The 281,162-nt window shown below is 48.3% G+C and overlaps 3 protein-coding genes, 4 long non-coding RNA genes and 1 other non-coding gene across 15 annotated transcripts in view; 6 read left to right on the top strand and 2 right to left on the bottom strand.

The window, feature by feature from the left end:
• Positions 1-17,055: 17,055 nt before the first annotated feature.
• LOC105472349 (nerve growth factor receptor) lies at positions 17,056-37,500 on the bottom strand. Its single transcript, XM_011725505.2, has 6 exons — positions 37,310-37,500; positions 30,545-30,686; positions 25,887-26,246; positions 21,612-21,864; positions 20,184-20,344; positions 17,056-19,526 (listed from the first exon to the last, which is right to left on the bottom strand). Exons 1-6 carry the CDS (start codon positions 37,373-37,375, stop codon positions 19,225-19,227), a joined length of 1,284 nt encoding a protein of 427 aa, XP_011723807.1. The 5' UTR covers positions 37,376-37,500; the 3' UTR covers positions 17,056-19,224.
• Positions 37,501-71,753: 34,253 nt separating this feature from the next.
• LOC105472348 (uncharacterized) lies at positions 71,754-76,005 on the top strand. The gene is made up of 3 exons (XR_011615283.1): positions 71,754-73,092; positions 73,643-73,805; positions 75,717-76,005. It is a non-coding gene; the product is annotated as an uncharacterized lncRNA (long non-coding RNA).
• A 39,655-nt stretch (positions 76,006-115,660) lies between these two features.
• Positions 115,661-125,689, top strand: PHB1 (prohibitin 1). 3 transcript variants are annotated; one of them, XM_011725499.3, is made up of 7 exons: positions 115,661-115,741; positions 117,278-117,392; positions 118,728-118,889; positions 121,086-121,228; positions 121,400-121,516; positions 123,706-123,801; positions 125,320-125,689. In XM_011725499.3, exons 2-7 carry the CDS (start codon positions 117,305-117,307, stop codon positions 125,530-125,532), a joined length of 819 nt encoding a protein of 272 aa, XP_011723801.1. In that variant the 5' UTR covers positions 115,661-115,741; positions 117,278-117,304; the 3' UTR covers positions 125,533-125,689. The 3 variants fall into 3 exon arrangements, with proteins under 3 accessions (XP_011723801.1, XP_011723803.1, XP_024645698.1); XM_011725501.2 differs by lacking the exon at positions 115,661-115,741 and adding an exon at positions 115,803-115,825; XM_024789930.2 differs by lacking the exon at positions 115,661-115,741 and adding an exon at positions 115,812-115,831.
• Positions 125,690-135,352: 9,663 nt separating this feature from the next.
• LOC139359618 (uncharacterized) lies at positions 135,353-166,715 on the top strand. Its single transcript, XR_011615770.1, has 3 exons — positions 135,353-135,700; positions 146,864-146,950; positions 165,987-166,715. It is a non-coding gene; the product is annotated as an uncharacterized lncRNA (long non-coding RNA).
• Positions 166,716-169,523: 2,808 nt separating this feature from the next.
• LOC105472429 (zinc finger protein 652) lies at positions 169,524-242,850 on the top strand. Of its 5 annotated transcripts, XR_011615771.1 has the most exons (8): positions 169,526-169,738; positions 213,978-215,136; positions 219,012-219,159; positions 219,810-219,925; positions 220,425-220,569; positions 232,909-232,992; positions 233,354-233,729; positions 238,411-242,850. XR_011615771.1 is itself a non-coding variant. In XM_071082980.1 (7 exons), the coding sequence occupies exons 3-7, from the start codon at positions 214,237-214,239 to the stop codon at positions 233,418-233,420; spliced, it is 1,821 nt and encodes a 606-aa protein (XP_070939081.1). In that variant the 5' UTR covers positions 169,524-169,738; positions 175,099-175,152; positions 213,978-214,236; the 3' UTR covers positions 233,421-233,567. The 5 variants fall into 5 exon arrangements, 4 of the variants coding, with proteins under 4 accessions (XP_070939081.1, XP_070939080.1, XP_070939083.1 ...); XM_071082980.1 differs by lacking the exon at positions 238,411-242,850 and adding an exon at positions 175,099-175,152 and having other exon boundaries at positions 169,524-169,738; positions 232,909-233,567; XM_071082982.1 differs by having other exon boundaries at positions 233,354-242,850.
• LOC112424994 (U7 small nuclear RNA) lies at positions 205,066-205,128 on the top strand. Its single transcript, XR_003015965.1, has one exon. It is a non-coding gene; the product is annotated as a U7 small nuclear RNA (small nuclear RNA).
• A 30,356-nt stretch (positions 242,851-273,206) lies between the features above and the next one.
• On the bottom strand, positions 273,207-277,858 carry LOC105472343 (uncharacterized). Its single transcript, XR_011615772.1, has 3 exons — positions 277,768-277,858; positions 273,575-273,638; positions 273,207-273,344 (listed from the first exon to the last, which is right to left on the bottom strand). It is a non-coding gene; the product is annotated as an uncharacterized lncRNA (long non-coding RNA).
• A 71-nt stretch (positions 277,859-277,929) lies between these two features.
• LOC139359619 (uncharacterized) overlaps positions 277,930-281,162 on the top strand; it is a 6,755-nt gene continuing 3,522 nt past the window's right edge. Inside the window, exon 1 of one of the 2 annotated variants that reach the window (XR_011615773.1) lies at positions 277,930-278,074. This is a non-coding gene — a long non-coding RNA (uncharacterized lncRNA). The remainder of the gene's footprint in view (positions 278,075-281,162) is intronic. The other variant, XR_011615774.1, reaches the window with a different exon arrangement.

Raw genomic sequence — 281,162 nt, forward strand, 5'->3', positions numbered from 1 at the left:
TAGATGATAATATAGGAGAAAACCAAATTGACCTTGGATGTGGCATGACTTTTTAGATAGAACAGAGAAGCCATGATCAATGAAAGAAATAATCGATGAGCTGGACTTCATTAAAATGAAAAACTTCTGCTCTGCAAAAGACAATGTCAAGAGAATGAGAACACAAGCCACAAACTGGGAGAAAATACTTTCAAAAGACATACCTGATAAAGGACTATTATCCAAAATACCTGAAGAACTCTTACAACTCAACAAGAAAATGAACAACCCAATTAAAAATAAATGAGGCCGGGCACAGGGTCTCACGCTTGTAATCCCAGCACTTTGGGAGGTGAGGCGGGCAGACCACGAGGTCAGGAGTTCGAGACCAGCCTGTCCAACATAGGGAAACCCTGTCTCTACTAAAAATACAAAAGAAAATTAGCCAGGTGTGGTGGCACGTGCCTGTAATCCCAGCTACTTGGGAGGCTGAGGCGGGAGAATTGCTTGAATCCAGGAGGCAGAGGTTACAGTGAGCTGAGACCATGCCATTGTACTCCAGCCTGGGTGACAGAGTAAGACTCCATCTCAAAAAAAAAAAAAAAAAAAGAAAGAAAGAATGAAAGACTTGACACTTCACCAAAGAAGGTATACAAATGGCAAGTAAGCATATGAAAAGGCATTTAACCTCATGTGTCATTAGGGAATTGCAAATTAATATGACAATGACATACCACTACATACCTATTAGAATGGCCAAAATCCAAAACACTGACCATGCCAAACACTGATGAGGATGTGGAACAGCAGGAACTCTCATTCACTGCTGGTGGGAATGCAAAATGATACAGCCACCTTGGAAGACAGTTTGGCAGTTTCTTACAAAACTAAACATACTCTTACCATACTATCCAGCAGTTGTGCTACTTGGTATTTACCCAAATGAATGGAAAAGTCATGTCCACAAACCTGCACATGGATATTTAGAGCAGCCTTTTTTTTTTTTTTTCATAATTGCCAAAATGTGGAAGCAACCAAGATATTTTCAGGAGGTGAACAGATAAATAAACTATGGTACATCCAGACAATGGAGCATTATTCATTGCTAAAATGAAATTAACTATCAAGTCATGGAAAAACATGGAGGAAACCTAAATGTATATTACTGAAGTGAAAAAAGCCAATCTGAAGAAGCTACATACTATATATTGCAACTGTATGACACTGTAGAAAAGGCAAACTATGGAGACAGTGAAAGGATCAGTGATTGCCCAGGGGTTGGCGGAGGGGAGGATGAAGAGGTAGAACACAGAGGATTTTTAGGGCAGTGAAATTGTTCTGTATGATACTCCAGTGGGATATACAACTCATTATACATTTGTCAAAATCCATGGACTGTACAATACATAGAGTGAACCCTAATGTAAACTCTGCACTTTAGAGGATAATGATGTGTCAAAGGAGGTTCATTGATTGCAACAAATGTACTGCTGTGGTGTAGAATGTCAACAGTGGGGAAGGCTGTGTGTGTGCATGGGGGGTGCACAGAGGCAGTGTCTGGGAACTCCGTACTTTCTGCTCAATTTTACTGTTAACCTAAAACTGCTCTAAAAAGTTATAGTTTAGGGCTGGGCTCAGTGGCTCGCACTTGTAATCCCAACACTCTGAGAGACAGAGGTGGGAGGATTGCTTAAGGCCAGGAGTATGAGGTTAGTCTGGGCAACAAATGAGATCTCATCTCTACTAAAAATTTAAAAAAAAAAATTAGCCAGGCCTCCCAACTACCTGGGAGGCTGAGGCAGGAGGATCGCTTGAGCCTAGGAGTTCAACGCTGCAATGAGCTATGATTGTGCTATCGCACTCCAGCCTGGGTGACAGAAAAAGACCTTGTCAGCCGGGCTCGGTGGCTCACGCCTGTAATCCCAGCACTTTGGGAGGCCGAGGTGGACGGATCATGAGGTCAGGAGATGGAGACCATCCTGGCTAACACGGTGAAACCCCATCTCTACTAAAAATACAAAAAATTAGCCAGGTGTGGTGGCGGGCGCCTGTAGTCCCAGCTACTCGGGAGGCTGAGGCAGGAGAATGGCGTGAACCCGGGAGGCGGAGCTTGCAGTGAGCTGAGATGGCGCCACTGCACTCCAGCCTGGGCGACAGAGCAAGACTCCATCTCAAAAAAAAAAAAAAAAGAAAAGAAAAAAGAAAAAGACCTTGTCTCTAAAAAAAAGTAAAGTTTATTAAAAAACAGCAGCAGCGGAGCATGGAGGAAGGAATGTTGGTTATTGCTTCGTTTTTGGAGGAGTGATGCAGATAGAGAATGAATTCTCATTGCATTTTGAGCATGTTGGGTTTGGGGTGTTGGTAGAACATACAAAAGGCAGTAACTAACAGGCAATCAGAAAACCAGGTCTAGGAGAGAGGCGGTACCCAGGTAACAGATTTGGGAGGCATTTAGAGTGGGGTGGCAGCCACCACGGCAGTGGGCTATCTTACGCAGGAAGGTGATGCGGCCTAGAGAGAGTAAAAGGCTGGCCAGGCGCGGTGGCTCATGCCTGTAATCCCAGCACTTTGGGAGGCCAAGGTGGATGGATTACCTGAGGTCAGGAGTTCGAGACCAGCCTGGCCAACATGGCAAAACCTCATCTCTACTAAAAATACAGCCGGGCATGGTGGCACATGCCTGTAATTCCAGCCACTTGGGAGACTGAGGCAGGAGACTTGCTTGAACCCGGGAGGTGGAGGTTGCAGTGAACTAAGATGGCATCACTGAACTCCAGCCTGAGTGACAGAGCAAGACTCTATCTCAAAAAAAAAAAAAAAAAAAAAAAAAGGAGAGTAAAAGGCCAAGAAGGGGACCCAGAAGCTCTGGCCTTCAGGCAGTGGGCAGAGGATTGGATGGTGAGGTAATTCTGTGTCCAGTGGCTCAAGGAAGGTGCGGCCCCAGGGCCCAGGCTACAGGGAGGCTGGGAAGGTGAGGCTTGGGTCCCACAAGGAGGGAGGCCAGCTTGCAATGGGAGGAGGGTAAGGAATTGGAGGGGAGTATGATGCTGTTGGTTGCCAGTGGGAGGGATGAGGGGTGAATCTCTTTCCCCACAATCTGGAGTTCTGCAGGGAAGGCAGGAGGAGAAATGTGAGAGGGTGGCAGGGCTCAGGGAAGGTGTTTATAGGATGAAGAAGGTGGGAGAGTGTTTACAGACCAAGGGGACAGAGTCTTCAGGGACAACCCAGAGCACTGAGCACAGGTAGAAGGAATGAGAGACTTTTTCATGGGTTGCTTCGATTTATTCTAGAAAAAGTATGACATTAACTCCTAACAAAGAAAGAAAGAAATGGAAAACACCCATAATCTCATCTCTCAATCTGCTCAAAGGTTCAGTTTTCTTCTGATGTCAAAAAGTTTTCCTGGTAGAGAGAGGAAGGGAATCCAAGGCAGTCTCGTCCCAAGACCTTGGACTGCCCTGGGAAGAATAGACAGGGTGGGTGGGCTGTGGGGCTGGGGGCTGAGGACTTGGCCACAAAGGGATCTCATAAGGAATCTGCCAGAAATAAATAAAAAGATTGTCCCCCCAGGTCCTTCCCACCTCCTGGTCCCCCCTCCCCTCTTCCCTCAGGCCACCCCTTATCAGGGACCCACCCCTGACCCCTGTGCATGGAGGGGGCTGGGAGGGCCAGGCCACAAGTAGGGAGGCTGGGCAGTAATTGAATCCAGGGGCCTCAAGACAGGCCGAGGCCAATGGCTTTTCCCGGCCTAATTAGAGGGATTTTTTTCTAAACCCAGGAAACAAATCCATATGGTCTGCAATTCTTTTCTCAGGCTCTTTACCCTCCTGAAGTCGTAAATGTCGTGGGCTTTTTAGCACCGGGGGAATTGAGAAGGAGGAGGGCCCACTGGCTAAGGTTTCTCCACTGGAGCTGGGTCCAGGATCTGGGGCCTCCAGCACCAGGGTCCTGCCCAAACCCACGACCCCACTCAAACCCCCTGGGCTCCCTGGCAGGCAGCCTCCATCCCTTACCCACACAAGCCTCCTCTTCTCCCCCTGGCCTCTCACTGGGCCAGAAACTCTTCCCCCATCCACCCTGCCCATTCATGTCACCTTTCCTCTGCTCCCCAGCCCCCTGTCTGCACCAGTGCCCACTGCTCTTTGTCTCTCTCCAGTTCTCCATGTGTGACCTGTTTCTATCATCAGACTAGGAAGTGGCCAGAGACCAAAAACACGTCTTTCCCGTCAGTCTGGGGGGCTTCTTAAAGATTGCACCAAGAAACTCTTATCTGCTGTAAATAGCGGAAAGCACTGAGGTTAAACCTAAGGCAGGAAGAAGGGAGAGCGTAGAGCTTTGTTATTTATTTATTTATTTTTGAGACAGAGTTTCACTCTTGTTGCCCAGGCTGGAGTATAATGGTGTGATCTCAGCTCACTGCAACCTCTGCCTCCCAGGTTATTCTCCTGCCTCAGACTCCCAAGTAGCTGGAATTATAGGCATGCACCACCACGCCTGGCTAATTTTGTATTTTTAGTAAAGACGGGGTTTCACCATGTTGGTCAGGCTGGTCTTGAACTCCTGACTTCAGGTGATCCACCCGCCTTTTGGCTTCCCAAAGTGCTGGGATTACAGGCATGAGCCACCGTGCCGGGCTGAGCTTTGTTATTTTTTACAAAGATGGCTCAGAGCGCAGGACAGACTAGAACCTGGGAGCCAGAGCCCTGAGCTGCCTTCAGGGCAGCATCACTGGCTGACTCACTGCACCTCCAGGGCCTCGCTTTCTCCTCTGTAGGACCAGGGCAGCAAAAGAAAGGTGGGAGAGGCAGGGGTTTGCAGTAAAACTGCCTGGTCAGTAGCTGAGTGGCCTTGCTCAGGGCCTTCTAAGCTAAGGAGGTCACTTTGGGAGCCCGGGAGGTCCATGGGTGGGAAGGAAAGAACTTACTTTCTGCTCCCAGTTCCTCCACAAGCAGCCGAGGTTTGGGAGTTTGCAGAACAGGTCTTGCTCGTGAAACCTTCCCTATGGGGGTTGTGAGAAAAGTCCAGGTCTCAAATGGGTCTCTGTCTCTGCTGTGTATTCATGGTGTGACCTTGGGAGAGTCACTGTGCCTCTCTGAGCCTCCATTTCCTTATCTGTACAGTGGGGTGATTGTACTAGTAACTGTCCTTCGGGCACAGCACCGGGGAGGGAGAATTAATGAATAAGAGCCAGTCCCTCGTTCTCAAGGAGATTGCAGTTCAGGGGAAATGAAGAAGGGACTTTACTAAAAATCTAAGCAGGCCTGGGGCAGGGAGTTTACAGGAGAGCAGACCAGAGGGCAGACAGGCTTGTAATGCATTGTGTCAGCCGCAACCAAACTCAGCTATCGTTCCCCCGTACCCCACGATCTTCCTCCAACTCCAGCCTAGAGGCCCAGGCTTTGTCTTTCTCACAAATCTGTGTCTGTGGGTGGTTTCTCCTTCTCCACATCACCGTGAGCCAAGAATGGGGGAAGGCGCAAGCTGCTGGCCTGGCTGGAGCCTCAGGGATGACCATGAGTGGCTTTTGCCAAACCATGTCAGACTGGATTAAGTCACAGGGCTGGCTCCGTTCACTTACCTCTCTCCGATCTCCCGTGTTCTTCATCTGTCTATCTGTGCACAGTGGGGTTCTGGGTTCTCCGAGACAGCTGTGCTCTGTCCTCACTTGCTGACGCAGCCCACATGGTGCGAAGCTTCTGTGTGGAAGTGGATCTGAGTGGGCAGGAGGGAGGTGGACTGATTTTGCTGTCATGGAAGAGGACCCCAGTCAGATCACAGGGCCGGGGCGGGCAGGGGGGACGGGGAGGTTGCAGAGATGAATCCGCTTATAGTTTAATATAAGATGTAAATACAAGACCCAAAGTGGAGCAGAGCCCTTGTTATGCAAAGTGCTAAGGAAGTCCTGGAGGCAATGTGAGAGAGAAATCTGGAAAGGCTTCCAGGAAGAGGTGGCAAAGGGATGTGGCTACAGATAGGTCTGTGGAGAGGGCCTCACAGGCAACAGGCTGTGCAGCAAAGGCTCCAAATGGGAAAGTGTAGGCCGACCTCATGGAACATGAGTTGCCCACACTGGCCGCAGGGAGGGAGACAGGCTGGACTGGCAGGCTGGGGTTCCGATGAGGGCCTCTGACACCAGGGTGGAGATGACGATGACTCAGGTATTCATGGTGACCCAGGAGTGTGTTAGATCTAACCTCACACGTATTAGTTTTCAGTTTTGCAGCAAATTTCCCAAGTGACTCCTATTGATTCCCATTTTACAGCTGAGGAAACAAAGGCTCCGAGAGGATCTGTGACTGCCTTGCCCGAGATCCCAGAGCTAGTAAGTGGCAGAGCCTGGGTTTGAGTCCAGGACTGTGTGACTCTAAAAACCACATTCTTTTTTTTTTTTTTTTTTGAGGCAGGGTCTCACTTTGTTGCCCAGACTGGAATGTAGTGGCTGGATCTCGTCTCATTGCAACCTCTGCCTCCCAGGCTCAAGCAATCCTCTCAACTCAGCCTCCTGAATAGCTGGGACCACAGGCACGTGCCATCACACCAGGCTAATTTTTTATATTTTTAGTAGAGACGGGGTTTTGCCATGTCGGCCAGGCTAGTCTCGATCTCCTGGGCTCAAGAGATTCGCCCACCTCGGTCTCCCAAAGTGCTGGGATTACAGGTGTGAGCCACTGCACCCGGCCAAGTCTACATTCTTTCCACTCATATCCCTTGGGGTATGAAGCCGAAATAACAAGCAGCAAAGGTGGTAAGAGTGTTCTAGAAGGTGGGCCTGGAAGACATCATTTCAGGGACCCAGGGAGGGTACCTAAGGGGCTAACCAGTGGGATCCAGCAGAGCCCAAAGTTGGAAAGGGCCGGGGTGTCTTGAAAAGGCAGACTCTTCCGAATCCCAAACTGAGGTACCAGGCTCTGGGGAACCTCCATGGATGGGCAGAGTGTGGGCACCTGGGGCTGGGCTGAGGGGTCCAGGCAGGGGCCCCAGGATAGGAATCAGACTGCAGTATGGCCGTGCTGGTCTGCCCCTCTCCACCAGGCCTGGCCCATGTGGCCCTGTGCCAGGCTTCTGGCGGCACCAGCCTCCTGCAGCCTGGGGTGAGGGGCTGGGGGTGGAGGGGAGGGGGTTCTGGTGGCAGCATCAAGGTTAAGACACCAGGCTCTGAACTGGGATCCCCTTTCTTCTCTCCCTTGTGGGCTCCAGCTGTTCCTGTCACTCTTTGTGGGAGTGGGCAGGCGATGTTAGGGGGGGAATGAGCCTTTGGCAACATTGAAATGGGGTCTGTTTATTTTCACCCTGCATCCTCCTCTCTGAATTGAATTCCAGTCTCATTCCAGGCTCCCCACCTCTCCAGATGTCCACCCATGCCCCCACCCTTCATCTCCACCCCACCCCCAGTGCAACCACCTCTACCTCCACCCCCATGTTGGCAGCAGTCAGCCTGGCATGGGGGAAATGAGACCAGGGTGCTAGGGTGGCAGATGTGGCTGCCAGGTTGGCGCAGCCCCTTACTCTCAGGTGGCCTTGGGCAAACGTCTGGGTTTCAGTTGTCTCATCCATGAAGTGGGTCCTATAATGCCTCTCTGGCAGAACTAATGAAACGATCACATGGAATTATGGCTGGGAAAGTGCTTTGTAAACTTTCAAATGCTGGGCAAATGTCATCTGCTGTCTCAGGAGGCCCCAGGGAACAGGCAGCTGTGTTGCTTGGTTCAGCCGCTTAGTGACTCTGGTTAGCTCCCAGCGCCCTCCCGTCTCCTAGGGTGTCCAGGGCTTCTTCTCCCAGACTCTGCACCCAAAGTCCAGGGAACCAGGCTATGAATCCCTCTATCTGCTCCTCGCTGCAAACTGAGAGGGCAGATCCCTCCTCCTGGACTGGACGGTGGCTGCGCCTTTGCCCTAGATGCAGGGTCTTTGCTGATGGAGGGCTGCCTGGCGGGCATCAGGCATCCTCTCTGAGTTTGCATCTGCCTAAGGCAGTGTCTATGCCAGTCTGCCAAGCAGACTCTCCTCCTGCGAAGGGGGGCGTTGCCGTGCTCCCAGACAGGGCGCCCAGCCTCTCTCTGGTGCTGCCAGCCTGCCATGCTCCTGCCCTGTCCCTCAGCTCACCAGGCACCAGGTCAGGGAGGGGGGCCACAATCTGGCCTGGGCTGCAGCCTTTCTGCCCCAGCCTCCACCCCTCACCTGAGTCACTGTTGGGGTTTACCCAGCTCCAGGGCTTCTGGCAGCCTCCCTGGAGAGGCGTGAGGCAGGCCCCAGCCTGACAGGCATGTGGCAGTCTCTGGGCACGTGCCCAGCCCATGTGTTACCCCAGGAAGTGAGGGCTGGGTGCCCAGAGCTGCTGAGGTGGCTTTTGCATGAACCTAATGTGATGGGATTCTGGCAGCTTCTTCCGTCCCACCTTGGCTTTCAGCCAATCATCGCCCTGGAAGAGATGGCATGGGGGTCTAATGGCTGCTCATTAAGGTATCAAAGAGGTAGCATTTGGACCGGAGATCTAGGCTGTGGTTCCTTGGCAGAGCCCAATCCCATTTTGATTTTTAGACGATGTCTCTCTTCATTTAACCTGAGCTTTGAGCTCCCTGGGACAAGGCACTGGTTCCTGTCTCCCGTTTGAGTCCCTGATGATTAGCCCCCTGCACCAGTGGTGTGCGATGGTTGGGAGGGGACTGAAGCAGGCCGGGGTCAGGTGGGAGGGGGGTGCGGCAACAAGAGGGCCACGAACTGAGGACCAAATCTGTGCAATTTCTTTCTTTCTTTTTTTTTTTTTTTTCAGACAGAGTCTCACTCTGTCAACCAGGCTGGAGTGCAATGGTGTGATCTCGGCTCACTGCAACCTCCGCCTCCTGGGTTCAAGCGATTCCTGTGTCTCAGCCTCCCAAGTAGCTGGGATTACAGGCATGTGCTACCATGCCTGGCTAATTTTTTGTATTTTTAGTAGAGACGGAGTTTCACGGTATTGGCCAGGCTGGTCTCAAACTCCTGGCCTCAAGTGATCTGCCTGTCTCAGCCTCCCAAAGTGCTAGGATTCTAAGCAGGAACCACTTCACTCGGTGTTAGCTGTGGGATTTCAGACAGAGGTGCTGGGCTGGTTGAACCAGGCCCAGCTTTAAAATCTAAAGCTCCCTGATGCCACAGATCGCATCCTCCCTCCCTATCCCTATAACAAAGCTCCTCCTCATCCCAGGGAAAGCCTCTCTCCTTCGCTTCTCAGCAAAGCTCCTAGAAGGAGAGTTATACAGGGGCATCTCCACCGTCTCACTTGCCACCCTCTCCTCTGGCCACTGCCCTCTGTCTCTGCAGCCTTCTCCCAGGCCAGTTCAGTGGCCTGTCCAGCCCTCTCCCTCCTGGGCCTGCCTGCAGTCCCTCACTGGGGATCACCCGCTGCCTCCTCCTGGAAGCTTGCTAGCACCTTAGGCTTTCTTGATACGGTAAGATCCAGACCTCCCAATTCACTGACAAGTCCTTCTCAGTTATCCGCCTCCTCTTCTCCTCTGGTCACCTCAGCAGGCCTGTCCAAGGGCTGAGCCCATGGGGACCTCACTTAGTGGCTTGCAGACGATTCAAAAACCTTCTACTGTAACCCTGGAATTTCCCTGAGCTCATGACAAGTACAGCTGTCCCCACTCCCTTATTCATGGGGGATACAAGACCCGCAGTGGATTCCTGAACCTGTGGACAGCACTGAATCCTATATATCCTATGCTTTTTCCTATATATCCTATGCTTTTTCGATCTGATAACTGAGACAAAGTGACCAGTGGGTGGGTAGTGTTCACAGCATGGGTGTGCTGGACTAAGGGAGGATTCACGTCCCAGGTGGAATGGAGCCAGATAGCGTGAGATTTTCATCATGATACTCAGAACGAGGTGCAATTTAAAATGTACAAACTGTTTATTCTGGAATTGTCCATTTCCTATTTTCAGACTGAGGTTGACCACAAGTCACTGAAACCAGGGAAAGTGAAAGGGACGTGGATAAGGGGGACAAGAGTATAACCAGTGTCTCCTGACCTCCCCTGCGATGTCCCAAAGGCTTCTCCAACTCCACATGGAATTCTTGCTCTTGCAGGAAACCCTCCTACCCTGAGCTCCCCAATGAACAGCTCCATCATGCCCATTGCCAAGGCTTAAGGCTGGGGAGTCATCTAGACTCCTCTCTGCTTCACTATCTTCCCATCTGATCCGGTGCCAAGGCTAGTCATTGTCTCTCCTTACAATTCCCTGGATTGCTTCCCTGTTTTCCTCCTCGCTGCTGGTTCCCCCAGAATATGAAGCACTAACCTCCCGCCCCCATTCTTGTGCTTTTGCTCCAGCTCTTTCCTCCGTCTGAGATATCCTCCCCAGTTCCTTTGCATCCCCACAACCCAGATCCTGTCCCTCCCTCCAGGCTGGATTCAAACGGCTCCCCTGCAGAATTCTTCCTGCGTCCCTGCAGCCGGAAAACTTCCTCCCTCTTTGGAACCCCAGTGCGTCCTGGACACTCTTGCACCATAATATATTGTTGTTTCCTAGTGATCCTTAGTGGAAGTTCGTACTTTGGTCTGGGGGAGGAGGCTTGCTCTGGCTGCCTGTTGAAGAAGCCCAACTGTCACTCTAGACTGGAGGCCACATGTGCTGTTTTTAAGGGGCCTGCTTTTGGGGATGGTACCTCAATTTCCCCCACTCTCAGCCCCAGGCTTCAGGTAGGACGATATCTCTGGCGTAGGGACAGAGCGTGGGACCTCCACCTTAGCCAACTGGTGATCACATTTCCAAGCCACAGGGATGGGCCAGTCAGAACCAGGGACACCTGGAGACCTTTGCTGGGATTATTAGGATTGAGGGGGGTCTCTTCCCCACCGCCTTGAACCTGAAGCTTTATGGCCTCTTGTCCCCACAAGGAGAGAACCTATCTGAGGAAACAGAGGCATGAAGTGGAAAAAGAGCAACCGGGTTCTGGGGGTGCTGTTTGAGCTTCTAAATCAAGCTGTGCCTAGAGCCAGCCCTATTTCCTTTTCACTTCTGATGGACACTAAGTTCCCTCTCACCACCCCGGGTGGGGTTTTCTCCCTCTTGCAACACAAATAATCCTAACTGGTATAGAGGGTGAGGAGAGAGGAGCTCCTAGGTGGCCGCATCAGGGCTCTCAACATCATCTTCCCAGAGGTGGGGGTGGGGCCTCTAATGTTGATGAATGGAAGCTGGGCAGTTCTGTGCCCTTGGCCCACACATCCTGTGCAGACTGCAGGCATCCCAAGGTCCGCAGTGTAGAAGGTGAACCATCTGGACTACCAGTGGAAGACTTAGGCCCTGGGGTGGAGCTGGGGCTCCAGAATGTGGATGCCAAGGGCTTCTCAGGGTGAGTCAGAAGGACCCCCAATTTCTATGAGTCTCTAGAATATGAAATGGGGATGGGAACATTCCCAAGCTTTTCCAAAGGGAGCAGTTCCAGCCCAGGGAGGAGACCCAAATCTACCTCTCCCAGAAGTCCTTTGGGAATGTTGCTGGAAATGACTGGAGCAGGGATTGCTGGGAAGGGAGCAGAGGGATGGGGAAGTTCCCGGATACTGTGGGAAGAGGGCAGGACTGAGTGCCCTGTGAGGGATGGGAGGTGAGAGCTGGAATGTTCCTGAATGTTCTTGCATGACGGAACCTTTGGGAAATGTTTTTGGACTCAACCCTGGATGGTTGGAAGGCTGGAATAGGTAGATGCCCCAGCTGCAGTATTATGGGAAGTGGGGACTGGGGATTATTGTGGAAAACCCTGACTACCAGTCGAGCCTGGGAGGGATCGCCCTGGGTGTGGGCATGATCTGAATGGGGGTGTTGTGCTGGAGACCCTAAGGGTGTGTGCTGAGAATGTCTGCCCCCTACTTCGAAGGAGCTAGACAGAGACTGCAGCCCAGGCATGGCCCAGGGCAGGAAGGCTGTGGAGGGGAGACTGATGTAGCTGGGAAGGGTCAGTGTGGGGGCAGGGGTGTTGGGAGCAGTGTAAGGTGGGGGGCAGGAGGCTGACGAAGGAGCCCTCCTGGCCTCAGCTCTTCTGTATCCAGATGCCTGGGGGCCTAGTCTTGTCCCCTGGCCTTCTGCCCACCAGCTGCCACAGAGCTGGGAGGAATCTGCTTTGCATTATCAGAGGAGCAGCCTCCCCCAGGCATATGGTCGGCAGATCCCCAAGCTGAGCATCATGGGAAGTGTCTTCTCTTGATCCCAGAGCTGGCCTAGCCCCTTCTTCCCCTAGAGCACAGGGCTACAGGCTCAGCGCCCCTCCACGCCCCTCCCTGCTGGATGAAGAGGCCTTTCACATTGTTCCACGTCTCATCGCTGCTTCATTGCCCCAGATGAAAGAGGGGAGGAAGGCACTAGGGGAAGAGATGGGACCCTGATGGGCTGGCGGAGATGAAGGCTCATGCATCCTCCAGCCTGCAGGGTGAGAGAGACAGAGAGAGCCTCTGGGTTTGGACCCAGAGGAGAGAGAGAGGCTTTGGGGTAGCAGTGGGGTGGAGGAGGGGAGACTATAGGCCTCAAGCCCAAGGAGATGGATGACACAGGGAGACGCAAGGGAGTATCCATCATCTACTGCGGAGCCCACTGAGGGCTCAGCATGAGTCCATGCTCTGGGAGGCACGAGCGGAGCTGCTTAGCATGGTGCCTTGAAATGGGGCTAGCCCAAATGGAGATGTGCTGTAAGAATAAAATACACACTGGATTTTGAAAACTTGGTAGGACCAAAAACATAAAATTTTTTATTAATAATTTTAAAATACTGAGCCAGGCGTGGGTGGCTCACCCTATAATTATAGCACTGTGGGAGGCCTAGGCAGGAAGAACCCTAGAAGCCAGGAGTTTGAGACCAGCCCGGACAACATAGCAAGACCCCAACTCTAAAAAAAATCATATATATATATCTTATATATTTTAATATTTTAAATATTATATATAATATTTTAAAATGTTATGTATATAATTATGTTGAAATAACACTTTGCATTTATTGTGCTAAATAAAATGTATTATTAAGTTCACCTGTTTCTTTTCACTTGTGTAATGTGGCTACTAAAAATTTTAAATTACACATATGTCACTTGCATCATATTTTTATTGGATGGAGCTACCTCAGACCACACTCATTCATTTATTCAACATAATTTTATGAGTTCCAACTATATGCCAGGCAAGGTGCTAAGGATTAGAAGATGAGCAAAACCAGACCCTATCTCTGGTTTTCCGGAGTTTACAGTAATCAAATAATCACTCAGACGGGTGCCTAATTACGAAGAGAGATGAAGTGATCTAAAGAAAGGCAGTGAACATGCTGTGCTCTGAAACCTGATTTCGGCCCAGAGTTCAGTGAGGGCTGCCCTAAGAAAGTATTGGGCTGAGGAAACTTGGGAAAAAGGGTTTGAAAGAGTGTCTTTCCAGGCAGAAGGCATAGCGTGTGCAAAGGCCCTGTGGCTTGAGGGACCGGCAACACTTGAAGAATTATAAGAGGCCTGGCTTGGGGGTGAGGAGGAGGAGGAGGAGGAGGAGGATGGCTACAACAAGACAGTGAGTCTTGAGGACTCCCTGTGCTCTGTGCTCCCGCCCTCCAGGGCCTTTGCTGAGCTGGGTCCTCTGCCAGAACCACTCCCCTCCCCGGGTTTGTTAACTTCACTCATCCTTGAGCACTCAGCTTCCACACAGCCTCCAAGGCCACATTAAGATTGGTAAGCAGGCTGGGTGCAGTGGCTCACGCCTGTAATCCCAGCATTTTGGGAGGCCAAGATGGGAGAATTGCTTGAGGCCAGGAGTTTGAGACCAGCCTGATCAACATAGGGAGACCCTATCTCTTTAAAAAAAAAAAAAAAGGTTGATAAGCTGAAAGCTGGTGAAGCATTTTAGCTGCTGAGAGGGAATCAGGGAAGGAAGAATGGAAGGAGACAAAAAGGGTTTCTATACAATGTGATGGGGGGATGTGCTGCAGAGGGAATCTTGGGTGCCATGTTGTATTAGTTCATTTTTACACTGCTATAAAAAACTACCTGACACTGGGTAATTTATAAAGAAAAAGGTTTATTATTTATTTATTTATTTATTTTGAGGCAGAGTCTTGCTCTGTCACTCAGACTGGAGTGCAATGGTGCAATCTCAGCTCACTGCAATCTCCGCCTCCCAGGTTCAAGTGATTCTCTCACCTCAGCCTCCTGAGTAGCTGGGATTACAGGCACGTGCCACCATGCCTGGCTATTTTTAGTGGAGACGGGGTTTCACCATGTCAGCCAGGCTGGCCCTGGCCTCCCAAAGTGCTGGGATTACAGGCGTGAGCCACCATGCCCAGCCCACACACTTTTAAACCATCAGATTTTGTGAGAACTCACTCATTATCACAGGAACAGCTTGGGGGAACCACCCCCATGATCCAATCACTCCCCACCAGGTCCCTTCCTCGACACGCGAGATTGCAATTCGAGATGAGATTTGGGTGGGGACACAGAGCCAAACCACATCAAACGTCTTTATGGTTTTTAGCCCTCCTGTTCCTACGAGCCCCTGGACGGTGTCAGTCACTTCCCTGCCCACCACTGCATGCCCCTTGCTCTGAGGAGCTCTTTAAAAGCCCCTCTTCTCACCACCCCTATGCTTCCTCCTTGACTTCAGGCCACCACTGACTCCCACCTCTCAGCCCACCCTGCTCCACCCAGCACCCTCCGCTCTGCAGCTAGAGCTAGTGCTTTCTGAGTACAAGTCTGGGCTGGGTGTGGTGGCTTACACCTGTAATCCCAGTACTTTGGGAGGCCAAGGCAGGAGGATGGCTTGAGCTCAGGAGTTCAAAAGCAGCCGAGGCAACATGGTGAAACCCCATCTGCACGAAACATACAAAATAATTAGCCGGGTGTGGTGGCGTGTGCCTGTTGTCCCAGCTACTCTGGAAGCTGAGGTGGGAGCATCACTTGAGCCAGGGAAGTTGAGGCTGCAGTAAGCTGAGATTACACTGCTGCACTCCAGCCTGGGTGACAGAGCAAGACTCTGTCTCAAATTTTAAAAAATAAAAAATAATCAATAAGAAAGTACAAGTCTGTCTATGGCACTTCTATACTTAAAACCCCCCAGTGGCTCCCCAGTGTTCCAAGAATATAGTCTGGACCGCCTAGTGTGTCTCTTCACAAGCTCTCCCCCATGGGGCCCCACTGATCACCTTCCTACTTACTCTCTGGGCTCCAGGCCCCAGAGCCTCTCCAGGCCCTGTGTGTTTTGTGCTGGTGCCCGCCAGGGCCTTTGCTGAGCCGGTTCTTCTGCCAGAAGCACTCTCCGCCTGACCCCTCATGTTAACTCCACTCGTCCTTTTTTTTTTTTTTTTTTTTTTAAAGACAGAGACTGGCTCTGTCTCCCAGGCCAGAGTGCAGTGGCACGATCTCGGCTTACTGCAAGCTCTGCCTCCTAGGTTCACGTCATTCTCCTGCCTCAGCCTCCTGAGTAGCTGAGACTACAGGTGCCCACCACCACGCCTGGCTAATTTTTTGTATTTTTGGTAGAGACAGGGTTTCACCATGTTAGCCAGGATGGTCTCGATCTCCTGACCTCGTGATCCGCCCTCCTCGGCCTCCCAAAGTGCTGGGATTACAGGCATGAGCCACCGCGCCTGGCCAACTCCACTCATCCTTAAAGACTCAGCTTCCAGGCCGGGCGCGGTGGCTCAAGCCTGTAATCCCAGCACTTTGGGAGGCCGAGGCGGGCGGATCACAAGGTCAGGAGATCGAGACCACAGTGAAACCCCGTCTCTACTAAAAATACAAAAAATTAGCCGTGCGCGGTGGCGGGCGCCTGTAGTCCCAGCTACTCAGGAGGCTGAGGAGGCAGGAGAACGGCGGGAACCCGGGAGGCGGAGCTTGCAGTGAGCCGAGATCGCGCCACTGCACTCCAGCCTGGGCAACAGCGTGAGACTCCGTCTCAAAAAAAAAAAAAAAAAAAAAAAAAAGACTCAGCTTCCATATACCTTATCTGGCAAACCTTCCCTGACCCCTGGTATGGGTGGGTCTTGCTTAGGATCCCCCACTGTTATAGCAGTACACACCATATAGGGCCTGTCTGCTCTAGCTCGCTCAAGAATGTAAGGCTGGTGAAGGCAGGGATTTGAGTTCTCCTTATTTCACAGGACAGCATCTGGTTTTCCCCCACCAGACAAGAGACTGGGCAGAGTGGAAAGCCACTCTTAGGTCAAAGAGTATATTTCCCCATCAGCATGGGGGCACCCTTAGGACAGGAGGTGTGCCTCCTTCATCAGGTTAGAATATCCTCAATTCTGGGACTGTCTCCTTCATCAGATGGGAGCCTCGCTCAAGACAGAGATTGTCTTTTCCATCACACTGATTTTCCAAGTACCAGGATTATTTCTCTTACCTACTCTGAATTCCTCCTGCAACACCTTCCATCTTCCTTTCGCCCCTCACAGTCTGGGGGCGCAGGAGGGGAATGGAAGACAGGGGACCTCCCCTCCAACCTTGTCTGACTCTGACTGGGCCTGGCTGGCCCTTCTCCCTGGATCTGGAGGTCAGGCGGACTTGTTTGCTGTTTTTACTGAAGAGCAAGCCTCCCTTTGTCTTCCTCAGTGACCACAAGCCAGTCTTGGACTCGGCCAAACCACCAGCAGGGGCTGAGGCTGAGCCTCAGAGACAGGCACAGGCCTGGGGCCAGGAGCCCTGCAGCCGTGGGAGCTCCCAGGCCTGGGCCAGGCGGGGCTCGAAGCCAGGCTGTCAGGAGCCTGGGTTAGGACCTGCCCATGAGAGCTACAAGGGAGGGGGCCTGCCTGCCTAACTCCAGGCCAGGCCTGCCTAATGCCTCCTGCCAGGCCATCTGGAGCCAGATCTCTCTCTCTCTCTCTCTGTGGTGTGTGTGTGTGTGTGTGTGTGTGTGTGTGTCTCCCAAGCCATGTGGGTGGCTGGGAGCTGTGGGGTTGTGACCTGGCCCTCCTGGGAAGCCTCTGACTCACCCGTGGTCAGTTTCACTTCTGACATCTGGTCAAGTTCACAGCTGGCCAGCTTCCTGCATGGCCATTTTCACTTTCCCTCTCCAAGATCTGGGAGCAAAGAGCCCCTTCTCCTTCCCCAACCCACCCCACCCCATAGTGACACATGGGAACTTGCTGGCTTTCTGTTAAAACTTCCCCTTTTGGTGTGGGGTAAAAGAGGGCAGGAATTGACCGAATTGGAAATTATACCTGGGTCCCTGGCACACACCCCATCCCAAACAATTCAAACCATGTGTATTTCCAGAAAATCTCTTTGTACTATTTTTCTTTCTTTGCTATTTAATGTTCATCACTTATGTTTTATGTGTAAGTTTCAGGAGGACCCAAGAAATGATTACACAGGAGGCAAGGAGGGGAGGTGACAGGAGGGATGCTGGGGGTCTGGAGCTCGTGGCCCCCAGTTGGGGGGCCAAAAGGGTTCCATCTCAGCCCAAGGGGAGAAAAAAGGGGCCCCAGAACCAAACACATGCTAAAACATACTTGCCAGCCCCCAAAGCCCCTCCCCACCTGCTGGGGAGGAAAATAAATACACTCAGACTCTGTCCCACTCCCCAGGTGCCCAGGTGAGGGGCCAGCAGGTGAGTTTCCTCCCCTCATCACAGATTGAGGTCAAAGAATTGCCATTTACTACAATGCTCCTAGTCCCTTCCACAGGGCTGGGGGAACCCTGGGCTGGGGAGGGGTGGCTGTCAGCGCACAGCCTGCCTGGGGCTTGTCATGCTAAATAGAGGAGAGCCACACTCATTCCAACATCAGGCAAAACAGAACAGGCCAGGGAGGGGGTTGAAAGTCCACTGAGGCCTCATGGCCCCCTTCTGGCCAAGCTCAGGAAAAAACAGTCCTTTGCAGGCTTGTCTAGAGCTGGGAGAAATCCCCACGGGTCACAGTCGTTCCTTCTTGCCGCATTCCCACACTGGCCCGCTTTTCTTCATGACAATCTTGTGGGCCCAGCCAACCCCATACTTGCAAGGAAGGGGAGGATGGGGGAGCATTCCTCCACGTGTAAGCCCTTGAAGACAGACGCCAGCTCCAGCCTCAGCAGTCCTTGGCCCGCCAAACCCGGGGGCGAGTGAAGACGGCCGAGCAGACCTCAATTCCCTCCGATGCTTCTCTGGCAGCTGCCCCGGGCAGGATCCGGTCTCAGCCCAGGAGAAAGAACTCATGGAGAAAAGTGAGATTTCTCCTCCTGTGTGTATGTGTGTGCGCGTGCGTGTGTGCATGCGTCTGTGTGTTGCAAGGTGAGGGGTTCTTGGTCCCTGACCCCTAGGCTGATTCTAGGGGCCAGTGTTAGCTCCGGGTCTGTGCCTGCCGGATGGAGGGCAGCAGACTGGAGCCATGCCACAGTTGTCACACGGGCATGCTTGACAGGGACAGGCAGAGGGAAGCAGCACCCTTTCCACAAACCCCAAACCTGACTCCATCATGGACCAGGCCCTGGGCAAGCATCCCATCTCCACGGGTGGGCGGGCAGTGGGGAAGGGGTGGGGGTCTGGAGACAGTGGAAGGCAAAGCTGACTTGGCTTCAAGCCATTTCTCAGAAAGTCACCTGCCACCCTCCCCTCGCCCTCAGGCAAACCTGAGGCCCCTCATTTAGAGAAGACGGTGCCGGCCTGCACTTGGCCTCCCCATTGCTGTGCGGCTTTGGGCGAGTCACGGCCTCTCTCTGGGCCTCATTGACATATATGCAAAATGAGGGGAGTGGGCTGAGCTTCAAAACCCCCTCCCAGCTCTGACAGGCCTCTGATCCTCTTCATCTTAGGCTGGGGTGGGGGGCGAGAGGGGCTGAGGGAGGGTTGAGGCCACTGGGATGCTACCCTTGCTCCCCAAGTTCACAGTGTAGAGTCCATGGCTCTGGTTCCTCGATTCTTCCCTCTGAGTCTCTGGGGCCTTGTCACTTCCCCCAGTACCATCCCTGGTGTCGGTCCCCCAGATATGACACCTGCTGTGGTGGGAGGGGCTGGCCCACCTTGCAGTGTGGGAGGAAGGGGCAGGTGGCCTGAGATGGTGACGGGGCAGGGGCAGGGTGGGGGAGGCAGCAGGGGCACTTCTCTCTCTGGACAGAAAGTGTGGTCAGAAGTGAAGGGGCCACACGGGCTGCACCGACAGGGCTGTGGTTTTGGGGCCTGGACTCTGAGGTCCTGCCCAGAGGAGCTCAGTTCTGCCAGGTGGGCCCCCCACAAAGGGTGGGGGTGCGGGCTCCACAGGGGTTGGCTGGAGCATCGGTCGTCGGAATGTGGGGCGGGGCGGGGACTCCCTGGTTGGGCTCACACCGGGGACGTGGCAGTGGACTCACTGCACAGACTCTCCACGAGGTCAGCTCGCTGGATGCGGCGCAGGGCGGCCAGGAGGGCGTCCAGTGTGGCGCTGTCCTGGGTGGCCCAGCTTGCAAGCAGGGCGCGAACGGGGCAGGCCTCGTGGGTAAAGGAGTCTATGTGCTCGGGCTGGTAGCCCAGCTCGCCCGCCAGGTGCCGCCAGGTGTCCCCCGCAGACCCGTTGAGAAGCTTCTCCACCTCCTCCCGCTTGGCTGGGGGCAGGCTGCTGTAGAGGCCTCCATCACCCTTGAGGGCTGCAGAGAACCCAGAGGAGAGTCAGGTCCTACCCCTGCACTCCTTTCCCCAACAGTGGGTGCTGGGGTAAGACCCAAGGTGGGCGGTGGCAGTGCTCCTCCCCATCGAGAGGCCTAGGGCCAAGCCAAGGTCCTGGGTGGGACACCAGGAAGTGAAGGCACCTGGGGGGACTCGTCCCTTCCTCCTGTCACTCCAGCCCAATCCCTACCCCCATCCCTCCTCTCCTCCCCCCCAGCAATTAATCATGGCAAAGGAGGAGACAGGGCTTCTCAGTTCCAGACATCTACAGCAAGTGTCCCGGAGCTGGGCTATGGGCCACTAATTAGGGTACACACTTAACTACTTGTTCCCCAGAAGTCCAGGGCAGGAGGCTAATTGCAGCTACTTTGGGCAGTAATTAGCCCCCAGGGGGGACAATTAGCTTGATGAGTCTGGATGCTCCAACTTGTAAAAGCCTCCATTTCCCAAGTCCTTTCCCTGGAGAGGACCTCTCCTTCCCATTCCCCTCAGCCAGCCTCTCCATCCATCTACAGGGGCACTGCTGAGCCAGCCCTGCCTCCCCCTCCTCCCACAGTCCTTCCTGGAGTCTAATCTTAACCGCTTCTGTTTCCTCAGCCTCAGCTCCGACTCAGCTCCTCAGCGGGGCCCCTGCTCACCCTGGCCCGAGGCCGTCTGCGTGTGGGGCTGCTGGTCATGCAGGCTCTGGCTGTCCACGGAGATGCCACTGTCACTATGGAGTTTTTCTCCCTCTGGTGGGGGCGTCTGGTTCACTGGCCGGCTGTTGGCTCCTTGCTTGTTCTGCTTGCAGCTGTTCCACCTGGAGCCAGAGGACAGGCCAGGTCTCAGGGGGCGGGGGCCGTAGCGGCGGATGCAGCTGAGGTATCTGTGCTCTGCCGTGCGAGGGCCAGGGGCATGGCGGGTGCCCAACTGTAACCGCCACCCCAGCATCTAAGGCTCCTCTTTGCACATCTGCCCCCCACCTACCCTGAAAGCTCCATGAGGGGCCCTCTGTAAGTGTTCAGTAAATGTTCCTGGAATGAGCAGTGCAGCAATAATTGACTGCTCAGGAACTCCTCTTCTCCCAATCTACCCTTCTAAAATACTCCCACATGTGGGCAGTGATACATACAAGGATTTCCTCTGCAATTATAAGCAATAACAAAAACCTGGAAAAAAAAAACAAATGTCCATCAATAGGGGACTGGCTAAATAAATTACCATCCATCCATACTATTGAATGAGTGGTTACAAATGATCAGCTAATCTACATTCCTGAGGAAAGGTCTCCTGAGGGAGACTGAGTGAAAAAAGTAAGCTACAGAATATGTACAATGTGATCTCACTGATGCCTAAAAAGCCCTCCATGTTTACATGTAATTATAAAAGGTTTATATACATGTTTATAAAAAACACACACAGAAAATAGTTGGGAAGGATCCATTTCAAACAGATTCCAATAAGGAGAGGAGTAGGATTTGGGAAGATAAAAGGGGGCTTTTACTTTTGCTTTGAAAGATATTGGTCTTGTTTGCATTTTCTTAAACATGCATGTGTTACTTTGATGATTTTTTTTTTTTTTTAGAAAGAATGGAAAATGCATTTAAAGCTTTAAAACGCTTTCTGGGAGTTCGTGCACATCCTGAATTCCTGGATGTGGGTGCCACAGCATTCCCAGTGTGACAAGGGAAGGGGAAGAGACGTATGCACACGCAGGTGACTGTGGGGTGAAGGAGGTTGGGGGATGAAGACACAAGCAGTTGGGGGCTAGGGAATCAGGGAGTGGTACGGCATGGGAGTGGGAGGGGCTGGAGCCAGAACAGGGCAGGAGAGGACAGGACAGGACAGGGTGGATCCTCTCCCCTCACCTCCTGCTGACCTGCTGCACCCTGGAGTGGGGCAGTGGATGATGAGTGAGGAGGAGCTTGGTTTGGGGTTGAGTTAAAAGGGTATGTGTACAAGAAAAAGTTTTCCAACTGAAAAAAAAAAAAAAAAAAGGGTGTGTGTGTTTTCAGGTCAAGGTCACAGTAAAGTCTTCCTTGAGGGCAAACATCTCCCCTCTCTGTTGCCACTGTGCCCTCTCTTACCTCTTGAAGGCTATGTAGGCCACAAGGCCCACCACCACAGCAGCCAGGATGGAGCAATAGACGGGGATGAGGTTGTCGGTGGTGCCTCGGGTTACCACGGGCTGGGAGCTGCCCATCACTGTGGTCACCACATCTGCCACCGTGCTGGCTATGAGGTCTTGTTCTGGAGGTGCCTCAGGCTCCTGGGTGCTGGGGGCTGTGCTGTCAGAGCCTTCGGGGGGTGTGGACCTTGTAATCCAACGGCCAGGGATCTCTGGGAGAAAAGGCCACAGGAGTGAGGACCCACTTCCCCCGCCCCTCCCTTTTAGCTGCAACCCACTGCAGTGTTCTTCCTGTGTCCCCACCCTGGTTCCGGGTGCTCTTGTGCCCAGCTGTTATGCACAGTGTGGGGGCTGGGATTGTGAGCATGATGTCATGACCCTAAAGAGCAAGGCCTGTGGGCCCACAGAGCTGCATCTCCTTCAGCTTTGCCACTGACTTGCTGGCAAAGCCACTGACTCTGGCCCAGCCGCTTTTTCTCTCAGAACCTCGATTTTCTTATCTATCTAATGGGGCTATTAAGAGAGACGGTCTCTAAGCTCCCTTCCATCTGGGGCTATGGTCCTGGAATTCTATTCCACCTCCCAGGGTACCTAGAGAGGCCTGTCTGGGAGCAAACACACAAAGCCTGACCACAGGGAGGCCTCGAGCTGGAATCACTCCAGGAAATGTCTCTCTGGCCCCAGCTTGTCCTAGATGACCCCAGTCACCCCCGTCCTAAGGAAAGAAGAGTGTACACAGGTCTGGTCAGAGAGGTGCTTTCCCCACACCACCTCCTTGAGAGCACTCCCTAACTTCTTGACCTCATGTCCTGGGCTCTAGGCTTGGGTGGAGAGGAGTGGTGCGGGGGCAGCTGGATTGCCTCCCTCCAGCCAGCCCTGGGACAGTGGCCAGCCTCTGTTTCCTGCCTTGTCTGGCTCCCACCTAGCCTGATCCTGCCACCCAGAGACGACAGCGTCAGGTAGCCCCAGCCCTCCTTGGTCAGGAAGCAGAGAGCCAGTGGAGAGGGGGCCCATGAGGCAGGTCCAGCCCAATGCCTCAGCCCCAGGGGAGACTGTGACTTGCCACCCACCGAGACCCTCTCATGCTAGCTGGGCATTGCCAGCCTCCCTGGCAGGGGACCCAGCCCTTCCTGGCACCAGTGGGTGGGATTTTCCATTCTGCCACATAGCTAGGGGCAGTGCTAGCGGTTGTGGGCTCTGGACGGCCTGGGGATACTTGTCTGGGCAAAGTTGCCTACCCCGTCCCTCCTCGCTTCCCACACCTGGGGCAGGGAGCGAAAGCAGAACAGGACATGCCAATGGGGTGAAGGGGAGGGTACCTCGCCCCCAGCTCTGCCCACTCTGGTTCCTCGATTCCTCCTTCTGAGTCTCTGGGGCCTTGTCACTTCCCCCTAGTACCATCCCTGGTGTCAGCCCCCCAGATATGACATCCGCTGTGGTGGGAGGGGCTGGCCCACCTAGCAGTGTGGGAGAAGGGGTCAGGCGGCCTGAGATGGTGACGGGGCAGGGGCAGGGTCGGGGAGGCAGCAGGGGCACTTCTCTCTGGACAGGGAGTGTGGTCAGAAGTGAAGGGGCCACACGGGTTGCACCGACAGGACTGTGGTTTTGGGGTCTGTACTCCCAAGCACGAGTGGAAGCTGCCACCCATCTTCTGGCCTCTTACACTCAAGATGAAAATGCTTCAAAGGCCCATTTTCAGCACCTTCTGAGGGGCAAAGCCCCCAGATGTGAATCTAGAATCCATCTGGCTGCCAGCGGTGAGGGGCTGCGATGTCACCCATCCCACCCTTCCCCGTCTCAGTCCTGGGAGGGGCCAGAGGGAGTGAAGGAGACGGAGCCCTGTCTTCTGGCAGCCCCAGGTGGAGCGTTGGACTGGAGAGTGTCTTCTCTTGCTCTACCAGGGGACTGGGCAGGCTGGGGGGCAGCCTAAGTCCGGAGGCTGGAGACACAGCTCAGCTCAGACTGACCCCAAGCCAGAGGCTGAAAGAGTGTGCATGTCTGTGTGCCCGTGAATGAGACCATCACCGAGATCAGAGCACGGTAGTGGAGGGCTGGGAGGGTAGCAAGGCATGGCCAGACCAGAGGTGGCGCTGACTCTCGGGGAGCTTCCCTCATCTCTCCAAACCCCTCTGATGAGGGCAGGAGGATGAGATCCAGATGTGGCCATGTCCACTAGCATTCCCCCGTACTAAGCCCTTGGCAGGTCCTGACAGCCATTTCCGGGCTGGATGGAGGGACAAGATTACCCCTAAGCAAAACGAATTTCACTGGGGCAGTGGGGAGCCCTTCTGCCCTAAGGGTGGGTGAGTCACCATGTTGACACCTGAAACTTATATGCAGGGGGGAAAGTATGGTAAGCTGGAGGGGAGGGGGCACCCAAACCAAGAATCAAATTCCATTTCCTGAAATGGTCCCTCGTTCCAGAGCTGACATTTAACCCTTCAGAGCCTGAAGCTGAAAGGGGAACAAGGTCCAGGATGAACATATTCCCTCAGGAGCACCCTCCTCCTTCGGGGTGGCTGGGAAAGTGGGCTGGGATCTGAGAGGAATCTGTGAATGCCCCAAACCACAAAGCCTGCTCCTCCCGCAGCCACCACCTTTCTTTGCTCTGCAGCGCCCCTAAGTCCCCCCAACCCCGCCCGCAGCTGGCTGGTCTGGACTTGTCCACAGAGATGTGCTGCCCGCTTCCCTGACGCCTGGCTGCTGAAACCCTCCCTGCGCTCTGCCTGGTGCCTGATGCCACTTGCCTGTCTCCTGGCCCAGGGCAATTGCCACCAGAACTACCACATCCTACTCCTACTCCTCATTCCTTCTCCAAGGCAGGCAGCTTTGAGTTCAACCTGGCCTTAGCCCAACAGCCCTCCCCATCCTGAGCTCCTAAAGCCAAAGATCACAGGACTTGGAAGGCAGGTGCGGGATGTTGGAGCCCCTATCAGACTGGAGGGTCCCCAGGGGCAGGAGATCGGGTGCTGACTGAGGCAGAAGCTCTGCTGCCTCCATCAGAATGGGGGATTTCTAAAGTGAGGGCTGTCTCTCCTTCAGCTGGGGACTAAGTGCTGGGACCACGTCTCTCTCATTAGACTGGGCGAAGGCTATCTTTCCCATCAAACTGGGGGCTCACTGAAGGAGGTGCTGTATTGCCTGCTCAGGGTAAAAGCAACCTGAGGATGAAGGTTAGGTCTTAAAGGGAAATAGCTCAATGTGTGCATGGCCACAGGAGGATAAGCAGGATGTAAAGGCGCTGCCAGCCTCTTCCCGAAGTGGAAAAGCCCACCCGTCTCCCGAGACGGACGTCACCAACCAGAGACCAAAACAGCTCTGCCCTGGCTCCCATGGGGCTTCCTCCTCCCATCCCTGGAATCACCCCATCTCCTTTGGGCCTGTGCCTAGCTAAGGGCACACTCAGCTCCCATTCACCCCTGGAACTGACAGCCACGAGCATGCACTCCCTTGTCCCCGGGCTTTTGAGCCCCAGGTCTGCCCCCCCTTCTTCCACAGAGCCCCTCCTTGGTGTTCCCTGCACGCCCCTCATCCTTCACTAAACTGCAAAACACGGTTGACCCCTCCCCTAGACAGGGCAAGCTGAAGTGGGCCAGCCCCACTGTGCTCCCTAACCTGCAATAACCCTGGCAACCATATGACCAGTGAGGAAACTGTGGCCCAGAGACAGGAGTGGACTCCCTAATGTCAGATAAGGACAGGGTGGGTTCCATCTCAGGTCCCAGAGCCAAAACCCACCATGGACCTAGACCAGGGCTCAGAGTCAAAGGGTCCCAGCTCCTGAGGGTCCTCCAGCTGTTCTTCCAGTTCAGAAAGCCTGCCTCATGGATCAGACCCCTCGTGTTCTGTGCTGTGCCCTGGGGGTAGTGGCCACCTTCGAGCTGCTTGCTGTTCATCTAATCACTAGCGGGCAGTCACAGAGAAATGAGTCCCCGAGGATGAGTTACATGTAGTACCCGCGGCCTGGGACAATGAGAACCCCCCACTTTCCAAACACTTAGCCAAAAGAAGGAAACAGTGAGAGGGGTTCTCTGGTGAGACAGGATCGGGAACGACGTCCTCCCTCAGGTTACCAGGAAGGGACTGAAGCTCAGGGAAGGTGCACGCTGCCTTAAGGTCACAAAGCTGCCCCAGCAGGCCAGGTGGGGTCTTTGTCGACCTCCAGAGGGAGCCCTTCCTTATGCCCCCAGCCCACCCCCGCATCCCCTACTGCCGGCTCCCTAACAGCGCTCACCCTCGCACTCGGCGTCGGCCCAGCGTGTGCACTCGCGCAGCTGGCGCTCGGTGTCCTCGCACACGGTGCAGGGCAGGCACGGGTCCACGTGGTTGGCCTCATCTGAATACGTGCCGTCGGGGCACTCCTCGCACACGGTGTTCTGCTTGTCCTGGCACGAGAATACGAGGCCCGAGCCCGCCTCGCACACGCGGCAGGCCTCGCAGCGCCCGGTCGTCTCGTCCTGGTAGTAGCCGTAGGCACAGCGGCACACGGCGTCGTCGGCCTCCACGCACGGCGCCGACATGCTCTGAAGCCCCACGCACTCAGTGCACGGCTTGCACGGCTCCGTCGCGCTCACCACGTCGGAGAACGTCACACCTGAGCGCAGCGGACACCAGATTTAGTCGTCTGCTCTTTGGGCACCCGGGACGCAGGAGCCTGGAGTCTCTCCCTCACCCACTGCCTGCCAGGACGCTGACTTCCTCCTTCAGCTTCGCCTTCTCATCGACTCCCACCCTCTTCCAAGGGACTTTGACCCCTAGCCTGGTGAAAGTTGGTGGCAGCCAATTGGGTAAGGGGAAGGAGGCCCGGAGCCGCTTCCTTGAGCCTCCAGAAGCACTGGCCGGCCAGGAGGGTTTCCCGGATAACCCAGCTGGTGCCAGTAAGTTTCTTGGCAAATTCTCTTTGAGACTTCCCAGGCCTGTAGGGTGTTCCAGCATGATTAACGAATAATCTGAACGTGGTTCCCACCCAGCCCTCCCCGCAGGCCAAAACTGGGCTGCTAACCCAGTCCAGGCAAGGTAGGCCTTCCCCTAGGGAGCCTCCTGCCTCATCTGCCTTCAGTTCCTCTTCACACAGGTGTGGGCTCAGATGCACCCTGAATGAGAGTGACCGGGGTTAGACAGCAGAATTTCCCACCCGTGGCGCTACCCCCACGCTGCTGAAGGGCTTGGCTCCTGAGGGTGGGGATGGACCAGCAGGCAAGAGGGTTCAGGTAAGGCAGGAGCCACTGAAGCTAGAGAGCTGGCTCTTAGCCCACACTCAGTCTCTCAGATGGATATTGTTGAGCAGTACACAAGCTGCACAACTGTATATGATCACCCCTTTGAGATCTGCACATGCGTCCTCTGCCCTTTCAGCCAGCATGCAAGGGAAATGTCCAAGCTCATTCTTCACTCATGTTTTCTTAATTAGTGGATGTGCACTCCAGAATAAGGAGAAGGAGGCCAGACATGCCAGGGTCCTTGCCTCCTTGTACAGGGAGGGGAAGGAGCAGGGCCAGATCTTCTTCACCCCTTCCAGCCTTGGGTGGAGAACTCTGTGCCAACCTGGATCTGGCAGAACCTATCCTTGCTCCAAGGACAGAAAGAACATAGATTTAGGAACCTGAGAACTAGGGAAGGACAGATTGTTCAGAATGTGGAAGCAGAAGCAGAAAGGCTAAAGCACCATTGGGGGAAACTGAGGCCTGTTGGGGGGGTGGGGTCTTAACATTATTCAAAGGTGTCAGAGACAAGATGGAGCAAGGGGTCACTGGCTTGGGGGCTGTGGTGGGGGGATAGGGAGGCAAAGAAGGAAAAGCCAGAGAGAAGTGAAAGGGGCAGAATTGCGGACAGAGCCTGGGCGTGGTGGCTCACTCCTGTAATCCCAGTACTTTGGGAGGCCAAGGCAGGCAGATCACTTGAGGCCAGGAGTTCAACACCAGCCTGGCCAACATGGCAAAACCCCATCTCTACAAAAACTACAAAAATTAGCTGGGTGTGGTGGTGCACACCTGTAATCCCAGCTACTCGGGAAGCTGAGGTGGGAGGATTGCTTGAGCTTGGGAGGCAGAGGTTACAGTGAGCCAAGATTGCACTAGTGCACTCTAGCCTGGGTGACAGAGTGAGGCACTGTCTAAAAAAAGAAAGAAAAAAGAAGAAGAAGAAAATAGAAAAGGGTAGAGGAGAGAAGGAAAGACCCAGGAAGAAGGGCCTGGAGGGAGACTTCAGTTTCAAGTCAGTTCTGACAGAGGAACCCTGTATCCCTTTTCCTAGGAGCAGGCAGATCTGGATTCAAAATCTACTTCCATCGCTTATCAGCTGTGTGACTTCGAGTGTTTTACTTAACGTCTCTGAGCTTTTTCTTTCTCTGTAAAAATAAGGAGCAATATCTGCAGTCACAGGGTTGTGGTGAGGAATAAATGAAATTCAGCCATAAAGTCTTGGCATGTAGTTGGGATCCTATAAAGACTGGGCCCCATGGGGGTTGGGAGCGATAAGAACAGTGAACTTTGGTGGTAGGAATATGGTCAGACAGCAGAAAGAACGTCCAAACACAAACAGCCAAGGCAGGATGTCTGATCTGTACAAACAAGAGGGTCCTGGCTGGCTGGCATGTGACAGAGGGTAAATCTAGTCACACAGGAGGGGAAAAGGAGAACCTGCTCATGGCAAAACACAGAAAATTAGCAGAAAACTCCTGGGAGAGGGTTTTAGGTGGTGTGAAAAATGTGGTCTTTTTTGGCAGAGAATGAAGGCAGGGGCTTAATAGGTTTCCTTGTGGAAACGTTTTAAGGATAGAGGGAAAGTCCGCTGGGGTCTCCATCCCATAAAGTGGGCTTGTAAAGGCAGCCTGTTAACGCAGCTGGAGGTGGAGGAGGGGGACACAGGGAAGGAGGGGAAAAGGGAGGGGAGGGAGGAAGTGGAAGGGAGGATTCTCAAAGCCACCTCTCTGCCTGCCTCCCTTCCCTTCCAGAGATTCTGGAACTTCCCTCTCCTGGTGTCCTCCACCCCACCTCCTGCTGAAGATCTTTTGACTGAAGGGAAAGGGTTCCCATCATTTAGGTCCTGGGAGGAGAGCCCTGGGCTGGAGTCCAGGAAGTGAGAGAGGCAGATTTGGAGGTTCTGGGATAGCTGATGGTTGGCCACCCTGCCCTGGGATGGAAACCCTGTTAGGCCAGACAGCAAGATGGCAAAGGCATTGGAGGATGTCCCACCTCCACACATACGCCCAGGCATCTCTTGGCTGGGGAATGGAGTTACAGGATCCACAAGCACAGAGAAGGGGAACAGTATGTCTGGGGAACACCAAGAGTTGGGGTTGCCTTAAGGACAGATAGACTCAGGGGGACATCCAGAGAGGTAATACTATGTCCGCAGGTGGATTCAGAGGCCCCAGCTCTATCCCCTTATTCCCAGCCAGATTAAAGAACAATCTGAGTATGGTTCCCTTGAGCCCTCCAGGTGGGCATCAAGTGCCAGGTAGAAGGCAGGTTCTGAGTGGCAGTCATCAGGAAAAGGGCAGGGAGCCCATGGTCCAAAGGCAGCAACTGCGGACTGGGGGCACCCATCAGGGACCAAGACCCCTGACTCAAAACACGAGGGGATTCAGACCCTGGACAAGACTGGGGCTAAGAGGCCCAGACCCACCAGCCCTGGAAGATGAGACTCTCTCCCCTCCTGAAAGAAATCCCAGGCAGGGTTGAGCTCGGTGGCTCACGCCTCTAATCCCAACACTTTGGGAGACTGAGGCAGGTGGATCACTTGAGGCCAGAAGTTTGAGACCAGCCTGGTCCACATGGTAAAACCCCATCTCTACTAAAAATACAAGAATTAACCAGGCATGGTGGCATGCACCTGTAGTCCCACCTACTCAGGAGGCTGAGGCATGAGAATCACTTGAAACCAGAAGGTGGAGGTTGCAGTGAGTCGAGATCATGCCATTGCACTCCCAACCTGGGCAACAGAGCAAGACTCTGCCAGAAAGAAAGAAAGAAAGAGAGAAAGAGAGAAAGAGAGAAAGAGAGAGAGAGAGAAAGAGAGAAAGAGAGAAAGAGAGAGGGAGGGAGGGAAGGAAGGAAGAAAGGAAAGAAGGAAGGAAGGAAGGAAGAGAAAGAAAGAGAGAGAAAGAAAGAAAGAGAAAGAAAGAAAGGAGGGAGGGAGGGAGGAAGGAAAGAGAGAGAAAGAAAGAAAAAGAAAGGGAAGGAAGGAAGGGAGGGAGGAAGGAAGGAAGGAAGGAAGGAAGGAAGGAAGGAAGGAAGGAAGGAAAGAAGGAAGGAAGGAAGGAAGGAAGGATGGATCCCAGGCAGGAATGGGCACAGCTCCCCATCTCCCCTCCCCTCTGTCACCCAACAATAAGTACGTCTTCAGGACCCCTATCCCTGCTGCCTCGGGAAAACTCTGCTTCCTGGTCAAAGCTGGAGAAGAGTTGGTCTGTGGGGGAGAGCAGCCACACCCCCAGGATCCCCCAAGGTCAGCCTCCAGGGCAGCCAGGATTTGATCCTCCTCTCCCTTCCCCCAAACACATCAGGGATAAGTGGCAGCCATTGATTTTGCAGTGCAGATGATATTTTTAGCTGGTCTTAGCATCAGCTATTCCTCCCTGCCCGGCCACACTCTTCTACCAGGCCTCTGCCTTCTCAGGAGCTGGGAATGGGCACCCCTTGGAGATCCCCTGTGGGGTTCCCCTCCTCCCTCTGCACACTTCCCTTCTCCATTCTCAGCTTCTCCCATCTGGGAGAAACACCTCCTACACTGGGTCAGACCCACTTCTGGTGACCTTACAGTGGTGGGCAGGGGACCCTTCCCACTTATAAGGCTCTACTGGGCATGCTCCTCCCAGCGCCCCTCCCTTTCACCCCTCTCCTCCTCACCCCCATTCTTCTCCCCTCCTGCTACCCACCACCCTCTACTCACTGTCCAGGCAGGGCTCACACACGGTCTGGTTGGCTCCACAAGGCTGGGCCACACCTTCGCCCAGGTTGCAGGCTTTGCAGCACTCGCCGCCGTGTGTGTACAGGCCTGTGGGGCATGCCTCCTTGGCACCTCCAAGGGACACCTGGATGGAGGCAGATCAGAGGGTCAGACTGGCAAGAGAAAGGCCGGGGTCTCTTCCGGGGAATCAAACACCCCCTCCCACTGCCTTCTATTAGAACCACCTGGGCTGGGATGAGCTCACCAAGGAGGCATTAGGCACATCAAAGCTGACAGGGGAAAGGCAAGTGAGGGACAGTATGCCTGTGCAGGCTGCTGGGGATGTGAGGTCAGAGCTTCAGCTGCTGACCTTCTGCAAAGTTCATCGTGGGGTTACAGCAACTCCTGGAATCCCAAGGATACACCACATGGGGAAGGTGGCCTGAGGCCCAGCGGAGGGCCTACCAACAGGGATGTCATCAGTGGTTGGACAGGTTGTAGCTTGCACAGGGCTCCCAGCCAACAGGGCAAGTAGAGCTGAAACCTAGCCCAAACTCCATTCGCTAAGCTTTGACCTGCAGGGCTGCATCTACCCAGAGGAGGGCCTTTTTCTAACAAACGCCAGCAGGGCCCTACTCCAGGTTCTTAATTCTACATATTAAATAATAAATGGGAGATATCCATGCCCAAGAGCAGAAAGCAGAGGGTTAGGGTCTTGGGTTTGAATCCTGAGTCTGCGCTGGGGGTCTTGCCTGCCCAGCTGCCCTCTGAGTCTTCATCTCTTTACAGAGATGGCAACAGCCTGGTGCCAGGGCAAAAGACCAACTGTTTGGCAAAAGCCTGGCACCGAGATGGAGGGAAGGGAGACTGTTATCAATGATGGGACAGTGGCTGCTCTCACCAGCCAGCGTCCCTGCCCTGCCCGGGTTTGATTTTCAGCCACCAGTCCTCCCCCTCCCCCATGTGGTCACTGGGAACAGCGCTGGAACCAAGGGAAAGGGGAGTCAGGTTCCTGCCGCTGAAGCATCTTTGCTCATGGATGGAACAATTTAACACCGGATTCCCCAGGGGGAGGGGCTGCTGGAGGCTCGCTTTATATTTCTGTTCCTTAAAAAAACCTTAATGTCTAATAAAACTCCAAAGCCTGCTTTGCTGGCTCCAGACCATGCAGCCCTCATTTGATGCTGAGAAGTATGGGCTCTGGGGTCGTGGGACTAGAAGGAAGCTTTACAAGCCTGTTTTGGGCATTCTGCTTCTTCCACATTGGCCAGATCATGGCCAAGACACTCCTTTCCCTCCAGCCTTTTAAAATATCCTGCAGTCTCATCAGGGTTTGGTGGGGAAGGAAACAGAGGAGTCAGGGGGATAGACAGGTTAGATCAACCCATGAGGGAGCCTGTGGTCTCCATGAGACCAGCAGAACAGGCACAGGCAGCAGAGGAGGGGGAACCTTGGTGTTGCCACACCTCCTCCCGGGCAGCAACATACTCAGTGCTGGGAACATCTGCAGACCAGGAGGCTCAGGGTCCCAGATGCAGGCTTTCCCTCAAGAGGCAAGATTCCAGAAGGGCCTGTTCTGATTTCTTTTCATCCCTTAGGGCTCTGCTTAAATGTCACTTCCTCGAGGAAGTGGTCCTGTGGCACCCACACCTTGCGGATTAGGTGGGGCTGCCATGTTACACATCCAGCCTGTTCTCCGGTTCTCTCTGCTCTTGCCCGGCCTGAACTTTATAGACTCCCTCACTGGACTGTCAGTTCCCTGAGGGAGCTGGATTGCCCCAGGGCCTGATGCGGTATCTGGCATGCAGTAGGGACACAATGCATACACATGTGGAGTTGAAATACACGAAAATACTATATGACCTCAATTACCCAGAACTCTGGGAGAGCGACTGTTGGTTAGCTGAGATTCCCGACTGCCAGGCTTTGCTGCTCTCATCATTTTTCCTTTTCACCATGGTGGCTGCACCCTTCCCTGTCTCTGGAGCAAATCTTCATGGCTTCCCATGACTCAGGGACTCTGTATTTACACCAGCGATTATTCTGGGCTGCAATGCAGGGAAACTCTTGTGTTCTTTGCACAAATTACCACACTTTTGTCTTTTTGAGTTCTCCTGTCAGCCCTTTTTTTTTTTTTTTTTTTAAATATAGTTTTTCTGTTTCCTCCCTTCCTGTCAAGGTATCAGTTGTCACTTCTTGCTGCTACCAGTGTGACCTGAAGCAGCCCTTCCCCCACCACGCTAATCTATTTAAGGTCTAATTGAATATTCGGAAACTGTGGAACTCGCCTTGGTAGAAAGGTATGTGCTGCCCGGGCATGGTGGCTCACGCCTGTAATCCCAGCACTTTGGGAGGCGGAGGCGGGCAGATCACGATGTCAGGAGATCGAGACCATCCTGGCTAACATGGTGAAACCCCGTCTCTATTAAAAATACAAAAAATTAGCCAGGAGTGGTGGCAGGTGCCTGTAGTCCCAGGTACTTGGGAGGCTGAGGCAGGAGAATTGCTTGAACCCAGGAGGCAGAGGTTGCAGTGAGTTGAGATCGTGCCACTGCACTCCAGCCTGGGCAACAGAGTGACACTCCGTCTCAAAAAAAAAAAAAAAAAAAAAAAAAAAAAAAAAAAGAAAGGTATATAAATAGGATCTGAACCAGGAGGAGGCAAGCCTCTGAGTACAATGTGTGAGCTCTTGCGCCACTCTGAATCCTGGCTCCTCACTTGACCTGGGTCAAGTTTTGAATCTCTGTGCCTCAGTTTCCTCATAATTAGGTAATGATGACGGTACCTGCATCATAGGATTGCTGTAAGTATTACACAAGTGAGTAAGGTGTTTATGTACTTTGGGACCCCTCTTTTCTGTCCTCCAGGGTCTACTTTGTGGCCATTGGCTGTGTTCCAGTTAGCTGGGCTCTGGATGGCTGAGGAAGTCTGTCTACAGTGGTCTTGGGTGGTGTGAGGGCTTTGTGCAAATGCCCCTGCCAAGACGCCTGTTCTCCCTGCTGCAGCCTGAGGTCCTCTCTCTTCTCTTAAAACTTGCATTTGGAGTAGGGGCCAGATAATTAGTAACCATGTGTTTCCTGTGCTTGTTTTATGTTCCCTATGTTGTAAAATCCTAGATCTGCTTCTTAATAGTATGTTGCTAAAAAAAAAAAAAAAAAAAAAAAAAAAAAAGTATGTTGCTTTGGGTAAATTACTTAATCTCCCTAAACCTCAGTTTTTCTCACCTAAAACATTGGGTTGATAATGTCTACTGCCGAGGATTGCTGGGAGAATTAAGTGAAATAATTTATGCAAATATGTCTGGTCTATAGTAGGAATTTAGTAGGAATTGAATAAATGTTAGTTATCAAAGAAGCATCTCGTCTTAGGGAGACCCCAGGCAGGAGGGGAGAGTTCAGCCAAGTAGGGAGGGGTGACTAACATTCAGGCTAATTGCTCCAAAATCAGATCCAAAAGGATTAATTTATAGGAATGACAGATACATTTCCCTGAAATTTGTATGTGTTACACTTAGTCATTTCACATTTGACAGAATGATTTCAGCCCATTTTTAAGAACGTTTGTAATCTTTTTGTTTTGGCCATTTCAAGGCTTACAAGGAACTAAGGTGGAAGGATCCTTAGATGAATTTACTTTTTAAGAATTTTCATTTTTTTTTTTTAATTAGAGAAAAGAGAGAAACAGCAAAATAGTTGAAATTATTTGAAACCATACGAATGTTTCAGTATAATCAGCCCTGGCCATTCACAACAGCTTCAGCAAAGGGCTCTTAAGTGAATGGTGCCGTGGTCACCGCCATGGGATGGGAGAGGTTTTCAAACACCTGGAGGGCCTTTTGAGGTCGATGCAAACCCACGGGAGGCACTGGCACATGCCCCTCACTCCCCTTGGGTAGGGGAGGAGTTGGGAGGAAAGGAGCTAATTACCCAAGATAATGTAGCATAGAGACTTGAGAGGGGGCAGGGGCACTGCGTGTGGAGAAGGGGCTCAGATCTAAATGTGTGGGGCCAAACGCATAGGGCACGATTTAATCTCTCAGAGCCAGGACTCCTTCCATGATCCGGAAGGTAGGGGGCGGGAGGGAGCCTGGCATATGCAGGAAAGAGAACATCCTGGGTTCCAACAAAGGCGCCACCACTCACTCACTGGGGGAGCCTGGTCTCGGGCCTGAAAGTCTGCAGGGCTCTGTTTCCTCATCTGCGAAGTGGGAATAGCGAAATTCACCTTGCTAGGACCTTATAAGGATTGAATAACTCAAGAGAAAGTACCAGGGCAAGGCACGTAGTAGGAACTCAGCACATTCGATTATTCCCGCCTCCCCACGCGGTCCTCCAGGGAAGAAGCGAGGCGCTTGAGCCCGACTGGGCTGGTACAGTGGGGTGGGGGCCCGTCCCCCACGGAGCTGCCTCCCCATCCACCATCCACCCCAGCCCAGCCCGGCCGCTCACGCACGCCCATTTGCTGCCCTCGCTCCATCCCTATTAGGCGCATTAGCCAGCCCAGCGGCTCTGGTTACAGACGTCTGAATGACAAAGTGCCTCCATTACCGGCGCGGCCCGCCAGCAGACCCGCCGGGACGCGCTCTGGTTTCAGCCCTCTCTCTCGCGCCGCGTCCCAGGAAGAAACTCGTACCGCGCACAGCCAGCCCAGACGGAGCAGCCGTCCTCGGAGGCGGAGGCGGGAGCCGCAGGGGCTGCAGACGGCAGGTCCACCTTCCCCAGCGCCCAGGCCCTCCATGCCCAGCTCCCCTCCTTCTGGGTCTTCGCGCCTGGACCCTCGCTCCTGCCCAGACCCGGATCCCACGTAGTCGCCCCTCTGGGATCGGGACTAGAGACCACCCCGGTCCCTCCTACCCCCCCTTCTGGTCCACGCTCGCCCACTCGCGTCCAAGCAGCGTCTCTAACCAGCGGGGTTAGTCAGCAGATGTGCCCGCGGTCGCTCCCAAATCCCCGGACTCAGCCACAAGTCCTGACAGTTCCAGGGAACCCGGGCTGAGCTTTCGGACTGGGGCCCGCACCCGGACAAGATCTCTGTCCACCTCACCCGCAGGCTCTACCGCCGCCTGACTCTGGGGACAGTGTCAACCCCGCCCCTTCTGGAAAACGCAGCCGTTACCCCGATCTGGGACAGCGGCTACCCCCTGAAAAGATGGGGGAGTACCGAGTTGGGACTCAGGTCGGGGGAGTCTAGCCACGACTCTGGCCCAACTTGCTGTGAGATCTCGGCCAAGTCGTTAAAACTCTCAAAGCCTCAGTCTCCGTATCTGTAAAGCCGGGATTTGGTGCGCAGTGCTCAGATGAAAGACGCTGGCAGGGAGAGTGAAGACGCCTCCTCCATTGCCAGACCTTCCAGGGCATTCGGTTCATGGCCATACAGCAGGCCACATCTGACAATCTCCTCGGACTGCCCGGAGGACCCGCCGACCTTTGCCGAGTCAGTGGCTCGGGACACCGCGCGGCAGAATCCGAGGCGTCCGCGCGCTCCCGTCTCGTTAGGTGCCCAGCGGCTTGCACCGAGAGCCAGGCGAGGCGCAGACCGGATCCTGACCCTTCGAGGACCTGGAGCCCACGGAGCGCTGTGGGCGCGGCGCTCGGGTCGCGCAGCTGGGTTGGGGGAGGCGCGCAGCCCCAGACGCTCAGCAGCCGCGGACTGCACTTGTCTCGCCCCTCAGCGCCTCCTGCCGGCCGCCTCCCGCCTGCGCAGCCAGAGCGGCGCGCTTTCGGGACGGGTCCCCGCCTAGCGCGCCCGGGCGCTCTGCACCCCGAGATGTAGCCACCGCCAGCCCGGGTAGGAGCACACCTGGTCCGTCCCTCGCGATCCGCCGCGCTGCTTCAAGCCGTGAGAACACGAGCGTCGGAGGAGCCCGTCGGCCGTGGGGGAACCCCAAGAGCGGGTTCGCCCCGGCGAAGTGGGCACTCCCCTCCTAGCCTTAGATCCCCAGCCGCAATTCCAGGACTGGGCGAGGCCGCGGGCAGGAGCGCCGGGACAGGCGCTGGAAATGTCCAAGCCTCCGCGCTCTTCTTCTCTCACTATCCCTCAGCTGGCAGGCGGGACCCCGACCGCTTTAGGGTCCGCGGCCCGCTCAGTCTCCTTTCCTTTTGCTTCCCATCTCTCTGCCGCCCTCGCTGTCGTTCCTCTTCTGCCCCCCCAACCCACTTCTCAGCCGCTCTCCAGCTCCCCAACCTCTCCCTCCGACGCCCCTCCCCCCCATTGTCTGGCCGGTCCCCATTGTCCTTGTCAGGTCCCCTCTGTCTCCAGTCCCTCCGACCTCCTCCATTGTTCCATCCCCTAGTCCTGGGCTCCCCGCCCCAACCCAGCTCACCCCTCACATCTCTAGTCCCCGTCCAGTTCCCCCTCCTTCTCTCGCCTTGGTTCCGTCCCACGACTCTCCAGAGACCGAGATGCTGAGGGGAAAGTCCCTTCGGGATCCCGACATTCGAGTGTCCTCTTCCGAAGAACCCAGGCATCCGAGAGCCCCATGCCCCCTCCTGAAAGACCCCTCCCAGCTCCTCCACCGCCCCCTGCGGTACCTGAGGACCCGAAACCGCGCTCCGGTCTTGCCCGCATCTCCACCCTGGAGGGTCGCCTCTGAGTTCCGGGAACCCTAGACCCTCCTTCGTGGTCCCGGCATCAGAGACCCTGTCCCACCACCCACCCTCAGCATCTGGGACCCCAGCGCTCTGTTCTGTTTCCTTGGTGGCGCCGCCCGGCTCTCCTCGGAGTTCTGATCCCGGGAAAGGGAGAGGCCCCCCTCCGGCTAGCACTCACCCCCAGAAGCAGCAACAGCAGCAGGCGCGGCCCGTCCATGGCGCGGCCGGTGGCACCTGCCCTCATCGTCCGCCTCCCGCGGCAGCGCTCGGTTTCCAGCTCGGTCCGCTCTGCGGACTGATGGGGCTGCGCTGCGCTGCGCTCCAGCGCCCCCCCGGCCCGCCGGAGCTGGCCGCGGCTCAGCTCGCTCTGACTGCGGGCGGGAGAGGCTGGGTGAAGCCAGTGCTGCGGCCCCGCCTCCGCCCCGCCCAGCCCGCCCACCCCCGGAACCGCGCCCGCCCGCCCCGCTGCCTCGGGGTGGGGAGCGGAGGCAAAGGAAGGGCGTGCGGTTCCCCGCACCCCGCTGCCGCTTCTCCCCGCCTTGTCCCTTAGAGCCTCTCACCCATCCCGCCCTGGTACCCAGTTCCCGGCCCGCACTACTGCGCGTCCGTCCCGGATGCTGTGGGCCCGGGGACCAGGGCGTCCCCACTGCGGTTTCTGTTCCTCTCCGGCTGCGGCCCGCCACAGGGTTCACTCTCTTACCCATCTTCCTCCTTCTCTGGCTTCACCTTCTCCCTGGAGCCTTGCTCCCTACCTGGCCCCTATCAGTAAGAATGCCCGCTTGCCCTCCCTGCCCTTCATCTACGCCCATCACCCCACCTCCTCCCCTATTCCCACCCCTCCCCTTCCCAGTGCAGGAGATCCCTGGGCAGAGACCTGGGGGAGGGGAGGGGCGCAGGCGGCCTGACCTCGGCCATCGACATTCAAGGTGGAGTCCATTCCAACATCATTTGATTCTCAAATGAGGGGTTTGAAGGGGTCACAGGTGTGCACACAATGCACAGGAATACACACTCTCAAGCTCACCTGTATGTGTGATTGTGCACTTACGTGTGCCCACACCGTCCTCATGCACTCCTGCCGACCTGACTGTCATATACATGCACGTCTCCAGGCCTGCACACGGGCACATATGTGATCCGGACATTCAAATGCACACACCTACGCATTCACACATGCATGTATACTGTCGCGTCTGCATGTCCTCACACGTATACAGTCACACAAGCACACACACATTCATGAGCTCACACACACACTGACACCCATAAACAAACAAACAGATGCATCTTCAACAATATAAACTTCACCAGACTGTGAGTGTCTCCATGGGCTTATGAGCTCTGCAGGCAGGGATTATGGTTTCTTCTCTGAATTCCTGGTATACAGTAGGGTTCAAGAAAGTTCTGTAGAAGGGAATAAATAGAAAAGTGGTGAAATGGACTCATATCTGTGTACCCATCCATGTACTAGGACCAAACTCGTCTTGCCCTAGAATCCTTGCCAAGTCCAAATAATATGCCTCCCAACCCAAAAAGTATGCCACCCACCCCCATGCTTACCCCTTTCCTGTTCCCTCCATTTCTTCATTCCCAGACATCGTCAGGACCCTGGAACACAGAGTTGATGGGGGTGTCTGCAAAGCCCATCCCAGCACCCAAATCTTAACCAGGTTCGGATTTCAGTTTCCTCCTTGAAGAAAAAAAAAAAAAAAAAAACTCATTACCCTCCCCAAAAAACTCATTACCCTCCCCAGTTATGGAAACAAAAGGGAGATCAAGAGTGCTTGTGGGCCAGGCACAGTGGCTCATGCCTGTAATCCCAGAACTTTGGGAGGCCGACGCGGGTGGATCACCTGAGGTCAAGAGTTCGAGACCAGCCTGGCCAACATGGTGAAACCTCATCTCTACTAAAATTAGCTTGGCGTGGTGGCTCACGCCTGTAGTCCCAGCTACTCAGGAGGCTGAGGCAGAAGAATTGCTTGAACCCAGGAGGCGGAGGTTGCAGTGAGCGGAGATAGCGCCATTGCACTGCAGCCTGGGCCACAGAGTAAAAACTCCATCTCGAAAAACAAACAAACAAACAAATAAAAAAACAGTGCTCATGAAGAGGGCACGTAGTTGACTTCCAAGATTGGCTGAGGCTAATTCATTCATTCATGGGGGAAAAAATACCTGTCCTGTGAATTTCCTTCCTGTGTAACCCACAAAGTCCAGGGGACAGCCCTGGCCTGGAAAGGACAGGTAGACATCATTGTGGCTTTCAGCATGAATGCTGGTGAGCCACCACCTTCATGGCTGGTCATAAGAGGCCAGACAACAAGCACCTCTTCAGAAATCACCGAGGAGTCATTCTTTCCAGACAGGGACGGCTTCTAAGATGTGTCTTCCTCCCGCTGCTTTCCTAGATCTGCCTTCCTCTCAGCTGAATTCATAAAAGGCAGGAAGAGGGGGCAACATTAGTACTAACAGCAGCATCGAACTGCTTACGACTAAGGGCATCGACAGTGTGGCATTAATTTAAATATTCCTGTTATTAATTTATGATCCCAGTTACTATTATTGCTAACGTTATCCATCTCAGCACAATTTAATATGACCCACACTACTATGGCTGGGCCTGGGTTATTAATAATTTCCATGGTCCTGATCATTTAAGCCTTACTCAAACAATTACAAACAGCAATTGTTACTATTATTAGCAGTATTTCTATGATTAAACCCAAGTGCAAGACCACTATGTAATGTTGAGTGCTGGCGGGGAGAGTGGCTGCAAAGTGTGTGGAGGAAAGAGCATTGCACTGGGAGTGGGACAGGCCTGGGTATTATTCCTCCCTCCCTCTCCCCGATTGCTGACTCCTCAGGCAGGTTACATCACCTCTTTTGGCCTCACTTTTCTCATCTATCAGACGGGAATTTTGAAAGGGCATGGTGAGGATCAGATGAAGTAACACTGTGTTCATCACTCTTCTTTTATTCATTCAACATGTATTTATTGAGCATCTGCTGTGTGCCACACACTGTTCTAGGCCTTGGGGATTCTGCAGGCCTTGGGGATTCATGCAGCTCTTTATGAAGCTGATGTTCTAGTGTGTTATTTATTTGATATGAAGAGTTATTTTATTTTATTTTTATTTTTTGAGTTGGAGTCTCACTCTGTCACCAGGCTGGAGTGCAGTGGCATGATCTCAGCTCACTGCAACCTCCTTCTCCCTGGTTCAAGCGATTCTCCTGCCTCAGCCTCTCGAGTAGCTGGGATTACAGGCACGCACCACCACACCCAGCTAATTTTTGTATTTTTAATAGAGACGGGGTTTCACCATGTTGGCCAGGATGGTCTCAATCTCCTGACCTCAGGTGATCCACCTGCCTCGGCCTCCTCAAGTGCTGGGATTAGAGGCGTGAGCCACCGAGCCCAGCCATGAAGAGTTAGTTTATAATGTGAGGTCTTGGCTTGACTGACCATACCAGACAGCATGGATATGATCAGGATATTCCTTTGCTGAGACTCCCACTATCACCATGACTGCAAACATCTATACCAAAACCAGTACCACTATGACCATCATCGTGACCACCACCACCGCTACCATCACCATCATCACCATCACTGCCACCATCACCACCGCTTCTAACAACACCAGCACCACTATGACCATCATCATTATGCCACTGCCATCAGTGTCACTACCAGAATCACAACTATCACCACCATGACACGGCCACAGTTATCACTATCACTATGATCACCATAGTCGCCACCACCACGGCTGCCATGGCCATGGCTTCCAACACCTACCTTCCTACATCTGCACCACCGCGAGCAGCAGAGATTCTTCGTGAGGGCAGGATGCACTGGCCCTTCCTTTTCCTAGGAACAATATCAGAGGCCGCATGGAGCCACTGCCTGCCTGAGTATAACTCTCTAGTGTTCATGACTCCTGGCCCCAGACATGAGTGGGCTCCAAAAGTTTCTCCCTGCTCAACAAGCCACACTGTCTTCCCAGCCCCCTCTCTCCTAATCCTCAGCACTTGGAGCCACAGCTATGGGATATGGCATGGAGAGAGGGCTCATAGGTGCTGACCAGCAGGTGGGATCCCACAGGGGGCACCAAGAGGCCAGCAGTGTTCCTGGAGAGTCCCTCAGAACCATCTCCTATAATAGAGTTAGAGAGTCTTCCCATAGAGAAGCCTCCTCTCCCCACCCCCCACCCCCAGGCTTCCTGGTCCTATAGTGACTCTAAGGAGAAAGGGCGGAGAACACCAGTGCAATTCTACATGGAGCTGGGAGTGGTAGTCACGTCAAACTGCATCTTTAGGAATCAAATGGGAGGGGCAACTCCTCCCCTATATAGCTCACCACCCCACCATCACCTTGCCCCTCCAGGAAGGCAACCTCCTTAACACACACTGTCCTCCCTGTCCTCCCATTCCACTCCACCCCCCTCATCTCAGCCCCTCAGCAAAGCACAGCTCACAGTTTCCCTGTGCCTCATGTCCCCAGCAGTTGCTGGGGAGCCAGCCTGCAGCTCCAGCCAACTTCCAAGTAGAAATGGGATCGTAGACAATGAGAACTCACACTTATTGGGACTGCCTGACCTCCTTAATCTCCACTTCAGTCCCATGAAGGAAGTACAGTACTGGATCACCATCTTACAGAAGAAGAGACTGAGGCTTGAAGAGGTTAAGCCACTTGTCCAAGGACCTCCAGAAGGAAGCAGTGGTAGCTTAAGTGGTCACTGTTCTGCACCAGGCCCTCAACAGTCACCTTCCCCAGTCACTTCTCCCATCCATCCCAGCCCCTCCAGCCTTCACCCCAGCTAGACCGGCAGCCACCCTGTGGATTGGGGAGATAGAACTTCCATCTCAAATGAGTGAACTCTGCCCTCCAGCTACTACTCAGACTCTCTCCTGACATGCATTTACAGAATTTAGGCTTAGGGGACAGGAGAGGAGGGATGGAGCCCAGCCAGGGCAGTGATCTTCACCAGGTCTCACTTTTCCTGCTTCGGGGGAATCACTTCCCCTATCCTTCAATTCCAGTGTCCAACCAGAGGAGGGGTGAAATGAGGTGGGCAAGGAGGCAACCATCTCCAATGCAGAGAGCCAGGGAGAGAGAGGAGGGCAAGGTGGGGCCCTCCCCCAGCTGCATCCCATCTGTCCCGGGCAGGCGGCCAGACAAGGTAAGTGAAACCTGCTGCCCCCATTCAGAGATTGCCTAGTGGCTTTGAAGCATGATGCAGTGATTACCTCTGAGCTGCCTCCTTCTGGGCTGCAAGGGGGTTCTGTCCAATGAGGGAACAGGGTGGGGCCTGGGGACTGGCTTGGGGTCAGCAAGTTTTGATTCTAGAGCTGAATTAGTAGTGAGAGGGATGGGAGGAATTAGCAATGTTGGAGTCCAGTTAGATTAACTTGAGCATCAAAGTGGGCCAGTTGCACAGTGCCCTCCTGCATCGTCTGCTGCAGCCTCAGGGGCTGGTGCGCCTCCACCCTATCCTGGAAGGAGCCCCATCTGACCCGCATTCACCAGCTTCTCCCACCTCCAAGCCCTTGCCTATCTTCTCTTTTCCCTTGACATGACAGTAGAATGACATCTGCAGTCGTCTGCCTTCCAGGCCACCCTCCCTCCCACCACTCCCCCGTGTGGCACCCATACCTCTGTCAATGTCACAAGATCTGGTCACTTCAGTCAAACACAGGTGGTGGGGACTTCATCCTCCCCAGGCTTTGTCTTGGAGAAGGCATACCCAAAGTGGGCAATGCTAAACCCAAGTGCTTGAATGGGAAGGGCACAGAGGCTACCCCATACCCCAGGGCAGCCATCTCCCTGAGTCTAGGAGCCAGCCCCTTACCTCCACCTTCTGGTCCTGCCTCTCTTATCACCTCTACAGCAACAGTTCTCCAGGAACCTTCCTCTAGGAAGTTCCTCCCAACTCTCAACTTTGATTCTTCCCAGCCCTGAAGGACTGCAGAGCTGCCCGACAGTTCTGAAGGATCCAGTCATCTTTTTCACTTTTTGTTTTGCATCCAAGGACGGGCAGGATAGTTTTTTGTTTTGCTTGTTAGTTTGTTGCTTTGTTTGTTTGTTTGTTTGTTTGGTTGGTTGGTTGGTTGGTTGGTTGGTTGGTTGGTTTGGGGTTTTCTTGAGACAGGGTCTTGCTCTGTTGCCCAGGTTGGAGTGCAGTGGTGCGATCACAGCTCACTGCAGACTCAAACTTCCAGTCTCAAGTGATCCTCCCACTTCAGCCACCATGAGTAGCTGGGACTACAGGCGTGCACCACCAGGTCAGGCTAATTATTATTTTTTTTTGTAAAGATGAGGTTATGCCATGTTCCCCAATCTGGTCTCAAACTCCTGGGCTCAAGCAATCCACCTCCCAAAGTGCTAGGCCTCCCTTACATCTCAAAGGAGTGAACTCTGCCCTCCAGCTACTACTCAGACTCTCTCCTGACATGCATTTACAGAATTTAGGCTTAGGGGACAGGAGAGGAGGGGTGAAGCCCAGCCAGGGCAGTGATCTTCACCAGGTCTCACTTTTCCTGCTTTGGGGGAATCACTTCCCCTATCCTTCAATTCCAGTGTCCAACCAGAGGAGGGGTGAAATGAGGTGGGCACCTCCCAAAGTGTTAGGATTACAGGCGTGAGCCATGGCACTGGCTAGGATGTTTTAAAGAGAAACTAAATAAACTATGCCACGGCTGGAACAGCGTGAAGTCAACAATGGGAAGATAGGAGGAAGAGGCATTGGGAGACACAGGCACTAGTCTGTCATTTATTTGCTGTGTGGCCTTGTGACAGTCCCTTCCTTGTTCTGAGCCTCACTTTCCTCGTTTGTAAAGTGGGCATAAGATAGTCTCATCAAATTACTTTGAGGAGTCAAGGAAGTACTGTGCTGAGTGTGAGTGTGCTTTGAAAGTCAGATGAGCTGGAGAGATGTCAATTAGTCTTGTTCTGTTTGATACTGCTGCTGATGGTGCCTGCGGGCTGGAGGCCGGATGAGGGGTGAGATGACATTTCAGCACTGGAGACCAAGGCCCGGGGTCCTTCCTGCTGTAGATAAGAGCCAGAGCTGTGACATGCCTCCAGCTCCAGCAAGATTCCCACGGGAATCGCTGGGGTAGGAGACGTCCCAGGCTCTAGCTTATCTTCACTTGGACTTGTCTGAGAAGTGGGGTCAAGTGCAATTGTCTGGGTTGGTTTCCAGCAGGGGAGGGCAAAGGGCATGGATGCACAGTCTGGACTAAGTCCCGCCTCCCTTTCAAAGGAAGACCCATCTGAGGGCTCAGGAAGGGGAGGAGCTGAAGGAGGATCACTTCCCAGTCCTGCCATTGCAAGGCCAGGTTGTCCGGGCCAGGGGACCCCTGAGACAGGGCTGGAAATTTAAAAGCAGAAGACTGAGTCACCAGTTCTTCCTGCACCAGCTCTTTCAGTACCACCAATGGCACTTGCCAAGTCAGTGCTTTCCTCCAAAGAAGGAGGAGAGGCCGGGCGTGGTGGCTCAAGCCTGTAATCCCAGCACTTTGGGAGGCCGAGACGGGTGGATCACGAGGTCAGGAGATCGAGACCATCCTGGCTAACATGGTGAAACCCCATCTCTACTAAAACAGGAGAATGGCGTGAACCCGGGAGGCGGAGCTTGCAGTGAGCCGAGATCCGGCTACTGCACTCCAGCCTGGGCGACAGAGCGAGACTCCGTCTCAAAAAAAAAAAACAAAAACAAAACAAAAAAAAACAAAGAAGGAGGAGAGAGAAACGCAGCCCTGCCCTGGAGGAAGCTCCAGTCTGAGACCTGGAAGTTCCCCTGGTCTGAGGAGGGAGACACAGTCCTTAGGAGGACAGAGGTGGGTCTGGAACTTGGAGAAATTCAGTGCAATACTCCTCTCCCAGGCTGTGGGACTGGCCGGGGGTGGGCAGGGACGGGGAGATACGCAGCCCACGGCCTTGGGGATGTCTAAGGAGTTCCCCAATCAAACAGGACTGTGTTGGGCCAGGCACGGCGGCTCACACCTATAATCCCAACACTTTGGGAGGCCGAGGTGGGGGGTGGGGGTGGATCACAAGCTCAGGAGTTCGAGACCATCCTGGCTAACACAGTGAAACCCCGTCTCTACTAAAAATACAACAAGTTAGCCGAGCGTGATGGCAGGCACCTGTGGTCCCAGCTACTGGGGAGGCTGAGGCAGGATAATTGCTTGAACCTGGGAGGTGGAGGTTGCAGTGATCTGAGATTGTGCCACTGCACTCCAGCCTGGGTGAGAGCAAGACTCTGTCTCAAAACAACAACAACAACAACAACAAAAAAAAAAAAAAAAAAAAAAAAAACAGGACCGTGTTACACCTGGGCAGGGACACAAGTGTTCTCAATGACACATTCTAGGCTGGGAGTCGGATTTGAGAAGTGGAAGGTAGCCCAGAGGCCATCAACAGTTGGGGAAACTGAGGCCCAGCGACATGTGCCACATGTTCCAAGTCAGTAAGGCAGTTGCAGAGAAGGGGATTATAGAGCAGTTTCAGCAGGTGTGGTGAAGAAGGCCTGGGCTAGGCCCTTCAGCATTGCCCCAATTCTCTGTGTGTCTAGAAGCCACTCACAGTGCCCCTCCATACCTGTGTCCCCCGCCTGTGAAACATGGGAACTGTCCTTCCCACGTGGCCCCTGCTCCTGCTCCCTGGGGTGTCTGAGCCCAGGTTCTTGTCCAGCCCAGCCCAGCCCAGCCTACAGGGTGCCCAGGAGAGGGGAGGGAGGAAGGGTGGGGGCACCTCCTGAAGGAGCCAGCGGGGGAAGTGCTGAGTCGGCACTCAGAGCCCCAGCCACCTCCGCTGCTGTTCCATTATTCATCCCTGTAGAGGCTCTCCCTCCTCCTTCCTGACCCAGGCCCGGTCTTGAGAAATGTCTTTGCCCACCCCCCATACACTCTCCCCACCTCAGCTGGAAACTCTTAAGCAAAAAGGTCGTCAAGATGATTAAATGCGAACAGATTTTCAGCTCTTTTTCCACTTTAATTAAAAATGTGCTCTCCTTTCAGAGGAAGCTGGAGACAGAATTGCGGCTCCCCAAAGGCCCCTGGGCTGAAAATCGAGGCAAAAGCACTGAGAGGTGTCTGGGGGCTGGCCCGTGGTGGCCCGAGGTCAGGGGCCTGGCCTGGAGCTGCCAGTGCCACATGCCCTGCCGGGGAGAGCAGCAGGGCCTGGAGGCTGGTGGGCACTGGGAACAGGGCAAGGACACAGGTGTAGGGTGGGATGACTGGATGTGAAGTGGGGTGGGATGGGATGGGCAACAGAGATACTTCATTTCCACACTACTGGGAAGCCCCGGTCTGGGGAGGAAGGGGGACGAAGTCATTGTCCTCAAGGAGGACTGCAGTCTGCCACAGAGGATTCAGGCTAGAGTATGGATCAGCAACTCCCAGGCAACCTGGGGCAAGCCCAGGGCTGGCCCAGTGCCCCTCTATCCAGAGCCGAGAGACTGAAGAAAGCGGGCGCACACAGGAGGCAGCAGGGTCAGCCTCTGCAGGCTCCCCTCAGGGGAGTTCGATGCCAGCGGGCAGAGGTGAAGCTTGCATCAATACAAAGGTGGGGAGATTGGGAACAGGCAGAAGCCACCAGGAGGAGGACTCTCCCCTTCTTCCCTTCCTCCTTCTATCACAGATCAAGAGAGAAGAGAGGAGAGGGGAGCGGCCAGGGAAGGGATTTGGATGAGACACCTGAGAACATCCGCAGGGGGAGGAGGGGAGGACGGGGGAGCTGGCACAGGCAGTGGGAACAAGCAGAGCCCACAGCCCTTGATCGAAGATGATCCCGTTTCCGGTCTGGCCCCAGCCCTTGGCAGGCCCTGGAGTGGAGCTTCCCTCCAAGAGCATAAGGCAGGACGGTTGCATTTGAAGTTCCTCTTCGTGTTCCCAACCCGCCTCTGCACTCCAGTGGGACAGGAGACTGCAGAAACGGCTGCTGGGGCCCAGAGGGAAAGGCCTCCCACCACTTCCTGTACCTGCGCTGGGGTGGTCCCCCTGCCCTGCACTCCGGGTGGGGAGTTGGTCCTTAACTCAGGAAGGAATGTGATCTCTGCCTGCCGAACCACCCTGGTGTCCGGGGCAGCCCACTGCCCAGCTCCCAGGCAAGAAAGCAGTTCCCCATCACTTCCAGGGAAGGGGCTAGACTCTAGTGGGGCATCCAGGACCCTTCAGAATCCAGCCTCCATATCTTTCCAGTCCTATCTTTACCACCAGCCCTCCCTGCCACCACTGAGAATTCCACTAAACAAAGTGAGGGGGGCCCTGGAGGTGGGAAGCCACCAACTCAGCTGGGCTCAGAGGAGGCAACAACAGGACAGTTGGCCTTGAACCATGGTAGACCCTCACAGGGGAGAGGGCAGGGCACTCTGGGCAGAGTAGCGAGTGCTACTGTCTCTCCCTCCTTTCTTCTGCTCTAACTGTCTCTGTTCCCCTACTTGCCTCCCTCAAGTGCAGTCAAGCAGGTCACTTGGTCCAGGAAGGTGCTGTGGATGGAAATGCTGAGCTATTTTGGGAGCAGGGTAGGGGATCGGACAACAAATGGATTGAGGGGAGCTGGCAAATTCTGAAGGCCCCTTTCCTGGTAGGTGGTGATCACTGCCTCTCTTTGAAATGCCCTTCCTGCCCACAGGCAGAGAGCAGGCTCCAGGTCAAAACCTCCTGCTTCTCCAAGAAGCTCGCCCATTCTCCGCTCTCCTTTCAAACCCGGCAGCTATCTGGCTGTCTCTGATTCCTGTCACCCTGGTTGGTCCAGCCTCTCTCCTCCTGGCTGCTTTGGTAGAATGAACATCTATGCCCAGAGCTTGGGTGCACGGTCTCCCGCTCTCCCAGTGTGGTGGGCTACACTGCAGATACAACCCGGACCAGCAGCTGGCACCTGCTTCTCCAGGAAGACCTTCTGGCCAGGAGAGGAGAGGGGCACTGGTGCTAGAGTGCTGGACCTCCAACAGCCTGAGTCCCCTACTGCAACCCCTACGCCTTTGGCCTTCTCACCTTTGTTCTACTTTTAGAAAACCCAGGGCCTCAGCGGCAGGGAGTAGCCTATTTTGACAGAGTCCAAATGGAGCAAGTGGGGAGGGGCAGCGACGGGGCGGGAAGCGCGTCTCCGTTGGCGGGCACTGCCTTGCCCGGAACTCACTATTCTTCCCCAGTGTTAATTATCAAAATTAGCCGAACACTATAAATAACCCAACTTGGAGACTTGAAGAGCCTCACTTCTAATTAATTCATTTCCAATCAAGGCACTTCTACGCCCCCCTACCCTAGAATCTGACGGATGTGAACCTCATTGTGCAGCTTCTTGAATATCGAATCCCACCGTCCCTCTCACTCCTGAGCTGTGAACGCTCAAAGAGAAAAGAGAGAGAGGAGGAAAAAACACTGCGCTTTCTTGGAAGGGTGTAGCCTATAAATAACCCCATATCGGTGCATTTGATGGACGACGTTCGTGTCTAGATTGGCTTTTGTTGGGATGAGGTGATAGAGAGGGTGGGGGTGGGGTGGTGGAGACTTCCATCTGCTGCCTCGTTCACTGGGCAATAAATTTTAAAGCAAGACTGTGAGTACCGTCCAAGGCCTCCGTGTTGGCTAGAGCTGGGGAGACTGATCGATAGAAGGGGAGGAGGGATGGGGAAGGAGGAAAGAGAGAGAGAAAGAAAAAGAAAGAAAATGCAAGCTCTAGGATAAATGCAGGGAGGAGGAGAAAATGAGAAGGAGTGAGGAGAAAGAACGAGAGATGGAGAAAGCAGGCAGAGAGAAGAAACAGAAGGGCAGGAAGAGAAAAGAGGGATTGGAAGGAGGAGGAGGGAGGAGGATTTCCATCCCCATCTTGCATCATGACCCTGGCCCGCAGACCCAGTGAGCAGCTCCTGGGCTGTCCCACCTTGAGTCCAGCTGCCTCATGCCCAGATTCTCCTGTCTCCTCTCCTGGAGCTGTTGGCATCCTTCAAGAGGTCATGTGGCCCGTGTGCCCCAGCCCCATGCCTCACAGCCTCCAGCAGGCAGGCCCTGGCTCCTGGCTCCTGGCTCCCAGCCTTAGGGGAAAGGACCCAGGTCAAGAGCACGGAATCCCCCCACCCCACCCCCCGCCATGGGATTTGCTCAGCACCTTCCCGGACCAAGTGACCTGCTTGACTGCACTTGAGGGAGGGAGGTAGGGGAACAGAGATAGAATTAGAGCAGAAGAAAGGAGGGAGAGACAAGCAGAGAGAGAGAGAGAGAGAGAGAGGAACTGAGATGGAGAAGAGAGAGGAGGGAGAGAAAGAGACTGAGGCAGACGCAGAGAAAGACAGAGGGATAAAGGACAGTGGAGAGCGATGGCTTGGGCTCGCTGACTCTTGTCCAGATCACAGGACTTGCTGGAGATCAGGTGATGGGGGCCAGTGCTCAGTGGACTTCCTTGAGGGCTCTGACCTTGGGCAAATGACTTCCCCTCTCTGAGCTTTGTCTTCTCCATCTGCAAAATGATGGTGACGTCAGCCCTTTTCTCCTCTTGAGGTGGTTGTGAAAATTAAATGAGGCTAAATGGGTGCAAAACTCTTAACCAGGGGTCTGGCACAAAATGAATGCTCAATTTAAGATCGCTGTTGTTACTCTACTGCTAGCAGTACCAGCAGTAGAAGTACTAATCCTAGAAGTGTGGTAGTACTTTTGTCTTCCTTGTCTCATCGCCTTGTTGTGAGTGCTTCCAGGGGGACAGCACTGTCACCTCTCCCAGCCAGGCAGACTGTTGAACCAGCCACCTCTCTCACCATACAGGGGCTCCCTGAGGTCAGGGACGTCCTACATCCTAGGCCGGGGCTTTCTGGAGTGTGTCCCCTCTATCAGGTGGGGAGTCTTCTCAGCAGTGCAGCCCAGGTTTTCTTCTTCCTGTGAGTGCCCCACCCCAGCCCTTCACGGCTAGAGGGTCCTGTGCATGGGGAGGGTAGTTGATCAATGACCGAGTGGCCACCTGTGGAGCCCAAGGCCTGGGGGCTGACTAGGCCAGCCAGCTTCTACACTCTCTCCCCGTCTCTGACCACCTCATGTAGGATACAGTCCATCTGGTCCTCCTCCTCTAGCTTCAACTCCCTCGACTCCAGCTGAGATTAAGAGATGGACCAGGTGGAGAGAGTGGCCCTTTCCCATCTACATCCTGTCCCCAGTGTCCCCAGGCCTCTCCTTTCAGCATGCTGGGGAGGGGCTGCTGGGAGGCAGCCCCCGGGCAATCTGATCTCCATTAGCCCCTTTTCTGGTTCTCATTACTGCAGCCAAGGCAGCTTCGGAAACTGTAATTTCCTTGGCGACTTTTCTCTCCTTCCTCTGCCTTTTGAGGTCCCTCTCCCATCCCAGTCCTCCTTGGAGGCCCCTCCTGTAGCAGGCCAGCAGTGGGGTCGCCCAGACTTTACTGGGGGAACCTATGGTGTGACCCTCAATCTCAGCCCAACTCTGGATCTTAGTGGGCAGAAGGCTGCCTCCCCCCTCCTGCTTCCCGCATACACCCCTAGAGTCTGAGACAGGGCTGCTGACTGCTCCACTGGGTTCCAACAGAAGATCCCTGTTGGGCTCCACAGCGCCCAGCCTGTGTCTGGGACTGAGGGAGGCAGGTTAGAATGAATGAGCTGCATGAATAGTCAAGCAAACTAATGAATGAAGACATGGCAGCAGGGGAGGGGAAGGAACTCAGCTGCAGAAAAAGCTCTAAGCCAACAGCTCATCACTCCTCTTTCTCCAGCCTCACCATCTCACCATGTCCCTCTTTGGGACTGTCTTACTCCCTTCTACTCACTCCAGCACAGGCACCTCCTCCAGGAAGCCCTCCATTTCACGACAGCCTGCGTGACTGATGTGGACCTCAGGCACCTTGTGCTTCTCTGCCTGTCACCAACACTCTGTGGTGTGGCTGTTGCTTTCCTTCCCTCTCCATCCATCGGGTGCTGAGCTCCTTGGGGAGGGGAGTGATTGCCTCTTTTATCTGAGTATCCTCTTTGCCTAGAGTAAGCAGATACTCAATAACTGTGGGTGAATGAATGCATGATAAAGGAGTGAAGGAAGGAACAGATAACCAACGACAGCTTAAACAGCCACTGGTAGAGGATCAGGGACATAAAAGAAAGGCCCTCCATAGACTTTAGCCATTAAAAACTGTGATTGGGAGGCAGGGTGCAACACAGGGAGAGTACCAGGTAGAAAGAAGTGAAATCGCAGCTCTAGCTAAACTCCTTGCGTAACATGCTCAAAGACTGAAAGAGGGCCAGGTGCGGTGGCTCACGCCTGTAATCTCAGCACTTTGGGAGGCCAAGGCGGGTGGATCATGAGGTCAGGAGATCGAGACCAGTCTGGCCAATGGTGAAACCCCATCTCTACTAAAAATACAAAAATTAGGTGGGTGTGGTGACAGGAGGCCTGTAGTCCCAGCTACTAGGGAGGCTGAGGCAGGAGAATCGCTTGAACCGGGGAGGCAGAGGTTGCAATGAGCCAAGATCGCACCACTGCACTCCAGCCTGGTGACAGAGCAAGACTCTGTCTCAAAAAAAAAAAAAAAAAATTCAGAAGGGAGCAATTGTATGTGTTTTTTCCTCTTAAAAAAAACCCTCTGTTAATGTCACATTGCTATATTTACAATTCACAAGTGACATTTTAAGGCCTTGCTGATGCCTTGCTCATCCAGGGAGGAATTCCCGGATGAACGGGAGAGACTGCAGGCAGGGGGCTGCCATCATCCCGTTCTCACGTCTCTGGCTCCTTACTGCTTCCAGCCCGTCCCCTGGCACTGGACAGTGGCCTGGCCCAGCCCAGATCTGCTGGGGAAGGGAGAGAACTCCCTGCTTGCAGGGAAGGGCAGCTGCAGAGCCCAAACAGCCTTGATTAAGTGTGTAAATGGACAAGCCTGGGCAGTGCCCAGATGGAGTGTGGCAGACATTGTCCCTGCCCTCTGGGGCTTCCAGGATGATCCAGACACACAGATGGGGACAGACACGAATGGACAGCCAGGGTTGAGAATAAAAAGGAATTGAAATCAGACTCTGTGTCTATACACATGCATATAAGGGGACCCTCACTCTTTTCTCTACCTGGTGGACTCCTATTCACCCTTCCAGGCCCAATTCACTTGTCCAATCATTCATGTATTCATTTGTCATGGACATCTGTTTCTCAGCACCACGTTGCCTTTTTGTTTATGGGAAATTTCGTCTTCTCAACTCTTTTATGGAGGGAAGTTTACTTTCACTCCACCTTCACCCCTCTGCCCACTCTGAGTGTGGCCATGTGACCAAAGCAGGGCAAATTTGCATACAATAACCCCAGCCATCTGATTGGTTCAGGGATAGGAACATAACTATCTCCACTGAGAGTCAGCCCTGGACTTTCTTTCGGGCTGCAGGGAAAGAAGTGCTTTCTCTGTGCTGGGGTTGCCACTCCCTGGGAGAGCTTGATTGAGAATAAAGCTGATATACGGAAAAGCAGAGCCAAGAGATGGTCAATGGTGACATTTAACACATGCACCTAGCTTTAACCAGACCTCAACCCTAACCCTACTGCAGTAAACTTAAGTCGTGTTGAGCCATAAAGTTTCTTTTTTTCTTAGGCAGGTTTGGACTTCTGTTATTGACAACCCAGAGGTTCCTGACTAATGCATCATTCATTTGTCAAACACTTTGCTCCTGCTCTATGCCAGACTACACAGGGTGGTGGAATCCGAGGATGACTGGGATACAGCACCTGCCTTCAGGGAGCTTGGAGTCTCCTAAACCTTGTCCAAATGCTGCTCCTCTGTGACTACTTGGCCAGCTCCCACAGACAGTGAGCCCCCTTCTCCCCTCTGCTTCCCAGCACTAGGTTCACACTATTCATTCAACGAGTATTGCCAGGAGTGGTGGCTCATGCCTGTAATTCCAACACTTTGGGAGACTGAGGCAGGTGGATCACTTGTGGCCAGGAGTTTGAGACCAGCCTGAGCAACACACGGAGCCCCTACCTCTACAAAAAAAAAAAATAAAAACGTTAGGTGATGTGGTGCTCACACCTGTAATCTCAGCTACTCAGGAGGCTGAGGCAGGAAGATCCCTTGAACCCAGGAGGCTGAAGCTGCAGTGAGCTATGATTGCACCACTGCAACCCAGCCTGGGCGAGAATGAAGTTCATTGGTTACCTACTTATGCCAGGATCCGTGTTCCTCCTATTGTAGAATTGTCCAGACTATGTCTGCCTCTGCCTGTTAGACTGTATGTTCTTGCATAATGGGCGCCATGCTGGTGAATCCCCAGTGCCTAGGGCTGTGCCTGATGTGTGCTAATTGCTTGTGTGTTTATTGAATGAATGAAAGAATGTGCATTTCTGTGTGTGTTCGTGTGTGTTGGGATGAGGGAGTAGACAGCCAAGGAGAAGGACAATATGACATAGCACCCATAGCAGAAGAGAGGGTCCTGGAAGTTTCTAGATCCAGCCAGGGCTCAGCCAGAAAAACCAGCCCACGGCTCTGATCAATTGAGTAAGAGCAGATGTCTCCCTGCAGATAGATGCCTTCCCCACATTTGCAACACAGGCGTCCCTGTCTCAGCACCAGTCCTGAAAAGCTGTCTCTGGAAGTTTTTCCCTTCTCCAAGCCCCACCCATAGTGTCCCACCTGGCCACTGCACGGATTTGTGTGAGGGCTCAATGTAGCCTCTCCCTCTCAGGCTGATGGGACCCATTCTTTACACACAGCACTCTCTCACCAACATGGGCTGGGGCCTCCTCAGAGCCATGGAGGCAGGGAGTCACGGACTGACAGCCAGGCCTCAGGTGAGCCCAAACTCCCCACCCTTCCCCTGGCTCTCCTGCCGCTTTAGAAATTAGCACCAAAATCCTTCGATGACTTAGTCTTTGCAGACTGAGCTCTTGACTGGGAGTTAAGATGACCCGAGTTCTGACTGCAACCCTGTCACTGTCTGAGGGTAACCTTAGAAACATCACTACCCCGTCCCTGAGCCTCGGGTCCCCATCCGAAAACTGAGCGGCAGCACCAAACCCCACACCATTCCTGGGAGACATGAGGGCAGAGGGACCCTCCCCATCTCACAGCTGCAGACTGGAAGGGACGGGGGCAGCTGGCTCGAGCCCCTCTGCACGGATTCTGTAGCACCCAAAGCCTTACCTTCTGACCATCCTCACCTGGGGATGCCACCTTGGAGGAAACTGGTCCATAGTTGATCGCCCAGCTCTCCCACCTACAGAGGACACTCTTTTCTCTCCCTCTGGCAGCAATCCCCCAGGCTAATTCTCCCAGTAACCCCCTGTCTTCCACTGTCCCCAGTCCTCTGAGCGTGGCTGGGCACCAGTGGTCTGGGTCTCCTCCCCTGATAGAGACCATTCTCTCTGGGCAGCAAGGCCCCGCTCTATCTGCAGGGTTTCTTCCCTCCTCCCTGCCTTCCCCGCCTTCCCTGCCTTCTCCACCTTCTTTTGTCTCCCTGTCTCTGCCTTTCTCTCCTCTCTTTTCTTCCTTGTTGAGCCCTCTTCCTTTGCATTTCCTCTCGACTCTCCCCCTAGTCTGTCTGTAGCTGCTTCTTTCCATCCCACCCTCTTCCTCTCTGATTCCTTCTCCAGATACCCTTCCTCCTTGGTTCTCTTCATTGTGTTCCTCTCCTCCTTTTTCTTTCCCTTTCTGTCTTCCCATCCCTCCTCCATTCCTCTCCTTTCTCCTCATTTGTTTCTCCAGCTCTCCCATCCTCCCACTGGGTCCGTCCTCCCAGTCCTGTCTGCAGCTGGGTAAATTTCTATAAACAATTAAGTTTGTAATAAATTCAATTGTATTACATCCTTATTAGAAGCTTATAACATTTGGGAAGAGGGATTTGGACAGCTAAGAGGCTGATATTCTCTCTGAGGATATCAGAGAGGCTGAGTGCCTGGAAGTGGAGTGCTCCCATTTTCAAATTAACTTGAGCTCCACATATTTCATTATCTCCCCACATTTCCCCATGTCAAATGATCCCAAACATCTCTCTTTCCTTCCTCTCTGCCTGAGCATTTCTCCTCCTCTCCCTTCCTCCAGTCCCAGGAGATAGACTGTTGCAGCAGGAAGGTAGCGAGTTCTATAGCAAGAAGGACTTCCCAGTAGATGGTGCCTTAAAGGAATCCTTGGCTAGAAGGAGGGGAAGTGGGGGAGGTGAGAGAGTCTCCATCAGTGGAGAACTGGGGCCATGGGTGGGAGAAGGGGAGGCCAGCCTCAGTCCCAAACCTGGGGACGTGTGACCCACTGGGCAGCTCACATGAGTCTCCAAGCCCAAGACTCTGGATGGGGAATAGGAGAAAACAGCTGCAGACATCTGGAAGAGGCTTGCCTGGTTCCATTAGCCTAGGCACCAGCCAGGGCCGTGCTTTTGATGTTTGATCTTGCCTTCGGCACAGGGAGAAAGTCAATGAGATGTCAAGGACTACTCACAGAGACACCCCCTGCCACCAGCCAGGCTCCCCTCCCAGTTCCCCTGACAGCCCAAGCCAACTTCCAAGGCATAAATGAAAACCAAATACTGACCCCCCACCCCCACCCGTACAAGAGTGGAGCTAAAACCAATTCCCCTTGGGTGGGGGTGGGGTGATAGAACCTCCTACCCGCCTGCACCCTCCCAATGCCTTTCTTGTCTGTCCCAGACCCTAGGAGAGAGGCTGAGTGCCAGACCACAGTCATGCCTCATTTTGGTTCTTTTTGCAGAGGGCAGGTAATGGATCGAGATTGTTTTTAGCGGGGAAGGGAGTGAATCCTGCAGACCTATTTGAACGAGAAATGTTTATGGACAGCAAAGAGAAGCAGCAAACTATGATTAAGTAAGACTGGAATGTATAGCAGGGAAAGTAAAACTTATCTGCATGTATTGAGTGCTTGCTGCATGCAAACAGACAGAGGTGAATAAGATGGTCCACTGGGGGAGGTAGCTGTATAAGCTGACACAAGTAGGATGATGAAGACAGTAAAGGCACCCACACGGAAGATGGAAGGCATCAATAATTCTGCCAGGAGAAGTGGAGGGCTTCATGGAGGCAGTGACACTTGAGCTGGAGTGAGAAGGATGAATAAGGGCAAGCCAGGCAAAGAAGAAAGGGAAGAGCTTCTGGGCAGTGGAGGCAGCATGAACGAAGACTTGGGGTGCTTTGGGAAGTGCTAATAAAGTAACCCCTGGACTTCAGCAGAGGGTGTGTGTGTGTGTGTGTGTGTGTATGTGTGTGTGTGTGTGTGTGGTGGAGGAAAGGCAGTGTTGAGCACTCATGTATACTAACCCTTCACATTTATACAGCACTTTGCAACCTGTAAGGTGCTTTTCTTTTTTCTTTTCGTTTCTTTTTTTTTTTTTTGAGATGGAGTTTCACTCTTGTTGCTCAGGCTGGAGTGCAATGGCATGACCTGGGCTCACTGCAACCTCTGCCTCCTGGGTTCAAACGATTCTTGTGCCTCAGCCTCCTGAGTAGCTGGGACTACAGGCACATGCCACCACACCCTGCTAATTTTTGTATTTTTAATAGAGATGGGGTTTCACCATGTTGGTCAGGCTGATCACGAGCTCCTGACCTCAATTGATCCACCTGCCTCAGCCTCCCACAGTGCTGGAATTACAGGCATAAGCCACTGCACCTGGCCTGTAGGTGCTTTTCAAAGTCACAGTCTCATTGAGCCCTTACCACAAGCCATGGGAGGCAGGTTTTAGATGCCCCTTGTAGGAATAAGAAAACTGAGGCTCAGAGAATTCAAGTGACTGACCCCAAATCAGACAGCTGCTGCCAGGCTGCCTTTGAACTGAGCAACCCCCTTTCAGAGTTTCTGACCCTCGTGGAGCCTTGAAACTGAGGCAGGTGGGGTGGGGCAGGGTGGCCAGACTGATGCACTGGGGGCCCCAGCCTAGACCCAGGGACAGAGAATGAGACATGAAAACGAAGCAGGCAGCCCAGGCAGGCTTCCTGGCAAAGGGAGCCGTAGAGTTTGGTTGGGGTGCAGAGGAGGGGTGCAGACAGGGAATAGCTGGCATGAAATTTAGTGAAGGAGTTGGTTAGCGGACAGGGAGAGCTCATCTGACACAAGGAAGATGCCAGAACTGTGAGTCGGATCAAACCGGGCCAAAGTAGGATGAGCTGGGGACAAAATGAGAAAAGGATGTGAAGGCAGCCCTCAGGGAGACACCAGCCAGTGGGCAGAGGTGGTGCCTATGGGAGGTGGTGTGGGGCAGTGGTTAGGAGTAGACTGTGGAGGCAAAGGAGCTGGTTTAAGTCCTGGCTCCACAGCTTTCTAGCACAAACCACCTCAGAGGAGGAATGAGAATTTTTTTTTTTTTTTTTTTTAGACAGGGTCTGATACAGTTTTATTCCATGTCCCCACCCAAATCTCAAGTTGAATTGTAATTTCCAGTGTTGGAGGTGGGGCCTGGGGCCTGGTGGGAGGTGACTGGATCATGGGGGTGGTTTCTAATGATTTAGCACCATACTCCTAGTGCTGTCTCATAATAGAGTTCTCCCGAGATCTGCTTGTTTCAAAGAGTATAGCACCTCCCCACCTCTCTCTCTCTCCTGCTGCCATGTGAAGATGTGCTTGCTGCCCCTTTGCCTTCCACCATGATTGCAAGTTTCCTGAGGCCTCCCCAGTCATGCCTCCTGTACAGCTGGTGGAATTGTGAGTCAATTTAACCTCTTTTATTCATAAATTACCCAGTCTCAGGTAGTTCTTTATAGCAATGTGAGAACGGACTAATACAGGGTCTCTGTGGCCTAGTGCCGTGATCACAGATCACTGCAACCTTGACCTCCCAGGCTTAAGTGATCCTCTCACCTCAGCCTTCTGATTAGCTGGTACTACAGGCACATGCCACCATGCCTGGCTAATTTTTTTTTATTTTTTGTAGAGATGGGGTTTTGCCATGTGGCCCAGGCTGGTCTTGAACTTTTGAGCTCAAGCAGTCCTCCTGCCTTGGCCTCCCAAAGTGCTGAAATTACAGGTGTGCTCCACCACACCTAACCAGTAGTGAGAATTAATAGGCGAATGCTTAGCATCTTCTGGCATGTGGCATGTGCGTTCATTATGTGGCATCCCTTAAGAAGATAAGGGTGGAAATGGAGCTTTTGGGGAAAAAAAATTTATTGAATAACTATTATGTGGTAGGAGCCATGTAAGAAGCTTCTACACAGATTAGAGTTTTCCAGAGTTGCTGGATCATTCAGCTTGTTGGGGTGACTCAGATGAGGGATTACGGATTTTTAACAAGGTTTCCCAGTGATTGTTAAGCTCAGACAAGTTTGGGAAACACCAGCAGATGAGCAAAGGCAAAGAAGGCTGTTCTGGCATGTAGCGGGTGGCACAAATGGGATAGAGAGGGACCCGAGGCCCATAGACAAGGGGGCAGCTGCTGGTGTGGTCCAGGCCAGAAGGATTAGGGACTGTTGGGGTGGACTAGTTATCTATTGCTGCATAACAGATTACCCCCAAAATTTAGAGACCTAGGCCGGGTGTAGGGGCTCACGCCTGTAATCCCAGCACTTTGGGAGGCTGAGGTGGGTGGATCACCTGAGGTCAGGAGTTTGAGACCAGCCTCAACATGGAGAAACCCCATCTCTACTAAAAATACAAAATTAGCTGGGCGTGGTGGTGCGTGCCTGTAATCCCAGCTACTCGGGAGGCCGAGGCAGGAGAATTACTTGAACCCGGGAGGCAGAGGTTGTGGAGAGCCAAGATCACGCCATTGCACTCCAGTCTGGGCAACAAGAGCAAAACTCCGTCTCAAAAAAAAAAAAAAAAAAAAAAAATTTAGAGACCTAAACCAATTACAACCATTGATTGCCTCACATAGCTTCTGTGGGTTAGGAATCTGGGAGCAACTTAGCTGGGTAGTTCTAGCTAGAGGTCTCTGGAGAGATTGCAGTCACGTGTCACCTGGGGCTGCAGTCATTTGAAGGCTTGACTGGGGTGGAGGAGCCACTTCTAAGATGGCTAGCTCACCTGGCTGGCTGTGACCCTGCCAGCACATGGACCTCCCCATAGGACTGCTCAATTGTCCTTACAACATAGCAGCTGGCTTCCCGTAAAGCAAGTGATCTAGGAGAGAACAAGGAGGAAGGTTTGTCCTTTATGACGTCTCACACAATCATTTCTGCAATATTCAATTGGTTATAGACTTGAGCCCTGTGCAGTGTGGGAAGGGACACAGAGCACAGACTTCAGGAGGCAAAGTTCATTATGCACCATATTGCAGGCTGGTAACCACAGGAGGAGACCTGATCACCTCCATTTTACAGATGGAGAAAACTGAGTTCACTTAGTTTCTCCAGGTCATCCAAAGCAGAGGCTGGAACTCTGATCCTCCTCTCTGAGCCCAGCGACTCTCCACTACCCCTAAGCTCCTGGCAGAAGAAACCGCTGGTGGTAAAGCCCAGATCTGTGTTCCCCCAATGGAGAGAAGGAGAGGGGTAACAGTTGGGCCTCCCAGGCCTGCAAAATAAATATAATCACATGTTTGCCTTTGCAAAAGGAAAGCTCCCAGGCGGGTGGGGGAGGGAGGAACTTTCTTCATCTAAACATGCTTCTGCCCTGGTAGCTGGTGTTTTCCATTTAAAACCACACTTGAGATGGCTGAGAAAATGTACTTGATCCTGATGCATTTTTCAGAAATTCAACCTGTTGGGTTTCTTGCCCTTTTTCTGGTGACCCCAAGGATGGGCTCAACCCAACATACAACCTTTGTGGCTCACTCACAGGGTGGTCCCAGACCCAGGATTCACCCTCTCTGAGCCGCCAGGAGCTGGGGTGGCTGCCAAGTCTCTCCCAGTATGAGATAAATAATCTTCATGTCTTGATAGCAGTAGATTTTGGGGAAGAGTGACCTTAGGCCAGGCAGACCTCTGCTTTAAAAAGGGCCTGAGAGCAGGACCTGTCTGTGCCTCCCTGTGGGGTTCCTTAAGAGATGAGGCCTGTGTCTCTCCACAAACGGTAGCCCTTAGAGTGGGGCCACGCCGCCCTCCTCGGCAGACAGTGAGTTGCAGACAGATGGTCAGTGGCTGATGGCTGGAACAGGATAGGAGGTGACTGGGGGTCCTCCCATGCCTTCTGCTCCTTTCTTCTATAGCCGCCCCCGCCCCCCAGTTTTTTTTCTCCCGGTTAACCAGAGCCAGGCATGGGGAAGAAGAAGGTTAGTAAAGAAATAAAATTAAAAGGACCAGAGAGTGGCCAAGATGATAGATCTCAGAATGGCACTGCAGTCTCCACCTCCACTCCCCTTTGCGGACACGCCCCATCCCCTTGTATGTACATTGACCCCCCATCTCCCAGCTGGATGGCTTCACAGAACAGATGCTGCAGAAGGCCCTTTGGCTTATTGTGCAAATGGAGAAACTGAGGCTCAGAGAAGAAACACCACTTGCCTCAAAGCACCTACTGGGTCCACTACAGAGACAAGCAGCCTCCCCCAGGGGGGAGGCATTGGGCAGAGCCAGCAGTGGCCACCACCAGGGTCAGAGGTCACCACATTCCTTCAGGAAGCCCAACCCTTCTTAGGGGAGAGAGAAGGGAAAGAAGAGGCACAGGGGGTGTCGGACATCTCAGGGGCTCCCCATGGGGGATGGTGTCTGTGGAGCAGTGGCTGAAGGCAGTTGGAGCCCTCCAGGAAAGGGGGAAGGCAGGAGCGGCAGGAGGAACCCGGTCCCCAGGTGGCCTTAGGCAGGTAGAACCAGCCCTCCATGCCTCGGTTTTCCTTCCAGAAAATGGAGATTTGTTCTTCCAGTCTGGCCCTACTTCCAATTATACACCAGAGCCTCTTCCTGTTGACCCTGGCCTCTAAGCACTGAGGACATGAACTTGGCCTCTTCTCTCCTGACCTCTGACCCCCAGTTTCCTCTGTGGTGGGGTTGGAGGAAAGGAAATAAATCCTATGGGAGGATTAGGGTCACTCAGGTCACCCGAGAGCTCAGATTGCAGCAGAGTGGATGGAGGCGAGGTTAGAGGGACTTCCTGGCCCAGCAGTCCTGCAGGGCGTGGCCACCTCCTCCTGGGTGGGACCCTCTCTCCTGAGACAGCTCTTCATACTCCTCTTCCCCAGGGGCAGAGGATGGGCATGGAGATGTGGGCGGTGCCAGACTCCTGGATGCTGGGGGTCCCCCTCTCTGCCAGCTTCAGAGCCCACAAGCCACCTGTCCTCTTACAAAGCCACAGAGACCCTGAGCAGAGAGGGGCCACATTCTGGTGACCACACTCTCACCATAGCTCTGCCCCTTGGCTTCCTGCCTGCGGGAGGCCATGGGGTGGGATACAGGGTGGGACAAAAGATGACTGTGGAGGAGATGGGCTGGCCATGCATTAGGGCTAGCTGTCCAACTGTAGGGGAGGGCATGGAGAAGATGAACTTTCCAAAAACAAAAGCAGAAGCGGCAAAATATCCCATTAGGAAAAGCTGATGGCAAGTCCTGCCCTTTGAGTCCTTCGTTCAACCCTCAGAGTGCTAGGAGAGATCCAGACAGCCCCCAAAAGCAGTTGTCTAGTACTACTGGCTAGTTGTCTACCACTTCTCTGGCTAGTACAGAGAAGGCTCAGGAGACAGGACTGGGCAGGGAGGGCTGCAGATTTTTAATAAATAAATGAGAATTTATCCGATCATTACAATGATGAGATAATAAAATAGGCTGGTATGATAGAGAGTGCCTGGGGGCTGTGACAGATGGTGTAGTCATGGAGGGCCTCTCTGAGGAGGTGATACTTAAGCTGATGCCTGAAGGCCAAGAAGGAGCTAACCAGATTCAGAACTTGGGGGTGGGGGAAGCATTCTGGGCAGAAAGAGCAGCAGGTGTAAAGGTTCTGAAATGGGAATGACCCTGAAATCCCTGAATGTGAATGAGTTTGGTAGATTTAGAGCCAGAAGAGAAAGGCCAGAGTAAGTGGAGTGAGACTGGCCAGAGGTGGGATCAGAGAGATAGCCAGGGGCTAGATTGCATATGGCTTTGGAAGGTTAAGGCAAGGAGGTTGAATTTTCTCCTAAATGTGATGGAAAGCCATGAGAGGGTTTTGAGTAGCAGAGTGACGAGATCTGATTTATGTCTAAAAGATCCTTCCTGCTGCTGTGCAGAGAAAGGATTGCAGGTGCCAGCATGGAGGCCAGGAGGGGAGAGCAGACCCCTGCTGTTGCAGTGTCCGGCTGAGAGCTGCTGGCGGCAGTGGACACAGAGAAAAGAGCCTGATTCTAGGTTTAGTTTAGAATCAGAGCCAGCAGGCTTTGCTGACAACTGGCTGTGGCTGAGGGTCACAGGGAAGAGTAGAGATGACGCCTGGGCTTTTGGCTGGAGCCACCGAGAGGCTGGTGGTGCCTCGCTGCGGACTGCATTCTCCATTCATCCTCTGTGCTGCAAGCCCAGGGCTCCCTCTGCAGAGGCTGCAGACAGTATTCATTCATGGATTCCAGCAGGAGGTATTTTCTGAGCGTCAGCCAGGCCCCTTCCAACCCCTAGCCCTGCCCTGCCCTGCCCAGCCCCTGCCCAGCCCCTGCCCAGAGTCTGCTCTATTTCTGACAGCCAGGGTGGACAGCTGCCCTCCCCTTCCAGCCTCGTGGGTGTGTGCTTTCATGCCCTGCCTCGGCCCAGATGTGGGGTGGAGACATTAGTGACCTTGGAGAACTTGAAAATCTCTCCATGTGGTGAGATACTCTGGAGGAGTAGGGGTGTGTGTGTGTGTTGGGGCTTGTTCTGTCCAGGGAGCAGAGCCTCAACCCATCCCTGGACCCAGGAGGGCAGGCACTGGTGGACATTTTTTGTCATTGTGAAGTGTAATGAATTCATGACAGTACAGGGAGTCTTGGGTGCCTGGAGCAAGACGCTGCCAAAGAAAGGTTCTCAAAAGTGCCTATGCCTGGGGATGATCCTCTTCCACTAAAGTCCTGAGAAGTGGAGGATAGTGGCTGGATAGCGACTTACCAAAGGTCACACAGCAATTTCTCAAACAAAGCCTTAGGTCTTTTTTGTTCTGGGCAACTTGAGATGAAGCCCAGAGCACCATGGGACAGATCTCTGTTCTCTTTGAGCCCCGCCCTCTCTTGTTCCCAAAGCCTTTCCTCCTGCCCCCAGTGCTCTTCCCATTTTCCAGCTGCACCCCATCTCCTCCTCCTCTAGGAGGCCACCCCTCACCACTCACACCTGCCTGGATGTCCCGTGTCACTCCCTAGGACCCCGCCCAAGCCCTAGCCTGCCCTCGGAAGCCGCTCCGTGGCTGGGGTGCCCGGTGGGGTCGGTCGCATCCGATGGCAGCTCCGTGTCAGCGTCCCCGCCCCCACCCCAGCCCCAGTCTGTCAGCCGTGATGGATGCCGGGCAGCGGTCCCTTGGAACGGATCCGGGATCTAAAAGCCTCACGCAGCCTTTCCTGGGCGGGAGGCGCGGGGGAGGGACACGGGGGTCCCCGAGAGCCCGGCTCCCTGCCATGAATCAGTCCCCGGCCCAGCCAATTAGCGCAGACAAGAGCCCAGCGATGAATCATGAGCCATTAGGGCCGACTCGTCCCTCCCTCCCACCAAAGTGGGGCCCTGGCTCTGGCGGGGTGGGGAGTGCTGCTTCTCTCTGGACGGCCTCCCCCTCTCCAGCGCCGTTTCCATTCAGAACCGCTGAGAAGACCCTCGCGCCGGGAAGCTGCGGTGGGCAGGGCCGCATGCGGGTCATTTGCGTGCCATTGGCATGGCGCGAAGACATTGGATGCTCCCTGACACGGGCCCTCCCACCTGCCCCGTCCACCCTCCAGACGGGTTCACCGTGAGAAAAGACCCCGCCAGTGACCCCTTAGCGCAGCCAGGGAGCAGGGCGCCTGCCCCTTTCCTTCATCTTCCTCAGCGAGGCTAGACCTGCGTTGCCAGGTCCTAAGAAATAAGAGCACTGGGCCGGGCTCCGGGGTCACCCAGGCCAACTCCGGCCATCCAAACTTGCCCCCTCCTCTAGCAGAGGAGGGAGTGGAAGCCCACAGAAGGCAAGGGCGTATCAGAGACCTAGCTCGGCCAGGCAGTGAACAACCACACCCCGTCAGCCTAGCCAGAGCCTAGAGCCACCTGCCTTAGTCCTTGGGAGTCTCTGTATTGATGTTCTTTGCAGCCGGCTGAAGCCCCAAAGCTGGACTCTAATGACTAGTCAATGGTTAGCATCAAGGCAGTGTCAGGGGAGGAAGTCCTCTGTCTGGACCCTCTTAGGTAGTGATGAATTTGGGGAACTAGAATTGCACTGAGGGAGTCAAAGAAGGTGGAGGGAGAAACAGCCAGTTTGTGGCTATGAGACAAGGTTGACCATGACTTGGTCTCATTTGATCATTGCTATTACTTTCCCATTTTATAGCTGAGATTACTGAGGCTTGGAGAGGATAAGGGACTTGTCCGAGGACCCAAGTAAGAACATAGGAGCTGGATTGGAACCCAGGTCTGTTTGGCTTCAGAGCTTGAGTAGATGATCTCCGAGCCACACAACTCTGATTCTGTCCTGAACGCAGCCTCATTTAACCACCTGCCTATGTGACATGGCCAACCAGCTGTCCCACAGGTACCTCTAACTCACTGTGTTGAGACCTGAGCTCATTATCCCTCCCTCCCCAGTCCATTCCTCTCTTCTTTGCGAAAGGTACCATTAGCCACTGGCTGCCCAAGCCAGGAACGTGGGGATACTCCTCCCTCTGCCTTTTCCCATTCCATATCTGACCAGGCATGTGGGTGTGGAATCTGGCCAGTTTTGTTGTGAAATGGGACCCTCATGGGACCTCTTCTTCCCAGCTGTGTGTCCGTGGTATGGCTCAGACCCTGGGCCTCTCTCACCTGGAAACTTTCAGTACTCTCCCAGTGGGTCTCCAGGGTCCTTCCCTTCAATTCTTTCCTCTATGCTGCTGCCAGAGTGCACTTCTTCAAGTGCAATTGAATACTTCACTTTCTACCTTTAAAAAATGGACTTCCCAGTACTTTCAAGATAAAACATTATGGTGGCTCACTCCTGTAATTCCAGCACTTGGGGAGGCTGAGGCAGGTGGATCACTTGAGGCCAGGAGTTCGAGACCAGCCTGGGCAACATGGCGAAACACCTTCTCTACTAAACATACAAAAATTAGCTGGGCGTGGTGGCACACGTCTGTAATCCTAGCTACTTGGTTGACTGAGGCATGAGAATCACTTGAACCCAGGAGGTGGAGTTTGCAGTGAGCCAAGACCACGCTACTGCACTCCAGCCTGGGTGACAGAGCTATGCTCTGTCTCAAAAAAATACATAAGTAAATAAAAAGTCTCAAAAAGATAGAGCATTAAAGGGCCTTTGCAGGTGGGCACAGAATACCTTTCTAAACCCATCTCTGGCCACTTGCCCCTCAGGATCCAGCAAGTTACTGGGCACGTGGGACTGCTTACCTTGCCCAGAATGTACCAAGGATCTTCCCTCCTCTCAGCCTTGGCTCCTGCTGTCAGCTCTGCTAGGAATGCCCTTTCCCCATCTCCACCTGGCAACTTGCGCTCTCCTCCTTCCACCATCTCTGAAGCTTCCCCCTCCCTGCCCAGGCAGGATGAATTGCTGTCTCCTCTGTGCTCCTCCAAGCACTTTGCTCGAATTGCTAGCCTAGCACTTCCACACACAGTAGTGCGGTAAGCAGGGTGTCTGCCCGCTCCCTGCCTAAGAGGCCTGGGGCAGGGGCTATGACTTGCTCAGCTCCGCTTCTGTGATGGGGTCTGGCACGTTAGACATGTTCAATACTGGTCTGATGGATGGGCGAACTGCCCTCTCTCCTCTTTCTCTACTCTCCACCTTCCTGTTTGGCCTGTCTCCCGAGTTGAAGCCATCCACTTAAAGACGTCTTGCCAGAAGGCAATCTGGGAGTTGGCCAGAGTCTCTGTGACTCCCGGACCCACAAGTACCCGATCTGGACAACCACACGGACCAGCCACTCGGAGAACACAGATTGGGGTCAGGAAATCTGGATTCTGAACCTCCATGGGAGACCATGAACAAGTCACCTCTCTTCTGTGGCCCTTTGTTTCCTTATCTGTTTAATGAGGTAGAGGGTAGATGATGCTTCTGAGGTCCCTTCCAGCTCTGATGTTTTATGAATTTGTTGCTTTCTGGTTCCATGGCCTGTGCATAGCCCTTGACGGTTGGCATGGTATGTGAATGAGAAGCAAGAGCTGTGTATTGGAGGTGGGCTGTCCAGGGCAGACAAGCCATTCTCCCAGGAAGTGACTTCTGAGAAAATAAGGGATCAGCTGGAGAAGAGGTCAGGGCAGACATACACTGAGAGGATGGCTGTAGCTCTCCTGAGTCAGTTAATTGTGAAAATCAATGGTGTGGCCAGAGGCAGGAGACAGGGAAAAGCCTGGGGGATGGAGACTCCCAGGGAATGAATGGGGTGGGTGTGGCATCCTTTCCCAGGTCTGGTCCAGGGGATTCTATAGACAGAGTGAGGCCCAGGTGGGTTGGGGTTCAGGGATGGAGCAATGCAAGAGAAAAAGCCTGGTATTAGAATCTCAGGGAGAAGGACACATAGAATGTAGGTGCAGTGAAAATGCGCATTATATAATGTTCAAGAGAAATCCATTGTTGTAAGTTTAGATGGACTCCGGGTGCTGGAGACAAGCCGTTTGCTCCTTGTTCCCAAGTCCAGACTTGGGTCCTAGTCCTGGCCCTGCCACTGACTCCTGTTGATATGGTTTTGAGCAAGTCCCTCTTTGCCTTTGAGCCTGTTTCCCCACCTATAAAATAACAAGTTTACCATCTCCAAGGTCCTGACACATACAAGGTGCTCCCACCAAGGGTTCTGCCAGCCTCAGTCCACCCACCACCTGTTTACCACCTCTGACCCTTCTATCCAGGTTTCTACCGCCAGCCCCTGGGTTCCTCCACGCCTTGCTGGCTTTCTCTGGATTTTTTCCCATAGCAGTCCCTGCCTGGCTCTGCTTCCCAACTTCCCACTTCCAGGCAGGCCTTCCAGCCTCTCTCAGATCCTGGTTTGGGCACTTAGGCTGGTGGGAGCACAGGTTGTTGTAGGCCAGCTGGGGCCTCCCTCCCCTTCCCCTCCTTCTCTCCCAGTTGATACCACTCAGCCCTCACTCACTCCATGGAAGGAAATAAACAGCTGCTGGGGTGTCCTGGGAGGGAAGACACGGATCTTTGTTGGAAGGGGCATCCAAGGGGAGCCTGGTTGGGGGAGGTGGTAGGAAGGAGTGGGGACCTGGAATAAGCCACTCTCCTTTCATCAGCAGCCTCCCAGTATTTCACTCCATTTGGTGTGGCAGAAAGGAGGTGCCAGCATTGACCCTGAGTGTGGACAGAGCCATTCCCTCAGCAGTGAGCCCCCGGCCACCCCTTTGATCGCCCCTCGCCCACTCCCTAAGAGGCTGTTAACATCCTTCTTTATGGGGCTGGGGACGGAGCCAAGACTCTCTCCTCATCTGGGGCCCCCAGGCGGCTCCCTTTGTACTTCTTCCCATGCCCAGCGCCTGCCGTGGGGGACTTGCCTGTCCCGCCCCAACAAAGACTGTAAGTGAGAAGTCCTGAGCCTTGAACTAGTTAGGTGAGCTGATGGGAGGAACAGTCTGCGCTTACAGGGGGCTCCCAGTCCACTTTGGGGAGGGGAGCAAGTAGAAGAAGAGACGGACCAGCAGAACAGAGCTGGGAAGTGGCCTCAGGTGAGCTTCCTGGAGGAGGAGGAAAGGAGAGCACAGGGGAGCAAGGCAAGGAAAAAGAGGGAGGAAGGGTCTATGTGAGACTGAAAGGGAGAAGGGGGATTCTGTGGAGGAGGAGTGGGATGGATTTGTCCATCTGAAGCAGAAAGCCCAAGCCAGAGTGTGGAAAGAGTGGTAAAAGGGGTGGGGCGGAGAAATGGGCAACCTCAGAAGCTGAGATGGTGGTGCCAAGCCTCAACTGATTCATCTGTGAAATGGGCCTGACACCTGCTTCCCCCAGTTGCCGTGAGGATTCGCTGGGCCTGTGCCTATAAGGGCTCTGGCTGGAGATCACACTCCCTTCTCACGCATTTCCTGTCCTGCTTTTATTCCCCACTGCATCTAAGCCCAGAGGGGCCAGTTCCTCCTTGTTTCTCAGCATCTGGCTTCATCTAGAAACATCTGCCTCTCCTGCAAGAGGTCCCAGTTAAGGGTCTGAAGGAAGAAGTGGTGAAGGCAGGACTGCGGGTGGCGGGGCGGGCGGGGAAGCTGGATGGAAGGAACAGAGGCACATTTTCCTCACCCCCACCTCCCTCAGGCCTCATTCTACACAGATTTGCCATTCATCTCCCCAGATTCCCCTAACTCCTGGCTGCCCTCAATACACACACTCGCACGTGCACGCACACGCACACGCACACACCTGTTTTCTCTCTCAACAATTCAGCGTAACCCCACCCCGACCCAGGATCCCCAGTAGAGGACCCCACTCTGCTTCCTCCAGCTTTTCCTTCAGTGGCTACCCAGCAATGGATCTCCAGTTTTATTTCCAAAATTCTGGCCAATTTTGGATTCTTCTCCATAACATGTCCATGTTATTTCAATATGAAAATATTTTACCTCCCAGTTAAATTACCAAACTTTTCCCTGAAAAATCTTCCAGTGAGAAGCAGGGCCATATTTTATCCTTTTTTTTCCTGCTGAAGGCACCCAAGGAGGACTCAAGGGTCCCTGTGCCCCCATTTGAGTCATGCTGGCAGGGCTCTGTGCATACACAGAACCCGCAAGACAGAGCCTGCTGTCTCGAACCAGGAGAGGAAGGCAAAGGCAATGTGGGAGGGGGGTGTCCCCGGATCCCTGGCACCAGCCTTGGTCTCAGAAACAACAAGACTTTAGCTCAGTGGAGGTTGAGGGGGTTTGGGGGATAGTCAGAGTTAAAGCTGGAGTTGGATAAGCAGGTGTTACCCATGGCAAGAAAAGGAGATGGTACTCCTGTGGTCTGACCTCAATCTCTCCTGCTTTAGGGGTAGAATCCTGGGCTCATAGAATGTCCCTCGAGCTGGGCATGGTGGTGTGTGCTGTCATCCCTGCTACTCTGGAGGCTAAGGTGGGAGGATTGCTTGAGCCCAGGAGGTTGAAGCTGCAGTGAGCGGGGATCAAGCCACTGGACTCCAGCCTGGGTGATGGAGCAAGACCCTGTCTCCTCCTACAGTCCCATCCCTATGATTGCAGATGAGGCCAGACAGAGGGCTCACTTGAGACTCCGGAAGTCTTTATTCTTCCCAAATTGACTCATTCTCAGTTTCCAGGGTGTGGTGGGCAGAATAATGGCCCCTCAAAAATGTCCACATTCTCATCCCCAGAACCTGTAAATATGTTACTTATGTGGTAAAAGGGATTTTGCAGATGTAAGTAAGGATCTTGAGATGAGGAGAATATCCTGGATGGTCTGGATGAGCTCAGTGTCATCATAAGTACTCTTATCAGGGAAAGAGGGAGTCAAGAGACTCACAGAGACATGAGGACAGAAGCTGAGGTGGGAGTGATGTGAGGATGGGGCCATGAGCCAAGGGATGCAGGCAGCCTCTAGTCAGTGGAAAAGGCAAGGGATCAATTCTCCCCTTGAGAAGGAACCAGCCCTGCTGACCCATTTCAGACTTCTGACCTCTGAGCTCAATTTGTTTGTAAGCCACTAAATTTGTGGTAATTCGTCACAGCAGCAATAGGTAACTAATGCTAATTAATTGCAAACTAGTTACACAAGGCTTTGGGGTGAGAGGCTTTGTGGGCTCCAGTGGGGAACCCAGTGAGTCTTCCCCTCCACTTTCTTTCATCCTTACCCAGCATCAATTGCACATCCATGATGTGTCAAGCACATACCAACTTAATCATCACAGCCCTGCCTTCAAGGAGCTTCCAGTCTAGTGGGACTACAGACATGCAAACACACAAGAACCATATAGTAAAAGAGTGATTTTTGATGGTTGGTATGTACCAGCTGCAATCTGCATGGGGACAGGAGCCAGAAGTAAGGGAATACTTGGCTTTTGGAGCCAGAAAGGAGTGAGGTCTTGATCCTGACTGCTCATTTTGTGATGCTGGACAAGTTACTTATGGGGGACCTGGTTGCTCCCTGATTCACCTGGGGAGGTGAAGCGGGTGCTGCATTAGCTCATTGCATTATCCCTGTGAACCAGAGCCTCAGAGTGAGTGTGGGACAGGGGTGGAGGCTGGGGACAAGGAAGGATGCAGGTATTACTATGTCCTACCTATGCCTTAGTTTCCACATCTGTAAAGTAGGAAAAATAATCACTCCTATCTCATGGGGTTGTAAGAATTAAATGATGGTGCATGGAGACTGCTTGACACAGTCAGTGACACCTAGTAAGTGCTCAGAAAACAGGGAAGGCTTTACGGAGGAGCTAGAACTTGAGCCAGACTTGAAGGCCAAATAGGAACTTGTGGGACAAACAAACAGGAGGAAGCTCTTCTGAGCAGGAAAAAAAAAAAAAACAGCATGAGTGAGGCACAGGGATAGGACGTGAACCTTTTGGGGAATTGCAATGAGATTCAGGCAGCTGAAGCCTAACGTGGCCAAGAAGCAGGAGAGGTGCTTGGAGAGTAGGCAGAGGCTGGGCCACCAAGGACCTTTTATGTCTTTCTAAAGATGCTTTTATCCTGAAGCCAATAGCAAGCCACTGAAGGCTGTTGAAGAGGGGAGTGACTCAACTAGATTTTTATGTTGGAAACAAATCTGTTTTCCGGGTTGGTTCCAAAGAGAGACAGGAACTGAGGGAAAGGATCCCATTCCAATTCAACCTGTTGGGGCAGGGAGGAGAAGGTGTTTCCTTTTTCTTTTTCTTTTCTTTTTTTTTTTTTTTTTTGAGATGGAGTCTCGCTCTGTCACTTAGGCTGGAGTGCAGTGGTGCAATCTCGGCTCACTGCAACCTCCACCCCGGGTTCAAGTGATTCTCCTGCCTCAGTCTCCCAAGTAGCCGGGACTACAGGTGTGCGCCACCACACCCAGCTAATTTTTATCTTTTTGGTAGAGATGGGGTTTCACTGTGTTGTCTGGGCTGGTCTCGAACTCCTGGCCTCAGGTGATCTGCCCACCTCAGCGTCCCAAGGTGTTTCCAATGTCCCCAACTGTGAACCCAGAGATGATCTCTGGAGGAAGGGGTTTCAGGAGAATCACAGCAAGTCAAAGGAAAAGATCCAAATACCTATTATCCATACGAGGAAACCGAGGCCCAGAGAATGTCACGCAGTAGTGGCAGAGGCAGGACCAGATCCCCAATGTCCTGACTCACAGCCCAGTGCTCGCTCTAAAGTACCCTGACAGCCACAATCGCTGGATGAATAGCCAAGCTGCAGGTGGAAGACTAAAGCAGAACAGGCAATCTCCCACATTGACTCTTTGGAGGGACAGTGAAGAGAGACTCTTGTGCTCTTGTCCAGTGTTTCTGGGGACCTGGTTGCTCTCTGATCCTCCTGGGGAGGGGGAGGGGGTGCAGCATTAGCCCATTACATTATCCCATGAAATGGAGCTGCAGAGTGAGTGCAAGATAGGGGCAGAGGCTAGGGGGCAGGAGGGGATGCAGATGTTATTATGCCCTACCTATACCCTATGCCTGGCTGATGCTAAATTGTCCTCAGTGCCACGGAACTGAACCTGTGACAACACAATAGACTAAAAATAAACTGGGCATTTACCACTTTAAAGCCTTAGAGCCAAGTCTCCCCATTCAGTTGCAATGCCCCAGTGAGGCAGTAGACTGACCCCACGTGACTTTTGGGAATGAACACTGAGACCATCAACCCTATCAATGAGGGTTAAAATACAACAACGAAGTACCACCTGACAACTTCAAATTATTTATTGATTCCTGAAAAGGAAAATGAAAGGAAGCTGGCCAAAGCCACGGAGTGCCAGTTGAATAAGTTATCAGGAGTCTTCTTGGATTGACGACGCGGCTCCGTTTGCAGCACTTAGCATCTTCTGCCTCAGAGGAGAGCTCCTGGTGGGCGCTCAGCCTACCTGCTTCAACTGCAAGCTCACTGAAGACAGACACCCCAGTTTGGCACTGTGCCTGACTGGCAAGAGGGCTCTTTTCCTCTTTTGCAGACTGTTGATGCAGCCTCCTAAGTACCCTCTCTGCCTCCTAAGTACCCTCTTTGCCTCCCGTCTGGCTCCTCCAGTCCACCCTACAGTCTTCCTAAGACACTGACTGATCATATCCTCTGATTCTGCTGAAACGCTTCAGGGACTCTCCACAGCTACAGCAATGACTCCCCAAGTATGCCCTGGAGCACATCAGTCCCAAGAGATGCTCCTGAAGAAACAGCTTGGGGCCAAAATAAATTTAGAAAATGCTCTTTACTGAAGCCCCTCAGCCCTTGGAGATTCACATTCCACATGAGCGTAATACGGGATCTGAGAAGTCTTGCAAGGTTAGCATGCAACCAGGTTAGAGCATTTGATACAGTTTTCCCAGGCTTTTTCCATCACAGGCAATTTTTTGCAAGCAGTGTCTACAAACAGCCCAAGACATAGTCCCACAGAACGTACTTTGGGAAGCAGTGAGCTGCACAGCAGAGCCCGAAGTTCATTCAAGGAGGGGGAGGGCAGCGGTTATGTGATGAGTCCCTGCCCAAGGGAACATGGTCTGTGGGAGCACTGAGGTGGCCGCGATGGCTCAGGGTGCAAAAGGGAAGGTGCTGGCTGTGTGCAGACACGACAGAGATTTGTGGGTCAGGAAAGTCCATCGGCAGCTCTCCTCTCTGCCTTCAGTCTCTTCATCTGGACACAGATATCCTGGGCATGTGTGTGTTTCTGGACCTGGCACATCCTGAGTGAATCTTGGCCTCTTGAACCCAGCAGCCTCCTGCTGCAGAGTCACTGAGATGCTGTGCAATTATGACATACCCTCCCACCACAAAAGAACATTCCAGCTTGTCCAGGGGATGGTCACAGAGGCCAGTGCTCCACTGGATCCCCAGCAGCAGAAGCCTTCTGTGGTAGTAAAAGCATGGGCATCAGAGGCCGAGTCCGGGGTTCCCATCCTGATCCATCACTGACTAGGTGCTGTGGGGCCTTGGGTAAGTCACTCAATCTCTCTAAGCCTGTTTCCTCATCTGTAAATTGGGAAATAATAGCTGCCTTCAGGGTTGTTGAGCCTGCATGGTTTGTTGTCCTGTGGTATCAGCCTCACCACCTCCAAAGTTCTCGAAGATCCCGAAGGTAGGATTAAGTCTCAACATTCATTCATTCATTCCATGCAAATACTTGTCAGTCACCTTCCCCGTGCTAGGAACTGGGGAAATGGTGCTGAGGAGAAACAGGCTGGGTCTGCGCCTGTGGGGAACATACATTCTGGTAGAGATTAAGTAATTCATTCATTTATTCAATACTGAGAAGCCACGGTGGGCCCGGCACTGTGCTGAGCTCGGGCCTCCTGTAGGTTTTCAAACAGAGTTTACAAAGTACTTACAAAGCACTTTTGCCATCTTTGGTTAGTTTGTTCTTCGTGACAGTCTGGTAAGATAGGAAGTAGAGATTATCACCCCATTTGGTAGACAAGGAACTAGAGGATCAGGAAGATTAAGAGGAAAATTGAACTGGGAACCAAAATCTCTCTTCTCTCCATAGGCATTCACTGGAGGCCCACTCTGGGCCAGGCGCTGTGTTCACAGTGAGATGAAAACGTCCCTCTGGCCGGGCGCGGTGGCTCAAGCCTGTAATCCCAACACTTTGGGAGGCCGAGACGGGTGGATCACGAGGTCAGGAGATCGAGACCATCCTGGCTAACATGGTGAAACCCCATCTCTATTAAAAAATACAAAAAACTAGCCGGGCGAGGTGGCGGGCGCCTGTAGTCCCAGCTACTCAGGAGGCTGAGGCAGGAGAATGGCGTAAACCCGGGAGGTGGAGCTTGCAGTGAGCTGAGATCCGGCCACTGCATCCCAGCCTGGGCGACAGAGCAAGACTCCGTCTCAAAAAAAAAAAAAAAAAAAAAAAGTCCCTCTGGCTGCGTGGGTGGTGCTGACGGCCATTTGTTTGCCCCTCTATTGCTGCAGTCCCTGTTCCTCTCTGAGGCAATACCCTCTCCCAGCCAAGCCCTCAGCCACGGACTTTCCATACAACAGGGAGCATATAAGTTGATTCCTCGAATTCCACACCCTCAGCTGTCCCCCTTTGTAGCCCAGGAAATCCTTCCTGCACTTGACTTCAACACCTAAGGCCAAGGTTCGTCCCCCTACCGCCAGGGGCCTCCGTTGGGGTAGAGCAATGCTCAGGGAAGACCAAGATGACTCAGGCCCTCCTCAAATGCCAACATGTGAACCAGAGGCACACTAGACCCTGAGCTCCCAGCCAAGTGCGTGCTCGCTGTAGGGGCTACTCTGGGTCTTGGCCAGGGAGGAGCAGGTGGGAACAAGGAGCAGAGCATGCAGATCTTCCAAAGTGGATAGAGTTATAAACTGGAGCGGGAGAGGAGGAAAGGGTAATGAGGGAGCTGAATGATGAGCCCACCATCATTTTACTAAAGGCCTGGAAACTAGACAGCAACGTGGGATCTTGGAGGGAGGTGCTGAATTGGGGGTGGGGTGGGGTGAGGGGTGTCAATATCACTCAACATCCAACTCACTGTCAGCTTAAATGAGCAAACCCCAGCTGAGCCAGAGAAGACTGACATATCCAGCATTCCCCAGATCCATCTGAATATCTCCTCCTTCTCCTCCACCTCTTCCTTCTCCTCTAGGAAGGCCCCTCAAGTCATCTCCATCCCCACAGGCGTGTTCCCCGTGTGCCTGCCTAGCTCTTGTGCCTATACCCTGTATCCTGGCTACTCTGTCTCCCTGTGTTCTGGGCATGCTCTATTTCCTCCATCAACCAGGGGCTCCAGGAGGTAAGCTGTAAGAGGTGGAGGTTCTTTTTTTTTTTATTTTAGATGGAGTCTCACTCTGTCACCCAGCCTGGAGTGCAGTGGTGCGATCTCAGCTCACTGCAACCTCCGCCTCCCAGGTTCAAGCCATTCTCCTGCCTCAGCCTCCAGAGTAGCTGGGACTACAGGCGTGTGCCACCATGCAGGGCTAATTTTCGTATTTTTTTTTATTTTTTAATTAGAGACAAGGCTTCACCATATTGGCCAGGCTGGTCTCGAACTCTTGACCTTGTGATCTGCCTGCCTTGGCCTCCCAAAGTGCTGGGATTACAGGCGTGAGCCGCTGCACCAGGCCCAGGTTGAGGTTTTTGAAGAGCATCACCTTTGCAGGTTCAGAGTATGGAATCTCCTTTGAAGCTCCCTCCACCTCGGCTCTCTTAATTCCCAGGCCACTGCCAGCTTCAGCAGATCCTGAACTGTTCTGTGAGGTGTTTACAGCCTTTCTCCCGTGCTCCAGGCATGTGGCCTTCCACCTGGATTCTGTCTGCTCTTTCATCCCCTGGCCCTGGTTCCACCAACAGCTTCCTCCAGCCCTGTTGGCAGCAGTCTAATCTAAATCATGCTCACTGCGGTTTTCAGTACAAGGTTTTATCATCAGGTTATGTATGGGTATGGGTAGCCTGAAGGATGTGGGGTAGAACCAAGAGACAACTACCTGCCTGGGGAGAGCAAGCGGCGCTACTCTCACAGCTCACACCAATGCCTGCCTGACAGAATTTTTGTCTCCGTTAATTCATTTATCGCCAGGAGAAAGTCGAGCTGTCTCTTTCCTCTTTACAGGTGAGAAACGCTGCAGGCAGGAATCCAACCGTCATTCTTGACACCACCCTTATCTAATCCCCTGCCAACTGCTAGTTCAAGCCAGCATCAGCTCTCTCCTGGACCACTGCCACCGCCTCCTAACAGGATTCCCACCTCCGCTCTCATTACCCCCGATCTGCAGCCAACTTGAGATGATCATGTCACCCCTTCCACACCCAACACAACTCCAAAATGCAAAGAGGCTTCCTCTGTTCTTGGATCAAGGGTTTAAACATGATCTAGAAGGCCTTGCGTTGTCAGTCTGCATCCACCTCTCATTCCTGTCTCTGCACTCCAGCCTTGTCTGCCTTCTCCCAGCACATTGTATATGCTCCCTCCTGCCACTGGGCCTTTGCAAATACTGTTTCCTCTGCCTGGGCTGTTCTTCCATCCCTTGGGTTTCAACTCAGACATTACCTTGTTAGAGAAGGCCCCCAGCTTCCCTCGCCGGTCAAATCCCCCGTACATACTCTTAGGGCATCATGTTCTTCGTTTTCTTTGCACTGACCACAGCTGTCATCCTGACTGCATTTGGGTGGCTATTTGATTGATGTCTGCTCCCCACTAAACTGCAGGCTCCATGAGGGCAAGAGCCAGCCTAGCCCAGTGCCTGGCACATAGTAGGTGCTCAATAAATAGTTGTTTGAGTGGGGCCTGAATAAGTGAGCAAAGCCTTAACCAAGCCAGGACCAGGAGCTCAGAGCCTTTGGCTCCCCAGGAAGGGAAGATGGTTAAGTCCCCGAGGCTAGCTGGGGAAGCCACAGTTTGTGCCCTACTGGAAGAGGATGCCACCAGCTCTGTGCTTGGGCTAGCAATTGGTCACTATTTGAAAACAGAGTTTGCTCCATAGCAAGCAGCCCCCCAGAGACTGGGTGTGGAGGGTGAGGAGGAGGGTGCCAGTTAGAGCGGTGAATCCCGCCACAGTTCCACTGCTGCTGTGCTCTTGCAGGGGTCTGGTCTTTGGGTTTTGGGAGTCCAGTCCTTGCTACCTCTTTACATTTGAGATGGTCCTCCCCAGGCACACCCCAGAGAAGAGAAGTGGCTGGCTTCAGTCCCTTGCTTACATGCTTACAGGGTGGAGGGAAGGTGCCTCTGGTGGGAAGGAGAAGGATGAAGAGGAAGGAAAGGGAAGACAGAAGTGTCCATGAAAAACTCAGGAGAAAGGCTTATGAGAGGCAGGATATTGGCTATTTGCGGAGGCACCTCTAGAAAATGACTCACCCTCCCCTGGTTCTTGAGTGGCCCCAGGGAGGCATCACCATCTCCCTTTTTAGCATCCTCCCCTGGTAAGGAAGAGAGAAAGAAAAGGATATCTACTGTCCAGGCAGAGCCAGTCAGATTCCTCTGAGCAATCCTGGAGGGCTTCCCGGAGGAGATGAGCTTTATAGAAGCCACAGGCTACCTGGGAGGGAGCTAGTCCAGGCAGAGAATCATAGGGAGAGAGGACCACATCCCAGGGTAATAGATGAGAAGCAGGAGACAGCAAGATAAGGAAAGGCAGTGTGACCAGAGTGGAGGGGGCATTGCAAGGGAGGCAGGAATCACCCTGTTACATTAACAGGTCTGGTTGTGTCACTGTCTGCTCAGAACCCTGCAGAGGCTCTCATTCCACTCAGAAAAACCACAGACCTTCCTCGCTGCTCTCCTCTCCTATGCCCCTCACTGCCACTCCCACTGCTGAAGCCGTGCTGGCCTTCTTCCTGGTCCACAGTGCATCGTGTGCTTCTTAGGCTGTTCCTCTGCCTGGAACCTCCTTCCCTACCCAGCTCCACTCTCACTCTCTCCCCTCCTGCGAAGCTCTGCTCAAGTCTTGCCTTCTGACGCTGTTATGTAAAACTGCACCCCTTCCCTAGCCCCATTCTTGGCCCTCCTGACTTCTTTCGCCTTGCTTTTTTCCCCTCCTCATGGAACTTATAACTTTCTAACATCCCCCATGATTTATTTACTCTCTCCCAAGAGAAAGCAAGTTCCACAGAGCAAGAATAATTGTCTGTCGTTTTGCTGACATGTCAGCACAAAAGACAGGGACTGACACACAGTAGGTGTCCAACAAAAATTGGTTCAATAACTAAGAAGGGTAGAGGAGGAAGTGGGGCTGGGAGCCTGGGAATGGAGTGGAAAATCATGTTTCCAGGCTCCTTGATGAGTGTGGGAATGGAGATCCAGAGTGGGTGGGCAGCTCCCAAGCAGCCACCCAACAGGCCAGGAACAGAACTGTCTCACCCCCTGTTATGTCTGTCCCTGCTCTCCCTCCTCCCCACCTTCAGAGTCATCCCTGGGTGATGGTGCTGCTGGCATCTGGTATCCATCAGTCCCTTCCAGGAGTCCCTGTGAAACAAAGCGGGGTGGCTAAAGTGATCCCAGATTGGGGGCAGGGGGGTAGTCTGCAGGCAAGCTGCCCCTGTTGCTGACCTACCCCTCCCCACACCCCCCTGCCCAACCCTTCCCAGAGCTACCAGCCCGCAGGTTTCACCACCCCCAACACCCAACCACACACAACTCCTGGCTCCGGATTTGAGGGATGAGGAGTGGAGCTGGCAGGAGGGAACAAGAGCATGCAAATGGGACCTGACAGGGGCTGGGCACCTCGGGCAAAGAATGTAAATAAAAATCAGTAAATATTTAGGAGAAATGGAGCGGGAAGTGGGAGAGGGAGGGTGGAGGGGACGTGTTGGATTTCCAACAACATCTGGAGGGCAGTCCTCTCCTCCATCCTCCCCATGCCCCATTCCACCCCATATGGGGGCTTGCAGTTGAGAGAGGGTGGTGGCTCTTGATGGGGAGGTGAAGTGTCTGCACTGGGCTGTCTGGATGCTGGGGGTGGGCACAACTTTGACAGTCTAGAGTGTTTGCCTGGCCAAGCACACACAAGGCCTCACCCAACCCCAAACTGAGTGCTTCCCTCTGGGCCATTCATGTCTTCCCTTCCACAAGGCCCTGCTGTGAGCCAGGAAGCAGGGATTCTAGGATGAAAAGACAAGGTCCCTCTCCTCAAGGAGCTTCTAAGAGGAACAAGAGCCTTAAGAAGGCCCCACATAAGGAAGGCCTTGACAGAAGTCAGCTTAGGGAGCTAGGGGGAGTGACATAAAGTAGAGGTCAGGGAGGACTTCCTGGAGAAGGAGGATTATGAAAGTACAGACAGACATGGTTGAGAAAAGGATGTGTGTGCAGTGGGAGGTGAAGTTCATTTTCAGGGAGAGGTAAGAGTATGGAACCTCTGTGGGCAGGGTGATACAGGAGGATGGAGCAGGGGGGCAAAGAGAGTTGAAGCTTAGTTACCCCCAGAAGAAAATCTAAAGTAAGAGCCCCAATGGGGCAAGATGAGGGATGAGGAAAGGGGCTTGAGGAGGTCTCTGCCCCCTACCCCACCATCCCCACCACCTCAGCCAAAGTAGTTCCACCTTCATCCGCTTTACTGATCGGGCTTCCGGGAAAATTTTATTTGAAGGGTCTCAATACTTTTGAAAAAAAAATTGAAAACTACTGCTCTCTCAGGAAATAAAAGAAAAGCTTCCTCCTAAATGGAGGCCAAAGCTGGAAAAACGGAAGAGCAGAAAGCAGAGGATCTACCTCTAGCTTCAGAGCAGTGAGCCTTCACATCCCCGGATTGAGGTTAGACCCTCGGAGGGACTTCTTAACAGGTTTTTCAAGCCTTTCTCTTGCCATCCAAATTGGGTCAGGCCTGGCTCACTGCGCTGCCTGCCCACCCCATGCTGAGCCGCCCTGGGCAAGAGTGCAGGGGCTCCAAAGAGGGTCCGAGGACTGGAGTGTCATCCTCCGCCTCCTGCTTCCAGTGTGGGGAACAATTGGCCTTTTGTCCAACAGAGGATGCCCAAAGGGTGAGGTCACTCCCGACATGGCTTTCTTTGTCCCAGAGCCAAGGAGACACCAAGGCTGAGTCCAGGCAGCCTCCCCTGATCCTCTGTCCCCAAACCCCTGAGCACTGCCCCCCACCCCTCACTGTCCCCATGAAGGGCTTTTCCAGGGCCACAGGAAGGAACACTTGAAGGGAAGGAGGCTGGTGCAGCAGGCACGGGTGGAGGTGAAGAAGGCATGAGATGGGTACAGAGGAGAAGGAAGGGGAGCTGGCTAAGTCGCCGGTTTAGAGGGTGATCCTTCTTCACAAGGAGTTCCAGCCACTCATGTGGCTTGCCCTACAAAAATGGTTCCAGGCTGGGCACAGTGGCACATACCTGTAATCCCAGCACTTTGGGAAGCCGAGGTGGGAGGATCGCTTGAGTCTGAGGGACCAAGGCTGCAGTGAGCCTTGGTCACTGGCCAGAGAGGCCAAGAGGATGCTGGGAGCAGGGCCAGCACCACTGCACTCCAGCCTGGGCGACAGAACAAGATCCTGTCTCAAAAACCAACAACAAAAAAAGGTTCTAAACCCGAAAGGGGGAAAAAAAGCCAAAGGGGTCTGAGCCCCAAGGCCCCCATTGCTTGCATCAGCTTTAGACCAAGAGGCCCTTGGGTGATGCAGATGAACTGGAAGTTCCCCAGGTATTGCCAGAGGAAGGGCTTTAAATGGGATTCCCCTGTCCCAGGGGCCCCTCCCCCATGGAGGTGAAGAGCTTCCTGAGACAGGGAGAGTGCAGGGCCCAGAGGACAGCACAGTAGGGGAGGGAGAAGGCAGGGGAAAGGTGTCTGTGGCCTGGAGGAGCCAAAGGACCAGAGTCTGAGCCAGAGCATCGCTGAGGAGCTGCCATGGACGGGCCTCCAGGAGGCTCCATCATCAGGATGGGCCGAAGACAGAGACAACAGACACGGGCCATTGGCAGGGGTGATCTAAAAAAGGAGAGGTCACTGTGGTGCCATGAGCCCTAGACAGGGAAGCAAGGCTCCGAGTTCTAGTCCTGGCTCTGCCTCCAACTCATGGAGGACCCCTGGACTGGCTTCCTTTCCCTGGACCTCAGTTTCCTCCATCTGTGCAGTGAAAGCCTTCCAGAGGCACAGTTCTAGTAGTCTGGACTAAGATGCTGGGGCAGCAGTGTGCTGGAGGGCAGAGCAGGGGCTCGGGATGAGGGGATCCTATGGCCACCTGCTGGGACAAGCTGGGACCTGGCAGGACAGGAAGGGCTACCCTGAGAGCTGTGGCTCTTGGAGCAGCTGCCTATGAGGAAGAGAGACAGCGCTATGGCGGGAGCCAACCACAACTGGGGGCTGGCCAGGGGGGACAGTAGTGCTATGGGTGGGGAGTACAGCTGTCTGGAGGCCACCAAGGTTGGGAGTGTGGAGGGGCGGGTCCACCCCCAGGGCTGAATGGGCGGCCAGAGAGGCCAAGAGGATGCTGGGAGCAGGGGCCAGTGACAGGACACGGAGCGGTGTGACCAGGTCATCCTCTAAATGTGGGTTCTCAGACTTTGGGAGTTTCTGTCCCAACACCCTGCCTCCTCCCCTCCCGCCCCATTCATTCTGGACCAGCCCCCACACCCCATCTTGGTGGAATGTTTTGTGAGCTGAGAATAGCCATTGCCAGGGTCAAGGAAGGGAGGATCGCCAGGGACTAATTGCCCTAAATAAATGAGCAATTAAAGCTCTTACAGGAAGAATCCAGACCCCCCCTCCACCCACCACCCTGAAAGATCACCATGGCAACCGCTACTGGCTCCACCCCCGGAAAGGGTGAGCCACTTGGTTGGCCCACATTGCTGTCATCGGGCAGTAGAGGGTGGAAAGGGTGTGGCTTCAGTCAGGGGAAGCAGGAAGGGCAGGGGTGACTGGTGTGACTTTCTGGCTAAGGTCTCTGGGTGACTTCTCCCAGTCAGACCGTGGGGAAGAGGCGAAGAGTATGGTGCACACTCCATGGCAGCCTCACCCAATCCCCGCAGCCTGCAGGACTGAGGTCCCTGTGTCAGGGGCTGGGGGTGTGAGGAGTTGCCAGGAGAAGCAGACCCTGCCAGGTGTCCATCTCCTCTCAGCACCCCTCCCCCCGACACACTTCCTGTAATGGCGTCTCCAATGGGGAGGCCATTAGTCCTGCTTAGGGCAGCACCTAAGTACTGTGGCTGATAAATATAACATGAGCCCATCGATTAGAATCCTCCTAGTCCTACAGCAGCTCAGCTCCCTAATGGCTCCCCTCTCCTCAGCACTCTGACTACCCACCTCTCATCCCCCACCCCAGGCTGATTTTCTGGTTTACTTGAGGCTGTGGGGCAAACGTGAGAGAAGCAGAAGCGAGGTGATGGGGGCAACACCCAGAGCCCAGTCAAAGGGGCTGCTGCTTGGAGACAGGCTGGACTGGTCTGGGCCCTGAGGGGGCCTGGAAGCCCCTCTGTCAGTTAGGGGCAGCTAGGGGAGGAGCCGCCCATGAGTTCCCAGGGCCCCATACCTGCAGTAGGACATGGAGCGAGGAAGGCAGAGGGCCCCTGCTTTCTGTGAGGCACGAGACACAGCTCCTGCCCTTGGGGGCTCTCCTGGTAACTCCTCAGAGAAACCTGCAGTGATGCCAGCTCTGGTCCTGTCACCACACCCTCTTCTCCCTGGCATCTCCCACCCACGCCCCTGCTGCACCTGTGCCCGCCCAGCCGACCCTCTCTGTCTTCATTTCGCCCATCTCCAGGGCGTCCACGCTTCCTCATCAGATCAGGGTTCTGAGGGCAGGGGCTGTGTCTCCTGCATCAGCTTAGGGCCCCTAAGGGGTAGGGACTGTCTTTCCCAGGGTGGGGGCTCTGGAAGTCATGAGCCTTTTCCCCAAAACCACCAAATCTGGACTGAGGACTGCGTAGGGTAGGGTCTGCCACACCCCCTACTCCCACCATAAGGTAATCAAACCAATTAGGCCTTCAGACTTGTTAACCATCAGTGCTGGGTGGGAGCTGAGACAGCAGAATGAGACAGCTCTGCCCCATCTCCCCCTAACCTGAGACCCCTCGAGGCTCTGGCCTGCTGCTCAAAGACATCTGGAAGGGCCTCAGCAGAAGGGCAGGAACAGCTCCCGCCTGGGCGCCAGAGGGGGCTTGCTGGGTGGGTGGGGGCCCAGGCCTGGGAGGGGGCCTGTGGTTTTGCAGAGCTGTGTCTCTGGATGGAGGCTGCCCGCAGAATCCTCTAACAGGAAGGCTGAGCTAGGCTGGCTGCAGCCAGGAAGTGAATCCTTAATGTGCCTCTGGCCTTGCTGCTGTGCAAACTCACCACTTAAACACTCAGCAGGCTGGGTGGGGATGAGCCACAGAGCCTGCCTTCCTGGGGGTGGGTTTGGTGCCACAGCACACTGTGTGCCAGGGATGCCAGGTGTCTGTAGGCGATGCCGTGTGTGCTCCCAGGGTACCTGTCTGCCTGAATAACATTGTATGAGAGGGGTGGGTGTGCAAGAGGCCAAGGGTGAGGCTGGCCCATTCTCTGCTGTGTCCCCTGTCCCCACCCCATGCCTCTCTTAAGAGATGTGTTTTTGTGGGTTGGGGGTTCGGGCACCATTCTTCTCATGCACATGTCTAGTTGCAGCTGTAGGGGTGGTGATTAAGTTGCAAGAACTTCCTCATGGGCACTGGGTGGGAGACTAGGATGAGCAACACTTAGGGAAGTGAAGGTGCGTTAGCACGTGTTCTTCAGAGAAACAGAACCAACAGAAGAAAGAAAGAGAGAGAGGAAGGAAGGGAGGGAGGGAGGGAGGAAGGAAGGAAGGAAGGAAGGAAGGAAGGAAGGAAGGAAGGAAGGAAGGAAGGGAGGGAGGGAGGGAGGGAGGAAGGGAGGGAGGGAGGGAGGGAGGCAGGCAGGGAGGGAGGGAGGAAGGAAGGAGAATAAATGAAGGAAGAAGAAAGGAAGGAAAGAAGAAAGGAGGAAGGAAGGAAGGGGAATAAATGAAGGAAGGAGAAGGAAGGAAGGAAGAAAGGAGAAAAGATGGAAGGAGGGAAGGAAGGAAGGAGAATAAATGAAGAAAGAAGAAAGGAAGGAAAGAAGGAAGGAGGAAGGAAGGAAGGAAGGAAGGAAGGAAGGAAGGAAGGAAGGAAGGAAGGAAGGAAAACAGAGATAGATATAAACACACACACACTCACACATAATACAGAAATTTATTCTAAGAAATTGGCTCACGTGATTATAAAGGCTGAGAATTCCCATGACCTGCTGTCTACAAACTGAAGGCCAAAGCAAGTTGGTGGTATAGTTCCAGTCTAAGCCCAAAGGCCTGAACCAAGAGCACTGGTGGAGTAGGTTCCAATCAAAGGACAGTAGGACCAATGTCCTAGTTCAAGCATTCTGGTAGAAGAGTGACTTCTTCCTTATCCGTGTTTGTTTCATTCGGGTCTCTGATGGACTGCATGGGGCCCACCCACACTGGGGACGGCAATCTGCTTTAATCAGTCTATAGACATGACACAAATGTCAATGTCACCCAGAAACACCCTCACGGATACACCAAAAATAATGTTTAACTAAATATCTGGGCACCCTGTGACCCAGTCAAGTTGATACATAAAACCATCACAGGATCTCCCCTTTGAAGAAGTTTCTGGAAGGGACGTTGGGTCTGGGAGACATGGATAAAAGGATAAGGGATGGGCAGATTCTGCTTACAAGGTGTGTTGACTCAGGCTGCCACACCAAAACACCACTGACTAGGTGGCTTAAACAACAGAAATTGGGCCCGGTGCGGTGGCTCACGCCTGTAATCCCAGCACTTTGGGAGGCTGAGGTGGGTAGATCACCTGAGGTCAAGAGTTTGAGACCAGCCTGGGCAATATGCCAAAATCCTGTCTCTACTAAAAATACAAAAACTAGCCAGGCATGGTGCTACATGCCTGTAATCCCAGCTACTCCCAGTTACTCGGGAGGCTGAGACAGGAGAATCTCTTGAACCCAGGAGGTGGAGGTTGCAGTGAGCCAAGATTACGCCACTGCACTCCAGCCTGGGTGGCAGAGTGAGACTCCGTCTCAAAAAAAAGCAACAAACAACAACAATAACAAAAACCAGAAATAGATTTTCTCACAGTTCTGGAAATTGGAAGTCCAAGACCAAGGTTCCGGCCCATTCAGTGTCTGGTGAGGGCTCCCTTCCTGGCTGCCTTCTTGCTATGTCCCCACAAGGCCCTTCCTTGGTACATGTGCTAAGAGGTGGAAGTGGGCAGGGAGAATGGGGATGTGGGGGCAAGAGGAGCTGGGAGGTGCTGGGAGAGAATGCTCTAGTGTCTTTTCCTCTTATAAAGGCACTAATCCTGTGGCATCAGGGTCCCACCCTAATGACCCCATGTAACTTTAATGACCTCCTTAAAGGCCCTGTCTCCAAATACTGTCCCACTGTGGGTTAGAACTTTCACATAAATTTTGAGGGGACATAGTTCAGCACTAGGTAAGGAATATCTCTCTCTTTTCCCCTGACATTGCACCCTCATTTTAAAAAATAAACTTGTTCAGATTTCCCATTCCAACTGGCCAAGCAAACTACCTCCTGCCTCTTCCCCAACTCCTCACCCCTTCTCCCTTCTCTCCCAGCCTCCCCTTCCCCAGCCTCTCTCTGCATTCTGAGGCTGGGCTGGGGCAATCAAGAGGCTTCAATAGCCTGAATTCAGCCCCCAGCCCGGGCTATATTTAGCCTAGTGGCTCAGACACTGGACAAAGCCACTTCCAAGAGGCTGGTGGGGACAGAGTTGAGAGGAGGCTGCCCTTCCTGCCCCTTTCCCTTCCTGATATGGATACCCCTTGGTTGCCCTCCTGGGGTTACCAGGAATGCTGTTCACAGGGCATGGGCTGGGACTTTGTGTGCACTGCATTCTATTTCTAGATCATCCGCTGGGAAGGGAGTTCTGAGCCCCCTGCCCCAGCCTGAACGAGCATATTCTGCAGTGTTCTCCTTTCACATCCTGCCCATGCATCAGAGTCACTTGGGAGCTTTCAAAGCTATGGATGCCCAGGCCCCACCCCTAAAGATTCTGATTTAATTGGTCTGGGGTGAGGCCCTGGCATCCTTCTTTTTCTTTTCAAAACCTCCCCTAGGCGACTTGAATGCACTGCCAGGATGGCAGATCACGGTTCTAGATCTTTACCACTCAAAGTGTGGTTCCTGGATCAGCGGCACCGGCATGGTGAGGAAGGGAGGGCTTGGCTTGTTGGAAATGCACATTCCTAGGCCCCGCCCCAGACTGCTGAATCAGAATCTGCCTTTTAACAAGGTCCCCAGGGGATTCCAGTGCGGGCTGAAGTTTGAGAATCACTGCTGCAGAGCCCCGCACTGTCATGGGCAAGACTCCAGATCTGTGTCTCCAAGGGTTTTGGTCAGGCTAGAGCAGTGAAGGGCCCTGGTGCTCACCCTGCCTGCCCCCACTTTCTTCTTAGGACGAGATTCTGGCTTCTTGGGATTTATATCCTGTGGGGGATGGCTGGGTCTGTTTCTCCCAGGCCCAGAGGGAGCCAATCTAAATTCTCAAGTTCTGGTTAGCTGAGAGTGTCTTATATGTAATTCACACTTTGCCTTTACCCAAAACGCTTCCCAACTGTCTATAAGACAAAATGCAGATTCCTTAGAAGAGCATGGAGGCCCCGCCAAGGTACAGAGCCTTACTCCTGCCACTATCTCCACCCAACACCCAACGCTAGAACCAGACCTAGCACCTCCTGGCTGCCAAAACCCATACTGCTCCCTTAAGGATACCTCCTGCGCACTAGAGCATTTTGCATTCGTTGTTCCCTTAGCTGGAATGGCTTTATCTCTCTCTCTCTTTTTTTTTTTTTTTTGAGACACAATCTTGCTGTGTCACCCGGGCTGGAGTGCAGTGTCACGATCTTGGCTCACTGCAACCTCCGATTCCTGGGTTCAAGCAATTCTCTTGCCTCAGCCTCCCAAGTAGCTGGGACTACAGGCGCCCGCCACCATGCCCAGTTAAGTTTTGTATTTTTAGTAGAGACAGGGTTTCACTATGTTGGCCAGGCTGGTCTCGAACTTCTGACCTCGTGATCCGCCCACCTCGGCCTCCCAAAGTGCTGGGATTACAGGCTGAGCCACTGTGCCCAGCCGGCTTTATCTCTTCTTTTCCTATCTGTTTAATAGGTTCCTATTTATCCTTCAAGTCTCAGATAAGGTCACCTCCTCCGGGACGCCCTCCTTAGTCCTTCAGGCACAGTAAGTGTTCCAACGGCTATTTGTACAGGCCCCACTCCCGGCACCTATTACATTGTGTCTGTCTATCTCTATCTCTTCCACTAATCTCTTCAATCAAAGAGGCAGTCCCATTCGTCTGTGTAACTCTAGTACCTTAGCCCAGCACCTGGACAGAAGTATAAGTAATAATAATAATAACAGCTAATATTCATTGAGTGTTCATTCTGTACTAGGCACCATACAAACCACTTTCTATGCATTATAACATGCATTCTCACAGCAGCCCTATAAGATAGATGATTTGTTATCTTCATTTTATTGGTGAGAAGTCTGAGGCTCAGAGAAGTGAAGCGACGTGCCCAAGGTCACACAGGAAATCATGGCAGATTCCTTAGAAGAGCATGGAATTTGAATTCAGTCTGGCAGGCTCCAGAGCTCATGTTCTTTACATTCTATGGCCACTCAGCAGAGCTCCTGAGATGGATGATGCATTAATGAATGAACAACTCAATGACTCCTAGGTGGGAATTTCCTAGTCACCTGTTCATCAACACCTTCTTCACTGTTACCAATCTCCTGTTTCTATCTTCCTTGTTACCTTCATCAGCAAGAATCCTTTGTAGGAATCAAGCAATGAATTGGTCCTGGCTCAGTTGACCTGTTGCAGGGATCAGGATTCTATTCTCCGGTTGCTGTTTTTGGTGAAATGAATGTCGGGGTTTAGACTGCTTGGGTTCAAATCCTGGCTGTACTGCTAACTACCTGAACAACCTTGAGGTGGGTTACTTCACCTCTTCCAGCCATTGAGCAAGTCACTTAACCACACTAAGCTTCTGTTTCCTGTATTGGCAATAGCAATGGTACTTACCTCTTAGCACAAGGATTAAATGAGATAATGCACGTAAAGTTCTGGCCCCTAGCAAAAGCTCAGTTAATGTTAGCTGTTATTATTCTCCATGGCCTGAGAGGAGTGCTACTGGGGGAAGCTGAACTGCCTGGTTCAGACTTTTCTCCTCATTCTGCCGGAAGATCAGGGATAGCCACATCCCAGGACACCAATCTTGATGAGGAAGATGGTTGTCACATGGTGCCAGAATTCCTTTACTCAGCCATGCTTCTCCCTGATAAATCCACGAAGACCTCCTGAAGGGGAGAAGATAATTTTGAGATTGCTGGAGATATTATTCAAGAGCTGGCTCAGTGGGCTGAGGACTGAGGGCACAGGGAAAGAGGCAAGGGTCCCTGAGCCTGCAGCCCCCACAAGCTCCAACAGATGCTCTCTCCTGGTTGGCTGCCTGCCCACCTCTCCACTCACCCAGCAGCACTCGAGGAAATCCCTCACATCATCCAAGCCTCATGCCTTCCTTCATGGCCCTGGGACAGACCCTTGTTGGCACCATCCCCCGGGTGGGCACCGAAAGGACAGAGAGCAGGAAGAGGGGACCTTTGTCCAAGCCCCAGTGGCAATGGCTCCTCGGGTCAGGGCTGGGCCAAGGGGCCAATGCACAGCCTCCTCCCTTCATCCTTCTCTGCCCCATGAGGAATGCCTTCTCAGACTCACCAGCTTGGCGGTTGACTCTGCTTCACAGAAGGGGCTGTGTCCTGCCATCCAGTCTCCTCTGAAGCCCCCATTGTCGGGCCAGGGGGACTGGGGCAGGCAGGGGCCACATCTCAAAGGCCTGAATGTTCTCAGAGGTGGGAAGGCCGAGATGCCTCCCGGAAGCATTGGGCCAGGGGACACCTGGGTCTTCTCTGTCTCTCTGCACTGAGCCCTGGCTGGCCACAAAGAAGGGTTCCCAGGAAGTGGGACAGTTATGGGACATCCTCTGCATTTGCCTGCATTGGGTCAGGTTGTTCATCAATCTGGCAGATAGGCTAGAGAAGGGGGAAAAAAACCGAAAACATATAGTTAAAATAATATAGGCTCTTTGTGTAAAGTCCTGCTGAAGACCAAGCATGGTACCATGGATTTCCCAACCATCACGACCCACCTTGAAACAGCATGATAATTATCATCCTCCGGATATTTGCAGATGGGAAAATGAGACACAAGGACATTCGGTAAGCTGCCCACAGTTACACATGCAGTAAGGGACAGAGCTTCTGGGTTGAATCCAGGAAGATTCATTGCAGAGCCCATGTCTCCAATGACTATGCAAACCAGGAATGGCAGAATGCTCATGGGGAACACAAAGATAAATAATGCCCCACCTTGGCCGGGTGTGGTGGTTCATGCCTGTAATCCCAGCACTGTGGGACGCCGAGGTGGGAGGATGGCTTGAGCCCAGGAATTTTTTTTTTTTTTTTTTTTTGAGACGGAGTCTCGCTCTGTCGCCCAGGCTGGAGTGCAGTGGCGCAATCTCGGCTCACTGCAAGCTCCACCTCCCGGGTTCACACCATTCTCCTGCCTCAGCCTCTCGAGTAACTGGGACTACAGGTGCATGCCACCACGCCCGGCTAATTTTTCATATTTTCAGTAGAGACGGGGTTTTACCGTGTTAGCCAGGATGGTCTTGATCTCCTGACCTCGTGATCCTCCCGCCTTGACCTCCCAAAGTGCTGGGATTACAGGCGTGAGCCACTGAGCCCGGCCGAGCCTAGGAATTTAAGACCAGCCTGGGCAATGTGGCAAGACCCCATCTCTACAAAAATTTTTAAAAAGAGCCAGGTGTGGTGGTACGCGCTGTGGTCTCAGCTACTCGGGGAAGCTGAGGTGGGAGGATCACTCAAGGCCAGGAGGTTGAGGTTGCAGTAAGCCGTGTTTGCACCACTGCACTCCAGCCTGGGCAACAGAGCAAGACCCTGTCTCGAAATAGTAATAATAATGCCCATCTTTTGCCCTTCAACAACCCCTGAGGCACCTGTAAGGATCCCACAGGTCTCCCAAACACAGCTGAAAATTCTGTGCTAAATCTTCTCCCAGGTTCCTTCCTTAGTGGGGTCTCCAACCTCTGATTCCTAGATTGCTTTAGTCTGGGGCCTGCTTGGAGGCAAAGGACAATGCCCACCCACCCCTTTACTGCAGCTGCACCAGCTTCCACTAAAGCCCCCTCCAGGCTGGGTGGAAAGTGCTAGTGCATTTTTATTCTGGGGCATGAGGCCAACACTGCTGGAGGAAATAAAGGCTCTGAAAGGAAAACACAAGATGTCACTGATGGTTTTGATAAAAGCACAAAGACTTGCTCATCTAACCACGTGTGGTCCATTTCAAAGTAATCATTCCACGAGGCCCCCAACACTTTGGGAAATTCCTGCTCTGGGCCATTCTTTGAGCTAGCAGCTCAGGCTTCTGGTGATCCTGGACAGAGCCAAAGCTCCCTGCCGTGGTGGGTGAACCTGAATTTTGGGGACAGCCAGGAGCCACTTGAGTCCAGCATGGCAAGTGAGAGGAGCCTCCTCCAGATGGACAGGTAAGCATCGCTCAGAACATAAACACAGGGCAGACATTACCCTGTGTGCAGTGCCAGGTGACGTGGCAGTGGGTATGACCCAAAGATGACTAGGGGGTTCAGGACACTTGCTGTTCAGTGAGGACAAGACCCATTCCGGAGCAGTCTAGGGCAATGTGGACAACACATGTGTGGCCTCCTGCAGGGTGGGTCTCCCCTCTATAGGAGGCTCCAGGAGAGGGCAAAGAGTAGAGAAAGTCCTGCCACAAGACTCAAAATCAAGTATGCCCAAGAGGTTACCACCAGCATGTAGAGAGGGGCTTATAAAATCCAGGATGACTTCCTCAAGGAGGTAGGCTTTGCCCTGGGCTTAAAAGGACAGGTTGGATTTGGACAGAGTTGAAAAGGAAAGGGATTCCAGGTAGAGGGGACAAGCTGGTTGGTGCCATTTTGATGAAAATAAATCAATCAATAAAACAAACCCAAGCCGAGCATAGTTGTCACAGGAGGTTGAGAGGTACTGCAAAGTTATGTTTAAAGTTCTGGCTGAGAAGTGAGACTTGAGCGCATCCAACCTCCGCTATTTACTAGCTGTATGGCTTTGGGCAGATGGCTTAATCTCCCCTAGTCTCAGTTTCCCCATGTGAAAACTGAAGATAATAATAGTGGCTTTCTCCTAGGAAGTTCTGAGGAGCTGGTGCTTGGTTACCAGCCCATGGTAAGGGCCCAGCCAGTGCCAATTCTTGATCAACTCCTTAAGAGGCTCCTAAAGAGACCAGGAGACTTAGTTCTCAAAAAGGGGTCCCAAGCTACTCTATGAGTCATGGAAAACAGGTGAAATGCCACCTGCCCTTCTCCCAACAGGGCTAGTGGGGAGGGGAGGATCCTTGTTGTCCTTGGAAGTCTATCATCACAGCCTTGGCACATCGTCCCTGGGGATGTCTCCTGCTTCCAATTCATCACCAAATCCTGTGGGTCCTTCTAAAACAATTCTCCCCCCGCACCTCGTCCTCCTCTCTGCCTCCACCCCAAAAGCAGCAGCCTCCTGAGGGTTCACCCTGGCCTGGTTTCTCCCCTCACCAATCATCATCCTCACCATGGCCTCCAGAATGATCCCCCCTGGGCAGAGCAGATCATACCTTTCCCCAGCTCAAAAACCTTCCATGGTTCCCACTGCTTGGAGAATCAAACTCAGCCCTACCTACCTTTCCAGGCTCCTTTCCAGACCCTTCAGTCACACTGGGCCAACCACCTCCAGTTCCATTTGCCTGAAAAGTCCTTTCTGCCTTCTCTGATGGTTAAATCCTAGACATCCTTAAGGTCCGGTGCAGATACCTCCTCCTCCCTGGAGTCCCCCCAGACTCCACTCCTTAGCAGGGACTGTAGCTCACTCATGGCCGTCTTTTTTCTATAACTGGGCGTGGACTATGCATGAAAGCAGGGGCCCCAGGCTGCAACCGCCCAGAAGGACTGTCAGGGACCACCCTCAGGGCTGACATTACTGCTGAAGGAGGCTGTACCCCACAAAATCCCTGGAAGAGAATAGGGTGGGGCTGCAGAAACCTCTACAGAACCTGGCACGGATGCCAGCAGCCCGGATAGAGCCCAGGCGGCTGTGTTGGCACCACTCTGCTGCCGGAGATGAGGGTGAGACAAACAGCAATTAGCCAAACACAGGCTGGGCTCGCAAGGCTAATTACCAATTAGACGGGGCCGAGCGATTAGCAACAAGAAAGAGACAGTCAGCAAACAGTCACTGGCGTGGCAAAGCGGAAGGTGGGAGAGGGGGTCATCTCTGATTCTGCCAACAGGCCTGGCCTCCTGGCAGTTCGTGTAGCTCTGTTTTAGGGGAAAGGGTTTCCAGCAATGCAGGGGACTGGGGAGGGACCTGAGACCCTCTTGGGGGACTTGGGCAGGTTTCGCCTTCTTTTTGATTCCCAGAATTATCTTCAGAGTGGGGCTCAGAGTGCTTCTAGGTGGTGCAGGGGTGATGCTGGTGGGAGTTTTGACACACTTGGCCAGGTGAGCTCAGCGGAACCTCAGAACCTCAGAGCAGTTGGAGCCTCCCTGCCAGACGCCCATTGGGATGCATTTGTGTCTGGAGTTTTGCCTGGCATGGCTGCAGGGAGGGAGGGGGGGAGGGAGGGAGGAGGGCCAATAGCTTCCTTCCTCTCATCTTGGCTCAGCATTTCTTCACTATGTCTCCTCTCTCTCCCTCCCCTCCCCCACCTTCCTCTCTTCCCTCCGCTTTTCTCTTTTTCTCTCTCCCTCTCTCCCTTCCTCCCTTCCTCCATCCCTCCATCCCTCCATCCCTCCATCCCTCCATCCCTCCATCCCTCCATCCCTCCATCCCTCCATCCCTCCATCCCCTCTGTCTCTCCATTGCTGACCTCTCTGGCTTTCTGTCTTTATCTCTGGCTCTCTTTGGGTCTCACTCTCCCACCCTCCCTGAATCCCACGTGGACCCCACAGTCCCTGCGTTCACTTAGGGTGGGGTCTTCTCCACTGCAGGCAGAATTGAGACTGGACAGACCCAGTGAGTTCCTGATCACCAGAGCCAGGTCACTCTGGGGCGAGCTATTCCTGGGCTGGGAGAGGGTGGAAGGGGGAATGGGCCTCCTCCTGCTTTGGGATGCTTATGAGGGAAACAGTGATGTGTGTGAATGATCCTACAGGAAGGCTAGGTCGGCCGGTGCAGTGGCTCACACCTGTAATCCCAGCACTTTGGGAGGCCGAGGCGGGTGGATCACCTGAGGTCAAGAGTTTGAGATGAACCTGGCTAACATAGCGAAACCCCGTTTCTACTACAAATACAAAAAAAGTAGCCAGGTGTGGTGATGGGCACCTGTAATCCCAGCTACTTGGGAGGCTGAGGTTGGAGAATTGCTAGAACCCTAGGGGTGGAGGTTGCAGTGAGCCGAGATCATGCCACGTGCCACTGTACTTCAACCTGGGCAACAGAGCAAGACTCTGTCTCAAAAAAAAAAAAAAAAAAAAAAGAAGGCTAGATCATAGGACTCCACCTCAGACAGATTCAGGGCCAAAATCAAGTCCAACTCGGAGTCTGGTTACTAGTCTCCACTTGCCATTCACTTCTTACCAGTCCCTGGTCTACTTGGAGCCTGGGGGCCCTGCTGGGCCAGGAACCTCAAACTGCTGAAATGGCAGGACTTCCTGAGTCCAGATGGGCCTTCCCAGGCTAGGCCTGCATGTGGGGAGGGGGTGGTGGTGGTGGTCGTGTCTTGGTGGGGTTGGGCACAAGCAAACCAGTGCAACCTGTCTCAGCCACTACCCATGGGGTCTGTGTTGTAGACCAGATCTTCTGAGGCCCATGGGAATTAGAAGGAAAGGACACCACTCTCGCAGAGATGGGATGACTCATAGAGATAGGGATGGGAGAGGAGAGGGGTTCAATGAGGGGAGGGATTCAGTGAGGAAAGAGGAGGGTGGTCCATTAGTGAAGAGGTCTCTGAAGGAAGATGAGGGCTCTGATCTGGAAACAAGCTCAGGAATTGCAGACCTGGCCAAAAGACCTGTATGTGCATCTCTGTTCATCTTGGCAGCTTCCACAACAGGCGCACCACACAGGAGATCAAAGCACCCTGGGCTCTCATCCCAGTGTGGGTGGGGCTCCGGGGGCTGCCCTTGCCCCCAGGGACAGGTGGCACATCCCTGCTTCCCCCCACTTTTGCTATGTCCGGAGCCCCCCCACCCCGGAAGGTGGAGATCTCCCTGGCTTGCTTGGGGAAGAAAAGAATGGAGCATCTGCCAGCAGGAATGCGGAAGAAGAAAGGGAGGGGCCATCCTGGGGGGAGCACAGGGGAGTGTGTGCCTGGATGAGGAGGGCAGTGCCTGGGTTTATGGCCCTGTGTGTGCAATAGTATGTGCCTGACCCTCGCCCCCACAGACCACACAGTTCCCCGACTCCCTCCTGCTGTGGTCAGAAGGCCGATGACCAGTCCTGTGGTCAACATCTCTGGGCTCTGAACTCACCCCTCAGCTATGCCCCCTGGACAATGGGGTTCTTTCTGCACAAGATGGGCACGAGGGACCCTGTCATGGACTAGTGACCTGAGGGACAGGGCTGCCCCAGGGCATGTCCCAGCTTTGGTCACTCTTGTGGACATTGGCTGGCCTTGAGCCAGGGTGGACCAAAAAGAAAGAGACCTCTCCTTTTTGCCTGTCCCAGGAAGGCTTCCTGGAGGAGGCAGTTCAGTGCTCCCCCCAACTCTATTACATGCCAACCTATGGGTTTTTAGCTGGCATGCATGAGTCCCCTTCAGCACAATCAGGAGATTGAACAGGCACCTGCTGGGAAGCTTACCTGTCTTCTGTGTCGACACTCAGGTGCCTTGTGGATAAATACCAAGTGGATGGCTGGGAGTTCAGCTAGAGGAAGAACCAAATCCAGATCTGATGGGAGAGATGCTGCTGTGCCCGCAGGGAACCAGTCTAGGAACAACCTTTGAGGTTGGGAGGGGGCAGATGAGGAAAGGGCTCCTCCCATCAAGAGAAAACTAGAAGGGCTTCCTGGGGGGAAGATCAGGAGGACTGCTCAGATAGGGATTGTCTGGGCCTGGGGAGATACCTTGTAGGGACTGAATGGAGGATGAAGGTGCAGGGAAGACCCAGAACTGGCATAAACACGCCAGTCTCAGCCCCGCGGTTGCACAGCGCAGGAGGAGGAAAGCACACTATCTTAGCCCAGGTTTCTGACTTGAGCCCAAAGCCCTTTCACATCCTCTTCCCTCTTCCCCTGCAACCCACACCCCTGGGCGGTCAGAGATCAGTGGGGGGCAGGAAGCGCCATTCCAGCCGCTCAGCCCCCTCGGCCGGACAGCTGTTCTGCGCAGCTGCTGGGGGCTCTGGGGGCTGCGGCGGATTTGATTTGATTCAGGCCCCAAAATAGCCATTGTAGCAGGAAGCGGCCCCTTCCCCCAAGCCCTCCAGGACACTCCATCCGGGGGCTGAGTTGACACCTTAGAAGTTCTGCCCCCTCCCCGGCCCCCCGCACTCACCCCCTGGTCTCCGGAGACCCACGTTTTTCTCCCCTTAGCACGCAGCAATTCTCTTCCTTGCGCCTCCCCTCTGTCCAGTGCATGTCTACGCTCCCCTCCTCCAGGAAGCCTGCCCTGGTCACCCCTGCCCCCACCGCGCCTGTCCGGGCTCTGTGCCCACACACGATCCCAGCTCTCCCCCACCCCAGCCCTGCTCTTTGGGGGCTGTCAGGGGGAAGTCTAAGGCTGGGGGCCTGTGGCCAGGCACGGGCGGGCTGCGGAGGGCACACAAAGACGTGGGCTGCCCTGGCCTTTGATGAGTAATCGCTGTTCCCTGGAGCCACGATTCCACTCGGTCGCTTCAGCCCCCCCGGCCCCCTCCCCCATCTAGCTCCTCAAATAAGACTCGTTTTTGTTCTGAGGACACAATGCGAGAAAATGTCACCCAGGGGGCGTGCCCCCTGGCCCCAGCCCTGACAACCAGAGCTCTTAATCACCCTGCCTCCTTCCCCTGCAGTGTCCCTCCAGCAGCTGGCCGAGCTGCGGGAGGGGGTAGGAAGAGGGGCAGGGGAACCAGTTAGCACCTTCTGGGACTGAAACTTCTTCCAGCTTGAGGTCTTAGATGTTCATTTTCCTCCCTCCCTTCACTTGGTTGGCAGCTGGGTGTGCAGCCCCTGCACAAGCACCTCATAAAGGCCTGGACCTTGGCGCTGGGTTCTTGGTTCTGTGTCCATCAAAACTCACCAAGGCCCTGGAAACAGGAGAGGTGGAGGGGAGCCTCAGAAGTGCACCAAAAGCTCTGGAAGGTGGCTGCACCAGAGAATTGCGTCGAAGCTTTGATAAGTGCTGTAAGAAAGCGAAAGAGAGTGGTAGAGGGTGACGGTGAGGGACAGGAGGTCATGTCCTCTCTCCAGCCAGGATGTCAGAGATGATCTTTGAGCTTATCTGAGATGATCTTTGAGCTGAGACCTTGATCGAAAGAGGAGCTGGTTTGCACAGATTTGGGGCGAGAGCCTCCTATGCAAAGGCCCTGTGGCCTGTGGTGGGGTTAAGGATTGGCTTGGGCCGGGCGCAGTGGCTCACGCCTGTAATTCCAGCACTTTGGGAGGCCAAGGTGGGTGGATCACTTGAGGTCAGGAGTTTGAGACCAGCCTGGCCAACATGGTGAAACCCCATCTCTACTAAAAATCCAAAATTAACCGGGCATGGTGGTGCCCACCTGTAATCCCAGTTTACTTGGGAGTCCGAGGCAGGAGAATCAAACCTGGGAGGAGAATCAAACCTGGGAGCCAAACCCTGGCGGGGATTGGCTTGGAGGGACAAACCCTCCCCCCCATTGCCTCTCTAAGCATTCCTTCATTTGCCCCAAATAAATAGTCTTTACTGCCCCTCCCCAAATATAGTCTAAGTAAGAAAGATATGCTTGCTGTGTAGACCCAGCTTCTAGACAAGTTCCCCGGCTCCCTTTCCAACCAAAGACTGCCTCTAAACTACTATTCAGAACAGCTGAAACCTTCACTGTGGAGGCCTTTTCCCCTCTTGATTCTCACATCTCATACACCAGCCAGTCTGGTCTTCTCTTCCTCCAGTACCTATGCTCACCTTCCCACTTTTCTCTCTCTCCCCCGCCACTCCTCCACCGAACACCATTCCTCATTCGTGCACTTCAGCAGCCTCTATCTGGTCCCTCAGCTCCACTTTTGTCCTCTACGATGCATTTTCCATGGAGCAGACAGAGCAATCTTTATAAAATGAAAATCAGATCACGTCACTCTCTTGCTTAAAAGCCTCCAAAGACTTCTCATTGCTTTGAGAATGAAACGCAAATTTTCCTGTAAGTAAAAATAGGGAGGATGGAAGGATTCACGTAAGATAAATGTTTATGGATTCTCACTGTATGTGAGAGGAACCAAAAAATAGATGACAATGACAACAACGATGATGATGATAATATATCATTCTGAGGAGTCTGATTGATTGATTAAATCTGTGTACCTGAGATCCAGTAAGAGAGAAATCATCCCAACTCTATATTTTTGGTTCCCAAAGCCGTGCTTGGTCTTGTCTCCACCCATGTCCTCCATCTCATCTCCTACTATTTTCCCTTGTCCTTGCTCAGTGGGCTCCAACAGAGAAAAAAGGAAGAGTGCAATTGAGCGTGCCATTTCCCAGGCCATTCATGCATATGCATTCATTCATTCATTCAGCACATGTAGGAAATCCCTACCACACATCAAGCATTGGTTAGATGTGGAGGTACAGAGCTAAATAGGGGCTTACAGTTTAGTGCAGGAGGCAGACAGATTATAAAGAAATTATAAAGAGGGGTGATGGAAACCTTGCCTGGGACACTTGGGAAAGGCTGAACAGCCTTGAGCTCAGTCTTCAAGGAGAAGTCCAAGTTCACCAAGCAAAAATCAGTGTCGTAGTTCTTGGCTGAGGGGGCAGTGTTTGCAAAGGCAAGAACCCTGAAAGAATACAGGCAGATCAGAGGGTGGGGAGCAGTGTGGTGTGGATGGGCCCAGGAGCGTGCTGGGAAATGAGCTTGGACTGGGAAGCAAGGGTCAGACTGTGAATGGACTTGGAAGCCTCATTAGGACTTTGGATTTATCTTTAGGCCACGAGGCTACAGCCAAGATTTTAAAGCAGAGATGTGCATAATCAGATTTGTGCTTTAGAAAGAGCTCTCTGGCAGCAGCATAGATAGATGATAGATTGGAGAGAGGACAGACTGGAGTCAGAGAGACCAGCCGGTTCCGGAAAGAAACCATGAAGGCCTGAACTAGGGCAGGGGCAGCAGGAGAGAGGAGAGGTGGGCATATTCAAGGTAAGCCTGTCTGGACTTTTTGGCTACATGAATATGGAAAGAGAAAGTGCGAGAAGAGAAGGGTTGATGTTTATAACCAGACTTCAGGCTTGGGGGATTGGGAGGGTGCTGGGCCACCTCTGAAATGGACAGCAACCTGGAGTAGGGGTGGAGAGCTAAGCCTTGGGGTGGAGAGCTAAGCCTTGGGCACATTGGGGTGCAGTACCCAAGGGATGTGTGGGTGGAGAGATCTGGTTGAGTTGGAAACACAGTCTGTGCTTGGAAATAAAACATGCCCTGGAGAGAGAGGCCCAGGTGATGCCAAGAGTGTGGATCTTGGCAGAGGTCTCTTAGTTTCCCAGGGACTCTGCCTCTCACACCTGCCAGAGGAATGTCCCTGCATTGGGGGTGAACGTAGGGGCAGGAAACTCTGTAATGGGACCGGCTGGTGGTGTGCACTTGCAGAAATCAGGAAAGGCTGAGGGTAGACGGGAAGGGGCAGCACTAGGAATCACTGGACTTCAAAATCCCCATAATGATGCCTCAGAAAACATCTGGCTAAACAAAGCTTGCACTTTACAGACGAGAAACGGAGGCTCAGATGAGTAGAATGGCTTTATTCAAACTGCGCCTCCCAGTTTGCCCACACTCTGGGTTGGTGAGGTGAAGTAAAGATTTGCTTTTGATTTACGCACAATCTGTATTTCCGTAGAGCTGGAGTCCCACTGCCCACCACCACCATTACGGCAGAGAAGGAAAGAGCCAGAGCCCAGAGCACAGGTCAAAGGGGAAGTGTTCCGGGGAGGCTGGGCGACCCGCTGACCATTCTCCCTTCCCACCTGCTGATTCCCACCTGCTGAATGCTCCCTGTCCCTAGGGCCGGGGGCGGGGGAAGGCGGGGGTGGGTGCGCACCCTGCAGTCCACTCAAGGACACTGGCTCCTCCTAGCGGACAAAAGGAGCATTACTTTTTGTCCCAGGTCAGCTTGGAAGGCAAGTCCCTGGAGCATAGGACCTCAGTACACTCTGACTAGTCACCAGATTGGGCCCAGTTCCAGTTCCTCATCCCCAACAGAAACTCCACCTCCCCATATAGGAGACATTTACTCTGGCCGGAGTTGAGACTTGACCCTAGCAAGACCCCTTCCACAGTGTACGGTGAGGGAGCAGGAGGCTCAAGTTCACCCACAGCCTGCCCTGTCCCATCCAAATGCTTCTGGCAAGCCTGAGAGCTCCTTGAGGGCCAGAGGGCTAGCTTCTGCTCTGTTTCCTTAGAGTCTGACACAGTGCCTCTCATGTACTGGGTGCTCCACACCTAGCCCCTGCCTCATCCCTTCTGGCTCCAGGTCCCTGCAGACCTGTCTCCTTCCCTGACCCCTCTGCCTGACCTCAGAGGACAGAGGGGACTCAGAGTCCTTCCCAGGGCTTTGCAGCACTTCCCAGAGCCCATCTGTTTTCTTCTTCCACATGGGCTTTTAGGAGCTGAAAGTTTTTACCTATTGGAAAATCCTGGAGGAGGGGGAGGGGAAGGGGTGTGATTTTCATGACCTTTCCTCTCTTTGTTCATGTTGAATTAGTTGTAAGTCACCTTGAAAAAAAAAATGGTGAAAAAAATGGAAAGAAAGCCTGGGCACAGTGGCTCATGCCTGTAATCCCAGCACTTTGGGAGGCCGAGGCGGGCAGATCATCTAAGTTCAGGAGTTCAAGACCAGCCTGGCCAACATAGTAAAACCCCATCTCTACTGAAAAAAAAAAAAAAAAAAAAAAGCCAGGTGGGGTGGTGCATGCCTGTAATCCCAGCTACTCCGGAGGCTGAGGCACGAGAATTGCTTGAACCTGGGAGGTGGAGGTTGCAGTGAGCCGAGATCGCACCACTGCACTCCAGCCTGGACAACAGAGCAAGACTCTGTCTCCAAAAAAACAAAAAGTTAGTTGTGTGGCATCCAATTAGGATGAAATGTCTTATCATTCCTGGCTATGACTACATTTCTGAGGATGCAAGAAGAAAAGAGTCCTGTGTGAGGAAGACATCCTGCCCTGGGGATGAGCTTGGATATGCTTATAACAGCACCCAGCATTTACAAAGCCTTGAGGTGTGCTTTTTTTTTTTGAGATGAGGGTCTCACTATGCTACCCAGACTGGCCTTGAACTCCTGAGCTCAAGCAATCCTCCCACTTCAGCCTCTGAGTAGCTGGGACTACAGGTGTGTGCCACTGTGCTTGGCAACCTTGAGGTTCTTTTGTGCACCGCTTTGAAGCATGAGAGCTGTGCTCATTTTGCAGAGTAGGGAACTAAGGCCAAATGTATTGCCCAAGATCACAGAATTGGCAAGAATGATTCTCAAGTTCAGTGGCCTTTCCCTACAACAGAAGCCTCCCTTTACATGATCCGTGACCTTTCAGAAGCCTGTTTGGTTATAACCTCAGGCTTAGTGACCTGGGGAGAATGGATTCACAGGATGGACTCAGATACAAGGTCCCTCCTCCCTCCCTTCCTTTTACAGCCCTCCTTCCCTTTCTTTTTTCTTTCCAGTGAATTCTGTGGTCTGTGTGTCAGGCTGTAGACTCTGAAGGCCAGGAGATCCTCTTTAGTCACTTCAGTCTGAGCATTGGCAGTTGCCAGGCAGGGCGTAGCATGAAGGAAGGGAGGAGCCAATGACAAACAGCTGGTCTACCCAGGTCACTGCCCAGAAGTGACCTGTGGACTTAGCCACAATTCAGGGCCCTGAGATGACCAGGACGGTGTCTCCCTCTGTGTGTGTTGGATGACAGTGGGGGGAGTAGAATGGTGTTACCGAAGTCCCTGGAGAGCTGGAGCCATGAAGGAGGGGTGGTCCTAAAGAGGCTGCAGTTGTTACTGCCAAAAACACAGCCCAAAGTAAAGGGAGCAAGGAAGAAACACTCCAACTTTCCTCCCAGGCCATTCCCTGCCAGGGCCTCCCATTGGCTAAACACACCTGGAAGCAGCTGGCAAGTGAGCCAGGTTGATGTAAGCCCCAGGGACTGTCCTTTCTGCTCACAGTGCAGGACACCAAATGCATCTGGGGATTTGGGGTTCAACCAGGAAGAACCAGCACACTCATATACACTTAGTATTCCCAGGGTGTAACACAGTGTCTGATACAGAGTAGGCACTCGAGAAATACTTGTGAAATGAATACATAGAGTAGGGATAATAACACCTACCCAGTGAGGTGGAATAATAAAATAATAATAATATAATTCAATAATAATGATCTGGAACATCCACTGAGCTCCAGCACTCTGCTCGGGAAATCATACACATGATTTTCAAGGGACAAGTATATGCCTACAGAGAAGATGTTCACTAAGCATGTTTACTTCCCCTTTCCTCTCCTGAATTCATTGTTTTATCAAACAATGCCTGGGGACCATGTACCTTGAGCACAGCATGGCCTAAAATATAGGGGACTCAAAGATAAATTGACACGGTCCTGGCCTCCAGGAGTTTGGGGAGTGGACAAACAAGCTGAGATACAAGTGACCTGGTGCTAAGGCAGTCACCTTGTGTGTGGGGAAGGCACGGCACTTCCAAATTTCATTGCAATAAAGAAAGCAGGTGAGAGGAAGAGAATGAGCAGGATACAGACTCTGGGCATCCGCATTAGCGGGGATCTGAGAGCCACTGTGGAGGAAGGCAGGTTACCAAGGGAAGGCAGTGTCAGGACAGGAAGAGACTTGAGCCCACACTCATCCCAGAGACCAGCCGACCAGCCTGCTCCTGCCTCCCTTCCTTCTTTACTTCCACCACCATGAGAAGTCCAAGCCTGGGTGGTCACCCAGCATCACGCTGCCTCTCATGCCTCACACTACTCTGCATGTTTCCAACCCCATTCAATCCCCTATTCCTCCCTGCCCCACCACGGTCCTCCCAGCTCATCCACGGGCCCTCTGGAGCTCCTGGCCTGTGATTGGCAAATTCTCTTCTGTCTTCACCTCTGCCCAGGACACCGCCCTGCTTCCTGGCAGCCTCTTCCACAGCCTTCTCAACCGGGGCTTAGAGAGAAGTAAGAGTTGGCTGGGTGAAGTGACTCACCTCTGGAATCCCAGCACTTTGGGCGGGCAGAGGCAGGAGGATCACCTGAGGTCAGGAGTTCGAGACCAGCCTGGCCAACATGGACAACATGGTGAAACCCTGTCTCTCCTAAAAATACAAAAATTAGCCAAGCATGGTGACAATCAATCACCTTACCCCTTACCCCAGGCAGCCACCGATCTGCTTTCTGAAACTATAGATTAGATTGGTCTTTTCTGGAGCTTCATATAAACAGAATCATTACAATTTACAACATTTTGAGTCTGCCTTTTTTCACTCAGCATAATTTGAGATTCATTCATGTTGCTGCTTGTAGCAGTAATTCCCATTCATTGCTCAATGGTATTTCATTTTTTACCACTGATTTCCATCTATTCATTTTCTATATGTATTTCGGTTGTTTCCAGTTTGGGGTTATTATGAAGAAAGCTGATACAGGCCAGGCATGATGGCTCATGTCCATAACCCCAGCACTTTGGGAGGCCAAGGCAAGGGGATCGCTTGAGCCCAGGAGTTCATGACCAGCCTGGGTAATATAATGAGACCCCATCTCTAAAAATAATTTTTTAAATTAGTCGGACAGAGGGGTGCATGCCTGAAGTCCCAACTATTTGGGAGGCTGAAGTGGGAGAATCACTTAGGCCCAGGAGTTCCAGGCTGCAGAGAGCAGTCATCATGCCACTGCACTCCAGCCTGGGCCACAGAGAGAGTACAAGTCTTGTATGGACATTAGTTTTTGAATAAATATATAGGAATGAAATTGCTGAGTTGTACAGTAAATGTATGTTTAATTTTATAAGAAACTGGCAATAGTTTTTTTGAAGCGGTTGTGCCATTTTACACTCCTACCAACAATGTTCCAGTTACTCTACATCCTCACCAATAGTTGGTACTGTCAAAATTTTAGTCATTGTAGTGGATGTGTAGTAGTAATCTCCTTATGGTTTCAATCTGCATTTTCTTTTTTTTTTTTTTTTTTTTGAGACAGAGTCTCGTTCTGTCGCCCAGGCTGGAGTGCAGTGCCACGATCTTGGCTCACTGCAAGCTCCGCCTCCCGGGTTCACGCCATTCTCCTGCCTCAGCCTCCTGAGCAGCTGGGACTACAGGCGCCCGCCACCACGCGCGGCTAAATTTTTGTATTTTTAGTAGAGATGGGGTTTCACTGTGTTAGCCAGGATGGTCTCGATCTGCTGACCTTGTGATCCGCCCGCCTCGGCCTCCCAAAGTGCTGGGATTACAGGTGTGAGCCACCGCGCCTGGCCTGCATTTTCTTGATGACTAATGATATTGGGCATCTTCTCATGTATTTGTTAGCCATTCCCATATCTTCTTTGATGAACTGTCTGTTCAAATATTTTGCCTATTTTTAAAACATTTTAAAAATTGAGTTTGTATTCTCGATACTAAGTAGTCCTCAACAGTTCTTTATGTGTACCGAATGCAGGCCTTTTGTCATGTAAATATATTGGGCATATTTTCTCCCACTTTGTGGCTTTTTTCCTTTACAATGTGTTTCAAAGCAGAAGTTTTAATTTTAATGGAGTCTAATTTATCAATGTTAAAAATTTTATGATTTGTGCTTTTAATTTTTTAATTTTTTTGAGACAGAGTCTTGCTCTGCTGCCCAGCCTGGAGTGCAGTGGTGCAATCTCAACTCACTGCAACCTCCACCTCCTGGGTTCAAGCGATTCTCCTGCCTCAGCCTCCTGAGTAGTTGGGATTACAGGCATGTGCCACCATACCCTGCTAATTTTTATTTTTAGTAGAGATGGGGTTTTGCCATGTTGACCAGGCTGGTCTTGAACTCCTGACCTCAGGTGATCCACCCACCTCAGCCTCCGAAAGTGCTGGGATTACAGGGGTGTGCCGCCATGCCTGGCTAATTTTTTTACTGTTTGTAGAGATGGGGTTTCACCATGTTGGCCAGGCTGGGAGAACCATTTTTTTTTAAAAGACTACCCATTAACCATTGAATAACATTGCCATCTTTGTCAAAAATCAGTTGACCATACATGTGTGGGTTTATTTCTGAATTCTCTGTCCTGCTGGATTGAGAACCAATACCATGCTTTCTAGGTTACTGTAGCTTTACAGATGGATGTACACTATATCCTTCAGATACACTAAAGCCTCCATCCCTGCTGTCTTTTTCAAAATTGTTTTTGCCAATTCTGGGTCCTTCGCAATTCCATATAAATTTTAGAATTAGCTTGTCGGTTTCTACAAAAAACTTTCTGGAGTTTCATATGGCATTGCTTTAAATCCATAAAGCATTTTGGAGAGAATTGGCATTTTAACAATACTGAAATTTTTCATCAGTGAATAAGGTATATCTTTCCGTTTACTTAGGTCTTTATCAATTTCTCTCGGCAATATTTATAGTTTTTATCATACAGGTATAATTAAATTTGTTCCTAAATATCACATTTTGATGCTATTATAAGTGGTATTTAAAACATTTCAGGCTGGGCTGGGCGCGGTGGCTCATGCCTGTAATTCCAGCATTTTGAAAGGCCCAGGCGGGCGGATCACAGGTCAGCAGATCGAGATCATCCTGGCTAACGCGTCTCCACTAAAAATACAAAAAATTAGCCAGGCATGCTGGCGGGTGCCTGTAGTCCCAGCTACTCGGAAGGCTGAGCCAGGAGAATGGCGTGAACCCGGGAGGTGGAGCTTGCAGTGAGCCAGAGCTTGCAATGAGCCGAGATTGAGCCACTGCACTCCAGCCTCGGTGACAAAGCGAGACTCCGTCTCTAAATAACATAACATAACATAACATAACATAACATAACATAACATAACGTAACATAACATAACATAACATAACATAACATAACATAACATATTTCAGGCCGGGTGCAGTGGCTCACACCTGTAATCCCAACACTTTGTGGGGCCAAGGCGGGTGGATTGCTTGAGGCCAGGAGCTCGAGATCAGTGTGGCCAACATGGAGAAACTCCGTCTCTACTAAAAATACAAAAATCAGCCAGGTGTGGTGGCGCACACCTGTAATACCATCTACTAGGGAGGCTGAGGCATGAGAATTGCTTGAACCTGGGAGGTGGAGGGAGGTTGCAGTGAGCAGAGATGGTGCCACTGTATTCCAGCCTGGGCGACAGAGTGAGACTCTGCCCCCCACACACACACACAAAAATTCAATGGCCAGATGTTTGTTGCTGGTTTTCGTATATTGACCTTATGTTCTGCATCCCTTCTAAACTTACTTACTGGTTCTAATAGCTTTTTCTATATTCTTTAGGATTTTCTACATACACACAATCACATCATCTGCCAATAAGGACAGTTTAACTTCTTTTCCAATCTACATGCCTTCTATATATTTTTGTTGCCTGTTGTAGGCTATTGTACTGGCTAGGACAATGTTGAATAGAAGTGATAACAGGCTTGGCGCAGTGGCTCCCTCCTGTAATCCCAGAACTTTGGGAGGCCGAGGCAGGCGGATCATCTGAGGACAGGAGTTGGTGACCAGCCTGGCCAACATGGTGAAATCCCATCTCTACTAAGAGTACAAAAAAAAAAAAAAAATTAGCCAGGTGTGGTGGCACATGCCTGTAATCCCAGCTACTCAGGGGGCTGAGGCTGGAGAATTGCTTGAACCCAGGAGGCGGAGGTTGCAGTGAGCCAAGATCGCGCCATTGCACTTCAGCCTGAGCAACAGAGAGAAACTCTGTCTCAAAAAAAAAAAAAAAAAAAAGTGATAACGGTACCTTCTTCACTTTATTCTTGATTTTAGGAGGAAATGTTCCATCTTTCATCTCTTCCTTTTTGTCTTAATAGCGTCTTGTTCTTTCCTTTTACCTGAAGATATTAATGATAGGATGTATCTGTTTAGATTTCCTATGCTCCTTACCTTGTCTCTGATTCAGCCAAGTTTTTTTTTTTTTTCTTTTTTTTCTTTATGTGTGTGTGTGTGTTTTAAGACGGAGTCTCACTCTGTCCCCCAGGCTGGAGTGCAGTGGCGCGATCTCAGCTCACTGCAACCTCCGCCTCCTGGGTTCGAGCGATTCTCCTGCCTCAGTCTCCTGAGTAGCTGTGATTACAGGTACGTGTCATCACGCCTGGCTAATTTTTGTATTTTTAGTAGAGATGGGGTTTCGCCATGTTGGTCAGGCTGGCCTCAAACTCCTCACCTTGTGATCTGCCCGCCTCAGCCTCCCAAAATGCTGGGATTACAGGTGTGAGCCACTGCACCCAGCCTTTTGTTTTGTTTTTGTTTTGCTTAGTTTTTGTTTGTTTTGGTTTCCTCTTTCATGTTATGGCTTTTCTCAAATGGACTTAAATCATGTGTGTCTGATTATTTCTAAATAAGAGAAGTATTGCAGATGGCTGGTTAGTCCTCAAATCTTTTCTTCTTGTCTATTGGCTGCCTGGCTAGAGACTACAGTTTTCAATCCTCCTTTGTGACTACATCAGGTCATGTAACCAAGTTTTCAACAATGAAATGGAGTGGAAAGTGTATGTGCTGCTTCTGCCTCATTTGCTTAAAACGAAATTGCTGCCCTGAATTTCCTCTACTTTCCCTTTCCTGCAATCTAGAACAGACGTGCCATGCTTAGATAATCTTTTAGGGGATGGTAAACCAACAATAGGAAAGGAACCTGGGTCTGTGAATGACATGTGGAGCAAAAAGAAATTAACTTGCATCTTATCTAGTCCACTGTATTCTGGGGTCTCCTTGGAACAGCAACTTAGACTTTAATATCCCAACTAATACAAGCACTGAAAAGCTGATTGGAAGCTTATGTGGACGAGTGTGTGAATGTTATCCAAAGGTGGCTTTTACTCTAAGGAAGTTCTCCAGGTGTAATCCAGGTAACCCTGCCGGTCCTTGAGACACTTTCAGGGGGTACTTGAAGGCAAAATTATTTTTGTGATGATACTAAGTCATTATTTTTTATACTTTCATTCTCTCCTGACTGCCCAGTAGAATTTTTCAGAGGCTGCATCACTTATGATAGCAAAACAAATTGAATGAAGAATCCAAGATTGGCAAAAATGTCAAACGATGTCACTCTTCTCACTAAATAGCTTTGTTTGGGAAACTATCAATATTTTTTGTAATAATATGTAAACACGTAATGGGTTTCTTACTGTTAATTCGTTCTTTTTTTTCTTGTAGATAGTCTTGCTCTGTTGCCCGGGATGGAGTACAGTGGCACAGTCACAGCTCACTGCAGCCTCAACCCCCTCACGCTCAAGCAATCCTCCCACCTCAGCTTCCCAAATAGCTGGGACAGGTGTGCCACAATACCTGGCTAATTTATTTTTTGTAGAGACAGCGTCTGTCTATGTTGCCTGGGCTGGTCATAAACTCCTGGAGTTAAGTGATTCCCCTGCTTCGGCCTCCCAAAGTGCTTACAGGATTACAGGTGTGAGCCACTGTGCCCAACCTGTTATTCTTAAATGGATAAGTGAGTAACATTTAATATTTTTGTTTTAATTTGAAACATGTATAATTCATATTTTAAGGCTCTCTGCAGTACTTAACAGCTTTAAAAAATATGAAGGCATCCTAAGATCAAAAAGTTTAAATATCTGTCATGTTTGCTGCTGCTGCCAGCCACCCATGCATACCATCCAGGGGTAGAACAGGCCCACTCTGCCCAGTACCATGCTGTTTTGGTTACTATAGCTCTGTAGTACAATTTGAAGCCAGGTAATGTGATTCCTCCAGTTTGTTCTTTTTGCTCTGGGTCTTCTGTGGTTCCATATAAACTTTAGGATTTTTTTTCTATTTCTATGAAGAATGCCCTTGATACTTTGATAGGGATTACATTGAATCTATAGATTGTTTTGGTTAGTATAGGCATTTTAACAACATTGATTCTTCCAATGCATGAACATGGAATAGCTTTCCATTTTTTTGTGTCCTCTTCACTTTCTTTCACCAGTGTTTTATAGTTTTCATTGTAGAGATCTTTCACTTCTTTGGTTAAGTTAATTCCTAGGTATTTAATTTTTGGCCAGGCATGGTGGCTCATACCTATAATCCCAGAACTTTGAGAGGCCTAGGAGGGGGGATTGCTTGGCTCAGGAATTCAAGACCAGCCTGGGCAACATGGTGAAACCTTGTCTCTGCAAAAAGTACAAAAATTAGCTGGGCATGATGGTATGCACCTGTGGTCCCAGCTACTCAGGAGGCTGAGGTGAGAGGATTACTTGAACTCTGGATGCTGAGGATGCAGTGAGCCAAGATCACGCCACTGCACTTCCGCCTGGGTGACAGAGCAAGACCCTGTCTCAAAAATAAAAATACATAAATTTATTTGTGGCTATTGTAAAATTGCTTTCTTGATTTCTTTTTCAGATTGTTTCCTATTGACATATAGAAATACTGCTGAGTTTTGTAGGTTGATTTCGTATCCTGCAACTTCACCGAATTTGTTTATTAGTTCTAATAGCTTTTGGGCGGTCTTTTGAAATAACTCAGTCAGACCAAAACTGAAAAAAAAAAAAAAAAAGAAGAAGAAGAAGAAGAAGAAAGGCATGGGACACCATAAGAAACCAAATATTAAAACTGGGGCATTCCAGAAGGCAAAGAGAAAGGCAAAGTCATAGAAAACCTATTTAACAAATTAATAGCTGAAAAATTCCCCCACATCTTACAAAAGATATAGACATCCAGATATAAGAAGCTCAAAGATCCTCAAATAGATTCAACCCAAAAGGTCTTCTCCAAGGCACATTACAGTCAAAAGTCAAAGACAGAGAATTCTACAAACAGCAAGAGCAGGCCAGGCATGATAAGCCATACCTATAATCCCAGCACTTTGGGAGGCCAAGGAAAGGAGATCCCTTGAGCTCAGGAGTTTAAGACCAGCTTGGGCAACACAGTGAGACTTCATCTCTATAAATAATTTAAAAATTAGCTAAGCATGGTGGTGTGTACCTGTGGTTCCAGCTTTTTGGGAAGTTGAGGTAAAAGAATCTCTTGAGCCCAGGTAGTCGAGGTTGCAGTGAGCCATGATCAAACCACTGCACTCCAGCATGGGCAACAGAGCAAGACCCCATCTCAAATATATATATTTAGCAAGAGAAAAGCATCAAGTCACATAAAAGGAAATCCCCACCAGACTAACAGATTTCTCAGCAGAAACTTAGCAAGCCAGGAGAGAATGGAATGATATATTCAAAGGGCTGAAAGTGGGCGAGGAAGGAACTTCCAGTCAAGAATACTACTATACCCAGCAAAACTACCCTTCAAAAATAAAGGAGAAATAAAGTCTTTCCCAGACAAGCAAAAACTGGGAGAATTAATTACCTCTAGGCAGGTCCTACAATAAATTCTTAATGGAGTCCCACATCTGGAAGCAAAAAGACCATATCTACCATCATCAAAATACATGCAACTATACAACTTGCTAGTAGAGTAGGTACCTGAATGAGAAAGAGAAAGGATTCATACATTACCACTACAGAAAACCACCAAACTGCAATGATAAACAATAAGAGAGAAAGAAAGGAACAACAGATATACAGAACAACCAGAAAACAACTAACAAAAATGACAGGAATAAATCCTCACCTATCAATAACAACCTTGAATGTAAACAGACTAAATTCCCCACTTAAAAGGCATAGTCTGGCTAAATGGATTTTTTTTGTTTGTTGTTTGTTTGTTTTTGAGATGGAGTCTTGCTCTGTCACCCAGGCTGGAGCGCAGTGGCATGATCTCAGCTTACTGCAAGCTCTGCCTCCCGGGTTCACACTATTCTCCTGCCTCAGCCTCCAGAGTAACTGGGATTACAGGTGCGTGCCACCACACTGAGCTAATTTTGTATTTTTAGTAGAGACGAGGTTTCTCCATGTTGAACAGGCTGGTCTCGAACTCCTGACCTCAGGTGATCCGCCTGCCTCGGCCTCCCAAAGTGCTGGAATTACAGGTGTGAGCCACCATGTCTGGCCTGGATTTTTTTTTTAATGATGCAACTATATGCTGCCTACAAAAATACTCACTTCAGCTGTAAAGACATATTTAGAGTGAAAGTAAAGGGATGAGAAAAGATATTCCATGCAAATGGAAAACAAAAGCAAGCAGAAATAGCTAAACCTATATCACATAAAACAGGCTTTAAGTCAGAAACACTGAAAAAAAAAAGACAAAGAAGGTCATTATATAACCATTAAAGGATCAATTCAGGAAAAGGATATAACAATTCTAAATATATATGCAACCAACATTGAAGCATCCAGGTATATAAAGCAAATATGATTTGATCTAAAAGAAGAGGTAGGCCAGGCACAGTGGCACATGCCTGTAATCCCAGCACTTTGGGAGGCCGAGGTGGGAGGATCACTTGAGCCCAGGAGTTCAAGACCAGCCTGGGTGACGTGGCGAGACCCCATCTCTGCAAAAGTACAAAAAATTAGCCAGGCGTGATGGCATGCGCCTATAGTCCCAGCTACTGGGGAGGCTGAGGTGGGAGGATTGGTTGAGTCTGAGAAGTCAAGGCTGCAGTGAGCTGAGATCGTGCCATCGCACTCCAGCCTGGGTGACAGAGTGAAACCCTGTCTCCTAAATAAATACATAAAGAGATAGACTCCAATATAATAATAGTTGGGGACTTCAACACCTCACTCTCAGCAAAGGGTAGATCATCTAGACAGAAATCAACAAAGAAACATTGGACTTAAACTATTATATTCCAGACCAAATGGACCTAACATTTACCCAACATTTCATCTAACAGCTGCAGAATATATAATCTTCTTATCAGCACATGGAACATTCTCCAGGATAGACCATATGTTAGGACACAAAACAAGTCTTAGAAATTTTTTAAAAATCAAATCACTTCAAGTATCTTCTCAATAAAAGGAGAAACTTTGGAAACTGTAAAAACACATGGAAATTAAACAATATACTTTTTTTTTTTTTTGGAGACAGAGTTTTCTTCTTGTTGCCCAGGCTGGAGTGCAGTGGCGTGATCTCAGCTCACTGCAACCTCTGCCTCCCGGGTTCAAGCCATTCTCCTGCCTCACCCTCCTGAGTAGCTGAGATTACAGGCATGTGCCACCATGCCTGGTTAATTTTGTGTTTTTAGTAAAGACGAGGTTTCTCCCTGTTGGTCAGGCTGGCCTCGAACTCCCAACCTCAGGTGATCCGCCAGTCTCGGCCTCCCAGAGTGCTGGGATTACAGGCATGAACCACCATGCCTGGCCCATTTTTCATTTTATTTATTTATTTATTTAATTAATTAATTAATTTATTTAATTTTTTGACGGAGTCTCACTCTGTTGCCCAAGCTGGAATAGTGGTGCAATCTCGGCTCACTGCCATCTCCACCTCCTGGGTTCAAGTGATTCTCCTGCATCAGCCTCCCAAGTAGCTGGGATCACACATGCGCACCACCACAACTAGCTAATTTTTGTATTTTTAATAGAGTAGGGTTTCGCCACACTGGCCAGGCTGTCCTTGAACTCCTGGCCTCAAGTGATACACCCATGTCAGCCTCCCAAACTGCTGGGATTATAGGCATGAGCCGTCGCGCCTGGCCAACAATATACTCTTAAATGACCACTGGGTCAATGAACAAAATTAAGAAGCATATCAAAAAATTTCTTGAAACAAATGAAAATGGAAACATAGGCCAGGCGCTGTGGCTCATGCCTGTAATCTCAGCACTTTGGGAGGCTGAAGTAGGCGGATCACCTGAGATGAGGAGTTTGAGACCAGCCTGACCAACATGGAGAAACCCTGTCTCTACTAAAAATACAAAATTAGCCAGGCGTCGTGGCGCATGCCTGTAATCCCAGCTACTCAGGAGGCTGAGGCAGGAGAATTGCTTGAACCCGGGAGGCAGAGGTTGCAGTGAGCCAAGATCATGCCATTGTACTCCAGCCTGGGCAACAAGAGCGAAACTCCATCTCAAAAAAAAAAAAAAGAAAAAAAAAGAAAATGGAAACACAACATACCAAAATATATAGGATACAACAGAAGCAGTGCTAAGAGAGAAGTTAATAGCAATAAGCACCTACATCAAAAAACTAGAACGTTTTCAAATAAACAACCTGACAATGCTCCCCAAGGAACTAGAAAGGCAAGAACAAACCAAACCCAAAATTAGGTGAAGGAAAAGAATAATAATGATTACAGCACAGCAAAACAAAACAGAGTGAAAAAAATTTAATCAATGAAATTAGACATTGTTTGTTTCAATGGATAAACAAACTGCTAGCTAGACTCACCAAGAAGAAAAGAGAGGAGACGCAAATAAATAAAATCAGAAATAAAAAATGAAACATTACTACTGTTTCGAGAGACATACAACAATTCATCAGAGACTATTATGAACAACTATACACGAATAAATTGGAAAACCTAGAGAAAATGGATAACTGGACACATACCAATATTGAACCAGGAAGAAACAGAAAACTTGAAGAGACCCATAACGAGAAATGAAATTGAATTAGTGATAAAAAGTCTCCCAAAACAGAAAAGCCCAGGACCAGATGGCTTCACTGCTGAATTCTACCAAACTTATAAAGAAGAAATAATACCAATTTTTTCAAACTATTCCAAAACAACTGAAGAGGAAGAAATTCTTCCTAACTCATTCTGTAAAGCCAGAATTACCCTGACACCCAAATCAGACAAAAACACAACAAAAAAAGAAAACAGCAGGCCAATATCCTGGATGAACATCAATGCATCCTCAACTAAATACTAGTAAACAAAATCCAACAGCACATCGAAAGGATAATACACCATGATCAAGTGGGATTTATTCCAGAAATGCAAAGATGGTTCAACATACATAAATCAATAACCGTGGATGCATCACATCAGCAGAATGAAGGACAAAAACCATATGATCATCTCAATAGATACAGAAAAAGCATTTGATAAAATTCAACATCCTTCATGATAAATATTCTCAACAAATTAGGCATAGAAGAAACATATCTCAACATAATAAACTCCATAAATGACAAACCTACAGCAATCATCATATTGAATGAGGTAATAGAGGAATGCCTTTCCTCTAAGAACTGGAAGAAGGCAAAGATGCCCACTTGCATTACTTTTTTATTTATTTATTTATTTGTTTATTTTTGAGATGGAGTTGTGCTCTGGTTGCCCAGGCTGGAGTGCAATGGCGCAGTCTGGGCCCATCGCAACGTCTGCCTCCCGGATTCAAGTGTTTCTCCTATCTCAGTCTCCCGAGTAGATGGGATTACAGGCATGCGCCACCATACCGGGCTAATTTTTTTTGTATTTTTAGTAGAAACGGGGTTTCTCCATGTTGCTCAGGCTGGTCTTGAACTCCTGACCTCAGGAGATCCGACCACCTTGGCCTCCCAAAGTGCTGGGATTTCGGGCGTGAGCCGCTGTGCCCCACACACTGTCATCACTCTTAATCCACGTAGTACTGAAGTCTTAGCCAGAGCAATCAGGCAAGAGAAAGAAATAAAAGCCATCCAAATTGGAAAAAAGGAAGTCAGTCAGACCAGTGTGAAGGTAGCGAGTTATCTCAATCTCACAGTAAGTTACGGATTGAACTCCTTGTTCTACTCTTTCCCCACTTCTCTCTACTGCACTTGAGTAGTCTTAAAAAAAAAAAAAGGCAAATTATCCCCCTTTGAAGATGACATGATACCTCACATATAGAAAAATCTAAAGATTTCACCAAAAATCTCTTAGAACTGATAAATTCAGTAAAGTTGCGGAATACAAAATCAATATACAAAAACGGAGGAAAAAGACCTCTACAATAAAAACTACAAAACTGATGAAAGAAACTGGAGAGGACACAAACAAATGCAAAGACATCTCGTGTTCATGGATTGGTGGATTGAATAATTAATATTGTTAAAATGACCATACCTTTTTTTTTTTTTTTTTTTTGAGACAAAGTCTCACTCTGTCACCCAGGCTGCAGTGCAGTGGCACAGTCACAGCTCACTGCAGCCTTGACCTTCCAGGCTCAAGCAATCCTACCACCTTGGCTCCCGAATAGGTGGAACTACAGGTACATGCCACCACATCCAGCTACTTTTTATTTTTATTTTTTTGTAGAGATAGGGTCTCACTTTGTTGCCCAGGCTAGTCTCAAACTCCTAGGCTAAAGCAATCCTCTGGCCTTGGCCTCCCGAAGTGCTGGGATTACAGGCGTGACCACCACGCCCAGCCGTCACGTTCTTATTCCTATGTGGGGGCTAAAAGAGTTGATCTTATGGAGGTAAAAACTAGAATGAGAGCTGAGCGCGGTGGCTCACGCCTGTAATCCCACCACTTTGGGAGGCCGAGGCGGGTGGATCACCTAGGTTGGGAGTTCGAGACCAGCCTGACCAACATGGAGAAACCTCGTCTGTACTAAAAATACAAGAATTAGCCGGGCGTGGTGGCGCATGCCTGTAATCCCAGCTACTCGGGAGGGTGAGGCAGGAGAATCGCTTGAACCCGGGAGGCGGAGGTTGCGTGAGCCGAGATCGCGCCACTGCACTCCAGCCCGGGCAACAAGAGCGAAACTCCATCTCAAAAACAAACAAAAAAGCAAAACAAAACAAAAACAAGAAAATAGGCCGGGCGCGGTGGCTCAAGCCTGTAATCCCAGCACTTTGGGAGGCCGAGACGGGCGGATCACAAGGTCAGGAGATCGAGACCATCCTGGCTAACACGGCGAAACCCCGTCTCTACTAAAAACACAAAAAATTAGCCGGGCGAGGTGGCGGCGCCTGTGGTCCCAGCTACTCGGGAGGCTGAGGCAGGAGAATGGCGGGAACCCGGGAGGCGGAGCTTGCAGTGAGCTGAGATCTGGCCACTGCACTCCAGCCTGGGTGACAGAGCGAGACTCCGTCTCAAAAAAAAAAAAAAAAAAAAAAAAAAAAAACAAGAAAATAAACAAACACGCACACGGAGGTGGGGCGGCGGAGCGGCGGCCGGGAGGAGGAGGGGAGAGGTAAGAAACCAATGATAAAACAAATGAAGCACATTGTTAACAATAGGTGAATCTGAGCCAAAGTTAAACGTGCGTTCTTTTGCACTATTCTTGCAACTTTTCCAAATAAAACGTTTCTTTAAAATCATGTTCAGGGGACCTGGATTCCAAGCCGAGCCCCTTTTCTCACTCGGTGCATGACCCTGAATGAATTCCTTCCTCTCGGTTGGTGTCAGTGTTTCAGCACAGATGGTTCTCTCTGGGTCTGGTAATCAATGTCTCACAACTCTGAGGACGTTTGCAGACAGGGCTTTGGAAGGAAGACGGCCCTTCGTTTCCCCCAAAGGGTCTCAGCCCGCCGCTGATTTCACCACGACTTCCCCCAGAGTTCTACCTGTCCTCTTTCATCAGTCATAAACTTGCCCCTACTCATTTTTGCCACCAACTGGACGCCCACCTCCTCTTTCCCGGAGCCCTAAGGCTCACCTTTCCTCAGTCTTAGCCGCTATACAGGATAGGCACGTGCATTTAGCCCCAGGAAACTACAGCTCCCAAAAGGCTTTGCGGCAACATCGTCGCGGTGATCACCAAAGAAAAAACGCTTTTCTTCGCGGGCCCGCCGCTGCATAGCCTTTTGGAAGTTGTAGTTCATCTGTTAAGAGCCGTGGAACCAGGGTGAGGTTCTAAGCCACCCTTCCCAGAACTCACAGCTCTCGTCCCCACCAATAGGAAGCCTGGATCTTGGAAAGCGGGCGGGGCAGAGGAGCGCATGCGCAGTATGCGTGGTTGGGGAATTCATGTGGAGGTCAGAGTGGAAGCAGGTGAGAATGGAGGGGGCGGCAAAGGCCAGTCTCTGGGCGTCTCTGCAATCCTGTGCTCCATGATGCGCACTTTGGGCGAGGAGAGTGCGTGCGTGAGTCCGACTTGTGAGGGAGGGGAGAAGGGGCTGAGCCCGGGACGAGCCAGGGGTTGCTTAGAGTAAGGGAGGTGTCCATGGGGGCAGGGTGAGGAATAATCCAGAAGCCTTTAGAAATGGAAAGGGCCAGGTGTCCCAGCCTCGGAGAAGGAAGATTTAAATGCACTGGACGAGATAAAGGTAGTCTCAGGAGTTGAGGTCTGGGAAGTAGGGAGGGAGGATTTGAGGCTAGAGCGGGCAACGACGGTGGGGCGGAGCGTTAGAAAGTTAGATGCTAGAGTGATTTCTAGTTAGGTCAACTGTGCTTATGCCCACCCCGCCTCAGCCCCACCCTCCCAGTTATTCCAGAACTCTTTGTCCCTGTGCAACTAGTTAGAGCCTTTCTCCCAAATAGGTTCTTAAGTTATCTTGGCCCCAGGATGTCATCCAGCCCCTGCTTCCATAAGAAGCAGGTCGTTCCTAATACACAATGTTGAGAAGCAGTATGGTGAGAGGAAAGCTGTGTCTGCTAGCATTAGACTTTTGGGTTCTAATTCTGGTTCTACCACTTAATAACTGCAATCTCGGCTTCTCATGTAACCTCTCTGTGTGCCTCTGTTTCCTCTGTAGTAATATGCTTCATAGGGTAATTGTGAGAAGTAAACAAATTTCTTTTATTAGGCTACCTGATATAAGTGTTAGCTGTAATGGTTACTTTTTTGGTTGGCATCAACATGTAGCACATTTTTCGAGTTATTTTTTCAAACCATAATTGCAGCAATCCAACCACACAGCCTCTTTTTGGGGGCCTGCTTGTCCAGGAAATGAGAGGGTGGTTTAGTATGGTGCTAAGTTCTCTATGGATTTCAAGCCCATGCATTGTTTTCATTATTGAACCAAGTGTCCCAGACACCTTACTTTAAATGGTTGAGAAAAAAAGAGAAATCAGCCAGGTGTGGTGGCTCATGCCTCTAATCCCAACACTTGAGAGGCCGAGGCAAGGGGGACACTTGAGCTCAGGAGTTCAAGACCATCTAGGGCAACGTAGTGAGACCCCATCTCTGCAAAAAAATGAACAAAATTAGCTGGGCGTGGTGGCTAGCTAATTTAACACTTCTGTGGACCCTGCTACTTGGGAGGCTGAGGTGAGAAGATTGAGCCTGGGAGGTCGAGGCTTCAGTGAGCTGAGATTGCGCCACTGCACTCCAGCCTGGGTGACAGAGCAAGACCCTGTCTCAAGAAAAAAGAAAGAAAAGAAACTGGGGGAAACAAAAAGCAGAAGAATTGATAGTACACTTTACAAGCTACAAAGCATTATTAGGTATCCTTCAATGGATGATTTAGCACTTTCAGGAATGGGGAAATAAATAGCCTGGTTGAAAAGTGACTGTTGTGTGTCAGAGAGGGCCTTCTCTGAGGATTTGGCATCAAGTTTGATTGTATTTTGTTTTTATCCCCTTAGGTGTGAGAGGGTCCAGCAGAAGAAAACATGGCTGCCAAAGTGTTTGAGTCCATTGGCAAGTTTGGCCTGGCCTTAGCTGTTGCAGGAGGCGTGGTGAACTCTGCCTTATATAATGGTGAGGCATGGAGGGACAGTGGGTCACTGCACTTTCCTGGGAGATTTCTGTTGGTCTGCATAGCCCATGTGACACTCTTGATGGTAGCTGCTGTCGGTGAATATGTTTGTGGCCAAGAGGGCTCATCTCTTGCCATTTCATACCCTAGGACTGCACTGTTACCAGAGCCCCTGACCTTTCAGTCATAGGTTCTCTCAGAGCCTTTATTCAAAAAGAGCCTCCCAGCCCACTTCCTAGTTGGGTGTGTCCAGTGGCTCCTGTCAAGGTGAAGTGAAGCCGCACCACCCAAATGCTGCTGCGCGGTGTCTGGATTGCCCTGGCTATCTGAAATGGAGATCTCATTTGTTCTCCTCTTCTTGCATGTGGAATAACAGCAAAGGCTGCAGATCTGTTTGGGTGACCTTGTCCCGAACAGGAGCTTTTGCTCTGCTGAATTTGGATAGTTTCAGAAGAAATATCTTTGAGATGCACTGCCCAGCCTTTAACAATGTAGGAGGGGGGTTAAGCTGGGTTTTCTTTCACTTTACTGTGGAAGCTTCCTCATTGGTCAAGCAATGGATTTGACCTGACTGTATCTGTAGGACCCCCTTTAACTCTGACATTCTAACAGTTTCACATGCTGCAAAGCAGCAGTAGGTTGACCCATCTGGTGTGTGGCTGGCTGACAAGAGGAGCTTTACTTTCAGAGTGAAGATTTGGACCAGTGATAAAGTTCAGCGAGGCAACTGATTAGAAAAGCCTGCTTGGCTTATAGGACACATCTTAGCAGTTCTGTGATCCTTTTGGCCACACCTGCCACTAGACAGTATTTGCTGTCATAAATTTCTCTCTCTGCCAAGACAGCTCTATAACCCCTTAGAACTTTAGAGAAACAGAGCTATTAGGAAGAAAGAGTGGGACCTCCTAAATGTAGGATTCCCATAATGAGGGTGCTGCTTCTGGGAGCACTAGGTTAAATTGGAGCCCCTTGGATATGTGGTAACTGGGAAGACCTCAGTGAGTTTTAGAAGTTTTGGTAGGTGATTCCTGGAAATATGGTGGTGGGAGTTCAGGGATAGAATGGTCATTCAGAAAATCAACAGCCAGTTCCCTCAAGGAGAAAGGATGCTAAGGAACAGATCCTATTTCCAATCCTTGGGGACATGTGGAACAGGAAGTGATTGCTTAGTTTTGTAGCTATTTAGAAGTCTCTAGAGACCAGGAGTTGGGGTAGAGAGAGAGAAGAGGGGAGACTTAATAAGTGGACAGAAAGCACCAGGGCTCTTTCAAAGACATGATCCTTTTGTTTAAAGGATGAGAAGATTTTTATGACATGTCATTATCCTTTCTTCCTAGTGGATGCTGGGCACAGAGCTGTCATCTTTGACCGGTTCCGTGGAGTACAGGACATTGTGGTAGGGGAAGGGACTCACTTTCTCATCCCATGGGTACAGAAACCAATTATCTTTGACTGCCGTTCTCGACCACGTAATGTGCCGGTCATCACTGGTAGCAAAGGTGAGTCTTGCCTGTGGTTCAGGTGAAGTAGGGAGTGTGGAAGAGGTGCTCTGCTCTTTTGTGTTGCCGGAGCATCTGTGGGATACCAGGATCCAAAAGAGTTTGGACTGTACATCACAGGAATGACTGGACTACTTGCCCTGGAGAGTTCAATATGGAATCTTAGAAATATCCACTTATGGCTGGGTGCAGTGGCTCATGCCTGTAATCCCAGCACTTTGGGAGGCCAAGGCAGGTGGAGCACCTGAGGTCAGGAGTTCGAGACCAGCCTGGCCAATGTGGTGAAACGCTGTCTCACCTAAAAATACAAAAATTAGCCGGTGGTGGGGGGTGCCTGTAATCCCAGCTACTCAGGAGGCTGAGGCAGGAGGCGCTTGAACCTGGGGAACGGAGGTTGCAGTGAACTGAGATCATGCCACTTTACTGCAGCCTGGGCAACAGAGTGAGATTCTGTCTCAAAAAAAAAAAAAAAGCCTGCTTCTAAACTTCCCACCTCTTTGGGATTTCTTTCTGTACTGTTTTGCAGTTGTTTTCAGGATACATTATGTACCTATTTCTAAAACTATTGATAGGCGCTTCTAGATATCAGGGAGTTGTCGGTATTAATACATTGCCCACCTCTCTTGGTGCACAGTTCAGGGCTCTGTCTCATGGGCGCTTGGTCCATATTGTTGACGTCTGTAAGCAAGCCATGACAGTGCTTTGGCTCCCTGCAGGCCTGAATTGTCCAGGGGAAGGTATAATTCTCTCCCTGGATCCTTTAACTGGCCCAAGTAATGAGAAGCAGAACATAGATGGGTCTATTAACCCCTTATATGTGTTACACATTTGACAGAGTGCTTTTTGACTGTTTTTTCCTTCAGTTTTCCCCAACATTTCCTCAAGGCCCAGAAAGCAAATGAAGTTGTCCTCATTCTCATAGACAAGGAAATAAGCTCAGGTTGGCTAAGGCTTAGAGAGGCCACATCATTAGTAAATAGCCCAGATCTTTGGACTACTAGTCTAACACGGTTTCCACCAGACCCAAACTAACCTCTCCAAGGCTGACTCCTGACTTGGCCACAATCACCAGAGCTTGAAAAGGCCTCACCCTACAATTCTTAGCATTGGCCTGTCTATTGTCTTAAAATGTTCAGTGTTGCAAGCGTTACATGGCGCCTGGTAGACATATAATCTGAATTACGTGTATCTGAGGGCATTCAGGGGATACCAAAAAGCTGCTATCACTGAATGTTCTAAGAAATTATAAACTCTTTGTGATGCTCTGTTGGGTTCTCTGCCAAGGAAACCAGGCATACCTATTCCTTGCCCTCTAGGATCTTATAATCAGCAGATTTGCTTATAAATTGTAGCCAATTTGGAGCCAGGCACAGTGATGCGTGTCAGCTACTCAAGAGGCTGAGGCAGGAGAAATGCTTAAGCCCAGGAACTTGAGTCTAGCCTGGGCCACATAGCAAGACCTTGTCTCTAAAAATAAAAAATAAAAATTACCAGGCATAATGGCTCACACCTATAATTCTAGCATTGTGGGAGGCTGAGGCAGGTGGATCACTTGAGCCCAGGAGTTTGAGACCAGCCTGGGAAACATGGCGAAACTCCAGCTCTACAAAAAGTACAAAGATTACTGGGTGTGGTGGTATGTGCCTGTGTAGTCCCAACTACTTGGAAGGTGTAGGTAGGAGGATCAGTTGAGCCCAGGAGGTCAAGGCGGCTACAGTGAGCCTTGATCTTGCCACTGCACTTCAGCCTGGGCAACATGTGACCCTGTCTCAAAATACATAAATAAAAATTGTAGCAAATTGGAGTAGGAGAGGCCATATAAAAGACCACTTGTGGCTAGGCGCGGTAGCTCACACCTTTAATCCCAGCACTTTGGGAGGCTGAAGCAGGTGGATCACCTGAGGTCAGGAGTTTGACACCAGCCTGACATGGTGACACCCCGTCTCTACTAAAATTACAGAATTAGCTGGGCATGGTGGCGTGTGCCTGTAATCGCAGCTACTTGGGAGGCCGAGGCAGGAGAATCGCTTGAACCTGAGGTGGAGGTTCCTGTGAGCCGAGATCGTCCCATTGTACTCCGGCCTGGGCAACAAGAGCAAAACTCCGTCTCAAAAAAAAGGAAAAATTTAAAAAAAAGCACTTGTTTTCCTACAGTGGTTTTTATTTTTAACTCCAGTGTTTGTCCCCTACCCTAAGATTTACAGAATGTCAACATCACACTGCGCATCCTCTTCCGGCCCGTCGCTAGCCAGCTTCCTCGCATCTTCACCAGCATCGGAGAGGACTATGATGAGCGTGTGCTGCCGTCCATCACGACCGAGATCCTCAAGTCAGTGGTGGTGAGTGAACAGGGGCCCTTAGCCTCAAGCCCAGAGCACCTCCCCAGAAGGGTGCCAGGTGGCAGGAAGCGCTTGGCAGTGGGTTGATTGGGATGTGACTGCAGTTTCCTGGTTCCTTTTCTGCTTCCTCATTAACCTGACCTGCCCTTCTGCTCCTCCCTTTGAAACCAGGCTCGCTTTGATGCTGGAGAACTAATCACCCAGAGAGAGCTGGTCTCCAGGCAGGTGAGCGACGATCTTACAGAGCGAGCAGCCACCTTTGGGCTCATCCTGGATGACGTGTCCTTGGTAAGATCCTTCGGGAGACCGAGGGGAAGGGGCTGCAGGTCTCGTTAGGTGCCTGGCTCCATTTCTGGGCAGACGCTATTAGGTCCCTGCTTCTGCTTTGCTAGATGTGAGGCTTGAAAACACAGAAACAGGTTGAGGCGAGGCAGTCTCTGTGGGTTTTTCAGTTGAGGGTTCTTTTGCCTTCCCCCTGCCACACACATTTTTCTTATGACCTCTGGTTGTATCCAGATAGTCCCCAACCACTAAATGTTTTACGTTCTCCAAACTGTGTTACCCAGAAAGTGATGCCTTGTTAACCCTGTTAGACACAGGCAGAAACTGTCTGGTAGAGACCAGAGAACAGCTCGGGTAGTCTTTATCCCTAGCACAGACCTCCCAGCCTGACCCCTGGGAGTTTCCTAACACTTACGGTCCGAAGCTCAGCGATGGAAGTTCTGGGAACCCTAGTGAAAGGTGATAGAGTGTAAACGAATGGTTCGATTCCCCCAGGCCTGGTATAGGGGGCAAGGGACATCTCTGAGGCGTAAGCTATCCTCCTGAGACACTATAGCTTGTGTGTTTATATGACATTGGATGTCATAACTCAGACAGAAAGCAATACAGGCAGGATAGCGTTTCAGGTTGAGGAGGGTGAGGGGAAGGGTCGTGTTTCTAGATTCTCTGGGAAAAATCATTTGGAGTGATTTGTTCGGGCAGTGAGGTAAAGTGCTTCCTGTTCAGTTCTCCCGTGCATCGCTAGGGAAAGGCACTGCTTCCCCCAGCATCTGTGCAGCTGTTTAAACAGCCACTGGACAACAGCCAGTGCTAACCCCGGGGCACTGCTCCACCTTGCTCCGCCTGCTGGAACCCCCGGGGGCTTGGGGCTCCCTCTGCTGGCAAGAGGCCAGGCTGCAGCCGTTCTGCAGGCCCTCCCCTGGTAATTACCGTGAACCTGAACACCTTGGCTGTGAGAAAACGCTGCGTAAAAACCTAAGGGAAAAGTTGGCATTTTACTAGACTTTAACCACATACTCCATTCTGGGGAAATGTGGGCTGACCACAGGAAACCCTGTCTAAGAGGTGTGAGAAGAAAATTAGGTTTCATGGGGAATTCGCTGCCCTCAGCTGGCCCTTTTAGAAATAAATTTTATTCCTTAATTATACATTTCATTTTTCATTTCTCAGGATCAGATTTTCTTACCCAAACTTTGACTGAGAGACTAGAAATGGATCAGGCGAAGTACAACAGCTGCAGTTAGAGTTCGGAGCTTAAACATTCTGGGAGAGAATGAGACCAGGATTTACTCGTCAGGAGCAGTTCGGGCCTGCTTTTTTAAAAGCAGAGGCTGGGAGAGCGGAGGAAGTGAAACAACTAGAATCTGATGGCAAAACCAATGCTCTCCTCTTGATTTTTTCTCAGTAAAAAGTAGGATGAATAAGTAAATTGCTCTAGGCTGGGCATTAGGAATGCTGAGGTCCCTTCCCATTGTTTGTGCTATGGTTAGGGACAGTCACGTCAGACCTGACATGATTAGGGAAGGTCTATGGATCATCAGACTTCTAAACCCTCAGCCCGACCAATGACTTTACCTGCTTTCTCTTTCTTTTAAACCCTTTAACAGAACCATTCACATTGGGAATAGCATGATTTGCATTCTACCACCCCTCGTCCTCTTCCTGTTCAGTGGTGGAGCTGCTGTGGGAAGAAGTGGACTGGTCAATCCATAAGCAGAGAGCATCAGGCTCTTGGATCCTTGGGAACCAGCAGCCTCCCTCACTCTCAGGGGCCCCGTTTTGCATCTGGCCTTCCTTGGGCTTTGAACAAGGCATCAAAGGCGCTTGGAAGAGCACTAGTCAGTGGCGGGGGTCTTAGAACCCACAGTTCTCCTCTGGGGAGGTGGTCGATTGAATAGATACCTTCTGGTGCCCATGGGCCCCATCAAAAGCCCCAGGCGCCATTTGCTACATGAGGTCGCTCGCTGCACTGAGAGTGACAGAGTAGTGTACAGGAGCAGTCGGGCAGCCAGAGATGCTGGGTGTAAACTCAGTTTGGATACAGATACAGAGATGGAAGAGTGTTCTGGCCTCACAGATGCCTCCAGCTGCCAGAGCCATTGCTGGCCTCTTCCTTCCAGCGGCCGTGGAGGCGTCCCAGCAGTGCTGTCTAAGCAATCACACTGCCTCATCTTGTGCTCACTCTCTCCCCTTAGACACATCTGACCTTCGGGAAGGAGTTCACAGAAGCGGTGGAAGCCAAACAGGTGGCTCAGCAGGAAGCAGAGAGGGCCAGATTTGTGGTGGAAAAGGTGAGCATTCAACCAGATGGCAGGAGCCTCTCTCCCCTTTCTTCTGCACTTAGCTTCCCCATTTGCTGGGTGGCCTGGAAATTCATCATCTGTCATCCCTTCTTCCGGGATAATCGGAAGGGGCTTGAAGGAATTGTACTTCTGCAATTGGTTCCAGAGTCTTCGGGGGCTAGTCAAGGATATGTGGAGTTATGTTCCAAAATCACCGAAGGGTAATTTTTCTTCCACTTCTCTGAGATCAAAAACACTTTCTTACAAATGAAAATGTTTCTCCTGGAGTATTTTCAGCTTCACTGAGAAGTCATTTTTAACCATAGTTACATAGTGAAAGCTGACAGCAAAAAAGATCAAACGTTGCACCAGATGTGCTTTCGTCACTGGATTTTTTTCTAGTGCTAAATCCATCCAGATGTGTCAAAGAATGCGATGGGATGCAGTGTATTTGCGTAGCAGCCTGTTCTTTCTGGTATTTGCAAAGACATGTTTATTGTTGTCCCCCTCTTCCCACCACCAGTATCCCTAATTGGTGGGGAGATGGGGGCAGCAAGAAATAAAATGGGAAAAGAGGAATAGATTTAATTTTGGAGAATGAAAACACTGTGTGGGCAGGGACTTGCGTTGCTTTGTATCTTCCATAACTTCAGAGATTATAACAAGTCTAGTATAGTGCCTGGCGATAGTAGGTATACAGTAAATGTTAGTTAAGCAAATAGACGCAGGGCCCAGCCATTTCAAAATTGTATGTAATTTCAGGGAGGCTTAATACTGTCCTCTTCCTCACACTCCTGAAGGTCACACATTTCAGAGAACTGTCTTCCTCTTAATATTGGTAGGGCAGGCCTAGGAGGTCTCACTGTGGGTGCCTGGATTCTGGTCAGGAATCAGCCTAGCCCACAGGCAGCTCTAGGAACAGTCACAAGTGCATGCTGCTCTTCCTTAGCCATCCTGAGGTTTTTTGTTTGTGACAGTGGCTCCCTCTGTGGCCCAGGCTGGAATGCAATGGCATGATCATGGCTCACTGCAGCCTTGACCTCCTGGCTCAAGTGATCCTCCTGCCTCCGCCTCCCAAAGTGCCAGGATTACAGGCATGAGCCACCACACCTGGCCCTGTCCTGGCTTTGATGAAGTCCTTTAGACTTGGGGCTGGAAGGAAAGATGAGCCTTGAGGGTTGATTCCATTTTTCTTTTGCTTCTGTTTTCCTTGGCCTTGGATCCTCCTGGCTCAGAGTAGAGTTGTTAAGCTAGATTGCAATTAATATTAATGAGGACTTTGAAATAAGACAAATATTCATGCAACCAACAGAAATGTATCTCTCCCGTGACGAGTGAGCATGAAAGGGAAGGGGAGGACTGGTGGGCTGTGTGCTCTGCCTCCCCCCACCATCAGGAGGAGGTAAACTCCCCAAGTTCCTCCAGGAGCCTGGGAAGGTGGCTTTCTGGTGAAGGGCCTTTGGTTGTAGCCTGACATGCGGTGCCCTGAGGTTTGGTCTTAGTCTGTCTCCACCTCCATTCTTTTAGGCTGAGCAGCAAAAAAAGGCAGCCATCATCTCTGCTGAGGGTGACTCCAAGGCGGCTGAGCTGATTGCCAACTCACTGGCCACTGCAGGGGATGGCCTGATCGAGCTGCGCAAGCTGGAAGCCGCGGAGGACATCGCATACCAGCTCTCACGTTCTCGGAACATCACCTACCTGCCAGCGGGGCAGTCTGTGCTCCTCCAGCTGCCCCAGTGAGGGCCCACCCTGCCTGCACCTCCGCGGGCTGACTGGGCCACAGCCCCGATGATTCTTAACACCGCCTTCCTTCTACCCCCACCCCAGAAATCACTGTGAAATTTCATGATTGGCTTAAAGTGAAGGAAATAAAGGTAAAATCACTTCAGATCTCTAATTAGTCTATCAAATGAAACTTTCATTCTTCTCACATCCATCTACTTTTTTATCCACCTCCCTACCAAAAATTGCCAAGTGCCTATGCAAACCAGCTTTAGGTCCCAATTCGGGGCCTGCTGGAGCTCCGGCCTGGGCACCAGCATTTGGCAGCACACAGGCGGGGCAGTGTGTGATGGACTGGGGAGCACAGGTGTCTGCCTGGGTCCACGTGTGGCCTCTGTCCTGTTGCTGATGGAAGATTTGCGGATGAGGGCACATGTGGCTGAACTGAGAAGGCGGCAGGCCTCCGTCTTCCCAGCAGTTCCTGCGCAGATGCCGCTGAAGAGAGGTGCCGGGGAGGGGCAGAGAGGAAGTGGTCTGTCTGTTACCATAAGGCTGATTCTCTTTAACTGTGCGACCAGCGGAAACAGGTGTGTGTGAACTGGGCACAGATTGAAGAATCTGCCCCTGTTGAGGTGGGTGGGCCTGATTGTTGCCCCCCAGGGTCCTAAAACTTGGATGGACTTGGATAGTGAGAGAGGAGGCCTGGACCGAGATGTAAGTCCTGTCGAAGACTTCCTCTCTACCCCCCACCTTGGTCCCTCTCAAATGCCCAGTGGAATTCCAGCTTGAAGGATTGCATCCTGCTGGGGCTGAACATGCCTGCCAAAGATGTGTCCGACCTACGTTCCTGGTTCCCTCGTTCAGAGACTGCCCTTCTCAGGGGTTCTATTCCTGTGCTGGGAAGGAAGCAACCATGGGAAGGAAACAAATGTGTATAAACTGCTGTCAATAAATGACACCCAGACCTTCCGGCTCAGCCATGAGTTGGTTTTTTTTGTTTGTGGGAGCTGTGGGATCAGAACAGTGTTCTAGCAGTTTTTGTGTGCACATGTTTGCATTGCCAGCTGGGACAGCATCTCTAGTAAGGCAGAAAATGCTTTGTTTTCAGAAAACACTTTGTGCTGTGTTCCAGATCCATCCCCAACCCGAAGGGAATCTCTGTGGTAGCAGGTGAGGTTTGTCATGGGATGGGCTAGTAGGCGGTGAAGGTGGGTGGAGGGCAGTTAACTTGTTCTGTGTGTTTTGGTGCCGCTACTCACTGGGAGTTACAAGCCTGCCCACCAACTGCCAGCAACACCTTCCGCCAATGCTAGGGAAGTGGTTGACGTAAAATAATGTGTCCAGTAGTCCTCAGTTAGATGGCTTGGGGTGCTCTGCGGTAGGTGTTTTTTTTTTTTTTTTCTTGTTTTCTTTTTTTCTTTCTTTTTTTTGAGGCAGGGTCCCACTTTGTTGCCCAGGCTAGAGTGCAGTGGCATGAACATGTCTCACTACAGCCTTGACCTCCTGGGCTCAAGCGATCCTCCTGCCCTAGCTCCCTGAGTATCTGGGACTACATGTGTGTGCCACCATGCCCAGTTAATTTTGTATTTTTTACAGAGACCAGGTCTCACCATGTTACCCAGGCTGGTTTTGAACTCCTGGGCTCAAGTGATCCTGCCTTGGCCTCCCAAAGTGCTAGGATTACAGGTGTGAGCCACCGTGCCCAGCCAGTGGGTTTGTACTGCTTATTGTGCTTTGCTTTGATGATAGGGAAATTGGAAATGCCTTGGCATTTGAGGGGAGCTGAGTTTGTGCATTTTGGATGGTGGGGAGGGAAAGCTGGCATCAGGTTGAGAAATGAACTGTGTCAATCACCCACCCCAGATCCTTCTAGGAACAGAGTGGAAACAGCATGCAGTGAGTGGACTGACTGTGCTTTAAATCTGCTCTTCATTTAATCCCCGGGCTCACCACCTGGCCACAGAGAGGGGTCTTTAAGAAGACTCCACAGGCTGCTCTCTGACCTGGCGTCCGTGTTTCCTCCCCCAGAGTGATCGGTCCACCACCTGTCAGCTGGGGAAGAGGGAGACCCGATGCACAGATTTGGGGTGGAGCCAGGGATTGAGTTCTCCCAATCCCTGCATCCTGCACCCCTCCCAGGGCCTCCCAGCAGCCATCCCGGGAGCAGACAATAGTGTGTGATGGGCTCCTGACCCTCCGCTGAACCTCAAACCTTCCTCCCATGAGCTTCCCCCCGATCCAGCCCATCTCCCTGCCACCTCCCCAGCATCATTTATCTCAGGCCTCAGGATATCTCTTCCCACTTTGGCTTTTGCTATAAGAATAGTGAGGCTTTCAAATGATGAGGTGCCTGAACTCAAAGCGCGTTAAAGATTGGAGCAGAAAGAGCCTAATTCCTAAATAAGTTCCAGACCGGCTTCCACTCTGCGCCCTTCCTCCTTTTCCTGCTGTTTATTGCTTTGGACACCCTTTTGGGGGTGGGAGGGCGGGAGGCTCCTCTGTCTTTCCCAGGCTCTTTTTAAAAGAGCAGTTGTGTTTCCTGCATTTGGCGGGAGATTAGGTTTCAACCTCCAGGTGTCTGTAGGGGAGCCCTGAGCTGCAAAGCTGCCCTGCACTGCTTTGAGGTTGCTGGTGCCTTCAGGTCAGCCCTTTCAGTGGCAGGCGGGCCAGGTTTCCTGCTGGCTTTGCCATTAGCCTCCCTGCCAGGGATGGCAAAGGCACATCCCAGTGGCAGCCCAGGGGCCTCATTTTGCCTTGACTTCCGCCAAGTAATTCTTTTCACAAATGTTCAAGGGCTGTTAACCAGCTTCTTAGCCCCTGATGGCCTCTGGGTTTCTCTAGAAGCTGCCACAATGGGCCTTTATCAGCTCGCGATTCTCTGGGCCTTAGATCAAAAACCATGTCCTGTCCTGGCCAGAGAAGGGAGAGCAGGAAGTGTCTTCCTCCCTCTCCCCTTTGGTCGGGCTGAATAGTTCCCTTGTTCAGGCTATGAAGGGCGAAGAAGGCAGTGCACCCTGGGCAGGGAGAGGAGAGAAAAACCCTCAAAGGGTTGCCGTTTTCCTGACTTCTGCTAGTTTTACACAACTTCCGCCAGTGTGGACTGATGGGGAGGAGGAGCGCTGTGTTCATCTCGATGGGTTTGTTTGAAATACAGGGAAAGACAGTGGAATAGTAGTCAAATCCCACCTTAGCAAATAATCTAGTTACATTCCAGCAGTCCGCCCGGGGATGTGCAGTTAGGACCTCCCCTTGACCTCTGCCATCCACCAATAATTGTGCCAAAGCAGCCCACCCAGATTGAAAATTACCTGGGTGAGAAGGCCGCAGGAAGCTGCAACTGATTGGTCTGCTCGTGGATCTTCCATTCATTCTGTACAGTGCTCCAAAGTTCCTTTTTCTTTTTTTCTTTTTCTTTTTTTCTTTTTTTTTTTTTTTTTTTGACAAAGTCTTGCTCTGTCACCCAGGCTGGAATGCAGTAGCACAATCTCGGCTCACTGCAGCCTCGGCCTCTCAGGTTGAAGCGATTCTCCTGCCTCAGTCTCCCGAGTAGCTAGGATTACAGGCATGCACTACTACACCCAGCTAATTTTTGAATTTTTAGTAGAGGTGGGGTTTCACCATGTTGGCCAGACTGGTCTTGAACTCCTGACCTCAAGTAATCTACCCACCTCAGCCTCCCAAAGTGCTGGGATTATAGGCGTGAGCCAACACGCCTGGCCCAAACTTCATTTTTCTAAAGCAGATCTCGTCCCCTCCACAATGAAGAACCTTCAATCTAGTGCAATGTCTTGTCCTGACATTCCAGGTTCTCCGTGTACTGGCTACCCCTTTCTAGCCTAATAATATGTTACTGCTTACCTCACAAACCTACCTAGTGGTTCTCACAGGGTGAGGAGTGCTGTTTCAAAATACAAGTGGGCTGGACGCGGTGGCTCACACCTGTAATCCCAGCACTTTGGGAGGCTGAGGCAGGTGGATCACCTGAGGTTAGGAGTTCAAGACCATCGTGGGCAACATGATGAAACCCGTCTCCACTAAAAATACAAAATATTAGCTGGGCGTGGTGGCGAGTGCCTATAATCCCAGCTACTCGGGAGGCTGAGGCAAGAGAATCGCTTGAACCCAGGAGGCGGAGGTTGTAGTGAGCTGAGATCACACCACTGCACTCCAGACTGGCCACAGTGAGACTCCGTCTCAAAAAAAGAAAGAAAAAGAAAATATGGAGTTGTTCCTTCAGCCACATACATGCAAATCTACAAGAAAGGTGATATTGTAGACATCAAGGGAATGGATGCTGTTCAAAAAGGAATTCCCCACAAACCTTTCCATGGCAAAACTCAAAGTCTACAGTGTTACACAGCAAGCTGTTGGCATTGTTGGAAACAAGCGCAAGATTCTTGTCAAGAGAATTAATGTCCTTATTGAGCACATTAAGCACTCTGAGAGCTGGAATCGCTTCCTGAAGCATATGAAAGTACATGATCAGAAAAAGACGCCAAAGAGAAAAGTATCTGGGTTCAACTGAAGCGCCAGCCCGCTCTGCCCAGAGAACGCTTTGTGTAAACCAAGGGAAAGGCGTCTGAACTGCTGGACCTGTTCCCTATGAATTCATGGCATAATAGGCACAAAATAAATAAATAAAAGACTTCTGGACCATTAAAAAACAAAAAAAAAAAAACAAAAACAAAAAAACAGAGCTGGAAGTTGAGACTCTGAGTTCTCCTCTCATGCCATAGGTCAAGTTATCTCCAGCTGCTCCAAATCAGGGTTTTCAGGGTCTAACTGGTCAACCCAACCACCAAGCCACCTCCCTCCCCAAGACCAATTCCTCAGAATAATATATATCTTGCTTCCTATGGGCGTCCACGTGCAGACTCTCCCCTCCCTGTCGCCTACTCACAGCCCACTCTCTCCTGCTTCTGTCTGGAACACCATGCTTCTCTCTTCCCTCCTCTAATTCCTGTCCCTGTCTCTGGGAAGCTCAGCTTAAAATCCCCCTGCTCCAGGAATTCACCTCTGGCTGACCTCTTCCAAGCCTTCCTTGTATATAAAATCTCCCTTAATAAAAGAGGCATTGGCTCTGGAGTTCTGGCAACACCAGGGTAGAGAATTTAACGAAATAGAGCGATAAGGCCTGCCCGGCCAGTAGGGACTGAGGTGCCTCGGTAAGGCCCAGATGCACATAGTCGAGAGAGAGAATGGGTAGAAATGTACTGGGGAAACCAGTTTATAGCTAGGGGCAGGGGAAGGAGGGGTGGCTCTCTAGCACCCTCTAATCAAGCCACTTCAGAAGAGAAAATAAAGCTGAAAGGGTAAGGCTACTTTGAGGGAACTGAAAGCTGTTGCCATCCTTGGAGACTGGGACAACCCACTTGGCTTAGCCAGAAAAGCTATAATCAATGAAAGGCTTGGACCATCTAAGTTTGGCTGAAAGAGGTGCAAACACTTTGGTCAGGAGTTGGCAAACTATAACCTGTGGGCCAAATACAGCCTTTCACTTGTTTCTGTATAGCACATGAGCTAAGAATGATGTTTACACTTTTTTTCCTTTCTGACGTTTAACTTGAATTTTTACACTTTTAAGTGCTTAAAAAAAGTCAAAAGAAGAATATTTTGTGACACATGAAGGCCAGGCATGGTCACTCACGCCTGTAATTCCAACACTTTGGGAGGCTGAGATGGGAGGATTGCTTCAGGCCAAGAGTCTGAGACAAGCCTGGGCAACATAGTGAGACCCCCATCTCTTAAAAAAAAAAAATCAAAAGATAAAAAATTGGCATAGGGGTGCGTGCCTGTAGTCCTAGCTACTCAGGAGGCTGAGGCAGGAGAATCACTTGAATCTAGGAGTTTAAGGTTTTAGTGAGCTATGATCAAGACACTGCACTCCAGTCTGGGTGACAGAGGAGACCCTGTCTCTAAAAAAATAATAGGGGTTAGTACGGTGGCTCACGCCTGTAATCCTAACACTTTGGGAGGCAGAGGCAGGTGAATCACCTGAGTTCAGGAGTTCAAGACCAGCCTGGACATAGCGAAGTCTCATCTCATTTTAAAAAATAAATATAAATATAAATATTGTATAACATATGAAAATGTGAAATTCATACTTCAGTCCATAAGTAAAATTTTTTTGGAACATAGCTATGCTTCTCAGCACTACAACAGCAGAGCTGAATAGTTGCAACAGAAACCATATGGCTTGTACAGCCTAAAATATTTGCTACCTGTCCCTTTATGGAAGAAGTTTGCTGACCCATGGCTGGGCATGGTGGCTCATGTCTGTAATCCCAGCACTTTGGGAGGCCGAAGCAGATGGATCACCTGAGGTTAGGAGTTCAAGACCAGCCTGGCCAACACAGTGAGACTCCATCTCTACTAAAAATACAAAAAAAAAAAAAAATTAGCTGGACATGGTGGCAGGTGCCTGTAATCCCAGCTACTTGGGAGGCTGAAGCGGGAAGCAGAGGTTTCAGTGAGCCAAGATCGCGCCCCTGCTCTCCAGCCTGGGCTACAGAGTGAGACTCTGTCTCAAAAAAAAAAAAAAAAAAGGAAGTTTGCTGACCCTTAACTTAGGGGATTTGATAGCCTTGGAGAAGAGAGGGAAGAACCCCGGAATTTGTAAGTCTCAGGCACCAGGAGGGGCTGAGGGATTTAAGTCAGATACCAATGTAATTGTCACTAGTTTTTGATTGTGTCCAAGGCTATGGTGATCTGAGAAGCAAAGTCACACTGGGGCCCTGGCACACAGATTTATAACACCTGCTGTTCTCTGTGGCTTACACATGTTTCTGAAATGGCAGTAGATGAGAACGAGGGTAGCAAACAGGTAGGAATTAGGAAGGAAGGTCTCCTGGTGGTCTGAGGTTGAAAACCACTTCTTTTCCACTCCTCTGCTCTCCAGGGACTGTTTGCTGCTGGACTGTCTCTCCAAAGCAAGAAGAGGCCACCGCTAAGGAGGGGAGCCCAGTGCAGCGATGAATCCCAGACACTGGGGCCTCTGGAAGCTTTAGCCTCTGGGTGGAGGAGTGTCTTGACTAAGCCCATGTTGGTCCTGGACAACTAGAGACCCCAAAAGAACCTACAGGTACTCTTTATTGTGAACTGTGCCAGAACTAGTCTTTAAGAGGCATTCAAGAATGAGCTTTCTGTCTCTGGCAAGCAATCGCTTCTTTCCTTTGTTGCCTCTGCCAAGCTCTTATGTGCAGTGCCACTTCCCTCTTCCATGTCCTACCTTTCCGCTGCTCAAGGTTCTCTTCAACACTTACTTTCTTCAGGATTCCTCTCCTGTCTAGCTCCACCCCCATTGAAACCACAACAGCACAGAACTGAAGAGGAGGCTTTCAGATCCTCAGGAGCACCCCTGCCTTTGGGCAAGGAGGGTGAGGAGGTTTGCACGATGTCCCACGGGGTATGAGTAGCAAAGCCAGGGTTGGAATGTAGGTCCCCGAACTCTCCATCTAGTGCTGTTCCTATCCCAACTCTCAGCTTCAAATGCTCCAATATTTGGGGCACCCTGGCATATAAATCCTTCCTTTGCATCCACAGATGGGAGGCAGCATGTGTCCTGTCCATTCCCTTCATACACACAGTTTCATCCCCAGCTAGACTGGAAAAGGGGGGAGATGGAGACAATGTCTTCTCTTTTGAAAGTCCCTTCATGGGCTGGGCGCAGTGGCTCATGCCTGTAATCCCAGCACTTTGGGAGGTTGAGGCGGGCAAATCACCTGAGGTCAGGTGTTCGAGACCAGCCTAACATGTTGAAACCCCGTTTCTACTAAAAATACAAAAAATTAGCCAGGTGTGATGGTGCATGCCTGTAATACCAGCTAGTCGAGAGGCGGAGGCAGGAGAATCGCTTGAACCAGGGAGGCGGAGGCTGCAGTGAGCCGAGAGCATACCATTGCACTCCAGCTTGGGCAACAAGACTGAAACTCTGTCTCAAAAAAAAAAAAAAGCCCTTCATCTTCATGCCAGCAAACTACAGCAACGCTCGCTGACACTGTGAAACTGTGCTGGGCTGGACTTCCCAGGGTTCTCACTCCAGAAGGCAGTTTAGTGGAACTAGTGCAGGTTCCAGAACTAGAAAGATGTGCGTTTGGGCCAGGTGCGATGGCTCGTGCCTGCAATCTCAACACTTTGGGAGGCCAAAGCAGTAGGATCATTTGAAGTTTGAGACCAGCCTGGGCAGCACAGCGAGACCTCATCTCTACCAAAAAAAATCAAAAAATAAAAAATTAGCCAGGCGTGGTCATGCATACTTGTAGTCCCAACTACTTGGAAGATTGAGGTGGGAGGATTGCTTGAGCACAGGAGTTCGAGTCTGCAGTAAGCTATGATTGCAACAGTGCACTCCAGTCTGGGCAATAGTATTAAATCCTGTCAAAAAAAAAAAAAAAAAAGCCAGGCTTGGTGGCTTATGCCTGGAATATCAGCAGTTTGGGAAGGTGAGGCAGGTGTATCACCTGAGCCCATGAGTTCAAGACCAGCCTGGGCAACATAGTGAGACCCTGTCTCTACAAAACAATTTAAAAAATAGCCAGGCATGGTGGCACACACCTGGGTCCCAGCTACTCAGGAGGTTGAGGTGGCAGGATTGCTTGAGCCTGGGAAGTCGAGGCTGCAGTGAGTTGTGATTGCACCACTGCATTCCAGCCTGGGTGACAGAGTGACAGAGAGACAGCCTGTGTCCAAAAAAAAAAAAAAAAAAAAGGCTGGGCACGGTGGCTCAAGCTTGTAATCCCAGCACTTTGGGAGGCCGAGACGGGCGGATCACGAGGTCAGGAGATCGAGACCATTCTGGCTAACCCAGTGAAACCCTGTCTCTACTAAAAAAACACAAAAAACTAGCCAGGCGAGGTGGCAGGCACCTGTAGTCCCAGCTACTCAGGAGGCTGAGGCACGAGAATGGTGTAAACCCGGGAGGCGGAGCTTGCAGTGAGCTGAGATCCGACCACTGCACTCCAGCCTGGGCGACAGAGCGAGAGTGAGACTCCATCTCAAAAAAAAACAAAAAAAAAAGTCTGGGTTTGTATTCTGACTCTGCCACTGAATAGCTTGGGAAACCTTGGGTAAATTACTTAAATACTTTAAACAGCCTTATTTTTTTCCTCAAGAAACTAAAGATATGAATATTCACATTGTAGTGTTATTGAAGAGTATATGAGGTGATTGATGTGAAGATGCTTTCAGCCAGAGCCATGATGCATTTATCAGTTTTACACGAGGACCTTAGGCACTGCTGTTGTTAGAAGGAAGGGTTCCGCCAGGCGTGGTGGCTCACACCTGTAATGCAAGCACTTCCGGAGGCCGAGGCAGGTATATCACCTGAGGTCAGGAGTTTGAGACCGGCCTGACCAATATGGTGAAACCCGGTCTCTACTAAAAATACAAAAGTTAGCCGGGCGTGGTGGCACACACCTATAGTCCCAGCTACTCGGGAGGCTGAGACAGGGAAATTGCTTGAACCTGGGAGGCGGAGGTTGCAGTGAGCCGTGATCTCACTACTGCACTCCAGCCTGGTCAACAGAGCGAGACTCCGTCTAAAAAAAAAAAGAAGAAGAAGAAAGAAGGGTTCCATGGCCAGGCGCTATGGTTCATGCGTGTAATCCCAGCACTTTGGGAGGCCGAGGCAGGTAAATCACTTGAGGTCAGGAGTTCAAGATCAGCCTGGCCAACGTGGCGAAACCCTGTCTCTAAAAAAATAAATGCATAAAATAAATTTTAAAAGAAGGAAGGGTTCCATGGCTGTGGAAGTTTGAAATCCACTCTCCTAGAAGTGTTTCTCAAAGATTATTTTCATCTCTTAAGTCTCAGACTGAGCCAGGCAAGGCTGTGGCCCCTCTTCTCCACCAGATGGCAGCAACCTGCCTGCTACTAGCCGTGCCAGGCTGTGTCAACCAGCACAAGATGTTCAGAAAAATATCCTGGGGAAAGACTAGGAAAATGTTAGCGCCAGTACTGAAGACAAGTAAACAGGTCGAAGTGACCCTCTGCAGACGACTTCCTGATACAGAACCCCCTGGGCATCTGTGGCTGTAAATATACCAACTGTCCTGCCCCAGCCACCAGCGAAACTGGTGCTACCCATCTCTCTGCCAGGTGGGAGACCCACCACCCAGTTCTGCTTTAACTCCTTCTTAAACCAAGAAGACTCTCAGGGTGCTGGATACACAGCCTTCAGTAGCCTAAGGTGAGTATGGGGAGTATGGGCAGCTTACCCAGTTGTTAATGAATTAATATGGCACAGAGCGGGGCCGGGCGCAGTGGCTCAGGCCTGTAATCACTTTGGGAGGCCAAGGTGGGCGGATCACTTGAGGTCTGGAGTTTGAGACCAGCCTGGCCAAAATGGTGAAACCCTGTCTCTCCTAAAGATACAAAAATTAGCCAGGCGTGGTGGTGGGCACCTGTAATCCCAGCTATGCAGGCTGAAGCAGAAGAATCGCTTGAACCTGGGAGGCGGAGGTTGCAGTGAGCTGAGATCGTGCCACTGAACTCCAACCTGCGTGACAGAGCGAAACTCCCGTCTCAAAAAAAAAAAAAAAAAAAAAAAAAGACACAGAGGTGACATCAGATTCTCTTTCAGAGGCCCCAGGAGTTGTCTTCCAATTTCCCAAAACACTCATGAGGAAGGGCAACATTAAATCTGATAGGCTAAGTACTTGGGGAGGCTTGACCTTCTATCTTGTGGGTGCTTTTATCAAAGAACAGACCTGAAAAAGGACAAGTGCTGTGTATACAGTTGCTCCATTCACTCATCCAACAGGTATTATTGAGTACCTACTGTGTGCAGTCCTAGGCTACATGCTTCAAGGGATTCAAAGATGAATTTGATTCAGGTCTTTCTTAAAGAAGTTAATATAATTTAGTCCAAATGACAGGTGATTGGGTCATGGGTATTGAAGTGTTGTATATGGAGTTTTTGTTTCTTCTTTTTCTTCCTCCAGATTTCTGTTCCTTATTGTTTGGCTTAGGCCAAAAATTAAATGATAAGGCCATGAAATGGGGAAGAAAGAGGGAAAGGAAATGGTTGGAAGGAAGCCAGAGAAGGCTCAAACGTTTGCCACAGGACTCCATGAAGTTGGCCGAGGACAAGCGAGCCCGGAAGGCTCAGCCCAGGAGCATTCTTGGCTTTGCCCAGGAAATAATTCAAGGGCGAGCTGGTGGTGTTAGGCAGCAACTTTTATTGAAGTGGCAGTGTCCAGCAGCAGCAAAGGTACCACTGTTTGCAGAACAGGACTTTCCCATAGGCAGTGTGTCCAGAGTAGCAGCTCAGAGTCAGGGCTGCAGTCATAGTCATACCCACTCTTAATTATATGCAAGTTAAGGGGCAGATTCTGTAGACATTTTTAGAAAAGGGGTAGTTTTCCAGGTTATCGGGTCATTGCCATGGGAAGGGGCGGTAACTTCCAGGTGTTGCCATGGCATCAGTAAATTGACATGGCATGAAAGTGGGCATGTCTTATGGGGAGGTGTTTTCACCCTGTCCCTTTTTTAGCTAGTCCTCAATTAGGCCCGGTGTCTGAGCTCCACCTCTGGAGTCAAATCCTACCACCTGAGCTGAGTCCTGCCTCCTACCTCAAAGTGAGGTGTAGAATCAGGGACACTGTTATTGATGTGTACAGATCTTAAAGTAAAGCATTTCTTCCATCATCTCCCATTGATTTTCCTGGAGAATTAGTGATCCTAGCTCTGACCTGTATGATCTTGCAAATACAGACTGCCTGATTCTTTAAATTGTCTTAAAAATAATACTTATTGGCTTAATACATATTGTTTTAAAAGATACAGACCGGGCCGGGTGCTGTGGCTCACGCCTGTAATCCCAGCACTTTGGGAGGCCAAGGCAGGTGGATCACCTGAGGTCAGGAGTTCGAGACCAGCCTGACCAACATGGTGAAACCCCGTCTCTACTAAAAGTACAAAAAATTAGCCAGGTGTGGTGATGGGCGCCTGTAATCCCAGCTATTCGAGAGGCTGGGGCAGGAGAATCGCTTGAACCTGGGAGGCAGAGGTTGCAGTGAGCTGAAATTGCGTTCTAGCCTGGGTGACAAGAGTGAGACGCTGTCTCAAAAAAAAAAAAAAGATAGACCATGGCTGGGCGTGGTGGCTCACACCTTGTAATCCCAGCACTTTGGGAAGCCGAGGCAGGCGGATCACGAGATCAAGAGATGGAGACCATCCTGGCCAACATGGTGAAACCCCGTCTCTATTAAAAATATAAAAATTAGCTGGGCACGGTGGCATGCACCTGTAGTCCCAGCTACTTGGGAGGCTGAGGCAGGAGAATCGCTTGAACCCGGGAGATGGAGGTTGCAGTGAGCCAGGATCGTGCCACTGCATTCCAGCCTGGTGACAGAGCGAGACTCCATCTCAAAAAAAAAAAAAAAAAAAAAAAAAAAAAAGGCCAGGTGCAGTGGTTCACACCTGTAATCCCAGCACTTTGGGGAGGCCATCTTACATAGATAAATAAATAAATAAATAAATAAATAAATAAATAAATAAAAGATACAGACCTTGAGGTCTCCCCTCTCGGCTTTGGAGACCCCCTCCCTCTGTCTCTATACAGGGGAGTTTCTTCCTTCTTTCTTCTCCTTTCTTTCTTGCCTATTAAACTCTCCACTCCTTGAAAAAAAAAAAGAAAAAGAAAAGAAAAAGAGAAAAAGATACAGACCTTGCCAAGTGCAGTAACTCACGCTTATAAATCCCAGCACTTTGGGAGGCTGAGATGGGCAGATCACCTGAGGTCAGGAGTTTGAGACCAGCCTGGCCAAGATGGTAAAACCCCGTCTCTACTAAAAATACAAAAATTAGCTGGGTGTGGGGGCAGGCCCTTGTAATCCCAGTTACAGATTGTGGTGAGCTGAGATCACACCACTGCACTCCAGCCTGAGTGACAGAGTGAGACACCATCTCAAAAAACAAACAAAAATAAGATACAGACCTAGGCTGAGCACAATGGCTCACACCTGTAATCCCAGCACTTTGGGAGGCCAAGGCGGGCAGATCGTCTGAGGTCAGGGGTTTGAGACCAGCCTGGCCAACATGGTGAAACCCCATCCCTACTAAAAATACAAAAATCAGGGCCGGGCGTGGTCGCTCACGCCTGTAATCCCAGCACTTTGGGAGGCCGAGGTGGGCAGATCACAAGGTCGAGAGATTGAGATCATCCTGGCTAACACGGTGAAAACCCATCTCTACTAAAAATACAAAAAATTAGCTGGGCATGGTGGCACACGCCTGTAGTCCCAGCTACTTAGGAGGCTGAGGCAAGATAATCGCTTGAACCAGGGAGGCGGAAGTTGCCTTGAGCCGAGATCACGCCACTGCATTCCAGCCTGGGCAACAGAGCGAGACTCTGTCTCAAAAAAATTAAAAATAAACAAATAAATTAGCTGGGTATAGTGGCGGGCGCCTGCAATCCCAGCTACTCAGGAGGCTGAGGCAAGAGAATCGCTTGAACCCAGGAGACAGAGGTTGCAGTGAGCCTAAATTACATCACTGCACTCTAGCCTGGGCAGTAGAGTAAGACTCTGTCTCAGAAAAAAAAAAAAAGATACAGACCAGTCTGGGCAACATAGTGAGGCCTTCATCTCTACAAAAAAATTAAAAATTAGTTGGTCATGGTGGCACACGCCTGTAGTACCAGCTGCTTGGGAGGCTGAGGTGGGAGGATCGCTTGAGCCCAGCAGGTTGAGGCTGCAGTAGGCCAGGATCACGCCACTGCACTCTAGCCTGGGGGACAGAGCAAGACCCTGTTGCAAAAAAAAAAAAAAAAGATGAAGTGTAAAGAATAAAACAGAATGAACCATAATTTCATTGTCCACAGGTAATATTTTCTAAACATATATACCTCACTATGCAATGTGAGAAAGATAAATAATGAAAAGAGAAAGCCCTCCCACCCCTTTTCTCTCAAAATATTTCCAAAGTAACCAGTTAGGTTGTTTAAATTTCCTTCCAGAAAAAAAAAAAAAAAAAAAAAGTCATGCATTCAGCAGCACGTATATCTCTAAGCCTGTATATACTTATCCTCTGCTATTGTAATTATTTGCACAAAAGATCACACGGTACGTACTGTTCTGCAGCTTGTTTTCATTTATGGAAGTGTCTTGGACATCTTGCCCTGTAGCACAGACTAATCCACCTTATTCTTTTAAATGGCTACATTGTTTTCCCTCGTGTGGCTCTGTGATGTTGTGTTGTCACCAGTCAGCTTTTGCTGTTTCTAACAAAACTGCAATGCATGCTGCCTGGCTCTTAAAAGGCCCAGCTATTTCTGCACACGATTTTCCCACAGGCCCCACAGTTGTGCCCAGGGCCCTAGGAAATAACGTTTGGGGTGAGGCGGAAGGCAATGCTTGGGCCCCTGGAGTTGCCCAGTGGCTTCGTATTATGAATGTGTGGCTTTGACCTCTTTGGGGAAGTTGTCACTCCTCTACCTCCTGTTCGTGACAATCTGGCATGGCTGTTAGCAGGCTGGCCCTCAGGACCATGGGCTGCCCTGGGATGGAGTCCTTGCATCTCCCAGCTGGGTGAGGGCTTGCTGGGTCGGCAGATGGGCTCCCTGGGGCTCTTGGCTCAGGCTGGGGTTGCTCTGCTTGGTTGGTATTCACGGCTGCACGGTGCTGCTCTGAGATTCATAAATAAACAGGAAGCCAGTCCACTTCCTCCTTGCTGGGGTTGGTCCCCAGTCCTTATCAGCCAGTTAGCCCAGAGGGGAAGGAGCAGCCCAGGATTCAGAAGGCTACTTCCTGGTAGAGGTGCTGGGGGATTCCGGCCTCACTGCCAGGATAGCCTCCCCATCTCCGTGCACCTATCTACCCAGCATGATAGCCTTACTGACAATCAAAGTTAGGCTCAAATTCTCCCCTTTGGGGAGATTTTTCTGATAAACCCTGCACTCTTATTTCTTTGGTTCTGAGGTCAAGTTCTTTTGAACTTGTAGGAAGCAGCTCTCTAGGTGTTTGTGTGTGTTTTCTCTCTGAAGGCAGCACTGACACATTTTCTTCTGCTGCTTCCCAGTCCCCACCCAGCATGGCTCTCTATTCATGGGGGATGCTCCACAGAGGTCTGAAGACTGAATGACCAATTATAAAAGCGGTGCCAGACAGGGCTGCAGCCTCATCTCACCATGGGGCTGGAAAGCATTGCTTCTTGGGACCATGGGGCAGCTGAACAGGAGGGAGTGGTGAGGACAGTTACCAGAGTGTGAAGCTGAGGTGTGGCTGGGTGAGGCTGGCGATGAGAGCTGCAGCTATTCTGTCTAGTCAACAAGTCCTGAAAGCCACTAGACCACATGGAAAATCAGTTCCCTAATTAAAGAGTCACTACATACATTATACTGGGGGTGCCCATTTTAAAGGAATTAGAATTTTTAAAAATACAGTCAAATATAAACAATGCGGAACATATTTAATCTTTTGCAGTGAGCCTCAAAGCCTCAAAGCACACATCGGGATACCACTGTGCCTCAGGCAATCATTATGACTATCAATTACTTTACAGAACATTAAACTTAGGCCTGCCAGCCTGGAGCGAGTGAGTCACTGTCAGTTGCTTTTTGTTTTTTTGTTTTTTTTTTTTTTGAGATGGAGTCTTGCTCTATTGCCAGGCTGGAAAGCAGTGGCATGATCTTGGCTCACTGCAACCTCCGCCTCCCAAGCTCAAGCGATTCTCCTGCCTCAGCCTCCCAAGTAGCTGGGATTACAGGTATGCACCACCATGCCCGGCTAATTTTTGTATTTTTGGTAGAGATGGGGTTTCACCATGTTGGCCAGGCTGGTCTCGAACTCCTGACCTCAAGTGATCCACGAACTCCTGACCTCAAGTGATCCACCCACCTCGGCCTCCCAAAGTTCTGGGATTACAGGCATGAGCCACTGCACTGGGCTTGTCAGTTGCTTTTTAAAAAATCTCTGCTATCACCCTGTTCAGTGGCCACCGTTTTCTGTTTTTAAGAAAGCTGGTGCAGAAACCAAACTAAAAAACACCACAACCAAACCCTAAATGCCCAATTATCTCCGCTTTGCAGCTGTACAGACTTCAAATAAAAGTTTCTGTATTAAGCACCTGGAGTGCAGAGAAGCGTGAGATACACGAGGGTTGGAGACCCGCAGGGGAGGACGGAGTGGAGAGTGATGGGTGGGCTTGGCTGGGGGCTTCCGTAGGAGGACATCGCAGCAGAGACCTTCAGGAACGTGCAAGAGGGGCCAGGGAGTGAGGGCAGAGCCCTCTGAGCTGCATCTCAAGGCTGATGCAGACTGAAAGAGAAGCTCTGGAGGCCCCTAATCCCTCAGAAAGGCATCCATGTTTATAATGTGGATCACGAAAGTGGATTGAGGGATGATCCTGGTGGCTGTTCCAGGGACGTGTGAAATTCAAGGGTTTTTTTTGTTGTTTTGTTTTGAGACAAGGTCTTCTCTGTCACCCAGACTGAAATGCAGTGGCTCAATCGTGCCAGCTTTTTTTTTTTTTTTTTTTTTTGTAGAGATGGGTGTCTCACTATGTTGCCCAGGCTGTTCTCCAACTCCTGGGCTCAAGTGATCCTGCTACCTCAGCCTCCCAAGTGCTGGAATTACAGGTTGAGCCACTGCACCTGGCCTCAAAGTGCTTCTTCATCTTCACCTAGCGGCAGCATCCTGGGAGTAGGAGTGGGCATGGGGGTGGTGGTTGGGGTGGAGGGTAGGGTAGGAAGTTTAGCTCCTTCCATGCCCTGCACAGTTTCCAAAGTTTCAACCCAGGGCCAGTTTAGGGTTATACTCCAGAAATAGAGGAGGGGGAGCTCCATAGCTCCACAAAGATGGATAGAGTCAGCACAAACACTGGGCCTAGAGTGACGGATGCGGACTGTAGCCTCTGAGGCTGGCAAAACACTCCTGGCCCTTCCAGCACACTGGCACCCCTGCCCAGCCCAGTCCCAATCAGACGAGAAGAGATTAGTGGAAACCTCAGGTTAAAAATACTCAGTCTTGTAAAGAGAAATAAGAACAGGAAGGAAGTGTGGGGAGGCAAGGCGGAATAGAGAAAAGGCCCCAGAGAAGGAGAAGATGTTCTGAGTGGCCAGAAGCTGATCAGGTGAAGCAGGTGTGGACACCCTCCAGGTGCCTGCCTGACTGCTAGGCATAGCATGGGGTCGAGATGGGCTTTGCTTTCCTGGGCATAGTTCAGGCAGATCCTCCCAGAGAAATGGTTTTGACTCACTAATACCAGGATTCGGATCCCTTCAAACAGTCTCAGACCAGGAGATGAGTGGATGAGCAGAGGGCCTCCGCCGAGGATGGCAGGCCATTCGTGACAGGAGGGGAGCCTGTCATATCTGTCACTGTCTCTGAGGGGGAAGGGGCCAGCTAAGCCCACAGACCCTCAGCATTGGGCAGGGTGGAAAGAGCGTTTAGCTGGCCTTCGGAACAGTAGCCACTCCTGTCAGAGGAAGTGGGAACAGTGAGAAGGCTGAGTGAGGCGGCACAGCGTTGTCTCTATACCACAGAGGCTAATACTAGGGCTCTGGATCTAGGATGGCTATGTTGGACTCCTGAGACTGTCACCTACTAGCTGTATGACCTGGGACTAACATGTAATCTTGCTGTGTTTCAGTTTCCTCATCTGTAAAATGGGACTAACAATAGGTGACCTCATGGCACTGTAGTGAGGGTAAGTGAGCTAATACACCCACAGCTGCTAGAACAGTATTTGGGCCCTAGTAATTGCTTTTTAAGCGTTAGCTATTGGGGTTGGGGTAGAGGGCAGTGCAGCAGTGGATAGAAAAGACGTACCTAACACCTCATACCAGTGGAACAGTCCTTCACAGAGAGGCTGACACCACAGCAGGCCAGGAGAAGACTGGGGACAGGAGGCTGTAGAGCTCAATAGAATACAGGCCCGAGTGCTCAGGAACCAGTATCTCATGGAGGATACAAACAACTAAGCAACCACATTTGAGCATAACACAAGAGAGTTTCATACAAGTGCCAGGGTGCCGAGACACAAAGCAACTTTGTCTGCCTTTAGTGTTTGCAAGAGGCCAGGCAAGCTGGTCTTGGAGGTTAAGCAGGCTGAGAAGAAGGGACATGAAAAGATAGTTTAAGAAACAGGGAACACAGTGTACCAGGCGGCAGCTCCTGGGTGGTTGGCCAGGGCTTAGAAGTGAGTGGTGTGGCTAGGGGTGACCAGTTTGGAGTGGCCAGCCAGGACTGGTCTTGCAACGCTCTGCCAAAAGTTTGCACTTTTCCCTGTGGCAGGAGGCAAACGGAGAGACTAGGAAGTGGGGAAATCAATCAGATTTGTGTACTTGAAAGATTTCCTGGCCAGGCATGATGGCTCATGCCTGTAATCCCAGCACTTTGGGAGGCCGAGGTGGGTGGATTGCTTGAGGTCAGGAGTTTGAGACCAGCCTGACCAGGATGGCAAAACCCTGTCTCTACTAAAAATACAAAAATTAGATGGATGTGGTGGCGGGTGCCTGCAATCCCAGCTACTTGGGAGGCTGAGGCAGGAGAATCACTTGAACCCAGGAGGCGGAGGTTGCAGTGAGCCGAGAGTATGCCACTGCACTCCAGCCTTGGTGACAGAGTGAGACTCCATCTCAAAAAAAAAGAAAAAAAGAGAGAGAAAGATTTATGTAGCAGAAGCGTAGAGGGTAAATAAGAGGGGCAGGGAGCAGTGACAGGGAGGTCCACTGGTTAAATGGTCCCAGCAGCGGTCAGGGCAAGAGACAATGAGGGAGGGGTCTTAGAGAACAGAGGGGAGGACTCTTAGAAAACGGATTTATCTGGAAGTATGACAAAGAGCAAGGGGTGGAGATCGGCAACTGGACATTTAGTGATGTCCTTAATGGAGATCGGGAATACAGAGAGGGCAGTGGGGGTCTCACTCCCATCACTCAGACTGGAATTCTGTGGCACAATCTCGGCTCACTTCAGCCTCAACTTCTTGAGCTCAGGTGATCCTCTCACCTCAGCCTTCTGAGAAGCTGGGACTACAGGCACGGACCACCACACCCACCTAATTTTTGTATGTTTAATAGAGACAGGGTTTTGCCATGTTGCCCAGGCGGGTCTCAAACTCCTGGGCTCAAGCGATCCACCCTCCTCAGTCTCCCAAAGTGCTGGGATTACAGGCACAAGCCGCCGTGCCCGGCCTACAAAGAAGGTTTTAGAAAGGTAAGCTTGAGGTGGCTGAGACTGCCAAGAGGGCACAGGAGAGGACAGAAATGGTGGCTGCCACCATGAGAAGGAGGTCCAGCAGGAGATGCCCTTCACACTGAGTAGGGCAAGCTTTACCATGATGCAAATATATGGATGGACACTGAGTCGTGGGCAGAGTGTAGCATGCGGGTCTCCCGCAGGAGGTGTGGGAAGTCTATTGCAGTGGCTGAGAGGGCTCCCTCGCTCCAGTTCATGGCCAGAAAATTGCAAAGGATCACAGCTTACATTGCCTGGTTAAATTACATAATGGAGTATATGATCTAACATGAACTAAATTAACCTTTACAGAATGAACAAGGGGTTTTAAAAGATTCCAGCAAAAACCCTGCAGATTAAAGATCATCCTAATTTAGCAAGCACAGGCACACAAGAAAATGGAAAGGCCGTCCCTGCTCCTCACAGGAACTCTGCCAGCCCTGTTATGAGGCTAAAAACAGTGACAGTCTAATCAGGGCTAACAGGAAGATGGCCAAAATATTTTTTTATTTTTTAATTTTTATGGGTATATAATAGTTGTACATATGTATGGGGTATGTGTGATATTGTAACACAAGCATACAATGTGTAATGATCAAATCTGGGTAACTGGGATAGCCAGCACCTCAAACATTGATCATTTCTTTGTGTTGGGAACATTCCAAATATTCTCTTCTAGCTATTTTGAAATATACAATAAATGATTGTTAACTATAGTTGCCCTATTGTGTTATCCAACACTAGAACTTATTTCTTCTTTTTTGTAATTTGCAATTATCAAGGTGACTATTTGAAATGTGGACTTTCACATCTACCATTGTTAAAAAACAAACCTCACCCCAAATATATATTGTATCTTGAGGTCCTAATGAGAGTAGTTTATGTATACAATGTATGCATAATTGAACATATATTAAGGGTGCATGCTCAAATGTTATGACTATGAGATGTAACACCTCAGTTTGGGGGTTTTCATCTCATACAGAACTTGATTTGGGCAAAAATTCTTAAGTCATGAGTTTTGGGTCCTGGGGAATGAACTGGTTTCCTGCTTATCAGTTCCCCACATCTGAAATCCTATGTATTGCACTTACGTCTAAGAACAAAGGATGCTTGTATTCCAGAGTGTGGCTGCAATAGCTCATTTGTCCTTCATTACCTTGGTCCTCTCTTCCTTCTGGAGATGAGGGAAAGATTAGCTGAGCTCCCTAGAGAAAAGCCTTATGTAAACACAAAGTGTTGCTGAAGTTATTGTTATGATTTTCAACAACACTAAGAGGCAGCAATGGAGTATGGTGCTCCAAGGAGTTCTAATCAGGATCCAGGAGTGGAGCGGTTCTAACCTCTTAACACCATATGAATCCAGGGGTCCTTCTGGCATATGAGTCCTATGGGGCCTGGAGGCTGCTGGGGCTTAGAAAAGATGACCCATGTGCAACACTTGCAGGGAATTAAAATAAAATAAAATAAAAAATAGAAAAGATGAACCCCCAAAGGGTAAGATTATCATTCTCTAAGAAGGGAAGAGCCCACCTCCTACTAGACAGAGTCTGAGATGGAACTGGACCAGTCACTGGTCAAGGAAAGGGTTCCTAGTGTCAGCCCAGGAGCCAAAGCCAGAGAGCTGATGTCTTCATGGAGAGACTTGGGTACCTGCATTCTACCTATAGAGGAGGCTGGGGTGGGGGTAAGGGGCCTTCCTGGCCTTTGTACTCTATTTCTCTCTCAAACCAATAATACACACTCATAAAATGTTATATTAAATAAACATTTTGGAGCTAGGGAGACAGGGTCTCGCTCTGTCACCCAGGCTGGAGTGCAGTGGTATGATCTTGGCTCACTACAACCTTTGCCTCCCCAGCTCAGTCGATCCTCTCACCTCAGCCTCCTGAGTAGCTGGGACAACAGGCATGTGCAATCATGCCCAGCTAATTCTATTTTTTGTAGAGATAGAGTCCCACTATGTTGCCCAAGCTGGTCTGAAACTCCTGGGCTCAAGCAATCCTCCTGCCTCAAAGTGCTGGGATTACAGGTGTGAGCCATCACACCTGGCCTAAAATAATTATTTTTATTTTTTGAAACACAATTGTGGGGCAATTTAATAGAGTGGGGATGATTATTTTCCACAATGTATGTCCAGAACTTATATATTGATCCCATGCCCTGTGTGCAAGGTGCTGTACTATCCACCATGGAGATACAGAGATGAACGAAACATCAGGATGCTGATGATTAAGATATGCACATGCCCACAGCACAATGTGAGTACTGGGGCTTGAAATGGTCTGAGGAAAAGGAAGCCAGGTTCCAAGGTGGATGAGGGTCAGGCATAATCATGGAGGAGATGACCTCTGGCCTGGGTGTTGAAGGCTAGGAGGGTCTTGCCAGGTAGAGGTAGAGGTGGAAGGAATGACATTCCCAAAGAAGGAGCAAAATCCCCAAATGGAAAAGCATGGGATGTGTATGACCAATGGTGAGTACTTCCTTCCAGCTGGCATCCCAAAGGTAAAGGAGAAGAGTGAATTTGGAAAGGTGTCTTAGAACCAGATTTCAAATGGCCACATGCTAGACCACTAGATCCAGAGTTTATCTTCACTGAGCCATGGGGATCCTTGAAAAGCTTTTGGACAGGAGAGGCAGTGAACCCAAAAAAGTTAAAAAACGAAACCAAACCTGTCCAGGGACCTATGGTGAATTAGTTTAAGGCCCAGACTGGACTTGAATCCAGATTTGGATTGACACAAGCGAGGCGCCTGGCCCTCACATTGACCAGACATAGATGGGTCTATGGGAAAGTGCTCCAAGCCAGGGGTGGGCAGACTGCTTCTCCCAGAAGCCCTGGATCACGAGTTCCCAAGTAGCTGGGTGTCTTACCCTGCTGCTGGCTTATGTCTTGGAGCTGAATCTTCCCAGGGAACCTGGGTGGTGGACGAGCTGGTGGCTGGACTGCAGTTCTTGGGAAGCCAGATGGGTTGGGCTGGGAATGGCAGAGTGTGGGATCACTGCAATAAAATAAAGGGAGAGGAGTCCTTGCGATGTCCTGGGGTGTGAGGCACACAGGGTGTGGGGCCTTGCATTCCTGGATGGTTGAGACGCCGCAGCTGATTATTATCATTATTATTCCTGTTTTGGCTTCTCCGAGCTTTCATCCTGCAGGACCCTGCCTTGCTAGGCCAGCATCACCAACTAGCAAGAGGCGGGGCAGGGCAAGCGTCTCCTGGCTGCAAGAGAACACAGCATGACTATGGGTTTCTCTCCCAGGGCTGAGCTCCTTCCTAACCCTGGAATAATTTCTCAGGGGGAAACTGAGGCACAGAGGCAGGGAATGATTTGACCACGTTTCTGTAGCAGAGATTTCTTCTCTCCCCCATCACCTCCCACTCACTAGGCCATCCCTGTCCTCCCTCCATTGGGGCAGATCTCGCTGGCCTGGAGGGGAGCCAAAGAAGGTGTGGATTCTAGAAGAGAGAACTGGACTGCAGCCAGGACAGCAGAACTGGTACCCTCTGTGCCAGACGCTGCGGGCACCATGAGGTCAGGCTCCTGGTTTCGCGTCTCTCTGGAAGGCTCTGCCATATGGGTGGATCTTCCCCAATCCCCTGAGGGAAGGCAACACTGCAGACGTGCAAAATGCCCAGCTCCCTCCCATCAGGGGCCAGATTCAGCATCCTGGGAGAGGAAAAGCCTGGATCTCTGGATCTCATAAAGATGGGCCAGGCCCAGGGGCAGAGGGCCAGACGATGGCTCAGAGACAGGGAAAGGTGTGTATGTGTGTGCTGTGTGCACATTTGCTAATGCCAGGCTTCCAGTGGTGGCATGTCCCTGCCTGCTGAGATGAGATGAAAGGGAAAGAGACTAGAAGGGAATGTGAGTGACACTCTGAGGAGTCGGTGCAAGTAAGTGGAATATTCTACAAAAGCCTGGGTCCTGCCAGACAGTGGGTAGCCCTAGGAGGATGGAGTTGCAAGCTGCAGGTGGAGATCCAGTTTCCTTCCTCAGTACCTGCTGTCCACGTGGACAGTAGCAACCTTTGAGAACATCTTCTGGCTTCAAGGAGAGGTGGGACAACACAGAAGGGTAGACTGAGGAAGTTGGAGGAGAAAGGACGATAAACACTGCTTCCGTGGCCTCCCCAAGCTCTGGCATCATCCATGCCTCCCAGAGCCAGCCAGGCAGCCAAGCATTCGCGTGTCAATTTATTAAGCAGCTGCTCTGTGCAAGGAGCTCTGCTTGGAGCTGTGGGTGTAGATGGATAAGACATGTCCTCTGCCTTTAGGAGGCTCTCCCTGAAGAAAGACAGACCTTACTTTGACTTCACTTCTCTCCACACCATCCAACACCAGACTCCTGGGCTGAGCCCCAAGGCATCTTCTTCCTCCCTGGCCATTTTTGGCCATGACTGCACTGACCCCTGCCTTCGCCATCAGATTGCCTATCAGCTCTCTGAGATCACACGGGAACAGTGCTCAACAGAATTCTTGTTGGATTTCTTGTTTGTTTATTTGTTTGTTTTTTGAGACAGGGTCTCACTCTCTCACCCAGGCTGGAGTGCAACAGCATGATCACAGCTCACTGAAGCCTCAACCTCCCAGACTCAAGTGATCCTCCCCACCTCAGCCTCTGGAGGAGCTAGAAGCACAGGCACATGCCCCCACACTTGGCTAATTTTATTATGTTTTTATTTTTGTAGAGACAGGGTTTCCTTATGCTGCCCAGGCTGGTCTCAAACTCCTGGGCTTAAGAGATCCTCTGTCTCGGCCTCCCTAAGTGTTGGGATTACAGGCGTGAGCCACCATGCCTGGCCTCTTGCTGGTTTCTTGACACCCACCCAGCTGAAACATTCAGCCCTCAGCCATAAAACTGTCTCTTGAGCTTGCCACTGTTATCAGGCTACTCCAAGACTCACTGTTTGTGATCCTACCGTCTTCCAGATCAAATACACCTTTCAGCCTGTAAAGCCACCACCCGCTTGCCTAATGGTGACCTGAAGAACCTGCAGTGGCTCCCTCTTGCTTATTAGATACAATTTGAATTTTTTGGGCTATTTTCCAGGGCCCTCCTACATGTTTCAAGCACTTATTATTACCCAACAGTGTCCCTTCCTGTCCCCAGCACACAGTGTTTGTAATGTAACTCTACATCTGAACAAGAATGAAGACCTTTTTAAGGGAATCATTTTGATGTTTATAGTTGATTTATTCAACAAACATTTACTGAATAACTGCTATGTGCCAGGCACCGTGACAGGTACTAAGACAGTTTTGATGGTGACTAGGGCAAACATGCCTGCTCTGGGGGAGCCCATGAGCTAGCAGGAAGGACAGGCACTAATGATGAAAATAGAATGTGCTGGCCGGGTGCAGTGGCTCATGCCTGTAATCCCAGCACTTTGGGAGGCCGAGGAGGGAGGGTAGATCACCTGAAGTCAGAAGTTTGAGACCAGCCTGGGCAACATGGCCAAATCCCATCTCTACTAAAAATACAAAAATTAGCTGGGTGTGGTGGTGCATGCCTGTAGTCCCAGTTACTCGGGAGGCTGAGGCAAGAGAATCGCTTGAATCTGGGAGGTGGAGGGTGTGGTGAGGCTACATCATGCCACTGCACTCCAGCCTGGGGAAACAGTGAGACTCCATCTCAAAATAAATAAATAACAAAATAACAAAATAGAATGTGGTAAGTTGTCAGATGGGACAATTTTGGAGTCCCTGACAGTCCTGCTGAGCTGCATTTCCACTGTGGCCTCATAGATTTTTTTTTCCTGCCTGGGTTCTTCACAGAGCAGAGTGTGCCTTGCTGGGAGAGAATGGAGACTGTTGCAGGAGGATGTTCACATGGCAAGCCTAAAAGGGCGCCAACCCCAATCCGTTCTTCCCACCATTGGTGAAGTCTCCCTCTTCCCAAATTCAGTGTCCTCTGGAAGTGACACGGGAAGCAGGCACAGAATTAAATGTCTAGGAATTCCAAAAGCAAACCCTTTGGATGATGAAATTATGAAGGGCCGCAAAAAGCACTTCACAATTTCACCATGTTAGGAAATATTAGCTCCCGCCCTCTCCAGAAAGCAGCTTTTTCTGTCTTGTTGGGTGTGATCTATTCTCTTCTGTTCTGACTAAATTGCCCATGACAGGTAGTGCTCCCATGTTTTTGAAACTTGTCCACGAATGAAGGCTCTGACCCCTCATGCAGTTGTTTGAGGCTGAGTCAGTGTTTAACCACTATAATTGGCAGAAAAGTCTTCCAACTGTCTCACCAAGATGAGATGCTGCAAGTTCCGCCCTCTTGCTTGTCTGCTACCCTCTGCAGAATGGAGAAAACAAGGAAAAGTTATAAAGTATTCTCTACTCTGAATGCTCCATAAAAACTCCTACAAAACTGATATAAGTAAAAAGCCATGGATTTGATGACCCTCACTATAACTGTCAACATCCCCTGTGGACAATTTTTAGAGGATGTGATAGGGAAAAGAAGAAGACACAGGGTTTGGGCATGCTTGGGTGCTCTCCGAGGGCCCTCTCCTGAGTGGGGTTTTCTCCCCACTTGGTGCCTTTGTCACCAAGGCACATTGGGCTGAGGGTAACATTCCTGGTCATGGAACTGGAATGGATCCCAAGAAGGCCGGGGCAGAGGGAGGATATACATACGCAGCACAGCGGTAAAGAATTCCTTTTTAGGTGTGCCTGGGAAAAGTGAAAGTGACTCGATTACTGAAGGGAGAAAGGCATTGGAGAAAGAAAATTTTCTTTTTCTTTTTCTTTTTTTTTTTTTTTGAGATGGAGTCTTGCTCTGTCACCCAGGCTGGAGTGCAGCGGTGCAATCTCAGCTCACTGCAACGTCTGCCTCCCGGGTTCGAGCGATTCTCCTGCCTCAGCCTTCCAAGTAGCTGGGACTATAGGCTCATGCCACTATACCGAGCTAATTTTTTTGTACTTAGTAGAGATGGGGTTTCACCATGTTGGCCAGGCTGGTCTCGAACTCCTGACCTCACGTGATCTGCCCCCCTTGGCCTCCCAAAGTGCTGGGATTACAGGCGTGAGCCATGGCGGCCAGCTGAGAAATAAAATTTTCAAAGGCTGCTGCACAAAGTTTGTGGAAGTTTCCTAAATCAAAGGGCAAATCCTTTCCTCTCTCCCTTCCTTCCTTTTTTCTTTCCTCCCTCCCTCTCTTCTTTTCCTCTCACTTTCTTGCTTTCCCTCAGAGTCTAAAACAGTGAGTCCCCGCAGGAGAATGTCTTTGTACTTGCTGGAGTCCACGGCCTGGAACACCCTTCCCCTTTTATCTTCCAGACGCAATCTTACCATGCTTTCAGCTAAAGTCTAAAGTCCTTTATGCCCCCTTCCCTATTCAGATAAGCTCTGGCTGAACTCTCATTTCTCCCAATTCCCATTTAATTTCACTAAACGACGTGGCTTGATATGATTACATAATGTCTCATGTTCTCTGGCTGTGTAACGCAGCACATGAGTCTTGTCTCCCCAGCCAGGTTGTAAATGTCTGGAGGGCAGAGCCCAGGCCGTCCATCTGGGAGTCCCTCAGAACACTGAGCACAGGGCTGGGTGTGTAACAGGCCTTTACTGAGACCTTCACTTGCCTTTTGCTTCTCATTAAACATCAGAGAATTCATACTGGAGAAAACATTTAAGTGTAATAAGTGTGCATAAGCTTTTATTTGAGTGGAGTAATCACATTCTACAACATCAGAGAATTCCTACTGGAAAGGAACCTTGTGTCTGGCTATGTCGTGGGAGAGCCCTCAGGGAATTCGGAGGCTTGGAAGGCACGCTTTACTCAATACCATGGAACTCAGTTACTTGGATGTAGTGACTGTGAGGAAACCTTCATTCAAGATGATATCCAACATCAGCAAGCATCTTAGAGAGATGAAACTATGAACCTAAAGATTGTGAGACGTCCAGGCACGGTGGCGCATGCCTGTAAATCCAATGCTTTGGGAGGCCAAAGTGGGCGGATTACTTGAGCTCCCAGGAGTTCAAAACCAGCCTGGGCAACATAGTGGGACCCCATATCTACAAAGAATTAAAAAAAAAAAAAAAAGCTGTGCATTGTGGTGTGCATCTGTGGTCCCAGCTAGTTGGGAGGCTGAGGTGGGAGGATCACTTGAGCCCAGGAGGTCAAGGGTCAAGGCTGCAGTGAGCCATGATCACACCACTGCACTCCAGCCTGGGCGACACAGTAAGATCCTGTCTCAAAAAGAATGCGAGAAAGCCTCCTCTAAGATTTTCACCAACTAACACCAGAGAGTCCACCTGAGAGCAAAGAACAGTGCTAGATGCTGGGGATACAATGGGGTACAAAGCAGGCACAGTTCCTGTCTTCATGAAGTTTGTCTCTAGATCCATTTCCCAAAGGGATTGATACTCGGAGAGGAAACATTATAGGGAAGGAGGGAGAGGGAAGGGAAGGAAATATTACAAAACTTTGGCCAGGCATGGTGGCTCACACCTGTAATCCCAGCACTTTGGGAGGCTGAGGTGCGCAGACTACTTGAGGTCAGGAGCTCAAGACCAGCCTCGCCAACATGGTGAAATGCTGTCTCTACTAAAAATACAAAACTTAGCCAGGCATGGTATTTCGGGTGGCTGAGGCACAAGAATCGCTTGAACCTGGGAGGGAGGGGTTGCAATGAGCTGAAATTGTGCCACTGCGCTCTAGCCTGGGCAACAAGGGAGACCCTGTCTCAAAAATTTTTTTTTGAGAAAATAAAAGAAAGATTACAAAACTTTGATAAGCACCTTTTTCTTTTTTGAACCCAAAGCACTTCCATTTCTGATTTCCTTTGTCCCTATCTCTTACTAGAGAAGAGAAGGGATGGCTGACCTAATGCATGTTACTGATGGAGAGGTGGAGCTGGAGGGGTTGCATATTCCAGTCCAGGGCATCCTGGTAGGCAGGGTAAGAACTCATGTCCCTGGGGACCTTTATTTGATGAGCTGAGGACGCCAGGTGCTAAGGGAGACCAAAGGTGAAAAGGGAGGTCCTATCCCCTCACGTAGCTTACAGTCCAGTGAGCAAATGAATAGCTCCTTAAAGTACAGGAGCTGCTTTAAATGGAGTGGATGTAAAACACAGCGGAGGCACAGGAAAAGGAGGCCTAAGTCCCTTTGGGGGAAATAGGAAAGGCTTCACAGAGGAGGTACTGTTTGAGCTGAGATGTAAAGGATGAGGATTTTGCCAGATAAACAAATAAGGGGCCGGGCGCGGTGGCTCAAGCCTGTAATCCCAGCACTTTGGGAGGCCGAGACGGGCGGATCACGAGGTCAGGAGATCGAGACCATCCTGGCTAATACGGTGAAACCCCGTCTCTACTAAAAATACAAAAAACTAGCCGGGCGAGGTGGCGGGCGCCTGTGGTCCCAGCTACTCGGGAGGCTGAGGCAGGAGAATGGTGGGAACCCGGGAGGCGGAGCTTGCAGTGAGCTGAGGTCCAGCCACTGCACTCCAGCCCGGCGACAGAGCGAGACTCCGTCTCAAAAAAAAAAACAAATAAGGAGAGGGTGTTCCAGGTGGAAGAAACAGCACAGGCAAGGGCATCGATGTAAGAAAGGGCATGGCCTATTAAGGATGCTGGAGAAGTTCCATGTGCAAACCCCGGGGGAGTGAGTGGAGAGACCAGGCTAGCCAGGCGGGTAGGCAAGGGCCAGATAGCATGAGGCCCTCGAGTGCCTTGCAAAGCCGTTCAGACTTCCCTGTAAACAACGGGGAACCAAATTTATTTCCTACAGCCGCTATAATAAACTACCATAAATGTAGTGGCTTAAAACAACCCAAATCCATTACCTTACAGTTCTGGGCTTAAGTCAACCTGTCAGCAGGGTTGTGTTCCTTCTAGGGCTGCTCGCATTTCTTGACTCCTGTCCTTCTCCCACCTTCAAAGTCAGCAGTCACATCACTCTAATCTCTGCTTCCATAGTCATATACTTTGAAGCTCCTGCCTCCCTCTTCTAAGGACTCTTGTGGTTACACTGGTCCCATCAGATAATCCAGGATAATTTCTGCATCTCAAGATCTTTAATCACATCTGCAAAGTCCCTTTTGTCATGTAAAGTAACATATTCACAGGTTCCAGAGATTAGGATATGGACATCCTTGGGGGGCCATTGTTCTGCTCATGGTGGTAATCCCAGCACTTTGGGAAGCAGGTGGATCACCTGAGGTCAGGAGTTTGAGACCACCCTAACCAACATGGTGAAAATACAAAAAATTAGCTGGGTGTGGTGGTGGGCGCCTGTAATCCCAGCTACTTGGGAGGCTGAGACAGGAGAATTGCTTGAACCTGGGAGGTGGAGGTTGCAGTGAGCTGAGATCGCACCATTGCACTCCAGCCTAGGCAACAAGAGCGAAACTGTCTCAAAAAAAAAAAAAAACAAAAAACAAAGAGCCCTCAGAAATAATACACACATCTACAGCCTACAGACTTTGTCACCCATGCTAGAGTGCAGTGGTGTGATCACAGCTCACTACAGCCTCCATCTCCCAGGCTCAGGTGATCTTCCCACCTCACCCTCCAGACTAGCTGGTACTACAGATGTGTACTACCATGCTGGCTTTTTTTTTTTTTGTAGGGATGGGGTCTTGCTATGTTGCCCAGGCTGTTCTCAAACTCCTGGACTCAAGCAATCTTCCTGCCTCAGCCTTCTAAAGTGGTAGGATTACAGGGATGAGCACTGTGCTCAGACCCTGCTTCCTCTCTGTTGGCATAGAGAAATGAGGTCTAGAAGCTGCCCATCTGTTCCCACTTTACGGTGGGATTCTGTCTAGGTGTTGGATAACATTAAAGAGTAGATGATATTTTGTTTTAGGCTTTCTTTCCTGAGATCTCTGAAAGAACTGTTTAATTTGACATGGAGGCCAATCAAAGACTTTGCAACATCTTTTTTCTTTTCTTTCCTTTTTTTTTTTTTTTTTTTTTTGAGACGGAGTCTCGCTCTGTCGCCCCCAGGTTGGAGTGCAGTGGTGCAATTCCGCCTCCTGGGTTCACGCCATTCTACTGCCTCAGCCTCCCAAGTAGCTGGGACTACAGGCACCCGCCACCACACCCAGCTAATTTTTTGTGTTTTTAGTAGAGATCGGGTTTCACCATGTTAGCCAGGATGGGCTCGATCTCCTGACCTTGTGATCCACCCGCCTTGGCCTCCCAAAGTGCTGGATTCCAGGCGTGAGCCACCACGCCCGGCCAGACTTTGCAACATCTTACCAGTGCACCCAGTGCTTCTGAGTCAGTGGGCACCTGGTTCTGGATCCCTTGCTTCCCTAATACATTAAACCTCCTGTCTCTCCATTTCCTAGTACTAATGAATCTGAAGCTAGCAGAGTATCTTTCTCCCTCCTGTTGATTATTTCCTCTGGAGAACTCCCAAGGAGTAGATATGGTTCTCCTAGCAATGGACCTGCAAGAAAATGTACTAGGGTGTTCTTTTTTTATTTTATTTTTTATTATTTTATTATTATTTTTTTGAGACAGAGTCTCTCTGTTACCCAGGCTGGAGTACAGTGCCATGATCTCGGTTCACTGCAATCTCCACCTTCTGGGTTCAAGCGATTCTCGGCCCTCAACCTTCCAAGTAGCTGGGATTACAGGCAGGCATGTGCCACCATACCTGGCTAAATTTTTTGTATTTTTTGTATATATTTTTGTATTTAGAGACAGGGTTTCACCATGTTGGCCAGGTTGGTGTCGAACTCCTGACCTCAGGTGATCCACCCACCTCAGCCTCCCAGAGTGCTGGGATTACAGGCATGAGTCACCATGCTGGGCCGTAGGCTGTTCTTTCTGTTTTTTTTTGTTTGTTTGTTTGTTTGTTTGTTTTTGGTTTGGTTTGGTTTTGAGACAGAGTCTCGTTCTGTCATCCAGGCTGGAGTACAGTGGCACAATCTTGGCTCACTGCAACCTCCACCTCCCAGGCTCAAGGGATCCTTGCACCTCAGTCTCCCAAGTAGCTTAGACTACAGGTGCATGCCACCAGGTGTGGCTAATTTTTTTTTTTTTTTTTTTTTTTTTGTAGAGACGGGGTCTTGTCATGTTGCCCAGACTGGTCTTGAACTTCTGGGTCAAGCAATCCATTTGCCTCAGCCTCCCAAAGTGCTGGGATTGCAGGCATAAGCCACTGTGCCCAGACACTAGGCTGTTCTTACATTGCTATAAAGAAGTACCCGAGACTGGATAACGTATAAAGAAAAGAGTTTAATTGGTTCACAGTTCTGTAGGCTGTACAGGAAGCAAGACAACAGCATCTGCTCCTCTTCTAGGGAGGCCTCAGGGAGCTTTTACTCATTGTAGAAGGTGAAGTGAGAGCAGGCTTGTCACATGGCAAAAGTAAGACCAAGACTGATGGGGGTAGGGGTTGGGGGGGAGCGGTGCCACATACTTTGAAACAACCGGATCGAGAGAACTCACTATGGTGAGGACAGCACCAAGCCATGAGGGATCTGCTCCCATGACCCCAATACCTCCCATCAGGCTCCACTTCCAATACTGGGGATTATAGCTGAACATGAGATTTGGAGAGGACATCTAAACTGTATCAGTAAGGTTTCCAGACAAAATACAGAACACCTTGTTAAATCTGAATTTCAGATAAACAGCAAATAATTTTAGTACAGGCTGAGTATCCCTTATCCAAATGCTTGGAACCAGAAGTGTTTTGGATTTCAGATTATTTTGTTAGGGGTATTCAACCTGTATAAGTATATCTCAAATATTATTAAATGTTGAGTGCTACTTTGTTAACCAGATTATTTGATTAACGAGAACACTCCATTCCCTAACTTCACCAAATAATACTTTACTGTATGTTCTCTGATGCAACCTATAAGGCAGATTGTTATTCAAGCCCTGAAAGTTCCAGTACCTTCTTACAGATGACTTTGTAGTAATACAGGTAAGAGAAGAAAGGCTATGATTCTAAAGGAATAGGGGAGGGGCCTAAGGTCAGAAGAGTGGGGACTGGTCCCTCTTATTTCATAACATAGATTCTTCTGCTGCCCAGCTCTGAGATTCAGATAGGCTTAGCTCCTGCTCTAGATCTCACCTGCCCTTTCATTAATGGACAGCATCATGCCCCCGCCCCATGACCTAAGGACCACCATTCTGTTTAAGTACATTAAGGTTTTGTTTTCGCTGTTGTTTAAAAAAAGGTGTTGCCCAGGTGCAGGGTCTCATGCCTGTAATCCCAACACTTTGGGAAGCCAAGGTGGGAGAATTGCTTGAGCCCAGGAGTTCAAGACCAGCCTGGGGAACATAGTGAGACTGCCATTCCTACAGAAAATTTAAAAATTCACTTGAGGTCAGGAGTTCAAGACTAACCTGGCCAACATGGTGGAACCCCGACTCTACTAAAAAAAAAAAATACGAAATTTAGCTGGTCGCCATGGTGCACGCCTATAGTCCCAGCTACTCGGCAGGCTGAGGCAGGAGAATTGCTTCAATCTGGGAGACGGAGGTTGCAGTGAGCCGAGATCGCGCCACTGTACTCTAGCCTGGGTGACAGAGCGAGTCTCTGTCAAAAAAAGAAAAAAAGAAAGAAAAGAAAAGAAAAAGGAAGGAAGGAAGGAAACTCAACTCAAGCCCCATCTGAGAGCACCAGCCTGAACAATATGCTGCAGTGAAGAATGGCCTGGAAATGCCCCTGATACTGTATGGCGGGGCCCTAATTGGCTGAGCCTCCGCTAGAGATGGGGCAAGACTTCAGGCATCTGCCCAGGCGGACCAAGAAGGGAAATTTAGAGCAAAGGCTTGAGGGGAGTGAAAAAACGGGTTTTCTTAGATTGGGGGAATCACATGGGATAGAGGTTGCTCCAAAAGCCTTGAGCAAACCTTAGTGCCAATTGTGTCTGGCCTTGCAGAGTTAAACATAGCAGCAATTACTACAAATTATTGTATATGCACCAATCCAAAGACAGACTTTGTATTCACATCTGGTAGATGAGAAAGTCATCATCATTATTCCAGTCAAATATCAAAGGCAGCAATATACAGTATACGTTGTATAGTACCTTTATTTATTTTTTATTTTATTTTAGACAGAGTCTTACTCTGTCACTCAGGCTGGAGTAGTCACTCACGCTGAACCTTCCAGGTTCAAGCGATTCTCGATTCTCGTGCCTCAGCCTCCTGAGTAGCTGGGACTACAGGCGTGAACCACCACACCTGGCTAATTTTTGTATTTTTAGTAGAGACGGGGTTTCATCATGTTGGCCAGGCTGGTCTCGAACTCCTGGCCTCAAGTGATCCATCCACCTTGGCTTCCCAAAGTGCTGAGATTATAGGGATGAGCTACCGCTCCTGGCCGAGTTTTCAACATCAAAGTTGTGTAGGCATCTTTAGATAATGCAAAAAATTAAAACAGTTTATGATGCCCTAATGGAACTCCGGATGTTATTCCTGTGTAAATGAACTAACCCAGCCAGCCAAGGGCAGCAGGCCTAGTGGACTGGCCACAGGACACCAGTTCTGTCCTCAGGTGCACAAGAATTGTCTGTGTCTGCTTGCATCATTTGCTTTTTAGGAAAAGGTGGCCCTCAGGGGCCAGGGGAATTAATGAGTTAATGCCTACAATCTCTAGGAACAACTTTCTCCAGATAAGGTCTCATTATCGTTAATTGTTATTATTATTGTTATTAACCCAACTCCTAGGAAAAGCTGCCACAGCTTTGTTAACGACCTCAGGTAAGGGGTTTAATTAACACCTCCTCTGAGTGCTGAGGCCTCAGGCACCATGTTACCGCCCCCACACCCAGGCTCCACCTCCTCTGAGCTCCGCCCATAGGTCTCTCCACCCCCGGATCCTGCCGTTTCCTACCTGAGCTGCTTTATCGTTCTCACACCTGCCAACCCCTTCCCCTTCCATTCCAGCCCCGTGGCTTCCCCTCCCCCAAAATCTCACCTGCCCCTCACATACTTCCATTTGAATTTCCCATCCCCTTTCCCCAGTTACCTACTCCCCCCAAACAGTTCTCACGAGCTAAGTCTTTGGGGGATCATGAAAGTGAAGAGTGGGTCCCTTGAGCCCCGCCATTCCCCCTTGCAAGCCCCCTTCCCTGCACTGTTTCCCAGCACTTCTATCCCATCTCATCTCCATGAGAGCTGCAGGGATTGTTCCTCAGGTGGTGAGGCCAGTTGGGTTGGTTGGCTGGTTTAGGGTTACAGAGCTTGGCACCAACTACCAGGCCCGTGCAGCTGCCTTCTTTAATTAATTAATTCCAATTTTTTTTAAAAAAACCATCTCAATTGAACCTCAGTGCGTGCCTCTGGGGCATATGTCACATCAATTACAGACAACAATTAAGCTTGCTGCTTAAAAGGATTTGTGAGTCTCTTTAAAGACTCAAACACCATTCGGCCTCGCTGCCTTAGATCCTTAGATCACTCTACTGGAGACAGAGCCTGAGGCAGAACCCCCAAAGGATGAATTGAGGGCTGCAACAGTCTGCTCTGAGATAGGAGGATAGGGAATTCTCTGGCTGCTGGTCTTTGCCCACACTACCTAACCCCAGGGTTCCCTTCTACCTTTGCTTAGGGATCCAGGAAGCGAAGCTATTGCAGGTGGGTGGTGGCCTCACTTCTCTAGGATAAGACCAATTTCTCCAAAATTCAGAAGTCCACCTCTTCATTGTCCTACTCAACTGTCCTGCATGGATAAGGATGAATCTCAGGCCCTCTAAAAATAGGATGGGTATTCAGTTGACGTGTCCTTTTTTCCAGCAGTAGAGATGGTATATACAGGATATACATTTTCATCCCAGTGGTTGGAATTAGGCAAATGGTTAAAGAAGTTGCTCGAGGGCACAGATGAATTTTTTTTTTTTTTTTTTTTTTTTTTTTTTTGAGACGGAGTCTGGCTCTGTCACCCAGGCTGGAGTGCAGTGGCGCGATCTCGGCTCACTGCAAGCTCCGCCTCCCGGGTTTACGCCATTCTCCTGCCTCAGCCTCCCGAGTAGCTGGGACTACAGGCGCCCGCCACCTCGCCCGGCTAGTTTTTTGTATTTTTTAGTAGAGATGGGGTTTCACCATGTTAGCCAGGATGGTCTCGATCTCCTGACCTCGTGATCCGCCCGTCTCGGCCTCCCAAAGTGCTGGGATTACAGGCTTGAGCCACCGCGCCCGGCCTTTTTTTTTTTAGATGGAGTTTCGCTTTTGTTTCCAAGGCTGGAGTGCAATAGCATAATCTCAGCTCACTGCAACCTCTGCCTCCTGGGTTCAAGCGATTCTTCTGCCTCAGCCTCCTGAGGAGCTGGGACTACAGGTGCATGCCACCACACCCAGCTAGTTTTTTGCTTTGTTTTGTTTTTCGTAGAGACGGGGGTTTCACCATGTTGACCAGGTTGGCCTCGAACTTCCGAGCTCAGGTGATCTACCCGCCTTGGCCTCCCAAAGTGCTGGGATTATAGGTGTGAGCCACCGCGTATGGCACAGAGATGATTTCTTAATGGTCCTTCATTCCCACTTTGTGTTACACTTGGTAGCTGCTCAGGGAAAGTTTACAGATTGTTGAAGACGAGGAGGGGAAAGAGTTTGCATGCAGTTACAAATATTTTTCCAGGTGCAAAGCAAGTAGGCAGAAATGGGACTGGCCCAGAACCTTAGTCTTATTAACATTGCTCTCTACTCAACTGGAATTTTAAAAATATCAGTAGACCAGGTAAACATGCCTTTCCTTATCTATTTAACTCATTTATTGCGTATGTGAGTTGACACTACATCACTTTGTCCTTTTATGTTTGCCAGAATCGTGGCTGTCCACTTGAGTCCAAACTTTCAGAGGGCAGAGACCACATCTGCTCAGTTTGCTTTGTATGGTATCCAGCAAAGGGCTGCAGTAGGGTGTCATAGAGAAGTGTTGGACTTGGACCTTGGAGACCCACGTTTTAGTTCTTGCTGCGTGGCCCTTAAAATCCAGACTGCATTTTTATTTGCTGTTAAAAACAAAACAAAACACAGCAAGGGGCCAGGTGCAGTGGATCACTCCTGCCTGTAATCCTAGCACTTTGGGAGGCTGAGGCAGGCAGATCCCTTGAGCCCAGGAATTCGAGACCAGCTTGGGCGACATGGCAAAACTCTGTCTCTACTAAAATATTTAAAAAAAAAAAAATTGAAGTGGGAGGATCACCTGAGCCTGGGGAGGTCGAGGCTGCAGTGAGCTGTGATCGTGTCACAGGACTCCAGTCTGGGCAACAGAATGAGATGCCATCTCATTAAAACAAAAACAAAAACAAAACAGGGGCCAGATCTCCCAGCACTTTGGGAGGCTGAGGCAGGAGGATAGCTTCAGCTCAGGAGTTGGAGACCAGCCTGGTCACATAGTGAGACCTCGCCTATACTAAAAATGAAAAGAATTAGCCAGACATGGTGGTATGTGCCTGTAGTCCCAGCTACTTGGGAGGCTGAGGTGGGATCACCTGAGCCCAAGAGGTCAAGGCTACAGTGAGCTACGATCATGCCACTGCATTCCAGCTTGAGTGACAGAGCAAGACCCTGTCTCAAAGAAAAAAAAAAAAAAAAAAGAAAGGAAACAAACCAAAACCGAACAGTGGAAAACAGTGGGAACAACATTTTCTGTCCTTCCTTCTCAGGATTGAGAGAAGGATTAAATGAAGCAATGCAGAAGAAAGATGTGTAGAAATTGCCACATAAATATGTTTTTCTAACACTATAAAATGCATTTTTTTTGTAGGCTTTTTGTTTGTTTGTTTGTTTTGAGATGGAGTCTCACTCTCTCGCCCAGGCTGTAGTGCAGTGGCCAGATCTCAGCTCACTGCAACCTCCACCTCCCGGGTTCAATTGATTCTCCTGCCTCAGCCTCCTGAGTAGCTGGGACTACAGGCGCCCGCCACCACGCTGGCTAATTTTTTGTATTTTTAGTAGAGACAGGGTTTCACCGCGTGGGCCAGGATGGTCTCGATCTCCTGACCTCGTGATCTGCCTGCCTTGGCCTCCCAAAGTGCTGGATTACAGGTGTGAGCCACCACGCCCAGCCCATAAAATGCGTTTTGATGTTAACACCAGAGTAGTCAAAATTCAAATTCTGAGATGTTTCAAATGGAGAAGCTGATGTACAGAGACCAGAGCTTCTGGCTGCAGTCCAGGATTGCTGCAATGCTCGCTTTGAGGACATGGGGGCGGTATTAGGGTAGAAGAAAACTCTAGCTAAAACCAAACTTTAGACCTATGTGACATTGGCTATCCCAGTGGCTTCCTTATCACTACAGCTGCACTTACATATCTGGCCTCTTAGTACATACTCTTTTGTTCTTCCAGGCATCCTGACATTTTATTTTATTTTATTTTATTTTATTTTATTTATTTATTTATTTATTTTTATTGAGGCGGAGTTTCACTCTTTTTGCCCAGGCTGGAGTACAGTGGCATAATCTCAGCTCACTGCAAGGGCCTCCCAGGTTCAAGCGATTCTCCTGTCTCAGCCTCCTGAAGTAGCTGAGATTACAGGTGCCTGCCACCAGGCCTGGCTAATTTTTTTGTATTTTTAGTAGAAATGGGGTTTCTTTCTTTTTTTCTTTCTTTCTATTTATTTATTTATTTATTTATTTATTTGAGATGGCATCTTGCTCTGTCGCCCAGGCTGGAGTGCAGTGATACAACCTTGGCTTACTGCAACATCGTCTCTCGGGTTCAAGCGATTCTCCTGCCTCAGCCACCCAAGTAGCTGGGATTACAGGTGTGTGCCACCACACCCGGCTAATTTTTGTATTTTTAGTAGAGATGGGGTTTTGCCATGTTGGCCAGGCTGCTCTCGAACTCCTGACCTCAGGTGATCCACCCACCTTGGCCTCCCAAAGTGCTGAAATTACAGGAGTGAGCCACTGTGCCTGGTCCTGGCATTTATTTTACTATTTACTAAAATTCAAGTAGGGCTGGTGGGAGGTGGGGGGCCACAGAGTGAAGGTGCCCATGACCCATATCCCTTTAAGAATGAACATATACATACACTTGTGCGTGCATGCGTATATACACACAAGCCCTATGACAAAAAACCAAAACTCCAGCGTTCTGAGCCGTCTCTGGATACTGTCACTTAGAGATATGAGAAAAAGTGAGGAAAAAACGGGAATCTAGGACAACTTTATTCATTCTGTAAAAGGGGCAGTTTCTTGTAGGAAGGGCTTAGGCATGATCTTTGGATAGTAATTCTTAGGAAAGGAATGAAATTGCAATATATTAATGAACATATTCAAGTCTTTAGGTTACAATCCTGGGTATCAGATCTGGAGGACCCTAATAGCCATATAACTCCCCCATATTTATTTATTTATTTATTTATTCATTTGAGATGGAGTTTCACTGTGTCACCCAGGCTGGAGTGCAGTGGCATGATCTCGGCTCACTGCAACCTCCGTCTCCCAGGTTCAAGCGATTCTCCTGCCTCAGCTGCCTCAGAGTAGCTGGGACTACAGGCGCATGCCACCACGCCTGGCTAATTTTTGTATTTTTAGTAGAGACAGGGTTTCACCATGTTGGCCAGGCTGGTCTCAAACTCCTGACCTCAGGTCATTCACCCGCCTCGGCCTTCCAAAGTGCTGGGATTACAGGCATGAGCCTCCGCACCTGACCAGTCTTCCCTTTTTATAAAGCCTAAATGGTGAAATGATTGAGTAAAGGTCAAGTATGAGAACCTAGGAGGCCATGACCAGGGCTCTGGCTCTAAGTCTGGTGCTGTAGGATGTGATATTAGTTAATGGGCAAGCGAGGAGCCATGGCCACTGACCCTGTATATGTACAGGTGGTAAAAACTATTATTCACTGGAGGTACATCCCTAGGAATTTAGGAGGTGAGGAAATGCAGTGAGCAGGGAGCTTGTATCAAGACATCCTGTTCACTTTACCAGGAACCAGATATCTCTGCTGCTGTTTAAATTAAATGCGTGAAGGTTTTAAGAATTCTCAAAATGTACAGAACTTTTAAATAAGAATTTTAAATTAAAAAACAGGTTCTGGGCTGGGCGTGGTGGCTCATGTCTACAATCCCAGCATTTGGGGAGGCCAAAGTGGGCGGATCACTTGAGGTTGGGAGTTCGAGACCAGCCTGACCTACATGGTGAAACCCCGTCTCTACTAAAAATACAAAATTAGCCAGGCATGGTGGCGCATGCCTGTAATCCCAGCTGGTCGGGAGGCTGAGGCAGGAGAATCGCTTGAACCCAGGAGGCAGAGGTTGCGGTGAGCTGAGATCATGCCATTGCACTCCAGCCTGGGCAGCAAGAGCAAAACTCCACCTCAAAACAAAACAAAACAAAAACAAAAACAAAACAAAAAAACAGGTTCTGGCCAGGCTCAGTGGCTCGCACCTATAATCCCAGCACTTTGGGAGGCTGAGGCCAGCGGATTGCTTGAGTTCTGGAGTTCAAAACCAGCATGGGCAACAAGGCAAAACCCCATCTCTACGAAAAAATACAAAAATTAGTTAGGTGCAGTGGCAAGCACCTGTGGTCCCCAGCTACTCAGGAGGCTGAGGTGGGAAGATTGCTTGAGCCCAGGAGGTCAAGGCTGCAGTGAGTTATGATGGCGCCTCTGCACTCCAGCATGGGTGACAGAGGGAGACCCTGTCTCAAAAAACAAAACAAAACAAAAAAACCCAAAAAAGAAAAAACAGGGTTCTGCTGCTTTCTGCCCACTGCCTTAAAAGTTAGTGAAGAACTATCCAAGGCCAGGAAACCAGGATGACAGAAGCCTGATCTTCCAATCAGGTCAGATGTGGGAGCTAAATGTTGCCTTCAATGACTGCCAAGCTGCAGTGTCAGCAGCTGAACAAGGGAGGCACTGGAACTAGCCCTCTTGTGGTCTGTCAAGTGGTAACATTGCTTGGCAGCCCTCACCCTCTACCTGGGACAGATGTGTGAGGAGAAAGAGGTAAAGGAGGGCGGGCAGAGAAACTGAAATCTCCAGAAAGGGACCTTGCTATCCCTGAGGCCCAAGGTCCTCCAAAGCACCAGATCACAGAGGCAAGTCCCAGGCTTCTGGGGAGAGAAAGAAAGAAGAAGGAAAAAACATTGAATAAAGGAGATGGAGAAGGAGAACTGAATGTTAGAATTATTCTCCATCACATGCTAAGGGCACCTGTTTTCACTCCATGGGAATAAATGGCGGATTCTCAGAGTGGGCCTGTCAAAGCCTCTGAAAGACCAGCAGGCTGGGAGTCAGGGAGGCTGGGGCCTGCTTTGGCTCTGCTCCACTGTTTACTGAGCTGGGTGACTTTGCTTGAGCCATTAAACATTCCTTGGCCTGAATTTCCTTCATTGGGAATAATACCTGTCCTGTCTGCCTTGCAGGGTTGTTGGAAGGTCTGATAAGACAATGGACATAAGTCCGGACGCGGTGGCTCATGCCTGTAACCCCAGCACTTTGGGAGGCTGATGCGGGTGGATTGCCTGAGGTCAGGAGTTCAAGACCAGCCTGGCCAACATGGTGAAACCCCGTCTGTGCTAAAAATACAAAAATTAGCTGGGCGTGGTGGTGCACATCTGTAATCTCAGCTACTTGGGAGCCTGAGGCAGGAGAATCACTTGAACCCAGGAGGCAGAGGTTTCAGTGGGCTGAGATAGCGCCACTCCAGCCTGGACAACAAGAGCAAGACTTCATCAAAAAAGAAAAAGAAAAAGAGATAATGGACATAACCTCCCTGCAAAAACCATACCTAGTTACTAGGAACCCTTCAGAGAGTTGAAGAGTCACAGACACTGGGAAAGTCACCTCATTCATTAGCCATCACTCTGCACACCCTCTTCCAAGCTGGATAGCTCTGACTAGCAGAGGGTGGGGAATGGATCAAATGTCTAAGAAGGCAAAGCAAGACATTGATCTCACTGAGATGTCCCAGGCTCACCAGCCCCTATGGATACCATGTTCTTTCTCACATTGAATCTATCTCTCCTTTTATTACTTCTGCTTATTTCCTCCTGTTCGACCTGAAGATTTTCTCTCTACCTGCTGAAATATGGTATCGTTTTTAGTGTTTATTCACTGAAAAAAAACTCATTATTGAAAAACATGACCCAAAGTTGCCAAAATTATCCCTGGAGTCCAGAGACCAAATGTAATAAAAGTCAAGCATCTATTCTGGGAAGGGGTCAAGGACAGAGTCAGCTCTTGGACCCCTTTGCTTAGAAAGTTTCAATCTTTTCCCTAACCTTGTCCCAGATTCAGGTCATCTTACTCTCTTCAGGATTTTGGGTCACGGGAGTGGGGTGCTTGTTGCAGTCTATTTTGTGTTGCTGTAACAGAATACCACAGACTGGGTAATTTAAAGAGAATAGAAATTTATTTCTTACAGTTCTGGAGGCTGGGAAATCCAATATCAAGGTACCCACATCTGGTGCGGGTCTTCTTGACGCATCATCCCCTAGCAGAAGGCAGGAAGGCAAAAGAGTGCATGAGAGAGCAACAGAGCAAAGGGGTCCAAACTTGATTTTATAACAGGCCCACTTTTGAGATAACAAACCCACTGTTTATTTTTTAAATTAATTAATTAATTATTATTTTTTGAGACAGAGCCTCACTCTGTCACCCAGGCTGGAGTGCAATGGCGCGATCTCAGCTCACTGCAACCTCCGCCTTCCAGGTTCAAGCGATTCTCATGCCTCAGCCTCCTGAGTAGCTAGAATAACAGGTGCATGCCACCACACCCAGCTAATTTTTTTTTGTATTTTTAGTAGAGATGGGTTTCACCGTGTTGGCCAGGCTGGTCTCAAACCCCTGGCTTCAAGTGATCCACCTGCCTTGGCCTCCCAAAGTGCTGGGATTACAGGCATGAGCCACTGCGCCCGGCCTGGAGATAACTAACCCACTGTTTATGATATTAATCCATTCATGAGGGCAGAGCCCTCATGACCTAATAACCTCTTATTAGGCCCCAGCTTCCAACACTTTTGCATTGGGATTATTAAGTTTCCAACATGTCAACTTTGGGGGACACATTCAAACCATAGCAGTGCTATTTTAGGGAAAAGTAGCTGCATGTGTATTGAAAATGTCAGCTAGGTACGGTGGCTCACACCTGTAATCCCATTACTTTGAGAGGCTGGCGTGGGAGGATTGCTTGAACCCAAGAGTTTGAGACCAACCTGGGGAACATAGGGAGACCTTGTCTCTACAAAAATTTAAAAATTATCCAGGTGAGGCAGCACACTTCTGTAGTCCCAGCTACTCCAGAGGCTGAGATGGGAGGCTCATGTGAGCGTGGGAGGAGGAGGCTGCAGTGAGCTGTGATCATGCTACTGCGCTCCAGCCTCGGTGACAGAATGAGACCCTGTCTCAAATAAGAAAGAAAAAAAAAAGAAAAAGAAAATGTTTATGTGCTATTGGGGTCAGCCTTAGCACAAGAACATTAGTTAAGTGTGCTTTTAATAATGGAAGGAGTTCCAATTAAGATAGGATTTGGAGGCCGGGCACGGTGGCTCAAGCCTGTAATCCCAGCACTTTGGGAGGCCGAGACGGGCGGATCACGAGGTCAGGAGATCGAGACCATCCTGGCTAACACAGTGAAACCCCGTCTCTACTAAAAATACAAAAACTTAGCCGGGCGAGGTGGCGGGCACCTGTAGTCCCAGCTACTCGGGAGGCTGAGGCAGGAGAATGGCGTGAACCCGGGAGGCGGAGCTTGCAGTGAGCTGAGATCCAGCCACTGCACTCCAGCCTGGGTGACAGAGCGAGACTCCGTCTCAAAAAAAAAAAAAAAAAAAAGATAGGATTTGGACAACTTCAGGGAAGTTTGGTTTACGGTGGGAAAGGGAACCCTGACCTCAGAGTTGCTGTCTTGGGTCTTTTCCATCACAGACCTTCACCTTGCCAGGTACATTTCCTCTCCCTGTACCCTAAACACTTTCAATTACGGACACTCTCTCAGCTCTGAACTCGGATAAATGCTACCTTGTTAGCTAATAGTATCATTTAGTATATTAATGATTAATAGCTAATTAGTCATAATACTGTAATACAATGGAGGCTTCCTTTACCGCAGCAGCTGTAGGTCTCAAGCACACACATCCCCTTCCCTATTCCTGGCCACAGGACAGGCGAGGCTCTAAATCTGTTTTTCTGAGCACCCTGGCAATCTTGAAACTGTTCCAGTTTTTAGCGGTACCATTCATATGGCGAATGACCACTACTGCTTGCATGCTGCCGAGCTGATTTCTGTCCCCTGTCACTCCCACTGCCCTTCAGGAACAAGGAGGTCAGCAGTCGTTAAATTTTTAGTCAAAGTCTCTTTTACTTCCAAATCTCACATCGACCCACTTTTCTACTTTGGCCCCTTTCTTCACTTTACCTTCCCCCATCCTAATGCGCGCCTATTTTGTGGAATCCCACAGTAGCCCCTGCTACAACCCCCCGAACTGTTCGCTTTGGCTTCCTTTCAGCAACCACGCCCCCCGACCCACGGAGAGCGCCGCGCATGCGCACCTCTCGCCTTTACCTGGGCGCCGGGAGTGGGCGGAGTGGGAAAGGGCGGGGGTGGCGCGGGGAGCCGGCGGTTATCTGGGCGGCGGAGCGCTCACAATGTGGCAGGAGGCAGAAAAGGTGCGCCCGGGCCGGCCCGAGGGCTGCGCATGCGCGCCGCCGCTCCCAGCGGCCGGGATGCCGAGGGGGCGGGCGGAGGGAGGTGTCGGGATCCCTGTTGGGCGGGGGGGCCGGCGAGGGAAGGGGCCGCGGGCGCGCGCGCGCGCCCTCGCAGCCGCTCGCCTCCCTCCCCTGCCCCCTCCGGCACACACATCCACACACGCACACCCCCTCCCCTGCCGCCCGCCCCGTGCTGCCCGCCCCGCCGGCCCCGCTCGCCCTCGCGCGCTGGGAAGGGAGTCGCGAGACGTCGGAGCGGCGGCCACGTAGCGCTGCGGCGGCGGCGGCGGCAGCGGCAGCGGCCGAGGCCGGGTCTTGAGGAGCGGCCCTGAGGACAGACGTTGGGCAGGGGGGAGGGGCCGGCCCAGCCGGCGGTTGTGACTCGAGCGGCGCGGCTGCAGGCCCCCGCCGCAAGGATGGACCGCCGAGGCGGCGGCCGGGGCGGCGGAGGCGGAGGCGGCCGGCCCGGGTGAGTAAGGGCCCCTTCCCCCACGCACTCGCCACCGTCGCAGCGGCGCCCCCGGCAGCCCTTCCTCTCCGCCGCCCGCCGGGCCGGCCCGGGCTCCGGGGGCCGGCGTAACCCTTCGCCGAGGCAGCTGCGTGCGCTAGGCCGGAGCAGCCTCCATCCGGCTGGGAGGCCCCGGGCGCTGAGCTCCTCGGGCAGCCAGCTTGTGCTGAGGGTGCCCAGCTCCTGCCCTTTCGCCCCCTCCCTCCCGGACCCGGGCTTGGCTGCAGTTTTGCAGCGGGTCCGCTCGCCCCGAGGCCTGAGGGGAGGCTGGGGCGGCACGGGTTAGCTGGCCGAGGGGAGATTTGCACCGGTCCTCCTGCGAGCGTTCTCCTACCCTGCAGCTGGTGGCTTGCACCCACTACCTCCCCCGCCCTGCGGTTGCGCCTAAACCTCCAACCCCCGGGAGTATTGTGCCGCTAGCAGATAAAATGCGTCTGATGTACACCCGCCACCGGCCGCCCCACGCTCACACCAGTGGGTAATGCAGACCTTTCTCCACCCCCACCTCCTCCTCCCCTCCAATCAGACTCTGCTGAAGATTCTTAGCTCGGAGACACCAAAGGTAGTGACACCCCCGTTACATCTCCACGTAACATGTTCATTGTCGAGGGATGTCTCCAGTAGAAATGATAAATGCCCCTGCCTCACCTCGAAGTCTGTCTTCAGGATTCGAGACCTTCTCTGAAAAGGTCCAGCTTTGATCACAACTAGAGCATCCCTCCCCCACAACACGCAGATACACTCATACACTCACTTCCTGATTGCTGAGCAGCCCCTGTCACCGGGATCCATTGTCAGAAATGGCTTGTGCCAATCAAAGGAATGTGCTTGTGCCTTTGGAGAAGGGTGCTTTCCACATCCACGTTCTCGGGGTGTTCCTGCGTGAGTCTGCCTTTGCCCCCAGATTGTCCCCGTGTTCAAGCATCATTATCATAATGTTTCCCTTACGTGCATCTCCCGTGGACCCTCAGGAACACCTGAGTGATGCTTTTTTCCCAGTTAATTAGATATGGTATGTGCAAGTTTCTCCTATTTTGTTGTAATGTTTGGGATCTATGATGAAGGCATAGTGTATTAGTAGGGTAGTATTCAAGAAAGAATGGGATTTTTTTTTTTTTCCAGAGGATGGCCAGGCCCGTATTGTTCTGGGAATGGCAACTAGCACATGCTTTGTTGACAACATGTGTGTGCTTAGGGATTGAGGAGCTGCTGTTGCTGGGATGTGTGGTGTCTGAGCTGAATACAGGTGATGTTGCCGAGTGGGGCTGTTTTGTGGGTGGGGCTTGCCACTGATTATCAGTGGTGGCAGGCAGCTTGGTTGTTTATATCAGGACGGTGCACAGTATTCAGATAGATAATATCTTTAGTATAATTTTGTTTAAACTGTTCACTAAGTTTTAGTGATCCTGTCTTCAGTGGTTAGTAATCTTTGGGGTCATGGAAGCCTTTAGAACCATCTTCTCCATTAAATAGACACATTTTGTGTGCCACTACAGTCAAATTGAAGCTAGTCCTCGGACTTCAGGTTAAGATCTACGTTACGCAAAAGTGAAAGGAGCTTGGGTTGTGTGTTTTGTTTAGTTGGTTAGTTGTTTTTCTTTTTGCTTTTAAGGATTAGAGTTACATTGTCTGGCCCTGAGCAATGAACAACAAAGTAGCTTATGCATGTAACCTTGTGTTTTGTTCTTTGATTAGGTAAGTTAGATATTTGTAAATTATCATTTCCTTGTCTTACTGTAAAAAGGAAATGTATGTGAGAGTCTTTCAGAAATAGTTAAAGCTAGAGTCCAAATAATTTGCTTAGACTTGACCAATTGGTAATGTATGTTCCTGGCACCAGATTCTAAATGTAGCAAATTTCAACAGCAAAGTCCAAGGTCTGTTTTATAATGCCTATACTGAATCTTTATGTGTTGGCTGAAGTTGATCTGATCTCTTAAAAGAAGGCTATAGCATTCTCATAACGGTGTACCTGCTCCATAAAAAGGATTTTTTTTTCAGCTTTGTTAACTGTGATTTCATGTCTCAATGGTGATGGTGCCATCAAAATCATTCATTTGGAAATGTTGTTTTAATGGAAGGATTTTAATTGTGGTTACGGAATTCAGCCTTCATATTTAGAATCTGGAACCTAGGATGAACTTTGCACCATCTATCAATAAGCAGGTGATAAATATCAGCTATTTTTGTTTAAATTACTCTGCACCCAGCTTTTGCCTTTTGGTCGTATTGCAATCAAGAGATATTTATTCCAGCTTGTGATAGTGTTGGAATGGGTAGTAACTTTAAGCACAGTACCGGTTCTCTAGGAGCTTACGATTCTGACATTTTTTCACTTAAAGAATCCTTTGAGACCTTCATATTTTTTGCATTTGGTTGGGGGGTGGGGTTCTGAGAAGCTAAGGAGTTTATGATATTAACTGACACTTTGGTAGGCAAGGGAGCCTTGGAATCTTGCCTATAGAACCTGTTCCATACACCTGAAGAATAGCATTTATTCTAATAATTATGCAGCGTATCCAGAAGTTTGAAAGCATGCTGAAGTTGCAAATATTGCCGTTTTTATTATCTCATAAACATGCTGCCAGTGCCTTATATTACAAGTTACATTTTTTGTTCATGTCATGCCTGAAGTTTTACTGTCTGAAATCATTTGGCTATTCTAAACCCAAACCATTTCAGAGTTGCAAATAGGTTACTTTTCTTTGTATATACTTGGTAGTATACTGACAGACCATTAAAATCTTAGGGGACAGTGTGCTTCCTTGATTTAGTATTGCAGAACCTCTTCTAAACCAGTCACTTACCTAGTTAAACACCCACACATCATAGAGCAGCTGATCATATAACACATACGGTTGTGAGAACAGCATTCTCTCCCTGCCAGATTCAGAACTTGGAAGCTGGAAAACAATTGCATAGCAGTGAAACACTTAAGGAGTAGTGGTGCCAGCAGTTCACTCTCATTAATGCAAACAGCTTGCTTTAGTTTCTCCAACACTCTTCTTCAGACACCCTTCCCTTAGGAGGTTTCAGATCAGCAGCTCCTACTCAAGGGAAAACAGCACCTACTTTCTGCAACTGTGGTCTCAAGATCTGATTTGTGACACCCAGAGCTGTTTCCATTTCTGTTCTAAGTATGGGAAGTAATCTCGTAGTGTGGTAAGAAAATACTTTTCAAGTCTGTAGAAAAAAAAAGTTGATTAGTAATGCTACTGATGTGATTTTGTTTTTGAATGTCTGAAGCCTAACAAAGAGGTAAACTATAACTTTTGAAGTCACCCTTTTCTCAGGGGTTTTAGATAATTTTACTAAAAAAAATGTGAATATACTCTTGAGTTTCATTTCCCTTGTTATAAAAAGTCAGTTGACAGACAACAGGAAAAAAAAGTGGATTGTCTTGTATTTTGAACCATAGCCTTTAAAACTAGTTACTCTAGGCCGGGCGCGGTGGCTCACGCCTGTAATCCCAGCACTTTGGGAGGCCGAGGCGGGCGGATCACAAGGTCAGGAGATCGAGACCACGGTGAAACCCCGTCTCTACTAAAAATACAAAAAATTAGCCGGGCACGGTGGCGGGCGCCTGTAGTCCCAGCTACTCAGGAGGCTGAGGCAGGAGAATGGCGTAAACCCAGGAGGCAGAGCTTGCAGTGAGCCGAGATCGCGCCACTGCACTCCAGCCTGGGCGACAGAGCGAGACTCCGTCTCAAAAAACAAAAAACAAAAAACAAAAAATAAAAAAAAATAAAAATAAAACTAGTTACTCTAAAGGACATAACTGCATCTCCTTGTTGTGAAGTATTGGGTCTTGTGCTACCATTTTAGGTGTGATATTTTTCTCAGGTGTCATCATTTCAGACAATCAGCACTTGAATTTACTTCGATAGAGGTGAACTGGTGCTGCGGTTAGTGACGTTAGCTGAAGAAGGCTCATGGAGATGATGCTTTGGAGCCAGGCATGACTAGATTTAAAACCCCATCTCCACCATTTACTGGTCTTATGATATTGAACAAGTCACTTTGACCTCTCTGGCCTCAGTTTCCTCATCAACAGAATGGGATTTGTTATGAGGATTAGAGATAATGTATGCAAACTCCTAGCAGTTCGTGGCATATGATCATATTAGAGACTCAATACATGTTAGGATATGGAGCATGTTGGAGTAAAACTACAGATCATTTTGTCTTATGAGAAGATATAGAAGTCTGGCACTGTGATCTGCATTTTTTCATTTGTGCAGATTTGGGATGAAAAAATTGCAAATATTTGACTTGGAGTATACCTAAGTCTTGCAGGTGCAATGTGCTTATGGGAACTTTGATTTGTTGCTCTATGGCTGGCTGAACTTGGTGGGGACAGTAAAATCTAGCTCCAAATTCTACAGTGCTACCCACAGGCTGTGCTTGTTTTAAGCCTATTCAGAGCTTATGTAGTGAAAGGGGTGTTTTAGGACATTAATGTATCTCAATGGGTTCTGTGTCCAGAGTTGAATCACGTGCAAAGCCTTGTATAAATTTTCATGGTTAATGCAAGCCATGAAGTGCTTTATAGAATCAGTGGCAATATCAGTTGTTTATTTTAATCTGTTTGTTTATATAGTAGTTATGTTTGATTTTTAAAAATACTTATGAACATTTTATCTAATACAATTTCCATTGCTCTTCTGAGATTTTGATTATAAACTGCTCTTGGGGCTATAGATTTGAGTGCTTTATGAATTTTTACTTTGGCAAGGGAAGCAAAGAAAAGTAAGGTCTCTTTACCTGTCAGATTTTATGAACTCTGCTTTAGGCCTGTAGATTATATGTGTAGTTCCTTCTCTTGTTTTTTTAGCAAAAAGGCAGCTTTATGGTAAAGATGACATTATCTTTTTTTTTTTTTTTGAGACGGAGTCTTGCTCTGTCGCCCAGGCTGGAGTGCAGTGACATGATCTCAGCTCACTGCAACCTCCTTCTCCCGGGTTCAAGCAATTCTCCTGCCTCAGCCTCCCAAGTAGCTGGGATTACAGGCACGCACCATCGTGCCTGGCTAATTTTTTTGTATTTTTAGTAGAGACAAGGTTTCCCCATATTGATCAGGCTGGTCTCAAACTCCTGACCTTGTGATCCGCCCACCTCAGCCTCCCAAAGTGCTGGGATCGCAGGCGTGAGTCACTGCACCCAGCCTCTTTTTTTTTTTTAAACATAGTTCAAGTGATTGATTACCTTGAAAAGTAAATTCAATTAGGGCCATGTATACAGTTTTATTACATGCATACAGCTTTAAAAATAGGATTTCCTTAGGTTACTATAGAATGAAATTATTCTGTAATTTTTTGCAGGATAGCATTGTGATAAGTCCGTGAGCCCGTAAGAGTTACCTAGAGACTTTTCAGGTAAGGTAGACACATCAGTAGTACAGTAGGATTTACCTCAGGAGAATCTGCTAATCCTTATTTTCTTTTATTATTGAGCCACCTGCAGGCTTGCCCATCAGTGGACTCAGTCACTAGTATGGAATTGCTGATAAAGAGGGATTGGCATATGGTGGTCTTGGACTCACCTTAGATTTTGCAGCATACTGAAAACAACTTAATTTGGCCAGAATGTATAATAACAGCCCTAATGCTGTGTGAGCCCAGAATGACTAAACAAACAAAATGTAGGTGATTGATTTACTATCATACATTTTGCTAAGTAAACTTTTTGTGAGGAGGGGTGGTTTGTTTGTTTGTTTTTTGGAGACAGAGTCTTGCTCTGTCCTCCAGGCTAAAGTGCAGTAGTGTGATCTCGGCTCATTGCAGCCTCTGCCTCCCAGGTTCAAGCGATTCTCATGCCTCAGCCTCCTCCAAGTAGCTGGGATTATAGGCATGTGCCACCACACCTGGCTAATTTTTGTATTTTTAGTAGAGACAGGGTTTTGCCATGTTGACCAGGCTAGTCTCAAACTCATGACCTCAGGTGATCTGCCTGCCTTGGCCTCCCAAAGTACTGGGATTACAGGCATGAGCCACTACCCCTGGTCTGTGTTTTTTTTTTTACTATTATTTTTCCCTGGTTCACTGAAGTCAAATGGCCTAGCAGATAGTTGGTTTCTTCTGTTAGTTCCTTGATAAACCAGTGAATATGTGGCGAGATGGGATTTTTGGGAGAGAACAAAAACGGGAAAGAATGGCTACACAGCCTGATTTCTTGGTCTTTACTGTGCATGTGGCATCAGAGGGTTATGACTCTTAGCTGGGTTAAATATAGATACACAGTGTTGGGTTATTCATTTTGTCTTTTAATGCTAGTGCAGAATATAGTCTTTAATACATTTATACTTTTCAGCTTTGGAATTTTGATTCCGTTTTTGGGGACTCAAGGAAACCTAACTTCTTACAGAAAAGTAGAGAAACCATAGGTGTACAGTTTGATGAATTTTCTCTGTATAATCAGTACCAAGAATAAGGAATTAAGATTAATGTCCTGGTAGCCTCTCATGCCCTTTCCCAATTACTTCTCTCCCAGAGGTTTTCACCATCCTGCGTTCTGCAATCATAGAGTAGTTTTTTGAACTTTATATAAGTGGAATACATATAAACTTGTTTGTGTCTGGCTTCCTTAGCTTAAAATTGTGTTTATGAGATTTGTCCATATTGTTGTATGTAACAATAATTTGTCCTCATATAAACCACAATTATAATATATACATTGTATGTATATAATTTATTTGTCCATTGTATCATTGATGGAAATTTAGGTTGTTTCTGGTTTTTGGCTATCATAAATAATGCTACTGTAGTCTCTGTATATTCTTTTATACTTAAAATTTTGATGTATGTGAATGTATACCTATTAATTTTTTTTTAATTTAAAATATACCCCCCACTGATCCATAGGAAGATTGTAATATCCTATTTTTTTCTTTTTCTTTTTTCGAGGCTGAGTCTCGCTCTGTTGCCCAGGATGGAGCGCAGTGGCAGGATCTCAGCTCACTGTCCGTCCTCCACCTCCTGGGTTCAGGCAGTTCTCCTGCCTCAGTCTCCCGAGTAGCTGGGACTACAGGCATCTGCCACTGTACCTGGCTTATTTTTGTATTTTTTAGTAGAGATGAGATTTCGCCATGTTAGCCAGGCTGGTCTTGAACTCCTGTCCTTATGATCCGCCTGCCTCAGCCTCCCAAAGTGCTGGGATTACAGGTGTGAGCCACTGCACCCAGCCCTGTAATATCGTATTTTAAACAAAATAATGAAGTATTTAGTGGGGGGAAATAATTTCAAACCACTTTTTAATATATTCTCAAAGACCTAGCTTGGATTTTCACAATATTAAGAGAATTCCCAAGTCAACCTAAGAGCAAACCCTGTATTCTTTTATCCTTAAATAAAGAGGGGCTAAAATGATGGAAAATGTATTTAAAATGATTATTACACTTGAGAGATTTGTTTTGTAGATACTGGGTTTTTTTTTTTTTTTGAGTTGGAGTCTTGCTCTGTTGCCCAGGCTTCAGTACAATAGCGTGGTCTCAGCTCACTGCAACCTCTGCCTCCCGGGTTCAAGCAATTCTCCTGCCTTAGCCTCCTGAGTAGCTGGGATTGCCTGCCACCACACCCGGCTAATTTTTGTATTTTTAAGAGAGACGGGGTTTCACCATATTGGCCAGGCTGGTCTCTTGGCCAGGCTGGTCTCGAGCTTCTGACCTCATGATCTGCCCGCCTCAGCCTCCCAAAGTGCTGGGATTACAGGCTTGAGCCACCACGCCCAGCCACTACTAATTATTTTTAGTTTTTATTTTTTATTTTGAGACAGGGTCTCACTCTGTCACCCAGTGAGCCATCTTGGCTCACTGCAGCTTTCACCTCCCAGACTCAAGAGATCATCTCACCTCAGCCTCCTGAGCAGCTAGGACTACAGGTGTGCAACACCATGCCTGGCTTATTTTTGTATTTTTTTCCTCACTCTGTTGCCTTGGCTGATCTCAGACTCCTGCTGGGCTCAAGTGATTCTCTCACCTCGGCCTCCCAAGGTGCTGGGAAGATAGGCATGAGCCACCATGCCCAGGCAAATTTTTTCTTTTACTGTCTCATTTCATAATATTGAAATCACAATCCCTCATGAATTAATTATTAAAACTTTTTTATTTAATGTAACTTTTACAAGTAACATATATTTAAACTTTTTAGAACCCCAAAGTTCTAAACAAAAAAGCAACATGAAGAACTTAAAATAGTTAATCTTGTTTTGAATATTTTGGAATTTGGAAGACCTGTCAATCAATTGGTTGATGAAATTGTATGTAATTGTATGTAGCCATGCTCTTTAATAACTGCCGAGATGACTGGGTGCAGTGGCTCATGCCTGTAATCCCAGCACTTTGGGAGGCCAAGGCAGGCAGATCACTTGAGGTCAGGAGTTCGAGACCAGCCTGGCCAACATGGAGAAACCCCGTCTCTACTAAAAATACAAAAATTAGCCGGGCGTGGTGGCGCAGGCCTGTAATTCCAGCTACTCGGGAGACTGAGGCATGAGAATCACTTGAACCTGGGGGGTGGAGGTTGCAGTGAGCCGAGATTGCACCACTGCATTCCAGCCTGGGTGACAGTTGAGACTCCATCTCAAAAAAAAAAATTAATAAATAAAGTAAGCCAGGTAACTTTCAGCATAATAATGGTGTTTTAGATATGAAGATTTTAGAATTAAGTTTGAGTGGACAGGTTTTTTTTTTTTTTTTTTTTGGAGACAGAGTATTGCTTCCATGCCCAGGTTGAGGTGCAGTGGCATGATCTCGGCTCACTGCAACCTCCACCTGCCAGGTTCAAGTGATTCTCCTGCCTTAGCCTCCCGAGTAGCTGGGACTACAGGCGTGAATCTTTTTAAAAATAAGTTATTTATAGTCTGCTGGTGGCTAAAGCCAAATTATCTTGGAATATAGCTTTTATCTGAAAGGTTATTCACAAAGGGAAAAAGCCTTTTTATATATTACACAGCAGAGACTTAGCAGTATAATTTTCTTAAAAGCAGATACATTTACCTTTTTTCCCTCTTTTTTATAATTTTTATTTTTGTGATATTAATGTGTCTTACCCTGCTCTAATATAATATAATTTGGTTCTTTGAGATATATTTAAAGCTTGTATGATATAATAAAAAACCATTGCTAAGTGAGAAAATGTTTAAACTAAAATTTGGAAATGATATGTATAGTAGAAATTATAGAATTTCATATGACTAATTTCTTCTTGTTGGATTATGGTAAACAAATAAACACTTCTGCGTCTATTCTAATTTGTCAGGTATTATTATAATTAATATCCAAAAGGTACTTTGTTCTGCCTTCCAGTGTCTCCTTAATCCTTTCATCACCTCGTATGGAAAGTTAGATTTTTTTTTAAGATATTTTTTATTTCTTTAAAGATGATTTATGTCTGTAAGGCCAGGTGGTGCACTGTGTACTAAATACTCGTCCACAGAAGCCAACTCTTGCAGGGCCGGACTGTTCTAAATCTAGAACTGTTGTTTATTTAATTCCCTCTAGCAGTATTTCTCAAACTTTTTGACTGTGATCCACAGTAAGAAGCAGTGCATGCGTGCCCACACATTTTCACATTCATACCTACACCCACAACTGAAACAAAAACTTGGAGACAGTACTTACTAACTGTGAGGCAATCTGTTAGAATTTTTATTCTGTTTTATTTCATTTAGAAAAATTGGGTTGGTACGGGCACTTTGAAAAAACCACTGCCCTATATAGTGCTTAACAAAATATATTTCCCCAGGAGGTGGCGGTTGTAGTAAGCCAAAATCACATCACTGCACTCCAGTCCAGGTGACAGAGCAAGACTCTGTCTCCAAAAAAAAACAATTAATTTAAAGAATTTGGCTGGGTACAGTGTCTCACACCTGTAATCCCATCACTTTGGGAAGCCGAGGCAGAAGGATCAGTTGAGGATAGGAGCTTGAGACTAGCCCGGGAAACATAGTAAGACCTGTCTCTACAAAAAAATCAAAAAATTAGCCAGGTGTGGTGTAGTCCCAGCTACTCAGGAGGCTAAGATGGGAGGATCACCTGAGCCTGGGACGTGAAGGCTGCAGTGAGCCAGAATCATGCCACTGCTTGCCAGCCTGGTGACAGGGTGAGACCCTGCCTGCCCCCCGCAAAAAAAGAGTTTGAAATTTATAGGTATTTCTGGCCTTTAGAAACCGGAGACTGAGTAAATAATTTATTTTAATGTTTAAATTAATATACAGTAAAATTGACATTTTGATATTCATACAGTTCTGGGAATATCAGTTTGTGCAACCACCACCACCACCACCACAGCCAGGACACGGAACAGTTCCATCACTCCAGATAACTCCCTCCCACTGTCCCATTGCACTCATACCCTCCCCTCACCCTGGGCAACTATCGATCTCTTGTCACTATAGTTTTGTCTTTTGCAGGATGTGACATGGACTCATATAGTATGTAACCTTTAGAGACTGGCTTCTTTTACTCATAGTAATGCCGCTGAGATTTGTCCAAGTATTTGGGTTTATCAACAATTTGTTCCTTTTTATTGCCAGGTAATATTCCTTTGTGTGGATATACCACAGATCACTTACATCCTTAACCATTTAAGGGACATTTGGCTTCCAATTTCGGGTGATTATGAACAGAGCCACTGTAAATGTTCATGGCAGGTTTTGGGGTGAATATAAGTTTTCATTTCTCGTGGGTAAATACCTAGGAGTGGGACTGCTAGGTCATATGGTATGTATCTTTAGCTTACAAGAAATTACCAAGCTGTTTCTCCATCCCTACTGGAAAAACAGAAAAATTCTACTTGTTCCACATTTTTGTCAGCAACTGGTATTATTAATATTTTTATGTAGGAATACTTCATTTTGAGCCTTATGAGAAAAATCTGGGTATTAGGCTCAGCTCTGCCATCAGCTAGCTGCTGACTTTAGAGGAGCCATTTAACTTTTCTGAACCTCTTGTTTCCTCATCTCTCATATAATGGGTTTATCTTGGATACATTATAAGTTCTCTCAGCTCCCAAATTCATTGATTTGGAAAGGTTAGTCCTTGGCAAGAAGAAGAGAGATTTGTCTGCTTGTGCAAAAAAACAAAAAAACAAAAAAACCCAAAAAAACTATTGACTGATCTTCTCAACTAAAGTACAAACACCATTAGTAGTATATATATTTACAAATGGAATTTATATGAAATAACTTGATATTTTAAATTGCAGTTTGTCCATTGGCATTAAACAGTACTGTGGGCTGGGCGTGGTGGCTCAAGCCTGTAATCCCAGCACTTTGGGAGGCCGAGATGGGCGGATCACGAGGTCAGGAGATCAAGACCAGCCTGGCTAACACGGTGAAACCCCGTCTCTACCAAAAAAATACAAAAAACTAGCCGGGCGAGGTGGCGGGCGCCTGTAGTCCCAGCTACTCGGGAGGCTGAGGCGGGAGAATGGCGTAGACCCGGGAGGCGGAGCTTGCAGTGAGCTGAGATCCGGCCACTGCACTCCAGCCTGGGCGGCAGAGCAAGACTCCGTCTCAAAAAAAAAAAAAAAAAAACAAAAACACAGTATTGTGGTGGTGTATGTTATATCTGTAAGCTAACATTATGTAGCTAATGTTGCAGTTAACATTGACAACCTGTGAACTTAGGGTCTTTTGGCTGTTGGCTTTTTGTTTATTTTTTGTTTTTGAGACAATCTTGCACTGTCACCCAGGCTGGAGTGGTGTGATCGCAGTGGTATGATCCTAACTCACTGCAGCCTTGAACTCCTGGGCTCAAGTGATCCTCCCGCCTCAGCCTTCTGAATAGCTGGGCTTACAGACGTGTGCCACGGCACCTGGCTATTTTTTGTACTTTTTCCTGTATAGGTGGGGGTCTCACTATGTTGCCCAGGCTGGCCTCAAACTCCTGAGCTCGAGCAATCCTCCCACCTCAGCCTCCCAAAGTGCTGGGATTACAGGCATGAGTCACTACATCAGACTACATGCTTATGTTAAAACTAAGGATTCTAGAAAAATATGAAGAAAAAAAAAGTATGGCCTTCTCTGCCTGTACTTCTATCCTGAGACATCTCTCAATATGAATGTACATATATATATATATATCCATGGTTTTAAGTAGTGAAATTGCATGACGCCATCCTCACATGTTCTTTAATCTTTTTTATATAGGTGTATTTCTATGTCAGTTATTATAAATCTGCATCATAATTCCGATGGCTATGCAGTATGCCTGTGTCTGTATGTACCATTATTTATGTTATGATAAAAAATGCTATAATATAAAATGCTGTTGTATACACTCTTTTTATACTTACATCTTCTGGTGGTGAATTCTTCAATGGCTACATCCAAAAATATGCACCTTTCACAGTTAGGAAAATAGTGCTGAATTCCCATAGTGTTATGATCTGTAAGCAGCCATGCCAGTTAATGTCAGAAGTCAGTCAGGTTTTCTTGGCATTAGCCAGTTTGGGATTTGTGCCATAAAGAATACTTACACGTGTTTGTACATGGATTCTGGTGAAAAAACCAAGTCCATTTGCTAATTGGTAGTCTTTACCAAAGAATACTAATAATGTCTTAAAACATCAAAGTTTTTTAAAAATATATTTATGTATATAAATGTGTGTGTGTGTATATGTGTGTGTGTATATATTATATATATATATTATATATATATATATTTTTTTTTTTTTGAGGCAGAGTCTCGCTCTGTCGCCCAGGCTGGAGGGCAGTGACGCAATCTCAGCTCACTGCAACCTCTGCCTCCTGGGTTCAAGCAATTCTCCTGCCCCAGCCTCCTGAGTAGCTGGGATTATAGGAGCCTACCAACATGCCTAGCTAATTTTTGTATTTTTAGTAGAGGCGGGGTTTCGCCATGTTGACCAGGCTGGTCTTGAACTCCTGACCTCAGGTGATCCGCCCGCCTTGGCCTCCCAAAGTGCTGGGATTACAGGTGTGAGCCACTGCACCCAGCCATTTTTTAAAAGTCTCACTTTTGAGAAAAGTAAGGTGAATAAGCAGCCTGCCTTTTTAAATCAAAGAAAATCTGTTAATTGAAGTGATTATAACTCACTAACTCACTTTATGCTGTTGCAATAAGTTCTCTCTACAATTTTTTTTTTTTTTTTTTTTTTTTTTTAAGACGGAGTCTCTCATCTCTGTCACCTGGGCTGGAGTGCAGTGGCGCGATCTCAGCTCACTGCCACCTCTGCCTCCCAGGTTCAAGCGATTCTCCTGTCTCAGCCTCCTGAGTAGCTGGGATTACAGGCATGCAACACCACGCCTGGGTAATTTTTGTATTTTTAGTAGAGACAGCGTTTCACCATGTTGGCCAGGCTGCTCTCGAACTCCTGATCTCAGGTGATCCACCCACCTTGGCCTCCCAGAGTGCTGGGATTACAGGCATGAGCTACCACATCCAGCTTACAAATAATTTTTTTTTTATTTTTGGTATAATCTTAAATTTACAGAAAAGTTACAAGTAGAGTGCAACTCTGTACCTATAAACTCCTCATGGTTTCTTTTGTTAAAGTCATAACCATGGTGTATTTCTCAAAACTAAGAAACTGACATTGGTATATTACTATTAACTACACTTTATATTTAATTCAGATTTCATTTGATTTTCAACTAATATCCTTTTCTATTTGGAATCATCTTAAGCTTTTAAACTCTATTCTGAAGCCTGAATATCTGTTCATAGATTCGCTTTGGTTATAACATAGATTGTACGTATATATGTACTATATATAATGTAGCTGGATCTCTGTATTTGTTAAACAAATGTAAGTTATCTTTGACATTAATATCTTTAGGAGTTATCTTTTGACATTCACAGATAGTTCTGCCCAAGGCCATTTTAAGGTAGGGCAGAATTTTCCCCACCCTTCTTGTATTCCATGCAGAAACATGATTTATCACTTCTGTGAGTATAGTTCTTGCACAATAGTACCCTTTTCAGTATAGTTATAAGTCCCTAAGTCCATTAGCATATGGAAAATAGCCAACTTTTGTTTACTAGGAAATTAACTGAGAGTAGTAGTCAAGAGTCTTCGTGCAGGATGGTTTCATGTCTTGCTCTGAGAAAATTTAAGTAGTGATTCTTGAAGGAGAAAAAGCTACTGATCTTGAGGCGGAATACCATTGTAGATAGGGTAGTACTTCGGTATCTTTCACTCCACACTTACTAATGCAAAGAATCCCTGCTGTGGCAAACCATGGCATCCAAACTCACTGCATTACATTTTTTTTTTCTTTCTTTCTTTTTTGAGATGGAGTTTTGCACTATTTTCCTGGCTGGAGTACAGTGGTGTGATCTCGACTCACTCCAATGTCAGCCTCCCGGATTCAAGCAATTCTGCTGTCTCAGCCTCCCAAATAGCTGGCCTAGCAAATTTTTGTATTTTTAGCAGAGGCAGAGTTTCACCATATTGGCCAGGGTGGTCTCGAACTCGTGACCTCAGGTGATCCACCTGCCTCGGCCTCCCAAAGTGCTGGGATTACAGGTGTGAGCCACCGCACCTGGCCACTGTATTAAATTGAATAATTCCTTGAAACAGTTTAGTTTATGGCAGAGGAGGAAGGAATTGGCAATATGAAGTAGATACGGATTTTTAAAAAATCACTTTTTCTCACAGCTTAAGAACCCTTAAGTATTCCTTCCATTAGCAAATCACTTTTTAAATTCTTATTTTGTTTTGTTTTTCATTCGACAGTTTCATTCAGAAGCATACCACTTTTTAGAAAAAAAGAAAAACTCCCCTTAAGCATTCTAGGGAACAAAAATGCATAGAGATAACTTGGCAGTTCCGTAAGAAAAAACACACTAGGATGAGTACAGTGTGCGTACCTGTAATCTCAGAACTTTGGGAGGCTGTGGCAGGAGGATTGCTACACTCACTACACTTCCCTACCTGTCCCCTCTCATTTTAAAGAAGCTCCAGACAACATATCATATTATTTATAAAAACTTCCTGAGCATCATTAAGTATTCAGTCAGTGTGTATATGTCCCAGTTGACTCATAATTGTTTTTTCAGTTTGCTTGAATTAGTGTCCCAAGAAGTGATTGGGTAGGTTTGTTTTCTTTCTCTCCCCTCCCGCTTTGCCTCTCCATTCCTCTCCTTGCAGGGTTTTTTTGTGTTTTTTTGTTTTGTGTTTTTTTTTTTGGGGGGGGGGGGGCAAGGTCTTGCTCTGTCACCCAGCCTGAGGCTCAGTCTTGGCTGACTGTAACCTTAATCTCCCGGGCTCAAGTGATTCTCTCGCTTCAGCCTGCCAAGTAGCTGGGACCACAGGCACACGTAGAGATGGCGCTGGGGGGGGGGGGGGGGGGTCTCACTGTGTTTCCCAGGCTGGTCTGGAACTCTTGATTTCAAGAGATTCTCTCACCTCGCCCTCCCAAAGTGCTGGGGTTAGACATGAGCCACCATGAGCAGCCTCCTTGCAGTTTTTTGTTGAGGAATCCAAGTCATTTGTTGTATGGTTTTCCATAGTCTGAATTTTGCTAATTATATCCACATGGTGTCATTTGATATGTTCCTCAATCCCTTTTATTCCCAGTAAATTGGTTTTTAGATCTATAGGCTTGATAAGATTAAGGTTTGGTAGGGTGCGGTGGCTCACGCCTGTAATCCTGGCACTTTGGGAGGCCGAGGCGGGTGGATTGTTTGACCCCAGGAGTTTGAGAACAGCCTGGGTGACATAGTGAGATCCCCATCTCTACAAAAAATACAAAAATTAGCTGTGTGTGGTGGCGCACACCTGTAGTCCCAGCTATTCGGGAAGCTGAGGTGGGAGGAGTGATTGAACCTAGGAGGTTGAGGCTCTAGTAAGCTGTGATCATGCCACTCCATTTACAGCCTCAGTGACAGAGTGACTGTGTCTCAAAACAAAACAAAACAAAAACTGAGGTTCAATTTTTCTTGCAGGCATGGGGCAAGATTACTTAATAGGTAGTGGGGTATAATTCTAGGAGATATAAAAGCTGGTTGCTTCTTTTTGGATATTGTTATGAGTCATTGATGATCTTTTTGCCTATATCCATTCATTAGGGGTTGCAAAATTTTATATGTATTTAAAGACAGAGTCTGGCTTTGTCACCCAGGCTGGAGTGCAGAGGCGTGATCACGGCTCACTGCAGCCTCTACCTCCCAGGCTCCAGCGGTCCTCCCACCTCAGCTTCTGGAGTAGCTGGGACCACAGGCACGTGCCACCATGCCCAACTAGTTTTTGTATTTTTGGTAGAGACCAGGTTTCATCATGTTGCCCAGGCTGGTCTCAAACTCCTGAGTTCAAGCAATCCACACATCTTGGCCTTCCAAAGTGCCGGGATTACAGGCATGAGCCACCACGCCTGACTGCAAAATAATATTTAATTCTATAATTTGTTTTTCAGTTATTAGCTGGAATACTTACATAAAATTTCCCCTCAACTGTTTAGTTTCCTTAGGGTACAGATCTGATAGGAATGATTTTTGCCCTTTACCTGTTTTCAAAAGAATGAGTTGGATGTCTTAGCATCCTCTAAAGGTGACCAGTGGATTTAAGCATATTTGGTGTGTTGCAATCCACGACTCTTATTAATCCTTTGATACTCAATTGTCCTATCTTTGCCAGATAGGCATTTATCAGGCTGGTTCCTCACTCTTTTTGACACAATCCTGATAGTTTTTGATAGCTTCCTTTCCTTCCCTTATGACAAGATATTCCAAACTCATACATTTCCTGCCCTGTTTCCTTTTAGAGGGAAATATCTAGAAACCATAATATGTTCTCAGTACTAAGATAGGCACAAGCTGGAATGCTAAAATAGTATTTTAGAAAGAGCTACCTGCCCTCAAGGGCCTTGGTCTTTGACATTTTGATTTTTTAAATTCATTTGATTTACTTTGTATACATTTTGATGTGATAAAATCAGAGTTGATTTCCTCTTTTTAAACTGAAGCAAATATTTGCTTTCATTATGTAACACGTACACATCAAAATAAGAAGAATGTCTAAAATAAGTTTGAAGCTAAAGATTAAAATCTTAATATACATTGTATAAACATGTGACCCTATAGGTATAGTAATTTTTTTTGCTTGTTTGAGACGGAGTTTCACTCTTGTCACCCAGGCTGGAGTGCAGTGGTGTGATCTCAGCTCAGTGCAACCTCTGCCTCTCAGGTTCAAGCAATTCTTCTGCCTCAGCCTCCCAAGTAGCTGGGATTACACGTGCATACCACCATGCCCAGCTAATATTTGTATTTTTAGTAGAGACAGCATTTCACCATGTTGACCAGGTTGGTCTCGAGCTCCTGACCTCAGGTGATCTGCCCGCCTTAACCACTGAGCCCGACCTGTTTGTTTTTTTATAAATAAAGTAACCATGTCACTTGTCCAGACTGGGAGACCTGTGAGGGGGCATCATTAGCATTATTCTAGGAGAAAGCAATGATAAACTAGGACTTTTCCCAGTAAACTGGGACAAATGCTTACAATCTATTTATAAATGAATTGTGAGACTGTAAGCCTCCTGAGACCAGGAATCCTGTCTGTTGTACTACACTTGTAGTTGTGGCTGCGGCACTTGGCACATAGTAGGTGCTTAATATTTTGTGAACGGCCGGGCGCGGTGGCTCACGCCTGTAATCCCAGCACTTTGGGAGGCCGAGGCGGGTGGATCACAAGGTCAGGAGATCGAGACCATCCTGGCTAACACTGTGAAATCCCGTCTCTACTAAAAATGCAAAAAATTAGCCGGGCGAGGCGGCGGGCGCCTGTAGTCCCAGCTACTCGGGAGGCTGAGGCAGGAGAATGGCGTGAACCCGGGAGGCGGAGCTTGCAGTGATCCGAGATCGCGCCACTGCACTCCAGCCTGGGCGACTAAGCGAGACTGTCTCAAAAAAAAAAAAAAAAAAAAAAAAAAAAATTGTGAATTTAATAGAAGTCTGATATTTTGAGGCTTGATGTTGATTTTAAGTGTTTCTTATGCTTACATTATGTTTGTGCTTTTTTCAACATCCTTTTGTTAACACTTGGCATCTAAATGATCTTAGGCATTGCATTTAAATGGGTTTGATTACTTCATTTCTTTTTATAGTTTAGGATTAGTTGTTTTGTTTGTTAAAGAAATAACACGGCCAGGCGCGGTGGCTCATGCCTGTAATCCAGCACTTTGGGAGGCCGAGGTGGGCAGATCACTTTAGGTCAGGATTTCACGACTAGCCTGGCCGACATGGTGAAACCCCATTTCTACTAAAAATACAAAAATTAGCTGGGCTGGTGGCACATGCCTATAATCCCAGCTACTTGTGAGGCTGAGGCAGGGGAATTGCTTGAACCCGGGAGGAGGAGGTTACTGTGAGCCGAGATTGCACCACTGGCCCTCCAACCTGGGTGACAGAGCAACGCTCTGTCTCAAAAAAAAAAAAAAAGAAAAATCTAGATAACTTCCTTACTACCACCCCTCACTGCCCCTTCCAAAAAGTCACAAATCATCTGAATGGATTTTATCTTAAGGGAGAAGAGAGCATAGCAGTTATAAATTTGGCTAATTCTTACTCTCAGGGCCGTTCTGACTCATTTTTTAGCCAGTGGGCCTTAGTTTCCTGCATTTATAAAAGAGACTAATAATTATTTGACAAGAACTTTTTTTTTTTTTGAGACGGAGTCTCGCTTGGTCGCCTAGGCTGGAGTGCAGTGGCCGGATCTCAGCTCACTGCAAGCTCCGCCTCCTGGGTTTACGCCATTCTCCTGCCTCAGCCTCCTGAGTAGCTGGGACTACAGGCGCCCGCCACCTCGCCGCCCCACTAGTTTTTTGTAGTTTTTTTAGTAGAGACGGGGTTTCACCGTGTTAGCCAGGCTGGTCTCGATCTCCTGACCTCGTGATCCGCCCATCTCGGCCTCCCAAAGTGCTGGGACTACAGGCTGGAGCCACTGCGCCCGGCCGACAAGAACTTTTTGATTCTTAGATATATGTGCTTTTTTTGAGGGGGGGTTAGGTGGGAGTTGGGGGAGGAGGGAATGCTAACTTGAACAATGTTTCTGTGATCAAAACTGTCTTTGATTGCCCTAGCCACATTCCTTGAAGATGTTAGCAAAAGTAGGGATAGAAAATTTGCTTTGATGGGCCAGGCACGGTGGCTCACGCCTGTAATCCTAGCACTTTGGGAGGCTGAAGCAGGCAGATTGCCTGAGCTCAGGAGTTCATGACCAGCCTGGGCAATACGGTGAAACCCGGTCTCTACTAAAATACAAAACATGAGCCAGGCATGGTGGCGTGCGCCTGTAGTCCCAGCTACTTGGGAGGCTGAGGCAGGAGAATCGCTTGAACCCGGGAGGCAGAGGTTGCAGTGAGCCGAGATCCTGCCACTGCATTCCAGCCTGGGCGACAGAGGGAGACTCTGTCACAAAAAATAAAAATAAAAAATAAAAATTTGCTTTGATGTGAGCTAATGTGAAAATTCTTTGATTTTGGTAAGGGAAGTATATTTGAAGAATATTATATATATTAAAAAACATGGTTAATTGAAATCTTTTCTTCAGCATAAATCAATGAAGGGGAATACATTTTTTTCTTGTCTTTTGAGACAGGGTCTCACTCTGTTGCCCAGGCTAGAGTGCAGTGGTGCAATCACAGCTCGTTGCAACTTTGAATTCCTGGGCTCCAGTGATCCTCCTGCCTCAGCTTCTCAAGTAGCTAGGACTATAGGCATGCATCACCATACCTAGCTGATTTTTAAGTTTTTTGTAGAGATTGAGTTTCACCGTGTTGCCAGGCTGGTCTTGAACTCTGGGCCTCAAGTAGTCCTCGCACTTTGGCCTCCCAAAATGTTGGGATTGCAGGCATGAGCCACTGTGCCCAGGTGGGAATTAAACTTAGTTATGTGTACCCACAGCTCTGGGCAACCTGCTTGGTTACATCCTTGGTTTGGTTATCTTGACCACACATTGGATTTGGGTTATTTAAAAAAAAAAAAAAAAGTTATTTTTTTCAAAGGCAAGCAAGCAAAAACAAAACATTTATTAAGGTTTTCGACTGATGACATCTATTTATAGCACATACATTGTGAAGAGCTGTGGTTTCCTTTAGATTAAGAAAGATATTGTATAAAAATCATCTCCCCACATAAATGTTTCCACCACCTACTCATTTGTCTGCAAGCCAGGAGTCTGTTCACTTCCTCTTGGGCTCTGTCACTTTGGTGTTCATAGGCTAATTTTTAGACATTCCAGTGCAGTTAGAATGTAAATGTCTATGGTGTGTAATGTTACTAATGGATTTATCTTATATCCTAAAAGTAACTTCTCTGGAGTTTATAGGGAGATAGTGTCTTGAACAGGTTGTTCATTCAGAAATGTGGATGTTTGGGACTTTTGTCTTACTGAAATATGCAGTCATTCGTTATACATTATAGAGAACAGTATTTTGGGAAAAGATAGTTAAGAATTACATGTGGGCCGGATGCAGTGACCCATGCCTGTAATCCCAGCACTTTGGGAGGCTGAGGCGGGTGGATCTCGAGGTCAGGAGCTCGAGACCAACGTGGCCAACATAGTGAAATCCCGTCTCTACTAAAAATACAAAAATTAGCCAAGTGTGGTGGTGTGCACCTGTAATCCCAGCTACTTGGGAGGCTGAGGCAGGAGAATCACTCGAACCCGATAGACGGAGGTTGCAGTGAGCTGAGATCGTGCCACTGCACTCCAGCCTGGGTGACAGAATGAGACTCCACCAAAAAAAAAAAAAAAAAAAAAAAAAAAAAGAATTCTATGTGGAAAAAACCTTTGTATATTTGAACATCTTCCACCAGCTTTCCCAATTCGTGTTATTACTGACCAGTTGTTGTGCCAGTGAACAAATAGCTAAGAATTTTATGTGATACTGAGGGGGGTTTTCTCCTCATAAGCAGATCATTAAATTGTCACATGTTTTATAGTTCAGCCTTGAGTTGAAATCTTCGTGTGGTCACCAGTAACTGAGGTTTGTCAATATGATACACGTGTGTGTTCATAAGGACTATGCTTTTCTTCTTTTAAACTGAAGAGTTAAGATATGTTGTAGCATGAAAATGTATTGATTTCCCCCCCACTCCTTTATCTGTTATCTGGCATTTAATGAAAAAAAGTCTTGCTCGAAAGTTGCAGATCCCTTGAGGGCAACAAACACTATACTCAAAATGAAACTAGGTTACCGTTTCTGCAGCATGCAGTGGTTTGTGTCAAAAACTGTTCTAGTCTTAACTTCGACATTATCCCGTTTTCTTTGAAGTGGTCATGTTTTAATTTGGAGTGGTTTTACATTTTAGAATTTCCTGAATTTAACATAAAAAATTTTTAAATATTTTCTTATGTGGTTCTTGTACAGAAGTTTATAGAAAGCTTATCTCAAGACAACATACTTCTTCAATAAGACCAAAGCGAAAAAATACTTTAGATTTGAGAAATTTTTTTTTCTTTTTTTTTTTTTTTGGAGACCGAGTCTTGCTCTTGTCATCCAGGCTGGAGTGCAGTGGCACAATCTTGGCTCACTGCAACTTCCGCCTCCCGGGTTAAAGCGATTCTCCTGCCTCAGACTCCTGAGTAGCTGGGATTACAGGCGCCTGCCACCATGCCCAGCTACTTTTTGTACTTTTAGTAGAGATGAGGTTTTGCCATATTGGTCAGGCTGGTCTTGAGCTCCTGATCTCAGGTGATCTGCCTGCCTTGGCCTCCCAAAGTGCTGGGATTACAGGCGTGAACCACGGCGCCTGGCCAGATTTGAGAAAGTTTTGAAGACTGAAAGTGTTTTAAGGGAATATTCCAAATGGTTTCATGTAGTTGTATTATAGATTTTCTTAGCTCTTAAAGTACCTGGGCTTTTGTGGTTTAGTACTTTGAGTTTGTGTTTTAATTATGGAATGATCTTTGTAATATAACCAAGAGAAAATTAGGCACTTTACTATTTTCTATTACTACTTTTTAAAAAGGTATCCTTTTTCTTTTTTTCTTTTTTGAGACAGTCTCGGACAGTCTCACTGTTTCCCAGGCTGGAGTGTAGTGGTGTGGTCACAGCTCACTGCAGCCTTGACCTCCCTTGCTGCACTGATCCTCCCGCCTCAGTCTCCTGAGTAGCTGGGACTATTGGCATGCACCACCACACCTGGCTAATTTTTTTTTTTTTTTTTGTAGAGATGAGATCGTACTATGTTGCCTAGGCTGGTCTCAAACTCCTAGGCTCAAGTGATCTTTCCACCTCCGTCTCCCACAGTGCTGGGATTACAGCCATGAGCCTCCTTGCCCCGCCATCCGTCTTTTTTCTTTTCCTTGCCAGGCCATCCATCTTTTTTTTCTTTTAGTCGATGTGCTCTGAAATGAAGCAGAGTTTAAGATTGTGACTTTGTCATAGTTTTTCTTTTCTTTTTGAGACAGTCTCGCTTTGTCACCCAGTCTAGAGTGCAAGTGGCCTGATATTGGCTCTCAGCTCACTGCAGCCTCCACCTCCTGGGTTCAAACGATTCTCCTGCTTCAGATTCCTGAGTAGCTGGGATTACAAATGCCTGCCACCATAGCCAGCTAATTTTTTATATTTTTAGTAGGGTTTCACCATGTTGGTCAGACTAGCTCGAACTCCTGGCTTGAAGTGATCTGCCCACCTCAGCTTCTCAAAGTGCTGGGATTACAGGTGTGAGCCACTGCAACTGGCCATACTTTTTCTTCTATATATAATTTTGTTGTTGTTGAGACAGGGTCTCACTCTGTGGCCCAGGCCCCAAGTGTTCCACTCCACTGCAGCCCCAGCCTCCTGGGCTCAAGCTATCCTCCTGCCTCAGCTTTCCAAGTAGCTGAGACTACAGGTACACTACCCTACCTGGCTAATTTTTTGTATTTCTTGTAGAGATGGGGTTTTGCCATGTTTCTCAGGCTGAACTCCTCAGCTCAACCTATCCGCCTGCTTCAGCTTCCCAAAGCGTTGGGAGTATAGGTGTGAGGCACCATGCCAACCAATTTTTGAAAGCTTAACGAACTAACCTCCTATGATGAATTCCAAAATGTATTTCTTTCTTTCTTTCTTTTCTTTTCTTTTCTTTTTTTTTTTTTTTTTTTTGAGACAGAGTCACGCTCTGTCACCCAGGCTAGAGTGCAGTAGCGTGATCTCGGTTCACTGCAACCTCTGCCTCCCGATTTCAAGAGATTCTTCTATCTCAGCCTCTGGAGTAGCTGGGATTACAGGCACATGCTACCACGCCTGGCTAATTTTTGTATTTTAGTAGAGATGAGGTTTCGCCATGTTGGCCAGGCTGGTCTCGAACTCCTGACCTCCGGTGATCCACCCACCTGGGCCTCCCAAAGTGCTGGGATTACAGGTGTGAGCCACCGCGCCCAGCTGGGATTCATTTTTCTATCTTTGGTAGAGATAGGGCTTTGCCATGTTGGCCAGGCTGGTCTCAAAATCCTGGCCTCAAGTAATCCGCCCACCTTGGCCTCCTAAAGTATTGGGATTACAGGCGTGAGCCACTGCGCGCGGCCCCAAAATGTTATTTCTGTAATAGAGTTTTGTAATCAGAGGTGATCTTTCCCTTCAGCAGTTAAACATGCTGTTTCTCCCATCTTTAAAAGTCCAAACTCAAGGTTGGGCCTTGAGTGAGTGAGACTCTGTCTCAAAAAAAAAAAAAAAAATCGCAAATTCAGACCTTTTCTTTGTTTTGAGTTCTACTCCAGCTCTGTTCCTCAGCTTCCATTCCCTCCTGATCACACTTTTAACGAGTGTGACTAGTTAAGTGTCACCCACAGCTAGTGAGTGATAGCTCCAGAAGTCAGCCCAAGTCTGAGCCCTTAACCATTATGCTAATGAAGTCTGGTGTTTTTTCAGAGAGGAGGAGGCTGGTAGAAGGACAAGGGGACCTTCATGTTAAGGAATTATTGAGTCACTAAATTCGGTGGTCATTTTTCTTTGTCTTTTTTAACCTCTTGGCTTCTGTGCACTGCACTTGAGTGTTTTTGTTTTACCTCACTGTTAATTTCTTCTTTCTTCATTGTTATCCTTTTCTTTTTTGCCCTTGGGGTGCCCTAAGGCTTGGTGCTTAGCCCCTTCTTTTCTGTTTATTCTGTCCTCAGCCCCCAAATGTAAATTCTTTCTGTTTGCTAATATCTCCTAAATATATAGCTACAGTGTTGACTTTTCCTTTGATCAGGTGCTTCTATCCAGTTGGCTATTGGACAACTCTACTTAGTTGTCTAATTTGCATCTCAAACATGACCGTGTACATTATTAGGATGCTGTAGACTTCAAGTAATAGAAAATCCTATTCAAAATAATTCACAAATAAGGAAGATATATCCTTACAAGTAACAAGATGCCTCAGTCTAGGGTTGGTTTAAATCTGTGGTTTAGTGACATCAGTCAAGACCCCAATTCTTTTCACCCTTCCGCTCTGCCAGCTTGAACATGTCTGTCTTGTCTTTTGGCCAGCACACGTTATAGATGCAAGATGGGTACCACAGTTCCATGCATCACATCCAGGCAAGGTGACATCTATCAGAAGGTGTTGATTCTCATTCTTATGCTTTTTAAGAGTTCAGAAACTGGTGGAGTGCAGTGGCTCATGCTGTAATCCCAGCACTTTGGGAGGCTGAGGCAGGAGGATCGCTTGAGGCAAGGAGTTTAAGACCAACCTGGGCAGACCAACACAGTAAGACCCCGTCTCTACCGAAAAAAAAAAAAATAGCCAGGCATGGTGGCATGTGCCAGCTACTCAGGAGGATGAGGTGGGAGGATTACTCGAACCTGGGAGGTCGAGGCTGAAGTGAGCCATGATCGTGCCACTATACTCCAGCCTGAGTGATGGAGCGAGACCGTGTCTCAAAAATAAAAAATTGTTGTATTTGGCAATCATGACTTATTTTTTGTGCGTAGGTCTTTCTTCTCAACCTAACTTTAAGCTTGTGAACGTGAGGGTCAATACAATGATTGTTTTAAATAATAAATATTTTCTCTTTATATTAGCCTCTTGGTACTTTGCATGTAGATAATAGTCAAAGCTTGTGAATGCATGAATAGAATGTAGGAATTGGACAGACAGTGCTTAGTGTGTAAACCCATGAGACCTATAAACTTCACATTTTAATTAGAAAAGAAAAAGGAATTTCTGCATTCAGGGAAAAAAGGAGACACGGGCTCCTTGTTTTTTATTTACCTCTAGATAAAAAATAAATCACTTGTTTGAGTAGCAACAGTTTTAGTAACAGAGTCCCATTACTTCTAAGAGTGATATACTGGATGTCTCGGGAAGACTCATAAAGCATAACTCAGTATATTTAGGGTAACAACTCAAACCCCAGTAATCAGTCTCTTCTCTGTGTTCAACTGTACCTCCCAAAAGGGAAGAAGGATCCATTGGATCAGTTTGCCAACCTCCAGTGTAGAAAACCTCTATTGAGTTAAATTTTGTTCTAAGTAAGCTACCTACAGAGTTGTTGGGCATTTTTGCCTTTAATTTTTTTTTTTTTTTTTAAGAGAGAGGGTATTGGTCTGTTGCCCGTGCTGGAAGGCAGCAGCATGATCAGCTCACTATAGCCTGGAGCTCTTGGGCTCCAGTGATCCTCCCATCTCAGCCTCTTGAATAGCTAAGATTGTAGGCATGCACCACCACACCTGGCTAAGTTTAAAAAATTTTTTGTAGAGATAGGGTCTCGCCATGTTGCCCAGGCTGATCTCAAACTCCCAACCTCAACTGATCCTCTCACCTCAGCTCCCAGTGCTGGGATTACAGGCATGAGCCACCATGCCTGGTGACCTTTAATTTTAACAAGTTATGTTAAAATTTAACAGTTGTGGCATTGTTACCAGATTTTATTTCACACAACCTGTGACTTATGTACTTAAAAAAACAAAAACAACAAGAAACACCATTAAGAAAAGTAGACTGGGGCTGGGCGTGGTGGCTCACGCCTATAATCCCAGCATTTTGGGAGCCTGAGGTGGGCTGGTCTCACACTCCTGACCTCGTGATCCAACGTGGTGAAACTCCATCTCTACTAAAAAAAATACAAAAACTAGCTGGGTGTGGTAGCGTGCGCCTGTAATCCCAGCAACTCAGGAGGTTGAGGCAGGAGAATCGCTTGAACTCAGGAGGCAGAGGTTGCAGAGAGCCGAGATTGCACCATCGTACTCCAGCCTGGGTGACAGAGTGAGACTCTGTCTCAAAAAAAAAAAAAAAAAAAAAAATGGCCGGGCACCGTGGCTCACACCTGTAATCTCAGCACTTTGGGAGGCTGAGGCAGGCAAATCACTTGAGGTCAGAGGTTCAAGACCAGCCTGGCCAACATGGTGAAACCCCGTCTCTAATAAAAATGCAAAAGTTAGCTGGGCATGGTGGTACATGCCCGTAATCCCAGCTACTTGTGAGGCTGAGGCAGGAGAATCACTTGAACCTGGGAGGTAGAGGTTGTAGTGAGCTGAGATCATGCCATTGCATTCCAACCTAGGCCTAGGTGACAGAGTAAGACTCTGTCTCAAAAAAAAAAAAAAAAAAAAAAAAAGGCTGGGTGCAGTGGCTCATGCCTGTAATCCCAGCACTCTGGGAGGCCGAGGCAGACAGATCATGAGGTCAGGGGTTCAAGACCAGCCTAGACAACATGGTGAAACCTCGTCTCTACTAAAAGTACAAAAATTAACTGGGCATGGTGGCGCGTGCCTGTAATCCCAGCTACTCAGAAGGTTGAGGCAGGAGAATTGCTTGAACCCAGGAGGTGGAGATTGCAGTGAGCCAAGATTGCGCCACTGCACTCTAGCCTGGGCGACAGAGGGAGATTCCGTATCAAAAAAAAAAAAAAAAAAGTAAAGGTATCAATAGATATGACAGGTGTTAGTCTTCATGGATTTATTCTACATCCTTTTCTGCATATTGCCTTAAATGCTTTCTGACTAAGGCAGAGGATTGTGAATAGAATCAACCAAGGAATGGTATTAAGTGTGCTCATGTCTCTATCTACCCTAAGAAAGTATGGTGGACTCTGTGTTGTGTTTAGAAAAACCTACCTATTGCATGGTTAAGGTTGTGGAGTCATTTTCATCAAGCATCATATTTATTTAAAGACTGTGGACTGTTTTCTTAACTCAAGAATCTCCAAACTGAGATTCATAAGCTAATTTTTGTGTTCAAAGAGTCAAATTGAAATTGTGTAACACTTTACAGTGTAACCAAAATATCATAACTGGCTGTTATATATATTTGATTAGTAACAAATAAAGGTATGACCTCAATGCAAATTCTTAGACACAGTTTTTTTTTAATAATAGGAGAGAACATGGTGGGGTAGGGTGGGGTAAGGGGTGTGTGATAACTCTTAATATTGAAAGGTTGGGAATTACCTGTGTGGCAATAGGTGACCAGATGAATTAGGTAACAGAATAGACACAGATAATCAACACAAACTTATAGAACATTAAATGTCAGTTGTGGAAGGGAATCCCTTAAGTTCATGGCTGAAAAAAACAGAGCTAGAAAGGTGGAATAACCTGCCCAGCAGTATGGAAGAGTTCCAAATAGAACCCATCCAGATCTGTTGACTCTCCACACTGTGGGTGTTATTTCCCACTCAGCCTCATTACATCACTGCTGTTAGGGCCCAGGTTGCAGTTTATGAGCTATCCAGTAAATTGATAATGTCATTTTATACAAAATATTGTAATTTATTTTCATATGATCTTATTACTTCAGATCACCTTTGAACTATTTATATCCAAATAGCCTATTTGATTTTATTATTGAAATATACATTTACTATAAAATTTATCATTTTAAAGCATACAAGTCTGCAGTTTTTAGTTTATTCACAAGATTGTGCAACCATCACCTATATCTAATTCCAGAACATTTTCATTGCCCCCAAAAGAAACTTGGAGCCCATCAGCAGTCGTTCCCCACTCCCAGCTCCTGTTAATGATGATTTGCTTTCTGTCTCTATTTGCTTATTCTGGCTGTTTCATATAAATAGAGTCATACAACTATGTAGCCTGTTATGTCTGGCTTCTTTCACTTAGCATAATGCTTTCGGGGTTTTTCCATCTTGTACCACGTATCAGTACTACATTCCTTTTTTTTTTTTTTTTTTTTTTCTTTTTCTTTTTGAGATCAAGTCTTGCTCTATCGCCCAGGCTGGAGTGCAGTGGCAAGATCTCAGTTCACTGCAACCTCTGCCTCCTGAGTTCAAGCAATTCTCCTGCTTCAGCCTCTCAAGTAGTTGGACCACAGGTGCATGCCAGCACTCCCAGCTAATTTTTTGTATTTTTGGTAGAGATGGGTTTTCACCATGTTGCCCACGCTGGTCTCGAACTCCTGAGCTCTAGCAATTTACCTGCCTTGGCGTCCTGTAGTTCTGGGATTACAGGCATAAGTCACCATGCCCGGCCATTTCTTCTTTTTGAGACAGGGTATCGCTCTGTCACCCAGACTGGAGTGTGGTGGAACGATCATGGCTCACTGCAGTCTCAGCCTCCCAGGCTCAAGCAATATTCCCACCTTAGCCTCCTGAGTGGCTAGGACTACAAATGTGCACCACCACACCCAGCTAATTTTTGAAAAACTTTTTGTAGAGACAAGTTCTTGCTATGTTGACCAAGCTGATTGCAAACTCCTGGGCTCAAGCGATCATCCCACCACAGCCTCCCAAAGTGCTGGGATTACAGGCATGAGCCACCACACCTGACTTCTTCATTCCTTTTTATAGCAGATAATATTCCATTGTATGATTATACATTTTGTTTATCCACTCATCAGTTGATGTATATTTGGATTGTTTTCACCTTTTGGCTATTATAAATAATACTTCTGTGAACATTTGTTTACAAGTTTTCATATGAACATATATTTTTGGTTCTCCTGTGTTTATACCTAGAACTGGAATTGCTGAGTCATATGTTAACTAATTTTTTAAGGAACTGCCAAACTGTTCTCCAGTGTACCATTTTATATTCCTACCAATAACATATGAGGCTTCCAATGTCTTCACATCCTCACCAACACTTGCTGTGTTGCAATTTTTTATTATAGCCATCCTAGTAGGTGTAAGTGGTATCTCATTGAGATTTTGATTTGCATTTCACTCATGACTAATAATGTTAAGCATCTTTTCCTTTACGCATTGGCCATTTGTATATCTTCTTTTCTTGTTTTTTTTTTTTTTTCTTTTTTGTTGAAACAGAGTCTCGCTGTGTTGCCCAGGCTGGAGTGTAGTGGCACGATCTTGGCTCACTGCAGGCTCCACCTCCCGGGCTCATGCCATTCTCCTGCCTTAGCCTCCCGAGTAGCTGGGACTACAGGCGCCTGCCGCCATACCGGCTAATTTTAAAAAAATTTTTTTTAGTAGAGACAGGGCTTTCACTGTGTTAGCCAGGATGGTCTCGATCTCCTGACCTTGTGATCCACCCGCCTTGGCCTCCCAAAGTGCCATGATTACAGGTGTGAGCCACCGCACCTGGTCCTTTTGTGTATCTTCTTTGGAGGAATGTCTTCATATCCTTGCCGTTTTAATTTTTTTTTTTTTGAGACGGAGTCTCGCTCTGTAGCCCAGGCTGGAGTGCAGTGGCCGGAACTCAACTCACTGCAAGCTCCGCCTCCCGGGTTTACACCATTCTCCTGTCTCAGCCTCCCGAATAGCTGGGACTACAGGCGACCGCCACCTCGCCCAGCTAGTTTTTTGTATTTTTTTTTAGTATTTTTTTTTAGTAGAGACGGGGTTTCACCGTGTTAGCCAGGATGGTCTCGATCTCCTGACCTCGTGATCCGCCCGTCTGGGCCTCCCAAAGTGCTGGGATTACAGGCTTGAGCCACCGTGCCTGGCCCCTTTCTGTTTTAATTTTTAAAATTATTTTATTTTGGCCAGGCACAGTGGCTCAAACCTGTAATCCCAGCACTTTGGGAGGCTGAGGCGGGTGGATCATGAGGTCAGGAGATCGAGACCATCCTGGCCAACACGGTGAAACCCCGTCTCTACTAAAAATACAAAATATTAGCCGGGCGTGGTGACAGGCGCCTGTAGTCCCAGCTGCTCGGGAGGCTGAGACAGGAGAATGGTGTGAACCCGGGAGGTGGAGCTTGCAGTGAGCCGAGATTGTGCCACTGCACTCAAGTCTGGGCGACAGAGTGAGACTCCATCTCAAAAAAAAAAAAAAAAAAAAAAATTATGTTATGTTATGTTATGTTATGTTATGTTATTTTCAGACAGGGTCTTCTTGCTCTCTTGCTCAGGCCGGAGTGCAGTGGTGCAGTTATAACTCACTATAGCTTCAACCGTCTGGGTTCAAATGATCCTCCTGCCTTAGCCTCCCAAAGTGCTAAGACTATAGGCATGAGTCTTGTTAATTCATTTCTGACCATAGATATGCTGGAGAAATTGGGAGAAAAGGGGGTAGGGAGAAGAAGGAAAGATGGTAGAGAAAAATTTAATTTACAAACTTTGTCTAAGTAAATATATGCTACAGGCTGGGTGCAGCGGCTCACACCTGTAATCTCAGCACTTTGGGAGTCCAAGGCAGGAGGATCACTTGAGGCCAGGAGTTTGAGACCAGCCTGGGCAACATAGCAAGACCTCTGTCTTCAAAAAAATTTAAATATATATCACAAGGAAAGGTATAATCTGCTCTGTGATGAGAGTTTTTAGCCTGGGGTTTTGGGATCCCTAGAGAATCCATGGATGGATTTCTGGAAATAGGCAGATCCCTTGAAATTGTTTGTAAAATTGTGTGTGTTCCTTTTGGGAGGGAGAGGATTTGTATATTTCAAAAGAATCAGAGAGGAAATATACAGGCTTATGGGAAGGAAAAGGCAGAAGGTATGTTAGCAATTTGTCTTTTTATGTTGGCTATGTTTTGCATACATTATGGTTTGGGTTAAAACTTCCTACCTGGTTTCAAATATTTTTGTTTTAGGCTGTTTATTTATACCTGTTGGTTTAACACTAGTTCAGTTAAGATGTTTTCAAAAGTGTTATATTTATTTATTCATTTATTTATTTATTTTGAGGCAGTGTTCCCAGGCTGGAGTGCAATGGTGCGATCTCAGCTCACTGCAACCTCAGTCTCCTGTGTTCAAGCAATTCTCCTGCCTCAGCCTCCCAAGTAGCTGGGATTACAGGTGCCAACCACCACGCCCAGCTGTTTTTGTATTTTCGGTAGAGACAGAGTTTTGCCACGTTGGCCACACTGGTCTTGAACTCCTGACCTCAGGTAATCCACCCACTTTGGCCTCCCAAAATGCTGGGATTACAGGTATGAACCACCATGCCTGCCTTTTATTTTATTTTATTTTTTGAGACGAAATCTCACTCTCACCCAGGATGGAGTACAGTGCTGCGATCTCAGCTCACTGCAATCTCCATCTCCCTGGTTAAACCGATTCTCCTGCCTCAGCCTCCCTAATAGCTGGGACTACAGGCATGCATTACCATGCATGGCTAGTTTTTGTACAAAATGTTAATTTTCGAAGTGTCAAAGAGTTTTTGTTAATGAGAAAACAGTAACACTCCATTGTCTTTTTGTAGGCCAAATGTATAAAATAAATTCCCAGCATTTTCTGATGTTATCCACAAATCTAAAATATTTGTGATTTTTATTTTTATAAGATACAGAATGTAATAAAGGCATTTCTGAGTTATTTTTCTAAATGAGTTTTAAATTCAGGTTCACAATGATCTAGTCAATTTGACACCTCTCTTAGTGGAGTATAGGTAGCCACAATGTGAACATCTGTACCTATAGTTATACCTGATAGATATACCTCAGCTCTAATTTGGGGTGTTACCTTTAGAAGTTTAAGAAAAGGCACATTCGGCTAGGCACGGTGGCTCACACCTGTAATCCCAGCACTTTGGGAGGCCGAGGTGGGTGGATCACCTGAGATCAGGAGTTAATTAGTGTTTGATTTCTTCTTTGACCCTGGGCGTGGTGGTTATTGGTGAAAGTTAAGATTGCTTCAGCTGACTTGTGTGATGACTAATGCACATTAGTTTGTATTATCTTATATGGAAATGTGGAAACTGTTGATGCTTGAAGGTAATTAGGTAGTACCTAGGAAGAGTGCGTCTCCCCTTTGTCCTCTTTCACTGGTTGCACTTGCACATTATTGAGGAAAACACAATGGCAGTCTTGTTTAAATGTGTGTGTAAAAAACTACAGTGAAATTTTATTTTTATGAAAGCTTTGTCTAAAACTGAAGGTGACAAGCATTTCTCAATTTCACTTCTTACAGAGAGTGGATTAGATGGACTGCTTAAAAATTGTTTGACATAGTACATTTTTATTAGATGAGACTGTAGTTCTGGTTTTTGACCATATAAAATACAGGCATCTGAGAACAGCTTGTAATGCTTATGCAAAATAAGGCCCAGTGATATATGACATTTGAGGTTTTTGTTTGTTGTGAAGATGACTGTTACAAGTTGACATTGGTAGCTTTTTGAGTGTATTTCAGGTCGATATTGTGAGCACCTTTGGAAATGAAGGACATTTATAAGTGTGCGTTGATACTGTGATAACAAAACCCTTTTCGATATAAATTTTGTTTCTATAACTTCTACTTTACATACAAAATTCAAAGTTGACAAGTTTATTTAGGTTTTACCCATTTGAAAGTTACCATTTTGTTGCAAGAAGATGAACTAAAAATATACTTTAAATTTTGAGTCTAGGCCGGGCGCGGTGGCTCAAGCCTGTAATCCCAGCACTTTGGGAGGCCGAGGCGGGCGGATCACAAGGTCAGGAGATCGAGACCACAGTGAAACCCCGTCTCTACTAAAAATACAAAAAATTAGCCGGGCGCGGTGGCGGGCGCCTGTAGTCCCAGCTACTCAGGAGGCTGAGGCAGGAGAATGGCGTGAACCCGGGAGGCGGAGCTTGCAGTGAGCCGAGATCGCGCCACTGCACTCCAGCCTGGGCAACAACGTGAGACTCCGTCTCAAAAAAAAAAAAAAAAAAAAATTTTGAGTCTTTAGTTTGTTAAAAGTGGTTACTGTGAAACCCAGACTACAGGTGAATCAATTTGAAAATCAGAATGTAACCTAACTTTCTAGACATTCTGAAGGAAGGTATGAGTTTCACTAGCTAAGGATAAAATTTACACCCTCAAACACGAGTCTGGAATTCTGTTATTTGCTTTGTATTGTAAAGGTATTTTGTTGTTCAAAAACCTAAGTACATCCTTTGAGACTGTTGTTTACCATTAACTCAGTAGGAGACAGTATGGTAAACTTGGACTAGGAGTTAGAAAAGCATAATTCAAACACTTGTCCCATCACTTACCAGCAATGACAATGGGAAAGTTGAGCCTCATCAGTAAAATGGGAGCAGCATTTGTGTTAGTCTGTTTGCACTGCTGTAAAGGAATACCTGAGGCTGGGTAATTTGTAAAGAAAAGTGGTTTACTTGGGCTCGTGGTTCTGTTAAGGGCCTCAGAAAGTGTACAATCATGGCAGAATGCAAAGGGGGACACAGGTGTATCACATGGTGAAAGAGCAAGCAAGAGATTGGGGGGAAGTGCCACTGTCTTAACCAGATCTCATGTAAACTCAGAGCAAGAAATAACTCATTCCCTCGAGGACGGCACCAGGCCATTCATGAGGGATCTGCCCCCATGACCCAAACACCTCCCACCAGGCCTCACCTCCAACATCGGGGATTACATTTCAACATGAAATTTGGAGAGGACAAAACATCCAAACCATATCAGCATTCCAAGTCATTGTAGGGTAATCATGCATAAGTAGGTTAAAAAAAAAAAAAAAAACCCACATGGTTTCATTCCTGTCATTTTCCTGTGGTGTTGCTTGTGTGCAACATTCTTACCTTCCCCCTTCTCCATCTGACTTCTGCTTGTCCTTCAAGACCAGCCGCAGCTTTATCTCATCTCTGAAACTTCCCATGACCTGTTCACCACCTCCCTTCACACACTGCCACTGTATGTTATGTGTATAGGTGAGTGTATTTATTTAGCAAATACTTATAATAGTGCTTACTGTTGCTAAGTATTCTCATAAGCATTTATACCAGTAATCCATGAGGTAGATACTACTACTATCTCCATTGTACATATACAGAAAATTAGACATAAAGAAGTTAAGTAACTTACTCAAGGTCGTGACCCACCTATGAGGTTTTAGAGCCAGATTTCTAATGCAGGCAGTCTGGTTTCAGAGTTTGTGCTCTTAACAGCTATACTGTGTTTTTACTTTTTAAAAAATTATGGGTGTGATGGCTCATGCCTGTAATTCCAACTCTTTGGGAGGCTGAGGCAGGCAGATTACTTGAGGCCAGGAGTTCGAGACCAGCCTGGATAACATGGTGAAACCCTATCTCTACTAAAAAAAAAAAAAAAAAAAGTATGTATTTAAAAGTAGACACAAAGTCTCGTTATGTTGCTCACATTAGTCTTGAACTCCCTTGCTTCAAGTGATCCTCCTGCCTCAGCCTCCCAAAGTGCTGAGATTACAGGCATGAGCCACTGTGCCTGATCTGCTGTGCTATATTTTCATGTCTGTCTCTCCAGGTACACCTTTGAGCACCTTGATGGTTCCAACTCCTACAATACCTAACACATAGTAGGCAATTCATAAACATTTAACAAATACATGATAAATATGCCTTATGTAGGCCAGGCACAGTGGCTCACGCTTGTAATCCCAGCACTTTGGGAGGCTGAGGCGGCGGATCACAAGATCAGGAGTTCGAGACCAGCCTGGCCAACACAGTGAAAGCCCGTCTCTACTAAAAGTACAAAAATTAGCTGGGCGTGGTGGCAGGGGCCTGTAATCCCAGCTACTAGGGAGGCTGAGGCAGGAGAATCACTTTGAAACTCAGGAGGCGGAGGTTGCAGTGAGCTGAGATTGTGCTACTGCACTCTAACCTGGGCAACAGAGCTAGACTCTGTCTCGGCGGGGAGGGGGAATATATATATATATATTCAGCTCCAGGTGCTCTAACCACATCCACAGTTCTTTTCTTACCATACTTCTTTTTTCTTTTTTTTTTTTTAAGAAAAAAAATGTTGCCCAGGCTGGTCTGCTGGACTCAAGCAATTTTCCCACAGTACCGAGATTACAGGCATGAGCCACTGCACCTGGCCCGTACTTCTTATGTTTGCTTCATAACTCTGCTTTATTAGTCCCATACTTCTTCCTTGATTTAATTTTGAATACAGATATTTCTGCTATACTGCCATATACGCTTTTCCAAAAAGTCCCCATTCTGCAAAATTGTGCACTAAAGTAAACAGGATTTACGGTGAAAATAGAGTTGAGGCAAACCACTCTAAATCTGTGGAACACCGTAGTCCTTGCACTAATAAAAACAAAAATAAATGTTACAACTCTTTTAGAATTTGTCTAGCAGGTTTTTTGGTCTTCGTGGAAAAAACCCCAAAAATAAAAAAAATTAAAATAAAATTAACCATAATAAAAACATATTAAATCTCCACTGGCATATATTTCCGTGTTTACAGACTTAATTCCTTGGGTGGTTGTTTCCTTCTCTGAGATTTTGGACCATGAGGACCTTTGCTTCCAATACAGACCAGTTTCATCAAAATAATTTTTTTTTGTTGTTTTCTTTTGAGACAGGGTCTCACTGTCACCCAGGCTGGAGTGCAGTGGCACAATCTTGGCTCACTACAGCCTCTGCCTCCTGGGTTCAAGCAGTTCTCGTGCCTCAGCCTCCCAAGTAGCTGGGACCACAGGTGTGCAGCACCATGCCTGGGTAATTTGTGTGTGTGTGTGTGTGTGTGTGTGTAGAGACGAGATTTCACCATGTTGCTCAGGCTGAAGGCCTCCCTTGTTTTATTGCACTTTGCTAACAAATTGAAGGTTTGTTGTAACCATCCATCGAGCAAGTCTGTCAGTGTCATTTTTCCAACATGCTCACTTTGTGTCTCTGTGTCTTATTTTTGTAATTCTCCCAATATTTAAAACATTTTCTTTGCTATCTGTTAATGGTGATCTGTGATAAGTGATCTTTGATGTTACTGTTATAATTGTTTTGGGGTGCTATAAACCATACTCATATAAGATGACACACTTCATTGATAAATATCATATGTGTTCTTACTGTTCCACAGACCAGCTGTTACCCCATCTCTCTCCCTCTCCTCAAGCCTTCCTATTCCCTGAGACACAACAATATTGAAATTAGACCAATTAATAACTCTACAGTGGCCTCTCAGTGTTCAAGTGAAAGGAAGAGTCACCCCTCTCTCATTTTAAATCAAAAGCTAGAGATGATAAAGCTTAGTGAGGAAGGCATGTCAAAAGCCAAGACAGGCCAAAACGTAGGCCTCTTGTGCCAAACTATCAAGTTGTGAATGCAAAGGAAAACTTTTTGAAGGAAATTTAAAAGTGCTACCCCAATGGGCCGGGCACGGTGGCTCACACCTATAATCCCAGCACTTTGGGAGGCCAAGGTGGGCAGACCACCTGAGGTCAGGAGTTCGGGACCACCCTAGCCAACATGTTAAAACCTAGTGTCTATTAAAAATACAAAAATTAGCCGGGCATGGTGGTGTGTGCCTGTAATCCCAGCTACTCGGTAGGCTGAGGGAGGAGAAATGCTTGAACCCGGGAGGTGGAGGTTGCAGTGAGCTGAGGTCATACCACTGTACTCCAGCCTGGGTGACAAAAGTGAAACTCCATCTCAAAAAAAAAAAAAGAAAAGTGCTATCCCAGTGAACACACGAATGATAAGAAAGTGAACCAGCTGGCTGGGTGTGGTGGCCCTCTCCTGTAATCCCAGCACTTTGGGAGTCCAAGGTGGGCGGATCAACCGAGGTCAGGAGTTCGAGACCAGCCTGGCCAACATAGTGAAACATCGTCTCTACTAAAAATACACAATTAGCCAGATGTGGTGTACACCTGTAATCCCAGCTACTTGGGAGGGTGAGGCAGGAGAATCGCTTGAACCCAGGAGGCGGAGGTTGCAGTAAGCTAAGATCACGCCACTGCACTCCCAGCCTGGGTGACAGGTGAGACTGTGTCTCACAAAAAAAAAAAAAAGTGAAACAGCCCTATTGCTGAGATGGAGAAGGTTTTAGTGGTTTGCATAGATCAAGCCAAACACAACATTCCTTTAAGCCAAAGCTAGAACAAGATCCTAACTGTTCAATTCTTTGAAGGCTGAGAAGTGAGGAAGCTACAGAAGAAAAGATGGAAGCCAGCAGAGAGGTTGGTTCATGAGGTTTGAGGAAATAAGCTATCTCCATAATGTAAAAGTGAAAGGTGAAGCAGCACGTGCTGATGTAGAAGCTCCAGCAAGTTATCCACATCTAAGATCATTTTCTGGTGTAGACAAAATAGCCTTATATTGAAAGAAGATGCCATCTAGGACTGTCATAGATAGAAGTGAATGCCTGGCTTCAAAAGATAGGCTGACTCTCTTGTTAGGGGCTAATGCAGCTGGTGACTTGAAGGTGAAGCCACTTTACTATTCTAAAAATCCAGAGGGCCTTATGAGTGATGCTGTATCTACTCAGCCTGTTTGTTAGAAATGAAACAATAAAGCCTGAATAACAGCACACCTGTTTACAGCATGGTTTACTGAATATTTTAAGCCCACTGTTGAGATCTACTGCTCAGAAAAAAAGATTCCCTTCAAAGTATTATGGCTCATTGACAGTGCACCTAGTTACCCAAGAGCTCTGATGGAGATGTACAAGGAGATGAATGTTGAATGTTGTTTTCATGCATGATAATTTAACATTCATTCTGTAGCCCATGGATCAATGAGTAATTTTTACCTCCTAGCTTTATTTATAAAATTGATTTTGTACTATAGCTGCCATAGATAGCGATTCCTCTGATGGGTCTGGGCAAAGTAATTTGAAAACCTTCTAGAAAGGATTCACCACTCTAGATACCATTAAGAACATTTGTGATTCATGGAAAGAGGTCAAAATATCAACACAAACAGGAGTTTAGAGGAGTCGATTCCAAGCCTCATGGACAACTTTGAGGGTTTCAACGCTTCAGTGGAGGAAGTCACTGCAAATGTGGTGGAAATAGCAAGAGAACTAGAATTAGAAGTGGAGCCTGAAGTGTGACTGAATTGCTGCCATCTTTTGATAAAACTCGAACAGATGGAATCTACTTCTTGAGATGGAATCTACTCCTGGTGAAGATGTCATGAACGTTATTGGAATGACAAAGGATTTAGAATATTCCATAAACTTAGTTGTCGAAGCAGTGGCTGGGTTTGAGAGGATTGACTCCAATTTTGAAAGAAGTTCTACTGTGGGCTAAGTGTTATCAAACAGCATCATATCCTACAGAGAAATCTTCTATGAAACGAAGAATAAGTCAATGCAGCAAATTTCATTGTTGTCTTATTTTAAGAAATTGCCACAGCCATTCCAGCCTTCAGCAACCACCACCCTGATCATGCAGCAGCCATCAACATTGAAGCAAGACCCTCCATTGGCAAAATGATTGATTCACTGAAGGATCAGATAATCGTTAACATTTTTTAACAATAAATTATTATTTTATTCTTTTTTTTTTTTTTTTTTTTTTTTGAGACAGAGTGTCGCTCTGTTGCACAGGCTGGAGTACAGTGGTGCAGTCTTGGCTCACTGCAAGCTCCGCCTCCCGGGTTCACATCATTCTCCTGCCTCAGCCTCCTGAGTAGCTGGGACTACAGGTGTCTGCCACCATGCCCAGCTAATTTTTTGTATTTTTAGTAGAGACCGAGTTTCACCGTGTTAGCCAGGGTGGTCTCGATCTCCTGACCTCATGATCCGCCCACCTCAGCCTCCCAAAGTGCTGGGATTACAGACGTGAGCCACCGCACCCGGCCACAATAAATTATTTTAAAATTAAAGCATGTACATTGTTTTTTAAGATACAAAGCTATTGCACACTTAATAGACTACAGTGTAATGTAAACATAACTTATATGCACAAGGAAACCAAAAAATTTGTGTGACTTGCTTTATTGAGGTATTTGCTTTATTGCGGCGGTCTGGAGCCGAACCGGCAATATCTCTGAGGTGTGACTGTTCTCTCAGCTTCATCAGGTATAAAGTGGAAAGAGTTTTATTCATGAAGTCACTGAATGAACCATTGCTTGCATTAAAGGAAGATACAGAAGTAGAGTGTTTAGCTTTTTTCTTGAGGTCTTCATGTATTGCTAAGGCTTGCTTTCTCTGTAATTTTGAGAAAGCTTGCTCCTGATCACTTCAGACATTTAACTTGAGAAAATCTCGTATAAACTAACATTGCTTCTGAGTTATTCTGCTATCATTTCCCTATTTACTAATAGCATTTGAATTAATTCACATTAGAGAAATATGCTTTGTAGCAGAACTCATCTTTAGTCTCTTTTAAAAAGCTATTTTATTGAGTACCATCTTAATCAGTGATTGTGAAAGCCAAATATTTGATTTGATCTTTGCCTCAAGACTGAATTCTATACAGGCTTTGTAGCTCAAAGATTTCAGTTTTACATTAAGCACTTGCCTCTTCCTCTGCAAATCCCTGACTTTCTGGATTTATTTTATTCTTGATTATAAATTGATCATTATTTTCTGCATTCATCCTTTTCATGTGATAATTTGTTAAATACAACTAACAGTGTTACAATACAACACACTTGTAATAGTCCATTTTCCCACTAGAGCTGTTAGCTCTTGTGGTATATTATCTACCTTCTGGGATAGCTGATAATTTCACTGATCATTTCACCACTGTATAATATAAGTTGCTGATCTTTTAGCCTCCAATAACGTTCCTTGCCTCCTTCCACCCAGCTCCTAAGGCTTTGTCATATATTTTAGGCTTTTTGGTAAGGCAGCACCCTACTTCTGGTGTCTACTCGTAGCAGCTTGGATAAGCCAAATTGTGCTGTGGTAATAAACAATGCAAGATCTCAGTGGCTTTAAAAACACTGTGTGGCTGGGCGCGGTGGCTCACGCCTGTAATTCTAGCACTTTGGGAGGTCGAGGCGGGTGAATCACCTGTGGTCAGGGGTTCAAGACCAGCCTGACCAACATGGTGAAACCCTGTCTCTACTAAAAATACAAAAAAGCTGGGCGTAGTGGTGGGTGTCTGTAGTCCCAGCTATTCAGGAGTCTGAGACAGGAGAATCGCTTGAACCCGGGAGGCAGAGGTTGCAGTGAGCCGAGCCTGGGTGACAGAGTGAGACTCTGTCTCAAAACAAAACAAAACAAAACAAAAACACCAAGAAAATACACTGCGTCTATCCAGTAGGTCGTCTTAGTTGTTAGGGGACCAGAGAGAGAGCAATCATCACCTGAAAGATTGCTAGCCACTGTGCCAGAAGGAAAAGAGATCTGAAGGATTTCATATTGGTTAGTAAGTGCCCTGCCTCTCCCTGTCACTTCTCATAATATGCTGACCAGAAGTAGTCACAAGACCCCATCCAACTACAGGGAATAGGAGTTGTGGGCGTGGTTTAAAAAGTGTAGCCTAGGCTGGGTGCAGTGGCTCACACGTGTAATCCCAGCACTTTGGGAGGCTGAGGTAGGAGAATTGCTTGAACCCGGGAGGTGGAGTTTGCAGTGAGCTGAGATTGTGCCACTGCACTCTAGCCTGGGTGACAGAGCAAGACTCTGTCTCAAAAAAAAAAAAAAAAAAAAAAAAATTAGCTGGCCATGGTGGTGTGTATAGCCCCAGCTACTCCAGAGGCTGAGACAGGAGAATTGCTTGAACCCAGGAGGCGTAGTTGCAGTAAGCCGAGATTGCACCATGCATTCCAGCTTGGGCGACAGAGCAAGACTCCGTCTCCAAAAAAAAAAAAAAAGGTGTAGCCTACCATGTGCCCAGAAAGCTGAGAGTCAGAAATATTTGGAAAATGAATTAATGATTACTCTTTATTTTTTTTCTTTGTCTTTCTGGTTTTTGTTTAACTTCTAGCTTTTGCTAGCTAATTGAATTTTAAATCACTCCTCCCTTACTTAATTTGAGATAATTAATATGAGTTTATTTAAATGATACTCATAGTAGTTCACATTATTTCCATGGGTGAGAAGTTTTGGCACATGTAGAATAAGGTTGCTAAGATTTTCCTACTTAAAATATGAGGGATGAAACTGGTACAAAAAGATAGGCAGTTAAAAGAATAGTTGAGTTTAAATTATTTCAAGGTGTCATTTGTCATAGTAGAAATAGACCATGAGCTTTGGAGTCAGGCAGGCCTGTAGTCAAATACTACGTCTGTCATTTGATAGACTTGTGATCTTAGACAAATTATGTTGCCTCTCTGAGCCACAATTTTACCATTTATAAGTACAAGAAAGTATGAAGGTATCTATTCAGATGTCAGGTAAAACATGGTAGCACTTATTACCACAAATTCCTGAAATTCCATTAAAGCTAAAGTAAAATAATTTTTTTTAAAAAAGAATAAATTCACAAGGAAAAAGAAAATGGAAGAGAAGACAAAGGACTAGTGTAGGAGTGATAGAAATAATTGTGAACTACTCATAGTCATAATATTAGTCATAAATACTGATTTTTTTCGAAGTTGTGATATAACTATATTGGGAACATGAGGGAAGAGTTGGGAACAATAAGGTAAAAAAACTAGAGAGCCAGGCGCGGTGGCTCACGCCTGTAATCCCAGCACTTTGGGAGGCTGAGGTGGGCGGATCACGAGGTCAGGAGATCAAGACCATCCTGGCTAACACGTGAAACCCCATGTCTACTAAAAATACAAAAAATTAGCTGGGGGTGGTGGCAGGCGCCTATAGTCCCAGCTACTCGGGAGGCTGAGGCAGGAGAATGGCGTGAACCTGGGAAGCAGAGCTTGCAGTGAGCCGAGATCACGCCACTGCACTCCAGCCTGGGTGACTGAGCGAGACTCTGGCTCAAAAAAAAGGAAAACTAGAGAGAGACAAGGTAATATCTGAAATTGAAATAAAAAGTCCAGAAACAGAAAATTATGTAGAAATATGGAATTAAATGGAGAGAGGGGCAGCTAAAACAGCCTTATTGCCTCCAGGGAATGGGACTGAGATAAATTGGAGTACGGCCAATACATTTGAATTGTGAAACTATGAATTTTTAAAATGATTATTTTGATAAAAATTGAATTTAAAAACCAGTCCCACCAGCCTGGGTAACATAGGGAGACCCCATCTCTAAAAATTTTTTTTTTAATTAGCTGGGTGTGGTGGCACATGCCTGTGGTCCTAGCTGTTTAGGAGGCTGAGGTGGAAGGATCACTTGAGCCCAGAAGGTTAAGGCTGCAGTGAGCCATGATTGCACCACTGGACTCCAGCCTGGGCAACGGAGTGAGACCCTGTCTTCCCCCCCGCCCTTCCAGATGGAATCTAGCTCTGTTGCCAGGCTGGAGTGCAGTGGCACGATCTCAGCTCACTACAATCTCCACCTCCCAGGTTCAAGCGATTCTCCTGCCTCAGCCTCCTGAGTAGCTGGGATTACAGGCACGCGCCGCTATGCTCAGCTAATTTTTGGATTTTCAGTGGAAACGGGGTTTCACCATGTTGACCAGGATGGTCTTGATCTCCTGACCTCGTGATCCGACTACCTCGGCCTCCCAAAGTGCCAGGATTACAGGCATGAGCCACAGCACCTGGCCCGAGACCCGGTCTTAAAAAAGAAATCAACCCCACAGTTTTGTGGTGGATATTAAATAATGAACAATAAAAACTATTATAGTGCCTATGTCCATAGCAGGCATTTAATAAACACTAATTTCCAGCCAGGCGTGGTGGCTCACGCCTGTAATCCCAGCACTTTGGGAGGCTGAGGCGGGCGGATCACAAGGTCAGGAGATCGAGACCACAGTGAAACCCCTTCTCTACTAAAAATACAAAAAATTAGCCGGGCGCGGTGTCGAACGCCTGTAGTCCCAGCTACTCAGGAGGCTGAGGCAGGAGAATGGCATGAACCCGGGAGGCGGAGCTTGCAGTGAGCCGAGATCACACCACTGCACTCCAGCCTGGGCGACAGAGCAAGAATCCGTCTCAAAAAAAAAATAAATAAAAATAAATAATTTCCTTCCTTTTGTCAATTGTTGTTTACAGTGATATTCATACGACTCAGAGGATAGGTGGGTTGGCTAAATAGCAATGTGAGTATGTCACTAAGCAAATTATATGCCCTTCTAAGCTTTTTAAAAATTAATATTGGATGGTTTTATTTTTCTTGGAACCATATCAACTTGATGGGTATGGTTTCTTAGAATTTAGACTCCTGTGCAACTGACACATAAAAAAATCACCCACTTACTGAGTGGGTGAAGTGAGCTATGCACAGAACAAATGTTAAAATATTTGACAACTTTGAAATTACTCCAATAAACCTGAAAACAATTATATTTATACCTAGATTATAAAGTATTTAAGGCCAAGGACATTTTTCTTCTCTTCTATAGTTATGTCAATTAGCTATTTTATTTCCAGGGACCACAGTGCCTACCCCACTACCACCTTTGTTCTGTGAGCTCTCACTGTGGTGGACATGTGATTGATGTTGAAAGAAAGTCAGCCAATATAAAGCTGTTGTGTGTTTCATGCCCAACACATTGTAAACTAGACTGTAAAGGTCTTGTGGATAGAGACCATATGTTTTGCCATATCAGCATATTCCGTAGTATCTAGGAAAATGAATGCTGTGCAATATTATTTTATTCATCAAATATATACTGTATGCTAGATACTGTGCTAAGCTCTGAGGATATCTCAGTGAACTGGACAGATGTGGCTTTTGCTGTTGTAAAATTTATAGTCTAACAGAAAATGTTTATGAATTCCTGTAATCAAAATAATGGCCCATACTGAAACATTTAAGCAGTTAAAAGCATTGTGTATGTAAAGAGTTTAATAATTTTGGCCGGGTGTGGTGGTTCATGCTTGTAATCCCAGCACTTTGGGAGCCCGAGGTGGGTGGATCACGAGGTCAGGAGTTCAAGACCAGCCTGGCCAAGATGGTGAAACCCCGTCTGTACTAAAAATACAAAAATTAGCCCAGCGTGGTGGCAGCTGCCTGTAATCCCAACTACTTAGGAGGCTAAGGCAGGGAAATCGCTTGAACCCGGGCAGCAGAGGTTGCAGTAAGCCAAGACTGCACTACTGTACTACTGCACTCCAGCCTGGGTGACAGAGTGAGACTCCATCTCTAAATAATAATAATATTTAATAATTATTATTATTTAAGCTATGTTTCTTGTGATTTAAATTCATGCTATAAAAAGGAAATAGTGGTATTATCTGATGTTTTTTCCTCTTTGCTTTTCTTTGTAGATAAGATGCTCCCAAGTCCCTTGCAGCTCTCTTCAGAAGAAAAATCACTAGTGCTCTGCTCTTGCCGTAATACCAAACCTTTTTGACTCATGCTTTGGTGCTGCAACACTGGAAGAATTGCACACAATTTCCAGGAATATCTTTTTTTCATTTGAGTGATTCTTTGTGGATGAAAAAAGATTTGAGTCTTAATAATTACCTTGTTTTAAAGCTATTTTCTTTATAGTCTGAACTGCTTAATAAATTGGGCCACTTACCAATGAGCCACACAGCCAGTTCTTGTCAGGAACTGGTTGAAAACTGTGCTGTGCATGTAGCAGGAATGGCACAAGAAGATAGCCGTCGTGGTCAAGTGCCATCTTCCTTTTATCATGGTGCCAACCAAGAACTTGACCTGTCCACCAAAGTGTACAAAAGGGAGTCAGGAAGTCCTTATTCTGTGTTAGTGGACACCAAGATGAGCAAGCCACATCTCCATGAAACAGAAGAACAGCCGTATTTCAGGGAGACAAGAGCAGTGTCTGACGTGCATGCTGTTAAGGAAGACCGGGAGAATTCTGATGACACAGAAGAGGAAGAGGAAGAAGTCTCTTACAAAAGGGAGCAGATCATAGTGGAGGTAAACCTTAATAATCAAACATTAAATGTGTCTAAAGGGGAAAAGGGTGTCTCTTCTCAGTCCAAAGAGACTCCTGTTCTTAAGACAAGCAGTGAGGAGGAAGAGGAAGAGAGTGAGGAAGAGGCCACAGATGACAGCAATGACTATGGAGAGAATGAAAAGCAGAAGAAAAAGGAGAAGATAGTAGAGAAAGTCAGCGTTACACAAAGGAGAACCAGGAGAGCTGCCTCTGTTGCCGCAGCTACCACTTCCCCTACTCCCAGAACTACAAGAGGTCGTAGGAAGAGTGTAGAGCCACCTAAGCGTAAGAAGCGGGCCACAAAGGAGCCCAAAGCACCAGTCCAGAAAGCTAAGTGTGAAGAGAAAGAGACTCTGACCTGTGAGAAGTGCCCCAGGGTATTTAACACTCGCTGGTACCTGGAGAAGCACATGAACGTTACTCACAGGCGCATGCAGATTTGTGATAAATGTGGCAAGAAGTTTGTCCTGGAAAGTGAGCTGTCCCTTCACCAGCAAACAGACTGTGAAAAAAACATTCAGGTAGGTTTCATCACCGAGAGGGCAAACTTTTCAGGATAAAACCTGGCTGTTCAGATTCATCTGGTATCCGCCCAAGAGAATAAATACAATAGAGGCTGAAGGGACAGATTTCACCAATTTATCATTTGAAAAGCTCCTGCTTTGGTCTTTTCTAAACCAAGGCTTTTATTTCGAAAGCATTAAATTTGACGCTGGACTAGTGGGAACCCAGGCACACTGGAAGGGGGATCTGTTATAGTTGATTGACCAGGAGGTTAAAATCAACACCAACTTTGCACTGAGATTCACTGTTGTAGGACATGTAATAGAATTCATTCTGGCATCTTCTCTGTGGAGGTAGGAGTTACTGATTAAAGGTTAGGAGTAGAGAAAGGTCCCTTTCTGGGTTTATAATGATGCCAGATTCTAGTACAGCTGATGGGGACAAAAACCATCATGACTCAGACCGGTGGAAATGGAAGATCTTCAGCAGTGAGTTTGCTTTTACCATTGGAGAGATGACAACACTAAATTTGCCAAGAGGCTGAGCCCATGGGAATATGCAAACTTTAAGCAGAGGCTGAGCTGGTTGAAAATGTTGCCCACCTGGCACTAGGTTTACATAATGCCACTGTACAGTATTGTTAAGGTAACAAAATAATGGTATTCAAACCAGGTTGGTGTCGTGAAAGGACTATATTGTGATAGGTTAAAGAGGTATGCTAATTATATTATGTCAAATGGATTGCAGTTATATTGGTTTGCACATGTGAATGCATATTAATGAATATAAGAGGTAAGTCTATTCATGTCTCCATAAGATATGTAACAGAAATATTTTGTACCATATTTAAGCTAAACTTATAAAGGATAAATTGTGTTGGTTTGTTTTGTTTTTTGGTGTGCTTCTAATATTGGTAGTTACTTTTTAAGTTTCACTTTTCTTTCATTGCTTTTAATCAACAACTGAGATCATTGCTCTACTTTAAAGAGTTTTAAAAAATGGAAATTGCATTTGCTAAAAATTCACCGCTTTTGATTCATCAGTTGTGACTTGATCTCCGACACGCTGGGTAAATAAAAGAAGACTGAGTCATGGAGCCCATATCCTCCGGTAACTGCCAGTGTCCTGGCTTGGATAGGAGTTGTCTGCAACACTTCAGGCCAAAGGGAGTGTGGTGCACTGCTGCGCGCTAGGGAGTGTGGTGCCCTGCTGTACACTAGGGAGTGTGGTGCCCTGCTGTGTGCTAGGGAGTGTGGCGCACTGCTGCACTCTAGGGGTCAAACTTGGATTCTGTAATGATCTGTTACTGAAAGTGTTCTTGATCTTTATATATAGGTTTTGTGGGGTGTTTTTTTTTTTAAACTTAAATCTGTTTAAGTTACAGAAAAGAAAACATTTAATAAATACTTTTTGTGTGTGACTTTCCTCACGATTCTTCATGATACTACTTTTAAATTTGTGTTTTAAGTTTTGTGGATTCTGCTAAATGAACTTCATTCAAATTCCTAAAGAACACTGTACTTTGTTCTTACGTATAGATCCTAATAATTCTGATGACCTGGTAACAAGTAAAAACTAAAACCCCAGGCTGGGCATGGTGGCTCACACCTGTAATCCTAGCACTTTGGGAGGCCAAGACGGGTGGATCACCTGAGGTCAGGAGTTCGAGACCAGCCTTACCAACATGGAGAAACCCCGTCTCTATTAAAAATACAAAATTAGCCAGGCGTGGTGGCGCATGCCTGTAATCCCAGCTACTCGGGAGGCTGAGGCAGGAGAATCGCTTGAACCTGGGAGGCAAAGGTTGCAATGAGCCGAGATCGCACCACTGCATTCCATCCTGGGTGACAGAGCGAGACTGTGTCTCCAAAAAAAAAAAAAAAAAAAAAGAAACTAAAACCCTGCCCTAAGGCTGGGTGCAGTGGCTCACGCCTGTAGTCTCAGCACTTTGGGAGGGTTGCCTGAGCCCAGGAGATTGATCCTGCAGTAAGCCATGATAGCACCACTACATTCCAGCCTGAGCAGCAGAGTGAGACTGTCTAAACAACAACAACAAAAAACCTGCCCTACAAAATGTCTGATAGTAGTAGTCTGTCCTTTTCTAGAGCATTTTCCAACCAGAGGTTTATATTTTAACTCTTAGAGTTCTTGTTTCCTGAAGTGACAATGATGTTTAGAGAGATCTTTATTTACAGTGAATTATTTACATGTTCCCCCATAAGTGTCCAAAAGCCTAATGATTACCAACAGCTTTCTAGTATTGTTTTGCTTTAACTAGAAATACTCTGATACACATGATGCCTAATATTACAGGCTATTAATGATTCATGATACAAGAAGCTAGGCAGTGTAGCATGTGTTTTCTACAGATTCTTGCAAGAGAGCTCTGGAACTGGTCTGTAAGGGAAAAGGGATAGACTTTAGTTAATTAAAGTTTAGACCAAAAAAAACTTTTTAAAAATTTTTTAAGAGTGAGGCTGGGTGCAATAGTTCACACCTGTAATCTCAGCACTTTGGGAGGCCGAGGCAGGCAGATCACCAGGTCAGGAGTTTGAGACCAGCCTGGCCAACATTGTGAAACCTCGTCTCTACTAAAAATACAAAAATTAGCCAGGCATGGTGGCACTGGCTACTCGGGAGGCTGAGGCAAGAGAATCGCTTGAACCTGGGAGGTGGAGGTTGTGGTGAGCCGAGATCACGCCACTGCACTCCAACCTGGGTGACAGAGTGAGACTCCATCTCAAAATAATAATAATAATTTAAAAAGAGAGAGTGATACTAAGAGTTTAGAGGGTATATTCTGCCAGAGGGAAGTGTTTGAAATTGTAAATTAGATTTGGGGAAATATAATAACATTTCAATTATTCATGTTAATAAATGCTCCAAATGCATTTTTTTTTTTTTTTTTTTTCTGAGACAGTCTCGCTCTGTTGGCCCGGCTAGAATATAGTGGCGCGATCTTGGCTCACCACAATCTCCGCCTCCCAGGTTCAAGCAATTCTCCTGCCTCAGCCTCCTGAGTAGCTGGGATTACAGGCACGCGCCACCATGCCTGGCTAATTTTGTATTTTTAGTAGAGATGGGGTTTCTCCATGTTGGCCAGGCTGGTCTCAAATTCCTGACCTCAGGTGATCCACCCGTCTTGACCTCCCAAAGTGCTGGGATTACAGGCGTGAGCCACTGCGCCTGGCTCCAAATGCATTTTCTAAGGCGTAAGAACATTTTTATATTTCTACATACCTATAATACCTATACCACTAATACGTATTTTGTTTCTTGTCTTTATTATACTAATTTAAAATTAGTATATATTCTCTGGTAAACCCTTACTAACTGATGTGGAGGAGGCAGCCACATTTGCTTAATACATATATTTTTAAAACTTGAATCTCTTGCAACTTCTGTTTAAAAATAAAAAAGCTTGGCTGGGCGTGGTGACTCATGCCTATAATCCCAGTACTTTGGGAGGCCGAGGCAGATGGATCACGAGGTCAGAAGATCGAGATCACCCTGGCAACACGGTGAAACCCCGTCTCTACTAAAAATACAAAAAAATTAGCTGGGCGTGGTGGTGCCCGCCTGTAATCCTGGCTACTTGGGAGGCTGAGGCAGGAGAATCACTTGAACATTGCTTGATGTTAGTGGAACTTTCCACTTTTTGTCTTAGTTTTTGCCATTGTTTTCATACTCCCAAAGAGTGTCTAAAAGATGCATCTTAGAAAAAGAGAACATACAGATGTTGGTGTTGGAATCTGGGCTCTGTGGAAGAATAGCATTTATCTGAATTCTGGCCTTGTGCCATGAACCTGAAGCATATCCGTTTCATCTGCCAGTAGGCTGGTATGGCATTCTGTAAGCCCCTATAAATATTATTTCTATTTATCCTGCTCAGTGTGTTTCCTGTAACAAATCGTTCAAGAAACTCTGGTCCCTTCATGAGCATATCAAGATCGTCCATGGATATGCAGAAAAGAAATTTTCCTGTGAAATTTGTGAGAAGAAATTCTATACCATGGCTCATGTGCGGAAACACATGGTTGGTAAGTTTTTCTGCTTTTCTCTCATACCTATAATTTTCCCTTGCTCTTCTGTGTACTTTATGCCTTGGGTTGGGCAGAATATGAGGAATTGCCCTAATCAGTTTTGACCTGTTGAAACTGAATGCAATATGTCTTCAGTAAGTATCACCAAATTGGATGGTATAGTCTTCCACACCCAGATTTCTTTTCAACATTATTTTTCTCTTCAGATATTACTATTATAGCCTCACAAAGGCCTGGTGTGGTGGCTTGCGCCTGTAATCCCAGCACTTTGGGAGGCTGAGGCAGGCAAATCACATGAAGTCAGGAGTTTGAAACCAGTCTAGCCAACATGGTGAAACCCTGTCTCTACTAAAAATACAAAAATTAGCTGGGTGTGGTGGCGCATGCCTGTAATCCCAGCTACTCGGGAGGCTGAGGCAGGATAATCACTTGAATCCGGGGGGTGGAGGTTGCAGTGAGCCAAGATCGCACCACTGCACTCCGGCCTGTGCGACAGAGCAAGACTCCATGTCAGAAAAAAAAAAAAAAAAAGGCTTACAAATCAGTGTAGAAAATTAGGAGGGCATATTTGCTTTACAGTAGGATACATTTTTAGTTTGAGCTTTTTGGTGGATTTGTTTTGACACTAAGTACATTCTGTGTTGCAGCACACACAAAAGACATGCCATTTACATGTGAAACCTGTGGAAAATCATTCAAACGCAGTATGTCACTCAAGGTGCACTCCTTGCAGCATTCTGGAGAGAAGCCCTTCAGATGCGAGGTAAGGAATGTGCTACCTACAGGCCCAGGCCTAGGGGTTAGTGTTTGCATAGATGGCGGACCAGTGAGAGAGAGGTATGCTGGAGCAGGAGGCACAAAGCTGCCTTCCACAGAACCTTCTGAGCTCGGTGTGTTCTGAGCTCGGTGTGTGCTGTCACTGCCTGAGCTTGGTGTGTGCTGTCACTGCAAGGTAGAAAAATGTCACTTTTAACGCACTGTTAACTCTTAGATTAGGTTAACTTAGAAGTAACACACAATGACTTATTTTTCTTTTCTCAGTGATTCTGAGAAGTCGAGTATACTTCAATGTTAATTTTGTGAGAAAATTTCCCTTTTATTAGTAACTCACCTGCAGAAATATAGCAAAGCCAAATAGCTGACACAAGCAGGTTCTATTTTGAGTATGAAAAATAAGCCTAATATCAGAGACTATGTTAGGGTGGGCTCAGGTAAAGCTATTATGCTTGGCATTCAAAAATCTCCAACTGTGTCCAATGCAGAACTGTGACGAAAGGTTTCAGTACAAGTACCAGCTACGCTCCCACATGAGCATTCATATTGGGCACAAACAGTTCATGTGCCAGTGGTGTGGCAAGGATTTCAACATGAAGCAGTACTTCGACGAACACATGAAAACACACACTGGTAAGAATTTCTTGGGAAAGATACAGATAATGTCTCAAGCACTTGTTGATCATCTGTGGGTCTGTTTTTTAAAAAATCAAAACCACAAATTTGCATATGAAGCAAAAATCTCACTTTAAATAAACCTAATATGTAAAAATGTAGATTAGTAATACTGAAAAATTTAGCTCTAATAACTGATTGTTTAAAAAAGAATTGTTTGCGAGTGCCTTTTAACTTTGAGCTCTTTTAAGACAATGAGGTCTTTGCATGGGGTTCAGGAACTCCTGAAATTGTATGAAACTTGTTTTGTGTATGTGCATACGTTATTTTCCTAAGGAAAGGGTTCTGGAACTTACAAGGATGGAGGACACTGATTGCTTTAATAGAATACCCTTCTCTCTGTTTTTTCTTTCTTTCTTTTTTTTTTTTTTTAAAGACAGGGTCTTGCTTCCATTACTCAGGCTGGAGGGCAGTGGCGCAGTCTCAGCTCGCTGCAGCCTCTACCTCCCAGGCTCAAGCCATCCTCCCACCTTAGCCAACCAAGTAGCTGGGACCACAGGTGCACGCCACCATAGCTGGCTAATTTTTGTTTTTTTTGTAGAGACAGGGTTTCACCATGTTGCCCAGGCTGGTCTCTCCTGGGCTCAAGCGATCTGCCCGCGATCAGTCTCCCAAAGTGCTGGAATTACAGGTGTGAGCCACCAAGACAGCCCCTCTCAGTGTTCTTAAAGTTTGATTTTACATGATTTACAAAAATTCACTACTTTTCAGGAACACATCCATTCCGTGAGGTTAATTAATATTTTAACCACTTTGTGGTTTTAGGAGCATATGTTCCATAGCATGGATTTGAGTCTTACAAGCATTTGATTATCCTGCTTCCAGGGAACTGGCTAAAATAATAGCTCCCCTATAAACACTATCATTGTATCTCAGTCTAAACTTGATGTTCTGGGATTAGTCATCTTCGCATAAATTGAACAGGATGAAACATTTTTCAGGTTTCTAAATAAAATATAATGACAGGATTCCAGGTTCCATTAGTCTACAGAGTAGTGAACCTAGAAAGAACAACAGAGATTATCTTGCTTAGCCTGCTGTTCTTTTTGCTTAACTAGTGGTGAGGAAATTCTGCCCATGGCTGGATCTCTTTAGTTCTCAGTTCTCTGTTGAAGCCCAAAGAAAAACGCCTACCTAGTGGGCTTCATTCTCATTCAGAACAGAGCACCTTCAGATTTTAAGGATTTTTAGTCTAGATGAAGAGTCATGAAAGCAGTTTAATTAGTTAAATTAGACCTGAAAAGAAAATGATAACTTTGCAGATATAGCCAAGTGGATGGCAGGATACATCAGAATAGTTAACAGATTCTCCTTATAATTTGGTGGCTCTTGGATAGGCTCTTAGTTCTAATGTCATTTTTAGGGTTCAGGTTTTTTTGTGTGTGATACGGCAAGAAAACATGGAACTAAACAGAGCGTAGGTTTTGGGGGGTTTTTTGGTTTTCTTTCTTTCTTTCTTTCTTTCTTTTTCCTAGATGGAGTCTCGCTCTGTCACCCAGACTGAGTGCAGTGGCACGATCTTGGCTCACTGCAGTGCCACGATCTTGGCTCACTGCAACCTCCACCTCCCAGGGTTCAAGTGATTCTCCTGCCCCAGCCTCCTGAGTAGCTGATATTACACGCGTTCACCACCACGCCTAATTTTTTTTTATTTTTATTTTTAGTAGAGACAGGGTTTCACCATATTGGTGAGGCCAGTCTAGAACTCCTGACCTCAAATGATCCACCTGCCTCGGCCTCCCAAAGTGCTGGGATTACAGGCGTGAGCCACCACCCCTGGCCAGAACATAAGTTTTTTGTGAAGGTGGAAGTTGTGTCATATTCACACACACTGCTTGGCACATAGATGCTTGGTAAATGTCACAGAATTGAAAGGAACCTCTAGCACTTAAGTCTCTGCCTCTGCATCCCCCTTATCTTACCTGCCTGTCTCCCTGTGTGCTTTTCTCCCCATTCCTTCCTCCCTCTTTCTCCTGTATTTCTTTGTTTCTTCTCCTTTGTCATTTTTTTCTTTGGACCCTTAAATGTTCATAATGTGAAACTGAAGTGTTTCTTTCATGATTATTTTAGTTATTGTATAAATTTATGTTGAGTATTCGTCTTTGATCAAATAGGCAAACTGAATACTTCTTGTTTCTTCTAAAGCAATACAACTACCTAAATTCCCACCCCCTAAAAAATTATTATTATTATTATTATTATTATTATTCAGACGGAGTCTTTCTCTGTCACCCAGGCTGGAGTGCAGTGGTGTGACCTCCACTCACTGCAACCTCCACCTTCCAGGTTCAAGCAATTTTCCTGCCTCAGCCTCCCAAGTAGGTGGGACTACAGGTGCACACCACCGTGCCTGGCTAATTTGTGTATTTTTAATAGAGATGGGGTTTCACCATGTTGGCCAGGCTGGTCTTGAACTCCTGACCTCAGGTGATCCACCTGCCTTGGCTTCCCAAAGTGCTAGGATTACAGGCATGAGCTACCATGCCCAGTCCCCCAAATTTTTATCTTTCTCATTAAAGGTGTAATTCATATACACCTGGACATGGTGGCTCACGCCTGTAATGCCAGCACTTTGGGAGGCCAAGGCAGGTGAATCTCTTGAGCCCAGAGGTTCAAGACCAGCCTGGGCAACATGGCAAAACCCCAGCTCTGCAAAAATACAAAAGTTAGCCATGGGTGGTGACACACGCTTGTGGTCCCAGCTACTTGGGAGACTGAGGCAGGGAGGATTGTTTGAACCCAGGAGATCAAGGCTGCAGTGAGCTGTGATTGTGTCACTTCACTCCAGCCTGGGCAATAGAGCAAGACCTGGTCTCAAAAATCAAAACAAACAAACCAAAAAAAGAGTAACACATACTTATTAAAATATATGAGAAACTATGAAAATTGCAAACAAAATAAAATCATGCCACCAAGAGATCACCACTCTTAACATTTTGGCATATACCCATTAAAAAAAATTCTTCAGTTTCTTAACACACATATAGACAGATACTTTGCATAAGTGTTTATGTGTTCATGTATATAGTAAAAACAAATGTTGGGTATTTATACTCTTGTAACCTGCTTTTTCTTTTGCTGTATTATGTCAGCAATATAATTTTAATGGCTATATAATATTTATTCTTGTAAATTTGCTATAATAGTAGCTATAATTTATTATACACATGTATGTCAGGCATTATCTTAAGTGCTTTATCTCATTTAATTAATGTACCCTTTGCAACAATCCTATAAAGTGAAGGATTTGTTTTGTTGTTGTTTGTTTTGAGATGGAGTTTTGCTCTGTCGCCCAGGCTGGAGTGCAGTGGTGCAATCTCAGCTCACTGCAACCTCCACCTCCCATGTTCAAGCAATTCTCCTGCCTCAGCCTCCTGAGTAGCTGGGATTATAGGCTCATGCCACCATGCGCAGCTAATTTTTTTGTATTTTTAGTAGAGACGGGGGTTTCACTGTGTTGGCCAGGCTGGTCTCGAATTCCCAACCTCATGATCCGCTCGCCTTGGCCTCCCAAAGTGCTGGGATTATAAGCACGAGCCACTGCGCCTGGCCTTTTTTTTTTTTTTTTTTTTTTTTTAAGACAGAGTCTTACTCTGTTGCCCAGGCCTGGCCCGATCTCGGTTCACCACAACCTCTACCTCCCAGGTTCAAGTGATTCTTCTGCCTCAGCCCCCAAGTAGCTGGGATTACAGGCACATGCCACCACGCCTAGCTATTTCTTTTTATTTTTAGTAGAAACAGGGTTTCACCATGTTGGCCAGGCTGGTCTTGAACTCCTGACCTCAGGTGATCCACCCGCCTCAGCCTCCCAAACTGCTGGGATTACAGACATGAGCCCCACCCCTGAGCCTGGCCAGTGAAGGATATTTTCTCCACTTATTTAGCCAGTTCCCTGCTAGACGTTTATGTTATTTCTGTTTCCAATTTTTCTACTGTTATAAATAGCCACAGGCCAGTGGCTCACACCTGTAATGTCAGCACTTTGGGAGGCCAAGGTGGATAGATCACTTGAAGTCGGGAGTTCGAGACCAGCCTGGCCAACACAGCAAAACCCTGTCTCTACTAAAAATACAAAAAATTAGCCGGCCGGGCGCGGTGGCTCAAGCCTGTAATCCCAGCACTTTGGGAGGCCGAGGCGGGTGGATCACGAGGTCAGGAGATCGAGACTATCCTGGCTAACATGGTGAAACCCCATCTCTACTAAAAATACAAAAAAAAAACTAGCCGGGCGTGGTGGCGGGCGCCTGTAGTCTCAGCTACTTGGGAGGCTGAGGCGGGAGAATGGCATGAACCCGGGAGGCGGAGCTTGCAGTGAGCCGAGATCACGCCACTGCACTCCAGCCTGGGAGACACAGCGAGACTCCGTCTCAAAAAAAAAAAAAGAAAAATTAGCCGAGTGTGGTGGAGCACACCTGTAATCCCAGCTACTCAAGAGGCTGAGGCAGGAGAATCACTTGGGCCCGGGACAGGGAGGTTGCAGTGAACTGAGATCATGCCACTTTATTCCAGCCTGGGGACAGAGCAAAACTCCGTCTCAAAAAAATAAATAGCTACAATATTGTTTATCACAGTGTTATCACAGTCGTAATTATTTACTTAGGATAAATTTTTGGAAGTAGGATTATTATAGCAAAGAGATATACACATTTTTAAGACTTAGTGTCATGTATTACAAAATGCCCTCCACATATACTCCCGCCAGCTGTATGAAAATGAAAATACTCATTTGCAGCCAGATGCACTGACTCACGCCTGTAATCCCAGCACTTTGGGAGGCTGAGGTGGGAGGATCACTTGAGCTCAGGAGTTCAAGACCAGCCTAGGCAATATAGTGAGACCTCCATCACTATTAAAAAGAAAATTGAAAAAACCCAGAGGGAAAATACTTGTTTGCCCAGCCCTTTATAATTGTAAATAAAATCCTTGCTGATTTGATAGGTGAGAAATGATTTCTTATATTAATTTGCATTTATTTAATTACTAGGTAAGAGTGAACATTTTTATTTGCTTAATAGTTATCAATGTATTTTCTTTTCTGAATTGCTTGTGCCTTTTCTGTGTTCATCTTTCCATTAGTGTTTGACTTTTTTTATTTCATTAATGTTGAAATACTTACCTCTGGTTTGTCATCTGCCTTTTAATATTATTCAGAGTGTCCAAACTGGAAAAGCAGCTAGATGGTAAAGTTGGACAAACCTGGCTCTGCCAATCACTAGCAGAATTGTGTAACCTGTCTAGGCCTCTGATTTCTTGATATTAAATAAGAATGACAGTAGTACCTGAAGGGTGCAGGAGAAATGTTGGTTTTAGAGAAGGATTAGCTTTAGAGAAGGAAGGGGATACAGATAGGTCTCTAAGGCTGAATGAAACTACATTTAGAGACAGCAGTGTGTTTGGTTGGGATTAAGGACATTGTATGAACTGACAGTATTGGACTGTTTCTTTGCAGTTAAAGAGAAATGAGTCAGACCTTGTCTAGGAAGGCTGACGGGCCATCAGTCAGGGTTTACTAGGATGGTGTGGACATAGGATGAGTTCAAAATAGAATACCTACTGATTCTCCTTATACCAGGCACAGTGCTATGTGCCTAGAGACACAAGGATGAATTAAGACCTGGTTTCTGCTCTTAAGGAGCTTATAGTCTGCTGAATGGTAATGATGGTGTTGATGGTGATGATAGTAGCAGGTAAAATGCATTGAGTACTGTGTGCCAGATACTGTTGTAAGCACTTTACCAGATACTGTTGTAAGCACTTTACTTGTGTTTTGTATCGTAATAATCTATTAAGGAGATTATTATCTTTATTTTATTTTTTTTTATTGAAACAGAGTCTTGCTCTGTCACCCAGGCTGGAGTGCAGTGGCGTGATCTCAGCTCACTGCAACCTCCACCTCCTGGGTTCAAGTGATTCTCCATCTCAAAAAATAATAAGGTAAAATAAAATAAAATTTATGGTAATGGCAACCGATGAGATTAAAGTTATCACTTTAAAAGTGATACAAAGTAGAACTTGGTGAATTGACTGGATATCAGTACTATGAAAATAGTGTTCAATCACCAAGTTTGAATGAACTTTTATTTATTTGTTTGAATGAACTTGGGGGATTGATTGGATATCAGTAGTATCAAAGGGTAGCATAGAAGGGAAGAATCAAGGGTTAGTCCCAGACGTGAGGTATAAAACTATTTGTCAAGATAGAGAATAGTAGAGGGAAGAGCAGGTTTGATAGATAGGATAATGAATTTAATTTTGTACTTGTTTTGAGATATCTCTGGGGCATTCAAGTAAGCAGTGTGAAAAATGGGTTTAGACCGGGCGCAGTGACTCGCGCCTGTAATCCCAGTACTTTGGGAGGCTGAGGCGGGCAGATCACGAGGTCAGGAGATCGAGACCATCCTGGCTAACATGGTGAAACCCCGTCTCTACTAAAAATACAAAAAATTAGCTGGGCATGGTGGCGGGGCCTGTAGTCCCAGCTACTCGAGAGGCTGAGGCAGGAGAATGGCGTGAACCCAGGATGGGGAGCTTGCAGTGAGCCGAGATTGTGCCATTACACCCCAGCCTGGGCAATAGAGCGAGACTCTGTCTCAAAAAAATAAATTAAAAGAAAAATGGGTTTAAAATTCAAGAAAGATTTCAGTTAGATGTATGTATGTATGTATGTATGTGTGTGTATATATATGTGTGTGTGTGTGTGTATATATATTTATTCTGCCCAAAGATATTCACCCTAAGCAGACTGGAATGCTTGTGTTTATTGGACAGACCACATACAAGAGACAACTAGCCTAATTCTTGCTCTTTTCTATCTTCTCTGTAGGTTCTCTGTCTTCATTTATACTGTTTTTTCTTCAGACTCATTACATTGCTGTACAATTAGGTTAGCTTTATCTACATGTAAAAGTTCGGTCATATCTTTAGATATATTAATATACATGCTTTTCCAGTTACCTTGATGAATTTAGCTGTAATTATATCTTCTTGCCACCCATTTACCAGCTCTTCCTTAAAGTGGAACATTGTACAGGTAGTTGATTTTAAATGTTAGATTTGTATTTATCCTTGTTTCAACCTCATTGTAATCTTAACCTTGAAGTTTCAGAGAAACCTTAATATCAACCATTAAACACATTTAGGAGATGGGGCATAATGAATAATGAGATTTAGAGGCAGATGGGATTGTGGGTTAATGTCAAGTGAAGGTCTGGAACAACAAATGTGGACATTAAGAAGTGAATAAAAGATTACTAAGCAGTAAAAAAGACCAATTTTAATTTGAATCCAGGCATTTGTAGTAGGCTAGTTCTAGTAGTTTTTGGTCTTTCTGCGGCAAATCACTTATAATATAGAAGACTACAAATGAGAGCCGGGCATGGTGGCTCACACCTGTAATCCCAGCACTTTGGGAGGCTAAGGTGGGTGGATCAATTGAAGTCAGGAGTTTGAGACCAGCCTGGCCAATGTGGTAAAACCTGTCTCTACTGAAAATACAAAAACTAGCCAGGTGTGGTGGTGCATGCCTGGAGTCCCAGCTGCTTAGGAGGCCGAGGCAGGAGAATTGCTTGAACCCGGAGGTGGAGGTTGCAGTGAGCCAAGATCATACCACTGTACTCCAGCCTGGGTGATAGAGTGAGACCCTGTCTCAAAAAAAAAACAAAAAACAGATAAGCATAAAGAATAAAACATCACCCGTGATCCTATTACCTAGAGATAATCACTGGTAACATTTGTTGTATTTTTTCTTTTAATAGAGTTGGGGGTCTCACTATGTTGGTCAGGCTGGTCTTGAACTCCTGGCTCAAGCAATCTGCCCTGCCTCAGCCTCCCAAAGTGCTGGGATTACAAGTGTGAGCCACTGTGGCTGGCCTGTTATATTTCTTTCCATGTATATATATTTTTAAAAGGTAGATAATACCATGCATGCTTTTCTTTTTTTTGAGATGGAGTCTTGCTCTGTCACCCAGGCTGGAGTACAATGGCACAATCTCGCTCACTGCAACCTCTGCCTCCCGGGTTCAAGTGATTCTCTTGCCTCAGCCTCCCCAGCAGCTGGGACTACAGGTGCGTGCCACCACACCCGGCTAATTTTTGTATTTTTAGTAGAGATGGGGTTTCAGCATGTTGGCCGAGCCTGTCTCGAACTCCTGACCTCAAATGATCCGCCTGCCTCAGCCTCCTAAAGTGCTGGGATTACAGGCATGAGCCACCACACCCGTCCTCATGCATGCATGCATTTTCATAACTTGCTTTTATTTAATAGACCATAGATAAACTTAACAGATTATACATTTTCATGTTAATAATTACATTTCTGGGCTGGGCGCAGTGGCTCACGCCTGTAATGCCAACACTTTGGGAGGCTGAGGCGGGTGGATCACAAGGTCAGGAGATCAAAGCCATCCTGGCTAACACGGTGAAACCCTGTCTTTGGTAAAAATACAAAAAATTAGCCGGGCATGGTGACAGGCGCCTGTAGTCCCAGCTACTCGGGAGGCTGAGGCGGCAGAATCGCTTGAACCCAGGAGGCGGAGGTTGCAGTGAGCCGAGATTGCGCCACTGCACTCCAGCCTGGGCGACAGAGTGAGTCTCCACCTCAAAAAAAAAGGAAAAAAGAAATACATTTCTGTACTTTATAACGTTGTTGTTCTAAGATAGCATCTCTCTGTGGCTCAGGCTTGAGTGCGGTGGTGCAATCTCAGCTTACTGCAACCTCTGCCTCCCAGGCTCAAGTCATTCTCCCACCTCAGCCTCTTCAGTAGCTGGGACTGCAGGTGCACACCACCATACTTGGCTAATTGTTTGTATTTTTTTGTAAAAACAGAGTCTTACCATGTTGAGGCTGGTCTCGAACTCCTGGGTTGAAGCAATCCTCCTGCTTCAGCCTCCCAAAGTGCTGGGATTCCAGGTGTGAGCCACTTTACCTAGCCTGTAACATTGTTTTCAATGGTATTTTCCATCAAACAAATATACTATAATTGATTTGCTTAATTCCATTTAGCACAGAAGTAGAAGGGCTTTTGTTTGCTTTTTAATATATAGACAGGGTGCCACTGTGTTGCCCAGGCTGGTCTCGAACTCCTAGCCTCAAGTGATCCTCCTGCCTTGGCCTCCCAAAGTGCTGGGATTACAGGCTTGAGACACCACACCCTGCCAGAAGTTGAAGTTTTTAAGATGGTTGGAGGAAATCGATTAAAAAGAAGGAAAACAAACTGGGCTCAGAATTCATCCAGAAAGATGAATATGAGTCACAGTAAGGAGCCTAGCTGTGGCAGTGATTGAAGAATGAAAAGTGTAAAGAGGGCCAGGCATGGTGGCTCACACCTGTAATCCCAGCACTTTGGGAGGCTGAGGTGGGAAGATCACCTGAGGTCAGGAGTTTGAGACCAGTGTGGCCAATACGGTGAAACCTCATCTCTACTAAAAATACAAAAATTAGCTGGGTGTGGTGGCACGTGCCTGTAATCCCAGCTACTCCAGGGGCTGAGGCAGGAGAATCGCTTGAGCCCAGGAGACAGAGGCTGCAGTGAGCTGAGATCGTGCCACTCACTACACTTCAGCCTGGGCGACAGAGCAGGACTCCATCTCAAAAAAAAAGCGTAAAGACGAGAAATATGATAGGTTTCAAATAATACTGATAGTTATGGAGAAAATTGACTCTTCAATCTCTCAGGAAAATGAGGAAAATTCTGGCTTCCATGGAAGAGGCCATAGAGGATGTCAGTTTTCTATTATTATGAAAAGCTGGAGACAATAAATTTGTACTATGAGTAAAGAGGTGTTTTCTCCTAGGAATATAAGAAGGGGCCCGGGGAGGGGTGGGAAAAAAGGAGTCCCAAAGTAGATGAGAAAGTAAGAAAATACATCCCTTCATGCATGCAGAAATGCAAATTGAGTGGTTTGTGAAATACTGTGGTTTATATGTCAAAAACAAACTCTAGAACCAGGCTGCAGATTTTAAATCCTAACTCTCCATTAGCATATAAACTTGAGCAAGTTTATTAATTCCCTTATGAGTAAAATAAGGGGTAATAGTGTACCTGCCTCATACAGTCACTGTGAGGATCACCAAGGTTAATAGATGTAAAGCAGTTAGCAGTGCCTGGTACACAGTAAGACCCAATACACATGAGTAGAATAAACACACCTGTTGGGAGAAGAGGGAGCAGCAATGGAAGTGACAGCAACACTCTTATAGGAGTTAATGTAAAGAGACAAGCTATAGCTATGGAGGACTGATGCAGGAATTGATCAATACAAGCGTGTAGTTCACCGAAGTGCATGTACAGAAGTACTCCCCGCCTCACCTCAGCATCCCATATAAAATGATTGATGGACATACAGAATCAAAAAGCATTTTATTTTCTACAGCCTGGGTAGAGAAGCAGGCAGACACAGAATGGAACTAACAGTAAGTTCAAAAGCAAGTTAGGGAAGCTTAAAAATTAAGCCCTCAGAACCCAAACCTAATTTCCTTTCTAAATGCCCTAAGAACTCTGGGATTCTGTCTCCTTTTTTGACTCATTGGCCCAGTGGTCCTCAACTAGGAGCAATAACCCCCAACACCCTCCCTACACCCACAGACATTTGGAAATGGCATAGGGGCATTTTTTTTGTCGAAATCTCTTGTGCGTATTCAGTAGGCTGGCATCAGGAATGCTGAATGCCACATAGTCCCACATAATGAGGAATTGTCTGCAGAAATGCTGGTAGCACTCTCATTGAGAAACACTGTGGTGTGAAATTCATATTGTAGGTTTGTCAAGCCAGTATTTTCTAAATTCAGTGCCAAAAAGCAAGCTGTATGCTAAGGATTCTGTGAGAATAGTCAGGAAGAGACTTCTTTGTTCCACAGGACATTTTCAGAAAATTCTTACTTTTGTTTGGAATGTCAGAAATTGCTTACAGGACAGGGCCTTAGCTCATGCCTGTAATCTCAGCACTTTGGGAGTCTGAGGCGGGAGGATCACTTGAGCCCATGGGTTCGAGACCAGCCTGGGCAAAATTCGGAGACCCTGCCTCTACAGAAAAAAAAAGATAGCCAGATGTGGTAGCTGACACCTGTAGTAGGCCCAGTTACTTGGGAGGCTGAGCTGGGAGGATTGCTTGAGCCCAGGAGGTTGAAACTGCAGTGAGCTGTGATCACACCACTATACCCCAGCCTGGGTGACAGAGCAAGATCCTCTTTAAAAAAGAAATTGCAAGGCCAGGCACAGTGGCTCACGCCTGTAATCCCTGCACTTTGGGAGGCCGAGGCAGGCGGATCACAAGGTCAGGAGATCAAGACCATCCTGGTTAACACAGTGAAACCCTGTCTCTACTAAAAATAAAAAAAATTAGTCGGGCATGGTGGCGGGTGCCTGTAGTACCAGCTATTTGGGAGGCTGAGCCAGGAGAATGGTATGAACCCAGGAGGCACAGCTTGCAGTAAGCCAAGATTGCGCCACTGCAATCCAGTGTGGGCGACAGAGCGAGACTCCATCTCAAAAAAAAAAAAAAGAAAAAGAAAAAAGAAATTGCAGCCGGGCACAGTGGCTCACGCCTGTAATCCCAGCACTTTGAGAGGCCGAGGTGGGTGGATCACCTGAAGTCAGGAGTTTGAGCCCAGCCTGGCCAACATGGTGAAACCCCGTTTCTACTAAAAATATAAAAATTAGCCAGCATGGTGGTGCACGCCTATAGTCCCAGCTACTCGGGAGGCTGAGACAAGAGAATCATTTGAACCCAGGAGGTGGAGGTTGCAGTGAGCCGAGATCGCACCATCGTACTATAGCCTGTGTGACAAGAGCAAAACTCTGTCTCAAAAAACCAAAAAATAAATAAATAAATAAATTGCTTACAGATTAACTTGCCTAAATTTAAAGGCAAAGAGTCATCTAGGATGTTTCCTTGAGCACAGAAAGCCATTTGAACTGTTCTTTATGTAGGATGTAGAGGATCACTAATGTAGATGCCTTCTCCCCCATCTTTATCTTCTTCTTTTAGCTAAGCCCAGATGGTAGGGTGTATGTAAGTTTTAGTTGTATCTACTCTGATCTGTTAAGTCCAAATTTGAGAGGATTTTTAAATGACTCTAGAATACAGTCTCATAGGCCAGGTGCAGTGGCTCACACCTGTAATCCCAGCACTTTGGGAGGCCCAGACAGGAGGATCACTTGAGGCCAGGAGTTCGAGACCAGCCTGATCAACATAGTGAGACTCCATTTCCATTAAAAAAAAAAAGAAAGAAAAGAAATAGCATGAGCACACAATTACCACCTAATATGTTAATCATTTTTATGTCTGTGTTCATCTCAGGAGAGAAACCCTTTATCTGTGAAATCTGTGGCAAAAGCTTCACCAGCCGCCCCAACATGAAGAGACACCGCAGAACTCACACAGGCGAGAAGCCCTATCCATGTGATGTGTGTGGCCAGCGGTTCCGCTTCTCGAATATGCTTAAGGCCCACAAGGAGAAGTGCTTTCGGGTGACCAGCCCCGTGAATGTGCCACCTGCTGTCCAGATCCCACTTACAACTTCCCCAGCCACCCCAGTTCCTTCTGTGGTGAACACACCCACAACCCCAACCCCTCCAATCAATATGAATCCTGTAAGCACTCTTCCCCCTCGGCCCATCCCCCACCCCTTCTCACACCTGCACATCCACCCACACCCTCACCACCCGCACCACCTTCCCATCCCTCCAGTCCCTCACCTCCCCCCACCTCCAGCCCTCTTTAAGAGTGAGCCTTTAAATCATAGAGGCCAGAGTGATGACAGCTTTCTGCGGCACCTGGCAGAGAAGAACAGTTCAGCACAGCATCATTAACATCCGTCTCCTTAGTGTGTTCTCCAGGAGACACGTCCCCATGTGTGAGCGTGCACAGAGGGAGTCAGTGAGCATTTCCTTAGTTCTCAGACTCTCCTCCGCCTCTACCAAGAGCTTCGCCAGTGTCACTGAATCAACAGATCCAAGGGAATGAACAAGAAGACTACCTTGAGCTCACAGAGGGACTGTCTAATCTAAACCAAGGGAACCACTGAACTAAAGCCCAATTTGCTTGCATTTTCTGATGACTTTTATAAGTTTCAAATACTCAGACTTGTGGAATTTTATAATTTCATATCAGCTGATGAGGTATGCTTGCTTTTATATCCCGGACTTCTCCTCAAAGAGGGGATAGGCCTGGTTTCCTTTGTACTAATCGGGAAGGCTGTGAGATTAATCCAGAGCATTAATTGTATCACTGTGTATGGTAAGGAATTCTTTTCAGCTTTTGGTGCCAGCTACAGAGTTGAGCTGGCCATGATTCACAGTATATCAAGCATTATAGAGAAAGACAAATTTTCTTCGTGTAGCTCTCCTAACACACTGTTTATTTTACTACAGAAATTATTTTAGAGTTTTTGTATAGACTTCTTTAGTAGTCTGTTTCTAAAATGAAATGTATTTCAATAAGCGGTGTAATTTTTTCAGTGTAGCTGAACCTATGTTGTAAAATAGAAAAAAAATTTTATAATCATCAAAATGTGATTCTTAAAGATGCATATAACTTCTATAATTCAAAGTTATTCTTACATCCGTACAACTCAAAAGGTGCTTCAGAGACTAGATGTATCTGAGAGGGTCTCCACACCAGGTTACTGCAAAAACGAGGTTTTGCTTTCAGGATTTGGCATAAATACTTGGTAGTTTTGACATCTCTGTGTAACACTCAGAGAGGCTCCCTAATGTGCTCCTGTCCTCTGTGTTCTACTTGGCTTCGTTAGTGCATTACATGAAATGATTTGCAGGGGATGGGGCCTTTTCCAGGGAAGTCACCTAAAGCTTCCATGTTTTGAACATTTGAATAAGGCTGTTTGCTGACAGGAGGAGGAAGTAGTGGAGATCATTTAATCTCAGTCACGTCTGTTTCTCACTTCCCTTAGGAACTGTGTTCATGTTTAGCTTTTTATGGAATGACAAGTTGAAATCTCTCATTTTGAGGTTGCTTTATTTTTCTAGAATTGTTATAAGAAGCTAAAATAGTAAACTTAAAATCATAAACATGATGTTGCTGATAGTGGCTGAGAAATTCAGATGAGAAGGCAAATTGGTTATGAATTTTGAAATATCGATTATATGTGAAATATGGATATGTTCATAACCTTGAGCTATTTTAACACAGTAAATAGTAGTGAGGGAAAACTCCTAAGTTTTACTGCCCTGTCCTCTGCAAATTATGTAATACCAGCATTCTTAGGTGATAAAGAGAGCAGCACCTCTAATACCTTTAGGCAGATTACTTTTTCAAGTTTGGGGAACTTCAAAAGAACGTAATCAACCAGGAGCTTATTATAGGAAAGGCTGAACAGAAGGGCTAGTGTATTGATTACACTTAACTGATCAAATTTATCCAGACTCATTATAGCTTAAAATTTTGTATTTCTTTTTTTTTTTTTTTTTTTTTTTTTTTTTTTGAGACGGAGTCTAGCTCTGTTGCCCAGGCTGGAGTGCAGTGGCCGGATCTCAGCTCACTGCAAGCTCCGCCTCCTGGGTTTACACCATTCTCCTGGCTCAGCCTCCCGAGTAGCTGGGACTACAGGCGCCTGCCACCTCGCCCGGCTAGTTTTTTTTTTGTATTTTTTAGTAGAGACGGGGTTTCACCGTGTTAACCAGGATGGTCTCGATCTCCTGACCTTGTGATCCGCCCGTCTCGGCCTCCCAAAGTGCTGGGATTACAGGCTTGAGCCACCGCGCCCGGCCAAAATTTTGTATTTCTTTATCTCAGATAACTGAGTTCCCAGGCTAAATCACTTACCTCCCACCCGCGCTCCAATTTTTTTTTTTTTTTTTTTTTAAAGACAAGGTCTTGCTATGTTGCCCAGGCTAGAGTGCAGTGGCTATTCACAGGTGCAACTATAGCACACTACAGCCTCCAACTCTTGGGCTCAAGCAATCCTGCCTCAGCTAACCAAGTAGCTGGGACTACTGGCGCACACTACCATGCCCAGTCCATTTTTAAATCTTGAAATTTCTTCATTTTTCTTTCTTCAGGTTCTTAAAATCATTGCCTGAATCAGAATGCTGGCTTTTATTTTTTTTATTTTTAATGTTAAATGTGCAGATCTGCTTTGAGCACTTTCCTAGCTAATGAGCTCTGTGGTAGGAAAAATGGAACTCTTTCAACTGAGATTAAGTCCGTATTTTTTAAACATCACACTCTCTATTAGCTTTTTGGTTTAATGTTTCTAAATTTTCTCCTTCTGATTTTGCCTGTCTTGTATAATGAGCATAGGAAACTTTTGGAATGAGGCAGAAAAGTATCTCAAGATATACTTTTCTTCCTGGTTTTGGATGTAAGTTTTAAAAGTGGTATTTTTAATATTTGTACACATTCTTTGAGCACCCAGGTATCCAAGCCAATGAGGAAAGTTAATTCCTTGCATTTGACGGTTATATCTTTAGTGGTTGTCTCCCCTCCCTCCACAGTCTCCTTGGCATTCCATGACAAGTTTGTCAACCTACACTTTTATATAGACATATCATTATTTCATGGTCAAGCCTGTAGTATTAAAATGATTTTTTTTAAAGATGTAAATTGTGCTTAATTGGTTATATTGTGTTCTTTTTGTTTGGTTTTTTTTTTTTTTTTTTTTTTTTTGAGGCAGAGTCTTGCTCTCTTGCCCGGGCTGGAGTGCAGTGATGCGATCTTGGCTCACTGCAACCCCCGCCTCCCGGGCTCAAGTGATTCTCCTGCCTCAGCCTCCCGAGTAGCTGGGATTACAGGCATGCGCCACCACGCCCGGCTCAGTTTTGTATTTTTAGTAGAGACGAGGTTTCACCATATTGGCCAGGCTGGTCTTGAATGCCTGACCTTGTGATCCATCCACCTCAGCCTCCCAAAGTGCTGGGATTACAGGCGTGAGCCACCATGCCGGACCGCCTTATTTTGTTCTAAATAAATTTACAGTATTGGGCAGCAATTCTGAATTCTAGACTTGAGACCACAGAATCAACCATTTCATGAGGTTGTACTATAACTATACACTGGAATATTCAGGTAGTCATCTTTGATTTTTCATTCAAGTAAATATAGCCATAAGAAAATATCTGCTATACAGGAAAACCAGTATTAAGCAAATAATCACCACCATCCTTAACAGAAGCAAAAAAAAAAAAAAAAAAATTATTTTTAAAAATTAGCATTGTCATACAGTACAATTCTTAGTGAAATATATTGTGGAACAATTTAGAAACTTCCTTTTTTTCCCCTAGATTAAGGATACTTTCCTTGACTTGAGATTTGTGGTCTTCAGGAAAACTGCTCCGAATATAATGACTCATCAGTATCATATTGCATATGAATAATGAAATGCATTAAGAATATTCACAACATTAATGCTTCTGAATATAAGAACTGCAGGATTAAGCCTTAAATATATATGTGCAACACGTTTAACATACTTAAGACTCAAACTCAGGGTTGAAAATTTGGTTGGGGTCCTCTTTGTAAGATAAAAGTTGCATTATGTGGTATGTTCTCTTCCATATATGCTACCGCACCCCATGAATTCTTCAAAACTTTTTACCTACTTGTTATCTGTTTATGAAAAAAATAATTACGGAGAAGTTTGAGTTCTCAGCCCTTATCTGTACATGTCTGTTAAAGACAACAAAGGCCGCATTTAAGCATTATGTAGATAACAAATTGAGGCTGTCTCTCATTACTTAGTTTTACTGTCTTCAAAGGCTTGTATCATTGCTAGGGTTAAGACTTATTTGAGGATGAGTTGGCATTGTATTTTGTGTGTGTGGGTTGGTTGATTTGTGTGTGTTTCATTTTTTTTTTTCTGCTTTCTCTCATAAGATTTATCAGTGAAATATAAACTCTTCCTTAGCCTTAATAAAGGCTGCTGCTTTCTCAAATTGAGTCAGGTAGGCTCATTCTGAGTTAGATTTTTAAATCTGAATGAAGAAAAGACAACAATTTAAAGACATGTGGCTTCATTTCCACATGTATTTGTGACTGGATTCTTCTTTTTAGCAAGCAGGGGAGATCTCCACAAAAAAACTTTACTATAGTTCAAAGAAGCCTGTGCAAATCAGTTACCTGTACTTTCATAGTCTACCATTTACATTAACTGTTCTAGATTAATGACTGAGCGTGGACATTACCATAGTTACACCATTTTTTTAAAACCACATTGGTTCGAAGTATCCTTTTCTAGTGGTTAGAACTTTCCCTGTAATTTGATTATCCCTCATATACTAACCGAAAGCAAAATGCTCTGATGAGATGCTTATAAACTATGGATTTTTTAATTCTTGAAACTTTTTTTCAGTTTTTATGTTTGTTGAATAGATATGTATGTTTAGTTTCATTATTATTTCACTGGAAGTTTTAAATTTTGAGAAGATGAAGCAGAAATAGAAATCCATTGCAGATATATGTATATTTACACCATCTTGCAGATTTCGGTTAGTAAAACACACAATGATAGGTCAGTTTTAATGTTTAAAAAAAAAAAAAAGAAAACTAAAGTTAGAGAAACCTTTCTGTTTGAGCTACTGTATAGAAAAAACAACTTTTATTGCATTGCTGGTCCACATGATAAATATTTCAATGCTGTTCTAGACTGTATGAGAAGTACTTAATGAAAAAAGGGATACATTACATTTAAGAATTGTGTCAGCTAATTACTGTTTTTAAAAAATCAACTCATTTGGAATTCTTCAGACTATAAAATTGAGCAAGTAAAGTTTGAGTTTTAATTTTCCTTTGCCTGAACCAAGATAGGAAATTTCTCAAAAGATTTTTTTTTTTTTTTTTTTTTAGGAATGAAAGGTCATAAGCCATTAGAAATAGTGGCATTGTTATGCAATAACAACACCCTAGCTAACCTGCTTTTGTCATCTGTAGCACTTACAATAAAGAATGATGACCTTCCAACCCTGGACACTACCTCGATAAAGCAAACCAGAGATCCTCTCTACACTTTCTATGGAAGCCATAAAAGTTGCCATCAATATATCCACTTTCATAGTTCTATACTTTTATACTTTCTAGACTTTTTTATAGACTTTATGATCAAATCTTTTTGTCTTAGAGGATAGGTTTTGCAAGATTCAAAGGAAAATCAAACTCCTTGGTCGTTCCAGCTTTGAAGCTTTTGCTTCAGTAAATTTGTTTAAAGAACCAGATCACATACCATTTATGAAATTCTTTATTTAAGTCAGAACTACTTTGCAGACATGCATATTTCGAAAACAAACTCTTTCTTGTTCTCTAGATAGAATCTGTATTGTTGTAAGAAACTACTTATAAGGTGGCTTTCTTTCTGCTTTGTTACTCTATGTATTACTCAATAATATATGTATGGTCACATGTTCCTGGAGTTGTTTTCTTTCTTTATGACAGATACATGAGTATGCACCTCTTTCTAATCCTCTGATGTCACTGCAGCTTCAGTCTCTCTCACTCTGTTTTTGAGTGCCTTCAAAATGCCAGCATCCTGGAACATTCTTTTCCTGATCTAAATCCTACCTCTGACTATTTCATTATCCATGAATATTGGAATTCACCCATATTCCAGTGGGCTTAACTCTACAAACTAGCTAAAACCTTGGACAAGAATTTTTACTGAATTTCTGTTTTGTTCCTCCATGTCATTTTTAGGTTACATTTTTAACTTTTATTTATATCTTATTTCTTCACATATTACATCTCCCTGTTGAAAGATTTTATCCTTATTTGACTCTTCACCTTCTTTCACCGGAAATTCGACGTTCCTTTAAAATTAAAGGTCATTGAATATGTCTTTTGAACACCTTTTTCTCAACTGAAGTCTTCCTGAATGCCTCCCCTTTCTGATGAAGGGATCCTGAGTGCTGCTGTTGCTCTGCCCTGTTCCCATGTGCCCACTCTCTTCCATACACATTTTGCGAGACTATACTCTTTTAGTCAAATTTATTTAAAATTGCTCTCTGCGTTTCTGCTTTCTCATGGCCCTGTCCCTCAAAAACTTCTGTTTATTTTTTCTAGCTGTCTTCATCTAATTGGTTTAAAACGTATGATGGAGCCATAATATATGAAGGATGTAATGGAAAGGAGGTTGCAGTGTTTTCCATGTAATATGATCGAGCACCTCCGTGATCAGACATTTAGCAATTGGCTAGTCCTTCACAGCCAGAGCGGAAGTTTGTGCTGTGTACAGTTCTTTTTACTCCCTTCCAGTTCTCCAAAACTGGAGAAAAAGAAAAATGAACTCTTTCAAATGAGATTTGATTGCATTTTTTAGGTGAATGAAAGCTTGGAGTTGAGTGTTTGGGCCTTAGCATTTTTCCTTTCTAACTTAAAATCTCATGTCCTTTTCCTTAAAGTTAATAGTACTCAGGTTTTTAAGACTAACTGATAACCACACAAGGTGGGTGTCTAAGAAGGCAGCTGTTAATACATTCTCCATCTTTCCTGTCTGACAACAGACACTATATTATTGGTGAGATAGTGCAAAATTGTGAGAATTGGTTATGTTTGATGATGAATAAATTCAAGATTTTTGAAGGCTTCACTGCTATTTGGGATGGGAAGATGAGTTTACAAAATGAGAAAGGTTTTATGTTACAGAAATCAGTAACAAGGGTTTTTTATTGTGTTAAATACCTTTCACTTCATTTGCCGTGATGTTTCTTCCTCATTATTGATCTAGAAGTTTGCCTCTTGGATGGTAACTAGCTACTTACAGTATCTACTTTAAAATTTGTGGCTTTTCTCTTCAGAGTCCCAGGCCATAAAACAATGGAGAGCTGTACTTGCTTGTCATTTGGAGGAACCATGTCCTTGAGACAGCCTGCTGTCTCGTATGTCTTCAGTAGGAAACTTCTGACACACGCATCCAAGCGAGTTCCTGCCCCTGAGAGTGTTCCCACAGCTTTCCAGTCGCAGGTTACTTTCACACTACGTCAGCTTCTCTGGTGAGATCAGGGATGTTACATATTACTTGAAAATGATTTCATAGGAAGTGAGGATGGGCCAAGAAAAGGGGTGGAAGCTGAATTTTGCTTAACTTCAGAAGGAAATCTGATACTTGCCTTGGCTAGTTCTGATCAACTAAAGAGCCTGTGTCTGTACTGGAGGTGCCAGAGAATCAAGTTGTTTCTGGAATATCCAGCTCCTCTGAATGAACACAGCTTCCTCCCTACCTGTCTTTTACAGGTGAAAAGGGACCATCTGATGAGCATGATAGACTTTAACTCACATCCTGTACAGGACTCAAGACTGTTTCATTGCATTTGAAAGTTGGTGGGAAGTATTTCATTCTGCTAGAACTTCTAACCCTCCTAGAAATATCTTTTCATACTCTATTAATTCATTAGATTAAAAAGAAACAGTGTGACATAATTTTTGTGTTTACTTCTTAAGTTGTCTCCCCAAGAGCATATATGTAGCCTCTGAAAATAGGATGATTTCTTCTCAATCTTCCATAAATTTGAATATGTATTTTATTCGTTTCTTGACATGGGCTGTGTGACTGTTTTCCATCAGCAGTTCTGGCTTTGTCCACAAGGGAGCAATAAAGTACTTTAGCTTTATTCTCAACCTGCTAAAGAAAGATCCCACTTTTAAATCTCTTCTGGAATAGCCTCTTGGCTCGAAGCTTATTCATATATTTTGATTATTTAAGAAGTGTTCCCTTATTACAAAGTCCAGTCGTCGTTCATCCCTCATGATGCAAGCAATGATTGACGTGTGGGTCTGGAGTCCTTGTGGGTCAGGCATCTTAGTTAATTCGACTTTTTACATATTGATGACCTCCAGATTGAAAGCTAGGACCTTCCCATGGGGGCGCCTTTGTGTGCTGAAGGCAGAGCAGGCAGGCTTCCCCGCTCCTATCTCCTTCACAGGCCACCACCATCACATCTATAGAAGGAGGAACAAGAGCACTGGGAGAACTCTGGAGTATGAGTAAGGAAATGCTTCTCACCTTCTCTGCTCCAAAGGGATATCTGTTACATCAGGGAACAAGTCCTCTAGGTCAGACCTTTCTTCCTGACCAGTGCAACAGGCACTCCAGGTTAGAAACTGCGTGCTCCCTCTCTGTCAGTTACTTTGTCTAAGGGCTTCTAACCATGATCGTCAGCTCTCTGGCCATGAGTTCTGTTGGTGCTTATTGCAGCAGCATCTTCACAACAAACAGGTCAGTAATCAACCTGGGAAGGGAAAAGACCAGACAGTAAATATTACCCCAGTAGAGCTGGGAGGCATTTACACCTGGAATGGCCTTCTTAACTGATTTCTGCCTGGTCCCCTCACCCCCAGCCAAGTCTGAACCTGAGCAATATCAGGCACAGAGGGTGGTGTCTACTTGTAACTCCAACACTTGACAAAAAACAAAACTGAAGCTGTGATTGGTTTAGGCAGCAAGTGGCCAGGTGCAACTTGTTTGTTTTTATTTTTGTTTTCCCCAACAGTACTGAGATCACTTGCACTTTTCCTCATTTCTTAAGAAAAGAAAATCCAGTTTGCTTGCCATGACTTGTTTAGCATTAGGTTTACAAAGCTTGTTGTTGAATGTTGAGTATTTGTCCAAAGGAGTTTGACAAAATAGAAGCTGCTTGGTCCCTGTTCTGCCTGCTAGGTCATAAGGATGAAGGCCATGTGGCTGGGGTACTTATGTCAAGTCCAGAATGGGGCAGTGTCCCTCTCCTACCTCTCTGCGGAGACGCAATTGAAGGTCAAGTAGACTCAGTGTAGGGCAGGCAGCTGTCATGCTGCAAAGAAGTTTAGAGGAGTCTTTGGGTTGGGGAGGTGACAGGTAGGTAGGACAGGATCTCTTAAGATGGGAAAGATACTGGGGAGAGGAGGGCTGCTTGGCCCCAGGGAACTGCAGTGAGGTGGAACTGAGCTCCGCTCCTGAATCTCCAAACGAGCCCATGCTGCCCAGCTTCCCTGAGTCGTTTTTTCCAGCATCCTGTCAGATCCCTCAGTGTACTGATTTCCCCCTTGTGTTAACTATATCAATATTATTTTTTTAGCAATTGAAATGCACTTTTTTATTTCAACTCAATCATGATTTTAAGTATAAAAAATTTATAGATTGTTAAAAACTACTTTTTTGTGTATTTTTAACCACTCAATGTAGCATTGTATATTTTTTTCTTGTGAGACTCTGGTACAGGTGTGCCGCCTAATGAATTTTCTGAGATGCTGGGCCTTTGGATGTGTACGGTAACCAACTTAATGCTAATGTTCAAAGTAAAAAAAAAAAAAAAAAAAAAAGCAGCCATATCCCCTTTGTGTCTTTCTTCATTTCTTCCATACCCTCAGGTGACAACATTTTGAGGTCCCCATTGCTAACAAATTGCCCTTTTTGAGAAAAATGAACAATCCTGCAGTCCTCTTCTGCTGTTACTTGTTTACTTGTTGTTTCTAGTGATGGTGGTAATAGGCTGACCTACCCCAAACCCTGCCTGATCTCTTCATGAATAACATGTTTTCAAGGCTGTTAACCAAAGGCAGAGTGATTAGTTCTCTCTCTGCAGCGCTGTTTGGTTTCAGTAACACTAGTGTGTTCAGCCGAGCAATAATCTGAAAGTCTCCTTGAGAACAGTGTTTGGACAAAGGATCAGGATTGGGTTCTGAACCAATTTGAAGAAAAATCAACACAGATTGAAACAGCTTACAAAGCATAGTCAGTGAAAAGCAATAATTATAAAATATGGTACTTGGGATGAGGCAGCTTTCCCTGCCTCTACACCCTTCATTCATTCATTCATTCATTTATTCCACAAATGTTTATTAGATGCCTAATACGTGCTGGGCATTGATCTGGCCACTGGGGATTCAGCAATGAGCAAGAGAGGATCTACTCTCACAGACTCTGCTTTCCAGTGGAGAAACCCTGACAATAAACAAATGATGATCTTATATAATGTCAGGTGGTGTGGGCCCTTGTACTGTGAAGCTTGCCCTCAGAGCTGTGACTGTAGTCAGCTGGAAGATCAACTAGCTTCTGTCATCATAAGCCTTCTTGGTCCATGAGCCACCCAATTTTGTTCCTTCTAAGGATTCCATTGAGGGAGTTGAGTGTATAGGAAGGAAATCTTATTGTTCAAGTTTTCCTTTGAAACCTCTTAGAATGGAATAAAACTGCCCAAATCATAGAATTACAATTCTTTATCATCTTGTATCTCTAACTAGATGTAGATGTTAACACAATTTCTTCATAGATATAGGGTAGGTAATCACTCCCACCTGAGTATATAAAATAAGTGCTTTCAAACTTTCACCATGACCCCATAGCAAGAAATATTTTTACCACTACTTTGCTACTCAATACACATATATAGATGAGCTTATTTATATAAGTGAATAAAAGGTTCAAGAAAAATATATGTGCTGCACTTTGATTTTTTTCTTTTCTATTCCTTTTTTTTTTTTTGAGATGGAGTCTCTCTCTGTTGCCCAAACTGGAGGGTAGTGGTGTGATCTCAGCTCACTGCAACCTCCGCCTCCCAGGTTCAAGCGATTCTCCTGCCTCAGCCTCCCAAGTAGCTGGGACTACAGGCGCACACCATCACACCCAGCTAATTTTTGTATTTTTAGTAGAGACGGGGTTTCACCATGTTTGCCAGGATGGTCTCCATCTCGACCTCATGATCCGCCTGCCTTGGCCTCCCAAAGTGCTGGGATTACAAGCGTGAGCCACTGCGCCCGGCCTCTGCCTTTATTTTCCTTTCTTGAAACATGCCTGCCAAGTAAAAATCTCAGGCTAGACCAGAGCAATGAGAGCTGTATCGAGACAGAGTTCCAGCTGTCCCTGCCCAGCTCCAGACGTGGGTGAGAACATCTTGGACCCACTAGCTCAGCTGACCCACAGGTAAATGCACACTTAAGAGTCCAGGCGAGGCCAGTTGCGGTGGCTCACACCTGTAATTCCAACACTTTGGTAGGTTGAAGTGGGTGGATCACTTGAGGTCAGGAGTTCAAGACCAGCCTGGGCAACATGGCGAAACCCCATCTCTACTAAAAATACAAAAATTAGCCAGGCCTGGTGGTGGGCGCCTGTAATCCCAGCTACTCAGGAGACTGGGGTAGGAGAATCACTTGAACCCAGGAGCCAAGGTTGCACCACTGCACTCCAGCCTGGGCAACAGAACGAGACTCCATTTCAAAAAAAAAAAAAGAGTTCAGGTGAGACCAGCAGAATAACCTCCCAGCCAACCCATAGGATCATAAGATATAAACTATTATTATAGTATTATTATAAATCACTAAGATTTGGGGTGGTTTGTTATACAGCAATAGATAACTTGAAACAGCCCCCAGATTTAGGTCTAAGAGTTACTGAAAGCTTGTATCTTTGTACAAGTTCCTTGTGCAAGAAGCTTGACTTTTTTGGCCATAACTGAGTACAGGTTGAGCATCCCTAATCCAAAATTTAAAATGCTCCAAAATCCAAAACTTTTTTTTTTTCTTTGAAACGGAGTTTCGCTCTTACTGCCCAGGCTGGAGTACAATGGTGCGATCTCGGCTCACTGCAACCTCCGCCTCCCAGGTTCAAGCGATTCTCCTGCCTCAGCTGCCTGAGTAGCTGGGATTACAGTCATGTGCCACCACGCCCGGCTAATTTTGTATTTTTAGTAGAGATGGGGTTTCTCCATGTTGATCAGGCTGGTCTCGAACTCCCGACCTCAGGTGACCCACCCACCTCGCCCTCTGAAAGTGCTGGGATTACAGGTGTGAGCCACTGTGCCTGACCGAAAATCCAAAACTTTTTGAGCACTGACATGACACTCCAAGGTCATGCTCAAAGAGAATATTCATTGGAGCACTTCAGATTTTGGATTAGGAATACTCACCCGGTAAGTATATCAGGCAAATACTCCAAAATGCAAAAAATTTCAAAATGCTTCTGGTTATAAGCATTTCGGACAAGGGATACGCAACCTGTAAGAGTTTTAGGTCATTTGTTTCTAGGTCCCTGCTACCTCTATTTCCAATTCACATTTAGCAACTGTGGAACTAGAAAGGAAGGTGTTCACATGTCCACAGCAGATCACCAGCAACACAACTGTTTTGGAATTCCTCTTCACTTTGTCTCCTGGCCTGCTTTTCCATGTTCCCAACCTTATTCCTGAACTTTGGGGCTAGGAAATGCCTGGCTAAATTTAGAGCCCTTTGACTGGTACATCTCCCCCTCAGGTCCTGCACCTACTGCAAAGTAGCACCCTATTTAGCTTCAGTATTCTGCAACACTTTGATCCCTCTCAGCTGTTATTGAGGGAGACACTATAGCAAAAGAGTTAAAAAACACACAGCCTTGTCCTCAAACCTGGGCTAAATCTTTTCTCTCCTACGTAGTAATTTGTGTGGCTTATGAGCAAGTAGTTTAACCACATTGAGCTTCTTTCCACATCTGCAGAGGGAGGTATTAATAACTACCTTAAGATGGCTGGGTGCGGTCGCTCACGCCTGTAATCTCAGCACTATGGGAGGCCGAGGCGGGCAGATCACGAGGTCAGGAGATCAAGACCATCCTGGCTAACACGGTGAAACCCTGTCTCTACTAAAAAAAAAAAAAAAAAAAAAAAAAAAAAAAAAAAAAAAAAAAAAAAAAAGGCCGGGCATGGTGGCAGGCGCCTGTAGTCCCAGCTACTTGGGAGGCTGAGGCAGGAGAATGGCATGAATTCGGGAGGCAGAGCTTGCAGTGAGCCGAGATCGCGCCACTGCACTCCAGCCTGGGGGACAGAGTGAGACTCTGTCTCAAAAAATAATAATAATAGGCCGGGCGCGGTGGCTCACGCCTGTAATCCCAGCACTTTGGGAGGCCGAGGCGGGCGGATCACAAGGTCAGGAGATCGAGACCACAGTGAAACCCCGTCTCTACTAAAAATACAAAAAATTAGCCGGGCGCGGTGGCGGGCGCCTGTAGTCCCAGCTACTCAGGAGGCTGAGGCAGGAGAATGGCGTAAACCCAGGAGGCGGAGCTTGCAGTGAGCCGAGATCGCGCCACTGCACTCCAGCCTGGGCGACAGAGCGAGACTCTGTCTCAAAAAAAAACAAAACAAAACAAAATAATAATAATAATAATAAAATTAAAAATAACTACCTTAAGGTTATTGTAAGTATTAAATAAAGTAGAGCAGGTAAAATGCTCAGCTCAGTGTTCGGCGGGTAGTATAGTATTCACGCCTTTGTGTAATCTCCCCCCGCCCCGCTGCCACCCCCCCCACCCACTGGATTTGCACCGGACTCAGTGACTTTTTTTTCTTTTTTCTTTTTTTCATTTCTTTTTTTTTGAGTTGGAGTCTCGTTCTGTCGCCCAGACTGGAGTGCAGTGGCACAATCTCTGCTCACTGCAACCTCTACCTCCCAGGGTTCAAGGGATTCTCCTGCCTCAGCCTCCCAAGTAGCTGGGACTACAGTTGCCTGCCACCATGCCCAGCTAATTTTTGTATTTTTAGTGATGGGGTTTCACCATCTTGGCCAGGCTGGTCTCGAACTCCTGACCTCGTGATTCACCTCGGCTTCCCAAAGTGCTGGGATTACAGGCGTGAGCCACCGAACCCGGCTAACTTTTTTTTTTTTTTGAAACCAAATCCCACTCTGTTGCCCAGGCTAGAGTGCAGTGGCACAGTCTTGACTCACTGCAACTTCTGCCTCCCGGGTTCAAGCACTTCTCCTGCCTCAGCCTCCCGGGTAGCTGGGATTACAGGTGTGCACCACCATGCCTGGCTAATTTTTTTTTTTTTTAAGTAGAGATGGAGTTTCGCCACGTTGGCCAGGCTGGTCTTGAACTCCTGACCTCAGGTGATCCACCCACTTTGGCCTCCCAAAGTGCTGGGATTACAGATGTGAGCCACCCCGCCTGGCCAACTCAGGGACTTCTAACAAATACAATATGGCAGAAATGATGTGATGGCACTTCCAAGATTAAGTTATTATACAAAGAGACTTGGTGTGGTCTCTTGCTCTCCATTCACCAGCTGCCATGTCACGAGGATACTTAGGCAGCCTACGGAAGTCGTGTGGTGGATCACAAGCCTGCCAGCACCCAGTGAGTGGGCTTGCAGTGGGTCTTCTGAGGCCTGCCGACAGTCACGTGAGTGAACTTGGAAGTGGTTCCCTCCAGCCACAGCAGAGTCTTGAGGTGCTTCTAAGCCAGTAGCTTGATGACTGTCTCCTGGGAGCCCCTGAGCCAGACACCCAGACTCAGATTCATGACCAGCGGAAACTATGAGGTTACAAATATTTGTTGTTTTAAGCCACTAAGTTCAGGGGGTAATTTGCTATGCAATAGACAATTAATACAAAGTACAAATATTAACTATTGGGAGATGCAGAAAATAATCATGGCAGTGGATGCTGGGGGCTGCCACCCAGGTCCCCTCCCTTCAGGGACTGAGGCACTCATCCTCCTGGCTGTTTGTACCAATAGCTCTCAGCTGTGTCCTCTCCTGGACTAGCGCTCAGCTAAGGAGAGCCATCTTCCCTCCCCGAGGCAGTTCACATACAATGGCTGGTTGATGAAGAGGCATAAAGACCCTTATCTGTGCCTTGGGTGGGACAATTCCGAAGAGCCACCCTCTCCCAAACTCCAGTGAGATCACCTGAGGCCCTTGTGACTGCATGACAGTTCACTTCTGCACCCTACATGGCCTCTGTCCAAAATCCTGCTTCCTTTAGTCCTCAGGTTTTGGTTCTCAGTCGTCGTGTCGGTTCCTGGGGAACCTGATCTAATACAGTTGGCACCAGGAGTGGTGTGGGGAAGCCAACTCTAAAAAGGAGTTTGGGGGCCGGGTGCGGTGGCTCACGCCTGTAATCCCAGCACTTTAGGAGGTCGAGGCAGGTGGATCACCTGAGGTCAGGAGTTCAAGACTACAACATGGTGAAACCCTGTCTCTACTAAAAACACAAAAATTAGAGGTGGTGGCACACACCAGTAATCCCAGCTGCTTGGGAGGCTGAGGCAGGAGAATCGCTTGAACCCAGGAGGTGGATGTTGCAGTGAGCTGAAATCACGCCACAGCACTCCAACCTGGGTGACAGAGCTAGACTCCATCTCAAAAATAAAATAAAATAAATAAAACAAAATAATAAAATAGGGTTTTGGATCTGGATCACTTGCCAGCCATCACTAGTGGCAAGAGGAACTGATATCCTGAGTGTACTGAAGTGGTGGAATTGTTCAGACTTTCACTAGGGTGAACCTGTGGAAGGGAATACATGGTGGTGTGTGCAGTATCATAGACTTTTTTTTAGAGACCGAGTCTCACTTTGTTGCCTATGCTGGTCTTGAACTCCTGGCCTCAAATGATCCTCCCACTTCAGTCTCCCAAAGTGCTAGGATTGCAGGCAGGAGCCACCATGCCCGGCTATTATAGGCTTCTGAGAGGTTGGAGAGAGTACTGATTCTAAAGATGGTCAAGGTTTCAGACTCCAAAGAATCTGAAGGCTTTTGGTGAACACCACTGATGCATTCAAGAAAGCTAATGAAAGGTTGCAGGCGTTTAGCCACCAATTGAGGTCATGTGTGAAAATCAGAAGGCCTTGTGCTGTTTAAAGCTACTACATTTGCGGTATCTGTTATGCAGCACTAGAGAAACTAAGAGAGATGTGCTACCCAGAAGTGGAGTGCTATAACAAATATCTAAAAATGTGAGAATGACTTTGGAATTGGGCAATGAGTGAAGGCTGGAAGAATTTTGAGGAGCTTGATAGAAAAAGCCTAGATTTCCTTAAACAGACCTTTCTTAGACATATGGATACCGGCTGGGCACTGCAGCTCATGCCTGTAATCCCAGCACTTTGGGAGGCCGAGGCAGGCGGATCATCTGAGATCAGGAATTCAAGACTAGCTTGGGCAAAATGGTGAAACCCCATCTCTACTAAAAATACAAAAACTAGTTGGGTGTGGCGCACACCAGTAATCCCAGCTACTTGGGAGGCTGAGGCAGGAGAATCGAGTCAACCCAGGAGGCAGAGGTTGCAGTGAGCCGTGATCATGCTACTGCATCCAGCCGGTGACAGAGCGTCTCAAAAAAAAAAAAAGAAATATGGATGCTAAAGACGTTGCTGGTCAGAAGAAAGTCAGGAGAATCCTAAATTCTAAAGAATGTGTAGAAATTCTAAATTGTCTTAGATAAAGGTTCACTCTCCATGAACAGACCCTTAGTAGAAATCTGACTTGACACTGACAGTGGGAGCTCAGGAGGAAGTGAGGAACATGTTATTGGAGGCTGGGGACAGGAGATTCTTACCATGTAGGACAGAAAGCTTAGTGGAATTGTGTCTACCTGTTCTATGGAAAAACAGAACTTGTAAGCAATGAATGTACATATTTAGCCAACGACATTTTTCTAGGCAAAGCCTATTTTCTTTTTGCTACTCATAGTAAAATACAAGAGGATAGAAATAAGTTGAAGAGGCTGGGCACAGTGGCTCACGCCTGTAATCCCAGCACTTTGGGAGGCCTGGGCGGGCAGATCACCTGAGGTCAGGAGATCGAGACCAGCCTGGCCAACATATAGTGAAACTCCATCTCCACTAAAAAATGCCAAAATTAGCTGAGTGTGGTGACGCACACCTGTAGTCCCAGCTACTTGGGAAGCTGAAGCAGGAGAATTGCTTGAACCCAGGAGGCAGAGGTTGCAATGAGCCAAGATCACGCCATTCTACTCCAGCCTGGGCAACAGAGTGAACTCCATCTCTCAATCAATCAATCAATCAAGGAATAAATTAAAGAACTGTTAAAGGAACCAAGGATGGATGCCGTGGCTCACACCTGTAATCCTAGCACTTTGGGAGGCTCAGGAGGAAGGATTGCTTGAGCTGAGGAGTTTGAGACCAGCCTGGACAACATAGTGAAACCCTGTTCCTACAAAAAATGAAAAATAAAATTAGCCAGATATGGTAGCCATGCACCTGTAGTCCCAGCTACTTGGGAGGCTAAGGTGGGAGGATCACTTGAGCCCAGGAGGTCAACGCTATGATGAGCTGTGATCGCACCACTGCACTCTACCTTGGGCAACAAAGTGAGACTCTGTCTCAAAAAAAAGAAAGAGGCCGGGCGCGGTGGCTCAAGCCTGTAATCCCAGCACTTTGGGAGGCCGAGACGGGCGGATCACGAGGTCGGGAGATCGAGACCATCCTGGCTAACACGGTGAAACCCCGTCTCTACTAAAATACAAAAAAAAAAAAATTAGCCGGGCATGGTGGCGGGCGCCTGTAGTCCCAGCTACTTGGGAGGCTGAGGCAGGAGAATGGCGTGAACCCGGGAGGCGGAGCTTGCAGTGAGCTGAGATCCGGCCACTGCACTCCAGCCTGGGCGGCAGAGCGAGACTCCGTCTCAAAAAAGAAAGAAAGAAAGAAAGAAAGAGAGAAAGAGAGAGAGAGAGAGAGAGAGAGAGAGGGAGAGAGAGAGAGAGAGAGAGAGAGAGAGAGAGAGAGAGAGAGAGAGAGAGAGAGAGAAAGAAAGAAAGAAAGAAAGAAAGAAAGAAAGAAAGAAAGAAAGAAAGAAAGAAAGAAAGAAAGAAAGAAAGAAAGAAAGAAAGAAAGAAAGAAAGAAAGAAAGAAGAATCAGGACTTGACGATTTGGAAAATTTTCAGTCCATCCAGGTTGCAAAAGAGGCTAAAATTCAGAAGTGCCTGCCCAAAACTAACATAGAAAAAAGTCCAAGTATGGGACTACGCAAACTTTTGCTGACATCTCAGAAAGATCAAAATGTCAATCATGAGTGATTAAAGATTGTATTAGTTTCCTAAGCCTGCTATAATTCGGTACCTCAAACTGGGTGGCTTAAACAACAAAAATGTATTGTCTCTGGCTGGGCACGGTAGCCCATGCCTGTAATCCCAGCACTTTGGGAGGCCAAGGTGGGCGGATCACTTGAGATCAGGAGTTCGAGACCAGCCTGGCCAACATGGTGAAACCCTGTCTCTACTAAAAATACACAAAAAATTAGCTGGGTGTGGTGGCGGATACCTGTAATCCCAGCTACTTGGGAGGCTGAGGCCCGAGAATCAGTTGAACACGGAAGGCAGATGTTGTAGTGAGCCAAGATTGCGCCACTGTACTCCAGCCTGGGTGACAGAATGATAAGACTCTGTACCAAAAAAAAAAAAAAAAGTACTGTCTCACAATTCTAGAGGCTACAAATATAAGATCAAGGTGTCTGCAGGGTTTGTTCTTATTGGAGTTGGATGATCTGTCCCATGCCTCTTCCCTAGATTCTGGGATTTAGTTTGCTGGTGATCTTTGGTGTTCCTAGACTTGTAGAAGCATCACCCTTGATCTTCACTTCCACATGGCATTCTCCCTGTGTGTATGTCTGTGTTCAAATCTCCCCTTTTTAGAAGAACACCAGTCACATTGCATTAGGGGCCCACCTGACTCCAGGTTGACCCCATCTTAACTAATTACCTCTGCAACTACCCCATTTCCAAATAAGGTTACATTCCAAGGTAAGAGGTGGGTGGTTAGGACTTAAACATATGAATTGGAGGAGGGGGTGGAAAGGACACAATTCAACCTGTACTAATGCTATCTTCATAGATCTCACTTAAACCAGGGTGTCTCTAGGAAGCTTATGAGGTATTATCCCTTAGCCTTCTCAGCAGGCGCTGAATATCAAGAAGGGACTATTTTGGCCAGGCACGGTGGCTCATGCCTGTAATCCCAGCACTCTGGGAGGCCGAGGCAGGCAGATCACGAGGTCAGGAGATCGAGACCATCCTGGCTAACACAGTGAAACCCAGTCTCTACTAAAAATACAAAAAATTAGCCAGTCTCGGTGGTAGGCGCCTGTAGTCCCAGCTACTCGGGAAGCGGAGGCAGGAGAATCACTTGAACCGGGAGGTGGAGGTTGCAGTGAGCCGAGATTGCGCCACTGCACTCCAGCCTGGGCAACAGAACAAGACACCATCTCAAAAAAAAAAAAAATTAGCCGGGCATGGTGGCATATGCCTGTAATCCCAGCTACTTGGGAGGCTGAGGCAGGAGAATCGCTTGAACCCAGGAGGCAGAGGTTGTGGTAAGCCATTGCACTCCAGCCTGGGCAACAAGAGTGAAACTCCGTCTCAAAAAAAAAAGAAAGAAAGTCTTTGAGTCCCCAAAATTTTAGTGGCAAAAAGCAGATTGATAAAACTTAGCTGCAGCCCGGGCACTGTGGCTCATGCCTGTAATCCCAGCACTTTGGGAGGCCGAGGCAGGTGGATTACAAGGTCAGGAGTTCGAGACCAGAAGCCTGGCCAACATCGTGAAACCTTGTCTCTACTGAAAATACAAAAAATTAGCCAGGCATAGTGGCAGATGCCTATAATCCCAGCTACTTGGTAGGCTGAGGCAGGAGAATCGCCTGAACCGGGAGGCAGAGGTTGCAGTGAGCTGAGATCGCGTCACTGCACTCTAGCTTGGGGAACAAGAGTGAAACTCTGTCTCAAAAAAAAAAAAAAAAAAAAAACTTAGCAGCAAACATGTGCTATGTTTTATGAGAAAGTAAAGATGACTCAGGAGTTGGACCCAAGAGTACAGAGTCAAGGGCCATGAAGGGTTATTCCAGGCAGAGTCTTTCTCTGTCACCCAGGCTGGAGTACAGTGGCGTGATCTCGGCTCACTGCAACCTCTGCCTCCTGGGTTCAAGCGATTCTCCTCCTCCTAAGTAGAATCAGCCTCCTGAGTAGCTGGGATTACAGGCATGCAACGCCATGCCACTAATTTTGTATTTTTAGTGGAGACGGGGTTTCACCATGTTAGACAGGACGGTGTCGATCTCCTGACCTCATGATCTTCCTGCCTCTGTCTCCCAAAGTGCTGAGATTACAGGCTTGAGCCACGGAGCCCGGCCAAATCTTTCTCTTTACACACACACACACACACACACACACACACACACACACCCCTACTGGTTCTGTTTCTCTGGGAAAGCCCTGACTGACACAGGGCCTGTACCAGCAGCACTATGGTTTGAATGTATGTGTCCCTCCAAAATTCATGTCGTAACTTAAACCCCAAGGTGATGGTATTAAGAGGTGGGGACTTTGGGGATGTGATTAAGTCAAGACGGTTCCACCACCCCCACGAATGGATTAGTGCTCTTTATTTATTTATTTTTATTTATTTATTTACTGAGATGTAGTTTGTCTCTTGTTGCCCAGGCTGGAGTGCAATGGCGCGATCTGGGTTCACCGCAACCTCCGCTTCCCAAGTTCAAGTTCAAGCGATTCTCCTGTCTCAGCCTCCCAAGTAGCTGGGATTACAGGCATGCGCCACCACCCCAGCTAATTTTGTATTTTTTGTAGAGACAGGGTTTCTCCATGTTGGTCAGGCTGGTCTTGAACTCCCAACCTCAGGTGATCCGCCCGTCTCGGCCTCCCAAAGTACTGGGATTACAGGCATGAGTCACTGTGCCCAGCTATTACTTTATTTATTTATTTTGAGATGGACTCTCACTCTATTGCCCAGACTGGAGTCCAGAGGTGTGATCTCAGCTCACTGCAACCTCTGCCTCCCAGGTTCAAGTGATTCTCCTGCCTCAGCCTCTCAAGTAGCTGAGACTACATGTGCCCACCACCATACCAGGCTAATTTTTGTATTTTTAGTAGAGACAGGGTTTCGTCATGTTGGCCAGGCTGGTCTCAAATACCTGACCTCAGGTGATCTGCCCACCTCGGACTCCTAAATTGCTGGGATTATAGACATGAGTCACCACACCCAGCCAGGATTAGTGCTTTTTTTTTTTTTTTTTTTTGAGACAGAGTCTCGCTCTGTCGCCCAGGCTGGAGTGCAGTGGTGTTATCTTGGCTCACTGCAAGCTCCGCCTCCCGGGTTCACGCCATTCTCCTGCCTCAGCCTCCCAAGTAGCTGGGACTACAGGCTCCCACCACCAGGCCTGGCTAATTTTTTTATATTTTTTTAGTAGACACGGGGTTTCACCATGTTAGCCAGGATGATCTCAATCTCCTGACCTTGTGATCTGCCCACCTCAGCCTCCCAAAGTGCTGGGATTACAGGCGTGAGCCACCACACCCAGTCAATTAGTGCTCTTTTAAAAGAGGCTGAAGGAAGCTCCCTCATACCTCTTCCCTCCCACGTCTTACCCACTGTGAGGACACAACATTCATCCACTCCAAAGGATGCAGCAACCCGAGACATCTTAGAAGCAGACACAGCCCTTGCCAGCCACCACATCTGCCGATACCTTGATCTTGGACTTCCCAGCCTCCAGAACTGTGAGAAATCAATTTCTGCTGGGCGCGGTGGCTCACACCAGTAATCCCAGCACTTTGGAAAGTCAAGGCAGGTGGATTACAAGGTCAGGAGTTTGAGACCAGCCTACCAACATGGTGAAACCCCATTGCTACTAAAAATACAAAAATTAGCCCGACTCACCTGTAGTCCCAGCTACTCAGGAGGCGGAGGCAGGGGAATCGCTGGAACCCAGGAGGTGGAGGTTGCAATGAGCCGAGATCGTGTCACAGCACTCCAGCCTGTCTCAAAGAGCGAGACTCTGTCTCAAAAAAAAAAATAAATAAATAAATAAATAAATAAAAGAAGAAAAAAAAAGAAAGAAATCTCTGAGGGTTTTTTTTTGTTTTTTGGGTTTTTTTTTGTTTGTTTTTTTGAGATGGAGTCTCATTCTTTCACGAGGCTGGAGTGCTGTGGCGCGATCTTGGCTCACTGCAACCTCTGCCTCCTGGGTTCAAGAGATTCCCCTCCCTCAGCCCCCCAGGTAGCTGGGACTATAGGTGCGCACCAACATGTCTGGCTAATTTTTTTTTTTTTTTTTTTTTTGTATTTTAGTAAAGACGGGATTTCACCATGTTGGCCAGGATGGTCTCAATCTCCTGACCTCATGAGCTGTCCTCCTCGGCCTCCCCAAAGTGCTGGGATTACAGGCATGAGCCACTGCACTCGGCCTTAAATTTCTGTTTTTTATAAATTACTCATTCTTAGGCATTTTGTTATAACATCTTGAATCGACTGAGACACTATCTGAGGGCTAAGCAAAGAAGGACAGGCCACGGGCAGTGAACCTCCCATGCCCGAATCACCTGTTTCCAGGAACTGACTTCAGCACTGAGTGCCTATCATCGGGTATTTGTTGGTCTAGACTTGACTGGAGAAGAAGAAAACTGCATTTGGGGCCAGAACTCCCTGGCCTGGTAATCCATTCTGCCCACTGACACCCAGTAAGTGTTAACAAGCACAAATGGTGGTAAATCACATGTTGTAATGCTGTCCATTGATGGCAAGATGGTAACCACAGAGTGCGGCCGGCCTGGGTGGGTGGGCACAGATTAATCCAAAGAAGACTTTTGCTGAAAAGTGACACCTTGAGTAAATGGACAGATGTTGATGTTTGGAGTGGGGGCCAGGGGGTCCCTGTAAGATGAATAGAGACACCCAGCCTCCCACATGTGGGAAGTGACCAGGTCACGTTCTGAACGGGGTCAGAAGCTGAGGAATGATAGATGGACCAGAGTAATGAGGGATGCTTCCCCTGGAGTCAGGAACATGGAACTGAAAAATGAGGACAGTTGGTATTCAGCGTATGTGGAAATTACTTTTCTTGCTTTCTAGTTGTGACTTTGTGGAAATCAGTTGAGGAAGCCACTGAGTTGCTTTGACTGATGCACTGATTTCACAGCTGGGGTTTTTCTTTGCCTCACGCTGGGCCCAGGTGAGCGGATATTCGTCAGTGTAGGCCAGCACCATGGTGGATCAAGTCCTTGGGAGAATGCCAGGCCAATGCAGACCTGGGCAGGTGGAACTTTCTTTTTTCAGATGGAGTTTTGCTCTTGTTGCCCAGATTGGAGTGCAATGGTGCGATCTTGTCTCACCGCAAACTCTGCTTTCCAGGTTCAAGCAATTCTCCTGCCTCAGCCTCCCAAGTAGCTGGGATTACAGGCATGCGCCATGATGCTCGGCTAATTTTGTATTTTTAGTAGAGATGGGGTTTCTCCATGTTGGTCAGGCTGGTCTCGATCTCCCAACCTCAGGTGATCTGCTTGCCTCGGCCTCCCAAAGTGCTAGGATTACAGGCGTGAGCCACCGTGCCCTGCCAAGTGGAACTTTTAAAGAGCAGGAATGTCGGCAGGCCGTGGTGAGCGCTGGTGGCTTGGCTTAGCAAATAACGTCCCAGACAATCCTAGACCACAAAATAGTGTTCACCCTGGAAAGCTACAAAATTAGAGCTTCCAACTTCAACTGGTGACAAATTAAGACTCCCTTATTTACCTTCTTCACCCTCAAGAGGCCACATCTTTCTGCCTAGGTGGCTCCTGCGAGGAGAATGAATAGAATTATGTATTGGGAGATGATGTGACATGTTTGGGTTGGGTCTATTAAGAACCACACCCAGTGTCTTGAGTGAAAGAACAAGGGCCTTTTCAAAGGAATTGGTTTTTTCCACCTTTTTGTGATCCAAGTTTCCAGACCCTAGGGAAGGGTGAAGGGGAGAACTAGGGACTTCAGCTCAGGAGACCATTGCAGAGAGTCTGAAAGCTCCACAAAACTCAGGTATGCACTCTAGTGACAGGAGCTACCCTACCAGTTGAAGCACCAGTGGTGGGATGGCAGGAGAGCAGCAGACAGCAGGGGAGAGCAGCAGACAGCAGGAGAGCAGGGGAGAGCAGGGGAGCAGGAGAGCAGGGGAGAGCAGGGGAGCAGGGGACAGCAGGGGAGCAAGGGAGAGCAGGGGAGCAGGGGAGAGCAGGGGAGCAGGGGACAGCAGGGGAGCAGGGGACAGCAGGTGAGCAGGGGAGAGCAGGGGAGAGCAGGGGAGAGCAGGGGAGCAGGGGACAGCAGGGGAGCAGGGGACAGCAGGTGAGCAGGGGAGAGCAGGGGAGAGCAGGGGAGAGCAGGCTTCCTGAAACCCAGGACCTGGCAGAACTGTCTGCAGAGCCTTCTGCCTTCTCCGCATTCCCCCAGACCACCCCTTTCATCACCAGATGGTCCCTCTGCCTGCCCTAAGCCCATGGCTCCCTGACCTCCCTCTCCATGTGCTCAGCGGGACCTGGGCCTTGGGCGCAGGCTTCTACTCCCCTGGCCTGGCCTTGCTCCTCACTTCTGTGCTCTAGACTGATGTGTAGGACAATTACCTGGGGAAAATATTTCCCATTGTTTTTAAAATTAGGCAGCAGGCTTTAGGAAGGAACCCTGAGTCAAAATTTCGTGCTACACATACACTGGAGTCTTCCCCCTCCTCATTTATAGCTGAAGAAACCGACTCCAGGACAGCAATGGCCACCCAAGGCCACACTGAAAATTCTTGGTAGAGCCGAGGCGACATATCTGAGCAAGTCAGCCCGGGCCCTCACCAGAGCACCCCTTCCCCGCTTCCTCATTCTTCCTCTTCCATACCGGTATTTCTCTTACTCCTCTCTTTCAAAAGAAATTCTTGTTTTGTTTTGTTGTTTTTGAGACAGAGTCTCACTGTGTTGCCCAGGCTGGAGTGCAGTGGTATGATCTCGGCTCACTGCAACCTCCACCTCCTGGGTTCAAACGATTCTCCTGCCTCAGCCTCCCGAGTAACTGGGATTACAGGCATGCACCACCACTCCCAGCTAATTTTGTATTTTTAGTAGAGATGGGGTTTCTCCATGTTGGCCAGGCTAGTCTCAAACTCCCGACCTCAGGTTATCCACCCGTCTCGGCCTCCCAAAGTGCTGGGATTACAGGTGTGAGCCACCACACCCAGCCCAGAAATTCTTATTTGTTCACATGTTAAAGGAGAGATGCCATCAATATAGAGACTGATCCAGAAGACAGCAACAGATTCCAAACAAATTTTTTTTCTTTTTCTTTTTTGAGCTGGAGCCTTCCTCTGTAGCCCCGGTTGGAGTGCAGTGGCGCAATCTCAGCTCACTTCAACCTCTGCCTCCCGGGTTCAAGCGATTCTCCTGCCTCAGCCTCCCGAGTAGCTGGGATTACAGGCATGTGCACAGCTAATTTTTTTTTTATTTTTATTTTTTTTTTTAGTAGAGACGGGGTTTTGCCATGTTGGCCAGGCTGCTCTCCAACTCCTGACCTCAGGTGATCTGCCTGCCTCGGCCTCCCGAAGTGCTGGGATTACAGGTGTGAGCCACTGCACCCAGCCCCAAATTCATTTTTATGGGGTATTTGTTCTTTAATTGTATGTTGAATGTAGCAAGTTTCCATCCTAAGTTGGGTTTGTCTTGTGCTGAGACACTGGCTTCCTCTGAGCACCCCATGCCAGATGGCAGGGACCAGGAAGTCTGGGAAGCAGTTTCTTCACTAGTGGATAGGCCACACACAGATAATCAAGAAGCAAATGTTCAGGCTCATCAGGCTAAATACTTCTGGGGCCTACAAATAGAGTGAGAAATGCAAAGTACCACTCCTCTCCTTGCCCAGATAAATGGAACAACTAGACCAACTAGACCCTGGTTTCCCTCCAGGCTATGCCAAGATTTGAAGGATTCACATCTTCACTGCTGCTGTCTAGCACGGTGTATCTGCCTGAGAGACTGTCTCTCATTTCCTCCCTCTACTGCCCAGGCGGGTCTGGTCCTGCTGATGGATGCTTCGTCAAGTCTGAACATAATAATGGCCCTTCCTAGGCTGCTGCGTAGGACCCAACTCCCAGCCCACTACCTTCATGCAGCTGGAAAATCAGGTCTTCAGCTTCCCCAGCAAGTCATCTCAAGGTGATAGAAATAGGGGCCATGTATTGGCTGGGCATGGTGGCTTATGCCTGTAATCCCAGCACTTTGGGAGGGTGAGGTGGGTGGATCATCTGAGGTCTGAGGTCAGGAATTTGAGACCAGCCTGGCCAACATGATGAAACCCTGTCTCTACTAAAAATACAAAAATTAGCCAAGCATGGTGACATGTGCCCATAGTCCCAGCTACTTAGGAGGCTGAGGCAGGAGGATCTCTTGAACCTGGGAGGCAATTGGATTGAGCCAAGATCGTGCCACTGCACTCCAGCCTGGGCAACAGAGCAAGACTCCATCTCCAAAAACAAAAAGGAAATAGGGGGCTGGGCACAGTGGCTCATGCCTGTAATCCCAGCACTTTGGGAGGCTGAGGCGGGCAGATCACTTGAGGTCAGGAGTTCAAAACCAGCCTGGCCAACATGGTGAAACCCCATCTCTATTAAAAGTACAAAAATTAGCCGGGTGTGGTGGCAGATGCCTGTAATCCCAGCTACTCGGGAGGCTGAGACAGGAGAATTGCCTGAACCCAGGAGGCGGAGGTTGCAGGGAGCCAAGATCACGCACCTGTAATCCCAGCACTTTGGGAGGCTGAGGTGGGCGGATCACGAGGTCAGGAGATCGAGACCATCCTGGCTAACACAGTGAAACCCCATCTCTACTACTGTCTCTACTAAAAACACAAAAAATTAGCCAGGCGTGGTGGCTGGCGGGTGCCTGTAGTCCCAGCTACTCGGGAGGCTGAGGCAGGAGAATGGGCGTGAACCTGGGAGGCAAAGCTTGCAGTGAGCTGAGATTGCACCACTGCACTCCAGCCTGGGCAACAGAGCGAGACTCTGTCAAAAAAAGGAAGGGAGGGAGGAAGGGAGGGAGGAAGGGAGGGAGGAAGGGAGGGAGGGAGGGAGGGAGGGAGGGAGGAAGGGAGGGAGGGAGGGAGGGAGGGAGGGAGGGAAGGAAGGAAGGAAGGAAGGAAGGAAGGAAGGAAGGAAGGAAGGAGGGAAGGAAGGAAGGAAGGAAGGAAGGAAGGGTGGCCATGTATGGGGAGAGCACTGCTTAGAAAATGGGGTTCTTGTCCTAACTCAACCTTTATCCCAACCCACCTTTCTAGGCCAACCGTGCAGCATCCCTTCAAAACCCAGCTCACATATCACCTTTCTGTATTCAGTTCTTCCCCAGGCAGAGATGGCCCCTCCTCTTCTCCCTGTCACTCCTGAACTCTGCACATAACTGTCGTTACAGTACTTACTTATCCCATTGTTTATAACTAGTGGCAGACTTGTTTGTCTCCTAGTCCTGTGAGCTCCTCAAGGGAAGAAAATTGTCTTGGTCATCTCATTTTCTAGTTATAGCACATGGCAGGTATTCAATATATAAACAAATAATTATGGAATCTTTCCAAAACAAGAGGGTGGGGCGGAGTGATTCTTTCTTTTCTCCCTTCCTTTCTTCCTTCCTTCCTTTCTTTCTTTCTTTTTCTTTTTCTCTCTCCCTCCCTCCCTCCCTCCCGCCCTCTCTCTCTCTCTCTCTCTCTCTTTCTCTTTTTTCGACAGAGTATCGCTCTGGTTGCCCAGGCTGGACTGCAATGGCACGGTCTCAGCTCACTGCAACCTCCGCCTCCTGGGTTCAAGCGATTCTCTTGCCTCAGCCTCCCAATTAGCTGGGATTACAGGCACCTGTGACCATGCCCAGCTATTCTTTGTATTTTATTAGAGACAGGGTTCCACCATGTTGGCCAGGCTGGTTGCAAACTCCTGACCTGAAGTAATCCACCCATCTTGGCTTCTCAGAGTGCTGGGATTACAGGCATGAGGCACGTCGCCTGGCCTTTTTTGTTTTTTGAGACAGTTTCTCTCTTGTTGCCCAGGCTGGAGTGCAATGGCATGATCTCGGCTCACTGCAACCTCCGCCTCCCGGGTTCAAGCGATTCTCCTGCCTCAGCCTCCCAAGTATCTGGGATTACAGGCATGTGCAACCATGCCCGGCTAATTTTGTATTTTTAGTAGAGACAGGGTTTCTCCATGTTGGTCAGGTTGGTCTCGACCTCCTGACCTCAGGCCATCCGCCCATCTAGGCCTCCCAAAGTGCTGCGATTACAGGCGTGAGCCACCGCACCTGGTGGGGCTGGGTGATCTTAAAGGTCGCCTTCCTTACCTAAGAGTTTGTGATGACCCCAATCTCATTTCCAGTATTGATGATCCAAATCTCACTTTCAGGCACAGAGAAATCAAAGACCCAAGATTCCTAAACCCTCAAATCCATGTTTGATCCACACGTCCCAACCTAGTTGGGCTCTGGGACATAAAGAAATTATGTCTATACATTTTGGACACGAGTGTATGAGTGCCCAGTAGAAAGGATGTTGGGGTTAGCGATGCCTGTCTTCCTCCTGTGAGCATGTATCAGTCATCTAAAAGCATTTTGGGGTCTGTCATGACAATGTCCCAATAAGTTGGTGTTTCTCTGATAGGAGAGATGATGAAGGGATTCTCCAAGGGAATGGGCATGGAGGCAAAGCGTATCTAGAGGGGGTGAGTGATTTGCTAAACCACGCACATGTTGAGGAGTGATGGAGATTCTCAGTTAGTATTCTCAATTCCCCCCCTTAGTCATTCTGACGCAAGAAGGTCTTGACTAGGCTAAGGTTTACAGTCTGCCACAATGGGGGCAACTGGTCATTTCTTCTCTCTTTTGTTTGAGGGCAGAGCAGGAATCTAGGAAGAGCTAGTTTTGAGGGACTTTCAAGTAAAGGATCCTCCTTGATGTGGTTTGAAACATTGCCGCTGTGTGTTTGGATAAGGCTAAATTAGCCCTCCATAAAGACTGGGAATGAAGAGATGTCTAAATATAACTTGTGGGACACAGACTGAGAAAAGCCTGTGGGTACAGTGGAAGAACCCAGCCCAAGGTATAAGACAGCAGGAAAATCAAATCCAACTCTCTTCGCCACTTTCCAGCTTAGGGTTTTTTTTTTTTTTTCTTGAGACAGTCTTGCTCTGCCACCCAAGCTGGAGTGCAATGTTGCGACCTCAACTCACTGCAACCTCCACTGCCCAGGTTCAAGCAATTCTCCTGCCTCAGCCTCCCGAGTAGCTGGGATTACAGGTGCCCGCCATCACACCTGGCTGATTTTTGTGTTTTCTTTTTTTTTTTTTTTTTTTTTTTTGAGACGGAGTCTCGCTCTGTTGCCCAGGCTGGAGTGCAGTGGCCGGATCTCAGCTCACTGCAAGCTCCGCCTCCCAGGTTCCCGCCATTCTCCTGCCTCAGCCTCCCGAGTAGCTGGGACCACAGGCTCTGCCACCTCGCCCGGCTAATTTTTTTTGTGTTTTTAGTAGAGACGGGGTTTCGCCGTGTTAGCCAGGATGGTCTCGATCTCCTGACCTTGTGATCCGCCCGTCTCGGCCTCCCAAAGTGCTGGGATTACAGGCTTGAGCCACCGCGCCCGGCCTGATTTTTGTGTTTTCAATAGAGACGGGGTTTCACTATATTGGCCAGGCTTGTCTTGAATTCCTAACCTCAAGTGATCCACCCGTCTTGGACTCCCAAAGTGCTGGGATTACAGGCGTGAGCCACGGTGCCTGGCCCCAGCTTAGGGTATTTTTTAAAGATAGAGAAAAAACACAGCAGTAGGTTGGGGGTTATTATTCTCATTGGCTGTGGTAGATGAGGTATTTTTAGGCCTCACCCAACTCATCTGTAAAAAATAAGTTAATGTTTTTTGAATGCCTGCTACTGGGACCGAGGGTTAGACATAGCTCATCTCAGTGTCCTCTATCACCCTACAAGGAGAGAATACCATTTACAGATGGGGGCCCAAAAAGATCACTGTGCTAGCCCAAAGTCACACAGCTGATAAGTGGCAGGGCAGAGGCCTCATTGTGTCTCCCAGTACAAAAATAGCAGTCTCTTCCTGCATTACAGAATTGTGAGAATAAGAAGACAATGAACTGGAAAGCACATCTTAAGACACAAAGTGCTCCACGAATATAAAGAATGACCGTCTGTTGTGAGACAGCCCTGGCAGTTATGAAAGCACGTGTGGTTTTGTCAGAGGCATTTGAACCACAGCGACTCCATCTTGAATAGGGGCTGGGTAGAATGAGGCAAGAGCTACTGGGCTGCATTCCCAGATGGCTAAGGCATTCTAAGATTCTAAGTCACAGGATGAGATAGGAGGTTGGCACAAGATATGGGTCATAAAGACTTTGCTGGCTGGGTGCGTTGGCTCATGCCTGTGATCCCAGCACTTTGGGAGGCCAAGGTGGGCAGATCGCCTGAGGTCAGGAGTTTGAAACCAGCCTGGTCAACATGGCGAAACCCATCTCTACTGAAAATACAAAAATTAGCCAGGCGTGGTGGCAGATGCCTGTAACCCCAGCTACTTGGGAGGCCGAGGCAGGAGAATTGCTTGAACCTAGTAGGCAGAGGTTGTAGGCAGAGGTTGCAGTGAGCCGAGATGGGGCCACTGCACTCCAGCCTGGGTGACAGAGCGGGACTCCATCTCAGCAGGAAAAAAAAAAAAAAAAAGACCTTGCTGATAAAACAGGTTGCAGTAAAGAAGCCCGCCAAAATCCACCAAAACCAAGACGGCCATGAGAGTGAACTCTGGTTGTCCTCAGTGCTACACTCCCACCGGCGCCATGACAGTTTACAAATACCATGGCAACGTCAGGAAGTTACCCTATATGGTCTAAAAAGGGGAGGCACGAATAATCTACTCCTTGTTTAGCATATCATCAAGAAATAACCATAAAAATGGGCAGCCAGCAGCGCTCGGGGCTGCGCTGTCTGTAGAGTAGCCATTCTTTTATTCCTTTATTTTCCTAATAAACTCGCTTTCACTTTACAGACTCGCCCCAATTTCCTTCTTGCACGAGATCCAAGAATACTCTCTTGAGGTTTGGATCAAGACCCCTTTCCAGTAACAGTCTGACCCAGAAGCATGGAGCCACCTGAAGGACCCTTGGAAATGTAGCCCTGATGGGTGACCCACAGGACTGAGTCTCACTGGATAAAACAAAACTGTGTAGAGACCAGGAGAGCCACCCAAGCGCCTGCAGTGAAGCAATTTTAGAAACAGACATAGAGAAGGGCCCAAGAGAAGTGGGATCAAACCAGGTCTCTGGGCATTTCTGCCCCTTCCAGATGCCATAGAAGAAAATGCCATTGTGTGTATGTGTGTGGGGAGTGTGGGTGGAGTGAAGTCTGGAGCTGCCAGGCGGCCAGTGTCTGGCAAGGTTGTTCAGGTGATTTGTGGAGCCAATGGGTGGGAGCCCCACACTCTGGGCCCGTAGAGAGCAGCTTTTATTAGAAACCTTCCATTTTTCTGGCATTTCCCTAATGTAGCCAAGCCACTCTTGGCACGCGCGCGCACTTCTAGATGTTCTTAGCCCCAGAGTGGATTTGATTTGAGGTAGGATAGTGGGGTGTTGGAGAAAGGGCACGGGGCTGGGAGACACAAACGTGGGCTCCAATGAATCAGCCCCCGTCTCTGGGCCTCGGTTTCCTCATCAGCAAAGCGCACAGGGTGGACCCATGAGCTCTTAGACCCCGCTGAGCCACAGGATGTCAGATCCTGTGATTCTCCGATTGGCTCTTAAGGAGCAAGGGAACTGTCAGCCCCGGACGGAGGCGTCGCTCTCAGACCCCAGCTGAGGCAGCGGAGGGGACGCCCAGCTGAAGTCGTCTGAGCCCCATCCCCCGCTGGGGCCCCCAGGTTGCCGACTCTCAAGTGCCCGCGCTCCAGTGAGCGAGTGTCAGGAGCCGACGCAGAAGGCGCCCTCCTACGGCGAGCAGCGGGCAGGGGCCTGCGGGGCACAGTGCTCGGGGCGCCCGGGGACGGGACGTGGCGCCTGCCGAGGCGTGGCCGGGGTTGGGTGGGGGCTGCCGCCGGGCGCCGGGTCCCCGCCGTGGGGCGACTCGTCCTTCCTGAACGTGCCACGCTCCGCGGTCGCTCGACCACAAACAAGGAAGCTTGGGGGACGCCCGGCGGGCGCCGAGGCCAGTGCGAGGCCGGGGCTCCGCGGGGAGGGCGGCCGGGGCAGCCTCGTGGGCCGGGACGGGACGCGAGGGCGGCATTGCTCTGCTCACTCAGCGGCCCGGCCCCCACCCCCGACGTCTGAATAGCTGCTGTGTCTCGGCGGATCCGATTGTTTCACTCCGAGACTGGCTGGCTCTGTGGAATTTCCAGACACCCCTGTGGGACAGGTCCCGGGGGCGGGGGAGGAATCTGTTTTCCGGAAAAGCCAGGCACCAATCCTCGTTGCCTCTCCTCGTTTGATCCTCTCAGGCCGCACTGGCCTACGGGTTTGGCAGGAACAATGCCCCATCTTACAGATAGCAAAACTGAGGGGAGATACGTCCAGCAGAAAGGAGAGGAGAATTCCCACCCGCCCTCAGTCCGGGCCTGGAACGCCCTCGGTTGCGGGCTCAGAATGTGACAGGCCCGTCGCCCTCTTTCTCTGGCTGCAGCCTCTGCTAAGGGGTTGGCAGGTGTCAAGGATCTCCAGCGTACAGGGGAGGGAGACCCTGGATCCTGTTCTGGGCTCCCCTGGCTTCCTTTTGCGAGGTGACTCCACCCTCCCCTTCCTGCCTTTTTCCCCTACCCCTCAGGGCACAGGCCTGGGTGACAAAAAAAAAAAAAAAAAAAAAAAAAAAAAAAAAAAAAAAAAAAAAAAACGAGGGCTCTAGTCCTGGCAGGGCCACAGCTTCCACTGAGATCTCCATTTCCTCGCTGCATCCCGTCGGTGCTGGAGGCTAAGGACCAGCACTCCTGTTTTCTCATTAATAAAGCTAACTAAGGCCCCACGCAGTGGCTCACGCCTATAATCCCAGCACTTTGGGAAACTGAGGTGGGTGGATCACCTGGAGTCAGGAGTTCAAGACCAGCCTGGCCAACATGGTGAACCCCATCTTTACTGAAAATACAAAAATTAGCTGGATATGGTGATGCACGTCTGTAGTTACCACTACTTGGGAGGCTGAGGCAGGAGGATCGCTTGAACCTGGGAGGCAGAGATTGCAGTGAGCCAGGAAGGCCACTGCACTCCAGCCTGGGTGACAGAGCGAGACTCTGTCTCAAAAAAATAAAAAAATAATAAATCTAACTAAAGGCCACTGAGTGTTCCAATTTGTGTACCTTGGGCAAGACCATTCCCCATCCTGGGCCTCAGTTTCCCCATTTATATCACGAATATTCTGGGATTCTCATTCAAATACATCCTCTGCAGGCAACAGCCTGCCAGAGGGAGTTGACTTTTTTCTTTTGCTGTATTACTCACCTCCCCAGCACCTGTGTACACAGTAGATACACAGTAAAAGGTTAACAAAGTATAATAGGGCCCGGTGTGGTGACTCATATTTGTAATCCCAGCACTTTGGGAGGCTGAGGTGGGTGGATCACTTGAGATCAGGAGTTCGAGACCAGCTTGGCCAACATGGTGAAACCCCATCTCTACTAAAAATACAAAAAAAAAAAAATTAGCCAGGCATGGTGTCAGGTGCCTCTACAGTTCCAGCTACTCAGGAGGCTGAGGTGGGAGAATTGCTTGAACCCGGAAGGCAGAGGTTGCAGTGAGACGAGATCACACCACTGCACTCCAGCCTGGGCGACAGAATGAGACTCTGTCTCAAAATAATAATAATAAGTATAATGGTATCTTTTCTTGCCCCCCTCTGTCAACAAATTCCTAATGGTGACCAAAAACAAGGAGAGAAAAATAAGCGGTTTATCAGCCGTATTTTCTCTGCATCACCGCAGTGATTGGAGTTGACTCCCACTTCCTGAAGCTGGGGGGAGGGCAGCAGAAATTTTTCCACTCAGAAGCTCGGTTTGGGCCTGGCACAGTGGCTCGTGCCTATAATCCTGGTACTTTGAGAAGCCAAGGCAGGAGCATTGTTTGAACCCAGGAGTTTGAGACCAGCCTAGGCAACATAGTGAAACCTGTCTCTAAGAAATAAAAAATAATAATTAGCTGGGCGTGGTGGTGCCTGCCTGTGGTACCAGCTACTAGGGAGGCTAAGGTGGGAGAATTGCTTGAGCCTGCGAGATCGAGGCTGCAGCGAGTTGTGATCATGCCATTGCACTCAGCCTGGGTGACAAGAGTGAGACCCCGACTCAAAAAAAAAAAAGAAAAGAAAAAAAAGGCCGGGCATGGTGGCTCATGCTTCTAATCCCAGCATTTTGGGAGGTCGAGGCGGATCACCTGAGGTCAGGAGTTCGAGACCAGCCTGGCGAACATGGTGAAGCCCTGTCTCTACTAAAAATACAAAAATTGGCTGGGTGTGGTGGCACATGCCTGTAATCCCAGCTATTCAAAAGGCTGAGACAGCAAAAACGCTTGAACCAGGAAGCAGAGCAGTGAGCCAAGATCGTGCCACTGCACTCCAGCCTGGGCAACAGAGCAAGACTCCACCTCAAAAAAAAAAAAAAAAAAAAAAGAAGAAGAAGAAGAAGGAAAGATGCTACGTTTGAATTTGATCTCTGCTCCTTTACAGCTTCTGGCCTCATAGCCACTTTAACCCCTTGATTCTGACATGTCCTCTGGCTCATGGGTATGTCAGAAATAATGGCACCCATTTTACAGGTGCAAAACCAAAGGAATAAAGTGAAGTGGCCAATGGCACACCACAAAATACAAGATGGTAAGATGTAGACATAAGACTGCTTTCTTCATTGGTTCAATGAAGATGGTGATAACAGCAATAGAGCCTGTTTTACAGGATTGCAGGAGGCTCGGCTGCAACAGAGGGAACGCTGTTTAGAAGCTGCGAACTGGACAGGCGCGGTGGCTCACGCCTGTAATCCCAGCACTTGGGGAGGCCAAGGCGGGCGGATCACGAGGTCAGGAGATCGAGACCATCCTGGCTAACACGGTGAAACCCCGTCTCTACTAAAAATACAAAAAATTAGCTGGGCGTGGAGGCGGGAGGCTGAGGCAGGAGAATGGTGTAAACCCGGGAGGCGGAGCTTGCGGTGAGCCAAGATCTCACCACTGTACTCCAGCCTGGGGGACAGAGCGGAGACTCCATCTCAAAAAAAAAAGAAGCTGTGAACTGCTCGTTGTTGGTGGAGCAGTAGCCGCAGTGACACAGATGCTTGGCGAGGGGCTGGGAGTAGCCTTCCTTCCAAACGTGTTTGCCTCCAGTTCATAAACAGGGCTGGGCTTAGGCACTGGACGCACAAGGATGAACAAGACATGGTCCCTGCCTTGGCGGAATTGACACTGTGGGGGTAGGGCACAGACGAATACACAGGTAGCACAACACATGCAGGCAGTTTTTATAAGGTATACAACCAGTGTTGTGGGAGCTCAGGCGGCCTCCTGGGTGTATTAGGTTTGTTTATTTGTGCTTTGTTTTAACATCTCTGCCATCTTCGGCAGCTCCCCTAAGAGGAACATGGACAGTTTGGGACCTGCCACCCTTTAGCCAGCTTGGGTGCCGCACCTGAGGGAGGGACTGATTGGGTGACACCTCCCCTCTTTCCTTGAGTCTCTGGGTGACCCTGTGTGACTAGGGCTGGGCAGCAGAGCATGCAATTCCCAAAGGCCTCAGGAACAGGCCTGCGGGCTTTCCTGTGGGGCGATCAGTCCAGGGAGGTCACGGCAGGTGGTCACATATGTGGAGTTTGGTTTTTTGTTGTTGTTGGTTTTTTTGTTTGAGATGGAGTTCCACTCTTGTTGCCTAGGCTGGAGGGCAATGGTGCGCTCTCCGCTCACTGCAACCTCCACCTCCCGGGTTCAAGTGATTCTCCTGCCTCAGCCTCCTGAGTAGCTGGGATTTCAGGCGCCCGCCACCATGCCCGGCTAATTTTTCGTATTTTTAATAGAAATGGGGTTTCACCATGGTGGTCAGGCTGGTCTTGAACTCCAGACCTCAGGTGATCCACCCGCCTCGGCCTCCCAAAGTGCTGGGATTACAGGCATGAGCCACCACGCTCAGCCAAATAAATGAGCCTTTATTTATATTTGCAAATGGGTCAAAGATTCAGCATGTGGTACAAAATTCAAAAGGTACAAAAAAGAACACAGTGAAAAGTAAGTCTTCCACCTTCCTCTGCTCTCAGCTTCCCAATTCTCCTCCTCAGAGGTAAACACCCTTGTTAGTTTCTTCTCTGTCCTTCCAGAAATCAAATATTCTCTTTTAGGAATTTTTTAAAAAGCATTATTTATCAAGATGTGGTCTACAGACCCCCTGAGTCAGAATCGCCCACATCACAAACATTCAAGTTGGAGAACACTGCTTTGAAGAATTTACCAGCTATCATCCTGTGATGGGAAGGATATTTCCAGATGGCCTTATTTCCTCGCATGATCTCGGCTCACTGCAACCTCTGCCTCCCAGGTTCCAGCGATTCTCCTGCCTCACCCTCCAGAGTAGCTGGGATTACAGGCACACACCACCACCATGCCCAGCTAATTTTTGCATTTTTAGTAGAGACGGGGTTTCATCATGTTGGCCAGGCTGGTCTTCAACTCCTGATCTCCTGATCCGGCCACCTCGGACTCTCAAAGTGCTGGGATTACAGGCTTGAGACACCGCGGCTGGCCCAGATGACCTTATTTCTAAGAGAGGAGACTAAGACTGAACCTGGTCAAATTCATGCCAGGTCTAGAACGAGTTTCCAACACTTTCTGCCACGCTAGTGTTTTGCAGACCCTGCGTGTACGTGTGCTTGTGTGTGTGTGTGTGTCCTTAGGAGCAAATCCTTTCTCCAAATAAGATAATACCTGGAAACACACACACATGCAAAATAAAAGCAGAACTCCTCCTGTTGAAGTGGGGGTGGGGTGAGCAGGGGACCTCACTGAGCCTTCCTTGCCTTATTGTAGGCCCTGTGGCACCTCCTTGGGACCCAAGAGTGGAAAGACCACAGTCTCATCTTAGGTGACATCCTAGAGGTGACAGGAATTTGGTATTCAGATGGTCAAATCCAAGGTGGGAGAAGAGGAATTGGAAGTCCCACCTCAACTTCATTGCTGGGAACCGTGGATGTCCCCATTGTCCCCAGTGCCTGTTCCTCTCAGTCAACCCCCCCTGCATTCCTCAAGCTCATCTTAAGCTGATGAATGCAGAAAGCTGTTTGGAGCCCAAGCATCCCCAAGCAAAGAGGTGGCCTCAGCCAGGCACGGTGGCTCACACCGATAATCCCAGTGCTTTGAGAGGCCGAGGTGGGCAGATCACTTAAGGTCAGGAGTTCAAGACCGGCCCAGCTAACATGGTGAAATCCTGTCTCTACTAAAAACACACACAAAAAAAATTAGCATGGTGGCATAGGCCTGTAATCCCAGCTACTCAGGAGGCTGAGGCAGGAGAATCGCTCGAACCTGGGAGATGGAGGTTGCAGTGAGCCAAGATCACATCAGTGCACTCCGACCTGGGTGACAGAACAAGACTCTGTCTCAAAACAAAACAAAACAAAACAAAAAAGGCCGGGCGCAGTGACTCACGCCTGTAATCCCAGCACTTTGGGAGGCCGAGGTGGGTGAATCACAAGGTCAGGAGTTCGAGACCAGCCTGACCAACATGGTGAAACCCCACCTCTACTAAAAATACAAAAAAAATAGCTGGGCGTGGTGGCAGATGCCTGTAATCCCAGTTACTAGGGAGGCTGAGCCAGGAGAATTGCTTGAACCTGGGAGGCAGAGGTTGCAGTGAGCTGAGATTGTGCCACGGCACTCTAGCCCAGACAACAGTGACAGACTCCGTCTTAAAAAAAAAAAAAAAAAAGTGGACTCGTTTGAGCATTCACATTCCTGACCACCTTAAGTGTATTTATCAAGACTGCTAAGGTGCCCAGCACTATAAACTCCAAGAAATCTAAAACTAGTCCTCACTCGCCAGTTACTCTCAATTTAGCTGGAGAGAGAAGATATAAAAAGAAGTGATAATGACCAGGCACGGTGGCTCACACTTGTAATCCCAGCACTTTGAGAGGCCACGGCAGGAGGATCTCTTGAGCCCGGAAGTTTGAGACCAGTCCTGGCAACCTAGTGAGACCCCATCTCTGAAAAAAGTAAAAGAATTAGCCTGGCATGGTAGTGCATGCCCGTGGTCCCAGCTACTTGGAAGGCTGAGATGGGAAGACTGCAGGAGCCCAGGCGGTCGAGGCTGCAGTGAGCTGAGATGGCGCCATTGCACTCCAGCCTGGGCAACAAGAGCAAAACTCCATCTCAAAAATAAGTAAATAATAAATAAAAAGGAAGTGAAGTGATAGTGACATTAAGCAGGTGTGTGCTGACTGCCAAGTGAGGGGTACAGGCAAGTGGGCAGATGGGCAGGCAGGTGTCTCCAGGGATGTGAGGAAGTGCGAGATCAGTTTAGGGGGAAAGGCCAGAGCTGGGCAGAAAGAAATTGCAGGCAACACTGCCTTCCAGGGGAAGCCTGGCCACTTTGAGATGCGATCAGAGCTGAAGAAGCAGTCAATTGGGCCCTAAAGCCCTGAACTCTTTTTTTTTTTTTTTTTTTAAGACAAGATCTTACTGTGCTATGTAGTGACAGGATCACAGCTCACTGCAACATCAAATGGCTGGACTCAAGTGATCTTTCTACCTTAGCCTCCCGAGTAGCTGGGATTACAGGTGCATGCCACCACGCCTGACTAATTTTTGTATTTTTTTGTAGAGATGGGGTATTGCTGTATTGCCCAGGCTGGTCTTGAACTCTTGGGCTCAAGTAATTCACCTGCCTTGGCCTCCCAAAGTGCTAGGATTACAGGCATGAGCCACCGCGCCCGGTTGGGCCCTGAACTCTAATCCTAGCTTAACTGGCTTGAGGGACTTGGGTTGGAGTTGAGAAAGGTTTTTCTTTTTCTTTTTTCTTTTCTTTTTTTTTTTTGAGACTGAGTTTCGCTCTCGTTGCCCAGGCTGGAGTGCTATGGCACAATCTCAGCTCACTGCAACCTCTACCTCCTGGGCTCAAGCAATTCTCCTGCCTCAGCCTCCCGAGTAGCTGGCTAATTTTTGTTTGGCCACACCTGGCTAATTTTTGTATTTTTAGTACAGACGGGCTTTCACCACGCTGACCAGGCTAGTCACGAACTCCTGACCTCAGGTGATCCACCTACCTTGGCCTCCCAAAGTGCTGGGATTACAGGCGTGAGCCACCTTGCCCGGCCAGAGTTGAAGATTTTTACAGCCGACTTCCATCCTTCAAACTCGCTTCACCATAAATCACAACTCTATCCTTTGAGTGGCTCCACGTGGCTCACGCCACTGCAGCTGCACGCTGTCCTCCTAACTGCTGTTTGAACACACCGAGACTACTCCCACCTGAGTACTTGCTGGTCTCTCGGCCGGAAGGCTGTTCCCCAAGGTACCTGCATGGCTGGATCCCTCATTTCTTTTTTTTTTTTTTTTTTGAGACGGGGTCTCGCTCTGTCACCCAGGCTGGAGTGCAGTGGCCGGATCTCAGCTCACTGCAAGCTCCGCCTCCCGGGTTCACGCCATTCTCCTGCCTCAGCCTCCCGAGTAGCTGGGACTACAGGCGCCCGCCACCTCGCCCGGCTAGTTTTTTGTATTTTTTAGTAGAGACGGGGTTTCACCGGGTTAGCCAGGATGTGGATCCCTCATTTCTTTCCTTCACTGGGCTCAACACCTGATCAGAGAGGCATCCTCCAACTGCCTTGTGTTAAACAGCATCCTTCCCGCTCTCAACATGCCTTCCCTGCTTTATGTTCTTCATAGCATCTATCATCATATGGCATTCTATATATTTACCTGTTGGCTGCCGCTCCCATTAAATGTGAGTTCCATGTGGGCAACACTGTTTGTGCCCCTGGTGCCTAGAACAGCACCAGACACATAGTAGGTATTACAACATAAACATTCATTGAATAAGTCAGTACATGAGTAACTCCCTCTCTCTTCTTTTTTCTTTCTCATCCCCGTGATTGCCAGGAGAGAGTGACTCCCTCTCAATGATTCTCACAGAATCCTCTCTAGGATGGAGGGGGGTGCTCACGTTGGCCTGGAGCTTTGATCTCATGGACAGCAGAGGTCCTGGTGCAACTTTACCATGCCACAGCAGATGTAGCAGTGCAATTGTAAATCTCACCAGAAGGTGACAGTTGCCAAGGTGACAGCTTCTCAGGGTACCTGATAAGGAACCGGGTGGAGAGGAGACCTAGGCTTGGAAAGGGAGCACCATAGGAGTTGGTGGGAGCAGGTGAAAGGCTTGGTTTCTTGCTCCCTGCCTGGTGCCTGGTGACTGCAGACACTGAGTCAGGGACCAAGGGGAGGAGGGAGGCAGTCATTGTCATGACGGGAGCATCAGTGAAACTGCTGGCCTGGTGTCCCCTCCTGGTCCTGGACTCCATGTCCTTTACCTGTCCTTGGCACCCCAGATGAGTCAGCAAGATCCAGCCTCTGAGGTTCATTGCAGCACTTCCCCTGGGGGCAGATTAGAGGATGTTGCATGATATTAAGTAATACATCTGGAGCAGGCGCAGTGGCTCATGCCTATAATCTTAGCACTTTGGGAGGTCGAGGCAGGTGGATCACCTGAGGTCAGGAGTTTGAGACCAGCCTGGCCAACATGTTGAAACTCTGTCTCTACTAAAAATACAAAAATTGACCAGCTTGGCCAGCATGGTGAAACCCTGTCTCTACTAAAAATACAAAAATTAGCTGTGTGTGGTGGCGCATGCCTGTAATCCCAGCTACTCGGGAAGCTGATGCAGGAGAATCGCTTGAACCCGGGAGGCGGAGGTTGCGGTGAGCAGAGATCGCGCCATTGCACTCCAGCCTGGGCAACAGACCGAGACTCTGTCTCAAAAAAAAAAAAAAAGAAAATTAACCAGATGTGGTGGTGCATGCCTGTAATCCCAGCTACTCAGGAGGCTGAGGCAAGAGAATCTCTTGAACCTGGAAGGCGAAGGTTGCAGCGAGCCGAGATTGTGCTGCAACACTCCAGCCTGGGCAACAGGGCCAGGCTCTGTCTCAAAAAAAAGAAAAAGAAAAAGAAAAAGAAAAAAAAAGGTAATACATCTGGGAGGGAAGGAGGCTGGGAAAGCCAGCAGCAGCCTGGGGACAAGGGTCATCTGGACTGAACCTGGCTCTGTATGTAACCCTACAGTCCAGGAAACAGGTGGGGCTGGGAACTCAGGGAGAGGCGGGGCTTCCCTAGCCTCAGCTGAAAATCAGCATTTTAGCTACAAGCAGGTGAAAAAAGACAGTTTCAAAGCAGCAAATCCTCATAGAAAATGAATGTAGGCATGCCTTGCTTTAAGCCACTCCTTATAGAAAAACTGAATCTCTCCCAAGAGTAAACAATAAAGGGGGTAATTCTTCATTTGAAAAAGGGATGCTCCTTGGAGACATAGGTGAGTATCCCTTGTGAACTGGAACTGCCTTTATAAATATTCAGCTTCCTCATAACTTGAAATGTTACACTTCCTGATTTATAAAACTACCTTCAAATACAGGAATACTTTCGCACATATATAATCTCATCAGATTCTCTCTCTGTTTTTTTTTTTGAGTCTCACTCTGTCGCCCAGGCTGGAATGCAGTTGCGCGATCTTGGCTCACTGCAACCTCCACCTCCCTGGGTTCAAGCAATTCTCCTGCCTCAGTCTCCCAAGTAACTGGGATTATAGGCGTGCACGCCATCACACCCTGCTAATTTTTGTATTTTTACTAGAGATGAGATTTTACCATGTTGGCCAGGCTGGTCTGGAACTCCTGACCTCAAGTGATCCACCCGCCTCAGCCTCCCAAAGTGCTGGGATTACAGGTGTGAGTCACCGAACCCAGCTGATAATCTCATCAGATTATCAAAGGAACCTGTGAGGGATCTATCATTAGACCCCCTCCCCTGCTTTTTTTTTTTTTTTAGAGACAGGGTCTTGCTCTGTTGCCCAGGTTGGAGCTTTTTGTTTATTTTAGAGACAGGGTCTTGCTCTGTTGCCCAGGCTGGAGTGCAGTGGTGCAACCTCAGCTTACTGCAGCCTAGACCTCAAGAGATCCTCCTGCCTCAGTCTCCTGGGACTACAGGCGCGCACCACCACACCTGGCTAATTTTTAAAATTTTTGGTAGAGATGGGGTCTCGCCATGTTGCCCAGGCTGGTCTCAAACTCCTAGGCTCAAGCAATCCTCCCGCCTCGGCCTCCCAAAGTGCTGGGATGACAGGCGTGAGCCACCGCACCTGGCCAATTATCTCCATTTTGCGAGCAAGGAAACAGGCTTAGAGTGGATAAGTCACACAGTTCAGGCAGGCCTTCAGGCTTGAAGCACTTCCCAGCACATCACACCTGTCCCCATGTGATTCCAACACAGCTCTTGGGAGGCTGGTACAGAGCAACAGACTATGATCCCATGTGAGAGATGAGAAAACTGAGCCCCAGGGAGGAGAAGGGCTCCAAATAGATTCCCTGACTGAGTCTAGGCTCTAGAGTCAGACACACCCAGGTTCAAGCCCTAGGTCTACCACTCACCAATTCTCCTTGGCAGGTACTTGAACTCTTGGTGCCTCAGTTTCTACATCTATAAAATGGGGATGATAATAACTAGGTCATGGGAGCTGGGAGGGTGAACTGAAGTGATGTATGTTATTGTTTAGAGTGCTGCCTGACACACGGCTGCTATTTGTATGCTGTCATTCTTGTTATTTTCAGAGTATTTCACACTTGTATGAAATATCCACAGAGGCGTGTAACGGAGAGGCTCCTCTGGGGGCAGGCAAGATGTCAGTCATCCCTCATCCTAGCCCTTCCCTCCCCTCACCACCTTCAACCCTTCTTGAAGGTCACACTAGGCTGGTTCTGTCCCAGCCCCCAAGAACTTCCCTGCCACTGCCTGACCCCACCTTGAAGCTGTCCAGTGGCCCTGGCAGATGAATGGCATCTCCCGGGGCCGCACCCGGCATGTGGTCATCCTGCCTCTGCCTGCGGCAGGGCCTGGAGCCCGGACGTGCCTGGCAGGCTGCCAGGGCTTCTTTGGTAGGGCGCCCCGCCACTCCCTCTGGGCCCCTCTATTCTGGGAGCTGTAATTTAGACAGCCTTCCCCGCCCCAACTGCTATCTGTGGCAGCAGTCCCTGTTCCCCAGGGCCCTGCCCACCCCTCCGCGGCTGCCTTTTCATAAACAGCTCCCGGGCTGCCCTGTTATCTTGGGCGCTGTGGCTCTGGGGAGGAGGCCCTGCCACCCTGGAGATACAAAGAATCCCTCCATCCCAGGGAGAAGCTCACCCCGTGCGGACAGAGGTGGGATAAGGCCCTCACCCACCAAAGCTCAATATAGCAGCCCTCAGAACCTGACCCTGAAGTCTGCTGGATGGGGTGGGGTGCAGAGAAGAGGATAGGCTGTCATTTTTCCCCCAACCCCCTGGGGACTGGGTCAGCCGGGGCTGTCTCCTAAAGGCCCTTGCCTCAGCCATGCATGTTCAGCCACAGGCCACAAAATGTATGTGTGTGTCTCTGTGTTGAGGGTATCAATAATAGCAACAAAACTGATGTTTCTAAAATGCAAATGTGCCAATGTTTCTAAAATGCAAATGTGCCTGGGGAGGCTGAGGGGAGAGCATCTCTTGAGACCAGGAGCTCAAGACCAGCCTGTGCAACATAGCAAGACTCCATCTCTACAAAAAAAAAAAAAAATTAAAGGCCGGGCGCGGTAGCTCAAGCCTGTAATCCCAGCACTTTGGGAGGCCGAGACGGGCGGATCACGAGGTCAGGAGATCGAGACCATCCTGGCTAACACAGTGAAACCCCGTCTCTACTAAAAAATACAAAAAACTAGCCGGGCGAGGTGGCGGGCGCCTGTAGTCCCAGCTACTCGGGAGGCTGAGGCAGGAGAATGGCGTAGACCCGGGAGGCGGAGCTTGCAGTGAGCTGAGATCCGGCCACTGCACTCCAGCCTGGGCGACAGAGCGAGACTCCGTCACCAAAAAAAAAAAAAAAAAAAAAAAAAAAAAAAAAAAATTAAAAATTAGCTGGGTATGGTGACCAATTAGACCTAGCTACTTGGGAGGCTGAGGGGAAAGGACTGCTTGAGCCAGCAAGGTCAAGGCTGCGGTGAGTTGAGATTGTGCCACTGCACTCCAGCTTGGGCAACAGAGCTAGACCGTGTCTCAAAAATAAAATAAAACATAGGCCAGGTGCGGTGGCTCACACCTGTAATCCTAGCACTTTAGGAGGCCGAGGTGGGTGGATCACTTGAGGTCAGGAGTTCAAGAGCAGCCTGGGCAACGTGGTGAAACCCCGTCTCTACTAAAAATACAGACAAATTAGCCCGGTGTGGTGGTAGGCACCTGTAATCTCAGTTACTTGGGAGGCTGAGGCAGGAGGATCACTTGAACCTAGGAGGCGGAGGCTGCAGTGAGCTGAGATCCTGCTACTACTGCACTCCAGCTTGGGCGACACAGGAAGACTCCGACTCAAAAAAATCAAAATCAAAGTAAAATAAAATGCAAATGAGATTGTGTCACTCTCTGACTCCAGACCTTCAGTGTTTCCCCACAGCCCTTATGGATGAAGCTCAAAAAACCCTCCACGCTCTGCCTTTTCTACCACTTCTCTCACCTCAGTGCCTTGGCACTAGCTTCCCCGGCCCCTGCCTGGACTTTGTTCTCCTCTTCACGTAACTCCTGTTCATCCTGCAGGTCTCAGCTTATAAGTCATTGCTCATGGAACCCTCCTATGACATCACAGACACTCCCTCCCTGTTCCTCCCTTTGGACTGGGATGGGTGTCCCTCCTGAGTTCACCAGAAGCACCACGCCCTTGCCTGTGCACTGCTCTACCTGCTGCCAGCTATAAGTGCTCCCAGGGCTGAAACTTCCTCTTACTGTTATTTTTCAGTCCCTAGCCCAGTCCTGGCACACAGTAGGTTTTCCAAATATATTTGTTGGAAGAATGTGCGAATGAATACATGAATGACTCCTCTGGCCCTCCAGGATGTGTGGGTGTCTTGGGAGGTATTTGACTACTTTGTGCCTTCCGTTTTCTGTTCTTTTTTTTTTTTTTTTTTTTTGAGACAGAGTCTCACTCTGTCGCCCAGGCTGGAGTGCAGTGGTTTGATCTTGGCTCACTGCACGCTCTGCCCTCTGGGTTCATGCCATTCTCCTGCCTCAGCCTCCCAAGTAGCTGGGACTACAGGCGCCTGCCACCATGCCTGGCTAATTTTTTGTATTTTTTAGTAGAGACGGGGTTTCACTGTGTTAGCCAGGAAGGTCTTGATCTCCTGACCTTGTGATCCGCCCGCCTTGGCCTCCCAAAGTGCTGGGATTACAGGCGTGAGCCACCGCACCCAGCCTATTTTCTTTCTTTCTTTCTTTCTTTCTTTTTTTTTTTTTTTTTTGAGGCAGAGTCTCCCTCTGTCACTCAGGCTGGAGTGCAGTGACACAATCTCGGCTCACTGCAACCTCTGCCTCCTGGGTTCAAGTGATTCTCCTGACTCAGCCTCCCCAGTAGCTGGGACTACAGTCACGTGCCACCACTCCCAGCTAATTTTTGTATTTTTAGTAGAGACAGGGTCTCGCCATTTGGTCAGGCTGGTCTTGAACTCCTGACCTCAAGTGATCCGCCCGCCTCGGCCTCCCAAAAGTGCTGGGATTACAGGCATAAGCCACAGCACTCGGCCATGCCTTCCATTTTCTAGGAAAGTCCAGATGTTCCTTCGTCCTCTAAGTATAACTTTAGGCTTGCTGCACTGTCTGTCCATCTTAATCCGGTCATTATGGTTGCTATCGCCATGAGTCTGCTAGCGGGGAGCCCCAGCGGGCTTTGAGGATGCGCTCTAGGACAAAGCAGGCATCCTTAGGTTGAGGGGGAGAAGGGCATAGGAGGAGGGCGTCCTCGGGCCGTGGGTCACTTACAAGCAACAAGTCTGTTACCACGAGGGAAGACGAGCCAAATGGACAGGTCAGGTCCTTATTTTGGCATTTTCTGCTGTGCTATAGAGACACGCTTTGTATTTTGTTTGCTCCAAAGAGGGAAAACAGAAATAACAACCTACAACTACAGCCACTCAGCTGGAGTTAAATTGTTTACCAGTTATCCCAATAACTGTTGGAAGACCTCTGAAATGTCAGTATTCCTGCATGCAAACTACAATTTCTGTGGTGCCAGCTACTCAGGAGGCTGAGGCAGGAGACTCACTTGAACCTAGGAGGCAGAGGTTGCAGTGAGCCGAGATTGCACCACTGCACTCTAGCCTGGGCGACTGAGTAAGATTCCATCTCAAAAAATAAAAGTAAAAATAAATAAAAAATTAGCTCAGCGTAGTGGCGTGTGCCTGTAGTCCCAGATACTTGGGGGGTGAGGCAGGAGAGGATGGCTTAAGCCTGGGAGGTGGAGGGTGCAGTGAGCCAAGATTGAGCCACTGCACTCCAGCCTGGGTGACAAAGTAAGACCCTGTCTCTAAATAAATAAATAAATAAATAAAGCCTCCCTCATGTCTACCCCATTTCCCTGCTTTAATTTTCTCCAAAACACTTACTGCTCTCTAAGACACTGGGGTTTTTGTAGGTTTTTTTTTTCTTTTTTTTTCTTTTTTTTGCGAGATGGAGTCTTGCTCTGTTGCCCAGGCTGGAGTGAAGTGGCGTGATCTCGGCTCACTGCAACCTCCACCTCCCAGGTTGAAGCAATTCTCCTGCCTCAGTCTCCCGAGTAGCTGGGATTGCAGATGCCTGCCACAACGCCCAGCTAATTTTTGTATGCTAATTTTTGTATTTTTAGTAGAGATGGGAGTTCACCATGTTGGCCAGGCTGATCTTGAACTCCTGACCTCCTGATCTTCCCGCTTCAGCCTCCCAAAGTGCTGGGATTACAGGCGTGAGCCACCATGCCCAGCCAAGGGTTTTGTTGTGTTTTGTTTTCTTGAGATGGAGTTTTGCTTTCGTTGCCCAGGCTGGAGTGCAGTGGCGTGATCTTGGCTCACCGCAACCTCGGCCTCCTTTTCAAGCGATTCTCCTGCCTCAGTTTCCCGGTGTACAGGCATGCACCACCACACCTGGCTAATTTTGTATTTTTAGTAGAGACGGGGTTTCTCCATGTTGGTCAGGCTGGTCTCAAACTCCTGACCTCAGGTGATCTGTCCACCTCGGCCTCCCAAAGTGCTGGGATTACAGGCGCGAGCCACCACGCACAGCCGGTTTTTTTTTTTTTTTTTTTTTTTAACTTACTTCTTGTGTTCACTGTCTGCCTTCTCCATAAGCCCTGTCAATTTTGCTTACTGATATATCCCTGATTTAGTTTTTTTTTTCTTTTCTTTCCTTTTTTTGAGACAGAGTTTTGCTCCTGTCGCCCAGGCTGGAGTGCAGTGATCTCTACCTCCTGGGTTCAAGTGATTCTCCTGCCTCAGCCTCCCAGGTAGCTGGGATTACAGATGCCTGTCACCACACCCAGCTAAATTTTGTATTTTCAGTAGAGACGAGGTTTCACAATGTTGGCCAGGCTGGTCTCAACCTCCTGACCTCAGGTGATCAGCCCGCCTCGGCCTCCCAAAGTGCTGGGGTTACAGGTGTGAGCCACCGCGCCAGGCCTGCCCTCCTAATTTTTAAAAAACTTTTTTACAGAGATGGAGGGTCTCACTGTGTTGCCCAAGCTGGCCTCGAGCTCCTGCGCTTAAGTGATCCTCTAGCCTCAGTCTCTCAAAGTGCTGGGATTTGGGAACTCACATACCTGGCTAGTTTTCTATTTCTATGTAACAAATTACCCTCAAAACTTAGCAGCCTACAACACCAAGCATTTATTGTCTCCCACAGCTTCTGCAAGCAGGGTCCTCATGAGGTTGCAGTCATCTCAAGGCCTGACCAGGGCTGGAGGGTTGACCTGGCTGTGTCCAGGCTCACATGTTGACCTGACCAGGGCTGGAGCCTGACCAGGCTGTGTCCAGGTTCACTCATGTGGTGGTTGGCAGGCCCAAGTTCCTCACTGGCTATTGGCAGGGGCTTTGGCTCCTTCCCATGTGGGCC

Source organism: Macaca nemestrina, chromosome 17, assembly GCF_043159975.1.
Source record: "Macaca nemestrina isolate mMacNem1 chromosome 17, mMacNem.hap1, whole genome shotgun sequence".
Lineage (NCBI taxonomy): Eukaryota > Metazoa > Chordata > Mammalia > Primates > Cercopithecidae > Macaca > Macaca nemestrina.

What these genes read in the sequence shown, in the direction of transcription:
- LOC105472349 (XM_011725505.2), bottom strand. Translation starts at nt 37,375, where the DNA reads ATGAGGGCAGGTGCCACCGGCCGCGCCATGGACGGGCCGCGCCTGCTG. An exon ending in GTGTGAGCCCTGCCTGGACA is followed by an intron (nt 26,247 to 30,544) that starts GTGAGTAGAGGG and finishes CGCTGCGCTCAG; the next exon opens with GTGTGACGTTCTCCGACGTG. An exon ending in GCCTACATAGCCTTCAAGAG is followed by an intron (nt 20,345 to 21,611) that starts GTAAGAGAGGGC and finishes CTCTGGCTCCAG; the next exon opens with GTGGAACAGCTGCAAGCAGA.
- PHB1 (XM_011725499.3), top strand. Translation starts at nt 117,305, where the DNA reads ATGGCTGCCAAAGTGTTTGAGTCCATTGGCAAGTTTGGCCTGGCCTTA. An exon ending in AGATCCTCAAGTCAGTGGTG is followed by an intron (nt 121,229 to 121,399) that starts GTGAGTGAACAG and finishes CTTTGAAACCAG; the next exon opens with GCTCGCTTTGATGCTGGAGA. An exon ending in CCAGATTTGTGGTGGAAAAG is followed by an intron (nt 123,802 to 125,319) that starts GTGAGCATTCAA and finishes CCATTCTTTTAG; the next exon opens with GCTGAGCAGCAAAAAAAGGC.
- LOC105472429 (XM_071082980.1), top strand. Translation starts at nt 214,237, where the DNA reads ATGAGCCACACAGCCAGTTCTTGTCAGGAACTGGTTGAAAACTGTGCT. An exon ending in AGAAGCCCTTCAGATGCGAG is followed by an intron (nt 219,926 to 220,424) that starts GTAAGGAATGTG and finishes TGTCCAATGCAG; the next exon opens with AACTGTGACGAAAGGTTTCA. An exon ending in ACACATGAAAACACACACTG is followed by an intron (nt 220,570 to 232,908) that starts GTAAGAATTTCT and finishes TGTTCATCTCAG; the next exon opens with GAGAGAAACCCTTTATCTGT.